Genomic DNA, 272,971 nt, shown 5'->3' with positions numbered 1-272,971 from the left:
ATTCGGCATGGTATGGTATACAGATACCCTGCTTTGTGAGGAAGAAAAAAAAAAGACCATTAGGTGAACCACATGCTGAAACCTTTAAACATAACATCTCAAACACGATTAAGAGATTTTACACTTTTTACCATCTTTTTTTTTTTGTGGCATTATTTGCATTTCTGATTGGTTGCATTCCTATTTTACCCATTTTTTAAATAAGAGCTGAGATGTTAAAGGAAAAAAACACATCTGTGCACTGGTCTGCTTAGAGACTATCTTTGACTGACTTGCAAATAAAAAGTGTGTTATCAGATCGTTCAGCGCTGCCAAGTTCTGCTCCAATGCCAGCGCCACTTTGAGATGCCCCTGTTGCTGTTAGTGAGGATCCACTGTAACACACTGATTTTACTTCTCTGAATGATGCTTGTCTTTTCAGTTTCTCATACATAAGATCAGTAAATGAGTAAATGTGGGGCTAAAATTCATGCCAGTAGCAATCAATATGAGTTTCAGAATGTTGATTATTTAATGTTAAATAATCATGTTAAATTAATGTTTAATAGCAATGTTAAATAATGTAAATCGAATTATAATTATTTAATTAAAAGACCTTTGTGTGGATTCTGACTCTGTGTGCTTATTGGCGGGCTGCACCAGGCACGAACCTACAGGTAACAGTTTGAGTAATTCACATCACTTTCCCATTGAGAGCTGATTTATTTTACGATGTATGTGTTTCCAGGACATTTATTCAGTGGGCTTAACTTTGATGCATACTACTAAAACTGCGTATTGTGCTCACTAAACTTCTGGAGGCCAGTGTTGTTTCTTTTTCGACCACACATCAGACTAAGATATTTCATTGCTTTAGGTCTTTGTCTATCATTTGAGCATCCCAGGTCCTCTAAAAAAAAGTAAAACAGAAACAAATAGAGAGGCATTTGTTTTCTGTTTCAACTATACTAAAACTATTAATATAGCATACTTTTTTTTAAAAGTCTGCTGAAGAGGTCAAGTATTGGGACTAATTCAACAAGAACTGAAGGGCTATATTTCTGGGCAACTTCTCTGAACACTGGCTGCCACTCTGACTTCCTTAATTAGCATTTTTTCTCCAGCAAACATATTCAACAAATGAGTTTCACTAAAAAGAGAAAAAAAAAAGGCACTCTATAGAAACTTTTCTATATTGCTCGTATTCCAGGAAGCAAATTTAATTCTCTAACTTGACAGAATAACCCTTTACATTTTGAATGTTGACTTTGAGGCTCTCATTTTTTGTTTTGCATCCTTGCACTGAAGCCTAGAACTGAAAAGCCTGCAGGGACCATCTGAGCTTACTTAGTTTTTTTTACGCATAGATAGCATCAGAAGCAAAATAATTGAATGCTGCCACTTGAACAATCAACCTTTTATTACAAAACTACCAAGAGAGAAGAAGGTGGTTCATTTTCTGTATTTTAAATTAACCTTTCAAGGGAAGGATTAGTGAGCCTTTCAAACATCAGTCAAGATTCTTACCTTTGTTTGTCAACTAATATATCTCATCACAAAGTAAACTGTGATTAGAAAATAAAAGTAATGTATTGAAGCCTTTCAGTGTAAACGTTTTAGTAAAAGCAAAATATATGATAAAAGTATTACCATGTTTCTAACTAAAGGGCTTATTCCTGAAGTGTCCTGATATCTAATTAACAGATTCTTCCATTTAAGCTGGTTTGGGTCTCAAATCCTGAGGTATCAACATATTTGAGATTTCTGACTGAGCTCTCTATAACTAACTTATTAGCAACAATCTAGCCAGCTGGAAGTGCTAATTAAAGTAGACTCACAGGACCAAGGAGCAGAGCTGACTGGAATTTCCTTAACTGTGTTTCTGGTTTTGAAATACACCTTCCCTTCACCCTTTCCAAATCCTAGAATTTTCAAATGTCAAACTTATTTGGTGTTTTTTGTTAGCTAAGTCAAACAAGTAAATATATAAAAGAAAAGGTGATTGAAATTTTTCACTGGTCATCAGCAGATTTCAGTCAACAACAAAAAGTTACTGTTTTTTAACAACTACGGAGTGATCTAAGAAATATAAGTGTGCTTATTCTAAAGAGGGCAAGAAAGGAACTGTGCTTTCCATGGAACCTGGATCAAATGTAAGGAATACGGATTGGTGTCAGATGTCCAGGACAAATATTCTCACCCTTGACATCCCACTGTGCTAATCCAAGGATGAGATACTTTTAGTAAGCATTAAATCAAGTGTTAAATAAATATTTGGAATATTTCCTAATGGCTTTTTGGAATCAGCAACGTATAGGCTTTGAGCTATGTATTTAGAGTAAATAATTAATAATATACATTACTCTTTGACAGCTTACCTGACTGTACAGAAAAACTGATTTACACTATCCCAAACCAGAAATCCTTGACTTGTACTTTATTAGTGACATACACTATAAACATGCCAAATGATCAATCAAGTCAAATGACTGTGTATGTGAATCAGTATTTTGCAAAGTAAAGATGGTTTTCGTGATCAAGATTCTTGGCTCTTCTAATGTTGCTGCAAGAGAGAGAAAATAGATGAGAAGCCTGTATTTTCAAAATATCTGTTGTTCTGCAAATCCATAGAAGGATCTGTGTTTGTACATAGGGCTACTGGACATGGGAATTGTTTGGCTTTGCAGCTTGGGCACCCCAAAATTAATGAATCTCAAGTCAATACCAATTGAAATTATAGTCACCACATGACAGTGCATGGGATTTGGTCATCAGCTAGAAATGTTACTGCCCTAATGCTGGAAAATACAAAATTAGCTGTTTGTGTTCCATACACCTTTTCTTCCAACTGTTTATTTCTTTACACAAAGTTTATTTGGATGATATGAACAAAGGCCAGACTGCAGACACACTGACATTTTACCTGCCAGTAAACTTAGGACTTGTGAACTGCCATATGAAGAATTAACTTCATGCTGTGAAAGTAACGTGCTGACTTCATGATTTTTTTTTCATTTTTGAAGCCCATTATCATGACATTAAGTAAACTATTCAGTGATAGAGGCTGCACTAAGAAAAGAAATGACAAAGTACATAAGCCATGTATTTCCTGTGTGTTAGGCTTTCACCAGCTGTTACGTCTGCTCTGGGAATCTAAAAATTTCTCCCAACCCTGAAATACAGCCATGCCTTAGATACTGCGTTGAGGAAAAATCACTTCTTCCAGAGCAGATTTGTACTTTAGACGTAGTCCCTGCATGCTACACACATATGCTTAACTTCAGGGCAGAGAGCACGCCTACTCATTTAGTTCACAGTGAGAAGCGTGGAGTCTACGTACGGATTGCTCGGAATGGAAATTGCAGTTTTCATGTTCTGGGGTCATGGACCTCATATTTGTAATGTGCATGCAAGAGTATGCCTATCTTTTATTTCAAGGGCTGCTTCTCAGCCATTCTATAGATACAGTGAGCGTGCAAGCACAGCTCCAGGCGCAGCTGATGGCCCTGCCTTCTCACACCTGCAAATCCCAAGTCACCTGAATGCTCGTGTCCATTGCCGTGTTATGTGAGGAAGGAGCTTTTGGCCCCTGAGCATGTCCAGACAGGCTGTCCCTGAGGCACACTCATAAAATATATTTTCACTGGGGTCACCACCCCTCTGTAGAACTTTAAATATTTCAAACAGGTACTAGTGAGTACAGTACTTGAGAGTATAACCATTTCCCCTGAAGACATGTATGGTCTCCACTGGGCAAGGATGGTGCTTGCATAAGTGTTTAAATCCCAGCAGTTAATGTTTATACAGCACCTAAGCCTAGTGCAAAACAGCTGGAGGAAAAGATCACCCTCAACAATCATCAATGCCATGTTTGTTTGCAGACAATTAATGAAAGACCGAACAATTCCACCGTGGTTTCATCACAGCATCGTCCATGTTTGGGGACAGAGATTACAGTTACCTCAGAGCTTCTGGCATCAGCTTGCTTGTGGGCTTTACTAATGGACAGCCCTCGTGCTCTGCTGCAGTCAGTACAAAACCCTGAAATAGCTGAGACCTAAAGTGCACGATCCATTATGCTAAATTATTAAGAGGTGAACTGAGCTTGCTGTGTATGTACATACACAGAGAGAAGACATCCAGTAGCTGGCAGGCAATGACTCGACCAAGCACCGTGGCTGGAAGTTGAAGTTGGACAAATTCAGACTGAAAATAAAGCATGCTTGGTTTTATTCTTTTTAAACATTTTTAATACAGCATAATTAGCTATTCAAATAGTTTATTAAGTAAAGCACTAGACTCTGGCATTTGAAGTCTGTAATTCAAAGCTGTGGATTTACTTAAAATATACTCTTTACCAAGCTACCCTACTTGAGAAACCATACAAATGAATTCTGATTAATTCCACAAAGTTAAAATCTTGTTAATGCCCTACTCACCCAGCTGCACAGTATACATGCAGGACCAACCCCCTACTCATTTTCTGATGTTCAGATGTCCTGAACCTGCTTGTCCTGAAGATGTAACAGAATTAAGGATGTCACAAATCTGTCTGGCCAATACCTGGCTAATGAAAGTACTGTGCTGGGCGAATCAGTTGTTGTTTTTGTTTGTTTGTTTGTTTTAACACAGGTGGGCTGTGAGGTTTAAGAGTGGAAAATCCTCATCTAGGAGAAGAAAAAAAAGCCAGTGGGAGAGCGTAGGTCTCCAAAGTTTGAGGGCCTTGTGAAATCTGAAGGAATTAGACAGGCAAGAGGAACAACAGGCGTGTTTTTGTGGCAGACAGACCTGTTTTGTGATGGAAGAAAAAGGTGAGAAAGGTGGCAGCTGGCTGGGGAGAGGTAACAGAGTATAAGTGCCCAGTTGTAGGGGGCAGAAGTGCAGAAGAGGAGAACAGTGACCCTAGCAAGAGACTTACCGAAGTCTTGGAGAACACATCAGTAGGAGAAGACAGAGTAATGCAGGCAGATGTTTTACTGTCCTGTTCAGCTCTCCATGCTGGCTTGCATAGCCATTCTGTACGGGATAAAGACATTTAACATCTAGCCATTATAAGAAGAGAAAAATTTTAACATAGGAACACATCAGACCACATAATGGACTGAAATCTCAAGTGACAGAGATATGGTATCAGTATTTTCAAATCAGCATTCTATCTTTGCAAATAGACCAATGCCAAAATACTTACATAAACACCAAGAACCAAACGACCTCGTTACTTGTATTCACAGCACAATCTTTGCCCTGAAACAATTGAAAAAAAAATCCCCACAGCACAGAACAGAGGCAAGTTTAATGCAAAGCAGAGCACAGAGATGCATACACCAATATTTGTGAATATACAGAACACTTCTCATGGCTATAAATAATTATTGGATGCTTTCGAAGCATTAGCGTTGCAGACATGCACAAAAGCAGCATGCAAAGCTGCTGACACTTGGTAAGTCTTGTGCCAGTTCATGAAAAAATAAGTGCAGTGATGCAAGACACTTTCTACATTCTTCTGTTCTAGGTTCCTGAAAACAGCCATTGCAAGAGAAATAGGAGATTTAGAGGACAGAACGATTTTTCTGTTATGGCTGCACATATTTGGGGGGAACAAAGTGTGTTGCCGGGTTTTTTAAAGGAATCAGAAAATTAACTTTGTTAAATTTCTTAATTCACTTAGTCTGCTTTGAAAACCACAGGCTTTGGACCGTGTAAGATTGCTGCATCATACCGGCCTATAGAGCAGTCAGGGATGGGTGACAGGCTGCGTTTTGGAGGGGCTGGAATTTCCCCAGAACAAAGGCTTATCCCATTTATGACACGTCTTGAAAAAGCTTATCCTGTCAAGTCATTTATCACCCTACTAACTAGCTACTGAGCACGGATAATGCTTCTTTGCTAGATCAGCGAGAGAAAAGAGATTTCAGAAGAAAGGGTTTTCAGTCGGGGATTTTAGGAGAGCGGGAGAAGAGCCGATAGGAGTTAGGCTATGTAAGCTCTTTGAACCATGAAGAAACATACCAAGAAGGATTTTACTAAATGCTCACAGTATAGCTCAAATACAGCCTGTCTATTGAGGGCAGCCTCATTACCTAGGTATTTAGATGTGAATTTAATGTGAATTGGCACAGCACTCTGGATTGTATTATTAGATCTGGAGTATGTAGAGGATGCGCTGATATGGATGGGGCTCTAATTACTAATACTGAGGTTAATTAAATCCATCATATTTTCATGAACGTCTGACTTAGCATTAACTACGAGACTGTTCTGACACAACATTTGTTGTAATATAACCATCCCTATACACCTCACAATTAAGAAGTTTGGTTTACTACAGACTTTGAGGTTGGCTGGCATTAATGTCAACAACGTTCAGACTCCACTGGAAGTACTTGCTGCGGTGGGGGTATTTAGATATCTATATAGTCAAAGGAATGTCTCCTAGACCTGGACTTTTTTTTTTTAAAGTCACTGAACATACCAAACAGATCATCTCACAGAAGCAGTGTGGCTGATATGCCAATCAAATGTTATTTTATTCACCTTCCTCATAAGGATTCAATCAGAGGCTCGGGAACCAAACTGTCTCAGTGTGTGCAAATGAAGGTCATGCATCAAAGTCCTGTGCTATCTTTTTAAGTGATGTTATGATTATTATTTCAGTGAAGTACTAATCAGGAAGATCATATTTTTGATTCATTGTTCAAGCAGGCAGTACAAGGAAAAATATCAAAGTTAGCAAGGATTTATTCAAACCAGTTATTGGTTTGATGAAATCTGTGATTATTTCTTGCATACAATCATCCTTCTTGTGCTAGAAGACTATTTTTATGGACTGTCTGAATTCATTAGTGCAAGATTTCTTGATATAATTCACCAATAAGAGAAATACAAGTAATGGGATTACACAGATTTATCAGTGCTAAAATGCAGACTTTAATAAGTTACCTTCATCAATAACGACGTACAACACTGGGATATTTTATGGGAGTACTTTAAGGTATCTATCTAATAAAAACAGGAGGAATTTAAAAAAATTACTTACAGCTGAAATTCTACAGCCTGCAAAGTAATCCCCTCTGTAAACCGACCGAACGTAAGGCAACCAGCAGAAAGAGAAAAACACACATAGGAAAGGAAAAAGAAAAGATGCTGGTAAAGGCATCTGTACTACAAAGCCAAGGATCTCATCGTGCCTTCTCAGAAGAGCTCGAAATGGGAGCCGTGAGCGTGCACAACCACTGCCTCTCTAGGGAAGGGGAACGTGGGGGCAGCAGGCCCACAGTCTGCCTCCCATGCTGTGCGAGTGATAGAGTTCAAGCTCATCTGCAAATTTTGGGAAGTCGAAGACAGGGAGGACTTGAAGGACTACATCTCCCAGGTACTTGCTCTGTATGTATCCCTGCCTTGCAAAAGACACCATTAGTCCTCAGGCTTTCATAAACAGAATTAATGCGATTGAAAATAACTTTTAGCAAGCACCAACCATAAGAGAAGCAGCAGAGAGAGGTGTACTTTCTCCATTAGTGTTACTCAGAGAAGCAGCCCTTCCCCTGTGTGTGTGTGCCCTGTAAGTCCCCTGACATAAGCTGTGCTAGAAAAAGGCATTAACGCATTATAATCAGTCAGCGATTCTGAACAGAAGCAGATGCATTAGGCTGTGTTTGCTTGAAGACTGCACCAAATATAAAAAATTTCCAACCCCAAACACCACCAACCCCAAACATTCCAAATCCATATTGTGAAGATCTGCATATGAAAGTCAGCTGTTTCTTGAGATCTGCCTACTAGATTTCAATATATTTTACTAATCATCTCAAGACAAATAACACTTTCAAAAACAAAATAATCTTTCCAAAACTCTGTCTAGCTTAACAAAGACTTGTGACTGATTAAGCTCAAGAATACCGCACTGAGTAGAGATAAATCTAATGTTAGCACTGTAATACTTAGAACTGAAAGCAGACTTGAAAATCAATCATTTTCCCTGTTCAAGTGATGTCTGTGCACAAGCACACACCTCCTTCTTTTAAAAGGTGTATTTAACACACAGAAGCAGGTAGACAGCAAGCAGTCCTGGGGAAGGAAGTCACCTGGTCTTTGGGACATGTTCAACACAGTCAGCAGCCCCAGGAACTTCCCTTTAACAGTCCAGATGAAGAGCAGAGATGTTTAAACCTCTCAGTATCTGCTCACCAGCCCTTGGATGGTCCCTTTATTCAGCTCCCATGCTGACATGACAGGTTCTATCTAAATGCAACCAGTTCACGTAAGTGTTTTTCATGTCCCTGTCACCATAAAGTGCGATAATTCACAAAGCATGTAACCAAGTCCCCTACTCTTCACTTTCAGATTGATTAAAATAGCAACAAGAAAACCAGTTATGCTGGTGTTGCACTAGAGGAGAGCTTGACATAGCACAAATTCTCATGTGGAAGGAACCAGCAAGACTGCCAACCCACAAGACTGACATGTGGGTCAGGACCTATTTTATACAGATAAAAATGCACCAGGAGTGTCCCCAGACCATTCTTCTCAATTTCTATCATTTAACCTCAGCCTCTGGTGACACCAGGCCGCAGCTCCTTGATACGATTATAATCATTTGATTGTTAAGATCACATATAAATCTTAACAGCTGGGGCTATGGTACCTTGCTTTTACTGGGGCTTCCACTTCTAGCTCTCAATCTGCAATTTCAAGAGAGAGGGAGGAAAATTATCTCTGAATTTCAGGAAGAAAATTTTGAGGAGCTTTGCTTTAAGAGTCCATCCCTGGCTACTTAATTAGACTGAATCCTGCTTAACTTAGCTCCAAGAAAACCATGAACTGATGGAAAGGTAGGTAACACTTCTAATTATTTCTCACTTGTTAAATGCAGTGTGTGCAAGAAAGAATGGGGGCCTTTACCCCAAGGAGGTAGCAAATCTCTGACCACTTCTTGCCAGCCTTTCTCATGAGTATCTACATTCTTCCGAACTCTCCTGAGCCCACCGTGAAGTGAATAAAGTGCATATTTCCTCTGTATAACCTGTCTAGAGTGCATGAACAGCATATTTTTCTAATCTCAAGAGTTTTCTACATACTGCTTGGATAGTGATACATGGAAGGGATGGGGAACTCAACAGCAATTGTTGTATCTCTGGGCATTTTGATGTATTGAGTGTGCTTGTGAAACCTCTCTTGCACTTCAGCAGCTGCTAAGTTCCTGAGGAGACATTTCCCAGGTTTTAGTTTTGAAGAGAACATTATTGCACAGTTACTGTAAAGCTGTGCCTGATACAGAATGACAGGCCAAAAGGGGCTTGAATCAACTCTCCAAGAGCTTTGTCTTGACTCCTGCATTTCAGCGCACGTTGTGGTACCAGCCCTTGCACTGGTCTCATCTGGTCTCTTCCCCTATTGTCTACCAGACAAAATCTCAGAAAAAAAAAAAGTTATTTGAATGAGTATGGCAATAGTAAACATAACAGATACAACAGGATGCAAGATGCAAGTGTAAGAAGGATTAAAACCAACAGTATAGAACCATAGAATCATTAAGGTTGGAAAAGATCTTCAAGATCATCTGGTCCAACCATCACCCTACTATCAAAGTCACCCACTAAACCATGTCCGTAAGTGTATAATAGTTTGGAAGATTTTTTACTTAGTCCCTCTACTGGGCAACAAACATAAGACAAAAGGTATTCCTTCTTTGTAGTAGCCTAGAGCTTGAAAAAATACAGATGAAGAAAATCAGAGGATAAGACAAAACACAAACAAGGGAAGACTGACATGACTAGTGCTCCTGCAATTACCACCTAATCTGAAGTCTGAAGAAAACGATGCAGATGAGGTCTACATAAAAAACACCACCACCACAAGCATCTGTCACATTCAAATGCAACTATGCAGGGTATGCGGAAATTAGAGAAACTTCTAATCTGGGTTTAAATGCCCCAGTAAAAACACCTACCAAAACTGGGCTTTAACCCAAAGCACAAGAACAGCCAAGGCTGGCTCTGTTCAGCTATCACAACATATAGCAGCTCACTTTCCAGTGAGTATGGAGCCTGCAAAATCATACGTTCCAATATATGTTGATTTATTTCTTCATGCAACAATATACGAAGTAGGTACCACAAAGAACAGCATGTTAAAAAAAAAAAACCTGGCTCGCAGTCACTGAGAAGCTGATGAACTTACTTTTGTATTTTAGATACTTTTGCATTTTAGATACTATCTAATGCTTCATAAACGTTTCCATATTACAATCTACATATACCAGGAACCTTGCCAGTGCTTGCTACCAGATTTGGCTTGCTTTCCAATCCTCTCCACCCTTCAAAAAGAAAAGAGCAATCTAAAAACCCCCAATATTGTGCTTTCTGAGCCTACTACTTGCCTGTGTTTAGTAACCAAACTGCAAGATATTCCCTAAGTCCTCTAAACACAAAGTATCCATGAAGAATCCATCCCACTAAAAAACAGAGCATATTTCTATAAAAAGAACGTGAAGAAAGAGTTTGCAATTTTTTAAGTGGGGTTTACAGTGAAGCTGGATTTGGAGAAAGAATAGGCAAACTAGCTCAGTTAATGTCTTTTTCACCAGAACATGGGATATACCTTATTTGTACAAACGTGGCATTCCAGAGTGTCAGAGACTTGTAGCATATTTATACTATTCTCTTAAAATAGTAGCCTTGTTTTCAGTTAACCCAAACTGTTTTACTGCCATCCTAGCAGAGACTGCCGGATGGTCTGGAAGAGATCTACACGCTAGCTCCACAGCCAAGAAGCTATAAACGAACAGATGAACACAGCTACTGCAAGGGCAGCTGAAGACTGGTCATCCTGGTGGCCTTTCTGAAAGCTTGTGCAAAAATCACAGTCCTCTATAAGGATTTCTTATACATACAAACTTTCAAGAAATGGCAGGTATGGGTCTACCTGTAGAGTTGAGCACGCATGCATTTGTGTGTACACCCACCCACCTTTTGATACGAAGAACCCTTCTTAAGGTTTCCTACAAATTAGCATGTAGAGGTGCAGCTCCATAAGGAAGAGAAGGAAGCTGGAACAGATTTCAAGAAAAGGCCTAGGGAGCAAGCTGCTAAATGACTTGCATCCAGTTGAGAAAACCAAATACCCATTGTAGTCACAACAAGCAGCTAAGGTCACAGAGGGCAATATGCATTACACCGAGCAGCCTTTGGCAGTTACCCATCTGAACAATAAAGACTGCTCACATGCCAGAACTGTGCTTAACTGGCGTGAGTTACAAGAAGGACATACATTTAAAAGCTGTAATGCATGCTGCTTCTAGTAACTTATTGAAATAATCAACATATAGTTCTTGATGTTCCCTACAATTACCCACTACAATATCTCTCTAAAACAGATACCGTAGGCAATAGGTAAACATAATAAACAGGTGAATCCAATTTAGAGATGGGGAACTGACAGTGCCACCATTCTGCTGGGTCTCACCCTACTGTCCTCCTCTTAAAGTCGAGTTCTGCAACTGCTTTCAGTAGGAGCAGGACCAGTCTGTTGCACGGAGAGTATTTGAAAGTCTGTACCCAAAGGACATTGGCAGGAATCTGTAATCAAGTTAGAACAGACTGAGAAGAGAACTAGGTTTCATTTAATACAAGTGCCAGATACAGCTCCTTTGCACATGCTGGGATTGAAGGCAGACACTCTTCTCATCCATTATTCAAAATCAAAGTGTTAGCTTCTCATGCTCAGATTTCCACCAGCTCATGGCAAATCACCAGTGAAGAACTCAGTATGACCAGGAGCCAGATGGAAGAGAAATAATTTTACACTATTAATATGAAATGCCACACGTAACAGGACAATGTTTTATCTCAGCATTAATCAGCCCCTGTGATATCTATGTACTTCATTCGTACGACTCCAGCTTTACAATTAAATCCAGGGTGGGAGCATTATGAACAAGCACCAGCACAGCCCACCTGAAAGTGATTTCTTGTCTGTCACATTTCCTGTATATGACAGACATAAAAGAGCCAGCTTGTGTGTTATTTACCATCAGACAATTAAAAAAAAATAAAAATAAAGTCCTGTAAGCAATGATTTAGCGAGAAAACATTATTCCTTCAGAAGATAATGCCCCTATGACAGAAATGTATCCATCCTAATTCTCTTGTGATTTTTTTTACCTTCCTGTTTACTCAGATTTAGAATTTAGACAGTGCTTTTTGGACACCTACATATTTATTCTACATTGATTTCATGCACCCTTAAAATAAATACCAATTGTGAGCTACAAGTACAATGAGAAGTGACCTAATGGATGAAACTGACTTAAAATTAGGAATAAAATGCATCCTGTCACAGGATTGCTGGGCAACCATCTTTACCCGTCTCAGTATCCCTGTCTGTAAATGAGGAAATAGTACATTGCTCTTATTTTATGGTAGGCTTTCAGGTAGACAGTACATTATTTTGTTCACCAATAAAACCCCAACCATGCCTCTTTTACAGTATGGTGCCCCACAGCCAAGCAGTGTCCGTGGAACTGAGTTCTCTTAATTCACAAAGAAACTCATAAAAGAGCAAACACTAAGCAAACAAAACAAAGCAAGAACTGACAGCTGTAGTCCCTGTCTCACATGAACAGCTAGTGAGGAGTTTTCAGCTAATGCAGGAGATGGTGTCTGTTTATCATCTGACCATCCAAAGACAGCTCACATCCACATTCACATCCACAAGGATGATATACTTAAAAGCTATGTAACCTTTCCGCCAGCGGCTGCAGCTCACCTATCTCTTGGCGATTGCTCTCTCTACACGACTTGGAGCTATAGCTTGTGTGAAAATGCTGACAAGAATTTAATTATTTCATGGCGTTTTCCCCATGCCTCTACAGGAGATCTCAGAGAGGCATTAGTGGAACTGCTGCCCCTAGTCCAACACTTGTGACACCCCCACTCCTCTAGCTGATGTAAACGGTAAGAAAACATAGTGCTTTTCTCCTCCTCTGGCAACTTGAAGATGCAACAGAAACAAGCATTGCCGGGTGCACATTACAGGACCTCATGTGACGTTGAAAGATCTCACAGACTGTATTGTCCATGACTGAGGCTGTAGCCTTGTACTGGGCAGGTCTTGGAAGCCAGGAAAGACAGGGCCTTGGGCAGAGGTAGTAAAGTTTTGGTGTTTTATAGCAAGCTTGTTCTCTCATTTCCAGTGGATCTGCAATGCATGCATCTGGTGCTGAACCATAACTATCTTCGAATACTACGAACACAGCGTAAGACAGTTGCTATCATAGAGGAACCTAAGGAGACTCAGAAATAGATGGGAAGGAAAATAACTGCGGAACAGGTGAAATTGGTCACTTACCCACCAGTGCCCTCCAGCGGCTCACACAGTAACTCAAGGAACTGAAGACAAAATCTTCAGAGGTCAAAGGCATCATTTCATTGAAATTCTATCACTAATGGACAGAAACGAAAATGCTGACACCTGGATATCATACAGCTTTTTTAACTTAAGTTCTCACACGGCGATCTCATATCTGCTCTGATTATATATCATTAGGTACAAAAATACTACATTCCATCAAGTGAGTAAAACAGTAATTGCAAGCCATGTTAAATGAAACAACAAACCAAACTGATTCCCAAGACAAAATGTTTATTTGTACTAATTCTTCAAATGGGTATATATTCACGATCTTTAAACAAAATCAGTACACACGTCTAGGGCAAGTTGAGTATGTAACATTAGATAATAATGAATGTTCACAAATCAAAAATTAGTTACAAACTTACAGCCTTGTATGCAAAAATCTTACATAAGGGTTAATGTTTACAATAAGACTACCCCAGTACTAAGCAAAAGAGGGTTTGTAGAACAAGATTCTAATTGTTCAGTTCCAGTCTTTATCACAGTCTTTAGCTAGAAGTATGAGTGAGGAAAAATACCTAGTGCCAAGCTGAATGCTCTCAAGCACTGAAAAGCAAATACAAATGGTGAAGTATGTATAGAAATTAAAATAAATTATCTTAGTTACTGAAACCTCATTCTTTGTCTGAAAAGAACAAGAATACCATTACAGACTGGAGAAGAAGAAAAGGAGTTATGTAAAAAGCCTTTCTCTGGATTTGTCTTTGAATAGGCTTCTGTACAAAACAAGAACAATTGAGATTTTGGGGTTTCAGTGGAAGAAGTAGTACTGGAATAAAGAAATCATCTTAAAATATATATTAATTTACCACATTTAGCCCTTTATGTATCTTACAAAATACTATTCTAGGTACTGCATGTAAAAAACAAGTTTATATATATATATATATATGTATATATACATATAAAGGCAAAGCCAACCAGCTCGGCATTAAAAAAAAACACACACAAAGCATAAGCAGACACAGTGAAAGTTATGCAGTAACGAGGAGTGTATGCTCCATGTGTGCGTTAGTGGAACAGTGCTTCCAATCTTAAAACACCCTTCTAATTGTCGAAGTAGAGCGCTTTCTCCAAGTCTGCTATACCAGTGATTATCCCAATCACCACAAACATCTGATGTTACTTAGCTTCTTGCCATCTTTGTTATGTTTAGCACAAAATCAGAAGTAAGGCAAAATAATCTTTCACAGCCCTGAATATCTAAGGACATTCACAATATCTTCTAAAAATTAATGTAAAACATTACTGGAACACAAGAAACGGTACCCCTGCACTGAAGCAGCCTCCTGGCCATACAAAGTTGTCCAAATTATTTCAGAGCAATCCAGGCTACTTAAGTAAGGAGGACAATTATTCACAGGCATCCCCTTTGTCTTATCAAGTTCCGAAGGACAACTTAAAGCTGCAGGATGGGTTTGTGCTCACAATTTCTGGTCTAAAAACACCGCCAAGGACAGTGAACAAGGTAATCAGCTGTGATACTGCTCACAGGTTTGGAGTGTATATTCAGAGCTGATGGGCATTCTTGTGATAGGCTTTGTCCTGAACTCTGTAAAACTTGATTCTAACCTTTGACTTCCAGCTGCAAGAGTAAGGTCCACGCTTTATGTACCTAGCATATATTTTACCAAAAAAAAATGTAGTTTTGTATACAAGGAAAGCAAGACAGAAGATTACATTTATCTACTTTCTCTTGTATCAACCCTCCTAAAAAAGCAATCAACCAACAGAGAAAACCTCCAAAAACTACTCCACAAAAAATCACAAGTTTTCCAATAATAAATAAAATTAACCTCACTATTAAAGCAAAAGTGCCTGAAAAAAAATAGTTGAAAAACCTGGGGAATAGAAGAGACAGATGCCTTTATGAGGCTTTCAAGACATAAAGGACTTGATCCAGCACCCACTAAAATTTTCTCTGGTGAAAGAACAACTTCAGAATTCATCATTTCTCTGGGGAGGCTGGTTCAGGACTACAGTCCAGCTGATGCATCAGTCACTGGCAGGCACTGAAACAAATGCAGTCAGCATAATGGCATACAACCCCTTTGACAACGCAAGCACGAGCTACCAGGGAATTCCCTGAACATTCCTTAGAGTGTTGTGTGGAGCCCAACACTTTGCAGCTGGCGGTTAAGCTAGAAAAACAGCATGACAATTTTGAGCAGTAGATACTCCAAGAGTATTCTTCCCCACCCACCAAACTATACTAGTGAAGAACGACCACATGTACAAGACTAAAATGAACCCTAGGCTGCAGGGTTCAGAACTCCCAGGTCAAAATCACCCATTTGTTTTGGGGAATGGGATTCTAGAAGAACCCAAAACCTGGGAACAGCAAGGGAAAAACACAGAAATACAAAAATGCAAGGATTAAAAAACAGAAGGGGAGGTAATGATCCCCCTCTGGGATATTCCCTTTAAAACAGTGTACTTAAAAACTTTGAATTCAGTTATAAATTGGTTTCAAAATAGTCTGGCAGTTTTAAAGACTTTCAGAAATCATAATACTCTTCACCAGAGTTCATTAAAAGGTCCCTGTAGCCCCTGAATAACTGTTACCACTTCTTTTGCATTAATATTGCTTAAAATAATACAATCATGCAAAACATTAAAATCTCAATGTGTATGCAGAAAAAAAATCAAGTTCTAATAGAAAGACTCTAATATTTCAAGGTTAAAGGCTTGATTCATGAAAATCATGAAAACCAGTGGGACTCTTCCCATAGTGTCCAGTGGATTTTGGGCTAGGCCTTAATAAGAGACAACAGAACGTGTTTTATACTGTAGGAACACACACAAAGTATACTTCTGTACGTAGACTATATACGTAGTGCAACTTTTGCATTGTGCATCTTGAAATCAGCTGTATTTTAGCTAGTAAAATGACAGTCACCAAGCCAACAACACTGCATGCTATGTCAAACTGGGCTGTAAAACAAAAACCAATATCCATTCAGAGACATTCATGTTGTTACTGTTGCCTAGTGAGCAGCTTTGCAGGAAGCTTAATGATGCATCCACTTGAACCCGAATACAAATTTGAAAGGCAAAAAGCTGCACGAGTAGAATGGCCTGATTGCTTTTATATGTGCTCTGGATGACTCTGAAGGCAGGATATCATCTCTTTGACGGGCTTCCCTTCGTAGCAGATTTGATAAACAGCAGTGAATAGTGGAAACCTACAGAAACAGGGTGGGGAAAGCAAATGCAGTGTAAGATTATTCTATAACATTTTTTTAAAGGAAAAAAAAATAGGATGGGGTGAGGGAAGGGGAAAGATGGAGACTGAAAAATCAATTTCTTTCTGCATTTGTCAAGCACTCACGCTGGGCTGAAAAGCACTGGATAAATACAGAACCTGCATGCATTTCTAAAATGAGTCACTCTCTCAGAAATCTAACTAGCTATAATGGAGCCTGCAACATTCATTATGTATGGCATAACTATTAAGTTATATAAAAAATAGAAAATTAAAAACACATCTTTCCTTGACATTCTTACGGCAGTTTCCATCTATTGTCAAAAAAAAAGATGCCTGGCATGTCATTTATGCATTATATCTGAACAATAATTTGATAATACAATTGCAGAATATGACACAGAGACCCAACAAAAAATTAAAGGTCAAATTTTTAATGCTACGTCCAAAATTGAATTTTGTGTTTCAAAACCCGTATTTAATCTCCTCTCCCCCCTCTCCTTTTTATTTTTTAAATTGGCCTTGTTTCCAGCAAAGCTCAAATTATTCAGGCTTCTTTGCTACCTGAATGGTTATTACAGCCAATACACTGTACAGAACTTTAAATTTGTTTTCTTCCCATCCTGGACAGACAGAACCACACAAGACCCATTTTCAGACAGAGTTTGCTGAATTTTATAGGTTAAGTATATGTTCACCAGAAATAAATTTGCCATTTCAGTGTGGCCTTTAGTACTAATTAATTTTTGCCACACGCTAAGTTATTTTGATTGAAATAAAAAAAATAAGGAGCATTGGAAATAGTGAACAGTTAATTTCTGAGTGATTCAGAATAAAACTGAAATAGGATTTTCTCCTCATGAAAGCGGTCCCATCAGACACTCTAAGATTTTATCTGTAATGCACAAATGCAGCACAGAGCAGAACCCCCAACCGCTACTGAGCACTGTACATGCATGCCAATGTACTCTGCTAAGATGTGTTATACTGAGGTAATTCTGGCATCACCACATAGCTCTGAACTAGACTCCTCAAAGTGAACCAATAACCCCAGGAGAAGCCAGGAGTAATCCACTCAAGAGTACCACTACAACACGGTGACTACGGCGTTCTCAGGGACAGGTACAGAATTTGTACCTGAATAAATGCAATATTTTGCTTCACTGGAAAAAAAAAGAGGGGGAATGGACATGCTTGTGAATTTAGTCCGCTATTGTTATAGCTCTTACTGCAAGTTGTCAAAAATGAAATGCTACTTTTTGAATTATCTGAAACTTTTTGATGTCTTCCTATGAAATGCACGTCAGATTCTTTTGGTTTATTTTTGTGGAAGACATAAAAAATGCAGGAAGAGCAAGAACTATTTCATGCCAATACAACTGACTTGATTTTTGGTTTTATTTCATCAGTGGAACCGAAATTAGCAGATAGCCACATGGCTACTCCATATTGTATTTTAATTGTTGGTCTATCATTGTAAAGTTGTTACCAGAGAGTATGCAGAAAAAAAAATATGGAGAGTTTTGCATTTTTAAACAAGCCTCACTTGTTATTCACTTTCTATTGGGTTGGGGGGAGTGATATTTGCTTTTAGCATAACTTAAATGTCAGCACTAAAATCGATTTTGTTATGCCCATGTGAGATAGCCACAAAACATCATGCGCATTCTGAAACAAAAGCTAGTTTCACAGTTCAGAAACAGCACTGCTGTTTACCAGAAAGCTTAGTGAAGAAGGACCACTAGCACAAACCACATCTTGACACCCAATTCTTGCTGTTTATCACAGCGAACATTACTGTGTTGTGAACGTCTGCCACACTTCACCCAGGAAAGGAAGAATCAAGGCTGACTGCAGGCTCATGGCCAGCAAACTCCAGTGCATCTTATGTGTGAGCACATTAAGAGGGTTAGTTCTACAACTATCGAAATGAAAACAACAAATTGCACGGTAAATACCAGCAGGCACAACCCTATTACCAAGGCTCTTCGGTTGAACATCACTGACTTTTGAGTATTTCTATGTACACTAGGGAGTCCATTTACAGGATGAGCATATGAAATTTTACTCTTATTGTAGTCCTAACTCTTCACCTTGAAACCATGACTATTTTACTGTAGTTTTAAGCAGCAACATGTGAGCTTTTGAAAAAACACTTTGAAAGCTGCTTTCAAAAGTCTTGCTGAATGGCACCTTTCATGAAGGACCAACACACCAGACAGAAATAAGCAACTGAAATGAGCTTTCATATTTTTCCACTAAAAACATAACCGAAAAAATTATATCATGTCCTCTATTTGTTGCAGGATACAACAGGGAAAAAAGAAGAAGAAAAAAAAATCAAGCACAGTATCCTATCTTATTTAGACTATCAAAAACAGCAGGGACTGAAGCCAACATTTTAATTTTTTTTCCCTGCAGTTAGCTTAATAACTGCATACTGCAGAGGCCGACTTAGGTGCCTTACTCCCAAAGACAATGTTAAAAAATAAGCAATTTAATACAGTTGATCCATTAAAATAGATTTTAAAAGCAGCTTTGGAAAAAATAAGGACAAGGCTTGGTCTTCTGACTGGCAGTCATTTGTTTTTCGATTTTACCTCATCGGGAATAGATGGCGATAAGGCATCCCTTAATCTCATAAAGAAACAACTGTGTGTGTGGTTTTAGGAAACATACATGTACTGACTCAAGTGAATACCGACGAACAAGCCAGGACAACCTGCTTAATTTCACGCCTCAGTAAAATTGAGCTAGACAAGCTGATGTCAGGTTTCATTCTAGATCTAAGTGGAAGTCACATTAGGAAAGAGAACTGCAGTATCTAAGCTAGAATCCATGTGGATAGAAGCAGCCACTCTATTCGGCTGATCAGTTATATGGGTCTTAATAACAAAGCTCCTCTCTTTGGAGACAAACAATAAATTTACTACTATGAAATGAGCTGTAGAGTCTCTTCAAAAGCCTCTTTAGGAAGCTCAGCTTTTATTTTCAGGTATTTTATTCTTTTTACACATTAATGCTGTGCCTTTCTGTGATAGCAATAGATAGCAATACATCCTGAAAACAGAAGGGCATTCACAAATTTAGTATCATACTATTAGCTGTAGTGACAGAAGTATTATTTTGAGGTTTTATTCACTGTTTTTGGTGATTTTAACTGAGGATTAAGCTACTCTTATTGCAGTGATTTGCTTTTAGCAAAACCTTCATGAAAATATCAAAACCAAAACCGAAACGAGTTGCAGATATAAAAAAGGTGCATGCAGAGCTGGCTTTATATGTTCTTACTTACTTTTCCAGCATTCCCTTCTGCTTGAGGATGCGATACACTTCTGCAGAAGTCTGTGGTCCTTGCAGTTTCTGACCGTTCAACATTTCTTGCTCCAATTCTTCAATAGACTAAAGAACAAGATTGGGGGGGTGGGGAGGAAGAAAAGAAGAGCTATGATAAAGTTTTCTAAAGCCTGACAATATCATCTGGATTAAAAAAAAATTACTGAGGGTTTTCCTTTCTCAAAAGCGAACTTGAGGGAGCATATATATTCTCACATATTCTTGTTTGTAAATATTTTTCTTCCTACATCTCCCAGCATCTTATCCTTTCAGCTTTTTCCTTTAAAAAAACAACTCTCCTTTTTTTTCTTTTTTAAAACACTTTTCACTCATTCTATTCTTGTAACACACTCAGAAGTGAGAGGGAAGTGAAGGTTGCTCCCTCAGTACAGCTAACATATCTCAGATAACTGTACTATTACCCTAACAACCCAGGAGTGCTAGTACTTCCAGCAATGGAATTCACCCAGTAAATAAGGTACCTTCCCAGTTTTAACAAATGCTTCTGCTACACGTCGATTCCGGCCACCATAACATGTTGTGATGAGATCAGCAACTCCACAGCTCTCCAGGAAAGTGGCAGTAGACACCTGTCCTTTGCAAAAAATTCTGGCAAAGGCAATCATCTCCATCAGGCCAAGGCGAATAACAGCAGCTTTGGTATTATCACCACAACGAAGGCCATCACAAAACCCAGCTCCTACTGCCACTATATTCTAATAACAAGAGGAAAAACGAATGGAAAATTAGTCAATTATTGCGAAGACATGAAGAGACAGACTGCAGATGTTCTTAAGAACCACAAATACTTTACTAATGTAAGACTGTTTTCCTTTTTTTTTTTAAAAAAAAAAAAAAGGTTTCTGGGATAACCTAAAAAAAAAGGAAGAAAAAAGAAAGATGACAAGTCTTACATTAGTAACTTATTTCCACGTATAAAAGCATAGTTAAAGCTTTGGAACAAGTTGCCCAGGAGGCTGTGCACCTGTTATTATTGACTATCTTTAAGAACACGTTACACTACATCCAAAAGAAGATTTTATCTCGATTGAACCTTCCCTGCCCTGAGGTAGGGATGAAGCTAGACTGACATCTTACAGCTCCCTACCCATATTTTCTTTATGTTTAAAGTAATCTGAGAACTTCTATTGAATTTCATGCTGATATGCTACGGGGCCAAATTCAGCCAAGGTAATGGTATTCAGCCCTTTTAAATATACAGAGTTCCAGTAACAGTAATAATTAATAGGCTTCCCAGAAGGTTCATGACACGGGAGGCTTTTCCTAAACAAAATCTGAGCTTTTTCCCCCCTTAGATCTGGCAACAGCCTCCTACAAAGCATGTACTATTTCTTCATGAACAATCAGCTATACCATCCCTTCTTTGGTTTATAAACGTACAACAGATAAAACAGATTAGTTGAGAGATGTTTGAGCAAAATGACCATAAAAGCTATTTTCTGGCATTACAAGATCAGTCAACCGGAGTCAGAGGCCACCCATACTTAGTTTGCCGCTCCTACAAATAAAAAAAATAAAAAACCCTACAAAAGAAATGGGATTCTGAAGCCCTGATAAAGCAAACAAGGAAGCAATAGATGTGGTAATATCTTTCTGCAAGCAACAACAGCGGCAGTGACCTCAGAGACCACAGGATAACTAACCAACATGACAGCACCTTCTGTAGCTCCCCATGCCAGAAAGGAAACCTTTAACTGTTGCTGAAGAAATGGTAACAGTCTGAAGTTGGCTGTTAAGCAGTGTGTTGCTTTCACTAGCATTTTTGTTTCATTTTTAGGACTCTAAGCCTAAAAACTGCAGGTAACTGCAGTGCTGTGAGGCCAGCCATGGCTCCTCCCCTGACCCTGACCAAATGGGGTCCGACGATGGGTCTTTGCTTTTTGAGCACTAGTGGAGGTCTGTAGGTGGCCCCTTAAAAATTGCAGACAGAAATTTTGACATCAGACATGACAGCAGCAGCAGATGATTAGACTTTTAAAGCTGGCACTTGAGATCATATGGGCTTAAATCTTGGCTGTGATCAGACACTTCTCCTAGAGCAACTTCTAATATTTATTCACGTGGTGGCAAAGCAAGAAGTCAAACAGATATTTAAAAAGTTTTCAGACGAGATAACCCATTTTAACTGGAATTTACACGTGTGTGAAGTCTGTAAATGTTTAGCACTCAGCTAAAAACAAAAACATTTTTGAACAACCTCTGGGCGTTTTCCAGCACTTCTCGAACACTGCCATAACTAAACCACCCCCCTCCCTCCAACTTTGCCTGCTTCGACTTTCCCCTCTGAGGCAGCTTACCCAATCAAAATTTACAGTAGGATTTGGCCTATGGCATTTTGTTGTCTACTTCTACCTTTTACAATGTTTGTCTTCAGAGCAATATAAATATTGTTTTAAGCAAGTCTAACCAATGCTAGCTACTTCTGAGGAAATGGGGTAGGGAAGGAGGGAAGCTGTGATTCTAGCTCTGAAACACTCAGCTCCTCTTCTGTACAATGCCCCCATTGTGTGCTCTTGCACGCAGCTTGCAAATAATGAGGAAACAAGACAACTTGTTATGCTCCTGAATACACACCCACGCCTAGGAGACTATTATATCCTGGTCAACATAACCCTCAGGCCACTATCATGAACTTGCAAGCTCCGCCACCTGGTTTCACTTAAACCCTCAAAGAATCTATGACAACTCCCTCCTGTAGAGAAAACTCAGTTATATAACACTGAAAGCTACACCTCTCCTTTTAAAAACTAAACAAACAAACAAAACTAAAATACCAACACTTGATACTTAGTCATCTTTCTGTCTAAAATAAGACCAAAACAGGCAGCTTGGTACTTGAAATCTTGGGGTGCAGGCACTATGCTGAGTTTATTTCAGAAAGATGCATAAGCAAAGCACAAATAAACACACAAGGAGGCTGTTGGCACTAGCACTATAGCAATCCCCTGAAAAGCAGATCGGGTGTGTGTGGGGAGAATCATGCATCTATCTGTCCAAAACAGTGTTAACTCTATCTGGTTTGTGGTGTATCAGGCCGGCAGTGTATCCCAACCTCTTCCTTGACACCCCACTCCACCATTCCACCTACTTAGGACTAGTAAGGTCAAAAAAGGTTTTAGAGACCCCTGCTGTTGCAGTAAGCATTATCCTTTTCTTACTGTTGACGTTCATATTTCTGCTTACTCTGTTGATGAGATGAAGTCAATTATTTAAGAAATGCCAGCTTCAAGCACCATTTGCTGTCTATAACATTTAATCGGTATTGCCACTAATGCAAAGCAGAAGGATGGCAAACACTGCTGTTGCCAGAGCCTACATTTGAAGTTAAAAGAGTTCTTGCAAATGCAATGGGTACACATTTGTGCAAGAGGGATCCTGAATTTCTGGGAGCAGAAATGCTGACTCTATTTGCACACAGAACATGGGGGGCTGAGGGCCCAATAAACAAGGATGACTTTACCCTGCAGGCAAACCTGCTGTTCTAAAGGTTCAAAAATACTCACAGAACAAACTCAAAATGACTGCAATAGTGTTCCTCTTGGCCTAGGGGATTCAGAGCTCTCAGAACTACTTCACGCTTGAGTGAATGTATTTCCCCAATCTCAGCACTAACAGCTTTTTACATTGAAGCATACATCCTGTAAGCAAGATGCACAGGGTGTTTTGAAATTGCATATGGTTTTAAGCTATTAAAATACTTCGCAGTATCAGGCGACTCTCTAGTTGGTCTGGTACTCTGAAGCTGGTGTTAGTCCTAGCCCTATTTTTTCTGGAACGTGAGCAAGGTCTGGCCTCAGTTATTTTTATTACCAGGTTATTGAAGATAAACTCCAGAAAAGAAATGTTGATGCCAGGCAGTGCCTACATTGCATTTCAGAGTAAGTGAGAAAAAGTGCCTTTTATTTGCACATGACCTGCTGCAAGCATGCCAGAAGTCACAAATGCAATAGATGACCCCAAAACCACGGCTAACAAGGTTGCAGACTCTGCTGACAGACTGTTCCCTCACAGTGTCACTGCTCAGAAATATCCAACTCACAGTTCTACTCTGTTTGCAGCAAGTTTGTGGAGTACTCATGAAGACAGCTTCAGAAGCCACTTCTGAGGCAGTCTTTACATCTCCATAATCAAATGGACCATTAGAGGACTAAGTAGAGATCTTAATTCAGCTGGGACATCAAGCCTTCCTTGATGCATTGTCACAGCTCAGCACAGCCTGCCTTCCCTCCTGCTTACACATAAATTTGTAGAAGCTCCTTTCTTTGCGTCACAGATGAGAGGTCAGCTGGAGACTCAACAAATCAAGGACAGTATCAGCAGGACTGTTAGAGAGGCTCAGCATAAACAGTTTGCTTGCTCCTGGCAAACTTGAACATAAATAATGGATTTCATTTCCAGCTAATCTCAGGAAAGAGTAATTACCACAGTCAACTTCTACAGTAGCAAGACTGACCATCCGACAATGACTGCCATAAACACACTTTGCAGGAACACCTTTGGAAGTAATACTGCTGGGTTCCGTACCCTGCTAAGCAATAAATCTTAGAATGATAGAATCATAGAATATCCCGAGTTGGAAGGGACCCATAAGGATCATCAAGTCCAACTCCTGGCACCGCACAGGTCTACCCAAAATTTTAGACCATGTGACTAAGTGCACAGTCCAATCGCTTTTTAAATTCAGACAGGCTTGGTGCAGTGACTACTTCACTGGGGAGCCTGTTCCAGGGTGCGACCACCCTCTCGGTGAAGAACCTCTTCCTGATGTCCAGCCTAAACCTCCCCCGCCTCAGCTTAACACCGTTCCCGTGGGTCCTATCGCTGGTGTTTACAGTGAATAGGTCACCTGCCTCTCCACTCCCCCTCGTGAGGAAGTTGTAGACTGCGATGAGGTCTCCCCTCAGCCTCCTCTTCTCCAGGCTGAACAGGCCCAGTGACCTCAGCCACTCCTCATATGTCTTACCCTCTAGGCCCTTCACCATCTTCGTTGCCCTCCTCTGGACACCCACCAACAGTTTGATGTCCTTTTTGTACTGTGGTGCCCAGAACTGCACACAGTACTCGAGGTGAGGCCGCACCAGCGCAGAGTAGAGCGGGACAATCCCTTCCCTCAACCGACTAGCAATGCCGTGCTTGATGCACCCCAGGGTATTGTTGGCCCTCCTGGCTGCCAGGGCACACTGCTGGCTCATATTCAACTTGCTGTCAACCACAACCCCCAGATCCCTCTCTGTGGGGCTGCTCTCCAGCGTCTCGTCGCCCAGTCTGTACGTATAGCCAGGGTTGCCCCGTCCCAGGTGCAGGACCCGGCACTTGCCTTTGTTAAACTTCATGCGGTTGGTGATCGCCCAGCTCTCCAATCTGTCCAGATCTCTCTGCAAGGCCTTTCCACCCTCATCGGAGTCCAAATCAGTTATATTTCTTTCTTCTTTGCTTAGTTAAGTTGGAGCCATAAGATTTAGAGACAGATCTGAAGCTTTGCTGGGAAAGGCAACCACAGCTGGTGCTGCTCCTTCTCCTTCCTGCAGTCACTGTCATCTCTGTCTTGGTCCCTGGCTGCTGCCACTGAGCGAGTTTGCCTCTCCACAGCCATGAGCCAAGACATCAGGCAGCTGGAGCACTGCCATATGCAGAGATTAGATTCTCTTTCCCTCACACTCTGCCCTGACACTCCTGCTGTGGGTAAGAGATCCCAGTACAGTTCACACTGAGAAGTGCGCCTATGTTATATTGCTTCTCAAGGATGCCACTAGGTCATACACCAGCTCAGTCTGCGCTGTTTGACTGCGAGACAAGAGGCTGACACAGGCACCAAGAGACTCCTTAGACACCCCAAAGGTGATAAACGTGGGTCTGTGCTACCCTACAGTACCCATGAGCAGCCAGGATCACATCCATAAGCTTGCAAAGGTGTGTGCATAGCTGCACGTACAGTTCTCACGGCGGTGTCATCACCTCTAAGCACTTCCTAGGAAGGCCCCAACGTTGTCTGGAAAATGACAGCTGGAACTTGTAGGCAGCCTGGGGTCGGACTGCTTGTAAAGCCATCTGGACACTTTGAACAATCCAAATCTGAAGTTCATTCCTGACCTCAGCCCTTAGAAAAGGTCGCTGAACAAATGTGAAATGTGCTTCAGCCCTCAAAAGAAAAAAATCCTTGTAGAGAAAACATGCCAAGCACATTTTTTTTCCTACAGCCAACAAGTTATTGTAGACAGCTGTTATTCCTGAATATCATCAGATTTAGTAAAATGACTGCCATTGCCTATTCAGCCAGTCTCTAGGCTGATGGAAGACTGCAGTTTCACTGCACCGTTTTCCATACTTCAGCACAGCTCCATCAGCCCATTGTTACAAAAAATAAATACAGCAAATGAAATGGATATTCAGTATGTATGTGCATATATATAAAAATAGCAGTAAAGCACGTGTTCTTTCATGATCACCCAGCTGCAATACCTATTATTACTGTCTGAATTTAAATATGCTTCAAAAGACAAATTTCAAAGCTAAAATTATCATTATTGTAAGGGAAAGCTGTGCTTAGAGCACTCTCTGTTATCCTTCTGTATTTTTTCCCCAACCTTTAGGCAACCAACCACACTGAAAATCATCCCCGCTTGCAGAAATAGAGCAAAGGAAGCATAAACATTTCATATGATCTAGTCTATTATACCAGACGTACCAAGAAAAGTCTCCTCTTCCCAAGCTGGTGTTTATGGAAAAATGCAGAAGCTGGGAGAATACACTATTTCTCACAGTGTGGTGAGAAATATCCATTAGATACACATAAAGGGGTTGCTTTTACTATTTCCAGATCCAAAAAGAACATTTGGACAGGCACGTGGAGCTGCTTATTTCCATCCTCCAAAATGCAGTTTGAAGTGACACTGCCATCAGTTTGAACCTGCACTGCTACAGAAAGAGAGCAGAACCTCTTTTTTATGCCTGTCTCTTTACACCACAAAATATTGACATCTTCCCCAGTAGGAGTGTCTTCCTTCCAGCAAGTTAAATAATGCTTATTTTTTACAATGTAATATTTTTCATGAAATAACTTTGCAAGTTTTACAAAGTAACCGTCAGTTGACAGAAGACGTACTTGTGACTTTTCCCTTATAAACAGTCACATGAAAATATGGTTATTTTTCACATTTTTTGCTACAAAGATGATCAGATTAACAATATAAAAAGCAAAGTGCTTGCTGTTACCATTAGCAAACTACTGTTCTACTAATAAGAACGTACAACTTACAAGAAAAAATGCTCAAATTTACATAGCACTATTCACATTTGAGTTTTCCATTTTGCTTTGCACAGGCAATAGAAACATACCCATCAGTTTAATTTGAGCTTCATTTTCTTTCAGTGGCGCACACATTAGCAAAGCATTAATATAATTTCACAATGTTTGAGTTAAAAACAGCTCAGGAAATTGCTTACACACTGTTAGCACAATATTTAGGATTAAAGGAGAAAGGGTTTTAAATGAAAAAATACTTATTTATAAATAATGTTTTAATAAAGATGCCTTTGAGATTAAGAAAGATGTGCGTGTTTGAAAAACATCACCTGTATTAGGATGCCTATCTATGCCACATTATATCAGTTAATGTCTTTTAATCAGGCAAGAAAAACTTAATATTTTTAAACTAATTTATCTTTAATTTACATTTTTGTTTAGAGCTCATACCATGCACTTCTTTGGAAGTCTCAGCTCAGTTAACAAAATATACTGCTACCAACACCAAATGACCAGAGCACACAGAGTACATACAGTTTTTTAGAAATGCAACTGCAGAGCTCAGTCTGCAGGTTGCAAGACTAACAACACAGCAGGAGGGAGGAACAAAACAAGGCTACAAAGAAATTACACAAGTTTCACTTCAGCACCTTTCCAGGTCAAGAAGAACAATTGATTTAAATTACACTTCCAAAGAGGTATTGGTTTGCTGCTCTCTGGGACTTTTATAATGGCATTTGAATGTCTGCTGACTAGCTGCTGAGTTTGTTGGGCACACTCATCCTTAGATTCCCTACGAGAGATTTTTCTGGAAGAAACATTTGTCTGCAACAGAACTTATCTATTAAGCAAAAAAATCAAGCTAGTTAGAAAACATCAGGCTGAAAAGAAAAATAAAAAATCTGTATAACTTTTTTGACCCATTTGATGGGTCTATATACAAGGATTTCTTTCCTGCTAACGTTACACATGACCATAGCAGCAGTTTCAAGCAATGGCTATGAAGCCAAATTACAAGCTCCACAATCTTGAGAAATTACTATAAATACAGGGAAAGGAGGAGAAGGGAAGGGAAAGGAGGAGAAGGGAATCTTCGAAGTGTGGCCCATTAGACCAGAGTACAGACTCATGACTTCCTTCTTAGGACTTTTAAGATAACAGCTCTCAATACAAAATTATTTAGACAATTAGTAAGCCAGAAATTACATCGTTACAGACATCAGTCTAACTTCTACTGATTAACAGGAGCAGGAATCAGAACTCTTTAGCTTAAAGATACTGTTCATTGGCCTGGCAGTTTTGCAGATGAATTGTTTAGATTCCATGTAATTTCGAGAAAGAAAACAAAGCAATATGAAATAATTAGTCAAAACAAACAAACATACTGCTACATCCATCAAAACTACTTCTACGATAGATATCAGATAATGTGAACTATTGGCTACTTCCAAGCTACTAATGCTTTCCCTTCATAAATGGCCTGTAAATTAACATGAAAAAAAATATCAGGTATGTGTAAACCAGCCTTTACTTCCTGCCAACATTGATTTTATTACAAAAACAAGTCCAGATAAGTAACTCTCTGAAATAACTTTTTTCCTATTCAAGTCACTTTTTTATAGGGTTATCCACATGAACTTTATGCATTTTGTGTCCACAAAGTATAACACGCAATAGTGCTTACAGTACGTAAGTCAGTGAAGAGGGGAATATTTTGGCCACCAGACACAAAGGATTAATACCAACTTCTCATTTTCTTTTTGTGAATGCCCTGCTATACAAAGAAAAAATCAACTAAGATGTATTTAGAAACATTTTGACCAGTTAGATGAAATTAACTCTTGTTTTGTGACTGTGTGTAAGCTAAGTGAAAGATAGAGAACTTAGAAGACAGCGAGACAAGCGTCTAAAAGCTGATTCTCTGAGCATACTCCTGCTACATCTGGATCTTCAGGAAATGTAGCAGTTTTATATATTATATAAAGTATAATAAACTTAATTCTTTAAATAGAAATATCCAGTTTTTTTTTTTCTACAAGACTCACTGTTCCCTCTGTGTGCAAGCTGCAGCCTGTTAATCTTACCTTCAGAGCACCACAAAGCTCAACAGTATCTGCATCATCTACTACCGTTATTCGGAAGTTTGGAGTCTGCAGGAGTTCTTTGAAGAGAAGGCCATTTTCCAAGATTTTGCTGCCTGTTGAAAAAGAGAAAGGAAGGATAAAAAACGCCAATGAATAATTTATTTGGGTATTGTTTAGTCTTTCCTGGGCAAGTCAGAATACTTAAAAGCAGAGATAAGGTTGTTCTATCTTCATCCTAAACAGACTCCTTCACATGTAAAAGCTCTACGCTGAGCTGGACTTCTTCATAATTCATTGCCTGCTCTTTGAGAGATTCTAAATAATAATCCCATTAATTCTCTATACTTTTTTTTATTTGACCATTCTCTTTAAAATAATAGTTAATAATAGAGCAATGTTGAATTAGAAATACAGCAGGTGCAATTCTATCAATTATTTTAAGGTCTGTATTCTAGAAAAATACTTATTGATAAAGGCACATTGTGGTTATTTTATTAACTGAGCATGCTGACATTCACAGCTGTTTCTAAGGACTGAACGGTAATTCAACCATTCAAAAATAAGTTAAATACAGACATTAATAATAGTAAGTTAAAGAGATGACAACACTAAAAATGGACAAAACCATAAATATAAACACTGAAAAAATAACATTAACTCTCTTTTATATATGAGTACCTGCATGTGTGTACATGCACATTTATACTTCTCCAGAGACTGTGAAATGCAAGACTAGGCACGTCTTTGTGCTGCAAATGTTACAGATGACAACACAGAACTAAAGCTATGCCTAGCACATAGGGGAACTAATTATTCTGAGAACTTAAAAGAAGATACTGACACCTAAAAAAAAAAAAAGAGCTGAGCTGCTGAGCAGGAATATGGAATATATAATCATTTATCCATATTAAGCCATGCAAATCCAAGAAAAATCTTAAGCACAGCAATACAATAAAGCAGTTTGTTATGTGGAAAGCGATAAAAAGCATGCTTAGTATTTCACTTGCTAAAGGTTACAACCCTTTTAAGATTAGTTAAAATTGCTCTCCTTTCTCTCCCTCTAGTCCTAATATTCTCCTAGTGCTTCTGGACATGTAAACATTCTAGGAAATTCAACATTAAAATAAGGAGGACCCAAGAGCTTCTGATAACAGCCAGTTCATGTTGAAAACTATGAAATCTGAGCTATTTGGTGTGCATCTGTGAGGACAGGAGCACAGTTTAAACATTGTTATTACTTGGAACATTACCTATTGTGGTTTCACAGAATTTCTCTGCCGCCACCTCATTGGCAATGTTAGCTCCCATCAGCACACTGATGTCTATTCCCATCTTCTCTCGAATAATGTCAGAGATCAGTTTGAGTCCCTCCGGGCCTTCATCTATTCCCTGCAGCCAACATTAAGTGGAATTACTAAAGCGGCATTCATTAGACACAATACAGAAGAAAGCACATCACAATTAGTCTTGCCCACGGGTGCTACACCAAGGTCTGCTTGGCTAGAGACCAAAGATGATGAACTTGCTATCAGTGAAGCTTCTGTGTTTGTTGTGACCTACCTAAGGTAACTTCTTTTCATGAGGTAGCACCTTAAGAATTAGGACTAAACCACCACATCTGGATGATGGCAACACTTTTATTCCATGCTCAGTAACAGTCCTGATTCTCAGAAGTGCTGAATATTCAGCTCTGTTCAGAATCTCAGCTGGTTGTTACCACTGTATCCCTACTAAAACTACTGAAACATCACTGATACATCACTTGTGCACTTGGATCTGAAACTCCACTAAAACTCACAAAACGTCATCCCAATGACTTGTTTGGTGAAGAGGGATCTGAACTGAAGTATAAGAGACCAGTTCCCTCCTGCATAATGCCAACAACTGTTTAGGAGGAGAAACACACTTTAATCTTCTTGAAGAATACTACAAGTAGAACAGCAGGCCACTGATATGTAGAAAGCTGAACATCTGAAAATACTGACTTCTAAGGATATATTCATTTTGCATCTATAAAGTATTCTTTAAAAAGGGTGAAAGTAGGGGAGAAATAGGGCTTTAGAAAAGATCACCCTAGAGATTAATGCTGCAATGGAGAACAGAATCTGGTACCCTGAATTGCCTAACAAAAACCTCCAAATAAGACCATTTTACCCTCACAAAATCCTTTTCTCCTAACTTGCCAAATGGGGTAGGAGACTCCTTCTGAGCTTTTAGAACAGGAGCCTGGCAGACAAGCTACTGAGATGGTCTTTCTTTGGCACAGCATACAACTTTGCATACAGTACCATATTTTAATCTTGGGGGGTCATGGTAACCCTCATGCATTTTTCCCTAAGAGTGCCAACGATGTCCCCATGAAGTAACTGTCAGGCTCCTCCTCCACCCTCCTAAGCAGGAATTAATAAACTGAAAAACATACATTGGGAACAACTCCAAAAAAGTAAATACGTACATTACAATTATTCATCCAAGTGAAAGGAGATAGAGAGGCTTGGGTGCCAAAAATTAGCTTTGCTATGAAACAAATGCAACTTCTGACAAAGTCAAGGAGAGCTGCACCTGTTTCTCAAAAAGTCAAATCCAATACAGGATGATAGATGACAGGAGAGAAAACGAACACTCCCCACCCCAAACCAAGGCTCCAGCACAGGAATTTCCACTGGGCAGCAGTGATCCCCTGGCAATTCAAGTCCAATTCTGTGGTCTTACCACTTAAGTCCTAATGTGCTTGCCAGAGCAATCCCTGGGGCTGGACACCGGTAGATGAAAATGAGATCAATGTTGAGGCTGCCTGAGGAGTATTTAAGTGCTCCCTGATTCCTGTGCTGAACTGCACCGTAAGTCATATATGATTCAGACTGCATTTCTCCCCCCGTAGCTGCACAAAGAAATGTTAGGGGTTCGTAGATACCAGTCATCAGAACTTATGTAAAGCAACACAGCTGCAAATGTTTGAATAGGAACACAGATTAACTAGTAGACAAATGTCTTTATTTCCCATAGACTTAGTTTTATTATCAGACATAAGGCTCTGCTTGAAGATTTGACTGTCAAAAAAAATACAAAAAAAAGAAAAATGAAGAAAGAGTAAAAGATGACACATTAACTTCCCAAGCAATTTAGAACGCAAAGAAACAAGAGGACCCACTAATGCTATTTTTCAGAGAACTGCACTTTAACTGTCAAAGTTAACACAAAGCACTTTAATAGCATTAGTGGTGAGCATAACGAGACCATTAAAAATATGACTTGGACGAAAACAGCATGCATAAAGAAGCTGCAAAAGTAGAGGAAAGAATGCATTCCGGCCTCTATTACTTAGTTCCACTGTTGTATCAATCTCTGCCCTTCCTTCTTAAATGATTCTTTCAAAGATGCACAGTTATGCCTTTTGATAAAAGCTAACACGTACTTCGCATTCTCCTGAAAAAAATAAAATAAAATTGAAAGGCCTTGCACCATGCCACAGCGAGACAGTGGGAACCTGCCTAGTAATCAACGCTGCTTTGCATGGCAGGTGTCACTACTGTGCTTATATTAGAGTAAGTATGGGCTTTATGGGCTTTTTTATTATTATTTTTATTTTAAGTAACCTCCTCCCTTCCCCTCCCCCCCCCCCTTTTTTTTAAGGCATAGCCTTAATCAATACTCCATTAAAGCACTTGCCATCAATACCCTGAGCACTACTCCCAAGGGAGTACAGGCCCAACTTCTGATTGCAGACATGCTGATATAAATCCTCACTTAGTCCACCCGTTTCATAGAAGTTGTTTCTAGCATTGAAGATACGAGAACATAAATCATGTTTAGCAAAGTAAGGAAGAATAAAGGTTATTGTGAGCTTACAGAAGAAAGAGACATAAACTGCTTGACAGCTTCAAAGCAATAAAAGTTTTAAAACTTTAGGGCATCTAGGACAGCTGCGTGGTTTTGATGCTATGCATTCAGTTCTTTCAACACTGCTTTATTTTATCCTTCTACCATATGAAAAGCTTTTCCACAAAATGCAGCAAGTAGACTCAGGAAGCAATACTTTTTCACACATCTCAGTAATATGTCAGCACTAACAAAACAACACAGACTTGATGAGCTTATTTAGTCAAACTAAAGAGTCAAGCTTCTGGTCAATAGTGATAGTTTTGTGGTTTTTATTCTCCTTTAAAACAGATCCATAAATGGATCATTTGCCAGAAATCATAGTAGATAAAGGAGTGCGTGCTGAGAAAATGGTCTACTCTCAACTAAGTACAAAGCATTCTTCCAAACCTAGTGGAACTAGCTTATTCTCTGCAGCTAAAACACGAGAAAATAAGAAGCACACTCACATTTAATAATTCTTCTGTCACCAAAACTACAAACACTCTAGTGAAACACTTATTTCCTACATCTTTGCCCCACTCCTAGTTCCCATTCTTGGACTGTCCTTGTGGACCATGCTGAACAATCTCTCTTGTTGCAACATAATCTTTGACACGAACAAGAGCTCAGTCACATGAAATTCCCTCAGTAGTTCTTAAAATGATCAGCTCGGTGTGTGGGATGTGCATTAACAATCAAAGCATTATGCTTGTGCTCTGTTCTCCACCTAATGATGCGTTTGGAAACAACAAATAAAAGATTGGAAAGCTTGGTGGTGCAAAAAAGAAAGGGGGAAGGGACATGTTCAAGGCATGTGAACAACCTCACTTTCCTCTTCCTGCAAGCACTAAGCTAAAATAAAACACCACATAACAATCCACTAATGACTGAGACAAACTCCAGTCTTGCATCTCAAAAGGTTTAATGGCACAACCAAGCCAATAACACAAACAGACTTTTCATATCAAATTCCAAGCTATCTTGTTTTAGAAAATTCCACACAATGTTCTAATTTTTTTATGCACATAAATTATTATACCTTTATCAGAGTTATACCGAGAGCTTTCTTGGGTACTCGTCCTGTGATTTCATCGCAGACCTTATGAATGAACTGATGAGGAATGACAAAAACCAGCAAATCTGCATCCTGTACAGCTTCATTAAGGTTTGGGATGGCAACCTATGTATTTATGGGAGAGAAAGGCCATGTCTTAAAATCAACACTATGCACAAGTGTTAACATCTAAATAAAAGCACATTTTGTTCTTATACCAAATGCTACAATTTACTGTGCTTTGAAAATAAGTAGTAACAAACTTCCCAGAAAAGCAAAAGAATTGAAGTTTTCAAACAAGCTATTTTGTGCCTTGAAAGGGGCATCTTCACAGCCACCAGCATGGTTAGTGCAAAGAAAATTCAAAATGTTCCGTAACATTCAAACAAGTATTTTGAGTAAGAAAATACAGAATAAGAAGCTGTCTTCTCTTCAACAAAATAATCTGAATTTTTGATGCATTACTGCATGGTAAAAAGTAGTTTCTTTAATTAATTCCTTGTGCTCTCGAATTTCTTCTCCAGTCCTTTTATACCTTCTAGTTTATATTCTGTTTCTCTGCACTAACAGATTTTGTTTACCTTTTAGGAAGGTGACCTAATTTGAAATCACTTGCCAGACTCCACTTTTCCTAACACTTGACGACCATCTTAAAATAACACACACAGATTTAAAATCTACTAAGGAACCTAAGTGAGCAGGTAGAGGACAGGAGAAATGCCATGCTTGGTGGCGAAGGCTAGGCAAATGGGATTTCAGCTTCGTTGTTAGCCAAAATAAAACCCAAAAAACACACTGCAATCCATGACAATTCATGTTTTCCCAACCAAAAATCTCTACCGAACCGCCAGATGCTGCAGTCTCTTTCTAGAACATTTTCAGGGCAAGATTCACCACCAACCACCCACCATCATGTCATACCAACACAGTGGGGATGTGGAGTCCTGTTGTTCTGCCCTGGCAATGCTACACCTAACGTGCTAATCTGACTGTACAGAGCAAAAGGCAACTGAGAAGCAGATAAACCGCAAAGGGCTTGCAGCTTTCTTGAGAATTTATCTAGCTCTCATCCTGTAATTCTTTTTAAGAGTTTCAGAGTACGTTAAATCCCTTCAATTCTTATTGAACAGCCAGCTCCCTTCCAAAGCCGAGGCCAATTTTTTTATACTGGGTATAGTCACAGACATTAATCGTGCCTTCTTTTTCACATTTACTTCCATACAGAGAAACTGTAGTAACAAATACAATAGTGACACACACACAAAAAAAGAGCATAGCATGTTGAATTTACCTACCTGCATAATTTTACGTGTTCAAATCCCTGACCTCATCGGTTAACAAGTATGCAGTTTGAAATATTATAAAACTTAACAGCGTTAACAAAATAAATTTCTACCCCCATTCACAGCATGAGCAATATCGCCTCTGTAACTAGATCAAATTTAGCTTCTGTGCCTTACCACGTTATCTGGCAACTTGTACCCGGGAAGATATTTTACATTTTCATGTTCGTTATTTATTATATCTGTCAGTTTTCTTCCATTAATATTCTCCTCGAAGACCCACATCTTCACTGTGGAAGCAAACTTTTGCAATTTTTTTACATTATTGCCTATTATTTTGGCAACCGCAGAACCCCTGCAGGAAGGAAAACAAAACAAAACATTAAAAAATAAAAAGATGATTTTGCCCTAGAAGAAAGAGATTATCTTTAAAATGAACAGAAGTTCACTGATTATTCAACCAATTAGTACTCAGCATTTTTGGTCCAGTAAAACAAGCGGAGAACACACCAGCTTCTTTCTCTAAAACAAATCTATCTAGAGTACATTGGATAGAAGCATTTACTGAACTTCTCCTATTTTGTCTGCTAACCTGCTATCCAGTGAGAGCTTGGCTTATTGTATTTCCAGAAATCAAATGTATTATATCTTCAGTGCAGATGTAAAAATGACATATTCAATTTTACGGATAATCTTCACCTTTAAGAAACAGGAACTTTTCTTTGCTAAGATGACTAACCCAACAATTTCTGTAGAATATTGACACACATTTAAAGCGAAGAAGCACTTACACTTTGTGTAAGTTGTAAGATTTACAGGTATGCTGCCCATCTCACAGAATGTAGTTGTCACAATGGCATCCTCTGAATTTGCAGGCAGACAATCCTACCAGTTAGCTCCCCAAGAAGAGCACACAATGAAACCTGTAGGATAGCGATTACTGCTCAAACCTCTAAACCACAATGAAATTAAGCAGAATAACTGAAGCTACACACATGACAAGGAACAAACACAACCTTCCCTTCTATTCCTAGCCTGAATGCTATATGGAAGAAAAAGATGTGATTTTACAATGCCTGTTCAGCTAACTTCCTTTTCTGTGGCAAGGAGGCTTGGTAATTACTGACAGTCTACCACGGAGACAAAAAAAATTCACAAAGATGTAACAAAAATATACAGTCACAGATCTGAGGCTTCCCATTTTTGCATATTTCCTCTTTTCTCCCTGCCAATTAAACTTCTGATACTGTGACTTTCTAGTACTTGGTACTGGGGTGGGAAGGAATAGCACACTTTATTTGGAGGTATGAATGCTTTAATTTTACAAATCTAGTTATATACATACACTCCCCTAAATTTATTATGGACATCATTTGTAATAAACTCATAGCTAGTAAGTAAACCAAATAGATTCAATATCCTCTGAGAGCTTTTAATACGGTACAACTCATTTTGCTGTATTAAGAACGTGTGCTATCGCAGGCCTAGGGTCACTTTCCAAGTAGCAGCAGAAAAAAATATGATATCTGAAGTAGACCTTCTTCAGGCAAACCATAAAACTGTGCGTGTTGAAAGGTTGGTATGTACTTCTCTAATAGCCCTTCACACACCACAGAGTCCCCCGGGTTCAGGAGGTGATCCAGAAGCCCCAGCTGTCAGGCATCTCTTATCAGGCTCATACACGAGGTCGGGAGGCAGCCAGAGCAGTTTCCCTGCCGTGGCAGACAACTCACCAGCTCAACCCTCCAGCTCTGAGGTCTGCACAAACAGTGAAAATGACATTCAACACAACACTGGTGTGTGTTTTTGCAGAAAGAGTATCGCCGCCCATGAGCAAAAGCAAATATACTAGTGCAGATTTATATATAAGGTCTGGATCCCGGTAAGTCGCTGGCTTCAGTTTTGAGCTTCCCGACACGCTGCGTGCTCAGCGTTGATAAAGACAGAAATGAGCGATTCAGCAACTGCCCAACTGGGATTTTCATTTGCCAACATAAAGTTCAACAGCCTGTATTTCTTGAACAAGATATTCATTCCATTATTAAATAACATATAAAATATCTCAGCTGTCTTTGTTAATACTACTCTCTAAAGCTGCAAAAAAGTGACGAGTTTTAGTTCCTGAATTCAAGAATATTCTGACTCCTCTGGTTCCCCACTTCCTGTTACACTGCAACAGCTACTGTGGGACTGAATTTAGCAAGGTCAAACAACAGCCTCTAGGGCTGCTCAAGGTGAAATACCAGCTCCCCACACCTGTTAACCCAACAGACAAGCCTATGCTCTCTTCTGTGTCCCAACACTCCTCAGTATGTACCCTGGAATCATTACTGGGATTTCTGGCTCGTCTTTTGGTGTACTCCTGACACATCACAAGGCGAAGGAACTGGAATTCTTGCCTGTTTATTCCCAGCAGTAGCAGTTCAAGTGTGAGCTGGATTGTAGTAGTTGGTGCTTGTGGCAGCTCAGTTACACAAGAAAATGGGCAGTGAGGGATGTCCTCGCAAAGCTTACCCCTGGCATGCCCCAGCTGATGGGTAATGCTTCACGTAACACAACGGGGCAGTTGCACGCCAAAAAGCGGTTCTCCTCCTTGCAACCTGTACCAATGGCACTCCCAAGTGCAAGCTCATACACTTCTTATTTAACGCTTTTACAGAACTGTCTGAGCTCACTGAGCAAGAACGCACACTCTGTCTCCTGCCCTTCACCATTAGGGTGTATCATTGTCAGCCTCACCCCATTTTAAAAGCGAAATATAAAACCCAGAAACTCCTAAATGTCAGTGGAGGTCACAATATGCAAACACACATGATATCATTAGCCCTACCACTTTTTCCTAAAAAAAAACACCTACCTCAGTTAAACCCAAAGTTTTATCTCCCACTTTTCTATAGCAAGTTCCCAGCCATATGAACCCCTCTGACCCAGTAACTTTACCTCTCTTCCCAAACTCTATAGTTTACTTTCAAGCTAGGCCATCTGATTAACCAGGGGCTGGTTCTAGCAAACCACCCGGGGATAAATTCTGGTTGTACACCCCTTGTTAACATGCCCTGGAAGTGTTATCAGAAGAGCAGGCTATCACACATGCTAGAGGCAGTGTCTGCAGTATTTTAACTGAATCTGACCACTGCCCTTGAACCCTGAGGCTCCAAGGTATATTCCCAAGGTATATTCTCTTCACACGCAAGGCAATTTTATTTTTTACCTTAAGGATCATAATGCTTATCTACCAGCTGAGCAACTGTACCTGGGCAAAGAGAATGAAAAAAAACAGTTCCTGCTCTTCCGTGACTTTTGAGCCATCTGTCCCGTTCCACAACCTTCCATCAGGTGTCAGAGACCCCTGCCAAGTCAGCTTTGTTAGTAAGGTGACCTTCCCCCTAGCAAGCCAACCAAACAAGTTGGGCTGGAAGCAGTTTATCATCCAAGGTGATTACCTCAACCGCTCTGAACTGTCACTGTTGTGCCAAGCTCCTTTAGTTTCTTTTCTTCCATCCCAGATATAAGGTAAAGGGCTGTGAGAAGGCAAAGGCATTCATAAGGTTACTGGCACTTGGGGGCCAGGGTCACCTCACACAGAACCACATAAACCCCAGTCTCCAAACTGCTAAGAGCTCATTACCATTGGGTTTGATGTCTGTCATCCCCTGGACTTAGTGGAAGAAATCACCTGCCTCTCCAAAACTATTATTTTTGGAAGCATTCATGGGGGAGAATGGGGAAGCTGTTGCACATCAAAACATTTGCAATTTCATAAATCACACTCCTATCAAATAAGCAAACTATCAATTATTTGAAGACATTTATCCCAAAAAGAAAGGAAAAAGCTGATTCCCAGTAACAGTGCTCTCTCTTTCTCTCAACAACACAGATACAGGCATTTTGCCACCCAAACATCCATCCTGTCAGGAGCTCTTCTTGTTATTAAACTGATCCAGTGAGGTAAAAACAAATGACATATGTACATGGTTATAGCTAGTAGATAATATCTACAGATCCTTCTGTGAGCTTGTTTCATAGCGGATCAACTGCAAACGCAGTCAAATTATCTACAGAACTTTTTGCTAGATTTCAAGTATGGAAGAACGGTAACAACAAAAGACAGATCTAGCTACATATCTTTTTTGGATATACATTGCAATGCACAGTATCCCTCAGTTCACCTTACAGTCTAGTGCAAGGAAAGGAAGAGATGCCATGCTGAAATGTCAGCTGTCCCCTCAGTAAACCATGACAATGAAAAACACAACTTTGCCGTTGCTGATTTTTTTGAAGTATGCAAAACTACATCAAAAGCCAATGGCACACAGTTGGGGTAAGCAACAAGTCTAAGATCACCTCTATGGATGTTAAGATGTAGGATCTTGCTCTTTGCAAAACTAAACTCCCCTGAAGTTAGATTTAACCTTCTAAAAAACAGAGTGTGACCAGAAATAACATATGCCTAGCCTTACTAATTAAACTGACAGGCTGTGGAGAGATTTATATAATAAATCGTACATAACTTACTCATTGTAAATAGTGATCCGTGGTAAAAACAGTGATTAGGAATGATAAAGAAATTAAGGAAGTGAGACAGAGAAGGATTATAAACGTGATACTCCTCTTAGGGAAATAATTACTAAACCTGTTGCCTTCAGCAAACACAACAGTGAGACCATAAGTTTATTTAAGTCTAATTATAAGCTAGCGATGGATGCTGCAATAAAACCTTGTCTTGAGCCTTCGGTGTGCTTTGACATAATCAACTGGAAAAAGAGAAGGTACTTGAAATAAGCTTGTGTTTCACAGCTCTTCTCTGAGCTTTCAAGGGAAACAGCTAATGCACAGAGAGGTACACAACACACATTTCACTCCTGGGGAGAAGTGAACTTGTTACAGCAGCCCCACAGGCAGCCCTTTAGTCATGACCTGCTGAAGAAATACGTTCGGTATCTTCAAGGTCTACATCACCCTCCATCAGACAACTCACACAACAAACACCAGGTTAAAAATATCCCCAAATAACACCCTCCCAGGAGAAGGGCGCCCAAACAGCGGGCGGTTCTGCTGCTCCTTCCCCCCCCGTTGGCTCGGGGCCGCACCTCAGCCTCGGCAGCAGAGCGGGGGAAGCCCACCCGAGCCCAGGACCCCCCCCTCAGGGCACCGCGGCCCCGGCCCGAAGCCCCCCGGTTCCCCCTTGGGTCCCCCCCACGTCTCCCCCGGGTCCCCTCCGGGCTCCCCCCGGGCTCCGGGCCGGGGCAGGGCAGCCCCGGGCGGGAAGCTCCGGGCAGGCCGGGGCGGGCAGGGCTGCGGGGAGGATCGGGCCGGGCCGGGGCCACGGCTGCGGTCCCCCCGGGGGCTGCACTCACCAGTTGCCCGAGCCCACGATGCACACCTTGAGGGGCGTCCCCGGCAGCGCCATGCCAGCGCCGCCCGCGCCCCGCCGATGGCCGCGGCGAAGAGCTCGCTGAGGCAACCGCCTCCCGCCGCCCGCCTCCGCCGTCAGGGGCTCGCTTTCACCTCCCTCCTCTCCTCCCTGCGGCTTGCCGGGAAGTGTAGTTCCTCCTGTCGCCTGCCCCTTGTCCCTCGGCCCCTCCTCAGGGCCGGCTCCGTGCCCGCTGGGGACAGCCCCGGGGAGGGCGAGGCATGGTTGGGGGCCGCGGACCGAAAGTGGAGGTCGCGCTGGTGGTTTGGTGTATTCTTACGGTCAGGGTTTTCTACTCGGCTAATAACATATATTTCAGTCGTATGTGTCCCCATTAAAACTCTTTTGCTTTCTCCTAGTGTCGGGGAAGCGTTGAAAAGCTTTGGAGTAAGTCAGTGAAGCGCGGAGATGTGGAGGAACCGAGCTGTCAAGTAATGAAGCAGGTCAGGCCGGGGGCTCTTTGTGAGAGGAATGTTTTGTCAAATACTCCTTTCCCATCCTCCTTCAGCCAGAATCATGGTGTTCTCCCTCCACCACCGTTCTCCAGAAAAAATACAGATGATCCATACTACTGGTTTGATGAGGACTGGTGTTTTTGAGACATCTGTGGTAAACTTTTTTTGTCAAAGCTGTCTTTCTAATACACATTTAGCAGTTTTTAATAATAACATGAAAGCTTTAAAAGAAAACGTTGCAGACAATGGAGAAGAAAGAGCAACAGAGAACTTTTCTACTGTTAAAACAAGTGCTGTCAGATCATTAATGTTAGCAAAACCAAACCCCACAAATATTATTTTAGGCCTCATCTGCAGACTCAGGCAGATGTGTTCAGGCAACTTAACCGTACAGATGGAAGATACCAGCCTGTCATTCTAGCAGGCCCTACCAATCTCAGCTGGAGATTTTCATCTTTTTTCAAGTTGGTTGGAGAAATTATGTTTTTGCATATTTGCTTGAAGTCACAATCTGGCATCATACCTTACATTGCTAATGAGGTAGGTTAGGAGCAAAGGCAATCTGAAAGGTAGTTTCAGGGAAATAAGAAGAGTAGCCTCTTTGTAAAAGAGCACATCCCCATGTTGCAGCAGTGACAGTCCATGTGCAATCAATGAACTGAAGTTACAGAGACTCAGACACATTCTGCTCAACCTTTTACAACAACCAACCAGCTAAAGTGAAGTGACAGAGAGCTACGGGCTATTATATATCAAGCCAAACAACTGTTTGCCTGAATTACAGGTGTTAAGGCCCTCAGATTCTGGGCTTTGTATGGAAGTAGCTGAAGCAAGAGCACATATTCCCATATGCCAGGTTTGCTATGGCAGAAGTATGTGCTCCTCTGATAGGTGAAACAGGCATCTGGGCTTACTAAACCACCACGAAGATTTGACAGATTTGATTAGCCAACTCCCCAGAAGACTCAGTCAATATTGACTTACCTAGTGCATGTCAGAAATTAGATGGTTTGGTATTTTGACCTATCATTCCATCACAGGAGAAAAGGGGAAGACTGATATAGAAAGCAAAGATGCATTTTGGATAGAGGAGAAAGCAATAAACAATGAGATCACTGCTAGGTTCTGAATTTCCAGTTTTCCTCTATTTAAGTGGTGTGTTGGTCCAATGTCTATAGAGATAGATCCATTCTTTTCTTCATTGTTTTATTTGACTTTACACATGATGATAAAAAACATAGCATGGGTTAAGCATCCATTGAGAAGAACAAAAATAACTCCTATAAGGGCAGTATAAAGCTCTGAGATTCCCTGTTTGCATGTTCTAGACTACATACATGCAGAGTCACTGCATATGTAGTTTAATCTATTAATCTGTTTTAGCTGTTCTAGATATTGCTATGTTTGTTCCTCTTTTCTGGGAAGTTCTCTATTTGTCTGACATCCATGCGTTTATCAAAACCTGACAAGCTCCTTTCAAAACTCAGTACCCAGAGATAATAAGATATGTCAGTGCTAATCTACAACTGCAAATAGTCCTGTACAAAGCAGAAACATCTGGCAACAGGAAAATACAGGGAAGCTACAATAGTTTAAAATATTTAGCTTTATTTTCAAATTTCTGAAAATGTTCCTGATTACCTAGTCAGAAAAATTTCCATTTAATATACTGTATCATCTAATAGATTATTGTACAAAAGTTTTCTTATTATACATGTAAAAGCATTAAATAACAGTTTCATTTAATTTTATTTTCAGTGTTCTGTATAAAAGATACAAATCTGATTTATATTTAATTAGGTAATTATTGGACTGGAATATATTAAGGTCTTGAAACACACCTTGAGTTAATCTAAATTCTCTTGCTGATTTTGTAGGGATTTCTTTTATATACAGGCTATTTTGTAAGCGTGGGACTGGCAAAACTCTGTGACTTCTTCAGCGGTATATACTCATTTACTTAACTCTGGATATGGACTAGGTAGCACAGGTCAGCCTGTCCTAGGAGATGACCTCAAAGGGAAGAAGATGGAGACATGATAATTCATATTTTCATAAGACACCTCAGTTTCTAACACTTCTTTAAGACAGATATGAGTATGAGGTTCCTGCCTGGTTTCAACATTGATGTGACTGCATAATAGAATTAAGAAAGTGCTTTGCATGTCCCACAGTCTCTGACTTCTTTGAAGGTTGACCAGAAGTGGAAATAGATTTAGCCTTTTTTTTATTGTTATTCCCAGTGACTGCCCGGTAGCTTAAAAGTCCTCCCAAAAAGAAATGCACATTAAAGATGGGAAAAGAGGCACAAACATTTACTTTCCTCCCAGTTTAGGTTTCCTCTCCTTCATCAACTCCACCATCAAATCCCCCTCATCCTTTACTTCACATAGCCTGTTTTCCCACCTCTTATCTGTGCTTATTTTGTCAGCTCTCCACTACTTTTTCCTAATTCAAGTATTTCTCATTTATGCCTCTTCTCATCTCAGACTTCCCAGCACTACTCTACTTTGGCTGACTATTCTGCATTTTTATGGATAAAAGTTAATGAGGAAAGGAAGAATTTCTGATGGTTAAAAGCCATTTTAATTTTACTTGTGAAAAATACATGCACAAGGTTTCAAACCGGAGAATTTGCCATGTTTCTGTGCCTTTTCCAGCTTAAGTATTTGTGAAACAAATGTCTTAGCCCATAGCGTAGGAAGTAAATGTCTCACTAAGCAATTTACTGCTATTATATTTGTATTCTGGAATATGGCATCTATATACGAGACAGAATTATGTGGGCTCAGGGCAATACACCACACTGATTTTGGGAAATGCAGGTGTTTGCTGGGTTAGTGTTCCTTGCCTGCAGTCCCTAGGCAGTGAACTATATTTAGAAGAATTGGTTGTCATCACTCTGTCCTATAAATAAACGGTATTAAAAGATATTCCTAAAAAAAGAAACAAAAAAAGGCTTTTTTTTTTTCTACATATGGGGAGATTTTTTTCTCTTTCTTTTTGAAGTGCAGATGGCATCAAGTTACTTCCTCTTCCATCTTCCATTCTTACAGTTGAACCAGCCTTCATCTCACCTTACTCACTGAACCATTCTGAAGGCATGCGGGGAATGCTTTCTTTCTAACCTTTCCTCTACAAAGCAAACAATAACAAAGACCTTTATCTTTGGAAGCTGGGAGAATGGTGATAGTGGAAGAACCTAGGGCTACTTCTCTGCTGTTTAAGTCAGCTTTCCTAAAGAGATCAATTGGCAAAGCGTAGATCAGCATCTCTGATATGACCCTCATGCTACAGACTAACTAGTATCTCCGTTCTAGTGCTTCTTGTAGCTATGTCCCACTCTCATCACTGAGTCGTGCTTTGCAGCTAACTCTTGCTTGCATAGTTGCCCTGCCTCCACACAACGTCGTGACTGGATCTCTTGCAAAACTGTAAAACGAACCTCCCATGACTGTGCGGCCCCAGTCCACAGAACTGTACTCCTATAGCTACAGTCTTCTTATCAAGCACATGTGGAGTGTAACTGACGATTAGGAGTGAATTGAATTTACATACTGTTTATCCCTATTTCCATGGAATTCTACATAACATTTTTGCAAAGTTATTAGTCCAGAAAGGTTTGGACCATGTGTCAACTTTCTCCTGCATTCTGTTGACTGCAAAGGGATTACAGCAAAAAAGCAAAACCAAACACACAATGAAATTAAAATCTGGATCTTTAGATAAACTGTCCTGGCTAGTGTCCATGTTACATAACTGTTCTCAGCCAGGAACAAAAAGAATACCAGTTTTTTTTCTGTGTATGCACCATTATCCCAGGGAGTGCTGCAATTAGGAAAATTCTGCTTTATGCTGGGTGGACTGGTTTGTCCATAATTCAGCTGATGCTTTGTCTAATCATCTGGAATCAGAATATATCACTTATAGTCTCTCTGCTGTTTTCCAGTGACTTTTACAACACCTAGAATGAATTTTAATTGGTTCATAGCTGTACTTCCAGTTTGAAAAGGTTATGGAAAAATGGCCCAAGTGCTTTTCCTAGAAAATTTTAGTAAAACTAGATGTGAAGTATAGAATTTCCGAAATAAAGATGGGAACAGTAAAGGCGGCTCCATTAACATAGCGAATGCTGACATAGATATGTATTCCTTCATTTCTACCTGTATATCAGAAATTCGAAGTCTTACACAGTTTCAAGGAAACATCCACATCAAGTTACTGTAGAAAGATGTGGTGACTGATTTTTAGAAATAATTATGCCTCACGATTCCTGTTGGATCAAGGATATGCTTAGCTGATACATCAGGTGTGTCTGAAAGTCAGTTTGTTACTGTTTAATAGCTTTTAATTGACCTAGACCGTGAAGAACTGTATGCAGTTCTATAATTGATTTTTTGTTTCATTCAAATTTGATGAAATCATTTGTCATTTTCACAATGTAAACATTGAGAAACAATAAACAATGTAAATTCACTGTGAAACATTCAATGCAAAGTGGTAAAATCAGAAAGTAACTATTGGTTCATTTCAAGTAAAGTGAAAGCCTCAGCGTGGTATGGGTTTGTGAGCATTTGATGTAGTGAGCAGAGGATGAAATGCAAGAGGAGGGTACTCCATTTTCAAATGTCCAAGTAGAAATGCATAGCTAAAAAGGTTTATATAATATTATGCCTAAACTGCTGTCAGGGCCCTCAGTGAGCTCCTAGGTCATTGCCTTGACCAACCTGTAACCATCTTTCTCTGTAATTCTCCTCTGGAACCTCTTCCTTATCTCCCCAGGCTTTGGTGTCTCTGTTCACAGACAGCATTGGTGTGGTGCCGCTGTGTAAGGTTGGATTGGCTTGCTCTGTATCAGCTAGGTTACAAGAAAGAGCTGTGAGAAACTTCATGAGATGAGGATGTGCATTTCCATCCATGGATACTCCACCCATTAGCTGAGCAGCTGCATTTCAGCTCAGGCATTGCTGTTGGTCCCTGCCTGAACTACTTTGTGTGTAATCCTGGACTTGCCGACCCTGATCCTTGGCTTCCTGAGCTGATCTTGGTGTCTGCAGACTTGTCATCAATGGACTTTTAGCTGAACTTGGCCACTGTCACAGGACCTGCTCTTGTGTGGGATGTGTGGGACCAAACCCTTGCTAGGGAGGGCGCTGCTTCCATCTGCTTGCCATCCTGGCTCACCTTTCTTGGCAGAGCTGCTCGTTCTTGCTCTTATCTGACAGCTGAAGGTAGAAATGTTTTTCTACGCTAGCTTCAAAAGCTGTAGTCATAAAGATTTATTTAAAATTAACTTTTAGCACAGCAAAGACATTATCTTTTTTTTTTTTTTTTTAGCTACAAGGATGCATCTGTGCTGATCCTGCATAGCTGAGAGTAGAAATAAACCTAACAACAACCCAAAATCATCTGCACAGGCAATTTACTTGTGTTTTGGTCTGACTTCACTTATTTTGGCACCTGCAGAGCCAATTTATTTGACTAAAGTTACGCAGGATCAGGGACTAAGGCCATAAGAAGTAACGATTAATACATGAGTCACTCATATAAGGAAGGTATGTACAAAGGGCATATTCCAGATTATGAAACCAGTAAAGATTCAAAGCAAAAGCATGTTCTTATTCCCTTGTCCTAGAATTGAGGCAAATCGTGTTATTATGTGAGATGTATTAAAAATAATTCAGGTAGGATAACAAAATCTATATCTATAATGTTATATATTAAAAATACACTATGCATGCCCAGCAAAACTAATACCTGTATTTAATAAAAAGCAGCTTACTGACTCTTCATGCAAAATGTAAAAACTCCGGCAACTGTGCCAGCCAATGTTTTATTATCCACAAAGTGCATAATAGATGTAGAAACCTCGCTAAGAGATTCTTGAGAAACTTCAGAGAATCACCTTATCCCGTGGCTCCACCTGGGCAGTCTGGCTGCTTACTTCGTTAAATCTCAGGTGACATTCTCAGAATGGGTGGTTCTTCATAGCAGGAACAAAGTCTGGGAGTTTTTGGGCTGAGTACCAAGCCAAGCTGACAGCTGATGAAGGCCAGGGTGTGCGATGTCAGTTGTGTAAAGCCATATGATCTGCAGGAGGTCTGCTGTGTGGGACTCACAGGGTGACAGTGGACCCAGGAAAGAAAAAGTGTAGGCTACCAGAGCAAGGAAGCCAGCATGGTGGTTGTACCGCGATAGATGTGATTTCTGGCCTCTCTGTCTTCATCCTTCTATCTGTATTGAAGAGACCCTAATTCACTGTGTGCTGACTTTGTCCTGTTTTAGCTCGCACCCTGTAGAGAGCCCTACCATGTGGCAGCAGACAGAGATGCACCTTGCCACTAGGAGCCTGCACAGAGCACGGATCTTGTCCTGTGCTTGCCTGCTTTGTAAGTGGCCACCACATATGCTACAGGAGGGGCTGCTTGCACCTCAGCTTGTGACCATAAGACTGCAGAGCGGATGGTTATGCGGGGCCATTTCGGGTGATACAGTGAGGGTGGGTTGACAATACAGCTTAGAACACTTCAGGAGGAAGATTCCCATGTGAGTGGATTTGGGCAGAAGAGAAGCACTGATGGAGCTATTGTACTGTTGTATCATTTCTTCTGGCAAGGGTTGAGAAAAATGTTCTCCAAGTCCAAACTAAGCCCCAGCTGCCAAACAGTAGTGCCAGTTCCAGCACCATTAAGTCTTAGTCCTGCTGTCCTTAATAAAGATGCTACCAATAAGACAGGGAAGTGTGCCTGTGGTATCTATGGACTATAGCAGAAGTCAGTCAAAAGTGGCTCCCTTAAGGTCAATACGAACCACAGTAATAGCAGCAGAACTAATTAAGATACGTCAGGGACAGCCTGTCAAGCTCAGCTTGCCAAGGGTCTCACATCATATTCATGTAAGAGGTATTTTCCTGCGTTAAGGAGAGCAAAAGCTCAGAGAGGAGAACAGGGCTGACCTCTACTAGCAGCCTGAAAAAGTTGAAAACCAACAGACTAAGCCGTAGTGGCTTTCAAAAAAGTCAGTGGAAAGCTGAATGATCAAAGTCATGTAGCTGCTGGGAAATTTGTTGAGCAGGAAGCATGGAGCCATGCTGATCTCCAACAGTGACTTAAGGAGCGATTTGATAAAGCAGCAGTAATTATGACATCTTTCCTGTGTTCAGCCTTTTTCTAGACAGGTGGTAATGAGTGATTCTATAAAGCTTTAATAATGCATGCTTTTGGACATCAGATCATTATCTAAGCTTTAGAGTATTGCAACTGGAGTTTCTAGTGCAATGTTTTCTATAAACCCTACTTGCTAGGCTTTTCCATGCATAGTGCCTCAGGATGGAGGGGAGATCTAGCACAGCAAGCTAGTCGCATCCCTGTGATGGAGGTGGGGCAACTTTCGTGCTGCCTCTGGTCACCTTTAGTGAGATGCAATCTTACTTCTCACCAGCAGTGGGCTGCTTTTGCCTTGCTGCTTACATTTGTGCTGTTCCACTGCCGTGCATCAGAAAACAATGCAAGTTGTGCAATCCAAACGTGTGCAAAGCCATTGAGTGTGACAATCTCAGTGACCTTTGTTTACAGTATGTGCAGTCTAGCAGTACCAGCAGCATCCAAACCCTGTTATCAGCATACCAAACCGGCAAGGAATGTCCCATGTGGAACTGATCTGCCTCAGCTAGTTTTTCACTCAAGGGCGTAGGGCTTTATTTATCTAGCTGCAGAGGATAAAAACTCCCACGAGGGTGTTGCAACTTTCAGTTTTGTCATTCCATGGTAGAGTCTATGCATATTAACTGCCTGAATATCAACACCTAGGACAAACTTAGCATCTGTAGTAACTGTGACTAATTTCAATGTTTTTGTTTAGATGGAAATCATACACTTGCCAGAAATTGTGAAGGACCAGGAGGTTCTGAAACAGCTTTCAAAAATGGCAGCTAGCCAGCTCTAGTGCATGTCTGATAGGGCCTGAGTATGTAAACCAAAGCTTTTCAGTGTGCTTAACATCATTTGTTTCAAAGAAAAAATCATTGATGCCCAACAGTATCCTGATTTGCAAGCACAGAAATATTTTTCTATTAAACTTCAGTGCCTGCTAGCAAAGCTTAGTTAGTGTGCACTGGTACAATCGAGCTCAGTAAAGCAGAATAGACTCCCAAATGCAACTTTGTAACAGGAAAACAATATTAATCGGTAAAGAATGACTTTCACTGGAGATTAATTTATTATGCTGTGAAGGAGGAAGCTTTTTTGACACTAGAGGGTGTTTTTGTTTCCTGACCACAAAACCTGCCCCATGCAGCTGAAGTTCAAACGTATGGGGACTTTGCTGCTTTACAGAGTTTATATGCAAACTGACTGAGCAAAAGGCCAAGATGGAGACAAAGGAGGCATTAGACTGAATGCTTCTAAACAAAAAGTGGCACAAAATGAAGTTCTGATGGCCAGCTAACACCAATTTTCATTGTAATTTTTAAAAATTACTAAATGATTTGAATTAATCTCCCACCCTGAAACTACTTTAAGTCTCTTCCCTTTGTGTCTAAGAAAGACTGGCATTTTCTTCATAGCAAAAACAAAATTCTGTAGTTTATTGATAACTTAATTGGTTTTAGCAGCTATCTTCGGTTCCTTTTCAACAGAAGCATTTCCAAAAGAGTTCTGAGTTCTGAATTCCTGAGTGATGCCTCAGTTGGTTACTTGGGTGTGGGAGAAGCAACAGGAAAAAAATATCTCTGCAATTTTTTAGAAAAATAAGGATGAATCATGGTGATGTCAACAATTTCTTCACTGGTTTTGGTTTTCTTTAATTTTGTGTAAAAAAAACAAAACAAAAACACTTCATAGTTCATAATGCATATGTGTATTAACGTGGTTTTGAGACTTAAAAAAATGTTCTAGAGTCTGAAGTATTCATCCCTACTGCTCGTGCAAATTGTTTGCCTTGGATAGGGTTGTGCAGCCATAAGTGATGAGAATATAAGATGCAATCACAGAATCACAGAATCACCTAGGTTGGAAGAGACCTCCAAGATCACCTAGTCCAACCTCTGACCTAACACTAACGAGTCCTCCCCTAAACCATATCACTAAGGGCTATATCTAAACGTCTCTTAAAGACCTCCAGGGATGGTGACTCAACCACTTTCCTGGGCAGCCCATTCCAATGCCTAACAACCCTTTCAGTAAGGAAGTTTTTCCTAATATCCAACCTAAACCTCCCCTGGTGCAACTTTAGCCCATTCCCCCCCAAAAGGAAGCACTCACACAACCCCTGAGAATCGGCAAGAGCTGTTTATTGCCGGGACATCTTGCAAGCAAGCCTGCGGGATGTCCGTGGTGTTTGGTGGCTCCAAGCTAATGCTTGCGATGGAGCCTGAGCAACGAGTGGGGGGCTTGCCAGGCACTCCTGCGACGCTGTTGGTGCTCTCGGATGGCACAAAGACATGCCGCAGTAGTCCCGGGTCTCTTCTGGCAGAGGTGGATCCACTTGCATCTGTTCCTCCACATCTGGTGGATCCAGCTCCATGGGCTCCACGGTGTTAGGCAGAAGGGTAAGCCAGTCCTTGCCCGGGACTGCCCAAACGGGACGCCTTCCGTCCGGAATGTTCTCAGGCCAGGGTGCCGAACCAGGGGGTCGTCCAGTCCCACGCCTCGGTCCCATGCCACTGTCAGCTTGATTTTCGTGCATGGGTCCGACGGTGCTGTCTGGCTTACGGCCATTACTGGGTCCTGCACTGTGCTCCGGACTATGGGCACGCCTCTGCTCCCCGTGGCTGTCTGCCTGGTGTTCCCACCTTCGCCCCACGTCACCGTTGCTCCTATGGCAAGGCCCAGGCCCCCTGTCACTGGGTGTGTGAGGGGCTGGCCTGTTCCCTGCATCGTTGCGGTGCCAATGATACCGCCTGTATGTGTCTGTGGGCTGGGCGCCAGAGGTCCCTTGGGCACTGGTGTCTCTTGTGCCACCGGCGCCATCCCTCCGCCCACGACACCTCTCCTTCTGCTCAGGTGCGTTCCTTCTTGGTGCTTCACCGGACGGCATTGCTGTCCTCGCACACCAAGGAGGCCTGCCGCTCGCCTTGCTCTTCTAGTCTCCTTCCTGCCACACAAGCTGGCAGTCAGAGGGCCGAGATGCTCAGCGAGTGGTGGGCCAGCTGCGGGGGTCCTGTTTTATAGGGTCCATGGGCAGTGGTGGCCACTGTGACCTCAGCAAGCCTCTGTGATGGAGTGGCCCACGTGTACCCAAAGTGTGTTGGGAGCGGCCTGGAAGATGCCCTCACGTGGACAAGGAGGAGGGTTGGGGGGCTGAGGGCCCCTTTTCTGGGGCTGGCTCCCCCGGGCCATTTGGCTTGCCAGAAAAAAAGGCTGCCCCTCGGCCACAGGGACTGCCCTGCACCTCCCATCCTGTGCCCTGCGTTTATTTTTAACACTGGTTTTTAGGTAATTTCATTCTGTTCTTTACGGAAAAGAACAGAAGCAAGGTGCATCTTCAGCCCTAATTCCCATGTGCGCTTTGTGCTCCGAGTGAAGAATTTCTTTCTCATGTCACATCTGATCTAAATCTCCCCTCCATTTGTTCAAAGCCATTATTCCTGGTTCCATGGCTACACTCCCTGATCGAGTCCCTCTCCAGCTTTCTTCTAGGCCGCTTTTATGGGTAAGGTTAGGTGGCAAAAAAGCAGGACCTAGCAAATTGCAGCCTTATCTACCTTGTTCCACAGGACGTACAGTCTGAGTTATGTGGGATATACCAGTCAGGACTTTTAAACTGTTTGCAGAGGCCTGCTTTAGCTTGACTGTTTCCAAATAAAGCCTGCCATTACTTATCCAGACACAGAAAGCTTTAAACCAATTGCCATTATCAATAGGAAATATTGATCCCAATCTTCATACAATTAGAAAATAGTAAAGGAATATATAAAAAAGAATAGCATTTGCTTTTTTGTTCCATCGGTTACTTTTTGCAACTGTTTTTACATGCTAAATATTTGGTACAAGTTGCTTTCTCTAGTGAGGGCTTGTATAAGATTAGTGTGAAGTACTGAAACAGCTAAACACAAGGAAACTTCTCCAAACCTCCTGAAGTTGAGAAAATAGCCTATGTGTGCTCAGGCAAACAAACAAGAAACAAAAACATATCAACACTACTGTGTTCAACAGTGAATGCATGCCTAGGGATAGTTCCAGGCAAGTCAGCCATCTCCAAAGAAATGTATTTAATAAAACCTAATTGCTATAAAAACCAAAACGTAGTTCAACAGGAGATCATGGAAAATCGAAGCAACACTATAAAGGACCAATTGTATTCCATAACTATCACAGATTCAGAAGATAAAACAACATTTGTAGCTTAAAAGAACTGCACTGTGTAGGTAAAATAATGTATTGCTATTACTTTTACTCTCAAGCTCTCTCCTTCACAGTTTAGTAGTAAGTAGCTTTGAAACGTTAGGAATAAAACCCAGTAAATATCAATAGATAGCCATCAGTAGATATCAGTAAATATTAGCAGATACTGCTTAGTAGGAGAGTTTTAATTTTGAATATGCACAAGGGATAAATCCACTCTTATTTAAATAAATCCACTCGGAGGGTCAACAACGTGTCACAAACTAGTCTCTAAAAGCCTATCTGGCTTTTATGTAAAGGAGAGGCTCTCAACTGTTTGATAGCCTAATTTGTATTAATTTGGTTAAAGAGGAAAATTTGTACAATTATTAACATGAAGAGACGATCCTCCCTCTAATTATCCCCTTCTGTAAACTTGTCTCCTCTGCTCTGATATTCTAGTTTCTACCTAATTCATAATAATGGATACCAGGATGGTATAAAAACCATTTAAATTGAAGAATGAATTAATGCAGTAGAAGACAATGCCTCTTATAATTTTTATTTATTTCCCAACTGCTGTTAAACTTGGTGCATCTTTTAGAATAAATATTATCAATTCTCCTGGAGATACAGACACTCATATTTCCTGCTGCTAGAGCATAGTCTTTCTTTTTCTGTGCACCCATAAACTATTGCATGACTAATTAATCTGCTGCAATAACAGTGAACTTAATAATGTAGTTTATGGCTTTGCTTTCAAGTTTGCAAGAGTATTTATTTGAAAGTTTTTAATTGTTTGGAGTCTTGGCCTTGAAGGCAGCAAAATGTGCATAACTTGTGTTGCTTTGACCATTCAAAATTCATCATCAGTAATCCAATTACAAGTCTTCTGAAGTGTGTAAGCTGTCCAAATTGTAATGAAATGGAAAGTTGACTTTGTAGTCATTAATTACGACATTAACTGGGCATACCTTTAAACCTTAGAGATTTTATTAGAATATTGGAATAAATAAAAATGTAATTTAGCCTTTTCGCAAAAAGGGAAGTGAAATACATGACCTTTTGAGGATAAGCTATTGCAGATGTATCTGGAAGGTTTTGAGAACGTGTTCAGTGAAGAAAAACCCTTAGCATCAAACATGTTCCCTGAGCACTACTTCTCTTTGAGGAAACGGAACAGGTTCCCCTTTAAACTATTCGCTGAGCTCTTTGGAGCGCATGCCTAACTGTGATTTTTCCTATAATGTTTAAATGTATTTGCTTTTTTTGTTCTTCCGTTTCCTCTGTGACTCCCAAAATAATGCTATCAGGTTCTCTTTCCATGCTATATTAGGCCAAGGAGAACTTTCCTAGAGGCATGAAACGTGAAGTGCTTGAACTTCTCCACCTCTGTTCTATACTCTGCCAGGACTTCTACATTCTCTGAGATGTCTTCGTACTTTCCTGAATTATTTTACTTTCCCTCTGCCTCTGAGTGCAGCTGCCTTAGTAAAACCAAGGACGTTAGTTACTTTTAATCCAGAAGCTGGGGCTTTTTTTCCTTTGATACTGCTAGAATTTATGGAAATATAACCTAATTGATATATTATGTAAGTGAGAAAAGCTTACCACTGTGAGATCTAGGTTATACTGTTTATCTTCTATTATTAGTGGTGTTTTATTAGAAACTGCAGTTCTGGCAATACATTAGGTTTTAGCTGGATGCTGATGCACAAAGCAAACCATTTCCCATTTGCTTTCTAGCTGATAGTCCATTCATCTCTTGGTACAAGTCCTGTGAGGAATTAATCAGACTTAATGAGGCTCTCATCACCTCTTTTTGATGTTGTGCACTCTGCTAATGCAGGAAACCTTTGCAAAATAACACGATGTATTGGATTTTTTTTTGCTTCTCTTTATACATACGTTTTGTGACATGTTTTTCTAGATCGTGTTGGCTATCACAGAATGTAAGGGTTCTTGTGTTCTGCTGGACTTCAGTTTTGAGTTTTGTATTCCTTATTACCCTGTGGATGTGAACTGATACCCGAGTTGTCCTTTCTACTGGCATTTTGAATTTTCAGTCATGTCTGCAGTATTAGACTGCCATCCATCTGCCAGAAGCCTTCTTCTGGACTGAGTAGATCTTGAACTAACTCTAAATATTGTGCTGAGATTTCAATCTAAATCCACCAGTCTTTTCTGAAGCCTTTTAGTTTTGTCCTAGATTTCAGTATTCCTTTTTCTTCATGAGAAAACAAAATTGATTCTTCAGTTTTCACTGGGCCACAGACACTTCTAATGTAGCCTAGTTAAAACCACATTTCTGTGTTTCATTTTATGGTGCAGCATTTGTACTTCTTATGTTTCTACACTGCAGTTTCTCTGCCTCCTTTGACTTATATTAACAGGAGATGCCTAAATATACTATCTATTACAGCACCAGTCACCATAAAAAGGCGACCTTCTCAATGTCATTTTTTCTTTTGATGATACCTATTGCTTTTGTATTCACAGTATAACACTGTTTGAACTTTCTATCATTGTCTGCTGTATTTCTAGAGAGTTAGAGCTGTAATTGAGCCTTTAGGATATGTATTTTAATTTTATTTTGAATGTTATGCAACATTAAGTAAACTCTGGGACACAAGATGCATAGTACAGAGACTACACTAAGTGCTTTGATTCCAGCTGGGCCTGAATTTCTTGATCTTCTCTATTATACAGCAGAAATTTCTCAGAGGTATGGCTGTTCATAAAGGGTGCCACTAACAGTACACAGAATGCAGGGGAAGTTCAGAAGCCAGTGGAACAGGAAGGTACATCCTTCCTGGTCAGTCCTTCCATGTGCGTATTCCTGGGTAGCTAAGAGCAGCATTAGTGAGAGGAAAATAACTTTATTCTCTCAGGAAGAAATACCATTTGTAGTGTGCTACAGATTGTAGATGAAAAATGTGCTACCTTGGTCCTACGTTACAAATGGATTTTCATCCTTTTTATTTTTATTTTGAAACTGATACTTTATACTTCTTGCTATTTATTTCTGCCTCCCCAGTTCAGGTTGAAGCAAACTGCTCTTGGCCAAGGAAAAAGAAGTCGATAACATGACTTGAACTGAAATGGAGAATTTTCCTGAGAAAGAGGCTGATGCAAAATTATTTTTCCACCTATCCTTCACTTTTATTTTGTTCTTTTGGCAAGACCAAAGCCTGAGGACCTGTACTGCACTTAAACAACTTCATAGAATTTCTGCTTTTGAGAACTGTGCTAATTATACACTAAGGAAACATTAGGAAAAAAAAAAGTGGAAAGAAATTGCTTTGTGTATTTCTTCCCTTATTTATTAATAAATAAGGCCATTAGTACCTCTGAATAAATGAACACAGTTCCTATCCTCTGTGAAGAAAATTACTTGAGCAGAAGGAATGCATCAGAAGCGTTATGCATAAAATTTGTATACATGGGAGTGGCATTTTTCCTCACAACTACTAAACAGAAGACAAATAGCCTCAAAACCTATGGCATCAGTTTACTTCTACATAGAGAAATCTTTTTGTGTTGTTGTTTCTTAAATCCTTCTCTTTTCTTGTATGATGGCTTGGGTTGGCTTGTTAGATTCATTTCCCTTTGTAGTATTTTCCTAAGATTGAAATTACCTCAAAACATGTGGTTATCACTGCCTGTGGTTGACAACCTCTGGCTTGTTTCTGGTGTGCTGCATCACCAAGCAACATCAATTTCCTTCTGCAGCTATACGAGAGTGAGAAAGTCCTGTGGTTAAGTCAGGAGACTTGCCTTCTATTTCTTCCTTGGTTCTAAACTTCTTGCCAGTTAAGTGCTGGGATTTTGACACGTGTGGTTTATGTGCAGCTTCTGAAGCCTGCATCTAACCTAGCCTTTTTTGGCAAACTCCCCATTACACTCTTAGGCTGACACTGGAGCAGCTCCACCTCCGCTGGGAATTCTAAAGTAGACATTTTCTTCTGTTGCTATTAAAGTGTTGTCTAAACTTGGTTAGAACAGATCTAGCTGGCAAAAGAAGGCAACAGCAACTGCCAAAGACCTTGCTGGTGCTCCAAACGTGGTGTGACAGTACTCACTGTTGTTAGCAGAGAAAAAAGCAGAAACTCCTTCAAACCATCTGACTGATTCTTGTCTTTGCTTCTGCCCATGAACCCCATTTTCCCCTGTCATAACAAAATTCTATGCCCTTCTCTACTAAAAGCAATATGAATTTGATTTCTGATGTGAATGAATCTTGGATCAGATTAAATCCATATTATGAGGGCTATGTTTTCCCATAATAAGACCCTATTCCACTTTATAAAGTGCACACTGTGTATGAATTTATTTATAGTTTTTAGATAATTATTTTGTTCAGGCAGTCTTCTAAAAAGAAAAAGAGGTGCATGATCTTTTGAAGACTCTTCCTGTTCCATTAGATATTTTTACTAAAAACTCAGATCTTTTCCGTTTGCTTTTCATGAGGTATTTTGAAAATTATGTGGAGAACTGAGAGAATTATTAAATCTGACATCAGATTAAGTGAAGCCTAACTTGGATGCAGAGTCTCAGTTCTTTGGAGTTCTTGGACTCTTAAGAGTTTTGTTCCATTGTTTGTTCAAACTTTTAACTCCCGTGGCAGTTTGAAAAAGCTGTAAGAAGGTTGTTTTTTTTGGAGATCCAGTGCCTTTCTTGTCATTTAGGGGCTGACCTCTCCTGATCAGGATTTTAAGATGCGACAGAATCAGCCCCTGTTCTTTCCCCAGTAGGACAGTAAGATTAGACATTCCTTCTTCAATTTCACATGGACAAGATGTCAGAAAAATTAAAACAAATTTGTCCAGTCTTTTGTGTTACCTTACAAAGAAGGAAGAAAATCCTCTGTGTGCGTATCTCTAGTTTTTTCCTCTTTTTGTCATTTCAGGTTGTTAGTGCCTGGAATCTGTTTTATATCAACTTTCATAACTTTAATGCTGTCACATTTTTTTTGCAAGCATAGCCCTATTTTTAGGCTGTAACAGAGTCACTATAGTACGGGGAAGTTTATGATTGACTGAAGCTGGCAGAGCTGGGTTTACAATGTCTGGATTTGTGAAACTGCAGCTAAGGAGTGCCCATCCTCAGCATCCTCTAGGAAAAATACCAAGGTCAGGAAAAGCTAAACTGAAAAATGACAGCTTCCTGAACTTTTAGTTTGTGTGTTCTAAAAAAATAATATTTGTTTCTACCTTTGAAATCAAGTCAAATGCTCTCATATCAAGCCATGTATGAATGTGCATTCAGTTTTGCAGCGTAAGCTCTCAAAAGTCAAAGATCAAAGCTGACAGCTGGGTTTTAGAAACCAGAGGGACAGAATCATAATTCAGCTCTTTGCATATTTGAGGTTGTCTCCACTGGATACTCCTGTCAAGGCTGTATGATATGAGAGCAAGCATTACAAGCAAATTCACGGGAGGAGGGGGAGAAAAAAAAAGTCTCTTTCTTTCCAGCAACCAAAAGAGGACTAGATAAATGACATTGTCAGGCTTTTATAAACTTCAGTTTCTAGTAAACAGTGAAGGTAACAGTCAATTCTGTGCTGTGGGGTCCTGCTAATGTTGCCTATCTGTTAAATCAGCATTGAACCTGCAGACTGCAAAAGATCTAGCCCAGCACTTGCACTAATTAGGGAATATGCAGCATTTTTTTTTAAACTAATCTTATTTTTTGTAATATGTAAGAAATGTTTGGTTTTCACAAGCTATTATCATTTGGCTGTTTTCAGATAAACTAAAATCACTCAGTGGTGAACACTGGCAAACAAAGTGTCGTCCCTAGCTGGGGATAATTGCAGCCATCATACATTCTGGAGTTAATCAAAATATAACCCCAAAGACTATAAATTCCCAAACTGTAAAAAAAAAAAAGCATTTTTTTCTGCTTTTTACTGCCTTTTACATTCTTACTCAACTGGTTTTATTAGTGAGAGGTAAAATTTAGAACTAAATGGCTAAATATATTTCAGTAGCTTATTGAATTTATAAGAGATTTATTTTGATAGCAAAAACCAGTTAAAATGTAGGTATGGGAATTCGCTCTAACGTTCTTGCATTTTGTTTTAACATTACTCATAAAAAGTAGGCCTTACTCTTGACAATCTGCCCAACTTCTAAAACATTGTTATGAAAAAGGGACTGAAACTTATGCTTGTTTTAATACAAGGTTCAGCAGTTTCAGAAAGTGTTTCAAATACACTCTGTCTTTTGGCATTCCTGTGTATTTCTATCACGCATATTGAACTACCTACCAGTATTTCTTATGCACATTTGTAGGTTAAAAAGGAGACAATCATGTTGCACACAAAACTTGTATTTTTTTTTCAATTAGGTTTCTGTAGATGAAACTGCTTGCAGAATGGAGTCTGAAACTAGTAATATAAAGTACTTTCTGTATAAGTAGTTTTAGAAAGTTTTAACTTAAATTTTCTCCCTTTTTCACTGCCAAAAAATCTGAATGTTCATGTTCTTCATCTCTAGTGCATAGTTTGTTCCTATTTTTTTAATCTGTCATCCCATTGTGAGATGGATTCTTACACGACCAAAACAATACTTTCAAGGATGTTGTGAGTAAAATACAGCTCTGCTGTGGGTGAATAAGAGGTATAGAGAGTGGTTCAATTCGAATGAGATTGTTCTTAAGCTATAAGATGCTGCATGCTATTATCAAATAATTATAAATATATTGTTGTTGTTGGAATATGAGATCAAAGCGCAAGCTGCATAAGCTAGCATTGTATTATCAGTCAATACACACTCTGTAACATAACTGCTCTATAGAAATACTTTCAGAATCCAAAAAATAGTTTTCCAAATTAGTTGTAAGACTACAGGTGCACAGCCAATTTCATTTAGAAGGTCGATGGACAATAAGCTGGGTGATTTTACAATGACATACAGCATCATGCCTTATGAATAATAAATGTTGAAGCCTGACAGATTCCACTGGAACCAGAAAAGTGTATAAAGAGCTTGAGTACTAGTCTGAGATATGACAGGGGGAAGCAGCACTGAATAGACTCAGTCTGACCTTAAATCTGAATTTGACCCTTAGCAGACCAGTGTATTTTTCAAATCTCTAAATGTTTAACTACACAGCTGAAAAAACAGCAGATAAAAATGCCTGCACCATGTTAACATTTAATAAATCAGCATTTATCTGTAATTCCACAACAAACTGAAAAGGAGTTCATTTATCTAGAAGGTCATGCTAAATAATCTCTGTGTTTTCTTCAAAACGTAGTGTATGAAAGAATCTATTTAAAGAACTGTATTTGTCACTACTTAGAACAACTGTTCAAACATTAGTTGGCACAGAATAGGGCTGTTCCCACTAGCTAAAATACACAATATAGATAGTGTCAGTGATATTTACGCTCGCCTAGTTTCTCTGTGCCCTAGCTTCCTACTTGTTTCCAGTTGCAGTTCAAAGTGTTGACTCTAACTATACAGACAATCCCTTGCATCATGGTTATAGTACAGGTCACTTCCTTATGCACATTTTATGACATCTGATACAAATATACATAATATAAATGAATATTCTCTCCATCTAACCACCCCAAACTTTGTATTCCAGAGGCTCACAGACAGTTCAATCAGGTTTTGTTTCAACTGGTCTAACCTGCAAATTACAGAGCAGTGCACTGTAGGTGAGTAAACAAGCTATCACAAGCCTAGCTGTGGCAGCACAAACCTCAGTCCAAATGAATTTGTGATGCCTTGTGGCAGAGTGAATTACACTGCACTCAAGTCTGTGTTTCCCAGACTAGATTGTTTCTGGCAGCCAAGGTAGTTAGGGTATTTTTGCCATATGCCATGTCTCTTTTGACTGTTTCCCTGTCACCAGCTTGAACTTCACTGAGAACTGGGGGATGGTTCTGTCAGTGGATGAGAAACTTGGATGAGAAGCTGCTGACTACAGGATGAAGTGTGGCACAGAAGCATGTTTAGCACACGCTGCAGGCTTACGGGCACCAGGGAGGGAGGATAAAGTGCATACTGATGCAGTAAAGCTAATGGTAAAGCTGGCAGACTGCAAAGTTAATGGTAGCTTCTCTATGTTCTTGAAATCCTCAGGTCAGAAGTGTTTTACTCGTGGATGGCATGCTGGTTAAAACTCAGTGAAACCATTATGTAAGAGAGAACACAGTATTTGTATTACGACTCTGTAGCGTGCAATGCAAAAGGTCAGACTAGAGGGGTCGCTGCTTCTTGTAGACCTTCAAGTCCAGTACTGTGTGGAAATAGATCTGAGGAAGGCCGAGAGAATAGGCTGTCTCTGTACGCTGTTCCACCTGCTGCATGCGTGCCAGCTGCACTCACTCTGGGGCAGTTGCTGTAGACAGCTGGGGAAGGGTAAGTGAGAGCAGTCTTGGCACAGATGTGACTGTTATGAACTAAACTTCAGGGATTGTGTCTGAATTATTCCAGCGCTGACATACATAGACAGTGGCGATAGAGGTGCACGGTGGTATGTTTTCGCCATAAGTATTGCCTGCAATTTAGTGACATGTGGCTTGAGTCTCTAAAGCTCATGGGAAATGATACAATGTCTCAGGAGAACTCTGTATGGCAAGGAGGAGGTGGAGCAAACCTTGTGTCATTTCCATGGAATAGGTTAAATGCTTGCATATAGACCAGGCAAAACTAGTTTCTGTAGACCCTCTTGTTACAGTAGAACATGTAGATCCCCTGCCCAATATGATTATGATTGTGGAGAAGTTGTGTGGAAATCTGGTGGGGAGGAAGAGGAAGAGGTAGAAAAGGAACTTGGAAAGTAATTATAGAAAACTATATGCTAGGGGAGTATTAAAAAGGTATAGAAACCCAAAACATGATGACCAGGAAACAGAAAGCAGCAAATGGGCTATGAGATGGCCTTGTTCTACAAGCTAAAATTCTGTGGCTTAGCAAAGGATCACAGAATGGGGAAACTTCTCTGTTTCCTGACAAGGGAAAACAGAGATGAATGTGTTATCTTACCAGATGTTTTACTTTATGAAAGGTGGGATAAATAATGAGCAATTTTACTTCTTTGGGTACTTAATGAAAGAGGCAAAATTTTGGTTTGGCCACAGAGTGGAAGTAACATCCTAAAAGAGGACTATAAAGTAGTGGATGTGTTACCTTGGAAACAATGAGAGCCTTCATTAGGCAGGTCGCTGTTAATAAAAAGTTAATTAAGAATACTGGTAGTGAAGCATACGTCATGCAGTATTACATCAGACAAAGTCAGTGCATGTTACTCGGAAGTCTAGCTCTACTGGTACAGACAATTAGCTAGTACAGAAAAACCAACGAAACAGAACAGGTTCGGTCATTTTGGAGAACATTAATGACCTCTTAAAAAATGAGGATAGGAGTTCACTAGTATCAAGATTGCCATGAAAGGTTGGCCAGCTCCATTAGATCACAACAGTATGCACATACTGGGAAGGAAAAAGAGATGAGGAGGTTGGTTATAATACAGTCCTGTGCTTAAATGCAATGCAAAAGCAGTGTAAAGTGCCCGTGTTTGAATCAAAAGGACCTTTGATTAACCAAGGGGAAGGAATCCTTAGTATATGAATTTGGTCATATACTTTGGTCAAACCAAAGCTCTGTCTAGTCCTGTGCCTTATTCTTTCCCCTAGTAGGTGCTTAGAGAAGGATCAAGAGCAGGGCAAGTGTTATTTCATCAATAAAGTAAACACTCTTCAAAACATCAGAAGTTTAGGGCCTTTCTGATCTTGAAATACCTCCAAAACACTTTGGTCCACATTGTTTAAACATACTTCAAAAACAATTGTCAAATTGCTCTTTTAATTTTTCTAGACTTTTGGCATCCAAAACCATCTTGTAATGAGTTTCACGATTACAAATCATGTGAAAAAGTATTTTCTTGTACCTATTTTAAACCAGCTGCCCTGCAGTTTGTGTTTTGTGGGAAACGGTGAAAAATCATTCCTGTTAACCTGAATACCATTTTGTACACTGGTTGTCTCTTTTCCAGCTGAAAACCCTGTTGAGTTAGCTCTCTTGTCGTAAAAAAGCTGAGGTTTATACCTTTTCTCTCTTATTCTGTCTTTTCGAAGGAATATTATTAATGCAGAGTATACAGGCACGGGGCGTACTTTTTATACATTTATATAGCAGCATGCTGATATTTCTGTTTTCCTAATGAGCTCATCACAGCTGTTTGCTTGATTACCCTTGAACATGGAGATGGGTTTTTCAGAGGATTATTTAAAATGACTCCAAGATGTCTTTCCTGAGAGGCTTTAGCTAATTTATAGATCATCATTATGCATGTGTAGTAAAAGCTTTTTTTCACTGTGTCTGTACTTTATTTTTTAGAAACATTAAGTTTCAGTTGCCATTTTATCAGCAAATTAGTCACTACTTTGAGATCCTTCTGCTGTTTTTTTTTTTTTTTGAGTTGATTCTTGTTTTAAATATAAATGAATGCAGGAGTTATGATTTAGGATGATGTTGAGTAATGTAGATCCCAATTCAGGTTAGTGTTTTCCCTCCTTTTGAAAAATGGCCATTTAGTCCTCTGTTTTGTTTTCCATCTGTTAACTAGTTTGTAACCTGTAAGAGGACCGTCTATGCTATCCCATCACAGTAATGTGATAGCAGCAGTGAAGAGCAGTTTGAGATTTTGCAGAAATCTCCTGAAGACATAATGTACTTACAGCCTGGTGTCCCTTCCATTGCAAAAACTCCCTAATGGACACACCATTGTTATTTGAGTTTTATTGTACAGAAAGATAAAGAGAGGTTTCTCTATAACTTTATGAAGAAGCTTATTTTCCTGACATAATTCTCTTAGGATAAATTCTACGGAAGGCAGAAAATGATCTTCATTCTTTGTAATATAGAACACACACAGTTGATGTATTGGGGGGCTGGTGGGAGACTGTGGTGGTGGCCCTGTTATTTCATTAAAGCTTTTGTTCCACTGTTCTGGGCTCTAGTTGTAATTGATTATGAGGGAAAATTAAAGCATCTCATGCTTATCTCCAGAGCAGGGTGTGAGCTTTTTGAAGGAGCACACCTTGTTCATTCCAATGTCTTCTGACAACTGTGGTCATCAAAGTAATGGAGCTGAGCCTCCTGAGAATGAGGATTTTCAGATTGTGGTCAGGGAGTTTCTTTCCCTAGTAAACAATGACTGGGGAATTTTACATGTACAGCTTAAGTAATAGCTCTGACTTGAAAAATTGCTCTCAAGTAATTTCTGTTTTAAAGAATTACTAAGTTCATAATCTTTGTCTGTGCTGCAAGAGATGTACATTAAACGTTCCACCAATGAATACTAAATTAAAATTCAGATTTCCAGACGGTAGTGCCTCAGTATTTAGCTACAGCATGAGAAGTTTAACTACCCAAAATTCAGGATCCAGTTGCCCAACATTGCAGCTACCCAACCACAACACATATGGTAGGATTTTCCAGAGAGAAAACTGGGAGAATCTAAGTTAAGGAGCCCTCGTCTCTGTGCTGGTTTATACAGGGATCTAAGGCCCCTGTGAGGACACTGTGCGTGAATTTGGATGGTTTGAGCATCTTCAGAGGTGCAGAACATAGGAAGGCACCTGATATCTGGTACACTCCAAAAATCCCTAGTACATGGAAGTGCAAAACTTTCCAGGGGGTTGGAGTGCAGGAGCATGTGGTAAGAGACTCGCCAAGTGCCTCCGTATTTCAGGTCTCCAGTTGTAAAATGTCAGCAAGAATAGCTACGCGTCTGGCACGTTGCGAAGACAGATGTTTTAACAAAACCGAGGCACTCGGCTAATGCAGCAGGGACAGCTGCAGACTTTATTTGAAGGCACGTAACCGCACAGCTTGCACCTGGCTGGCTGCACAAGGATCCGCTCAGCTTTTTAGAGTGACCTTCAGTGACAGAGGCTCCATCCTCCGTTTACAGGAGACGTGACTTAACCCCTACCCACACTTTTTTTGTGAAGAGTGGGTCAGGACAGGACTGCATTGAGTCACGACACCTTCAGCGGCACACCCCTTGGCGCCTTGTCAGCCTGTGCCAACCCCCCCGGCCGCCTCAGGCCCTGCCAGCGCGGCCATCTCCTGCCCGCCCGACCGCCCCCTGCCTCCGGCGGCCGCCCGCCGCCCCTCAGCGCGAAGATGGCGGCCGGCCCGCCGCCGGGGCTGCCCTCCGGGCCTCGGGGCACGGCGGGGGAGGCCGGGGCTGCGGCCTCCCGGCTCTTTGGGCCGGGGCCAACCGCCGCCGCCCAACCGCCGCGGGCACCTCGCGGGGAGGCGGCGCGGCCGTTCCCCCGGCCGGCCCGGCCCGGCCCCTTCTCCCTCGGGCGCCGCCCCTCTCCGCGCCGCCCGTGAGTCAGGGCTTTGCCGGGCGCGGGCGGCAGCCGCGGCCGCTCCGGGCTCGTAGGCTCCGCCGCGGGGCTCCATGGAGAAGGCGGCGGCGGCGGCGGCGAGCGAGGGAGGAGGAGGCGGCGGCAGCAACAGCAGCAGCCGCAGCAGCAGCCGCCCCACGTCGGCGGGCTCCTCGCCCTCCTCCTCCTCCGCCAGCCGCGGGCTGCCCGGCCGGGCGGCGGCCGCGGGGAGGCTGGATGGAGCCGGGGGGGCCGGCGGCAGCGGTAGCGGCAGCCCCGGCTCGGCGGCGGCCAGCCCGGGGGGCGCGCAGGCGCCCGGCGGCGGAGGCAGGCGGCGGGAGCCGGTGCTGGAAGGGACGCTGAGCAAATACACCAACCTCCTGCAGGGCTGGCAGAGCAGGTAAACCGGCGGGACGGGCCCGCCGCCCCTAAGATGGTGCCCGGCAGCCGGCAACGCCGCCCCGGGCCGCCCCCTCCCCGGCCGCCGCGGGCAGGTAGGCCGGGCTCACGGCCCCTCCGTGCCCTCCCGGCTCCTCCAGGACGGGCTCCCGGCCCCTCCGTGCCCCCTTTCCCTCCTTTGGCTTCACCGCCTTGTCCCTCCAGATCGCCCGGGCGTGAGGAGGGGGCGGCGGGGGCCGGGCAGGGGTCTCTGCGTTTCGCCCCTGTCACGGCTCTCGCTGAAATTCTGCCACGTTAAGTTTCCTTCTGGGAAGTTAGCCTGCTTAACTAACGACTGAAAAACCGGGCGAGAGCCTCCCGATGCCACGCTTGTGACTATCATTACCAGTATTTTTTCTTGCTACAGGGTGGGACGTTGAGGAAACAGTTACCTGTGTGTTTAACATGCTCTCGTCTGTCATGATGTCCTTCCCGTTGGACAGGTCCTAATTTACGTTGATACGGTGACAGGCTCTAGTCCTGCAATTTAATGGGTGTGGACAGGCTGCTGTGCACCCATGGAAGTCCCGGGGAAGGTCTGGTTTCAAATGTGGTGCCTCAGCACAAAACTGTACACGGAGATGCATCCAGACTGTGGAGTTAGTGCTGTGTTGGGATCCGCTGAAACTGAGAGAGAAGATTTTGTATTAGTGCTTTACTTCTTGTTAAACTTTGTCATACGGGATGGTTGAGGATGAGAATGTAAATCTTGACTTGTTAACGTAAGGCATCCCAGTAATGGTTCTGAGGAGAAACAACTGCTCTAGAGAGAACATTTGCAGGACTAGCCCCAAACCTTTAAGAAACAAGAAACTAAAAACCTGCTGTTGCTTATGTTAAGTGATCGCCAGCAGTAAGAACATAGGAATGGCAGTGTCTGGGATGTTCTGACAGTGATTTTAAAGCCTTTGTAAGTGACAGAATTAAATTGCACAGATGCCGAGGATGCTATGATGCTGACTCGCGTGGCACTAAATCAGTGTAGGAGTTCTGCATCGAGACTTTGAAAAGTTTCAGGAGCTGATCTAATTCCACACACCCGAGGGCCTCCACAGGTATGCGTACTACAAGTGATAATGAACGTGTCAGGTACGATACAAACAGGCACTTGTCTCCATAAAACTAGACTTCTTCAGTGTAGGCATAGAGAAGGCCCTCGACTATTCCTTGGTTACTGCTGTGCTGTGGTGGATTCCTGCTGGATTTCCCGCTCTGCGGGTAGACTCCGGTGTGTTGATTTATGCAGTCCTCCCATTGTTTTGTTTAAAAAAACAAACACATTTTGATACCAAAATGCATAACTGAAAATTAAAAGCCCCCTTCATTTTTTTTTCTTCTTAGTACCTTTATCTCTTTTTGTAGAAACAGTAACTCTTTATCTAATCACATGAGTGATTTTAAGGGTCAATTTCAGGTAATCTGATGAAATTGCAAAATTGCCTTTGCTTATAAATTTTTGTGTCTAGAACTGCCTGTCTGCTGTTTTTAGGCATTGTTTACCAATGATTAGGTCTCTGATAAAGCTGAATTTAAAATAACGTGTATAATCTACGTAAGTCTGAGAAACTTTTATCTGAAAACATTGTGGAAAAGAGAGAAATGGCATGTAAACAATTCCACCATAACACTTGGAAATTAATACTATTTTGCTTTTAGTGGTCTTTTTGTAATGCTGCTGTATAATGCTCTGTCAATTGCCAATTTTATTTTGTGTTACTCTGGCCATTTGAGCAAGTGGTGGTTTATGATGATACACAGCTCTTGTGCTAAGTAACTTTTCTGGTTTGTTTGTTTGTTCTGTCTATCTGTGTATCTGTTGCTTGGGATGGGGAGTTTGATACAAATTCTAAACAAAACAGTTGCAACTTGAAGGTTACAAAAGCTGGTTTTATTACAAGGTCCAATAAATAAGTAGCCATGCGTGGGTTAGTGGGTGATTTTCTGTTTGCCCTTCTGCATATTTGTCATGGAGTGCACTTTCTGTGGATCAGGGCTCAGCCTATAAGATTTGGTAACTGATTTCATGGCTGGCCCGTGTAAAGTGATCAAGAGTGTGTGTGTTGCTGAGTGATTGTACAAATTAGTTCAGAGTTTACTTCATTTGGAAAAACACAAGATTGTTTAACCTCGTGATCAATACAGCCAGATGGCGTGAATAGAAATAAAATGGAAAAAAAATAAAGTGGAAACCGTTCATGGATTTGGAATGTTCTTTGAAGGGACTTATCCATTAGCCTAAATAATTTAAATGTATTTAATGTTAGTTTCTGCCATGAGGTATTGAAGTAGAAAGGCTTTCCGAACTTATCCAGCACTTACTGTGCAGAGTAACCTCTAAAATTGTAAAAAAAATCTTATCTTGTCATTTGAATTGTAATAAATTAGTGTCACTTTTTTTTATCAATTGCCTTTCAACAGGAGTATGCAAGATATTCTTATTTTGGATGAGGCAACCAAGTATGAATATTGAAGTATTACACTACATTGATAAGCAGTAACTGAAATAATTAAAGGCCTCAGATTCAGGCAATCTTGAGAGTTTCATTACTTTTTATTTTAAGAATTTCTGGGGGTTTGATGTCTACTACTAAATACATCTATTTGTTCTGTTGTAGCAGGTTCAGGAGCAGCCTGATTTGGCAATGAGTGAGGTGGTTTTTCACCCTAAAGCAAGCAGAAGGAAAAGATGTTTGTTTGTTTGTTTTGAGGCAGTTTGTTGCAAAGATATCAAAGGCATTTAAAGTGTCTCCACTAAAGTCTCTTTCTGTGGATTTTCACAGGTGTGAATGTAGGGAGCAAAACTTAACCTAAAACACAGACACTGATGTGAGAACATTTGTGTCTGTTCCGAGACACTGGGGCATTTCGCTGTCAGGACAGGTCAGTTTGCTGCAGAACTGGTGTTGGCAACAGGGTTTTGGGTTCTGTGACCATGAGACCCTGTTTGAGGATCAGTGTCTGCTTGGGAGAGAGAGGATGCACCTCCCTAAGCAGGGCAAAGGCATTTTTGGATGGCTGACCTCCTAAGGAGGGCTTTAAACTAGGAAGGAGGTGTGGAAGGGAGGGTAACCAGCAGCCCTGTGGAGGAGTGACACACAAGACTGCTGAACAAAGGGCATGGGGTGACATGATGGGGAGGGATCACAAAATGGGGTTAAGCAGAGCCACCTCCAGCACTTGCAGGTCGGTTACCAAGGAAATGTCTTCAAGGCAGCATTATGGAGAAATCCCCAAACGCTCTGTAGGAACACGACATACTGGGTTGCCTCTCTTAAGTGCTTGTACGTTAACACGTGCAGCATGGGGAATAAGCAAGATGAGTTAGAGACGTGTGCGTTGCAAGGCTATGATCTTTTTGGGATCGCTGTGATATGGTGGGATGGCTCCCATGATTGGAGTGTTGAAATGGAAGGAGACAGGCTCTTTAGGGAGGGCATTTGGGGGAGACGAGGAGCTGGTCGAGAGTTTATGGGTTATGATCCAAGGGAAGACAGGGCTACATGCCATAGTGGGGGTCTGCTGCAGGCCACTGGTCCAGGAAGACCGAGCAGATGAGGCCCTCTACAGGCAGACAGGAGTAGCCACAATGTTTGCAAATCCTGGTCCTCATGGGGGGACTTCAGCCATCCCAGTATCCGTTGGAGGGGCAACACAGCAGGATTCCTAGAATGCTTTGATGATAACTTCCTTCTCCAAGCGATAGAGGAGCCAACAAGGAGAGGTGCAATGCTGGACTTTGTTCTCACCAACGAGGAGGGCTTACTGGGAATGTGAAGGTCAAAGGCAGCCTTGTCAGCAGTGACCATGAAATGGTGGGGTTCAAGATCCTTAGGGCAGCAAGGATGGCATGCAGCAAGCTCACAACCCTGGACTTCAGGAAAGCAGCCTCTGGCCCTTTCAAGGATCTGCTTGGTAGAGCACTATGGGACAGAGCCCTGGAGGGAAGAGGGGCCCAAGAAAGCTGGTTTAATATTCAAGCATCACCTCCTCCAAGCTCAAGAGCAATGCATCCCAACAAAGAGAAAGTCAGGCAAAAACACCAGGAGGCCTGCATGGAAGAACGAGGAGCTCCTGGTCAAACTCAAACACAAAAGGGAAGCCTATGGAGGGTGGAAGCAAGGACAGGTAGCCTGGGAGGAATACTGAGGCATTTTGTGAGCATCCAGGGATCGAGTTAGGAAAGCCAAAGCCTGGATAAAATGGAATCTGGACAGGGGTGTCAAGGACAACAGGAAGGGCTTCTGCAAGTATGGCAGGGACAAAAAGAAGAGTAGGGGCAATACAGGCCCTCGACTGAATGAAATGGGAGACCTGGTTACCTGGAACGGTGGAAAGGCCTGACGTACTGAATGCCTTCTTTGTCTCAGTCTCTACCAGCAAGATTGGCCTTCAGGAATCCCGGGTCCCAGAGACCAGAGGGGAAGGTATAAGCAAGAAGGTGTAAGCAGAGAGGTGCAAGCAAGATGTACCCTTGGTGGAAGAGGGTCGGGTCAGGTCAGGGAATTTTTGAGCAAACTGGAAGTTCACAAGTCTGTGGGTACTGATGGGATGCACCCATGAGTGCTGAGGGAGCTGGCTGATGTGATTGCAAGGCCACTCTTTAAAATCTTTGCTTGATTGTGGTAATTAGGAGAAGTGCCCAAAGACTGGAGGAAAGAAAATGTCACTGCTATCTTCAGGAAGGGCAAGAAGGGGGACCCAGGGAGCTACAGTCTGCTCAGCCTCACCTCGATCACCAGGAAGGTGATGGAACAGCAAATCCTAGAAACCATTGCCAGGCACATGAAGGACAAGGCCTTTGACGCTGTCTCTTTTAAGATCCTCACAGAGAAGCTGTTGAAGTATGGGCTGTATGAGCAGATGGTAGGGTGGATCAAAAACTGGCTGAACACCTGCGTCCAGAGGGCAGTGGTCAGTGGTGCAAAGTCTAGTTGGAGGCCAGTAACGAGCAGAGTACCCCAGGGGTCAATACTGGGTCCAGTCCTGTTTAACATCTTCATTAACGATATGAACAATCTGGATGAGGGGGCAGAGGGCACCCTCAGTAAATTTGTGGATGACATGAAGCGCTGGGGAGTGGCTGGCTTACCAGAGGCCATGCTGCCTTCCAGAGGGACCATGACAGGCTGAAGAAATGGGCTGACAGGAATCCCATGAAGTTCAACAAGGAGAAGTGCAAAGTCCTGCACCTGGGAAGGAACAACCCGGGGTACCTGTACATGCTGGGGGCACCCAGCTGGAAAGCAGCTCTGCAGAGAAGGACCAGGGAGTCCTGATGGACACCAAGTTGACAATGAGCCAGCAATGTGCCCTGGCTGCTGAGAAGGCTGATGGTACTCTTGGCTGCATTGGGCAAAGCATCGCCAGCAGGTCAAGGGAGGTGACCCTTCCACTGTAGTTAGCATTGGTGAGGCTGCACCTGGAGGACTCTGTTTGGTTCTGGGCCCCCCAGTGCAAGAGGGACGTGGGTGTGCTGGAGAGAGTCCAACAGTGAGCTACGAGGTTGATCAAAGGACCAGAGCACCTCTCCTGTGAGGATAGGCAGAGAGCGCTGGGACTGTTCATGCTGGTGAAGAGGAGGCTCAGGGAGGATCTCACCGGTGTCTATAAACACCTGAAGGGAAGGTGCCAAGAGGAGCCAGGCTTTTATCAGTGGTGCCCAGTGCCAGGACAAGAGAAGAGGGTCACGAACTGAACACAAGAGTTTCCCTCTGAACACAAGGCAGCAGTTTTGTACTGTGTGGGTGACAGGGTACCGTGGGATCTCCCTCCTTGGAGATCTTCAAAAGCCCCATCTGGACGTGGTGCTGGGCAACCTGCTCTGGGGGTCCCTGCTTGAGCAGAGGGCTGGACCAGATGGATCCAGAGGTCCTTCCTACCTCAGCTGTTCTGTGATTTGCTCTTTTTTCTATGAAATTATAAACAACGATATTCTCAGAATTGAAGTACTGTTACAAAACATTTCTATTGAGATTTACGTGTTCTATATATATGGGTGAATAGTAGTCAGTATTATAAATGGGAGTGTTGTGGTTTTAATGGGCAAGTATGTCTCTGTAGGATTGTTTCATGTTGTTTGAAACCTGTTTTGCATGAGTTAATTTGATACTAGTGAAATACTGGTTGCCTGTGGCATTATTATCCAGTAATTTAGTAGATCAGTAGAATGTTGTTGTGTGAAATTCACATGTGGTCTGCCTCCCGCTCCCTGCTTTCTCCTTGAAAGTGTTTTCAGTACTCGTTTGTAGGGTTTTGTCCTGCAAGCATGTATAAGCCCCTGGATCATGTGCCTTTGGGCAGGGGCTTAAATTTGGATTTGCAACAACAACAAATGGAGCCCCAGCTGATGGATATTGCTTTTGCTTTTCTGAGTTGAACTGCTCTGTGTAGATTATTCTGTAGGCCAAGTGTTTAAAGCATTACTTTCGCCTATCCCCATTTCCTCTCTCAGCTGAGAAATACATTGTATTACTGATCTACATGAAACACACCCGATATGCATCATTGTACATGGCTACCACCAGACTTCTGGGGATCGGCTTCTTTGTACCTCAACAAAAACTGTTCTTTGGTCATTTTGCAGTTTTGTTGTACTCACATTCTCTTTAGTGGACTTAACAATGTTGTAGTATGGTCTCTTTGCTTGTTTGGTGGCAGAGAATGGTTTCAATCTGACTGCCACCACAGAAAGACCCTTCCTTATTTCCATTGTCCCAAATAGCAGGATTCTGCCAGAAGAACCAGCAACTCTGCTCCCTGTGGTATTTTAGGGGCTGACTTCTTGGCTCTCAGAGGTTACACTTCTCTCTTTGCAGCTCTTATGGGAGGGATGTCATCTAAATATGTCAACACTCTTTTATACAATACCACCTACAAAAATCTGCCTTTCTTTTGTCTTTTAAAGTTTTTATTATTTTAATATATATTATAGAGAAAGAGAATTAAATGTCTTCATTAATTCCCCCCCAAAGATGATATAAACTCATTAAAATCTTCCTCTCTTCCATTCTGAATTAGCTAGCCCATCTTTTGCAGAGTTTTGGGATTGACACATCTGTTTGTGGTGTTTTGGGACAGTTAGCACCTTTTGCAGTTACTAATTCCCTGGACAGAAGTGCAGAGCTGACCAGAAAAACAGAAATGAAAATAAGGAGGAAGGGTTTGTCTGACTCTTGCAACGTTTTTGTGACTGCTTTGATAAGGTACCAACTATATAGCCAGTGCTACAGCCCAGCTTTTATACTTGTTTCTTCTGTGTCATGAGGGAGGTGTATTTTAGCAAAGCATGTTGAAAGTCAAAGATTAAAGAGTCTAGGACAGTGAAAGCTGGCCCAGATTCTTTCATTGATACCGTTCAAGTTCTTCCAGGAATGTACTGTGGCCTTTTTCCACTGTAAAAAGTGAGAAGGTGGTTACTGGAGAAACGTTACCGATGTAGTTCCTGTGATGGAAGTCTGTCTTGAAGAAATAAACCTTTCTTTATATAAACTAAATGATGTGAGCACTGTAACAATAGACAATATCTAGGAAGAAGAACATAATTTGGCGCTTATTTAACGTTGGAGAAGTTTTTTGTATTGGAAATTTTTCTGTGTTCTCATGAGAATCAGATTAACATCAACCTCTCTGCTGTGTATCTTTTTGAGTTAGTGTGTTCCTGGCATATCTGTGCATGGCTTTGTGTAGTGTTGTTATACCTTTCAGGATTGACCTACAGAGTTTGGGAAGGGGGAGACGTTATAAGGAGCAGGAGGTACAACTTCTCTTTCTTCTGTTTGTAGGAAATCTGTTCCTTACATTTTGAAACCTTACTATAGTTAGTTAAGCGTTGAGGAAACACTCAACATTTTCAAGGCATTTTGATAGTGCTGTGCTAAAAATCTATTCTAGATATTACTCGCAAAATAGATTTTACTATAAAATACCTTTTCCCTTCACATGTAGGTTCTGTTTGTAGTAGGAGGCAATGTGGAAAGGAAGAATAATTAAAAGCAATGTATTTTATTTCTGTCGAACAAATGAGCAGGATATTTTTTTATGTGCTGAACACTCAGGAGCTGCATATCTTCTGTTATTGAAAGTTAGATGTATGTCACTAATTTCAACTTGGAAATTTGTGGAAATTTTCAAACTTGGAATTTAAAATGTCAAAAAACAGTTGTCAGGAAGTTCTGTTTTAGATGAAGATGCTAATTACATTGAAATGTAAGCATTCCTTTTTTCTTCCTCTTCACTTTTTCTGTTGAAACTTTGCTGTTAAGTATTTATCATTGAAGGTCACTATTTAAAAAAAAAAAAAAAAAAGGTACTCTCCTCAATTGTATATCCCTTATTTATTTGTTGGAAAATGAAAATGTCAGTTAAGATGCACTTTGTCTTTGTTTAGTCAGTGGTTAATTAAACCTAACTGGCTTAATCACTAACTGCTTAATTTATTTTGAATAGCTTTTGCTGTTGCCTGTAAACCAGGTATGTTAGCAGAGTGGAAGAAGGCTGGTCGAACAGAGGAGGTGAAGTTACAGAGAGGCTTTTAACACGGTAGAAGGCAGGCCAAGAAATCTGTCATTCTGCCTCTCTGCCCTTCAGTGTTGCTTACAAGAAACATTTCGAAGAAGACAACTTTGAACCTCAGGCTGAAATTTAAAAGGGTGGTCTTGTGATGTAGGTTCTGTTTAGAGACTGCCGTGGACATTTCTCTTGTCCCCAGTCAGGTAACCCAAATATTTTGCTCCTCAGCTGCTTGTGACACATGGGGTCAGTGCTCCTTATGCCTATGTGGAGGATAAATTCATATAATGCATGATAATCTGCTGCATAAGATGCTTGATGACAGTGTAGGACAAATTTGTTTAAAACAGACGAGGCTCAAGCATTTTCACTCAGCCAGTGGGATTTGCAAGTGCACTTCAGAGCTGAGCAGCAGTCATGGTACCAGAGGGAATGAAGTGACAGGCGAAATAGAGCTTGGTCTTCCTTTCACCCAGATGTCACACTTAGCTTTCAGACAGTGAAAAGAAGTGGCAGTTGGCACTAACACTGAAACACTTACCCTTATCTGGGTTTTGTTATTACCAGCTCATCTCACTGCCATCTTTCTGAATGGAGATTTCAGTGCTTAGCAACACAATGATAAATGTGGTTAGAGGGAGCACACATGCACTTGCTGGCTCTTCTTAAAAATGCACCAGTTTGGGAATACAGATTGTATTCAAGTAGAAGTGGCAGTGAGTTGTTAAACTGAGTAATGTGCCTGGGGTCTTTTTGCAAGTACATAAGAAAAGTATTCAAGAGATTTTTCCCATTGTTTTATATTAAAAAACAATTGTTTAATAAGAAGAATATATTTAGGCTTTAACTTCTCTTTGGCTAAGTAATAGTAAAATTCTTACCTTGTTCTTTATGATGTATTTAAAAGGCTGAACCTTTCAAGTGAAAAGGATGCTGAAAATCACCATGACTCTTGTCTCTTAATGTAAAATGCTATTTTTAAAATCAATTTTGTAACAAATGATAAAAAGTATTGAATCTGGTTCAACTAGAAAAGTTGAATTTCTTTTTTTCAGCCTAATAAACTTCAACAACTTTTTTTTTACAAAAGTCCTGTCTCTGTGCTTTAGCTCTTGCAGGCTTTTGGGGGTATATTACTGAGATATTTGAGCACAGTTTAGAACCCAGTCCAAGGAGGCAAAGATTGCTTAGTATTGAACTGGTGCATCAAAAATGTTGCAGTAGACATTGTCTAAATGCTACTGTACTTTTCTTTCCCAAATGGCATTTAATTAGTAGGTAAATTGTAGTTGAGAAATACAGGTCCTTAACTACCCAGCTACATAGCACAAGCCATGAAATTTGTCTTGGTTCCTATTCCGCCTTGACTTGTGTTTCGCATTGGGTATCTATCTGAGAATTCTTCTTCCAGTGGTAGACGCTTCTTCACCATTGGAACCATCTTTAACTACTCACTGCTTGAAAGATTGCCTGTTTTTCTTAATATATGTCAGCCTTGATTTTTCACTGAATCCTTATTGCACATACTGTGTATGAGACTGAAGATACCTCTTATCAAATTTAATTTCCTTGTGCAGTCTTTGTGGACTGTCTAGGTTATCTTTTGTCTGTCTGTTGGTATCTAAACCAATGGAGTTTCCTTGCTGCAAGTCAGGCTTCCATGTAATTTCAATCATTTATGATCGTTATGATTATTATTGGATATGTCTGTGTTTTTCTTCAAGGATGGATGCAACTTTGTACAGTTAGCTGTGGTTTACCTTTTTCTCCTGATGTCCAGTAACACTCACTTTGGTAGTACTGTGCCAGAAGCATCAAAATGAAAACTTAGCACTTAACTATCCTTTTTTATAGGAAGGTGATGAAGGGATTGCCATGGGAGCTGTATCCCTGCAGTATGCTCTCTCCAGGGTTACCACTTTTTTTTTCATATTCCTAGTGATAAGTCTTAGCCTTTCCCGTGGCTTGAGCATGCCTTATTTTTATGGGAGAAAAATAGTAGTTAATGACTTGTTTACAGAAGGCAACCATTTAAAAATATAGTTGGTGAAATTGATTATTAGTTGGAAAAATTGCTTGAAAAAAAAACAACAGTAAATTATCCTTACCCTGTTTTTTTGAGTCAGTGCAGATAAATCTGCTATCTTGTAATCATGGCTTTTTTATCACGAGATGGAAGAATTTATTTTGACAGTATTGGAATGCACGTTATTTGCTGAGGGTAGCTATTTTTACATCAACAGCAGTCTTTATGGAATTTTTTCTTCATCTAGGTCATTGCTAAACACTTGAAAGCCAAGAACTGATTGCCAAGGAACCCCATTAGAAATACATTCACTCAAACATCCTCATTCAGTTATATTCTCAGGCTGGCTACATCCTTTAACTGTTTTCCAATGCATTTAATATCTCGTGTTCATTTTTGTATTGTACTTAAGTTCAGGTGCTGCCTGCATTGCTTCAACACTGCTAATATTATGGAGCAAACTTGTGAGATCAAAACCATAGCAGACTTTCTGAAGGAAATTTGGTTTTAGTAAATGCATAGTGGTTGTTAATTACCTTGCTTCAGATGTCTTTGTTAAAAAAGGGACTGTATCTGCTGTTGTGTTATTGAATGGCTCAAAGGCCTAAAATTAACTAGGCTGTCTGTCCCATTTATTGTTTTATAAATGTTTTCACAGTGTTGTTCCCTTCGGTTTGGGAACTTTCCCACTGTTTTTCTTGGATGGGAGCTGGATGCACCAAGTATCTGTATTGATGAGCCTTAGTATTTGTGAATCATTCATGATATGCTTTGGGAAATCTAACAATTTTGCTGACTATCTTTCTTATAAAATTGCAGCTCACAATTTGGAGTACAATTCTTCAGAATAAAAGCTGGAACTCCCCTGATACGTGTTACTAACTGCTGTATGCTTGGTGCTTGGTTTCAGGGCCCTCCTACAGGCTAAATGCAGTTGCTATTGCACACCTCTTAGTCCAGTGCACACACTTGGAGCGTTTCATAGCATTTTAAGGTGCCTTAAGGTATTTGACTGAACAGACCTCACAGGCTGTCGGTTGGATAGTTGCAGGTTGAATCCCTAAGTTATTACTTGTTTTGAATGGTTTTGAATAAGTTACTACTCCCAGTTCTTATAGCAAGTATGATGTTCTCCCTGACCTGGGAGGTGGCTTTGCTTCAGCCGTACGGCTTTTCAGAGATTACCTGTTGTGGTATTAAGAGCTGAGCCTTATAGTGTGCCTTTCATCAGGTTCCCAAGGATTTTTTTAAAAGCAAGTCAATGTTGTTAATTTGACTTGCTTGAGAAAGGAGTTGTAGCACAGTTAAGAATTGTAATGAGAGGAATTGTCTAGAGTATTTTTAAATAGTATTGTTACAAGTCAAAGGAATTATGTATATAGAAGCTGGGGCTCTGTGTTGATAAAGCTTCAGTGTTTATTTTATCTATAGAATTATGAACCACACTGCCACTTACAAACTCTATCAGTTGCTACATCTTTGAGATAGGAGGCTGCTTTTATGTAAAGGGACGCGTACACTGGGAAAATACCCCGTGGCACCAGGTGGCAGACTACTATGTTTGGTCTTGGCAGGAGAGGGGTGCATGTGTGTGTTTCTAGCTTTATAGCATGGAGAAAACCTACCTCCTCAAAAGAAACTAGTTTAAGCTAGTGAAGGAAGGACCGGATATTCTGCTACTTGTAATCCTGAAGTTTGTAACAACATGGCAGGGGAGAGGGGAAATGGCCAATGGTCTGTTGCTATTATTTGAAGCCATCAGGGAATTGAAGAGGAGGTGTGTCAGGTTTTATTCTGGTTTTTATACTGTTTTATTCTGGTCGTAGGAGGAAGAAAATGAACTGGATCATGAATAAGTTACCTAAATGTAGGCAAGGTAGAGAAGCAAAAAATGTATTATTCATCCCTGCCAGCATTTGGGTATTTTGCACTGGCACAAAAACCTCTCCTGAAGGTGTTGTTTTTTTTGGTGCCTTATCACAGTAGGCTTTTTATAGAAGCTCCTGCTCTTGAAAAGAGGAAAAAGATCTCTCAGGTGGAAGGTTTCCCTTCCACACCATAAGATGTACTTTTTTTTTTTTTCCTTCCATTGTGTATGTTTTATCTTACCTGGTTAGCAGGCTTTGATTTTTGACCGTTGGGTTACATGTCAAACTTTTTATCACATTTTTACTATGTAAGTGCAAGGAAAGAGTAATTTGGCAATAGAATAGGGGAAGAAAGATGAGACGTGAAATGGTGGGAGAAATTTAGAAAAGGAGTAAAAACTTCTGGAGGAAGATTGATAGAGGGTAGGAGAGCCATGGAAGGGAAAGAAATAGTGGAAAAAGGAAGAAGTAGGTATAGAACTGAAGGCAGTACAATGATAGACCTTTACCACTTTTTTAAAAAATTAAAAAGAAGGTCTAGAAGCCACATAACATGAATTCAGAATGAAGTCTAAGAAATCTGAGATAATTTGCTCTAATTTCTTAATTTTAATATTGCCTTTAAGAATGGCACATGAGAAAGAGAAATAATTTTTTTCTAAGTTGCAGAATGTGTAGGACAGTGGGGATTTTTCTGGTTTTGCTTCCTTACCTCCACCACCTTCTGTAGCAGAGCTCATTTCAGGCTAGTAGTATGTGAATAGCAGCCAGAGGAAGCTACTGACAGTGCCCAACTGGATATATATTAATGTGCCAGACTTACCTTTGCCCTTTTAAACACAATGTTGGGTATGTGGGAGTTGAAGCGTATGTGATGATGGTAACTGCTTTCCCGTTAAAGGTCGTAAGTATTGTTTCTTCATTTTTGATCTAAAGATGAGGATCTGGATTTTTGTGCGTATAACAGAACGATGTTTTTAGAAATAGATGTAAAGTAGCAATGTAACACACAAAAGTCTTCAGAAGTAATTGTTACTTGCAAATCAAGATACACTATCTCCAGGGGGACCATGGCTAATACGCTGAATATCTCACAACATATTGATGAAACCACCCTCTGGTGGACTGTGTGGATTCTATGCATATGTTTCTAAGCAACAGTGTTGACAAGATACTGGGTTGTGAAGGTGGCTGCATATCAACTGTCAGGATAAAGACCCAAACAGAAACTTTAACTTCTCATTTTAGTTCTTGAATTGATGGTCCTACGAGTAAAGACAGGGCCAGTGCAAGGTATCGGCATAGAAAGCTGAAAAGTTCCATCTCTCCTAAGATGACACAGTTTGGGAGAAACGTCTGGTTTCTGCAAAGCTTTGTTTGAACTAGTTGGGATGGAGAAGAGATGGAAATGAGCCAGCATGCTGATAACTTGAAAGCAAATTCTTTACTTTATATGCCTTACTTTATTCCATATGATGTGTAAAGAAACTGCTGCATGATCTTGGGTATGTTAATTATTTCAAACTGGGGATTTGTTGAGTACAGATTGGGCAGAAAAAAAAAAGCTCAAAAGCTAAGAAGAACAAGCGGAAGGGAAGAGGAAAGACTGAGAAACTTAAAAATTCCAAAAGCAAGACCTTCTTAAATTGCCTTTTACATTTTTTTTTTATGTAAATATATATATATTAAAAATATATATGCAACTTACAGAAATGGATTTAGTGTATCCTAGTTGGGTTTTCAGCCTCTAGTGTATGAGCATGAAATAAATATTACTCGTTCAACAGGTTCTGTCAGTGAAATAATATTTTAAATGAATGCTGCTGTTGGGAGAAATGCCAACATTCATGAGGTTCAATACGGGGAACCTAGATGGTAAATTATTGTCTTGAAAATGAAAAATAACACCTGCTATAAGCAGTACAGTAATCACACAGAACAAATTTGGTGGAATAAAATACCTGTTTTTAACTTTGACAAAAATTACTGACCAAACAGATGTGTTCAGGAAGTGTTTGCTCAAAAGTATCTGATAGTCCATGTAATCATTTGGAACACATTGCAATAAATTGCGTCTAGAACAACTCTGGAGAATGTACCCTGAGTGAATTGTGTAAGTGCTGTGTGGAACAAGACAGGGATGAAGAACTGGTAGGAGGACTGCTGTCTCCTGGCATCATGTGCATGCCTTTCTGCACCTGGAAGTTACCTTTGAAATTTTTGTGTTTATTGCTTCTGTAGGAGGTGATTAGCTCTTATTATGTGTTCCGGGGTTTGTTTTTAACTGTCTTTCAAACTGTTTCTCCCGGGTAAATTACATGAGTAACGTGGCAAGCCAAAAATAGCTGGATGAACATAAGAGAGTTATCACAAAAAATGAGGGAGCCACATTCTTGTATACACCAGTTTTATATTGGCATTGTAACTCTGATCTAGATGAAGACAAGCACATTTCAGATAAAAATGTGTTTTAAAACTGTTTTAATTGCCTGTTTTGTTGGCAATATTAAAGTTATTAATAATTTTAACACACAGTAATAGATTAAATTAGTGAGCTTGCATCCTTGTCAGTATTGCAATATGTTGCTCAGTAAAAATAAGCCAAGTTGTTTAAAAGCCACTGTTGTTTAAAAAAAACCACAAAACTTTTACCACCCTATTTTATAGGGATTGCACTTCTTAAAAATAAAAAATCAAATATTGTATACTTTATCTGAGAATAGCCTAGGTTCCTTATAGAATCGTACAAGCCTCAAATGTGGCACTTAATCTACTGAGGTTTGACGAAGAGGTGCTTGATCCCTAATTAACACATTTTTCCTCATTAAAACATCGTCAGATGTAATATATATGTTTTCCTTTTTTCTTCTATTTTTCTTTTCTGTAACACTGAAATCCACAAATGGCTCTCATTGATTATAAGATGCGCTGGTTTTCAGATGGAAACATTAGTCTTGCAGCTTACAGGAAGTTTATTACATCTTGAGGTCTCTTATTCCTTGATGTTTTTAGCTACGTACTAGGGAATAACGCTGAAGAGTTGCTGTCTCCTGACAATGATTCCTGCTGAGGACAAGGCATTGCAAAACAAGGATGAACTATGAAAGTCTGGCAGAGAAGTCAGTGAACTGTGATACAACCTCCATAAAACTTTGCTGACTCACGGCAGCTGACTGAAAATGTATGCTGTGATATCCATTGATGGGATGTGGTTAGGCTTTGAACCTTGCCGGGTGTGGTGGTTTTACTCGGGTGGGCGGCCAAGCTCCCCCACAACTGCTCTCTTACTCCCCCTCCTCGAAGAGGAACGGGGAGAAAATACGATGAAAAGGGCTCAAGGGTTGAGATAAGGACAAGGAGATCACACAGTAATTATTGTGACGCGCAAAACAAACTCAGCGTAGGGAGACAGTAAGATTTGTTGCTTATTACTAACGAGCTAGAGAAGTGAGAAACAAAGGAAAGAAACCAAAAGCACCTTCCCCCCCATCCACCCTCTTCCACCTCCTCCCCCCAAGCGGCGCAGGGGAACGGGGGAATGGGGGTTATGGTCAGTCTACAGCGCTTCTTCTCCGCCTCTCCTTGTCGGTCACTCTCGTCCCCTGTGCTGTGGGGTCCCTCCCACGGGATGCAGTCCTTGCTGAACTGATCCGGCGTGGGCTGCCCACGGGCAGCAGCTCTTCAAGAACTGCTCCAGATATGGGTCCATACCATGGGGTCCATCCCTGTGAAGCAAACTGCTCCAGCCTGGATTCCCCATGGGCAGCAGCTCCTGTGTGGGCTCCTCTCCATGGGCTGCAGGTCCGGCCCGGAATCTGCTCCGGCAGGGGTCCTCCGCAGGCCGCAGCCTCCGTCAGTGCAGGTCCACCTGCTCCACCGTGGTCTCCTCCACGGGCTGCAGCGTGGAACCCTGCTCCACCGTGGTACTCCATGGGCTGCAGGGGGACAGCCTGCTTCACCATGGTCCTCACCACAGGCCGCAGGGGACTTCTGCTCCGGCGCCTGGAGCACCTCTCCCCCTCCTTCTTCACTGACCTTGGCACCTGCAAGGCTGTTCCTCACTCCTCTCACTCTCCCAGCTGCTGTGTGGTGCAGCGTTTTTTTTCCCTGTCTTAAACTGCTCTCACAGAGGCGCAAAACAACATCACTTATTGGCTCGGGTCTGGTCAGCAGTGGGGCCCTTACAAAACATGGGGCAGCTTCTAGATCCTTCTCACAGAAGCCACCCCTATGGCCCCCTGCTACCAAAACCTTGCCATGTAAACCCACTACACCGGGCTGTGTTATTGTAACACGGTACAGTCAGTATCTTTCTCTTGATAGGTTCTTTTTCTTAAGAAGATGGCTTCAACAAAATATTGAAGATATGTCATCTTGAAATCTAGTCCATCTAAAAATAAACTAGGAATAGGCTTGGAAATACTTGAAATTTCTTCTGCTGTTTAAAAAATAAAATAAAATATTGTCCAGATAAATTGATTACACTTGGCAGTCCTTAAGACAAAGTGTGCTGAGAAGAAAAGCACAAGAAAAGCACAAGCAAAGACTGGAATACCAGAAACTTTTAATGCCTCAGTTCTTTTCTTGGTTAAATAACTTGCCCTCAGGGCTGCTAGTTCCAAACCCCTCTGGCCTCCCCAGTCTTACGTTTTGATAGTAAAAATGTAATGATGCAGGGAAAATAGCACGTTACTGCTATTCTTACCTTTCTTTTTTAGTTAAGGTACTAAGTGAGACTTGGAGCCATAAGGAGCTAAGGGACCAGCCACTCTCTGGAAGCAAAGCTCTAAGATGTGAACCCGTTGTGGCAGGCAGCTGGTGGCTTTGGCAGCCTCCTTCAGCTGCCCCATCCTTCCTGTGGGCCAAGGGCTCAAATCGCAAGTTTCGTTCTGTGGCTTTCTGGTAATCGGCTGCTTTTCCAGCCTTTATGGCCTCATGTGTTGTGGCATTGGCAGGTACTGCCTGCCTTCTGGCTTGCTCCAGGACGTTTAGTGGTGGCAGCCTCTGGCTGCTGGAGGCAACTGGTACCTGCACCCTGGCTCTGGTGTGCTCGCTGTTAGGTGGCCTGGGCTCACCTGTGCCTGGGAGCTCAGACAGGTGTCAGCTGTTGAGCTAAACTGAAGTAATTTACAGCTCACAGGCCCAGCGGTGAAGGAGTAGGGTGCAGGTTTGGCATAGCTTACTTAATTCAGTGTGATGGTTTGAATCTTATCAGCCAAAGACATCCTGAAATGCAGAGTGTATCTTTGCAATGCTTTGGGCTGACAGCTGGCAGATTGTTCAAACCTAGAGCCGAGCGTTCCCCTTAGCACACCGTGCTCCTGTCAGTGTAGGAGGTCTGTTGGCACTGTCCCTGCCGTGCATCCCCTTCTGTAGAGGGTTCAGATGGCTGCCACAGTTGGTGGGGGCTCAGGTGGGCGCTTCTTGGGCACAGAGTTTCTGCTGGGAGTTCCTGTGGTGAGGGATGAGCCACAGGAAATATTAAGACCTTCTAAGCAAACTCTAGCAGCTTACAGCTGTTTGCCTGATGGTTTAGGTTCTGATCTTTTCTCTATGCTAGCTTTTAAATGGAAGAATTAAAGCCTCGAGAAAAAGGGCTGAACAGATGCCAAGTACAGCCTTGCTCTTTCTTGCGTTGAACAAACAGGTTGGCAGCTGAATATGAAGATTTTCTGTAGGACCGGATAAATGGTATGAATCCACCTACCCTCCTTCCTGTGGTCAAAGGATCTCTCCCAGGTCTTTCCTCTTTATCTGATCTCGCATTTGATATGATGATGAGTGTAGGGGAGTAGGAGCTCTAGCAGATGAACTGAAGAGAAGAAGACATCTGCAAGTGAAGAGATCAGCTATGAAAATGTTGCATTTTCTAAAAATTAGAAATGGTTCGGAGATGAGGCTAATGACATGAAGCCTTTTTGGATTTTGTTCCCCTTCAGCTTAAAAACTGATTTTTCACGAGTGACATTTGAACAGATTGAAGGCAAGGGATGTGGAATAGGTATCTCAACCAAGGGAGTTGGAAAGCTTAATGGAACTGTCAGTAGTAATAGAGAAAGCAGCTGGTACAGGAAAAATACAGTGCAGTTTCTCACAGATTGCTTATTTGAGACGGTGTCAGGACATCGAGAACAGATGTCTGTGAGACTGAGAATACCTACTCTACTCATATGTTGAGTTTTGATTTCCATTACATTCCCTCAACTGGATTTAATTAGTGGAATACTGAATTGCACACTTTTAAAAAGGAAACTACGAGAATTATGAAACAGTTCTGGAATCTGAAAACTATTGGAGCTCTGCTTTTGCAATTTATTTATGATGATATCTACTTATTCTGTTTTATTTACATTTAGGAGATGGTATTTTTCTCCCCTTTCTGCACACGTTTGCTACCAACGGATTCAGAGGTTCAGTTAGGTTGTGGCATGTTTCTATTGCTGGCGGAAAAAATGAACACCTTATGTCTTTCTTTCTCTTCCGGGAAAAGAAGTTCTGTTTCTTGAAGTTCCTGCTCCTGACTTTCTTCCCGATATTTGTTTTCTGCATTGTTCCTTGCTATGTCACAGTTTCATGGACTGCATAGTAAGCAAGCTTGCTATTGCCGTTCTAACAGCAAGCACGGGTTACTAGAGGAGTCTAGGAATCCCTTAAGATTATTTGCTAGGCCGTTATTAAGGACTTTTTCTCCAAGTGTATTTAGTTTGTTTTTTTTTTCATGGCCTTTTATCATGCTGTCTGCTTGTCTCTGGTCGGAATGAAATGAAAAGCAGAGAGGGAGCCATGTCCAATGCTGCAGCGCAGGGACTGGTGTGAGCACGGAGAAGTGTGGTGTGGGGAGATTGTGAGGTACCAAAGAGCACTGCAGAACAAGAATGACCTTCAAATATCAAATTGCTGTTAGGAAAACAGGACTTGCAGTTTGTGTCCTCTAAATTAAGGAGTAATACTTCTTTACAGTGGTTTCTTGTGAGAAATAGTAAGTGTGCAACATAATGATTTTTAGAAGTGGCTGTCAAATGCATCTCTTTTTATAGTTTCAGTTTTCAACTGGGACATGTGTTCCATTAGGGAATTTTCCCTTTCTTTTCTTTGCTTAAGCATTTCTGATTATAATATGGCTGTTTCAGATACGATGAGTTATTTTGTTGAGTAGAGGGGGAATAATAGTATATGTTCTGAAGCTCCCAAACGATATCTTTTCTGTTTGAGGTGCAGACAAGGGAAACTAACAGCTAAGGAGCAACATCTGCCAAGGGTGTTTGCAAATAGTTGATAACATTTGGGAAGAAGCTAGAAGAAAACTACAAAGAAGCAGTTCAATTGAGAAGTACTTACCACAGCATTAATTTTTGTCATAATTAGGGATGAAATAAAAAGCTGAAAGGAAGAGTTTTTTGAACAGTGCTTGAAGGAAAGAAAATAAATCCTAAGTCATTACGTAGAGCTTAGCGTAGTAGAGTAGTTTTGCTTGCTCTGGATTTTTAAAGTTGAAGATTTCTGGTAATTGAAGGAAAACCAACTGCTTATAACCACTAGTTGGGGAAGTGGTTAAGCTATAGTGACTTGATTTTCCTTCTTCCAAATCTCCCTGTACTGCTTCTGTATTATAACTATGGAGGTTTTGAAGATGTTCAGAATGTAGCCTAAGTGTTCAAGCATTAAAAACAAGACTTGGGCTTCTAGCTGGTGCAGCTAGCATACTTCAAGTGGACTGGAAATCTCCAGAGTTAAAGTTGCTTCCCATCACATGGAGGAAAAAAAGAACAACCCTGCTCTTTTGGTATAATATCTAATACTGGTTTTACCAAGAAGTGCATAAACCTGACCTGAGGAAATGTATTAAAAACTTAAGTTGTAGTAGAAGCAGACTCTAGGTGATCATTTGTCTCTCATTAGGTTAATTTATTGTTCCACGTTGTGATCTTCTACAGGCAGGTAATTCAGCTCGATACCATTGATAAGCCATGAAGTTGTCAGCATGTTTAAAAGAAATTGGATTTGCTGTTATATTTTCATTATTGACAATACAGCTTTGAAATGTCTTCCCATTTTTTTTTCTTCAACGACTTTTAAGAAAAGCACTTTTATGTTGCCAGGAGAAGAGTTACAAAATAATAAGTGATGAATGTGAAAAGATTAAAAAAAAAAATTGTCTATAGGCTCCAAAGGAATTCAACAATAGATATGCAGAATACAAAGATGACAAAGGTGCTGTTAAAATTTGGTGTTTCTCATGTTTTCATTCCTCCTCCACCCCTTGCTGCACTCCACTGTTGCAGCTGCTGTAAAGTTTCTATTGTCTCCAACAGTCAAAATTTGTAGAGTTAGGAGTTTCACTCCGAAACCCAAAGCGTTTGCCAGAATCCATGCATTGACTAAGGCATATACAAGGAGGTAGAACTTGAAGTGCTTGTTTAAGCATTTAATTCTCTCAAGCACCCCAATCCTTTCAAAAGCTGAAAAAAAAAGCAACTTTTTTTTTAAAGAAAAACAAATGAAAACAAAACAGAACAAAAATATAAAAATACAAAAAGGCAGGGCAGGAATGGGAGAGTTGGAGCTTGACAAATCAAATGGAACCACTCTGACCCAGCAATTCTCTTAGTAGGTTTTGGCTATTTGCTTCTGCAGCGTATATTGCCAACACTTAAGGTAATGAGGGTATCTGATATAAGGAGCAGGTTCTTGTCTCCCGTTTCCACAAGTTACAAGATGAGGTTCTTAAATACTGTAATTCCCGTGACTGCTTGTAGTCAGCAACCAAGTGCCAAGTGTTGGGAATCTTGCCTTCTACATGATTTCTTTTGAAAGTGAGAGTGCATGCTGCTGGGTGCTCAGGGGAAAAAGGAAGTGTGTGGCTTTTTTTTAATCAAATTACGGTTAATGGAAAACAGATCTTTGATCTTTACCATAGTTTTGGTGAAACAAATGCAGGTTTACCTGGCAAGTTATAAGCCATGTTATTCTCTAGCTAAACTCTTATTATTGTTTAGGGTCTCATGGAATGTGCTGCTGCTGTTGGCCAGTGATGGGAGTAAAGAAATTTAGATGACAGACTGGTAGCTCTGACATAACCCTGAATAGAGGAAGGCTTCTTCAGAGGAACTAGGTTTTTAAGGTGCTAAGCAGTAATTCTTCCTTGAGGAGGAAGTGTGAGAAACTACCAGGATTTTTCACTTACACTTTCTAGGTTCAGCTCAATTCACTTTGCCCAATTATGTTAATGTAACAATCATCTGAGATTTTGGGGGTGGATCGTTGTTTATTTTTGCTCTATTGTTGTGGTGTGTGGTGTAAATGTGCAAGATGTATTTCTGTTTAAAAATAAGTAATCCAGAGCTTAAAGGACTAACATAGGATGTTTAACACTTTTCATTTAATTTACTGGTCCTAAAAGAATTGTATGTGTTAAGAAACACTGGAGCTACCTTTTGTCTTCCCTTCAGTGAAGCAGTTTTGGCATGGAGTTGTTCACACAGAATAAGAACAACGATAAAAGGATGTCAGTGCTGATTTCTTAAGTCTTCATGCATGGAAATGCATCAAATGGAAATTAGATGAAGTATAATTTGTAGAAGGGTTTTTGCTTCCAGTAGAATGTCACGTTCTTTGCGGTCTCATGCAAGTTAACTTGCACAGGCTGAGATATTTCTGACTTTCCTCCAAATAACAGCATTGGAAAAGCAGATCGGTAAGAGATGCACTGTCATCCACCGTCAGTCCATTGATTTTAGTTTCACTGAGCTCAGGGCTGGGGAATGGTTGGTTCGCTGCTGCGCGGAGGTGATGATCTCCGGCAATGAAGTGGAAGGGAGCAAACAATGGGAAGCTATAACATCATCTCCTGCCGCAGCACGCATTAGTGGCACTTGCGATTTGGAGTCTGCAGCTATTCAGTGACAGAGGTGACTTTAGTATTGTTAAGTGGTGCCTGTTGGAAATCTATCGAAATTTGGAATGCAAGATGGAATGCCTTTATGGAGTCCTTTAGCTTCCTGTCTACCTTTTGAGTATTTCCCTGCTTGCTGTACATGACTAAATTTTTGTATTTATTTGTTGTCTTGTGGTGATGTGTCTGGCACACTACTCTTTCAGAAAAAATGGAGAAAGATGGAACTAAGTCTTCAGGCTGATGTGTCAGGAAGATAAATAGCATCTTAGGTGTCTCTCATATATCATAAATAAACTAAGAGGATGCTTTTTCTACTTGCTGGTCACCTTTAAGCTTAGCAGGAGTGACATAAGCAGGTCTTTACACAGCATGCCTGAGGGTGTTGAACATACAGAATACACAAGATTTGCATTTTCACTTGTAGGTTTACTTTTTCTGTATATTTAGGTTTTTAGATTAGCAGATGGTAAGACAGATTTCGAGAAGATAGTATAAGATATAAATGAATGAGGGAAAAACAGTACTGTGTTTATTCCTGTAATTGAAGAATAAACCCCCAAACTTCAGACCATACACCACTACTTATGATTCTTAGTAGTGTTGGAAATGGGATAGACCAAATGAGAAAAACAAAAGCACCAGAATTGTTTTGTGTAGTTCTACCCATGTTGATAATTACAGCAAAACAGTATGTCATTAAAACAGCCCCCAGATTATATGGTTTCATGAGGTTTTTTGAACTGAATTAAGAGCATGTTGCCAACAAAAAGGAGCAACTTTCTTAGATACTCCTCACTGCACTCTTCCTCTTACCTTGCCATGATTCTGAAGTCCTGTTGGTCTCATGGTAATGGGATTCAGCTCACTAAATTGGCAGAAAATGAACTTGGCTGAAAAAAAGATGAAAATATCTTAAACTAAATATATATTACATGTTGATATCTTTCATGTAAGGTACTCTAGCTTCAAAGATAACAGTTAAAATATTTGCTGTCACCAATAACTGGTTGCTTAGTCTGTGGAAGCTACAGAGATATCAGGAGAAAGTGTAGTGATCTGTGTAGCTTAAAAGAATGATACCAACATACTGTCAAATTGTGGTCTGATGCTTTTTTTCCTCTGTCAGACACCTAATGAGCATTGGAAGGAGTAACCAACCAGTACTCATCTTTAAGGATATGTTCAAGATATTGATGAACTAGTTTTGGTAAGAACCAGGAAAAAAAACAAAACAACTATCTTCACTAACCTAATAATTAGCGTATAGTACATATAGTCCAGTGAAGGAGAATGTTTTGCTGTGGTTGGAAGTCAAAGTAATAGTGTTTTTCTTCTTGACTGCAGAGTTGATATGATTCTTCAGATTTCTGTTTACTTAGTTTTAGGTAAAATCTACTGAGCACCTTTTGGCACATCCTGTGGCCAAACTGTTCTACTTGTCCATTCCTTCATTTCTTGCCTTCCTCTCCTCCATAAATTACCCCTTACTTGTTGGCAGCACAGTGGTCATGATAAAACTGAGGTTCTAGCTCCATGAACCGTGGCATGAGAGACTGCTTTTATTTACAGTAATTTCTTTCTATTGAAAACTTCTAGGTTAGTGTCAACTTTTAATTTGTTAAGAGTTTTTATGAATCCCATCTAACATTTTGTATTTTGTGTTTAAAAAATGAGGGAAGAACTAAGTAAGAGTTAAGACAATTCTGTTATTTAGATATTTTTTCCATAATTCCTATATACAAAATAGTGCAGATTTTACAGCATACAATTTATAATTCAGTTGCATGATTTAAGGTACCTTTTCTGTGACTTCAGAGTTTTTACGCTCTCTTAAAGCAACCTTGATTTCCAGCAAGCTGCAAAAATGGGTTGGAAAGACCTCCACTGACCAATTTTCTTGCATTGGTATTTACTCCACATTCTTTATATACAGGTCAACTTACCACTGTGCTGGCCCTGCCACGGAACATATTCACATGGGAGGAGCCGACCCATTACAGTTCACCTGCATAGAGAATTTCCCTGGCTTTTAACTCCGAGACCTTGGAACCCAAATGACTTCTGGGCTGAGACAACAGATGCCTTTTCTTTGTGTAATTGGCTCAAGCTATGATTGAATGGTATTCCTAATTTCCGTTCTTTCGCTGTTAAATGGAGCAAAAAGCACCACTTAAAGTAGCAGAACTACTCTACAGCTGCTCTAATTGAAGCCTGAATCTTCTTGTTATTTGAACTACTTCTATTTGCAGTCCATTTTGTGGTCTTGATTACCTGAATAATTTCCCCAAATTTCCACCTGGAGGTGTTTGGGCTATCAATTGTCTCAGCCAGCAACTGTCTTTTCCTCAGCTTCAGTGTTCGTGCTGTTGTTTGGGGTCGCTCTCTGTGCCTTAGTTATTTGATTTGTTAATATTTCAGTCCCTAAGAGTATCTTATCTCTAGGTGAAATCCTAACTAATATCAGATCTGGCATAAAAACTCAGGGCCACAGTGGTTGTCTTTTAGCTGGGTGCTTTTCTGTGTAAAACCTGTAATTCTTGGCCACAAGTTGCTTGGGAGGTACAGGTTAGAGAAACACAAACCAACATTACCTCTGAAAATATGGGTTCAATTCATCACTGGTATGCCATAAGTCTGACATGATATGATAAGAAGATAGATATGGAACTTTTAGGATGGGGTGAGTGGAAAGTATTGTACAGTAGGCGCCTGTGATGAAGACTTTCTGCTTCATTCCTTCATACCAGTTCTGTCCTAGGAGTAGTATCTGTCTCTCTTAATGTAGTTCAGGTGACAGGCTTTAGTTGCCAAGGTTGAAGAAGGAGAGGGGTGTGTGGGTATTTCAAGTTGATGGATGGTATTTTTTGTTCAGTAGCCTTTTTCTGCTGTGCATATGTTTGGCATTGCTAAAATTTAGTAGCTACAAATAGCAGAGAATTTGGATTATGGATGATAGTGAGTATTTTGAGATAAAATTGTGATTTAGACCTGATTGTCAGACACATATTTAGTGAGATGTGGTTTTCTCTAAACTTTGCTGCATAGTAGACTAGATGGTCTTAGAGTTGTTTTCCAACCTGCATGTTTCTGTGGTTGTGCTGACACAAACCCAACAATTCCGGACCCCCTTGGTGTGTGTGTTGTGGGGACAAGACAGATGAATTTCCTACTCTGCCACTATGTACAGGAGAACCAGGCTGTCAGATGGATATCTTTGATTTATGGATGTTATAACAGCAAGAACTGAAAAGATCGTGCATTGTATTTCTTTGCATCCTCTTGGGATGACTAGGTAAAACCTAAACAATGTAAAACCCGCTTTAGCTGGATTTTGGGAAAACAGAGAAAACGGGAAGCTTGAGTTCTGATGGCTACCAATACCGTGTAAAGACTTGGAGCAGGGAAGCAGTTGTCTGTTCGGGCACCTAAAGCAGGCTGTAATTGTATGTAATTTTACTTGCTCAAAGAAGCACAGTATTGCTCTTGGATGAGGTGGAAATGTGGGACTGGGAGAGGCTAAGCCAGGCAGTTTCCTTCATTTTGTTGCCCAAACCACTATCCTGTGGACATGGCCTCTGTGAGAACCAAATTATCAGCAGAGTCTTGGGTCGTATGGACAGACCCCTGCCTTCTCCTCAGATAGGAAGTGGAGTTTGTAACTGGTTCTCTCTTGTACAGGGTTCCTGCGTGTTTTAGAGTTGCATAGAAGTGCATCTTTTTAAAGCTTAACTTCCTTTCCTTCCAGTCAGGTTAATCAGAGTGATGTGGAGGAACTCTCTTCTTGTTTTACTTTATCCTAGCTGTTTTCCTTATAAATGAAAATATACTTTCCTAACTGCAAACTCTATTTTTAATCTGCGATCAGAATCGAACTGGATAATAATATTGTAATTAAGATCGTCCTGGCCCATTTATTCCCCCAATTATGTCACTGTTAGTCTTTTCTCTCTGATCTGTGATAGAGAATTGGAGCCTGCTTAATTATTAAATAGTAGTAAATTTAGAACAAATAAAAAAGGAAGGTAGGAAGGGTTGCTAAATGTCACAAAATAGCATGGGGCAGCCAGCCAGTTCAGTGGGGTGTGAGCTCTAAGTGCTGTTTATGGTACCAGCCTCAGCTGTATACCTTTTGTTTGTGTGCTTGCCACTAAATCGCTGTCCCTCAATGTGACAGAGTTGTGCAGAAGCATAGATTCATACAATTAATGCACTTTTCCACAAATCCGTATGAATTCTGAATCTGATTAGTGAAAACAGATGCATGATTTTTAAGCCTATTATTTTCCCTAAAATGCAACCCCTAAGCAACTCCATTTGAAATTCAAAAACTAGTATTAATATATTTATACCTACTGTTATCTCTTTTTACTTAAATAAAATTTGGGCATCGTACTTGCCCACACGTTTGCTGACAGTGTAGAATTTCAGACTGCTGAACTGGGGGAGGTAATTGGCAGGGGAACCCAAAGCTGACGAACTGATGAGCTCCCTAGTAGCAACTGTAGTTTCTGCAGATGGCAAGTGACATTTTGGTTCATAAAGTGGGCTTACTTGGACGTTTAGAAATTGACTAGGACTTGACAAAGCAATAAAGATTTATTTATGACAAAACAACCTGTCCATCTATCAGCTGTGGATAATACTTCCTCTATTTCTCATCTTCATTTTAGATGTAAAACACTTCTGAAGGTATATAGCAAATTGCAGTTCAGCTTGATTAGTATGCAATTATAATAATGCAGAGAAAGGACTTTTAAAAATCCAGTTTTATTCAAATGTTCAAAATATTCAGATGTTCAAAGTCAGTAAACTTTTTAATGAATACTGCAATTTTTACATTTTATGTTAGAAAACTATAAATTGAATAACCTCAATGAATAAAGGATGCTAAACAGTTACTGAAATATGAGATCTCCCAACCACCATTCTTTGAATGATAACTTCAGAGGTAATTTTTAATGGTAAATTACTTGATTATGGAAAGTGTATGCCAGACGTTAAATTCATTGGCATGAATAATTCCATTAATCTTAGGTCTTAAAAGAGGGGAAAAAAAGAGTAAAGTAGTTGCATAAATGTCTCCAAGATGGCCTAACAAGGTACAGCTTCCTAAAAATGAAATATTTCTATGACATCTCTTTCAGTCACTGGAACCATAAACTTTGCTTTTCTTTGACGCAGTTGTTTACTTTCTATCGTATAATTCTTATTAACCGTTTTTTTTTTTTTTTTTTTTTTTTTTTAGGCAAGTAACAGTGCTAGAGAAGGTGATGTTGCATGTCAGGGTTTTAAATCAGAGTAAAGACTTTGTGCTGTATCAAGTCAAGGTATTTTATCTGAACAATTTGCAAAATAAAAAGTAGATTGTAAAGTCTGTATTGTGAGACTTCAGGAGAAGGTGTGTCTGGGGAAGAGCTAAAGTAGAGCTTAGAGAGAAAAGTTCGTTCCTCTGTCCATCAGTGAGAAAGTAAATGGAAAAAAAATCTCCAAAAAGCTGAAACCAGCTGTCCTGCTGTAGAAACCAAGCATGCCTCTCCATCCAGAAGTAGCTGCTGGGCTGGGTCATTTTACTATGAAGAAGCATGTCATTGTTTGGAGATTATGGAAGATTTTGTCTTTAGTTAAAGGGTTTGTCTATGGTACCATGCAGTAGCTGTATGAGTTTTAAACAGATTACCCTCGGGATTAGACACAGTCTAGCTATGAAGCATAGATTCCAGTGTAGACGAGATTATGAACCGAGGGAAGTAATTAATCCAAGTTGCCTTTCCAAAGGCGGGATGAGGCTTTGTCAGATTGAGAAACATCCATAATTGAACCTCTGACTGGGATTGCTGTTGTCCAATTGCAAAAGTCTGTTATATATTTAAAAACAAACAAACAAACCCCAGATCTCCATCATGTTATAAATTCAAACTAAAAATTGTACAAAATCTGGACCAGAAAAATGGTTTAGCCAGGGAGGAAGGGTGTGGGGAGAATTCAAATCAATAAAAATATATTGCACAATGGAAAGAACTAGTAGTATTACCTTGAAGACAAATTGGGATTACAGAGTATTGAAAATATATTTTCAGATAGTTGGTTAGTTTCTGGGATGTGTTCAGAATAAGAGGAGAAAAGAATGCTGCTATTTTAAGAGATGTTTTTCTGCTAGGAGCATACCTCTGTGCACTGCAGACGTGCGTCTGAAAGCTTCAGTGGGCAGCGCACCATGTTATGGATGTACAGCTGAATGCTGAAATGCCTAAAATGTTGTGATTTTTAATTTTTTTTAAGTGTGCATTTCCATATGAGAATACTGAAATGCTTCATTTAACTGGAAATGTGAAAATGATATTTCCTAAAACCAGTGAGGTGAGTAAATTGTATGGGAAATGTTCATATCATGAGCTTCTGATAGTTTGGGGTGGTTTTGGATTGCCCCAAACCGGGACAGTGTTGGAAACCTAAAAACTTTCTCACAGAAAACTGTACAGCTGTTGTCTTTTGACAGGCTCTTGAGGGTAGACCATTGTTGTCTCCTGACACACCACCAGCATTCTATCATTACTTAAACCACAGTTACTGCTTTTTAAGTTCTTTCTGAATGGGGAACTAAAAGGTAAACTTCCCTTTGTTCGCTATAAAAAAAAAAAAAAAGCTCATAATAGCAGACAAAAAATCCAGTTGAAATAGTTAATTTGTACAGTGTTTGAGTCTCTTTTTTCCCCACCGGGAATTTAGAAAGCAAGATGGCTGTGTTTCTTAATGCATCATAGTTGTTCTGCTTGACCTTGTTTTTATTTGTTGTTTCTATTTTTCAAAAGAAATGGCTGTCAACGTGAATGGATAAAGGGGGTAGGAATGAAATTTAGGAGAATTAAAATTAAGACAGGTAGTTAGAGAATTCGGAAGACCTGGGTTTTAATCTGAAAGCAATGGTTTTGAAATATGGCAAATAAAATAGAAATAAAGCATCATCATCAGGCTATTTGAACTAGCTCAGGAATAACTTAAAAATTCTAGCAGTGTCAGACTTTTACTTGCTAGAACAGCAATAAAATTCCCATTTGCTGAGTGTGGCTGAATATTTGGTCTTGTAATTGATATCTGTTGGTAAAGCATCTGGATCTGGTTGATGTACTCAGCTGTGAGGCATTTGTGGATAATGAGGTTAAATGTTTGAAAATACCCCATCATATCTAGCAGACAGTAATGCAAGCTACCTCTTCCATTCACTTGTTACGTAGCGTACCTCTAGATGGTGGGCATGCTTTCATCAATCAATTGAATTTAAGGTAATTCAGGAGCAAAATGTAGAAATGTAATCAGTTCGTTTTGTGATGTTGCCTGCTGTGGATGAGGGGGACATCTCAGGGTTAATCCCGTGGTAGCAGATTAACTGCAGATTGGGTTTCTCTGCTGCTAAAATGGCCGGGAGGAGAACAGAAGGGCTGCAGTGAGGTCTGCGGCAGGCACCCTGCCGGAACGGGATCGGGGGAATAGCTGCGGTGCATCCCAGGAGCTTGAGGGAAACTGGCGAGCTGGAGGCTGGGCCGGAGGAGCAGGAAGCTGCTGTTCTCCGAATAGATTTAAGGTTTAAAGCAAGAAATCCATTCTTCAAGACTTCTCTTTTGTGAAATGGTCTGCTTTTGCCTGCTTGCAAGTTTATGTATCTGCTTTGAACAATGCTTAAGTAGCGTTGATTTGTTAGAGCAATAAATCGATAGTGCTCCAGCTCATCTTTAGGTGGCCTCTTTTAATGAATCTTATTAATAAAAATCAGTGATTTTTGTCTGATTTTGGCATAAGAAAAAAAACCTAAGCTTTATTTTGGCAGTGTGTGCCAGTAGCAGTTATTTCTTGGTCTCTCTGTGGCTCTCGTTGTTCCTGTCTGCTGTCAGATAACTCAGCTCTGCTACCCCCTGCCTGGCTGTTCTCTTAACGGTATAGTAAAGTTTTTGTCAATGTTAATCTGTTAGTTAATTACAGAAATACGGTGTCCTGGGTAAATGTGTGCTCTGTGAGCAAGCTCAGTGAAGTAATAGAGGATAAGGTGGCAAGATTAATCAGTTCTAGGGAAGTTAATGCTGTTATTTCCCTGGTGTGCAGGACAAACGGCTTCTGGAACTCAAGTTAAAAGATAGCCCCGTTCTTTTGATACAGTTCAATCAGGCTCCTAAAATGGGACATGTACCACTCTTTCTCTTCCATCCTGCTTTATATATAGCTTTTCCATCTTCAGCTAATGAAAGAATCTGGTCTCCATTTCTCCTGTGTTTTTGTGATGGTCTTAACTGGATCATCATTTGTTCTCTGGCAGGAGAAAATGTTTTTGGAAGCTCTTTCTGTTTCTTTTATCTTTTTCAGATTTTTTTTTCTTCCCGTGGAAGTCTCACACCGCTTGATTCAAACATTTAATTCCTGATTCCTTCTCCTGGCTCCTTTCTATCCTGTTAAAGTTTTTCAAAGTGCATTATCCCCCTGCTTCTGTTTGAGTCTATAGTTGCCTGTGCAGTTTCCTCCTATCTTTTTTTTTTTTTTTTTTTTGAGATACTGCTGCCTGAAAGGTGAAGAGGAGCGTTGTGCATCCACCCATAACTCTTGCAAAGGAAATACTTGTTTCCTTGTAACATGAACAAGGTCATGGTCAGGATAGATGACTTTGAAGAAAGAGTTCCTGAGCTGTTGGCCTCTCCAAAATCACAGGAAAGCTATTTTGTTGACACAGCCAGTTTTTGTTGAGCAGTCAGGACTTCTGTTTCTACAGTTGATTCTGTTTTTCTCCTATGGCTTTCAAAGTTGGCAGGCGTAGAACCTGATTCATCTGAGACAACAAGGAAGGCAGGGTAGGTACTTGGAGAGGGCAATGTGGAGGCTTGTGAAAACTGGTTACTTTTTTTCCCCTTTAGGATTACTGCTGGAGTTGTACTGAAAATGTGCTGCATACTTTTACAGGCAGCTAAGACATCATTGCAGGCACTGAAAAACTGAAGGCCAATGGTAATGTTCTGTTTTTCTGGGACTATACATAAAATAGGTTATGGTTGGCTAGGAGGTCAAATTAACGCTTCTGCTGTAGGTGTGATGACAAGGGTGTGGAAGGATGCCATCTCTGTGTATGCGGAATTGCAAAAGTCGTCACTAGTGTAGGATGTCATTATACGGGTAAAGGTGTATTCTGTACTTGCATGGCTGCTTTCCTTCTCTGGGGAAGCTTTATGGCAATGCAAAGCACATTTTTGTGGAGCTTATGTTCATTCTGGGAGTGCTTTGCTGGTCTAGTGCGCAAAGATTTCTGAGTTGAAGTGCTCGTAGTGTGGATGTAGCTTAATAGACTCTATTCTAATAGACTCAAAGGATCTTTTTTGCTTGGACTTGATAGGAAAGATTTTTAATTTTTCAATTTTTATTTTTTTTTTCTTTCTTGTTGTTGCTTTTCCTAATTGTGGAGCTGTACTGCAGTAAGCAGAATGATGACTCACAGCATAGTAATTGATAAAACGTGGCCTGATAACAAGGCTGAAATAAGTGGAACAGTAAAGGACAACACAATTATCACGAGGATTTCCACAAGCTCAGAATGGACATGACTGTGTATGAAGCCTGGACTTTGCTACACCCAAAGGAACTGAAAACTGAAAATTTGTCAGTTGGATGGAGAGAAACACTTGCTCTAGGGTCAAGCAAAGGTATTTTCAGAGGCACAGCATCACTTCTGTCTATTCCTAAAACAGATAAGGTAAAACTGAGGATAAGTGAAATGAAAATGTACTATGAAATGTACAGTCAGACTTTTTGATCATGTTTTCCAATTCTGCTGTTTTCACCCACAGTTAAGTGCATCATCTCTCCCTACAGAGTGATCAGAAGAGGAAAAATGCTTTGTAAGTGGGAAAGCAGTATTGTAAAATCATTTAAAAGCCAACCAAAACATGAAGGTTATGGACTGGTATAATAAAAGGCAGTAAGATAATCTTCTGAAATTTTGGCAATTCCTGTTTAGGGCCTCCTTATGTTTAACACTACCGTTGAAAACATTGTGGTGGTTGGCATTCAGCTTGCTATTAGCTGTAGTCCTTTTTTATGTTGTGAAGGTAAACTCTGTAAAGAGAAGGTGAAAAGATGTTTCATGGTTACAGAAGAGAGGGTTTCCATTTGTTAAGTGAGAGAAAGGATGCAGAGGGCGCTTACGGGAGATTTGTGAGATGGAGTCAGGGCAGAAGTGAGGGTTAATGATACAGTAGCTTAAAGTTGTTTGGGACGGGTTGTTAATGTGTGAATAATTTATAGTGAAAATGATCTTTGTTCTGTTGTGGAGGCAGTAGAGAGTTCTGAATAAAGGTTGGTAAAAGAAGTTTGCCCAACCAAAATGTCTGAAGCTCTGTAAGTCTTAGGCAATGATTGCTTGCATCAAGCCCAGGCTCATTTGATGTGAAAAAAGAGAAGCAGGAAAGAACACCAAGAACCTCAGTAGGCTGTGAAGACAGTCCTGGAAATATTCCGTGAGGGAAACCTTAGTGGTGTTCTTCATATGGGGATATTGAAAAAGGGCTGAGATGGAACGACGCTTTCAAGACAAAATAGTAACCTGAGCAGCTCTGGGGTATGCGAAGTTACAGAAGTCTGATTAGTCACAGTTTCTGAAATACTGTACACAAATTCATATGAACTGTCCCATCTACAGGATCAACAGCAAGTAATGTGTTCTGAATGTCCATGTTAGTGGTATTAGTCAATTTGTTAGGGCTGTTCTTTTTAGTAGGAACTAAGTGGGTAGGTCATATTTGTGTCATATTCACTCTAGTCTGTGGAGAACCACAAATGATCCTACGATCCTACCAGCTGGCTTACTGTGGAATGGCTTGTGTTTGTCAAAATGGAGTGAGTGAAGCCTGGAGCAGGGTGAGGCTGGTTGTTTGCTCTTCAGCAAGAGGAGACCATTGCCCCTTCCCAAGAGAGCTGTGTTGGAGCAAAACTTTAGCGCCTTACAAACAAGCCATGTTGTTTGGCTTAGTTAGTTTAAAGACGAATAAGGACTCTGATTTTTGTGTACATTTGTTTCTAAATGTATTCTCTTTATATTATGTGAAGCATTTGCTTTCACTGTTTCAACCTCCCAAGGTTTTGCTTGGAATCCTACAAAAAATGTTCCAAGAATAACCAATTTAAAAATTAGATGATCTTCCAACTCGGTATCTTCCACTTACGATTTATTTGCTTAGTCCATCACTTGTCTCTGTCAGTACAGAACAATGTACTGGAAAAGTTTTTAGCCGCTTTCTACTCTTGAACTTCCTGTGCTCTCCATCCATCAGTGCTTCCGTTTCTCTTTCTCCTCAATGTACTGTGATTCTGAATAACTACTTTTATTTTTTATTTTTTAGATCTTTTATTTATTTCTATTATTATTTTAAAAAATAAATGATTATTAAAGTATAAATTTTATTGTTTATTTTATTCTTTATTTTATTCCTCTTTATGATTACTGTTTTTTTAACTGGCCGAATGTTTCCTTCTCCTAAATATGTGATCAGCAGTAATTTTTTTTTCCTTGTTAGAACTTGTTAGCAGAGTGACCACGTGGAATTTAGACTTCTGTTTCTCTCTCCTCCTAGTTGTTTTCCTGTAGGTGGTCATTTTGTGCTTCGTACCTGGTGTTTAATGGGATCTGAATGTTCATTTCCCTTTGTCAGTTTTCAAAATTACAATCATAACATCTGCATGTGAAGTATGATCACAGAAGTGAAAATACTATGCCTTTACTTGTGCTCATCCTTCTGCAAAGATAGCGTTGCCTTTTCAAAAGTCTAGTTGTGGAGAATTAGCATATATATCAAGGTTATAAATGCAATAAAGAAAACATCAAAAAAGAAACTGTCTCATACATCTGTGCAATCTCTTTAGTGAACACCTCCCTTCCTTATTTTTATGTATTGTGTGAACCTCACCATTAATCTGAAAGAAACACGCATTTCTTTCAGAAACATGCCCTTAAAAAAACAACTGATCAAAATAACAGTACCTTATTAAATTTAGTTATTACCAAAGGTGACTTTAACCTAATTTGTTTGTGATCTTGATTTAAGATTGATTTGTGCTCATCTAAGTAAATGCATGAAAAACCCTGTAACAGAAAAATTATATGATTGCAATTTCTTTGAACAGGTACTTTGTGCTGGACTTTGAGACGGGGATTCTGCAGTATTTTGTGAATGAACAAAGTAAAAACCAGAAGCCTCGAGGAACCTTGTCTTTAGCTGGAGCTATAATATCACCCAGTGACGAAGTGCCGCACATGCTGGTGGTCTACTCTGCTAACGGAGAGATATTTAAGTTGAGAGGTACAGTGCTGCTTAAAGTACCACCTGAGTTGTTCTCCCTTTCTTGCTTGTGTCTCTTCTCTCGTTTCTCTTAATTCCCTGTACTGTCAGAAAGTAGGGGCTTTATGGCTGTATTGTTCCATACTACACTATAGAACACAATGAAACAGTAATCTGAAATTAAGTATGTGTGAATTTCCAACATATAGGCTTTCAGGGCTGGCAGATACCTCAAGATACGTTCTATAAAAGCTGTTAGAGTGCCATGTTGATTGTACAGTGTATCTACTTAGCTTCTGAAGGAAGGAGGAGCTGTTTTCATTGCTGTCCACATCATAGCATTTCAATTCTAACACTGTTCTCCTGTGCCACCATGCTGTTGATAAAGTGCAGTGATGAATCTGCTGATGGGTTGAAGAAGGGAAGATGTCAGTGGAAAGCTGTTAAGATACTCTGTTCTTGGAATAATTTAACATACTTTTATATTAAAAGTTTACCTTCCTTTGTTCCCAAATACTATAAAGACTATAGGTTATGTAAAAGTTACTTCTGAAGAAAAAAAATATAAAAAAATGATTCTAAAGTATTTTCAGTATGGTTGATTGATGTAGATACATTCATATTAAACTAGCTCATAGACAAATTAAAAATAAAAAAGTGGCGTGTAATACAGTGTTACAAAAGTTCAAAATGACATTAGTTTTATTCTGACCAGTTTCAATTGGCTAAGCAGGACTCCCTTTGGTAGAGCTATAGAAGTGTGAATGAAGAGGTGTTATCATTTTATATGCAGAACCAAAACACAGAAGCAAACAAAGACTGTCTGTAAATATGTTCTGGAATTTGTACAGTTAGAAATCATGAACACTTGTGGTTTGTTGTCATGCTTTGCCACCCACTTGAGATTGTCAAACACTTACAATTTGCTGTTTTTAATTTAGTCAGATATATGAAGTTGATTAAATTCAATAAATAATTTTTATGATGAGTCAATAACCATCAAGATATTTAATAGCAGAGGAAGTAGAAGAAAATACTGAAATTATCCACTTCTGTACTGATATTGTTAATTAGGACTACTATATTAGTGTTTTTGTTTTGTTCTTTTAAAAAAAGACTCGCCTGAGTAATATTTATTAAAATTATAAAGGAGCCACCTGATACAGAGTGCAGAAAACTTATCAATGCTTTTTAAACTTGTTTTTCAAATATTGTTTGGGGGACGTGTATTTCTTTCTTGTACCTTTCAGTGGCATGTGAATGACATACAGGTTTAAAGAGAGATTTAGTTGAACTCTGTTAGAAAAGAAGGACTGAAGTATCTGGGGAACTGGTAGCTTGTCTGGTAGCTGATTGACAGCCTGAGTGTAGGGGTTTCACAGATCTAAATGCATTAAAAAAAAAAGTATCAGTTCACTTGTGATCCCCTGCATTCTCTTGGTTTTGTTCTAGCTGCTGATGCAAAGGAGAAACAATACTGGATCACTCAGCTTCGATCCTGTGCCAAACATCACAAGGAAGGTAATTCTAAGGTAAATAATTAAGAGGGAGAAGTAAGTACTATGTTTGAGGTGGTGTAGGTGTAGAACAGCATAATCTGGGTGATAGAGTGGTTGCCATACTTCGTGAGTTCATGGTTCGAGATTTATGAATAAAAGCAGCAAGTTGTAATTCCTTGTTAGCTAGAACAGGCTTCTTTAAGTCAATTGAGCTTTCTTAATAAATAAACGTTGTCCAATTCATGGGAAATTTATGAAGTTCATTAGGTGACTATGTAGTCAATAGCTGGTTATTGAAAGGTTGGGTCAGCCATTCAGTAATAAATACCTGTGTAGTGCCCTGATTAGTATTTAAAGTGCTAACTAATATTAGTTTTATTTAATTTTAATATTTTTAATTTAAAAATATTTTTTAAAAAATATTTTTAATTTTAACTCTTACTATAGAAACTTCAGGTAGGTATTAGCAATGGTCAGTTTTACAATATCTTTACCAAATCTGAAAGAGGCCATCATATGAAGATTAATATTATTCTCTTTACAAGTGATGTCTGAATTTTTGTCGTCAAAACAGACAAGTATTTTGGACAAGTACTTTAAAAATAGCAGAATGATGAGTGGAGGGTGTTCCCTGCCTCCAAATAGAAATGACATCAATCTGTTTAAATTAGAATGCCCTTTGAAGGTGGAAGGGATTACAAAACACATTGGGGAACAGGTCATTATTGTATTTATTTTGTGTGTTCTTTTAGCATTAATACTAAATATCACTTAAAAAAAAAAAAAAAAAAAAACAACAACCATCCTGTTCTCACCTTCAGTCTTTTTAAACACTTCTAATGACATCTTTGCAATAATGAAGAAAGACAAATTGTTTGCTATATAAATAAAGAAATAAATGCATATAACTGCAGGTGGAAAGGACTTCTGCCTGCTCAGCCCCCAAGATGTTGAGAATATTGATTATATGTTAACTGAACAACTGGATGGTATTTTTAAGAGACCAACATTCACTGAAGTGTCTGAAGTAAAATAAAAGCTTTTTCTTCTTCTTTTTGAGTGATGATGACTTGTCAGGAAGCAATTCTGGTTACATAAAAGCCTTTTCTGAGGAGAATAAATAACGTCAATGTTTCAGTAGTCTCTTTCCATTCTTATGCTGGACAGTTAAATATTGTTTTTATATAACTGTGGCCCAGTACTATTCACAATGTATTTTGTTCATATATACCCTATGTAATGCCATCATGTTCCCTAATAACAATATCCTACAATAATTTTCATAATCTATTTGCAAAACGTATGTGTTCCTTTACTGAAGTTCTTCTGAACTCCTGCAGGTGTAAGCAGCCATGTAGTGAAATCTGAAACTGACTTTTATCCCCTTCTTGTATAGTTATATGTTGTGTTTTTATTTCATAGATCAGTTTTTATAGTACGCTAATAACATTGGCGTTCTGTAAATAGAAATGCTGTAATGTTTATACTTCAAATAAGCTTGTTTGGGATTTCTTTGTATGCTTCTATTTGAGTCAAATAAAGCAAAATACTATTCAGGAAGAGTTTTCAAGAAAAAAGTTTTTGCCATTGATGTTTTTTCATTTCTTGCATGGCAATGTTACTGTATGACTTGCAGTCTTTAAAACTTCTCTTGGGGACTGGAATGGTAGAGGACATTAAGCAGAGTAGTGGAAAAAAACCAAAGCTGTATGAAAATGTTGCTTGCATACTAATGTCTAAATATGGTCCAAAGGTGAGCTATACAACTGACAAGCATATATAAGACAAGCTAAGCCTGTCACTTTATTTTAATTAAATTTTACATCTTAATGATAAAAAAAAAAAAGTAGTAAAAGGATAATGTTCTCTGGCAAATAATGCCCATACTGTAGGATAGTTTTAATGTTCTCAGTATTCCCATACAAATTTCATTTTGCTTAATTACAGAATGCTCAGCCTCCACAGAGTGCCAAATCACACTGTACTGGAAGAAGTCATCTGTGTCTGGATAGGATTGCTGTTTTGTGTTTGTGTGTGTGTGTGTTTTTAAGACTATGTTAAGTCAATTTGATTGTCTAAGTCTTAATTAAAAGTGTTAGTCAAATTGGAATTCAGAGAGAAAATGAATTCAAGAAGTAGTAGCCCTATACGTGATTTTTCTGGTAACTTTCAAGAATAATTTTATATCCATGAATTTTTCAAAAGCTCATTTATTTTTGTTTCATATCCCTTCTTCTTCACTGTTTTATGATGGTGGCTGTAAAACCACTTCTAAATACACAGAGAGAGCTTTTTATACCAGCTCTTAATTTCAGCATATGTATCAGTTGCTGGATTGGCATGTAACCCTTGTATTTCTCAGCATGTATCAGGAACATAGTAGGGAACAGAAACCTTTATCTTGTGACGTAGCTTGTGTCTTGAATTGTGGTGAGATGGAAACTTTCAGCTTAGGTTTGTGCTAGAATAAAGAGGTAGGTGATTCCTTGTTCCAGCTTCTGGCTCTGAGCTGGCCAGTGAGCTGCTAAAAGTGGATGGTGTGATTTCACGTTTCACTTCAACCCATCTGCTGATTCCCTGCAGCTATACAAGGCAGTCCAATTCCCTTCCTTCTGCTGCCACCTTTGGTGCAGGCTATGTTGTGTTTCTGGCTTGTAGTAGCTTGGGCATCAAACAGCAAAAGCCCCATCCTGCTAAAAAGTACTTGATTCCCCAACTGGCTCATTGAGGAATCAGATGAATGTTGATATAAGGGAAGCTGGAGACGTGATTCTACTTCCAGCAGCACCACAGAGTAAAGCCCTCCTGGATGGAGAATGGCTAAAATGGATCCGGCCAAAAACTATCTTTAATCTGGTTTAGTTTCAGGCTTTATGTTTAAAACTGAGCCAACGTGGTGACTCCTTGTCTCTGTGAGGAACTGTCCTGCTCTCTTTCCCCTCAAGCAGTGTTTCTGGTGCCTGTTATAACCATCATCAGACCCTTTGGAGAGGCAGTTTGGTGAGCTAGCTAAAGGAGCAGAAAATTGTGTATATCACAGAATCATTTAGGTTGAAAAACACCTTTAAGATCATCTAGTCCAACCTTTAAGTTAACACTGCCAAGTCCACCATTAAACCACGTCACTAAGCTCTATATCTAGATGTTTTTTGAAGGCCTCAAGGGATGATGACTCAACTGCTTCCCTGGGCAGCCTGTTCCAATACTTCACAACCATTGCAGTGAAGAAGATTTTCCTAATATCCAACCTAAACCTCCCCTGGCACAACTTAAGGCCATTTCCTCTTGTCTTATCACTTGCTGCTTGGGAGAAGAGACTGATCCCCACCTCGCTATAGCCTCCTTTAGGGTAATTGTAGAGAGTGATAAGGTCTCATCTGAACCTCCTTTTCTTCAGGCTAATCAACCCCAGCTCCCTCAGCCACTCCTCATAAGACTTGTTCTCTAGACCCTTCACCAGCTTTGTTGCCCTTCTTTGTGCCTGTGTTTCTGTCTCTCTTTTGATTTAACAATCTGAACTCATTGCTATTAGGCTCAAATGGGCCTCAGAGCCAGTGTGGAGAGATGGTGGAGAATGAAGACCGCAACTGCAGTAGCATTTTCTCAGTAATTGTAATTGCCTGGAAGTTACTTTTCTTAAATCATTGAGGCAGATGAGTACTTTTTCTCCACAGCTGAAAAAATGGTCCTCATGGATTCCTCATGGATCTTTGGGGACCCCTCTTCAGTTTCTTGAGTTTCTTCTTGCCTTTAGTAATGAATGGCCATGGAGTTGTCTTTCACTTTCTAAATAGATGATTCGCTGAATTTTTTTAATGTGCACAAGATAACTTTCCAGAAAGCCAGACTAGTGAAAGTTTCAAGCTTTGATTCTTAACATTGAACCTTTTCCCTTTTTTGAGGAAGTTTACTCTTCCTTCCTTTGGTATGCTTTTCCACTTCCTCTATTTCTTGACCTGTAGAAGCCAAATAAAGTATGGTGCTTCTAATTAAAATGTGCTTTGGAAATCCTCACAGTGGTGAGGCTGAGAAGGACGTATTGCTAGGCTGTGGATGTGTGTTTGACACTTTTTTTTTTTCCTCTCCTTGGGAGCTGCATGAAGATAGTTGCTCACATCTCTGGTTTCAAAATCTTTCTACAAAAAAGGGAAAAAAAGTGAAGTCAGTTTAGAGTTGAACATGAATATGCTTAAATGATTCTTGACAAATACAAGACTTTTATGAGCATTTGTAGTCCTATGCTTAAAAGGAGACAAATGTATCACCTTACCTAAAGATGATAAAGCACACTAATAATCTGTCAGAAAAGTTAGTGCTGTAGATGGAGCTTTACACAAATGGGCAAAGCATATCATAAGCTGGTCCCTTTGCAATGCTCCAGTTTGGATGTTATGTAGATTCAGTTGTTTGAGCTTTAATATTTCTGAATGATCTGAATGTAAATTAAACAGATCTGTGTATATTTATCTTCAGTATTTGCTTGCTTGGGATGCATTGGAAAAGATGTAGATAGGAATTAAAATACTGAATGGTGGTGTCTCGGTTGTAATTACTTTCTGACAGAGTGTGACTTCTCGTTGCTCTAAAGTTGTACGCAGGGATTGGTGCTGTGCTATATAGATATGCAGAGGAGTAAAGGAATGTCATTTCAGTATTTATTATTCCTGTATAAAACATCTGTGGCACAGTGCCTGTGAAGGAGATGACGATTATCATCCATAAACAGATATGACAAATCACTTCAGAAATTAGTTTATTGATCTCTGGAACATTGCATTTACTTTTGAAAATAAACAAAACTGTTTGCTTCTGGTAAATGGTGAAAAACACTTCAGCTTCTCTGTGAACAGAAAGAACAGTCTCCAGGGAAAATGTCACGAAACATTAGTATAGTTTGGGCTTACTGTACTACAGTTACATTATTTTAATTGTTGGGATTTGGGGTATCCGAATGGGCGCATTCCATATGTCACTTGTTTTTAAATCTTGGAGATGGATAATGAATTAAAATAAAGATCTTAACCCAAGTCTGTGTTAGCTAGGCATATTTTAGGTAGTTTTAGTTCATAAAGCGAGGACGAATTCAAGTTACAAATTACTTTTTTATTGTCTCCTTTATTTTTCTTTTATTGGATTCATTTTATTAGCAGGCAAGCTGTTGGAGCTATGGTAAAGTGTAGCCTCAGGAAAGAGCATTTCTAATCCCTCTTGGATGCTTCAGCTTGTGGGCTTCTTGACTCATTATTGGCACCATGAATTACTAATTGTTGAAGAGCTGATGTCTTCCTTTCATTAGTCTTTTCATTATTTTCTTTTTCAATGCGCAAACCAGAAAGCAGAAGGACCAGAGGAAACCAGATATGATAATAGAGGTCCAGATCAGTTATACAAGCAGTGCCAGGGGGAAGAGCAGGAAATTAGGAGTAAAGCTCTGTCTGTTACTGTCATTGCTTTGATTTCCTGGGAGAGTGACTTTGGGAAAATGGCTGTTGTAGTATGGTGCGTAATTAGATTGCTTTTAGCTATGGAAAACATCATGTTGGCTTTAACATTTTTAACAAAAAATGAAGAAATTTGATTTTTACACAGCTGTGTGTCTAAATGCAGAAGAGATGCCTTCCATTCCCAGTTTTTAATTTGGAGAAGTTCTGCACAAGAAGAGTCAAGTATTTGGCTGGAGTAGAGGTGTTGACGTGTTGTAAAATTTGAAAGTACATAAAGGACTGAGTATGTCAGTCCAGGAGAGGTCTCTTCTGGAATCGACAGGAAGAATCTGGCAGAAAGAATTAGCTGCCACCCCTACATCCTTGGGATGAACAGGCACAGCTCTGCTGCTGGTCCAGTTGTCTGGGCTGGGTCTGGTGCTTCCAGCACCGAGGAGTGGAGCCCCACTTCAAAAGGCTTTTTGAGTGGTTGTAGAAACTGTCTACTGCAAACATTTGTCCACATTTTGTATGTTACTAGTTTTTGCATCTCCAAGTGGTTCCCCCTTACTAGCATTAATTCCTTGCAGTTTTGTGTCATTTCAGTCAGTGTTCAGGTTTTGCCCCAGTCTCATTGGTGGGTGAGGGTATGGCAAAGAAGAATGGTTTCATCTACGTTGGAATTTTATATTTATCTTGGGGACTTGCCTAGGGCTAGCTTTATGGGTAGCCGGAGGTCCTAGTGTAGAGTTCATCTCGGTTTTGTATTTTTGGTACATCCTCTAAAGAATAATGCCAAATCAGATGTGAGAGGACTTGTATAGTGGGCTGGTAGAGTTTTATGGCACACTGCTTGGAAAAACAGGGTTACTAAATGGAAGTAAGGTGTAAAGGGACAGAAAATGAAGAGGTGAGGAAAACTTACAGACCTGTAGGAGCCATTCAAACCAATGTATTTGGCTCTGATATTTGACACAGACTGTGGCTGTATGTGCTGATTCTAGATGGCTAATCTTTCTGACTCGGTGTGCTGTATAGGATTGATAACTATCTTGTGGTGAGGAGAGGTCTCTAGGACAGGCTTACTGGCAGAGGTGAGCTCTCTCTAGAGATCCCATAGCACTGTTGTAGGGCAAGGCTTTCAGCTAAACACCAGGCACACCTGGCAGTGTGACATGTTCAGCCCTTGCTGGGTCGTGAAATTGTATACGTAGAGATTTGGGGTTACCTATGGTTGCTGTAGCCGGACAGCCTCCCTCAGTACCACTTGCTACTGAAACTACAGATGGGCTGGTCTTCCTGATTCTCTCTTCTGTTCCACTGCTTCCCAAACTCCATGCCCTAAATGAATGTCCACCACCAACAGCTGTTTCAAGCTGCCACATGCCTTTACAAAACATAACGAAAAGCTACCGTAATGGCACTCTGGTCCCACAGACTGTTCAGTCTGCTTCAGGTCACAGTTTAAGAGTGTAGCTGATGTAGCCCAGTGACTTCGTATGCACTACAACAAATCTTGCAGTAAAAAAAACTAACCTGGATTGAGAGAGTTCTAAAATGATGGGCGTACCTGTTTTTTGGAAATGTCTTCGTTACTTATTTGTGATACAAAGATAATTAAAAAAATGCAGCTAGCTGGCAGCTTTTGTCCTAATGGTGCAGTATCAAATGTATGACTCCCAAAGGTTTAAGTATGGTTTGGTGAAAGGCATATTGTGTTAGGTAACACTGTCAAAGAAAATGGGAGGTGTGAGCTGCAGTCGGGGGGGTCTGGGAGCACTTTGAGTCTGTTGTGATCTGTAGGTGAGCTGCAAGCAGTTCTCTGCAGTTTGAAACAACGTCTTGAAGCAAAGTAGCATTGAATTGCAAAATAACATAATTGTTACAGATATTAACTTGAAATACATGTATAGGTCAATTCATGAATGTTTTTCAAAATGTGCAAGTTACATGAGATAACTGACAGCTATTTTTTTCTGAAAGCCATTTTTCTCCTACCACTCCTTCCTGATTCTGTGTTTAAAGAGAAACAGTGCATGGCTTTTTCCATATTTGTTTTATATTACTTTTATTATTCACAGATCTGTAACTTATTTTTCGCCCAAAGAAAATCAAAATGTAATAAAACTCAACTTCTCAGAGCATGTTGTTTTCCTTAACATGAAACTAATGGATAGGCTCACTGTTTTAAATTGCTGCTGTTCTATGTTTTATGATCAGTTTAGCTATATGAAGGTAGCAGTCATGGTTTTTTAATATTGTGATTGCGTGATACTAGAACCTCAGCGATCTTCGGAAGATTCCATTCTAAAAATAACTTTTATTAAACCAGAGGATAAGTTTATCTTATGCTGAAAAATGAAATTATTATATTCTTTCTCTGCACCCAAAATTTCATTTAGGAGTATTCTCATGCTAGTCAATTTAGAAAAGAAAAAACAGTAAATATATTCTGCTATCATACTAGGGATAACCTTTTTCTGTGAAACTTATTTAAAAAGGAAATTGAGTCACATCCAGTTTCCCTCAACCCCTTCTCCCAAATATCTCTTCCTCTGTTATTTTAAACTGTAGTTAAGTCTAAACAATGCTATTTCAAATGGCAGATGAATTTAAAAAAAGGCAAACTTCCGTGCCCTTAGAACAAATTCTACCCCCATGCCATATAGATATCTTTTGCCTTAGAGTCAAATCCAGTTTCAATGCAGTTGTAAATTATCAGACAGAATGGATAGTTTTATAAATGCCTGATTCTGTGGATGGCTGTTATTATAATCTTAATAGTTATGGTAGCAAAGAATGCAAAAACAGTCAGATCATCACTCTTGGAAGTGTTTGTAAATGTAAATCCAGGCCGCTGGAATAATGCTTTTTTCTTTGAGTACTCAGTATGTCTGCAGTAGCAGCTCTTCACATACTGAGACTCTGATATCCCATTTTTAAAAAAACTTACAATGCCTCAAAAAGTCTAAAGTCTAATTTGGGGGTGGGTGGCAGGGGGAACACAGAACATATTTCAGTTTTCCATCTTGTTAGTGCTAGATACTCTGCCTAATCATCTACAGGCAGTGTACTGGTAACATAATGCGTGACTTTAATTCCAGTGCTAGCTGGAGCTTGGCCACCTTGCATTTAATTTTTTTTTAAATGAAATAACTACAGAATTGCAAAGCTTGAGAGTGACTTGAAAGGGATAGGCAGAGAGTTTGTACTCAAATAATACTTCTGTGCTCTTGCCATTAGACTTAACAGTAGTCCCCCACGCTCACAGTAACTCTCAGAAATATTGAAAGCTGCCATCATTACTTGTGCAGAGTTTGTAGGAGAGATGAAATGGTTTTTCACCCATAGCGCTGTGTATTTACCTCACTTTCTTAAAGTGCTACTAAATGTCACTCTCTGAATTGGTTTGTGTTTTATGAGGTAGGAATTATTCTGTTTCAATTTTAAACTTGCAGGTGCAATTGGCAGTTTAAATAGAAGAGAAAAGCCTTTTTATATTGCACTTATATGTGATATGTCACAGTGTTCTAATGCATATCGGAGCTTGACTGTGGAAAACAAACCGAGGTAGCAACATCGATAAATGATTGAAGAGCTTTCTTCATTCCTATCTACTGTTCAGACTAAATTTATAGGTTGTATGTAAAGAGTATTTATGTTGCAGATGCTGTTGGAGATTTATTTTTAGCCTTTTTTGTATTTACTGTTCATCCCAAGATTACTCCAAAACCTGTTTACAGTTCAAGCCATGTTTTGGTTCAGACTGTAATGTTAAATTGGTGTGTGGATTGGCCTTGCCAAAATTCCAGCTCTGTTCACGGTCTAAAGACAGCACTGTACTGTTTCAGATGTTCATCAGGTAAAAGCATTAAATTTTTTTTTCTTCCTTGCTTTTCACACTAAACCATTTGACAAATTACAGGTCAGTGAGTTCATTAAAGATATTCGTGGTGGCATTGTTTTAATCTGTCTTCAAAATCCTTTGTATCTTTCTTAAAAAGTATGGCTGTAGGAATTTTAACAGCATGTTAATATATAGGAGTTTGTGGAGATTTTTGAGGAGGCCAGTTTCAGACAGTCCAAGAAACAAAGGCAGTTGCCTCATGCTTCTGAGAAGATCCTGGCTGAGCAATGTGGATGGGAATAAATCAGTCCTGTGAAGGAATAAATCGGTCCTGAGCACTTAGATTTCCAGGTTCAGGTTTGTGAGGAAAGTAGAACAGCGCAAACCTGTAGCCTGAACTGCAGATTATTTTTGTGTAAAGGTTGCTAAAACCAGCATTTTGTTGCTTCTTCTAGAGCGTTTCATCCTCACGAAGTAGAAGCTCATCTCTGCTTCCACCTGGGACAGCTAATTCTGCATCTCCTAGTGGCCAGAAGTATATGAATCAAAGTGGGCCAACTGTTGTTACCATTACCCATCACAAATCACCTGCAGCTGCCAGAAGAGCTAAGAGCCAGCGTTCTGGTCAACTCCATGAAGTCAGAGAGGTAAGAGATACAAATCTGCTGTAACTTTTTATTTTGCTTTAGAATCAGCAATGCAGTGTGACAAGTCAATAGTTCTCTTTGTTTCCTAATCTGTTTAACTGCTTTGTTTTGATCCCTTTTCTGAGCAAAAGGCTCTCTTTAGTTCTGGTTCAGCTTGAGGTCTGGTGTGCACAGGCTTTTTATGCTGATGTTAAGATGGCTGTGTGCAAATGCATTGAAAGATCAAGTAGGTTGGCCATAGCTCCCAGACTTTGCAATGGTGCTTCGATGCTGGAGAAACATCTCTTTGAAGCTGCATGCAGCAAAACCTTTCCAATTGGAAAGAGGACTGTAAAGGATTTAAATGTAGAAAGAAAAAACCCAACAACTTGAATGAGTCTGATGAGTGAGTGTGAAAGAAGGCACAGCTCCTCCACTCAGCAGTTTGTTTCTATATGGCTATGGTCTTGACTTTGTTGTCAATTTTCTATTGTTGGCCCTGTGATGGAAGAATGCTTTGTTCATGTTAAACAGATGAAAAGCAAAGAAGAAAGTATATTTCCTTCAATGTATGGTTTACCAGAGTTTAGAAAGTATAACTCCTATCCTGATTTAAGTCTGTGTTCTAGAAACAAAAATAGTATGAGAGTTTTAATCTTAAGTAGTAGGGCACACATTCACAGAGTTCACTTTCATCTTTTTGCATCTCTTGTAATTTTTGCTTTGTCTGAACTTCTTGCTATTTTCTAATAGTGCCTTTTTAAGTCCCCCTCCCACCCTTTTCACCAAAGAAACTGTTGGCAGCCTAACTGCTTTAAAGCATTCTTTTAACGCATTGGTTTAAAATGTCTGCCCCAATCCTTTAATATGCAGTCCTTTAATTTACAATCTGAAGAATGTCCTTTTAAGTCTTTGAATGTTATATAAATCGAGAACTTTTAGTAAGAATTTGAATAAATTATCTTAGTATGTTCTGACATTGAGGATTCAGATTACACATCCTGATGAAGAATGGTTGTTTTTTATTCTAGTAACATTAAAAGTGAGAACTTCCCTTGTATTCTGTATTGTATTAACAATGCTCATTCCCTGCTCTGGAGAGCGCACTGATTGTCACCCGCATTAACTATATTACAGAAAACACACGTCTGTTTGTTTTTCATGAGCATATCTTGCTTTTGCCTACCAGTCATCTCCCCCAAGTTGTTTCTACCTTACTAAATGTATTTGTTCTCTTAGGTTGAATCCAGAGAGTGCCTTACTTCTCTTAATAAAATAAACAGTGGGAGTTGTAGCAGCTTTGTGGAATGAAGCTGGTTGAGGCTGAAAGGAATTGAAAAATAGAGAATTAGTATGTGTGCAGTTCATTATAAGTTGGAAAGAGACAAAATCAACAAATGCACAGAACTACATTTAGGAAGGCAGAAACAAATACTAGTCTAAAGTAAAACACAGAATAAGCGGCTAGGTGTCATCTCTACAGAAAAGGCCTGGTGGTTGCTGACTCATTTGTTTGCAGACTGTTGCAATGTGATGTCATTGCTAAAAGGTAAATATGACAGGATTTTAATCTGTAATCATAGCAGATAATTTTCCTATATTTAATGTGAGTCACACCTCAGCTGGAGCACTGCCTCTGTGAGAACAGGTTAGAGGGCAACAATATACATTTTAGATACAAAACATACGGTAATGTTTGAAAACTTAAAAGAAATTAGTATTTTTCAGAGAAAGAAAATGAAACTAAGTTAAACAAAAGATTTTATTAGGAGGTATGTGAAGTTTACCTTCTGTGCACTGAATTTTTTATTCTTTATTTTTTTCCTGCTTTTTAAAGAAGAACATGTTGGAGTCAAAAATCAGTCTCTCTGCCTTCTTTCCCAGTCTCTAAGAAATGGCTGTGTGACTGATCCTCTTTCCATCTTGTGAAAAGATAAGAATCTCTTTGTCTGATTCCTTAGTCTGGAAAGATTTCATTTCAATGACGTATTCTGTGTATTTCCTTCTCACCTGTTTTCAAGAGCAGATGTGACAGACTTGGGTTTATTTTGCCTGCTTTTTCAGGGCATGTTCTTGTTCCTTATGACTTGATGGTGACTGTTTGACTTACCCTCCTTTGTTAAATTTATGAATAAAGAGATGGAGCCAGAGGCATTCACAAAACTGCACTTAAATCCCTTTTAGTCCTTTTTTATCAGAGGAGAAATAAGAACTAAAAGCACAAAAACAACCCCCCCCCCTCCTTTTCAACACCCAAATCTTTGCTTTTTGTTTGGAATTTGGTATGATTTGGATGAAGGGACAGGACTGCAAAAGGTTTATAGATCTTTGTTAGTGCTCTCCTTACAGAATGAAGTAACTGAAGCTTTGACATCCAAATAAGCCTTTTTTAATGTACTACAAATAGGACTATGTTAACAAATCTTATATATGCAGTAGTTGAATCAATGGAAAGAGTTGATATACTTCTGGTAAATGGGAAGAAGCATTTTTTGTTTCGTTTTGTTTTTTTGGGGGAGTAGTATTTTAAACAATGTTATGGTAATACTACAACTTTATATATGAGACCTGTGAAAAACAGGAATGCTGCAAAAGGGTAATTCTTCACTTGGGTCATATGGTCTTCATTACCGTGTGTAACATCCCTGGAAAGTGCTGAAATTGAAATCACTGCTCAATTCTGGACCAACTTGTCTTGATTTGACCATGTTATTTGCAGACAGCGAAGTGCATCTTCATGTTGCAAATTGGACAAATGTACTCGTATATTTGACATATTGCAGTGATATTTGCTAATACTTGATTGTTCTTTTCCCATTTATGTTCATAGTGAAAATTAACAATAGATTATTTTCTGCTGTTGTCGGTTATGGCTGACTTAACTTTTTCTAAGGCAGTGTAGAGAACTGTAGTGTAAAAAAGCATCATAGCAAAAGGTCTAATTAGAACTGAACTGATGTGCAAAATTTCATAGTTGTAAAAGTGACCTTATAGGTCCCCAAAATGACACGTGCAGCATTTCTGTTCTGAAATTACAATTTTTCAAAATGAAAAATTAGAGCCTTTTTTCAGAATTTTGGTGAGTTTAAATTAAGCATGGATATGGAGCTTTTGGCTGCTATAAAAGCTTTAATATTCGGAATGCTTTTTCATAGCATTGAGTTGAAAAGGAGCTAAGGAACATTGTTTTTTATTATGATTTTTTTTTAAGATTTAAAATAATATTCTCTTAAATGAGATTTTTGCTTCTATTAACTTGATGTTAATAGTTCACTCCATACTGATTTATGAAATGCTCTATCAAAAATATAACTTACCATATGTTAATTTGGAAGAACTGATGTACTATGTATTGCGCTTTATGCAGAATTATTCCAGATCCTACCTCTTTATTTGGGCCATAATTTATCAGTAAAAGAGTGCTTCCAACTGATTTTTAGTAAGTGATTTTATGGTAAACTAATTGTGTGTGGTCTTGAAATTGCATTCTGTTTTTTAAACTATGCATATTATTTTCCTCATGGCAATTTGTGGTAGAAGAGTTATACTTGCAGAATTCTTTACTGTAGGTAGTCAAAATTAGCTGGATCAGAAAGCCATGTGGCTGCATCACCTCGTATTACATTCTAGCTGCCATTGAAGTAGATAATAGCAGCACACTTCATCTTGGAATGGTGTTTATTTTGGCTGAGAGTGATTAGAGTATACCCTCTGCCAGTGTTACCACTGTTGTTAAAGAATCTAGAATTGCAGCTTGTGAATGTTTTGTAGCAACATATGTTATTTACAGAAATACAGAGAAATTAAATAGGATTAACCAAAAAAAAGTCTAAAGAAATATTTTTTCCATCATTTTAAAAGGTTGAAAGAGACATTTCTGACCCCTCTGAAATGCGATATATGCTACAACTTGTGGTATTCTCCAGTAGACTAGTCATTGGCATATGTTCTGAACATCTGGTGCAGTGAGATCTAGATTCCACAGGGCCTCCACCAGTGTGACATCCATTTTACGTGCCAACGGGCAGTTCCAGAATTTGGAAAGGGCAGCTTTTTGGCAAGATGACAGTCCTGCTGCTTCTTGCAAGTCCTTTGCTGCATATTTAAAATCATTACCTTTTGATTCCTATGGGACTTATGCAACTAAGTTCTTTGTTTCCTCTAGAAACGTGTGTTCCTTCTACTGTATGAAAATACCATTGCGAGCATGCTGGAATTTCCTTCTAGCTGTTCAGCAGCGTTGGTGTGATTAGTTGCTGTCCTTGTAGACAAAAGGTTAATTTAAACCATACAGTAACAGGTGAAATTAATTGATATCTACTGTGGCAGTTTCTTTGGGGGCTATTTCCTTTGTCTATAGAAGTGTCATCTCCTAAAGTTGTTTGTTCTACCTCAAGTTAGTATTGCAAAGATCAATGAAAAAAACATGTCTCCTTAAGGGATAAATGGGTTTCTTAAATCTGCGATCAGGCTAGTACCTTCCTAAGGAGTAAATGTGGATGTGCTTATAAAAAATTACAGTACTATAAACCAGTAATTATTAAATTGCATAGAGTAAAGGTGAATACTTTTGTGTTATTCACATAACACAAAAGTACATTTGAGGTCATTAAGAATAGATACAGGTTGCACCTTTCTAAACTGCACCTTGTTCTGTGCATTTGATTTTGTATTCAGGCAAAGGTTGAGTCATCCTGGATACCAGATACACAGTCAGGGAGAATTAAGGTTGCTATGGGAATCACAGAACAAATGTTCTTCTAAATTACACCATTTGTCCATGTGAGTTATTTCAAGAGTGAACCTGCTTTGTTGTTTCTGGGTGTTGTTTTTTGTTGTTGTTCCAAATCTGAAAAATATTAATGATGTAAACAGGGCCTCTTATTAAAATTTTCTCAGACTGTAGTTTAGTAGTAATTGAAAATGTGCAAAGATGATCATTTTCAATCACTTAATAAATAGCATTTTCTAAGTTCAGGATGATACATGTATGATAGCTACATTTAGAGGCTGCTGCAGCATTCATTTTCTTAAGCAATTGCAGAGAAACTAGGATTACTATTTGTGGTTATTAGAGCATTTCATTAAATGTTAACTAAATGGTAAGCTTCCAAAGGAGCTTGAGAAATAAAATTTGAAAGAAATTCAATCTCCAACTTCTGCATGCCGTCTAAACTCTCAATTAATTTTGTAAATAAAAACAGAATTCACCTGTTCTGTGTGAAATAGAGCAGAGCATATATTTGCCTACATTTTGTAAAGCTACCAGGCAGTTCTCTCACTCAGATAATGCATTAGTTTCAACTTCGAGTTGACAGTTTGAAAATGAAGCTTTGAAGAAAACATGCTTCTGCAAACCTTATTTTTCAGATTAGAGGATCACATTTCATGGCTGCTTGTTTAGTGGCCTTACAGTGCAGGTTTCTGGCTGGCTGGTGCAGCGATGATCTTCACAGCAAACCCTTAACACGACAAGGTGCACTTAACTTCTGCAGCTGTGTTTATAATGGGTAGGACTGCTTCCAAAATACATGGGCTATTTTGTTAACCCACACTGAAGCACTGAAATGTCGAAGACATTTTTGAGTGTTGTTAGTGGTAACACATGATAGTGTAATATTAAAGTGGCTACCCAAGTTTCAGATATTACGTATAGAAAGCACTTAAGTAATTGGTGTCCAAGAGAAAGTAACCATAGAAATGTCTCATATTTTATGTGTGCTATTCTGTTTACATTATTATATACATTTATGTAGGGACTTATTATAATCTTCAAATCCTTGTATAACAACCAGAGTGCTATATGCTACACTTAAAAATACTGAAAACATTTTGATTTTACAACAAATAGAAAATAGTAAACACTATAGCTCTCATCTGTTACTTAACAAAGACCTGATAAGCAGCTTTTGCAACACGTCCTTATAATTTCCCTCACTAATGCTTGGCTTTCAGGTTTTGAATGCTTTTAAAGCCTTGTGTATGTTACATTGAGGCTTTTAAGGAGCTGCTTGCCTGCTTCTTGGTTGCAATCCTGATTCCTGACAATTTTTTAAAAATATAGTTCATATCCCTTATGACTAATAACAGTTAATCCAGCAGGGTAAATTGAACTCTGTCTGCCTGAATTTGATACACGCTCCTTTGTAGCTTTGTGTTTCAGCTACTAGATGTATACCTGTAACTGACTGAGGACATATAATATAAAAATGGTTCACATATTTGTCTCTGGCTCAGGAAACATTGTCTTACATCCTTGTACATATTGCTCAGTGTGTTCTGATGATGATGTCTACTCTGTTCTGGGCTGACTGCTTGCAGTTTTTCCTCACAGAGACCCCCAGTTATCCAATTGCAATTTTATTGGTAGGTCTATGCTGGCAGACACAAAGCACATGAATTTGTGTAAAAGTTGCTGTATAAATGTGATTTGCCCATATTACAGTACGTCACAAACTGGCTCAAAACCATGGCAATGTATGTTGAATCACCTCAGTGATGTGAAGTTACCGATGTCAACTTCAAACCAGCTGACAGCCTGCTTTGGAATGGTGGGAAAAGTCAAAGGGTGGATTTGCAGTGCTTTGTCTCTGCATCACAAGCCAAAGGAGTACACTTTATCCAAGGCTTCCCCTATGGCCCAGGAAAAGCACAATTAGATAGCGTTGATAGTAACAGTTCACTTGCTTTTCAGAAAACATGAGCTGAACTGATTGTAAGATGGGAAAGTAATACCTACTTTGATTAAAACTGAAGGTCATTCCACTGTATACTGTGCATGTGAGAGTTGTTTAAAGCATACTTCATGGTAGTTATAAGCAAATCTAGTTATCTTCTGGCACAGTGGCTCCCCAGATTATGAAAGTGAGGTGGGATGTGACAGAAATAAAATAAAATTTTATTTTGCACCTACTACAGGCTAGGTAGCTAACTGGGAGGGGAGTGAAAGGAAGTTAAATTAAGGATAGATGAGAAAGGGAAGCGCTCTTAATCTCAGGGTCATGGGCTTGGGCCCCACGTTGGGCACCAGTGGGATGCAGTCCTTCTTGAACTGATCGAACATGGGCTTCCCATACGCTGCTGAAGGACAGTAGTTCTTCAACAACTGCTCCAACATGGGTCCATACCATGGGGTCCATCTGTCAGGAGCAAATGTCTCCAGCATGGGTCCCCCATGGGCGGCAGCTCCGGCCCGGGGCCTGCTCCTGCAGGGGCTCTCCATGGGCCGCAGCCTCCTCCAGGCCACATCCACCTGCTCCACCGGGGGCTCCTCCATGGGCTGCAGCGTGGAGATCTGCTCCATGTGGGACCCATGGGCTGCAGGGGGAGAGCCTGCTCCATCAGGAGCCTCTCCACAGGCCGCAGGCGAACTGCTGCTGTGTGCCTGGAGCACCTACTGCTGCACTGACCTTGGTATCTGTGGGATTATTTCTCTCTACATTTTCTCACTCTTCTCTCCCAGCTGCTGTTGCCCAGCAGTTCTTTTCCTTTCTTAAATCTGCTCTCTCAGAGGCACAACCAATGTCACTCACTGGCTAAGCTGTGGCTGGAGCTGGCTCTGGTCTGACATGGGGCAGCTCCAAGACTCCTCTCGCAGAAGCCACCCCCGGCAGTCCCCATGCTACCAAACCCTTGCCAAATAAGCCCAATACAGACACACTGGAAATCTCCATCAGAAGTTTGGAGAATTGCTTATATGCCACACTGGGCTACTCTGTATGGCCATAGGTGAGTTTATATATTCTGTGGTGGAATGAGATACATTTTTTATTTTATTTTTTAAATCCAGTGTTACATTCGCTAGTGATGTGTTCTGAGAGAGAGCTCCCCACTCAAAAATCCACGTGTTGAAATGCATAATTTATAATCCAGTGAAATGTGGCCTTTTATTTTCTGAAGACTAATCTTACTCAAAGTACAAAAAATTGCTTATCTCAATAACACGCTATACAGTGGTGAACTAATAGCATTTTTCTGTGGTTGCTGATGGTGACTTAATGACTAGCAGCAACCTTTTAGGTGTTCTTTTTGAATGCTTAATACTCACAAATGTACCTTAATTGTCAATAATCAAAATATGCTTTCCAGTTCTGTGCTATAGCTATTAACTGCACTGAAGTAATCCTTCTGAAATGTAAGAAAAACTGCTGTTCGGAAGAGCTCATAGAGTAATGTACTTGTGAGTAACATTTTAATCACTAAAACTAATGACTTTACTTGCAGATATTGAAGTAATCCTTATATTAAAATTAAACAATCTAATTTTCTACAAGAAGCTTTTCAGAAACCGTGTTCTCAGTGCTGCATTCTGTGGTTTAAAATACAACAATGTGCTTCCTGCTTGGCTGGATGGCAGCCAGTTGCTGTCCAAGATTTACTTGAAATTGCAAACTCTTTCCTTTTGCTTCTCAATTTTTGGTTCGTGATCCCTGGGAGCAACTCAGAGGGAAAAAATCCCACCAACCTTGGCAGGCATTATGTGCTTTTTCTCTTCTCTGTGCCTTACCACAAGATCCCTATACCCTGCTCCCCTTGAGTCATCTTTAATAGCAAACATAAGTCTAAATAAGTGACTATTAAGAAGCAAATGCTCAAGGAAAGAGCTTGTGAGACATGGTGGGGAAACACAGCAGTTACTAGTCGTGCTTTGGTACAAGCCTTTTGCAGGCAGCAAATGGCATGCATTACCTGCACATGCATGGAGTATCCCCAGGGAGCTCTAGTACAACAGGCAAATAAGAAAACCAGTTATCTCCTGCAAAAAATAGATGCTGATCCCCAGACTGCTCCCTCCAGTGGCAAAATGACCAGTGCTAGATTGATACTCAGCACTTGGAGGGGGAGAGAAGAACAGCCTACTCACCCTGATTTGTGGAGACAGACTCTATCAATGGGCAGTACTTGTCTGCATAATGCTTTTTCACTTGGGTTTTTATTACAGGAGCCAGATCTTAGATCTTAGTTAAAACAAAACAAAACAAAAAAAACCTTCTCATCTGAAGACTTGCTGCTTGGCTCCATGAAAGAGTCTGAAGACAGCTGACAATCAGAGGAATTTTTTCTTCCAGTGTTTCAGTGCTGTTACAGATTTCATACACTCTTTAGTGTTAGATCTGTTAAGAAAATCCTGGCTTTTGTTCTGAACAGAGACATGCTTTTGTGAGACAGGTGGCTAGGTCAGCTTCTTCTCTTGCTGGTCTGTTTTAAAGCATTGAAGGAAAGGAAGTGGTTCCTCATGCATACCTGAATTGCACCAGTCTGAGAATTTCTCAGGAAAGTGGATTACTTTTTCTCCTTCAGTCTTGGAGGGAATGTTTAAAGCTTCCAGATAGATCTCCAAAAAAGACCCTTTGTCCCATCTTTCCTCTCTCCCTCCATATCCACAGAGCCCTTACGGGCTTAAAAAACAAAAACAAAAACAAAAAACTACAAAGACCTCCAAAATACAGTCTGATTATTGTAGCTGTGTAACTAACAGCAAGGGAGCTTGAAAGTGTGGCTAGTAATTTACTGGACAGTAGGCCAATGAGTAAGAATTCTGTAGATCATCAATGAGTAATGAACACTGCTTTCAAAAAGTACAGTGATACTATCTTGTAAGGGTATGCAGCAAGTGTCCAAGTTGCAGAATTTAAAGTTATGAAACAGGAATTGAATGCGTAGTGCTGACAGAGAGTGGAGCATAGGAGTATATGAGTAAATTAACCAGACAAAAGGTACATGTCAGGAGATGCTAACTAACAGGTAGCTGCTCCCTAGAGTGTAAATCGTTTGCTGAGGTCCCTGGAGAGCTCATGGCCCATGGTGAAGTGCTGATGGTGACCAGTGGAACAGCATCAGCATCAATGGGAAGAGCAGATTGGAAGCAGTAGCTAAGTAAAAGAAACAACCAATTCAGGCTCCCTGCTTCATACTGTGTTTTCTGCTGGTTGTCTTAGGCTCTGCTTTTAGAATCAGTCCTAATGACATTTGTTCCTCTGCTTCCTCACAAGGAACCACCCTGTGGAGTGCACTATGAGAAGACTGAGCAAAAAAAAAACCAAAATAAAACCCTAAAGGAAATTATGTTTTGTCAGCTGAGACAATGAAGATATGTAGCAACTGGCTTTTCAGTTGTTCCCTTAACAGAGATTATGTGGATTTCTGGTTAGGGAAAAAAGAACAGAATAGCAGATGGTGGTAGGGAGGCTTTTTTTCTTTTTTTTCTTTTTTCTTTTTTTTTTTCTTTCTCCTTCTCCAAGGGAAGAAATAGAATTGTGAAAGAAGAGGCAAGAATTGAAAAGAAAATGTGCCCTGGTGCTTAGCTGCCACCCTGATTGTCAGAGGTATAGTTCTGTTTGTTCTGTCACTTTTTGTGGCTCTGTCTGCAAATTACATGCCAAGTGAAAATTAACTTGCTCCTTTGAAGCTTCATTGATAGGATGTGTGTGTCTAAGCCTTAATAACTATTACATAACAGAGTCATTCCAATTTTACTGTTCATTGTTTGCATCTTTAAAATAATTGAGGTCAAGCCGGTTGCTACCCTGAGGTGACAATAATAGAGAATTACATGCTTTTTCTTTGTAATGGGAGGGAAGGAGTAATCAAGAAAGGACAATTGATATGGACGTCATTATCTGGTTCCATCTTTCCAAGATGCTTTCAGAGTATCTCACTTAGTGTTCTAGGATGTTTTCATAAAATACTTTTTCTCATTAGCATAGTGATGTTCACAGAGGCTACTGTGTGTCTTCATCCAGACTGAAGCTTTTTGGATAGACTTCCCTTCTGTCCGCAGCTCAAGGAGGCCCTTTTTGGTCAAAACTTTGGGCTTTACTGTAAGCAAAGTGTACAAATCTGTTATTTCTAGAGTAAGCATGTTTGTGGTCATCTGGTCTTGTACGTGTTTCCACACTAGACATTTTCAAAGCTAAAATGCAAAATACTCCTTATAAGAGATCAGTGTTGTAGATTGCAATGCCTTTAGCAACAACTGCTGTGTATATCTCTTTCACTCCAGTTATATATTAAGCTCTAATTTGCCTTCCTAGTTTGCATGCTATTGATGGAATCCTATTAAAATATTTATGGGTGTGACTTTACTGAAGAAGAGGGGGAAGCCTATAAATCCCTATCAGGAAATCTCTTTTGTCAAGTAGTAAGATGCATGTATTGAGTGACCTTGAGGAAGTCAGAACGCTTTTCAGAAATTAAGCCCAAGCAAAAATTATCTTGCTTTGCTGTGGTTAGGTATTAATGCTTAACTCAAAATAAAAATGTATTAAATTAGAGGGAAAAAAACACCTTTTACTGCAACCATAGAAGTTATCTTAATTTGAGAGACTTTTCAATAGGAGAGGTGTACCTTCTGAGCTGGTGATTGACAGCACTGAATTCTGTAGATGTGGTTGGAAGCAAGCTAAAAAAAAACAAGTGTTTTTTATTAGTCTTTCTTTTGCATGTATGTTTATGCTCTTTCTCTTTTCAGAATAGTTGAAAGTAGGAAAGCTTCAAGGAAATTCTGTGTGGGAATTGTGAGCTCGTGCTGTATTGGTGGATGATATGTGAGATTAATGGCTAGTATGGTTACTTTGGTGACATTGGAGTTCCACATGTTTGTCTTATATGTGCCAAGTACATATCAAAATGAATCTGTTACGCTTTGATATATATTAGTTGTCTGTTTCAGCCTTTAATGTTCATATGATGACAGTTCATATTGGTGATATCTGGGTCAAGATTGTTGATATCTAGGTCAAGCAAGAAATCCTTGCTCAAGGTCAGAATCAATGACTGTGTTAGGCTTATGTGGCAACCTAATGAATTGGGTTTGCAACGATTTAGAAGGTTTTTATTTTTTCTGTGTGGACTTGGTTCTCTTCCTTTACACATCTGCTTTCTCTTTTAAGAAAAGCAGTGTTTTATATTAAACAAAAGAGAAACAAACAAACAAACAACAACTCTGTGATATTTGCTTTTTTAAAAGCAAGAACCAAGGTCTTGACTCCTATCACTTATGACCTATTCAAGGTTGGTTTCAAAAGCTGGCCTGTACTTGTGTCTTTTCCTGATGGCTTTCAAAATATTTTTCTTGTGTCACAATTCTCTAAAAGCAAGAAACTAATATACCAGAAAGTATTTGTGTATGTGTGTGTGAGAGAGAGGGAGAGCAAGAAATCATGTTTTCATATAACAACAAAAAAAAATAATGAAGAAACATGTTGGCTCTTTCCTTGCCTTTGAAGACAGTAAACCTCTCAAAAATGCAACTTGACTTAGGGTTGGTAAGAAAGTGATTTGTGTTGCATTTCTGTTACTATTTAGATGTCCAAAGCTTTTCCCACAAAAGTTTTTTTTTTTTTCACAGATGCTTTCTTTTTCATATTAGCATTGTATTTATTTTCCGAGTTTTCTTTATGATTGTTTTCAACTTGCATACAGTCAACAATGGAAAGGTTTTAAAAATAAAAATTACTGCATTAAATCTTCCAGAGGAAATGCCCAGAGGTAACTAGGCAGACAACGTGCTGCTAGTGGTGGTATTACTGACAGCCCACGCAGAGAACAGTAAAATTGAGAAAGAGTGGTATTAACTGATAGAGCTAAATGTGTCCTTGATGAATGATTTCTAGCGTGTCACAACTTGACAACATAGAATTTCTATGGGTTCTTAGTGCTGTTAAAAGAATATTTTCCTTCTTCTGGAGTGTTTTGGATTTTTTTTTGTTGCACACATGGGTAGGAGTATTGTAATACCTACTATAAAATGATTCAATATGTGTGAAGATCAATTCCAAAAAGGAAAATTGCACATGCTAAAATTTAAATTGCTCATGTGTATATCAGATGATGTATTCAGTCCTGGGAAGGTCTGAATAATATTCCTCAAGTTATATATTCCAAAGAGAGGTAGGAAGGTCTCTAGTATTTAAATCTTTATAAATGAAAACAGGTTTGATGACACTGTTTTCTTGCTACACTCTGTATGGCCTGTATGAGGAGGAGAGAGAATGTTTGCTTACCCTTTGAGGTAATACAGCTGATGACATTCTTCCTTTGCTTCGGGGAGCTTGAAATCACTGTCTTAGGATGCCCCTGAGAACACTGTGAATCGGGCAGTTTTGTAAATGGCATAAAGTTGTTTTTTGCTTTAGGTTGTTGTGATGTGCTGCTAGTTTGGAGAAGCCCTGTAAGATCAGTAATTGTAGAAATAAAGATGTTCTGATTATCGTAATACCCATCTGGGCCAGACAAACAGACTTAGGTCTGTTAGTCCTGGAGATACTGAGCATTTCCAATGTAGATGAAACCATGTCAAAGGCAGTCATATGCTCTTCCATTTGTGTGTGACTGTTCAGTTTTCATCCTTTTGAAGTTCCAGTTTATCTTTGTTCTAGGATAGGAGGAAAAAAATCTTTAAAAGAGTTTATTATTAGATTTTATAATTGGGATTTTCTCTCTGTAGTTTCAGAAACAAATTGAAACCTTAAATCAAAATTGCTATTCAGGGTTCTAATATGATTTCTCTGTTTGGGAAAGATTAATATATCATCTAGTATGTTAGCAAAATATTGAATTACTGTAATTCTTCTTTTAGCACAGAAATAACACCTCAATTTTTCTTGATTATTTCTTAAATTAATTTTTAGTTGCTAATTTTAGCTAATTTACAGTTTGAAAGACTCTTCTGCTTAATGTGTCTGAAATGTTCTGGATTTGCAAAGAAATGCATCTCAAAACCGTTTTATGCCCATAATATGCTGTATGGGTGACCCTGAGAACAGAGTCATTTCTGCTTACCGATTTGTTCGGGATCTCGTTACGTAATGGTATGGCACCATATAACATTGGTAGCGTGTTCACAAGAGGAAGATCCAGGAGGTGGAATTCCAGCTGCAAAGGAGTAGTTGGCAGTTGCTATAACTGGGGTAAGTAGGGAAAGCAATCACGCAAATCACACAGAGTTTTAGGATGGTTCGGGGAGAGGAGGAAGCAGGCAGCAACAGCTGCTGGGAAGTGGCTGTTTTGGAGCAAGCAGTAGAGGGTGGGTGACCTGCTGAGGCAAATGTCAGAGATAATTGCTGTTGTGTTCAGTTTTGTGTGAAGGTGTTGTCAAGTGGCAGCTTTCTTTGTGGGTGGTGTTACCCAGAGGAATGCTGACAGTATCTGAGAATTTCTGGCTGGCTAAAAGGTCTGCATCTCCTTCAAACTTCAGAAATAACTGTCAATAGGAAACACATAATGTGGTCTACTTGCGCTCTCCTACTGCAAGCTGAAGATGGCTAAAAGGAGTAAGCCATGCATATGAGCTGGTCTATTCTTAGCCTGAGGCTTCCTCTTACCAAATATTCTTCACTTAGGTAAATGCAGCCCTACTAAGGTTAGATATATGCACACACGCAATTCATTTATTGCATGCAGTCCTGATAGTTCTTTCAGTTTTTCTATTTTGTACCTAGCATCAGGCTATATCTGTGAAGTTTGAGTGCATTCATGGAAATATATGGTTTCTCTCTCATACTATGAGAAACTCTTTACAGGTGAAGAGGGGTTGCCAAAGCTGAAACAAGAGTGGAAAGGGAAGTGAACTAAGATTTGGTGAGGAGGCAGGGGCAAATAGTCATAGCTACTATCAAAAGTAGAGAGGTACTGCTTTGAGCTGTCTATTTGCAAGTGAGAAGGGAAAACTGAACAGTACTGAAATAAACGTGGATCTCTACCAAGAGCAGAATCATACAAAATTAAGCAAGTTACGTAACTTTGGAAAAGGAATGTTAACATTTAAGTTTTCTTAAAATCAAAGCTCTTCATTCTGCTTTTGAAACCAGCTGAGAGATGTCACCTCCCCTCTTCCCAGTAAAGCAAAAAGCAGACCTGCAAAGTAAGGTAGAGGATAATGCTGTAACTGTGTGGCCCAGAGTCTGCCTTATTAAGGGGTAATATGTTTAAAGAGTTTTTTTCAACATGGTTTGGTATTCTTGTGTTAAATCCTCTTTAGTTTATTCTTTTTAGAGCAACCACATTTCAGGTCTTTAAAAATCTTTTGTCAATGACTCATTTACAAAAAATAAAGTGGCAAGCATCTAAAAAACATGCCGTTATTTTAATAGTATACCTTATTCCCTTTCCCTTGTGCCACAGAGAATTGTTCTGTGGGTCTCCAGAGAAGGGGACGTTCTTCCTTTTTGTTCTGTTCATGCAGTACCTTAAACAAATGGTTCTGATCAACATTTGAGCAGTAAATGCTCGTCAACTTCTAATGCTTTGAATCCTACAGAGGAGCTGCTGTTCTTGGTGTCTTCTGCTGCTTCGGGCACCTTGAACAGTTGCTTTTATCACAGCTATAATGTTGCATAGAAACATTGCCAGTGGGTAGCATGGAAAGGATGAATTAAAAAGGCCTCCTTAAAGCTAACTTTAGGTCAGGTAGAGAATTTTAAGACCCACAACAATACTTCATTTTTGGTAAAGGGAGAGTAAGCAATTGTTTTTATTTACTTTTATCCTAAACTGGGAAGAATTTAACTTAGGCTGTAGAGCTTGGGGCTAGGTGCTAACTGCAAACATTCAGTCACTTTTTCCAAATGTTTCCTAAGCTCTGTGATCAGTTTATCTTATGTTCTTCTCTTAGATGTATAAGAATATATTTGCCCTTTAAGCAAGGGAGGGGAAAACGGAAATATTATTTTGGATTTTTATTTTCCTGTGGAAGCAAATCCTTGGAAATGTAAGCTGTTTCTAACAAAGTAAAACAAAAAAAAAAAGGAAAGTATGAAAAGTGATCGCACAGAGATGAAAACAAAATATTTCAGTCGCTTTGAAATGTCAGAAAGGATTTCAACTTCACATTCTTGTTCAGGATGGGAAAGGGAGGGAAGCAGTTTTTCATTCAATTGTATTGCATAGTCTTCCAGGGAGAATGTGATCCATCATCTCCCAGCCACACCTTCAGTTTGTTTTCCTGAGCCCTTTTTATAGGGGAGAAGGGAGGAACACTTACATGAGTGTGTGTGTCTGTGATGGTCTGGTTTTTGTTTTGGCTGTGAAGGGACCCTCTGTCTGTGCTCTGGAGCCCAGGTACATGGTGTGTGACTTCTCAAAACTGGAGCACGGCCTGAGGTTCTGGCAGTTCCTAAAGGTGCTTATCCTGTGGCTGCCTTTGTCGTACTCCGTCTGATTTTCTTTTCTGACAAATGGAATTAAAATTGACTGTGCACATCTTACTGTAAAAATCTGCATAAGATTGATTTTTTTTTTGGCAATAACCTGAGAGCACAGCTCCTCCCAGTTTTCCTGGATTTTGCGTTTCCTTCACATATATATACTCACCAAACCTTTAACACTTGGTTTCTTCTAAAGCTTTGGCCTCTGTTTTTAAATGCTAACTGTTAAGATCTCACCATTTTAATCTTCAGCAGCATATTTAACTATGTTTGTTGTGTAGCTTCCTTCAACAGCTTTTCACTTAATTCTATTATAACTTGTTTGCAAGGATGGGTATTTGCATCTTTGAGTTGAGTTTCCATTCTTTCTTTTCAAGTGCACTCAATATGAACTTTTTCATTGGTATACTTACCGCAGTGTAGGGAAGCTATGGGAAGCATACCAGGCTTCAAAAAGACAATAATAATAATAATAAAAAATCATAAAGTTCATCATACTCTTTTCACATTACAGCAGGTTGTTTACAAATTTGTTGTTTACAAAGTGTTTAGACTTTTTTTGAAAGCTTTTGAGAAACTCAAGTGTAAACCTGTAAGTTTTTTTTTAGTGAAATTATTCTGTTTAGGAAGACATTATGCTTAAAATAGTTTACTTAAGAAGGAGCATCTCAGGATCTTGAATTTTCTGGACTGCATCTAGCTCGCTGTTATAATTGAGCATTTTAGCAAAACAAACCACCTTTTATCACTCTGTGACTTTACAATGTGATATCTTTCATATCTGTAACCAGGTTATAAATTTCTTGTGATCATACAGTGTTGCACTAGCCTCCTCGTGTGCTCTGAGCTGGCTGGGTTATTGTTTGCCTGTATTAGAGAAGAGAAGATGACCACTGTGTTACGTGCTGCATAGATGCCCAGTCCAAAGTGCCTTCTTTGAAAAGCTTTCTTCAGGAATTTAATCTAGAAATTGTTGCATTAAAGAAAAATCCACATTGTTTCATGAACCTTGTAGTAATTAAGCCAATATATTTTGGGGGTCAGTGAGCTGGTACAGGAACACTGCAGTTAATGTGATGGATCGTGTGGTAACTGTGATCAGCGTTGACATTCTGTAATTGTGGCCGCATATGAGGTTCATTTGAATCGCTGAAGGAGTTGGACTTTGATTTATCTCTCACCATGATTAGAGCTTGAACTTTAGCTGTGAGATTGAATTTGCGTGCTTCATAAACCTATTAAACAGTGATCTTTTTGTTTTCAAAGCATGTGATCTTCAAATAGCAGTTTCTTAGATTATGTAAAAAACATCAGATTTAGCAAAATAGACTATCAGAGAAGGGGAGGAAGAGAGATGTAATAAGAAGACAATCATGGAATAACCTTCATGTTTAGCTTAAAAATCCCACTCTAGAAACACATATAAAAAGAGAGTGTATTTCTGCCCCCCTGCCCTGCCTGGCCCTCCAGCCCCTTCTTCACATTGGTTGGAGTTTGGGTGGAATAGCTGGCACATGATATCATCTTTCTTTATTTTCTAGGAAGCTGGTTTTTAGGGTGCTGCAAGCTTTTGAGAATATAAAAAGACCTTTCTCTTGCATCAGTCTGGCAAGAGGATTGGTAGGTTATTTCTGCTTCATCCGCCTTTTAGGATCATAAGCCTGTGGTTGTACTGAAAATAGAAAGAATCGAAAATGAGATTTTTAAGAGAGGTAAGACAGTTCAACACATGGCAACCGTTATTCAGCATGGACTCCCACGGGTAATTGAACTGTGGGTTTATATTGATAGATCTTGCACCTGCAGGAGAAAGGGATACTAAGCAACTCTGTTCTTGTTAACTGAGTTTTCTGTCTGGTAGAATATATCCTTTCTGCTATATCTTGCCAAAGGGTATAGAAGGGAAGAAGTGTGATGCTGCGTTATTGAAGAAAAATTGCAATGTCTTAACCAAAGTAATTAGATGGTGTGGATCTTCTCTGTAATTGAGTGAAAGCTTGATATTTGGGAGTTGGATGTGAGTACTTTACATTATTTGGCAATAAGAGATTTGCAATCTTGTGTTTAAAATCAGCTTTGTGTGACCATAACTTGTTTTTTTTTAGGGTATCTGATCAGTAGACAAACTTGTAGAAATAAAACAATACCACTTCCAGATGTCCAGAGGGTTGACACAATTCTCAAATTATTCTTGAGATAAGATATATAAACTCTGGCTCTTTAGACATAAGCTGTATATATACATAAGTCAGTACGTTAAAGAGAAGGTCCAGAATTAATTTGAGTTTTGTCTCAAATGTGTATGATTATAGTTACAGGTATGATTATTTCAAAGACACTCCCAAATGTGGTGTGGTACATGAAGGTGTTTTCTTACCTTAAGGAATGGTAAGTATGAGAGAGGCCCATCATGTGCATGTATAATTTACTAAAGGCTGTAAAAACAGAATTTTTAAACACCTTTTTCTTTAAGTTATAGGAAGGATTTTGGGAAGCTTGCCAGTTTATTTAAAGAACAGCCTGCTCATACAATGTTTTTATCTGCTCTACAAGCGTGCATTTTATCTTTGTCTGGTTGGTTCAAATCTAGAAACAGATTAACTTTCTCCCTGACAGCTGGTATTCATATCTGATAGTAAATAAGTATTCTAAGTTGCATCCTATGGTAACGCCTGTAAACTTCCAAGTCACCTTATTTTTTAAAAATAATTCCTTACCAATGCTTGAGAAACGAAGAATGTTTGTTCTTAAACTGCGATTAGATGTTTCATGTAGGAAAGGAAGATGGATGCTGTATCTTCTGTGGGTGTCTCAGGTCATGTACCTAGGAAAGAAAATCCAAGTCTAAATTAGTAGCAGAGAAGGAAGTAGAATTTTCATGTTTCCTTATGAATACTTCCAGAAAGTACGAGTCACTATTACACCTACTATGAACCTACTACTTCAAGAGACTATTTTCTCTAACATAGTCTTGACGTTTTCACAGGTCGCATCATAACATTAACATTCATTTCTTGTTCTTTACATTTAGTCACTATATCAACCTGTAGGAATTTAACAGCTATGTAGTGATATTTCCTATGACATCAGATGTTTTTGCACCTTTACAGATGATGAGTCAAGTTGAGGGACAACAGAAGAATCTTGTACAAGCCATTGAAGCTCTCCCAAGTTCTGGACCACTTTCTGCCTTGGATCAGGACTTGCTGCTTTTAAAAGCTACCTCTGCTGCCACCCTGAGCTGCCTTGGAGAATGCCTGACTCTATTACAGCAAAGCATGCATCAAGTGGGCCAGCACCATAACAGGACACTGTCGTCAGGTGAGCACAAGTGCTCTTGGGTATTTTTTTATGTGTCTTAGGGTTTTTTTGTTATGATACTGAAGAAGGCAAAATGAACCCTTCCTCAAAGAGGAAGTGAGCAGTTGGATTGAGCAGCTTGTAAGCTTTTGCAGCATCAAGTATCAGCATTTTTCTCTTAGCCTAAAAAAAGCTGCAAAATGTTGAAATTGGAAAAGAGGAGAAAAAGGTGTTGTCCTAAGTCTTCACAGGGAAATCAGGTTTTGAAGACAGCAAGACAGGGAGGGGGGGAAAAAAGTGGCATGGAGAACAGATAGATAAGCCTGTGCTCTTAATGACAGCGCAGAACCTGCTTCGTATTTTTATGTAGAGATTGAAATCACAATACAGATGTGTTTGATAAAACGCAATGTTATAGTGAAAAATCATATTTCTAGATTTTTACATAGAAAGATCGATCCTGCTGAGGTAGATTTATTCCAGTCAGCGGTTTTCTTTAAGTCTGGGAAGAGATCTCCATGTTTCTATTAAAAAAAAAAAAATTGGCGGCAAATTTTTATGAGCCTAAAAAGTCAAAACTGTGTGATTCTGCATTGCAGGCATGAACCTCCCAGTCCTCATGCAGCTCAATTTTTTTAATTCACATAGTTCCAGGACTCTATCAGTAATATAGGAAGTTAGACCTTTCTGAAAGGATGGTCATTGTTTTCCCAGGGACAAACTGCACCGCCTAGTTTAAGCACAGGAGCAGGACGTGATATAAGAGGAGGAGGAGGAGCAGCAGTGAAAATGGGGTGGCTTTTCTGGAAATGGGGTGGCTTTTTATGTTTTTTGTAGGTAAATCAACAACAAAATCCAGCTTCAAGTAGGCCCTTAAAAAAGAACAAAACACAAAGAAAAAAAAACACACACAAAACTACCCAAAACCAAGAAGACAAAACATTCTTACTTGCAGAAAGTTTATTACAGGGCAGGATATGCCCTCTGGGCTGCTGAGACAACTGAGTAAGAAAAATCCTTCTGATGAATTTCCACTGTGGGGAAGATAGAAATGTGAAAGGGTCAGTTGAAAAGTAGGGAAATGACATTAAAAGGGCCCTTAGGAAGAAAAAAAAAAAAAGAAACAAAAAACTACCAACCAACCAACAAACAAACCCACTACCACCACCACCACTAACAAAAAAAACAAACCAAAAAACAGTTAAAAACTTTGATGTCTATACTATGGCATATTGTGACTTCCCTAATCCAGATTCTGATATATTTCAGAGAGTAAATGAACAACAACAACAAAATTCTGTATTCTGGTTTTAATTTAGAAAATGCAGAAAACTTGCACATATCTAAATAGTAATGATAAAGTGCCTTTAATTGAATTCTTTGATATAATGTCATTTCAAAAGAGAATGGGTTGGATCAAAGATGAAAAGCATCCTTCAAAGAAAAGTCACTTTCCAGTTTCAAAGTCCCTGGAGGTTGTTTTTCATGTCCATGTGATCTAAGTGAGCTGTCAGAGATAGATGACTTGAGTCGTACATGCCCTTGAATCTCTGTCCAAGTAATCTTCTGTTAAATCAGTGCTGTGTTTTGACTCGATAATGATTTTTGCAGATCTGTGCACAATAGCAGGGAAAAACAAATATAACACTAGTGCTTGCTTAAAGGGGTTCCTTTTTTTTTTTAATCCCTTCTCCCTCTCCTAAAAAATGTTGAAAGCCACTATCATAAAGTACTTAATAAAATTTAATAAGTGTTCTTGTTTGTTTGTTTTCCCTTTAGACTTTAAAGTTGTACGAGAATTCTTTCAGGAACTGAAATTCTGTAGCACTTGTTCATATCAGCATCTTCAGTGTAACTGTGAGAACCCGAATACAAACAGTTAATCCTTCAGTGTGTAGGTGTGCTTATTTGGTATGTAATTTAGAGAGAGGGAGACAGGGAGAGAGGGGGGGAACTAAAAGCTGCTGAAATATTTAGACTATTCTCCCTCAAAAATCTGTGAAATTATTACTTTTTTTCCTTTTCTTTTCCCCAGGACTTGTTATGCAACACAGTTGCCTGAAAGAACCTGGCCTGAAAGTCTTGATTACTGATTTTCCTACACAGTTAATCTTGTTCAGGCGTACTTTGATGGACTTAACGTTTCTGCTGAGTCGGTAGAGTTTCAGAGTCATCAAAGCTGCATAAAGTCATACCTAATCAGACTAATGCCTTTAAGTAATCTAGCAAACTAACTCTGAGAGATGATATATTTCATTTTGATTCTGTGTCCTCCAGGTGAATTTTTTTAATTGCATTTCCAGAAGGAGCAACCAAACGGTGACCTTTATTGTCACCTCTTGATACTGTCAGGTGAAAATGACTCGTTAGGTTAAAAGCCATATGTTCATCTGATAGAAAGTCTAAATCATCTTTCCAGGGTGATGTGGTGGCCTGGTTCAATATATTGCCAAATGTTTCCATCCAAGTGCCATCATTACCTGCTACATAGTGTCCAAGATTCTAGTTGAATAAATCCTGTGGGAAGGCAATGGGGGCAGGATCCTCAGGCTGTTGCACAGACAGACAAGGTAGGAATTTGATAACATACATACCTCTAGCCTACAGTTCATGAAGGTGGTCCAACAAAGCAGAGCAGCACTCCCTTGTAGAGTGAGAGAAATAAGCAATGACTTAACTTTCTTAAATTTAACTTACCTTTGACTTCACCTTCCTTCAGAATCAAATGCTCATGCTATTATGTCCCAAATACCAAGAACTGCCAGAAGAGTAGATAGTATCTACTTTCTCAGTACCTTTACACTGCTTCTGTTCTTGAAGTCGTTATGGCCAGTTGTGCATGGATTGTTAACTTTTTCTCTGTGCACCGTAGGCCTTGTCATCTGAATGCTTCTACAGCAACGACTTAAAGTAGCTGAGAGTTTCTGACAATACTTAGAGAATGCACTTGCAAAGATAGTTATTAAATAGCTACTATTTTAAACAGATTTGTAGACTGTAACTGTTTTTAAAAAATAAAAAAATTCTCCTTTCTTTTGAGGTAACTTTTTATTGTTTTGTTTTCCAGTAGTGTGAATAGATAGATCTGATCAAGTATCTAGGATTGTGTAGGTCTTGACTTTAAATATTTTATGACATGGTTTGGCGTGAAATAGTTTAAGACGTGCTTTTGAGCTCTTCATGTTTCTCACAAGTTGTCAGTCTCATACCTCGAGTCTACAAGCGGTTATGAAGATTAAACTGAAATCTTCAATCTTTTTTTGAAGGGTAGTCAACACATGTTTTATTCCCACAGTAAAGATTCAAGGAAAGTTTTTTTGTGATTCGCTTTTTGTTAGTGCTCGATTTTGGAAGTGCATCAACAAGAACAGCCAGTGAAGCAAAAATTCTGTCTGTGTTTCTACTTTGGAGTAAAACAATGTCAAATTCATATCTAGCTGTCTCCATTAGAAGTATATGCATTGATCTCTGGCTAAATTCTTTGTAATTTTTTTCCTTATTTGAAAATGTGCTGGAGAAGGATATTAGCTGAAAGTATTGGTTACATACAGCGCGAGGTGAAAATGAGGGATTGCATCTATACTTATGAGTTTCATTGGGGTTTGGGATTTTTTTTTTGTAGGAGGAAGAAGCATTTCAAAGATTTTTCAGTTGGCCAAGGATGTCACCTAGTAGTGTAGTGTGTAGTATTTGCTAATCAGCATTAGCAAATGCTCATGTGCCTTGCAAGAGGATCAGATTTATTTGGCATGCAGACAGGAAGCAGGTGGCTTTTTAAATAAAAATGCAGTGGAGAAACCTTGTCTCTATGTAAAGCTTTAAAACTTTTGGTGTTACTTTTTCCCTTGTGTAGCCTTTGGCAGAAGAGTGTCTCTAAAGCCTGTTGACTGCTATGGTTAATGTCCTTCCTCCTGTCCCAAACTGAGAATGCAGCAAACTCAAGTAATTTGTTTTAAAGCAGATTTATCACCTTATGCTGTGTTTTAGGTCTGCTTTTTATTTTAATGTCTTGGCAAATAGAATCCTGTCTTGCATTCAGCAGCCTGTGCAGATAAATCCTTTATTTAAACTGTTTCACATCAGACATTCATTTACTGAATAAATGATGTCCCAGACAGAAATTCCCTCGTATATTTTTAATTTACACATACCACTTTTCTGAAGTGTGTAATAGAAGTTTCTTTTTTCTTTTTTTTTTTCTTTGAGGAGTTATTTCTAGTTTACCTTTAAAAGACAACAACAACAAAAACACACGATCATCCTCACTACGTATTTTCTGAGGTTCATTTGGGTGTGCAAATGCTGCTTTTTAAATTTTTTTCTTCCATGGCGAGAAGTAGACTGAAAATGATTCTGGAGTCCTGGGTGGGGGGAGGGGGGGATGTATTTGAACTTTATTTTACCAGATTCTCTGGTGCCTCCTTTTGAGAAAATAAATGTACAGGAAAGAAAATCTAGATGCTTTTAACGTGGAGATAAATGACAAATAGAAATTCTTCCGTAGTACAGACGGCAAGAGGAGAGAAAATTGTGCAGGGGAGTCCTCTTTCTTGCTCAGTGCCTGCCACCCCCAACTCCCCCCAGAATGTCTGGGGGCAGGAAAGGATGAGGAAAGAAGATGGGAGAAAAAAATCGTTATTACCTTTGTAACATACTGAATTCCACAGTCAGGTTCCCCTTAAATGCATCAGCACTAGATTTGCTTCTGTTGAGACCAACCAAAACAGTTTGCTGCTTTATGTATATGCTAATACATGATTCCTTATATGCTCTTCTTTTTTTTGAAAGACAGCATTATTTTCTAGTCCTTGCCCAGCATTTGCAAATACAATATTGTTCTTCTAATCTGAAAAACAGATGTGCAGCTTGCTGTTGCTCGTTGAGCCTGCTGTAAGATTCAGTAGAGTGACAAAGCTGTTGCATGTGTCCCTGGCCATGGAAGGAATACACATCTAATTTTGGCCTCTCCTTGAGGGCTAATGTTGAATTGTTAAGGGAATGTTTGTTACAGTGTATTGTAAGAGTTTTAGCAATAGATGTTAGGTTACAATTGTGCTGGGAAAAAATGTGGAGTTTTTTTTTTTTTTTAGTCTATAAGCCAACACCAGAGGACTTAAAAATAGAAAGGTTTTGTTGTAGAATTAAGGTAGGTGTTAAGCATGTTTCATGCATCAGTTATAGGAAAACATAGTTTGAAGGTACACTAGATACCTAGGAAACTGGAATCAAAGAAAGAAAATGGTCTACACTGCTTAACTGAAAAAATCTACTCCAAACCTCCCCTTTGGGGATAATTTCCCTTCCTTCTGCTTTGTGCAACTGTGAAGGGGAAACCCATTTTTCCTGAGGGCACTTGAGTAGGATGCTCTCTGTTGTGCCATCTGAAATAGATGTTTTTTTTTTGAACTGTAGCATTGCTATAGGGAAAGGAGAGCAGGTTGTGGCTGGGTGCTGTACTTAGCTTGTGTAGAAGTGTTCTCTGTCTTGTTGGGGTTTATCTGCTGCCTGTTCATTGCAGTAGAAATTGGTGTCAAGGGGCTGGAAGACAGCTCATTTTTGGGTACTTTCTATGAGAGCTACAGTTTTGTGTATACATATACACTGAACTTCCAGGGAAATTAGGCCTAGTTTTTCTCCCTTGGAACCGTATAACCAACATCATGCAGGTGGCAGAGATCTGGTTGTTTTTACTAATAGTGTATTTGGTACATCCTTTCCAATTTCTGCATAGTTTACTACAGAAACAGATGTTTTATTTTAATTGGTGTGGTGCTTTTTATAGTCATAAAGCAAATAATAAAGTAGCATTTGTGAATGTCTTTCTGGAGAACTTCTTTAGAATGATGGAATGCATCAAAGAAGAATTGAATTTACCTTTCTGTCTGCTGTCTTAGGCTAGGACTGAGAACAAAACAAAAATCTTACTTAAAAGCAGACAGTGACAGCAGTTTCTTCCCATTCTTAATGAACATTGAAGATTAAACTTTCTTTCTCATACTATATTTTTTCTTTTATTTTTTTCATGAAGTCTTTAGAAGAATGGTAATGAACTAGTGATAGAAAATCTAGTACACCATAAAGCGGTGAAGATGGCAATTCTGTTAGGGTGGATCATGTTATTTACAGATACCTGCTTAGGCTGGGGAAAGGAGGATAAATTCCAATAAAATACTTTGATTCAATAAGTAGATAACAACTACTTATACTATTTTGTGGCAAGTGTAATTTCTACTAGCGCACATAAGACCATTTCTGTCATACAACTGATATGTGAGTGGAGTAGGAGTTGTGTTTTTGTGTCTTCTCAATTTCTCTGCGTAGAGGATTTATTCTGATCTTAACTTGATTTGAAGATTATTTCTAATGAATTCTCTCTTCACACTTTGCTTTTGTTTGGGAAGTAGGGGACTATATTGGGTATATGGCAACTCCCTTTGGATGAAACGAGAATGCAGATTTGCAGATTAAAGATTGTCAGATATTCCCTGATGGTACTTTGGAACTAGGCTTGGAATTTTTTCAACTTGTTTGGAGAGCTGACTTTTAATTTAGGTTTCTGTGGTATATGACTGTTTTTTACTGCATATGTCTGTTCTGCGGAGTAGTCTGGTTTCAGGCAGGCAGACTGTAATACAATGATTTTTCTCACATGAAGAGATGTTTGGGAAACAGATGTGGTTTATCCTTTGGACCTTAACTCTTAGCCATCCTCGTGGTGTTGGCTAGATCCTAAGGTATAGTTAAGATCTGCTTAAAAAACTGATTAAGCTGACAAGGTATACTCTTCTGCAAGAGATAGCACTGCCCCTGGGACAGAAGGAAAAACACGCTTGCATAGTTCTAACAGATTCTATTTCTGTGAGAGGGTTTAAAACGTGGGGAGAAAAATGAAGTAAATAGCCTTTTTACTAGGTGTGTTTGTACTGAAGAGCAAAACTGATGTAGTGTTTTTTAAAAATATATGTAAATGATGGCTAAGTAAATGTTCACACTTGCAAATTTCCTCTGAAGCAAGGTGTTTATTCAAATGGCTTTTTCTTGTGGCTATTTACAGAAATGAATTTATTAAAAAAATAATTAAAAAGTAAAGGCCAAATAGATTGTGTGTGAAGAGAGAAAACAGATAGCCCAAGGAAATGAGTGGATGATGTATTTTCAAAGAGTTGCATAAAGAGCAGTAAGTTCAATTTTTTTTAGTTTCTCTGTAATAGGAAAATAATGATAATAATTCACTTTTCAGCTATTTGACAGGGAGAAACAGAAAAATAGACCAAGATAACTTACTGCAAAGTAATGAAGAATGAGAAGCATAGGTATGCTCCATAAAACTCTTTATTGAAGTGAAACAAGTTTATTTTCTGTTTTTTTTTTTGTTCCCTCTCTGAAATCTGTATTAATTAACACCAGAAAGACAGAAATAAAAGAAAAAAGTTTTAGCAATGTACAGCCTTGTGAATTCCACTCCAAGGAACAAACTTCTTTATTTGAAGTTTTCTAACTTAGTTTTATCCTTAAATGCTGAAGGTATGCTTCCTTCCTCCCATGCAGAGTGACAGTTCATTTTGGATCTGCCAGAAAAATCTTCAGATTATCCTCTGAATCAGACCTTGTTTTGAGGGATCTGTGGTTATCCTTTTTTCCTAATTGTTCAAGACCTAAAGAGCAAGCAAAGAGCAGCTATGAGCACAGTCACAGAACTCTTCATTTCTTGCCACATATACTGATATCATGTGTAGATTTAATTTCACTTTTGGAATGGGATAAGATGTTGGCTTCATGATATGTAAGACCAATGTGTATGGCCAGTCAAAGAGACTATTTTCTCTCTTGTGGTTTGCACAACTCAGTCTGGACTTTAAAACATCTACTGGCATAGTCCTCAGAGTTACTGTAACCCAAAAGCCTTTGCAGTATGTAAAAGTAAAGGCCTGATATGAGGGCCACAGAGATGATGTTCTTTCCTCAGTGGGAAATTTGAGTCATTGTGTGAAATAGATATTAAAAAAAAAAAAAGGAAAAGATGTGTTTTCTCCATTTTCTTCGATCTTTGAAAATCATTTTACATTATTTGCTTATTTAAAGGTTGGTGCCACACAATCACACTAAGCAAGGAGACCTGAAGCCTTATCATGCCATCATAATTTAGTGCCATTTTAGCTGAGAGGAATGTTCTGTAATTATTTTATCTTTGGAATTTAGTAAGATTTCAGCTATAGGATTTGTGACCTATATTTAATAATACAAATATTAAGATATTATAACAGTACACAGCATTATCTCACTGGATCAAACCATTTATCTTAATTAGGAGGCAACCTCTGTTAACCACTGGTGATAAAGAAGGAGAAATTGCACGTTCTTTAATGTAAATAGTGTTCATTGGGATCATCACAAAATGTTGGCAGTGATGAGAGAAAGAGATTCTCCTGGTGGCACTAATTGTGTTTTCATATACATATCATGGTAATGACTGAAAAGCTGCAATTTTCTTATCCAGATCTCTGCATTTTATAACAGCATGTAATTAATAGCTGAAATTTAAGCCCTATGCTGAGGGCTACTGATTTGAATGGTGATACTATGTTTAGAGCAGTGAGGAAGGAACTGTGCCTTCCTAGCTGATCGTTTTTTCTGTTATCTTCCCTAAATACTGGCCTGTCCTGGGAATCAGGTGTCCCCAGAAATAGAGGTAGTTCTGATGTCTAGTTCTGTTTGATTCTTATTTAATGTGTATCTTCCTAATGAGAACTGTTCTGAACTGTGGTCTTGGTACAGGTAAAACATTTTAGCACTTAATCTAGGAAGGGCTTTAGTTCTAGTACACTCAGAAATAAAGTACAGCTGCTAAGTGAAACTCTGATTTCAGGCAGAGTAAATGGGAGGAGTGGACAGGATATTACCTGAATTAGTCCTTGGACTGGGGTTTGATGCAAAAACTAAATGGTTAGGCACTCTTCTTCTGGTACCAATCTATGTTTATAAGAAATGGTAAATATCTTCACTGTATTAGATGCAGGAATGTTGACTTGGATAACTTCTTAACTATTAAAACACTGGGTGGAGTATACTTGCTTGTTTTAATCAACAAGGTGTGTCAGTCTGTATAATCTTTACGTGTAATTCTGTCTGGTAGGAATAATATAAAATCTTCCTTCGTTGACTCAAAAAAAAAAAAAATATTGGCATAGAAGATGCTGGAGTATTTTTGTTACCGAAGTAAAGCTGAGCATGGGAACAGAAAACAGGTTCATTAATATGAATAGAATGATGAGAGGAGTGGGAAAAAAAAAATCTTTAATCTGCTTCTTGTAAGTTGAGATCTGTTTTCTGCTTCAGAAGGTATCCTGGGATGGCCTGGGCCCAAGTCACATTCCACAGAGCAACTGAAAAATGGTGCCCTCAGCTCCTTATCATCTGCTAGTGCCAACATTACGTGGGCAATAGTACCATCTGCAACCCAAGATGGACAGACACTACAGCCAAATACTGAGGTAAGCAGGCCATTTCTATTGTATCTGAGACTTGACATTGATTAGATGCAAACCACGTGCGACAGTGGATGCTTGTATTAATACAGCTTACTGTACTTTCTCTTTATGGTACCCTATTTGTTTGGAATAGTTGTTTAAATGCTGTCTTGTGCAAAAGCGCACACTGAAAACCAGAAAAAAATGTTTACATATTACTCTGTGCTTTTGCTTCTCTGAGGTACTTTGGAGACAGACAGTGGACTGTGGCAAGCATATAATCTCCTTCTCAATTTTAGAACCCATTAACAGTCTGTCAGTATACATACCTATCTTCTTGGTGATAGGAAGAGCTGCTTGTTTTTTATGCTGGTTTGAGACAGATAGGAGACATTATGACCACAAGATTTGCTTGCTACTACTTCTTCCATGTTGCTGAGTGCTCTTGTATGCCTCTGGGCACAGCTGATTATTCTCTGAGTTGAAGAGTACTGCATTGCTTTCTGACCCCTTTTTCTGTTAAGTGATTATGGGCAAAACTTGTCCACGTCATCCTGCACCAGCCTGTTGATTTGTGCTTTTGTGGCATTTACTTGGTAAAGGGCAGTTCTGAAGCATCGACTCTTTGAGGAGGCTCATAGCTACATATCAGGCATCTGATGCACAGACAGTCTCTCACCATGCCAAACGTCTCCAGCTTCTACTGTCTGCTTCTGGATACCAGTGCTGCCCACCAGGAAAACACTTCACACTGAGACTTCACAGATTGTTGGGCACCTGGAGCACATGAGACCTGGAGAACTGGAAAGACGTTTTTGAGAGAGCTGAAGAAACCCTTTACTACAAGTGAATGCTCTTTGGCAATTGGAATGGCTTAAATTAAAATATATTGCCTTTAACAAAATGTGTAATGGCTGGGGAGATCAATAAAGCTGTTTGGTTTTCCAGTTCTTTTGTAGTATCTTGAGTTGACTGTAGTTCAAAAGATCCTGGGCTAAACTAGATTTCTTTTAATATCACTTGTTACTTTGGTACTCTTCCAGGTTTGTCCTTAGACAGTAATTTCAAATTCTGTTACAATGTCCAATACTCTCAATGTTTAAATTAATTATATTTGTTTCTTACTAGGAGGTTGTATCATTTCTTTTTCATATAAGTCAAATGCAATTCTTTGTCTTCTTAAGACAAGCAGATATTTAAGAATACTGTTTTGAAAGTTACTTCTTTACTCACTGATAAGTGGCAATTTGTTTCATTAGATTTAATTTTTTTTAGAGGACCATTTTGCAGTTGAGCTGAGCCATTTATGACTTGTTTTCAATTACTGTCTATCTATCTATATTTTCAGTCTCAGCTCCTCCCCTTCTTTTGTCGATGGGAGATAATCAGTTACGCTTGCTTTGCTCATGGAACTCATAATTTATTGAGAAGGGAGTACCCTTGGAGAGATGAATATAATAAGCAAGGGAGCATAACACTGTTTTTAGTACAGAATACTCAGTGCTTTGTGGGACATCTTCCTGAAATCAGCAGCTTGCATTTGGATCCTCTGGGGCATTAGCCCTTAAAAATAGGAAAGATTTTTAGGTTATATAAAGCTCACCTGAGGATTGTGTTTTTGGCGCAAGCAATAGGTAGCATCTGGATTTGCACACGTAAATTTTGTTATGGAAGTACAATTTGTTAAGCAGAAATTTGGTTTTGCACCAGAAAATAGCTTGAATCAGGATTCATTACTGGAAGCTTTTCCCAAAGCTATATCCATTCCACAGAGTCTTTGTGTGCTTCATGCCATCCAAGATTGATACTGTTGACTCAGAAATTGAAGTGTTCTTTCAAAAGTATCAGATGGATTTTCAATTTTGATCAGGATACCAGTGTGCTATTGGAAGACTGAAGCACAAAACTGGACTTGTGGAAGAGGTGAACAGTTGCATCTAATGTAAGTTAGGGCTTTTGTTGTTTTCATGTTCAGCTTCAGGTCTAGCAAGCTGTCATGCCCTGTTATGGTTATACCTTTTTGGATTGCTGGGGTCAGATCTTTGCCTGGGAGAAGAGATCAAGTTTTTCTAGAATGCTGCAGGTTTTCTGCTCAGCTGTATAACCTGAGCAAAGTGTCAAAGAGGGGGCTGGAGCTTCCTGGTGCTGTGACTAGAGAATGGAGGGTTGGAGAAGAACAGGCTTTGTAGAAGAGAAAAATCTTTTGAGCAATTGTTATCTTGCTAAGGATGCTATCTGACCCAGACAGTCACCCAGGAGATGGTGTCTGACTTTTTAAAATATAATTTTCTAAGCTATCAAAAGTGTTCTGCTTAACACTTTTTAAAAAATTCCACGTCCATTTCAGCATATTTTCAAATATATTCTGTCCTGTCGTGTCTGAGTAAGAGTGGCACTAAGTACCCAGTTTACATTCAAAGGTATAAAAAGCAGTGACTGTGCTAGTTACTTAGTATGTGAAATTATACATAAAAGCAACTGCAAATCACCATATTCCACTTATTTCCTGGTCCAGATACATCCTTGTTAGTAATGGCAGTGACATAAGTAGAGAATGAGATAATGCGTCTAGATGTCATTGTCAAGAAACTCGTGATGTTGAAGACCCTGAATTTTTTTTTGTTTATCTGGTAGTTGCTTTTAGGTGTGGAAGGAAAAAAAAAAAAAAGAGGAATCCACAAGTGTCATTCAAACGATGCTCAGTTCTCTCAATGATTTTCTTCAAAAAGAAAGGAAAACAACAACAACAACAAAAAACCAACACCCCACACCAAAACAAAACAAATTGTTGTTCTTTTGTGTTTTCTTTGTTTTAATCCCTGGCTGGTCCTCATCTCTGTATAAGTTGATAGTGTGTAAATGGGGCTAGCTTGCAAAATATCCCTTCTAGGAGAAGTGATCCTTAATTTTAAAGAAGTCATGGCAAGAGAATGCTGGTTCCTCTTTCAGTGCTATCAAAACTAATTCTGGTTTCTTCTTTGACTGTGCCTAGACTTTTTTTTTTTTATAGAATTCTGTACTTTTTATGGTATCTGACCATGACTCTGTCCCTTAGAAGCTATACCCCAAAAAAATGGGAGAGAGCTTTTTGGCTGACATTCAGCATAATATATTAGATGTACCAACTAAACAAATTGTGAATTGACCTGCAGTCTGAAATAGGAAACACCATTAAGCTGCGGCCCTTGACGAACAACCAACTTGGCTACTTCTCTTCTAGAACGTTACTTATAAGGAAATGATCATTTTAGGTTTGTGGATCAGGAGTGATCTTAAGAGGAAAACAGAGATGTTTGTTGTGTTGGAGGGGGTACTATTGGGAATCTTCCCTGATATAGGAGGCTGCTGCTGGCAGCAGTTTCCTGGCAACGTGGCCAAGTTGCTGAATGTGTTTAGTGATGGTTATGTTAATTCTCAGCACAGCATGTAGAGGCTTTGTAGCACTGCATTAAGAAACATCATTAACAAACCAATGACTTGTTTTTTTCTGTGTTTTTTTATATCTTTATGAAGAAAGCATGGATCTTTAGAATACCCCTCTAGAATAACAAGGCACACCTGATGCAATTTTGCTTTAATACATAAGCATTCTTGAGGGGTATAAGTTCAAGAGTTGAGTTTTGATACCATATATAACTGAAGTAAAACATTTATTTTTAGTTGGTCACACAATTAGGGTTTCAGGTTGGAATTTCTCCCCTGGTGAAATAATGTAGCAGCTAAAGAGTCTTATTTTTAAACAATGTGTTGGTGTTTACTTGCTTTTGTTATTAAGGGTGTTTCTTGCATCTAAGTATAGGGATATCATTTGAGATATTGCTTAAACTAACTGAAAAAATAAAAGATCTTGTAGCAGAAATGATTTTCATGTGTATTTCCTTGCCTATTTTATCATCTCCTTTGTTACTGTTGGTGTTACTGGTTTTTCTTCCCAAATGAGAATTGCATTTTTGGGTTGTGATATGGGACAGCATTAGCTTAAAGCCTGACATCTTAACTGGAGAAAGTAACCGCTGACAGTGAAGTGCAGATATCTTTCATTTTTCATGCTTTCATACTTCCAATCTTTAAGTTTTTATTTAGTTTACACTTTTGGATGTTTTTGGTCAGTCCACCTGAAGCATCAGGCACAAGTAGGAATAAAGGCTGATCTGAACAGAGCTATTCTACATCGGGTGTGAGATGACTCAAAATATATTTAGTGCATACCTTGATGAACCTGGTTGGACTTTTTGATTTAAGCTATAATTTCAAGGTATTATATAGGATTTTTCCTGTAAAGCAGAACATGACAAGTAGGCCTGTGTACGCTCTTCAGAATGGTGATGTGAACTTGATCCTTGTTCAGTCTGCAACGAACAATGACCTGCTTCCTTCATGTAATGGTTTACAATTCTGTAATTTCTTTCTCAAAGGCTTGAAATTGATTAGTTTTGAAATACTGGGTCTCATAATAAATTCAATTGTAATAACTTTGTGCTTTAGTAGAATAAAGTTGTGAATCACTTCCATGTGAGCACTACTCTTCCAGTTCCACTAATTGTCATCGTGGGTGTCAGAATTCCCCTCTTGAGCAAACAAAATGTGACTGCAGGTCAAATACTTCCCCTGACAGCCAAATACAAATGGGAAAGAGGCTGTTCGTATGGGAGACCTGAGAGGGAAGGAGTAATTTTCTTTTGATCTAACAGTTTGGTTAAGAATTATTACAAAAATCATGCTGTAGCTACATCTGCAATTTAGCTCTCTTGATGTGATTTTTATGCCTTAACTTGCCATGCCAGCTGATTCCTACCATCCTGTGGATATGGCATCTCTGCAGTCTCTCTGCTTTCCTGTCCCTAACTTTCTCTTGCTTGTGTGCGTGAGAACTGTATGCATGTTCCATACTGAAGTGTCTTTTTAATAGGATTGAAGTTTTAGCTCTCTAGGATCGAGGCTTAGCTCTGATTATCTAACCAGGTTTTAACTGTGATAGTGATTGTCAGTCCAGCACAAGTGCAGTCAACTCTAGATCATTAAGGGTATTTCTGTCCCCTATATGATCTGAACTTTAATATTTTCAGCTGTAAGAAGGAACCGTGCTATTTGCACAGGAGGCACTGAACTGTTTTGTTCTTAGTTCTTAAAAGATTGTGTTTTTGTCCAATCTCTTCATGTAATAGTCTCTTTCAGGCTGAAGTTGTTTTCTATCTTTAAATTAGTATGGATCCTAATACAATGATATGTCATCCTCTACAGAGCCCTTTAGCCTTTAGAGCCATTACAGAATGTGCTAGAGGTGCTAAGAAATAATTTCAAGTGTTTCTGTAATTTTAGAAACTAAGCTAGATGCAAGAAGTGATCTCTAATTCAATATTATCTTTTCTATAGATATTTGTCTCTTGGTCTTGGCAGACTTGTCCAAGACGCTGTTTCCTAGTGTAATTTCTTCCTAGTGTTTCCTAGTTCCTTTTTGTCCTTGACATAAATGTGTGTAATTAATGTTGGGAGATCAGCTTAGCAATGAGCATACAGTGTTAGCCACAAATAATGGAAAGTAATGCAGTAATGGAAAGAAAACAGATCAGGGTAGGAAAGTAATATTTGTAGTATTACAGAGTCCCTTTTCATTGTTTGATACTGACATTACAGGATTTCTGAGCGTGTTCTGCTTTTTGCCTTCTGCGTGATTAAGTACTTTTTGGGCTGAAGAGCACGGTAAATGGCCTGTAATGATTTGAATAGATAAATTTAACCTCTGGGCAAAGATGTTACCAGTTAATCCATTCACTATCAGACCATCTGAAAAATGAACTCTGAGATAATCAATTGAAAATTTCCAGGGAAGATATATTTAGGGATTAAATGTACAATTATACTAAAAGTAGAATTAAATGACCGTAAGCCTGCTACAGCAGCACTGATAGACAATGACTAAGATAATCTAACTAATCTTGATTTTTTTGGGGGGTAGCTTTCTGGAATAGTTACTGTGTCAGCAAACAATCTCTAGTAAAATCTTTTATGTAAATAGTAGGTGCAAATTAATCTCCTGTGGAAGCCCTTCCATTTTTGTTGTATCAGTCCAACACCCAAAATGCATGTATTCTATCTAAAATCTGTAAGATATATTTAAGAGTAATATTCTACTTAAAATAAAAAGAAACTAATACAAAATTTACATCTAATTTGATTAAACATGAGGCTCTGATTCATTTGGCATTCCATAATTACCAGTGAATTTCAATGAAAATTAATCATTGGAATATAAAGAAATCAGGTTCCCTTGCAGTAAAGTTTAAAAATTGAGTTAAAAAGGATTGATTGTTTATTCTGCTTATTATAAAACTTGTGCCCTCTGCAAAACTAGCTCCAAAGCCAGTATTAATTTTATTTCAAGATTGTGCACTAATTGATTTGTTGTGTGCTAATTGATTTGCTTTGTGCTGTCAGTTTTTTCTTAGCACGTTTATATAGGTGTACTTGGTCACACTGTCTATTAGTAAGCTTACCCAGCTCATTAAGGCTATCAGTAACTTAATTAGACTTCAGTAAGTTGGGTTAAGCTCTTTTACAAAGAGTATTTGTCTCAGGTTGGAATTGCTTTATGTTGCTAAGTGCAGCATCATCCAAACTGGCCTCAGCTGTTTCATCTGGTCTTGTTAGAAAAACATAGGGGTTTTCTGCCTGCGATGATGGGCTGTGGCGATTCTACCCACCTGTGGTTTCAGGTGGGAAGGCTTCTCTAGCAGTCATGCAGTTCAAACAGCTGTTCGAAGCAAACGTATTCAGACCAGGTTGCTCAGGGTCATGTCCAGCCAAGTCTTGAAACCCTCCAAAGGGGTGGAGGTCCTGTAACCTGTCTGCATAGCCTTTTGCAGTATTTGGCCATCCTCGTGGTAATTTTTTATTTCCAGTGTCTAACTGGAATTTCCTGTGCTTCAGCTTGTCTGTTGCTTGTCATCCTATTGCTGTGCACCTCTGAGAAGAGTCATGCTCTGTCTTGGGACCTCCCTGCATTTTCTAAGTTTATAAATGGATGTAGTGTGAAAGCATACTAGAAAGAATATAAATCCTTCTTTGGCTTTTGACTTTTTTTTATGGTATTGTTTATAAGTCATAAGCTGTAAAGGCAGTGATTTCCAACTATCAAATAGGAGACCTGCATTCTGATGACCAGTGACTGCTTGCTCTGGAGTCTGAACAAGTACCTGAGCATTTCTCTGGTCAAAGCAGAACATTAAAGCATTAGGGATTCTATCGATGTGAGTGAAGGTTCATTTGAGTGTGCTGCCTTTCCTTACTAACATGCTGTATGGGATGGTGGGTGACTAACACTACCTGCTGAGTCCCTTACCAAAAAGTGTTTGTCTTTCCCTTCTTTGTTGGGAGTGAGAGGCACGCTGCTCCTAGTTCTTCAGGTTTCTCCCCAAGGATCTCAGTCTAGAGAGGGATACCTCCTAATACAGAAGGAAGTCTAGAGAGTAAAATCTACCATGCTTTCCTCCATGTTCCTCCTTTACCAGCCTGCAGCTCAGTGCAGTCTTCTGTCCTTAGTTCCCCAAAAGTCACAGGTGTACGTGACTTTCAGACCCCTCACAGTCTCTAAAGTTTTGCCTGGCTGGTGCTGGGAGTCTGTCCTGCCACACTGCAGTCTGCAAGCTTGTAAATGGTAACTTATTTTGAGTAGTGTCCGATGCTGTATTTATAGTCATCTTGCTTCTAAAAATTTGATTCTCTGTTTTGAGAGTATTTTCTGGGAAGCTTTTCTTCACTAATAACTCTCTAGCATTAGAAATAGGTTTTGTTGGAATTCTTTATTTTGTGATACTGTATTATTTTTCTTGTGTTTTTAGATTAGCATAAAATTCACTATGGTTTACACTAGCCTTCACATTTTTTTGCCTCTATTTAGGACAAGTCAGTGGGGCTTTTCTCTTTGAACATTTTCTTTTTTTGTTCTTCATGTTGCTGTTTTCCTCTTTTCTGATGATACCAGTGATGAAAAATATTTATTTGCAGTTCTTGCAGAATTTATGCAGTACTACAAAGTCCTCTGGTGTTCTAGGTTTCACATTAAACAGTGTTGTAATTCAGTGGCTCTCATTTAATGAGAGATGCTCACAAGATGCATGGACTGGTGCTGATACTTAATCTTTTTCTGTGAAGTCTGTGCTTAGGAATGAGCTGCTTTTCAGCTGCTTTTCAGTACTGACTGCTTTTGGTTTATGAAAGTGAAGATAAGCAAGAGGAATTTCCTTATGAAGATATGTTCATATAGGGAAAAAAGGTGTCCAACAAACATGATTTAGTGCATAACAACGTTACAGTGCTGTAGGTAACCCAACTGAGAATCCCTGTGTTTAAAAGAATGTTGACTCACTGATGATTATTTTATTCTGAAGAAAACATAATCGCTTCCATAGTTTGTTTCTAGTATATTTTTCTGAAGGCTTACACAGGCTATAATGCAGCATAGATGTAGATTGCCTGTATTTCACATTACACAAATTTTTTCATAACAACAAACCAAAGCTTTTTATTCTTAAATCTCTGTTATCTGGTCCTCTCTACTGTTATATTGTTACATTTACCACCCAAATATGGTCACAGGTCAGAGTTGAAACAATTCTTCAGAGTAGGAAAGGAAAGTTTTCTGAGTTTGTTCTTTGTGTATAAAAAGACCTCTGTTCCCAGAGATTCTGAAAAAATAAAGGGTGTGTGTGTTAGTGAAGCTGTCATAATAGTGAATATCCAGATAATGTTGTTGCTTTCAGATGCCTGGCAGATTGCTTTTGCTGGGAAGGAAAAAGATTACAGACCTATTTGTCACCTAAGATACAGGTTTTGTGATTATTCCCACTGCTTGCATCATCTGTATGTCAGCTTGTCTACATTTACTAGGTATTAGTATCAAGATGCATTTCTGCAAAATGGACTTCACATACTTCTTTCATAGTGAAGGATCTCCTAAAATGAGCAAGGTATTACTTGAGTCAGAAAATGACTGCTATTACTGGTTGCATCTAAAATCTCATGGGATAGAGAGGTTGTCCACATTGCCAAACTGCCATCCTTGCACTTATCCCTAGCCAGAGAGATTTTCAGAACATCCAATGTTTGTAGTCTATGCTAATGAGAGCAAACACAAAATACATAAAAATTATCCATATACAAAAAAATTAGATATTTTAATTGATAGTCCTGTTTTGAAGAATGTTATTTTCTCTGGATATTTGAATTACCATTCACAAATAACAGCTTTGGTAAGAAATTAATTTCTGGGCTCTTTGTAGACATTATTAACTGATGCAAACTTTTTCTACCAAATATTCTGTGGTTTTGCTTATCAGTGATGAACTGTATATCCAGGATAATATAAATGTTCAGCCATCTCTCTCACGCTCCAAAACCAGATGCAGCAGTTACATATCCAGATAGGTACGTGTGGATTATTTTTCTTGGTATCTGTAGTTTAGGTAAGTAGAAAATATACCTATTATATCCTTTTTCCTTCATGCAGTAGGAAGAAGGAGAAATCAACTGTCTTGCTGATGGGATCTGTATGTAGATGACTAGCAAAGCAAAAAGAAAGATATTTTTTCTTGCCATACTGTTAGATATAAATTATAGCATGCTTACTTTTTAGTAATAAAATCCTTCTCATTTGATTATCATCCTCTGGTACTTATATTCATATTTTAGACATTATCTTAACTCTGATTTCCATTCATCGATATTAAATCTAAGCTATAACAATTGAATGCTAGGAAAAGTGGTTTGTTCCCCCCCCTCCACTTGAGGTGGTAGACTTTTAGTATATTAATAGTATGGAAAAATTTTCCCAGCAATTAAAGCAAAAGCTGGTGACAAATGTAGTAGATGGGACAGCTGCTATGAAATATTCAGAATAGATGAAGAAAATCAGCTGAGCCTCACCTGTTTTTGCTGCTTTTCAGAGACCTTTTTGAGGATGAAATTGAGGTGTATGAGCTGCAATAAGTTCTGCTTTCTAAAGTCCCCATTTAAGATCTGCTTTGTATCTACGTTTGTTAAGCCACTTTTTAAATAAGTAAGTAAATAAATAAAAATGCTTGACTACTGGGAACCCTTAAGTTTTCTTGAAAGTCACTGGAACTTTGATATCCAGTGTCAGAATATGGGATGTTGGTGCATTTGAAGCTTTATCTTTGATCTACTCTTTCTTTGCAATGATCAGTCAAAAGGTTACCAGGAGCAAAATGTAAATAAGGTGTAAGTATGATGGAGGCCGAGGCTGAAGCAATGAATAACCTGAGTTCACCCTAGCACTGCTTTTCCAACCCTCTTCTTTCCCCTCTTGTGCATTTACGTTGTGTAATGGTGTGGTGGTAACTGTTGTGACAAGTATTTTCTATTTTGTTTTATTTGGAGTGTTCTTGAAGGGGAGAAAAGCCTATTTAAAGAGATGCGGGAGCTTGCTGGATATATTTAAAAAAAAAAAAAAGTGTTGGTACCTTATGGGTAAGCTTAAACGTGTTAATCTGTAAATTACGATGCATTTGGAAGTTAGAGAAGTGCTTAGATGATAGTGATTTCTGTCTTTATCATGGGTTTGAAGTAAATGCATTGTTTGTTTCAAGATTTAGGTTAATGTCAACTGAAATTTTCTATTTGATACCTGTTCATTTCAGTGTTTTATATGGGAATTACTCTTTTCACAGCATGTTAATATGCTAGTCTGTATATAAAATAGTTTAATAAATACAACTTACTGGACAAGCTAAATCAAATTGAAATCACTGCCAGTAATGGATGGTGGTGCAGTAAGCTCACATTTTTTCTATCAGGTGCATGCCACAGCTGGTAGTAAATGCAATTAAATATTTCAAAGGTGTACGTGCTGGAAAAAGACATGTGACACATGCAGTTTTGTACAGTTTGTCAATTCTGATACAGTGACAAGCTCTGCAAGAAGCCAACAGCTCATTATTTATTACCACTTTGGGGGGATTGTTAATGTATTTACTGTACAAAGAGGATTCTAATTCTGGGGTTGAGATGAGTGAACATTGTCTGGAGCCAATTTGTCACATTAGTGTAAATATTCTAAAACTCTCTGGCCTTACACAGAGCTATATTTAATCTTACACCCACAGAAAACCTGTTCGCAATCTCACAAGTTACACAAATGCAAATGTAAATGATACTTGTAAACCTATATCATTTTGAAGGGAGTCTGAAAATTAAAATGAAGCCTTTGACTTTTATGTGCACTAGTAGAGCTAATTGTAATCGGATGACTCTACAGAAAATTTAGCATTACTTGCCTAGTCTGAGAATGCTAATTCTGTTTAATGTTGATTCTGAACAAGCCCTGCAACTAACTTATTCCACCTTTCTCTCAATGCAGAAGTGTTTTGTACAGTGTTACTCTCTAGTATCATTTGGCAATTCTTTTGAATATAGAAAGACTTAAGGGCTACTTCTGTTGCAATATTGTGAAATCGTCTTTTTATCCAGATGTTTTAAGCTTATAAGAGTCATTCTCTTGCTCCTGACTACAGTTCTTGTACTATATGAAAGCTTTTCTATGTCTTAATAAAAATTCTTAAAATACTTTGATCCAGTTATACGCGGAATTGCCTTATGAGTCCTGTACACGTCCTCAGTGCATTCATGTCAGGATACATATGGTCTCTGTTTATTATGATGGCGGAGTGCTTACTGCTGTGATGGAGGAAAGGCTGAGTTATGCCATGTCTTCTTTGCCTCAGTCCTTACTCTTAAGATCAGCCATCAGGAATCCCAGGCCTCTGAGAAGGTACTAAGGAAAGAAGACGTACCTTTGGTGAGAAGGACCAGGAGCACTTAAACTGAACGTATATAAATATGCAGGGCCTCCCAGGGTACACCTATGAGCATGGAGGGAGCTGGCCAATGTAATTGCAGGGTCACTGTCTATAATCTTCGAAGGGTCATGGTGACTGGGAGAGGATCATGAAGACTGGAAGAAAGTAAATGTCACTCCTTCTTTGAGAAGGGCAAGAAGGAACATCTGGGGAACTGCAGGGTGGTCAGTCTCACCTCAGTCCCTGGGAAGATGGTGGAATAACTAACCCTGGAAACCATTTCCAAAGACAAAAAGATGACCAGGAGTAGTCAGCATGGATTTACAAATTTGCATGCTTTATCAATATGATAACCTTCTACAACAAGGTGACTGGCTTGCTGGATGTGGGGAGAGCAGTGGATATTGTTTACCTTCAACTTAGTAAGATTTTTGACCCTATCTTCCATAACATCCTTATAAACAAACTGACAGGGTATGGATTAAGTGAGGTGGAACAAAAACTGGCTGAAGGGCCAGGCTGAGAGGGCTGTGATCAGTGGCATGAAGTCCAGCTGGAGGCCAATCAGTAATGCCATGTGGCAATGTTCACCACTGAAGCCAATGCTGTTCCACATCTTCGTTAATGGCCTGGATGACGGGGCAGAGTGCACCCTCAGCAAGTTCGCAGATACAAAACTTGAAGGAGTGGCTGATACACCAGAGTCCTGCTGCATTGAAATGGACCTTCACAGGCTGAATGGAGAGGAATCTCATCAAGTTCAACACAGGGAAATGCAAGGTCACACATCTGGACTGACAGCCTCCTGCGCTGAGTTAGGAGGTGCGTTGCTAGCAGGTCGAGGGAAGTGACCCCTTTCCCCCTGCTCAGCACTGACAAGGCCATGTCTGCAGTGCTGTGTCCAGCTCTGGGCTCCCCACTACACGAAGGACGTGGCCTTTCTGGAGCAAGTCCAGTGCTGGGCCACAACAGTGGTTAAGGGACTGGAGCATCCTTCACATCATGAGGAGCAGAGAGAGCTGGGACTGCTCAGCCTGGAGAAGAGAAAGGTCAGGGGATCTCATCAACAACTATAAGTACCTGATGGGCTGGTGTGAAGAAGGAGGAGCTGGACTCTCCTCATTCGTGTCCAATGACAGGACAAGAGGCAGCGGGCATGAGAAAGACTGTGAACATCAGAAAGCACTTCTTTAACGTCAAGGGGTTCAGACAGTTGCACAGGTTGCCCAGAGGTGTGGGGTCTCCGCATCCTTGGAGATACTCAAAACCCAGCTGGACACAGACCTGGGCAACCAGCTCTAGCCGGCTCTGCTTGTGCGGGGCTTTCTGACCTAAATGATGCAGTGGCTCTGCACGTTTTGTTTTCTCCAATCTCTCCCCCGCTACGCTTCCCAAAAAAATGAGATAAGACTGTGCTTGACAGTCCTGTTGCATGATACAGTGTGTGAAGCATGTTGGAAACTGAGCCCCGAGCCTTAGAACTGAACTAATTATCTAAAATTGATTTGCAGCACAACAGTTAAAATTTGAAAAAATAGGAATGTGTGGAAGAGGCTTTGGAAGAAGAGAGGGAGTTTTGCCCTTTGACAGAAACATAGCTTTTAACTCTGTGATTCTATCCCAGGTTCGTACAAGTGTCTTTTTCCTGAGGAATTTTCAGAAATGCAGCGTTTCCTTCAGAAGCAGTTACTTTCCCGTACAGATTTCATCCGTTAACAAAGAATCATCATGTTGTCTGATAAAGACCACTGACGAGAACATCAGTTTCTTATCCCAGCAGATGACCTTTCTAAATTAATTGATCCCAGTTCTAACGAAGCAACTTGTTTATAATAGATCACTTCTAGAGTGTGTTTTCATGTCTTCTGCTTTTAAACTCTGAAGTAGGAAGCTTAAATCCTTAAGAGGTATTTCTGGAAATGGTCTGCTGTTTTCATTCAGGTTTTCCTGAAGAATCTTGGTACTTCAGCCCACTATTGGAAACGTGTTGATTAAAATGGTTTTAAATATAGGCTGCCCTTTGGTGCTTGCTGGTAAGAGGTTCAGTATTTGATTCTCAGGGTTAGCCCCCAAGCCCAGCTCTGTTGTTTGTTCCCAGGCTGAGCTGCACAGCTCAATAGCTTTTACTTTAGGCACTGACCACACGGGAATGGAGCCGATCACTGCTTTCCTAGTTCAGCTTTGCAATTCTATTTTACAAGGGGGAAAAAAATCAGTTGTATGTCTAATAATTCAGAAAAGCTGCCATTAAAGGATAATAGCTCAGTGTAATCTTTTGCATTCTACTGGGTGCTTACGCGTAGGTTTATACTACACTGCATACTATTTTCTGTTCAAAGAAAAAGAAATAAAAGCCTGGTTGCACTTTTGTGGCATTTTAAAGATACAGTAGCTTTGTATTTTGTGGCTGCATGTCCTAACACCCTATATCGTGCTTACATGGTGGTGTGTGTTTTTGTTGTTGTTTTGTTTGAAGAAAGTTTGCATTTCTTGAAAAACAAATTTCTGTTTTCTATACCCTTAGAAGGTAAATCAGTAATTACCTAGAACAGCAAATGGAAAGAGGAAAATATGTAAAGGATATTGCTTACTGAAGGTGACTGCCATTCAGCTACGGTGACGTAAATTTTAACCTGCTACTTAAATTCTTATTTCCTTGGAAAGTGAGAAAGGATGCAGACAACTGATGTCATTCTGCACGCACTGGAGCTCACTAGTGTGTTGAAAGCTCTCTCAGTAATGAGTAGAGCACTGGGATTTTCAGTGCCCTTGCACATCTTAAAATAGCTAAGATAATTAAAACTATAGTCTTTATTGCAGAATGGTCATTAAACACGCTTGATCCCAATATTGCATTGTACTTATTATCCTCCCTGATGAGCAGCAAGTCTGTCATTTAAAACAATGCAAAAACCTCTTTCCTGAGCAGCCAGACTGCTTCTAGAGCTGCTCCCTCCCGCTGTGTTCGTTTTGTCCAGGAGCAACCAGGGGCAGTTGTTTTGTTAGGAGCACTTTGAAAGGCACAGAAAGGTAATACCTGCTTTAGCAGGCAGGAAAGAAGGGTTTCTGTCCCTGGCTGAATGTGCAGTCTTCAGAAGCAAAAGAAAATTATCTGTATTTTTCGGTCTGTATCCTAGTTGATGTGTAGATTGTTTATTTTCTGATGCTGTTAATACTAGAGGTTACTTAGCTGTTATATGTTAACTTTAAAGCTTGTTACCTGCTAGCACTTTGTCTCTCTCTCTCTCTCTCTCTCTCTCTCTCTCTCTTTATCCCTCATTCCGCCCCCAGTCCAACCCTGGAGAACAGCCCACCGGGATATCCTTTGGGAAACAGCAGCAACGTTTTCCCCATTGGAGCTGTTTGCAGTTAAGCTCCCTGATCTCAATATCATGTGACTAGAAACGCAAGGAGCAGATTGACATCCAGCACACACTCTCAAACTCGTTGGATATCAAGGAAAAAAAAAAAGGGGGTGGGAGTGAGGAAGGGAGGTTCCCTTGCTTTTCCCTTGCACTATTAATTCCTGCTGGAGCTTGTTTGCCGCGAGCTCGGTTCATGGCAGTAGCAGAAGAAGCAGTGCTTATTCAGTAGCTCGGTGCTCTCAATGAGGTCAAGCTGGATCAAAGGGAAACCTCCTGTGGAAACGCCTGCTGTAAGTTCTGCTTTTTCCACAGTCCCTCCAAATGAAAAACAGCCCCTACAACAGGGCCGGGCTCTGCTATTTTATGTCTCCCCGACTGATAATTTTGTATGAGGTTGTCAGGCTTTCTGTTGATTGAACTTGTCAATAAGGCATCAGCTTCTATGTGTTTTGGGAGGAAAGTGTGCTTATCATTCTGTTCTTTTATTTGCTGAGGTAGTGGGAAGAGGAAAGTGTGGTTTTGTCCTTTTGAAAAGCACCAAGCTGTTGAGGTTACAGCTCTCCAGATTCTGTTTTATGTAAGCTACATATTCTACTTTCTCAAAAAAGTAATTGCAAAGTGTCTTTTAAATGTCCTTGCATTTCACCAAATAGATATGCTTTTGTGAATAGCCACCTGAACATGTATTTAATTAAAAAAAAAAAAGTTTTTTGTTTTTAAAAAGGAAATAAAAACTAATTAAAATCTTGGAAATGTGCAGTAAATAAATTTCCGAAGCACTCTCATTACACAAGCTGTTGTTCACCTGAGGGATCTCTAATGTGATCATTCAGAAATACTTTCTTTGAGACCTAATTCTGAATATCAGCTATTTTTAATGAAACTTTCAGTTGCAAAGACTTTGAGCTGAATGTTTTCCCCTTTAACGCAGCAAGCTAGCTGTTTCTGCAGGAATGTGCTGCTTAGCATGAAGGAGTTCCCACTTCTGCAGGTAGCATTGTGTCACTTACAGCACGGACTCCTTGGGGAATAATGAAATTCTGGGCTGTACATTATTCAGCTACATAACCCAACTTTTTTTTTAAAGACAGAAAAGTTACCTGAAGGTACATCTGGAAGGCTTGCAGAGTGGTTTCGGTGGATTGAACAAAATAACCACCACCTGTTTGGGCTATTATTGTTAATATATTGGAAACTCCGAGGGGAAATAAAGTGTCACAAATCATTCTTTCTGTTGTCAAGTTCCTCTTGAAGGGAGATAGCATGATGCCTCTTTCTTGATCTTCAGCTAGTGTGTCTGGAAAATGGGCAGCATCGCTATTGTGCTGTGAAGCAGCATAACGTTGCAAATGTCATAAAGACTTATGGCATTGCCTTACCCCCAGTAATCTAGTTTTCTTTCTCTTCTCTCTCTCTTCTCTCTCTCCTCTCTCTCTCCTCTCTCTCTCCTCTCTCTCTCCTCTCTCTCTCCTCTCTCTCTCCTCTCTCTCTCCTCTCTCTCTTCTCTCTCTCTCCTTTCTTTCCTTGTTGCATACTTCATTGTCTCTATCTTCTTCTGTTGATAGTCTTTGCTGTAGTGGTCAATGAGCACTGATTAACGTTTTATTTGAGGCTTACCTAAATATCTAACTTCAGAACTTGGATAGAGGAAAGGGGGGAAAAAAAGTGAAATCAGGTCATGCAATATCTGGGTGAGAGTTACGAATATTTGCTGGAGAGGTTTATGAAAAACTCTTGAAGACTCATTTTCAATTGTATTCTTCTATTTAATAAATAGAAAAGCTGTTACTTTAACATGCTATGATTTTTTTAATTTAATTTTATTTTTTGGCTGACATCACTGCAATATGTGTATGGGAAGATAGTGTGTAAATTAGCATCCGATGATACTTGCCACAGTTGTTCTGAGGATAGGATCAAAATACTCTGTGAACCCATCACTGGCCTTTTTTTTTTATTTTGTACTTTTTTTTTTTTAACAGAAGCTGTCTTTTGCTCCCTTGGCCAGCTTCATTTTATACATATATAGTGGGGAAAAAAACATATTGCATCTTTTAGTCCAGATGGTGATGTTTCTTTCATTTCAGCATTCAGCTTCTGAGTTGATCCTAGTTGAAGATGAAATGACAGATACTGAAGATAATGAAGAGGAGGATTTAGGAGTCATGGACGATCAACGTAGTGTAATTCTCCATCTCATCTCTCAGCTTAAACTTGGCATGGACCTTACCAGGGTATGGACACTGCCTCTTTTTATAATATTTGCATTTGTGTGTTTGCCCTTGTAGGTAAGGTAGTTTACCTCTCATTAAGGGTGTGGTTTCAGAGAGCTATGAATTCCTCTTGTCTGCTAGGCAGGATTTCACGTGAAGTGACCACAACAGACACTGTAACAAAAAAAAAAAACACAACAAAAACAAAACAAACAAAAACAACCGAACAAAAAGATTTAGAAACTTTTCCTTTCTTAATTTTTTGCAAGTCTTTCAAATCAACCATGTGTTATATATGTATCCCATGTGTACATTAAGTCAGGGGGCACCAAGTGTGTGAGGAACCATAATGTCAATTTTATGGATGAGGGAGATTTGTGCTTCAGTTACCACTTTGTGGAATGAATTCCATTTAATTACTTGGTAGTTTAAAAAAAAAAAAAAAAAAAGGTAAAGAAGCTAGTCTTCAATGTGTCACAGTCCTTGTTTGTGCTAAGCAGCTCACCAGTTCAACCTTCCGTGCATCCTTCTGGTCCTGGAACCAGTATTGTTATGAGCTTATCCATACAGATATGAACAGAGATTTTAGTGATTGAGAAGTTTCCCATAAGCCCTTGGCTTTTTGAAAATTATGCAGATGTTCTGGCAGCAGGAAATGCATCTTTTTGAATAGTTGTGTATTCCAGTGGCTTTAATACATAATCAAGGAGATTTTTTGAAAGATATGGAGTACCAGTTCCTTCCAGAAAGGTTCTCTACTTATAAAGCAAAGAAAAAAAAGCCTTTAAACTACTTCCCACAAATAAGAGCTTATTCTGACTTGCTCCTTCCACAAATTAGAAAACAAACAAGCAAACAACAGAGTTTAGGTTGACCAGAGAATTACACTTGCATGTGAAATAGCTAAATAGCAGGTTCTTCTCATGGGCATGTTAATATTTAGAGGAGTTACATCAGCTTTCCTCTTGATCTCATATATTAATAAAAATCTATTTTTACTATTACTTTTGTGAAAAGGCCTTCTAAACATAGTCTTCTCTGCTTCCTCTGGAACAATTGACAGTATTTAAAAATACTTATGTTTTTAAGACTGAGCAATCCCATGTTCCGTTGCTAAGTATAGCTTTTGAATAGCTACACAGAAATTAATGTTTTGTTCTGAATAGGACAAACATTCCGTCATTTAAATTGTGAATAATTTATACCTGTCACTTGTTAGTATGTCTGGCATTATGTACAGTTCATTTTTGGTGTTTTTCTTATGTTCCTCAATCATTAGTAGCTCTTCCTATTTTCTGTTTTGGTTCACTAAGGCTGTCTGAATTCATAATATTTAAAGCAGACTAAGATTCCTTATCTGCTGTTCTTGTGTCTTTAGAACTCTCTGTCTTCAGTAACGAACAATATTTTTCTTTCATGATTTCCAATGTCATGTTTTTTCACAGTGGAGGAGACAAAAACCCCAAAGACACACAATTAATGTAAATAAAATTAATTCCTATAAATAAGAGAAATGTAGACATTTATATGAAAAATAAGGAGGTAAATATGTATCATAACATTTCCTATACAGTTTTTGAGGATAGTGGTGAATATTATCAGATCTGTACTATGGTAAAACATTAGTATGCATGGATGTGTCTATATAGTACCCACAACCTGAAAAGAGGAACAGACATATGGCAGAGTTAGATCTCTCTCTAGTGTGTGCGATGCATGAATACACATATGATGAGTATTAATGAGACATGCCACATTTGCACATCACTTTTCTGACCATTTTAAGGATTAAAATAAAAAATTACAAGACAGCTGTCTGCTTTTTTTTGTTGTTTTGTTTTTATTAACTTTGCTTACTGACATGAGGCCCTTAGGGCCACAGATGTGTGACGATACAGCTTGGTTTGTTGGCTGCACTGCTTAGTTTTCATTATTCCTATGAATGTCAGATTTCAGATAGCCTTGGTGCTAGTCAGCTTCTGCTGGAAGTGCTTGTGACACAGTAGTTGCTAACATCAGAGGATGTTTTTATATGTTTGCGTTTTCCTCTGCCTTCTTCCCCAGGGTTGTTTCTTTAGTTCCTTCTAGGAGCTAAGGATCGTAATGTGATACACACATGAACAAACTCTCCTGAGCCTTTGCTGGCTTTTGGTTCTGGATGCATAATCATTATCTCTTGTATCATATCAGAGGAAACAGCATCTTTTCCTTTTCCTAAGGGGTACTTGTTATGTTAGTGTTGGCCTTGCCTGCAGTGACATGCATTTCCTACAGTGCTAACAGCCATATTTAGTGCTGTAGAGGTGTTTCACGCTTGAAATGTGTCATGCTGGCATGCCTTTTAATGAAGAATTAAACAGTAAAAAAAACCCACAGTGAAGTATCAAATCCGTATGGGGATTTGCTAGAACAGGTTAGTCTTGGTGGCTAAATGGACTTCAAGAGCTGCTGGAAAGAGCTGTGTTGGGGAGCAGGTCCTGGTGGCAGGACGTTGTACAAAACTGATACGTTGAACTTTACATGTCACTTAAAAGTGACATTGCTGGAAAGCAAAGCAAAACAACGACAAAAAACCCACAACCAAACAAAGAAAACACCATACTTCTAAATTGTTTATTGCATTTAAAAAAATTAGAAGTAGTACTGGAAATCACTGCCAGCCTAAAAAAATGCGTTGGCAAATGGCATCTAAAGGATTGAAATGAATGCTAACAGTTTGTACAGATGGATGGTCACCCCCCCGCATTCCCTTACCTTCCCTACGCAGTTACAACTCTACTAAAAATAAAGGGCTGCCAGTAGTTCTGTGGCATAGCAACCTGGTGTAAATTAACACTGCAGTTTGTTCACAATGTCTTCTGTTTTAAAATTCCAAGGTAAATATATATTGTAGTTCGTAACTTAAGTGGGACGAAAATACTTTTAGTCCCGCAATGACACAGATGACAGTAGAAGGTTTTTTTCCCTCTAAGGTAGTGAAAATCTCAGCATGGAGTATGGTGGTCAGGTTTCTGAGAAAAAGTGGTTAACATTGCTGACACCCATCTTTTGCCTCACAGTAAATAGTTGAAAAGGTAATAAATATCTTTGTTTTCAAGAAGAACCTCCAGAAAAAGGGAAGAATGCCTGTTAAACTACTTCTTTTTCACTGTGAAGCCTGAGAGACAGTAAGAATGGAGATTAGTCTAACATTTTAATGTGCAATCAGGAGATTCATTGCTTCAGACTTCGGCAATTTGGTATTTATTCTAGAGAGATCTCTGTCCATTTAGTTGTCATGCTAGCTTATCCTCAGAGAAGAATATTAGACGGTTTTGACCTTTATGTAATAACAACAACAACAAAAATGCAACCAAATGATACAGTCCAAAACCAATATAAAGAATTCAGATCCTAATTGACTTTTCTAGACTGCATTGTGTTTGGTGCAGAAACATTGAAAACCTCATTCTTTTGGAAACTAGAGTTGCTAGCACAAGTGCATGGCAGTCCAGTGCTCACAAGAAAAATGCTGTACACCTTCCAAACTTGTTTGTTTCTATTTTATTTATTTCTGCAGAAATCAAAATGGGACAAGTTACAAAAAAAAAAAAAGTAATTTTGTGATGATGCTTGTCTGTGGCGGTGTTGCATGCTGAAAATATCAGACTATGAGTTTATTCAGTGAGAGGCAATGTTTTCTAGAGAATTTTAATTATACTGGAGCTGTGTAAGCTTCGAAAGTCAAATATTTTTTTCATATGCGCTTCTGCCTCCTTTTGAGGAAACAATTCAATTACTCTGTTTTGTGAAGTTCCTTTCCTGCTACAGGTAAGGGTGTAGTTTCCATTTTAGTTTGGCTTTTAGAGCAAGATTATTTGAGCTGGAGTTCAAATTTCAAACTGATTGCCGAAACTGAATAATAAAAAATGTCCAGTGGTTCGTAACGTCTCTTTCGTGGCTGTGTTGGCAGAGCTGTGTTAACTAAGTAGCTGCAAAGTAGCTAGTGCTTGCAAGAGTGGTTATGAGGGCTACATTTCCACAATCAAGTCAACAAGATGAAACCACAGCAGTCTTAATGTTGTATCATATAAAATTTGCATCATCTCAAGCACGGTCCATAGCTTCCTTTCCTTCTCCTCCATTTGTGCTAAGAAGGGTCACTCTTAGAGTCAGCCACTTGGACATGAAGAGGGGTGCAGTGCTTTTTATTCAGATAAGTTTCCTTGCCCTCTCAAGTCTGTGCAGTGAGCTCATGGTAGTCACTGCCAGTATTTCTAGACACAGACAAGTCACAGGTTTTGGCTGTGTTGCTGTCAGCTTCCGCTTTGACAAGCTGGTCTTTGACTGTACAGTTCATATCAAAATGAGATTCTGTGTTGAAGGTCAGTGATGCTGAACTGTGTTTTTAAAGATTATATCGGACGACAAGTATTTGGTCAGAGTGAGAATTTTGCAAGTAAGATGGAATTGTTTCAAGAGCTAAAAATACCATAAGAAAATCTCCTGTCTTTCCACTTTTGCTTCCAAACTTTTGACTTACACCTTCAAAAACCAATCTCCTCAGCCCCTCTCCCCCACTGTCACACTACCACAGGGACTGCAGACTGTATTTAGCACTCAGGAGATTGCCACGTGTAGTGTAAGATTAAGGTGTTGGTATCTTTTGGGGCCTTATTACTTTAGTAATAGAGACTGGGTAGAGTCCTTGAGGTATATGGAGTCAGAGGAGTATTACAGAGGGGACTTGGCTTGATTTATGTCTGAACTTGTAAAACCATTACCCTATAAATGACAGTATTATTTATACATGCATAGAAGGAGAGTGAATGTTACCAAATGGAGCAGTGCACGAGGTATGGAGGGTTTGGGGAGTGGAGGTGGGCAAGGAATGGAGAGAAATAAATGATTCTAGGTCACATAGCCCTTGCCTGTCTTTTAGTGCACTCCAGGATGTTTTATTGAAAGCTTCTAACAAAGCATTATTCCTAAGTGGGGGACTTCAGCGACATCTGCACTGCTAGATGAGCTGCTCGAGGTTGTGCCCAAATCGCCTGGGGCCGGCTGCCTCCAGTGCGGGCTGCCTCGTGCTCAGTCCCGGGGTCCCTGTGGGCCTCGCAGAGCCTCACTAGTTCCAGGGCACTGATGTAACAGTTTGTGCAGTTTTGTTTGTTTCAGCTTGTCTGAAATAAGGTGAAGGCATGCAGTGGCTCACCGCAGTTGTATGATACACTACAAAACACAAGGGGTGCGCCGTGTGCCTGGGGGTGACCAGAGAACGGAGGGGTGGCAAGGCAGGGGGGACACAGAAGATGGCAGGGTATGGTTTGTTGATGGTAGAACTAAATCATTTTACATCAAAGTATGTTGTTATGCCTTGTAAACCAGGAAAAATAAGAACAATAGTTTGTGTGTTAACTGAGAGGAGAGGAAAAGGAAAATTTTCATGTGATCGGAACAGTACCTCCCTGTTGCTTGAGCTACTGTTGAGAATCATAATGAAATAGGAAGCAGTCTGCACTGCTATCGAGGCTGCTGCTTTTTCTTTTGCTCATTATTTACAGTAGAAAGAAAAGGAAATTGCTGTGGCAGAGGGGAGGAAAACATGCTATCCTGAAACTTGGCTATACCAGAATTGCAGCTGTCTTAACTGTTCTCTCCCCTACGCCTCGCTGTAGTATGATCATGGGGAAATCATATCTGCCTTTGTCTGCTTTGCATACAGGTAGTGCTTCCAACATTTATTTTGGAGAAAAGATCCCTGCTGGAGATGTATGCAAATTTCATGGCCCATCCAGACCTGTTTTTGTCAATTGCAGCTGGAGCCACTCCCGAGGAAAGAATTATCTGCTTTGTGGAGTATTATCTAACAGCTTTTCACGAAGGCCGAAAGGGAGCGGTTGCCAAGAAGCCCTATAACCCTATAATTGGTGAAACATTTCATTGCTCATGGGATGTGCCTAAAGATAAAGTGAAACCATTCAGAACTAACGGTGCCTCTGCGGTTTCTAAGGACCCAGCCAAGGAGTTTGGCCAGGACCAGTCCATGTGCTACAAGCTGAGGTTTGTGGCCGAACAAGTGTCCCATCATCCACCGGTATCTTGCTTTTACTGTGAGTGCAAGGAGAAGAAAATGTGTGTGAACGCTCACGTATGGACCAAAAGCAAGTTTATGGGCATGTCAATAGGTGTTTCTATGGTAGGTGAAGGTAAGAAATGTGCTTTTATTTTCTTTAGCTAATGTTGTGGGTGTCAAAACAACAAGCTTATTTGTGTGGGACTGTAAATTATATCTGAAGTAGTCATATGTTAAACCGCACTAGCAAATGTCTGCTGACGCTATGCTCTGTAAAAACATTTTTCATTGTCTTGCTCACTTTTAAAGTAATATCTAATTTGGTATTGGAGAGTTTACAACTGAAGCAAAGAAATAGGAAAAAATGTGTTTGTACTTAAGCCTAACATTTTTTTCATAGTTTCTGTAAAGAATCATGGTTTCAGTAGTGCTTGCTAAGTTGGCGTATTGTCTCAAGCTTTATAGCAGGTCATATAGGTGAGGTATAAATCATTACTCACTGTATCATACATGCGCAGTCTGCTTTGCGATAATTCAATGCTCAGCAATAATTCATAAAAACAAGGCATTGTAACAATTTAATTACTGGATGATCTGAACCGATAAACACACCTGTATCAGTGTTGTTACTGCCTGCTAATCTATTGATTTAATGTTTCAAACGACTTAGTCCTTTTTGCCATTTGAAGATAATTTCCTTTGTATGGCTTTTGTATTTTGTCTTAACTAGTTTTTAGACTGTGCTCTTAATAAGCAATCACAGAAACACCAGAACAACTTAGAGCAATTACTTCTTTTTGCCATTGTTATGTTAAATACTATCAACATTGAAGACAGTAGAAAAGTAGAGTGGGAACAAAATAGTTATGGTGACTAAAAAATCCCACCTGATATCTGAAAACATACAGCTATTCTCTGCTGTTTCTAATGAAAGTAAAGAACAAATTCAAACAGTGGAAATGGCTACAGAAGCTTCTTTCCTCATGTCAGTAGGTTCCCTTCTTCATCCCTGAAAGTGGAAGAGCCTTGAAACTTCTTCGCTGCTGTGCTGCTGCTTCCTTTTTTTCTGTGATTTAGGTATTCTGATTTTTAGGCAGGGTTAAGGAAGATGGGAAGGGAGTGTGAGAAGGGAGATGGTCCTTCTGTCCATCTCCTTACTGTACTGCTTCCAGCCTGAGTCACTGGTTTCACTTGCCACGTTTTTCCAGTACATATCTATTTCTGATACTGGTTTCCTCAGTGAAGGCAGCTGTTTAGTGGAATCAAAATAAAACACAAAGCCACTTATGATTATGTAGGAGCTGGGAAATTCTTCTTGCTGCTGCTAGCACACGCAGTTCCCTGGCATTGGGGATGTCTACTGTGGGGATTATTTAAGACTTCAAAGTCCTGATGTGTCCCAGTTTTGAGAGAGAAGGGTCTAGGAATTAACTGCTTCCCTACTCCAAGGATTGTTTAATTTGTGTTGGTAAGAACAAGTTCCCTTCCTACCCTCCCTTACCCACCTCCCCCCTTTCTTTTTTTCATAATCCTAGAGAGATCCCAGCAGTAGAGGTAGGCTTTGGGGAACATCTGTAATGGTGAACCTTTTATTGTAAGGTTTCCTGCTGTCTTTATGGTCAGCATTTGGGAAGGAAGTTTGGTGTTACCAGTTTATAGCTGTCACTCATCTTTTTTTTTTTGTCCATGTAAGCAATCCAGAAGTGTGCAAATTCACTGTGACAGCATTTCTGTGAAGTGATGGAGAAACTCTAGAACAGCCCAAGTATTTCTGTTGTGTGTTGAAGACTGGTAACAAGCAGGAGAAAGTTGTACCTCTGAATATTTTCTATAATCTGAAAACAGCCTAAACCTGACAGCCTTGGTTGAAAATGCTTGTTTCTCAGTCTGGTTTCTTCACTCGAGACTATACTTTGTTCAAATATATATTTTTTTCTCTTCTTTTAGTTCAAGGGAAGTCTTCCTAACAAAGTTGGTGTGTAGATTTGTCAAGCTGCAAAAATGAGAAGCTGCTACAACCATTTTTTTTGTCATGTCTTACATAAGTATAAAGTCTGTATTAGACTGAGGTCAGCATGAATCCTGGGGAATATATTGCAGAACCAATAAAAACTAGCACTGGGCTTACAGTGTGGAAAAACTATGTCTGTATTTGCATCTCTGGTAATGCAGAGCCTGGTAATTTGTTGACGTGAAACATGATTCGGAGGATTTTCTTGTTATTTAAGGACAATTTACACACAGCAGCATCTCAAATGGAGTTCGTCTAGCAAAGTGTAGATGGAGACACATGATTAGTCAGAAGGTATAGAAAGAGGTAGTTAAGATAGGTAGAAACTAGAGTTAGCTACCAGAAGGTTTCTCACGATGAGGTTGGCTGGGAAGGTTGTATAACCTTACTGTTACAAGCTGTTAAAACCAGATTAAGCAAGTTTCTCAGGAATGATTTAAGTATGACTGATCCTGCTTTTGATAAGAGACAAACTGACATCTCATGAATCATGGAAATCCCTGGGTTTTGTTTGTGCATTTCTGGTTTTGCCACTGTGTATTGGATGACCTAATTAATCATGTTCTATTGTTGATATTTTTTTCTGTCCTCCTCTTTTTCGTTATGAGCATTCAGCTTCTTTTCCTGGCTCTTGCAGGATGTGTTCAGTGACATTGTCAAGTGACTAAAATAACCTGTCGAGTTTACTTCCATACATGTGGTTGCCTCTGACTATTTGCTAGGTCAGTAAGGATTTTAGATTCTGAAAAGGCAGCTTCCTTGATATCTCTAGTATGCCTGTGACCTTCCTGAGACTGCATTTAAATCACGCTGGTGTTGACATGGTAGTTTCATTACCCTGTGTATTCGTTCAGTACTATTTGATATCTGTGGAAAAAAATCCTTCTCAACAGAGAGGCAAACTATGCTGCATTCATGTATCAGATAATTTAGTGCTAGGAGTGACCACCTTGTTCTAGTTCAGATATTTAACAGAATGATTTTGGTTGACCTCTAACTTTGTTGTGACCTTAGCATGAACACAAACAGCCATGCTCTATTTTGAAACTTTGCTCCCTCCTGATTTTTTTCGTGTGGCCTGCAAACAATTGAACAAACCTTTTTATATTGCATTTGGCTATTTACATAAATAGGGTAGTACTGAATTTGGGGACCTATATTGTGTAAGGAGTGTGTTGACAACATTTCTGTGACGCTTTTCAAAAGCATTGTTTTTAACTAGTCTTAATGTCCTTAGGTGTGTAGAGCGTGTTGCTTTTTATCCCTTGGTGTGAGAAGCAGCAGTGGATACGCTGAAACAGGACGTAATGGAATTGCAAAGGCTTCCGTAAGAATTTAAATAACAGGTAGATTTGAGGGCAGTATGGTTCCGTCATACAGATGGTGCAGCTCAGTAGCCTAATTGCACAATTCTTAGTGTATGCCCCTCGAAGTGACTAAGATTTTTTTTTCCTATGATTTTTTTTTATTAATTCAAAGTAAATATCAGTTGCAGAGATGCAGAACACGTAGGCAGGCACTGCTGGAAATCTGTGTGAGAAGCAGTCTTCTCTGGTAGCCCTTCATCTTCGCTTCCCAGAGCTCTAAATCTGTTTTGCTAGAGAAATGTCTCGACTTTGTCTTCACTCTATGACAAAAAACATTCTTCAGAGCAGCCAGAGCTGAGTTTCCTCAGGAGAAAGCAGGGTAGAAGAGAGAGTATTTTGCATATAAGAATTCATGTTGCATGCACAGTCCCTAATTCTGGTTAATGTTAATTATGTACTAATGAGAGGGTGAGGGAGGGGAAGAGGGTGTAATGAATAGAATTGTATTAGGATTTAAATTAGCAAGAGATGGTAGAGTCAAAGTAAATATTTAATGTGTTTTACATGGTCCAAAGGATCTTTAAACACATACTGATTGTAAGATAAGGGTTTTCTAGCAGAAGAGGATGTGCTGAGCACACCTCAGCGTGGGCTCCTGTTCTGCTGATGGTTTTTGTTCCAAAATTTGATTCACTGGTTAATTTTACAGAGAACATAAAATAGTTTTAAGTGGTTTGCTCTGTATAATCAAGTGGCTAGTTATGGCTTGTGATTTTACTCCTGCTATTTTAAATGCTTTAAAAACTCCTTAGATGCAGGCCTTAAAAATTATTTTAAAAATTGAAATCAACCTTGAAAAGGTTTGATTGGTAGGGAAAAGGTTCATAGCTCTTTCCACGGTAAATTTAAATAAAAGCAACAAGTGTTTTTTTCTTTTTTTTTTTCTGTTCAAGTATATGCATGCATATGCATATGTTTCTATACTTGTACAGGTCTATAATTTCTATTCCTGAGGCACAAGTGACTTTTTAATTTACCAGCCCTGAAGACCGACTGCTCCATGCAACTGGAACTACCAAAATATTGCTCTACTACTAATTTATTTCTTTATCTTTTTTAGCTTGGTGGTTTCAGAATATTTTCTGTATGGCATGGTACTCATTACTTAATTAGCAAATGTCTGCAGTTTTTGGAAAATGAGCGGTGCAGAGCAGCTGGCTACAACATTTATGAGATGATGAGGGCCCAGTACTGGTGTCTTGTGCTTCTCTGCTTGAACTGGTGTGGCTGGTGATGCGCTGCATCTGTGTGCGCTTCATCCCCCTGCGTAACTTATACTTGTTCGTGCTCTGTTATGAATAATGCAGCATGAAGAGCCTGTTAAATCAGGAAACTGCCCTAGGCCATTTATGACCCACATACCATTTGTTGTTCAGATTGATCTCCAAACGGTCAATGGGAAGCATTAAATTTCACATGCCTCTTCTGCAGTTATTGATCCAGAGTCTCCTCTGGGTATTCCATCAATATGTGTTACTGGAAAATCAATTCACAAAGCTCCAGCATCAGTGAGGGACATGTAATTGTCAAACGGGCAAAATCAGATGCTGCGAACATCGCTTCCTTTCATGTAGGCTGGGGAGGCGTGGAAAGGAGCATGGCCATGAATACGTTGTCCTAAAAGCAGGAGCAAATGGTGTCAAGTACATTTCGAGGGGGGATTTCAAAATTCAGCACTTGTTTACCAAATATTCACCCTTCTCTACACGATTTTTTCTAATAATAGGTTAGATTACTAAATCCACTTTTCTTCCCAGAGTACTTATCTGGTGCATTCTCCTTGTATAATTGTTCCCTATAAATGTTTAAAATTATAAATGCTATAATTTTTGAAGGAATCTGCAGTTTCCAGAAGAGTTCCTTAATATGAGGAAGAAATGTTAGTGGAAATGGGAGAATCTTCTGCAACTTTTCATATATATTTACTTGTAGTGATTTTTTTAAACAAAAAATGAATAATCCCCTACAGCTGGGGAGCAAGAGAAGAAAAATGTCTACATATTGTCTACTATACAATATCTATCAGTCACAATGAAATTATACTTAAAAGTGGATGCTAAAAGTACACTCCACTTTTAAAAATAACTGTTAGGTTTTCATTTCCGTGACTTTTAATGTCTCAAGGTTTAAATTTGGCAGGGTAAGGCATGATCTCAAATTGTGGTATAGATGTTGTCCCTGTGTCATTTTGGCTTCCTCTTCTAAAGGAGAACACGGGTCTTGGTTCAGACCTGGTGCAGCTCCAATCTTCATGGTGCTTCAGGTACAGGAGGTTTTGCACGTGGGCTCTGCAAACACTGGAATGGAAACTAAGGGTCAGGGTAGTGCTGAAAGGGGTGTCAAGCTGTGGATATTTCACATCTTTCCTTTATCCTTTTTAGCTTGTAATTACTGAGCTGGAGTCATATTTCAAGTGAGGCAGCGCTTCGTTAAAGATGTGTTTATTCAGGTGTTTAAGGAATTCAAAAGTATGCTACCAAATGCTAAACAAAAATACTGCTAAGAGAGCTGGTTCAATTTTTAATACCTAACCTGCTGTGGTTGTTAAATATTTACAGTGAAGGTCACCGCTGTTATTTGCTATTCACTTTTCATTAGAGCTCTACATCCCTCCCACTCCTGTATGCAGAAATAACGCTATCAATCCCATCAGAGAGACAAAAACCAACTCGAACCGAGTTTTGTCATGGCAGTGCCTTCTCATGTCAGAGGAGGGTGGCTGGGCCTGAGAAGCAGGAGGCTCTGCAGAAGCTCACGTGAAGTTGTGGCTCCTAAAATACAGTGAGGAGCACCCTGCGTGACCATGGTACTGGTATTAGACCTTCATGCTGGAAGCCAGTGCTTTCAGGTGTTTTTTCTGACTGTGTGAGGGTTGTGTCTGCGCTTAGACCATTAAGGCTGCTTTGATGTGATGTGACCTGATGGCAGCACCACAGGCCGTGCCATTTCCCACAGCTGGTTCCTGCTACGGCTGCTGCCTGTGGCTGTAATGAAGAAGGCAGAGAATAAATGGAGGAGAAAGGAAAAAAGGGCATCTGCAAACTCGATTTCTACAGAACCTGGCTCCTAGCCTCTCACCTCTTGCTCTCATGGCAGTGCTAAATGAAGGATGTAGAGCTCCAGCTGCCCTTCCAGCCCTTGCTTAGAAGGCTTCTCTCATTTTCCAGTTAGGAGAAAAACCTGGCCCCTGTTCTTAGTCTTTGATCACGTTTTCCTTGTTCTTTGTATCGCCCTTATTCCCTTTGCCCTGCTGGCTGGGCTCAGGAGCGCCCCACACCTGGGCGTGCCCTTGGTGTCTGAGCACCTCACTGCTGTCCCCTGCTTGTGGGAAATGGGGAGCTCCAGCCTCCTCGTGCTAGCTGAGGGACTTGGGTCTAAAACCTGTTGCAATCCTCCAGGTGGAAGTTGCTCAGCTGCAGACTGTCAGGTTTCCTTTCTGCGTGTTTGTAGCCATTAGCTTGCTTTGATCCTTTTTTAATGTCATCATCTTCGTGAAAAGCTTCTTTATTGTTCTTTATTAATTTAATGTTGTTGTAGCGTCCATTTAGTGAGCTCTGCAATATGCACAGCCTTCTTTTTGAGTAAAAGCTCTTCCTGGTGAGTGTCCTGGACGAATTGTGTAGCTCAACCTTCCTGCCATGAGCTTGGTTTACCTGCAGGTATGGAACTGAAGAAACTTTAGGCAAAACACGTGTTTGTTCCGTCTGGGTCCCGGCTGTTCACTGGTGTTGGAGGTTCAGCACATGACAAAAGCAACTTGTGACTTGCCAAAGGCAAAATGATTACAGGTTCTTTTATGGCATTGCTTTTCTGCGTTTGTGCTTTTGCATTCCCTGGCTTGTTTGTGTCAAACTTGCTGGAGTCGAAGCACTGCCTGAGCTGTGGCTGGCAGGCTGAGGTTGCACAGTTCCTGGGAGCAGCTGCAGAAAGCTAGCACGGTCTGCAAAGGATGTTTTCCAGTGGAACGGTGTCAGTAAGACACAAACGACAAGCAGAGGAGCTTCCTGTGCCTGGATTTTGTTCTAGTAGTCGGAGCCAATATTTAAAATGATGATTCTCTCAGAGTGCCGCACTTCTAAATTCTGAGTGTTATTTAGACTTGTGTTGCTGTACAGCGTTAAGGGCATATTTTTATGTTGACATTACTAGTAGCTTGTTCCTATTCAGTGCTTTTTCATCATTACATTCCAGATCAATTTGCAAGATGTGTTGTTATTGCCTTCAACACACAGACAAACTAATAAATACAGCTAGTAATGCATTGCAGTTCTCCCCTCTCTGCCCCAGGGTGAGGGTAAATTGGCTTAAGCTCATCTCGTTGCTAAACAGATGCTATTACTGTTTGTGTGTCAAGATGATTTTCCTGATTTTACGAAGATTTTTGGGGTCTAAGTACTTCCTGGGATGGGTTATTTTCAATCCCTGTTGAGAAAAATTTTTTTCAAAGTATAATTTTTGCTTTTAGACAGTTATTAAATTGGATATAAAGGAGTGTAAAACTCTAATAAAAATATAATACCCAGTTGGCATTGCCTAATTCTGTGTGCAGGGTTTACATTGCTGTTTACCTGATGTTATGTCTTATATCCCGTTCTTTGCCATCCTGAAGACCAAACTACAGCTATGGTGGGGATAGAGCTGTATCAAGAACCTTAGGGGAAGCTAAGATCTTCTGATCAGACACGGAACTTTCTTTGTAGGTCCAAATAATATGGGAATTTTCTGCTGCTGCTGCTGCTTGTTTTGTTGTAAGGAACCTTTACAGAATGAAATAGAGTTGCCAGCAATTTTCTCTGCATCGTAGAGAGTTTGGTCTCAGCGGTAGCAGAGAAGTGGCCCCTGATTGATAATGCAAGACTTTTGCAAAGGCTATGTGGGAAACCAGGCATTTTGGAAAAAAGGAGCAAGCTTCTAGGAAATTTCTAGGTGACTTCCTTAAGCCCAGCCTGACCTCCCCTTTTGCTCCTACCAGCAAATAGTGGGTCAGAAGCTAGCAGAGAGCAGCTGGTGGTATCTGGCTGAATGGAGAGCCAAAGGGCCCTTCGGCCATGCCTAAATGAGCACCCAGAGCATTTGGTGTGGTGGGGGGCTTTTTTGTTTTGTTTTCTTCAAGGGAATGTGATTTGTTTTCAGGTTCAGCAGTTTATTGCTTGGCAATGAGACAGAATAAGTAATCCAGACGTTTTCTGATAGGCCATTTGGCACCATGAAGAACCAGAGGCACACATTAGAATTAGGTGATTTGAAAATGCTTGTTTGAAGAAACTTCTTTCAGAGAGCAGGCTTTTCTTTTCTTAGCAGACAGTACCCTCCTTCAAGGCAAGTTGCATGTTGTGGAAGTATGTAGTGATGGCAGTATTTGGTCAGTGTCTGTCAGGCCTTATCAACGAGCTTTAATCGTTTCACCTTCAACCTCCTCCTTACCTAGGTGTTCTTCACTTGCTGGAGCATGAAGAAGAGTATGTTTTCACACTCCCCAGTGCCTATGCTCGCTCGATACTCACCATCCCATGGGTGGAGCTTGGAGGGAAAGTCAACATCAACTGTGCCAGGACTGGCTATTCCGCTACGGTCACGTTCCACACCAAACCCTTCTATGGAGGGAAAGTCCACAGGTAAGGGAATTACTCTTATTCTTGTTGACCTGATACTGGATTTCAATGGAAAAACTTACTTTGACATCTGTTCGGTTCCTCTATTGGACCGTTGTGTAGAAAGATATCTATTTCTTTTCCTGATAACGCCTGAGGTGACTTACAGCTTTAGAGCGCAGTTTATTGTAGTTAAGCATTTCATGTCATTTAGCCAAATTAGATAAATATCTCTTGTTGAGCTAAAGTCAATGTGTTCTTCCAGGCTTTTCCACCTGTAAAAATTGCTGTCAGGTATTTAAATGGCTTGCCCTGTGTTATAACCTAAATACCTATGCACAGAGTGGGATCAGAAAAAATGTACGTAGAAAAAGTAGTATTTGTGCTACACCAGCTGTTGCTTCTGTGTGAGTGGTGTTAGATGAGCTGATGTTGCAGGTAGAGCCAGCTTTTATTCCTGTAAGGAGCACGTCACTGCCCATAGTGGTGGCTCTCTGCTGGCGCCTTCCAATTCTGCAATGAAATTCTAGGTGAAAATACTGCTGATCTGTCTTTGGCTCCCCTTTATAAGGGCGTGAGGAGGAGCTGTGCAAGATAGCTTGTCTTACTTGCATGCTCAAGTTGCTGACCCCGTCACTGAAACACAAAGCTCTCTTCTAGTCCTGCTGTACACTGTGGCTGTTTCCATGGCTGTGCTGCCTGTTGGGATGGTGCGTTCAGTTATCTAATATCTTCTTCCATATGTGTGTCAACCATTTGAATATCGTATTCAGGCAAATATCAACATGGGCTGTTTTGACGGGAATTTTTCTGAAAGGTGCAGATTAATAATTGGTGCCCATCAAAATAAGTGAAAATTGGGGAAGGTTGTGCTGTATTAGTTTAATCATTTAAAAACTTATCTGAGTTTACTTGATATGGATTACTAAAAGCGTGTGTGCATTTTCATACAGACACACACACACAAGAAACTCCTCCCCGTTTTGGTTTTCTAGTCCTACCTATCTATTTTGCTCACTCTTAAACTAGTTCCTGAGCCATTGAGGTGACTTTAATACTGCCTCACAGCAGCTGTGAAGTAAACGTGCAGACTTAAAGAAGAAAATAAGGATACCTGAAGTCTTTGACAGGTATCTGACACCATTAGGTTCAGGTGTGGAAAATGAATTTCAAAATCTTGTACTGATAATTTCACATGAATGTCAGTTGGTTTTGGTTGTTTTTCAGGCTGATGAGATAAGCAGTTCTGGGTTTTAAGCTGGGTTACTGCTGTGCTTTGGGAGAATGTGGTCCCAAAGTTAGTGCTGTGTTAGTAGAGCTTTTGTAGCTTGAATCTTTTGGGGGACAGTGCCTTTATGTTTGAAAAACTATTTTGTAGATGTAAAACAATTGCATGTAGCCTGCAGTGCTAGAGCTTTCATATGCTGGTAATAAATTGTACCAGTTATATCTTTTGTGGCTTTTTTCTTTTTGTGGCTTTTTTCTTTTCCTTCTTGTATTAGGGTTACAGCCGAAGTGAAACATAATCCCACTAATACCATTGTATGCAAGGCACAGGGAGAATGGAACGGTACGCTGGAATTTACGTACAGCAATGGAGAAACCAAAGTGATTGACACCAACAAATTACCCGTTATCAGGAAAAAGATTAGGCCAATAGCAAAACAAGGCCCACTGGAATCAAGGTAAGGGCAGAGGCATTACAGTATTGTGTCAGATGAAAACAGAGTGGTGAAACAAACTCCAGTTATAAATGGCGTGGTTCAAAAAACCCCTGCTTTCATATAGCATGTTAATCTAGGCAGAAAGAGCTGAAGCTGCATGTTGGTTCTTTGGTATATAAATTACATTGCTGTGATGTATACATAAATTTTCTAGAGGAAAAAATGCTCGTATGCATTTTAACAAGTATTTGGGAACTGATGATGTGGTCTTCTACATGCTTCTTTGATTGTAACATGGTAGTCAAATTAGTCAAATTGTTACAGATAATTTTGCATCTTATAGTTCATGCTGGAACTTCAGATTTTATGGATTTCATATATATACGTAATATATAAACACAATATGTATAAAAATGTAAAATGTGATGTGACATAAATACACGTACATACGTGTTTTTAGGCTGTGAGAACTCATCATGTGCCTAATTCTGACTAGGTACCTTAGAAAAAAACTTTATTCGCTGTCAATAATTGTTTACATTTATCTTCAGAAGAATCAATATTTTTATTGAATTTAGGAACATTTTATTGGAGAATTTAAAAAACATGAGTAAAATTTAATTTTATAATCTGTAAATATATTTTTATTGTACAAAGGTGCATCTTGAGCCTTTGTGCAGGGTCAGATATTATTTTCTACTTTCTGGACATGCTTGTTTATCACAAACTCATTTTTCAGTGTAGGTTAATAACAGAGTTGGAGTAAATAAGGAAACCAGCAACACTGCAATATATTTGTTGTGTTTTTGACACTAGATAGCAAATTATAATTACCCAGTGTTTCTGCAGGATATGTAGCTCATCAGATTGTAAACAAACTCATCTAAATACCCCTGGAAATATGTGAAAGTTGCAGTCATTTTCTTAGTATTTTTCATGGCAAAGTTGTTGTTAAGCTCATATAGTGTGAAGAGGCATTGCATCTGAATACTGTCAGGTGAAAAACAAACTGGGTTATATACCGATAATTATCGTCAACTGGAAATACAGTGTAGACCTTGTGCATGCTGAGTCATGTATGTCAACTCTTTGTTAATAACCTGGTGGGAGCAGTCAGTGAGTGTCCCAATGTAATGTGCTCTTAGCTTTTGTCTAATGTTCCCTTAAAATTTAAGTTATCTCCAAATAAATGCAGAATAGATGTTTGTCATTTGGGGGTAGGTCATCAGTAAATAATGTGAACAGGAAATGAAAAAAAATCCATCAGCTTTGAGAAAAATGGTCAGGTCATAAAGAGTCACGAACATGAACAAAAGCTATGCAGAAAGTTAACTTGCATGGTAGGTTCCTGGGAACTGAGCGCATCTGAAAATCTGGTCCACAAATGAATATCCCTGTGAAAGTGGTGGTTCACAAGCTATGTGACTTGCAGAAATGCCTTGGAGAATGCGCCATCAGTCTGACCCTTGCTGTGCTACTGGTCTAGCCAGGCACCAGGCTATGGCAAAAGTATTCTTACTCTGTTGCTTTTGCTCCTTCCCAATCACACAGGCACCTTTGGCAATATGTCACCAATTCTCTGAAAGAAGGTAATATTGATGCAGCAACAGAACACAAGCACCACCTTGAAGAGAGACAGCGAGCAGAGGAGAGGCAACGTATGGCTCTTACAATGCCCTGGAAACCAAAATATTTTGCCAAAGAGGTACTTGTATCATCTTTTCCTTAAGGGCCCAATAGCGTCTTTGTGCACGTGGTGGGGTGCTAGTACAAATGAACACGTTTGTGTTTCTTACCATGGGCTAGTGTTGTTATATATCATTGATTTTTTTATTTTTATTTTTATTTTTAGTAGAGTTTGGCTTTTAGAGAAGAGCAGTGGATTATTCCATGTTTGTTTTGTACACTTGTTCACCTTTCTTCAGTTAGATACCAAAAATTAATTGTTAAATTAAATCTAATGTTAGGCTTTTTACCTTGAAACCCACGTGTTGCTTTGCACATGCTCTGTAGTCACGTCTCCTACTAATCTTCTTCTTAGCATATTTAAGTGAACATGCTCTAGGTATAATTGTCCAATGTAAGTAAGCATGGATGTCTTAAAAAGTCTTGGGTTTTATCTGCTTGAAATGAGATAGATCTTACTAAGTTCATCTTTGTTCTTTCTTAGAGGAAAGGAGAAGCAAGTAAGACTTTGAGAGAATTATTACATGACTTTTTAAGTCAGCCAGCACGTGCATCTATGTAAACCCGGAGTTCATATGTTGCATCTTCCCATTGCTTCTATTCCCCTTTGGAACTTTTTTCCCTTCTGCGCAAATTACCTGTAAAGTCATTAAACGCAGAATTTTCAGATGACAGGGATGGCTTTTTTTTTTGTGTTGATTGGTGGTATTTTAGCTTTTATGTGGAGATACACAGTTTCAGTATGTATAAATCTTGTTTGTAAACTCTCCCTAATTTTCTTACAGGGCGATGGTTGGCTATACTTGAATCCTCTCTGGAAGACCCTTTGACAAGATACAGGAGATGTCTTATTTTACCTTAAAGGCATTAAAAGGAAACAGTATATAACTTGTCAGATGTCATTCAAAAGGTTCTGTTCTCAGAAGATACAAATGAGAAGCTATATACTGTGAACAATGCATCTCAAAATAACCACAAGCTCAAGTTTGTTCAGGAGCCATTTTGCGTGTATGGATACACAAACAGATGTGCGCATGTACATATATACACATATACACACACAGTATGCATGTGTGTTTGTGTGTGTATTACTTACACTACACGTAAACAAAGTAGAAACACTAACAGTGATTTAAAGACCTTATCCTCTAAATGTTCGGGCATAGGACTCGAGCTGGAATCAGCTAGGGTTCCCCAAGTTGTGTGCTTGCAGGATCAGGCCCTACGCTAGTATTTGAAAAAAACACACACTTTTTTATTAGTACTGGTTAAGGTTTTCTATTTTTCACTTTTGCCAAAAAAGTTTTGCACTTAAAATGTGACGTCACTTAATGGCAGTCATTCAGTCTAAACAGTCATCGAATAATTCACCTCGACATGAGAATGACACATTGACAGCGCGCTCTTTGGGATGCTGATTTAAGAGCATGTTTCCTGTCACGAGTATGAATTTTCTGCCGCCAAGTAGCAATACCTTCTCAAGAACATTGTTCTCACTAACCCGCTGTGTCCTCACTTTTGTTTGTTCCTACTTCCAAACGTTTAATTGGTCTCCAGTCACTTGTGAGCCAGCTGCTTTTGGTCTTGCTGTGTGATGTTCTTTGGCTATTGCCATGCCAATGCTTTTGGGTTACACGTTTTGCTAAGTTCCTTCTGGCAGACGTAGCTGTGGTATTCACACTTAGTTTGCCTCAGCTTTCCACCCTGACGTTGTCTGTGTCTGAGGCACCCCAGTTCACAGCCTTGCCTTTAGAATTAAACCACTGCTGATGCATTTTTGCTCATGTGCCAGGCTGTGAGTTGAGGCAGGTGAGGCGGGGTAGGAGTCCTGCTCTGATGTGCTGCTGTGATGGGTCTGTGCCTCCCCCAGCAGCTGAGACGCTGCTGCTGTGCGTTGCTGCTGTGAAATGAGAGAGCCCTTAATTCCTCCTCTTTCAGGCTTTGAGCAGACCTGTGTTTTCATTTTTTTTGCTTTTGGCCCAGGTGATTGCTTTTGGATGGTTCCTCGTGAGTAGAGACAACTAGCCTTTTCAGATAAATGATTTTCTGATGTTAAAGTAACGATTTAGTAAATCACTACTGAAATAAGAACTTTATTAATGAAACAAATGAAATGGGTTGTAACTTGTTTCATAAAATAAAGGAGTAAACAATCCTGTAGCTTGATCTTGCTTTGTGTAAGATAACCACTGTGACACTAAGAAAGTGGATTCTAAAAATGTGCTAAAGCTTCGCTGCTTTTTAGTTTGTATTTGTTAAAAGTGAAGATGTTTTTGAGAGAAGTAACAGCAAAAGACAAGTGTAAAATGTGCTGACTTCTGCTCAGTGCTTCTTTTACAGCTCCCCGTAAAGAAACCACTATACTTCTAACATACAGTAGCATGGATGCTTACTTTTCTGTAGTACTGATTAATTTTGTGCCTTTTGTCTGCTTTCTTAATACAACAGCTGTTGCTTTATAGATACTACACTAATATATTTAGGTTAAAGTACTGCTTTTATCTGTTCTTGTCTTGCATTTTATAATACCTTATTTTTTTGCTAGATACTAAAATCTCTTAAGCAACCCAAAAGGCTAAACAGAGGTGTGTACACAAGGCTACATGGCATTAGTTGTTCATTTGGACGTACTTAACAGATCTTTGCATTTAGAACTTCCGATCCCTGTTTAATGAGGTCTGTGCCCCCCCCCCTTTCCTCCTAAATGCTATTTTGTCTGCTTGTATATACTTTTTTTGCACATTAGAAAGATTCATGTTATAAATTATTTAAATCCTATTTTTTAAAAAAATGCGGACTGTATGAGCTTGGTTTTGTAACTGACACTTTTTTTAAAACGGAAAAATCTTATTTTTAGGTATAGTTGATGTTTTTCTGTAACAACACCAAAACGATGCTGTTGTAGTTATCACTGAACTACTACCAAGTATCATCAGGAAAAGGCGTACCTTATTACCTGCAAGAATTACTTTACAATGGATCCGCTGGTTTAGAGGTTAGTCTGATAAGTAACTAGAAGTATTGATACGTTTTGTAATGTCATCACCAAGAACACTCAAGTGCAGAATGAAACACATGCAACATTTCCTGCCAGAACTCTGACTTCATACACCAAAGAACAAGCCACACACTCACTAACAACAGCCATTGAAAACCTCTTGTGAGGCATGCAGGACTGCGCTCCTGAAAGAGTAGACCTCTTTCAGCTTTGGCGGTGTGACTGTCGAAGCTACAAAGATGTTGTAGCGTTATTTTAAGACAAATTTTGAATAATTTTCTGTTTGTAATTTATTGAAGATTTTTCCTGGCTGCATGGTTGGTTGTTTCTGCATGCCGACAACATTCCACTTGTGCTCTGATAAATGTCTTGTTTTGATGCTGCGAAGAATCCTCTGATGCCATTACCACTGTTTCTTTTCCCAAGTAACTTGGGAGAGGTGAGCATAAAAATAGTCCTTTCGTTAAAGATCCTATCAGCAAGAGATTCCAGAACAAGATCCAGAAGAAGTGTCATTTTATTTTTCTGATAGTTACGTGTTCAGTATATTTTACAAGTCTGAAAAGTAAATATTCCTAAGACTTATTCTGTAGGTTGTTCCAATAGCTGTCTTGGACTTGCAAGTGATTATTTTCCTTTTCAAGTAGCCAATGTATACACTCGGAATTGTAACGTAAGACCTTACATGTACTTCATTTTTTTTGTGCACACCTGTAGAAAGCCTATGCAACCTTTTTTTTTTTTTTTTTCCTTAAATTAGAAATGTTCAGAGAGAAAATTTATACCTTTTATCATTTAAAAGATGCTCTGGCAGTCTCTTCTGATTTGCCTTCCTTTCATAATTTGTGAATTTAAGATTACAATGCTCATGAATAAAATATTTGTTTCATTTAATAGTGGGATGCCCTTTCTCTTTCCATTGAAAAAGTAGTTAACTGCTATCATGTATTCTCATGTCCGGGAGCATAGTACAATGATCAGGGCATGCGTGATCTGTTTTCATGGCTCATGTTTTTATTTATTTATTAATTATTGTTGTTGTTATTTTTATTTTTAGCTCTCTGTTAATACTGTCTGACACCATATAGGTTTTAAGTCGGACAACACTACAGCGGGATAACAGGGCTGGGTAGCATCACAGCTTTTGGAAAATCTGGGGAAGGTGTTCCTTACTTTGTCACATAAAAGAAAGAGGTTAGGAGGATGTTTCCTCGATTCTGAAAATAATTTCATTTAAACTAATTCTCGATTAGGTACCTTTTAAAATACAACTCTAAATGACTGCGTTATTGGACACTTGCATGGGGAAAGTGCTTCATGCTTCACTCTTCCTGGTCTACATTTTTCAAGCACTGGAAAACACAGGTCTGGTTTATTTTAAACATTCACCCACATCGTTGGAAAGTATCATGCCAGAACACTTTGCTTTAATGCAAAACAGCAAACATTGGTTGTAAATGAAACAGGAAAAGTTGCGTTCCTTGCCTGTCACGGCATTGCTGCGGGGCCACGGCTTAGAGCAGCGTACACATTTGGTTTAAGCACATTGTTGCTGACAGTTTTAGTCACAACCAAATAGGATTTAATTTCAGTTTTTACTCATGGTGGGATTGATACGTACAGAGGACCGCGTCAAAGTAGTGAACTGTTTTTTCAAGTGTCTTGACATTTAACTGTTGGCTCCCTGTTTTGGAATTACTTCCACAAGTCAAAATAATTTCTTGTGGGCTAGCCAACAGTACCGGTGCCCTCATTGCTTTCAGTAGTAATGACTAAGAGCTACAGAACTTCAGCAGTACTTGCTATTAGAGACTGCAGGCTTGGTTTATTAACAACTGAAGGTCTGAGCCTGGCTTAAATATATTTTTTTCTTCCGCTTTTTACTATATTGTTGCAATTATGCTCCAAAATCTGCAACTTTTGACTCAGTAGAGCACCAGAAGGATGACCTATAACTAAGGAAACAGCCAAGTATGGAAGGTAGGTTGGGCAATCATGCCAGATGCTCATGTATTTTCCTTTGCTGGTACAAGTATGGTTCAGCTCTTGTAGCGTGATGAGCTACAGGTTAGTGCAACTGAGTACTTCTAGGATGCAAGTGGCAAAGCAGGCACTGACACTGCGTGCAGCTGAGGCACCAAGGAAGGTCATACCATGCCTGCTGTTTTTTTTTTTTGGTAACTTATTTATTTTTAAGTGGCTGCATTAATGATGTCAAAGCAACTTGCAACTTTTCATTTAAATGCAGACCAGTAGCAAAAGCCTTGAAAGCAAATTAGATTTAAGACCGTTCAGGTAAGTAACAGTCAGATTTGGGCCCAGGCTGGCTAAGACTCCTGTAGTTACCTTCTTATTGCTTTAAAAAAAAATGCTATAAAATTAGTATTATTTCTGCTCTATTAAAGAAAATACTGACAGCTAAACTGGGAAATGTATTTTGACAGAACTGTAAAAACCTTTAAGGAGAGAAGGGTACTGGTATTTTTTTTTTTTTTTTAATCAAGGCTGTGTTATTGCCAAATGAGACTGACCAGCAGCATCTATTCAGCTGACTTTTGGATGTTCTTTCAAATGTTTGCTTATTTCTACTGCTGTTGAGGAGAGAGGATGTACATTTCCTTGGAAGAAGCAAGAAACTACAACAGCTTGAACTTCTCTAGATGCTAGCAGCATTTGCTGAAGCTTGTGTTCCCTGAAACTATTTACAGCCACCTTGGATTTCATCATAGCAGGGGTCCTATATTTAATATAACATCCTTCCAGCTTAGATTTATTAAGTAGCTGCTGTGGCTTCATTGCAGCAATTTCGTGAGGTCAGCAACTTTATAGAGTTTGAATGTCTTAATTCATTACTAGGACTATAAGTACCATGTTACCGAGTTAATCACAACAAAACTGACACAACACCCTTAACACAAAAACTTGAATTAACTTTATTTTCCCCTACAGTCAACAACTGGTCTGCATTGAGCTTTAAAGCAACAAAATAAAATGAAATTTCCAAGTGACAAGGGGCCAGAAATCCAGATTTAATTACCTTTGTGAAAATGTTGCAGCTGTAGTATTGGTCTGTATAAACCACTTAAGTCAAAAATGAGTTCATAAATCAAAAAAAATATTCTACACCTTGGGAAAGAAGTCAGCAGTAACATTCTCATAAGAACACTGTAAATTTACATTTTCTTCATGAAAGGTACATACTATTCTGCATTTTACATCAAATTACTGATGTAAGCTTTGTTTCTATAAAAAGTTACAACCTGTGGCAGGAAAACAAACTGCAAAACCCTTTCTTTCATTTTATTAAAAGAAAAATTTCAAGTCTGTATAAAGTTTTCCTATAGCTGGAAAGTGAACATGTTCAGTCTCCATTTATATTATCTTAGTGCATTTAATCTGACAGTTTTCACCACTTTTTTTCTTAAAAAAAAAAAAGTATAAAAGACAGACAAAGCAAATAGCGCTATAGCAGGAATTTCTTCAACTGATTTAAGCACTCTAAATAAAAATGCAGAGAAACAGATTTCCAGAAAAATTTTTTTACCCTCACAAGAGAAGGCAGTGAGGGCGGGGGAAGAGGTTTGCAAACCCTCTACTACTGATAGCCACAGAAAGGGGTTTTGTATACCTGTCAACCTTTTTTTTTTTTCCTTAAATAGGCTATACTTGTTTTATCAATGTAAACATTTACCTAAAATAGTTTAATTTCTGTTCTGAAGCACCAGCCACTGTATGGTGCTCAGTTATACATTACTATAGCATTCATTACTGTCATTTCGGATCTTTCAGGAGGATACAAATTTAGCCCTTGTATCTACGATGTGCAAGATTTGCCTTGTCTACCTTATGAAATGATAGTGTAAGGCAGCAATACTGCAATCACATATTAAACAAAAGCAGCTTGTCCCATCTCAGCTATCACCCAATTGATATGTCCTGTCAGCTCCTGTGGAAACTGCAGCTTTGCTTCTTACACTCCAGATCAAAACCAGCCTGCAGCAAGAGTAAAAGGACATTTAAAGAAACCATTGCAAAGTAATAATGGGAGTAACTTATTTTGAACGTTTAATTTCAAAGACAGCTCTATTTCCTCTTAATTGCTGAAAACAAGTCATTTTAGATTTGACCATTCCAGTTAACATACTGCTGCTATTCAGCTGAACAGTGTTTTCCAAAAAAGATTGACAAGTATGCATGTGCCAAGGACCAAATTACACGGTTCTTTGGTGCAGTCAGTCCAAATTCTCAACAGATTTGAAGGATAATATGTACCAATAAAAAAAAATGCTGCTAGACTTGTATAGCAGCTCTGTCTTGCTTCACATTACAAATCTAAAACAGCTGTTCTCAATAAGCCAATACTTTTAATCAGACATTGCCTGAAAAATTTTGTACAATAATCTGGACCAATGATGGTTCTGTACCCTCATGTTGCTGTGAAACATGACTCGAGCTAAAGGCAAAGACTGGTTATCTCAAGGACAACTGCTTCGTATTAGCGATCAGAACAGTGTATTTAAACTGTCTTCCTGTTGGGTCTCTTGCCTTTCTTTAAAATTAGTTTATTCTTAATGTAGCCACGCTTCCTTTTGGAGGTCTAAAAAGAAAAACAGAATACAATGTATTAGTTAATGATTTAGTCTTGACCGCGTTTTTAATACTGTGCATTGCAATGCCTGATCTTTCTTTAGATTTATTTTTAAAGAGCTTAACGGGTAAATCCTCAACTAGGTATTATCCATTTATTATTTTTAAAGTTGGGATTGTTAATTCATGCCCAACATTTGCTTTTGTACAGGCTGTACTTTTGCAAGCCCCACGTACCAGATATGTAGATTTATTTTCAAAGCTTGTGCTGAGGCAGAATTAATAATTAACCAACAAGATAAAGCTCAAGTAGGCCAAAGAGCAGAAGTGATAGAGAGCATTACTTTTGTTTGGCAATCCGTTCTTTTATCTTTTTGCACTATTTGATTCTCTTTAGAAGTTAGTGAGCTAGACAGTAATACTTGCTTGAAACAGTATTTTTCAAGAAGTAAGAGAAATTGAATGATCACATTTCAGTCTTTAGTCCTCTGCTGGCTGTAGGTTGGTTAGCTCTTTCTGCTCTTGTTTTGTTATCAGTGGATTTTGGATTCCTCTTTTTTTTTTTTTTTTTAAAGGTGTTAATGGGGGAAAGCATTAATGTTAGTCTTCACTAATATTAAATTCAAAGTTGCATAAGCACAGTTAGCTCCTGACAGGTAGTGCTTGCCACAAGTCTGAAAGTAGGCAACTCCCACACTTACTGCAGTTTGTTGTGTGTCTACCAGCTGGCTCTATTATGTCAATTAAATATGACTTTTTTCCCTTTTTACTAAAAATCATAATATAATATTTTTAAGTGAGACACAAACTAATACACAATACTCAGACAATGTTATTTCTCTGAGTTTGAGCAATGTCACCCTTCACATGGAAGAGTGATTTGAGATGGACTGGATTTCCAGTAAGGAAGCAACTGTTGAAAACCTGTGGCTACTACGGAGCCTTCAGCACATTTTTAAGAAATCTGAGTTTAGCCATTAGCCCCATGCTCTTTGCTGGTCCTCTGATTTCTTAATGGGAAGCAGAGCTGGTTGGTACTGCAAGAGTTGGCGATGGATCAGAATTATCGTCAGTGTTTATCCTGTCTTTAGACAGAACTGAAACATCCACAGCTTAAATGTGGTCAGTGCATCTATCACTGATAAATATCTCTCTTAAGATCAGAAGTTACACTGTAAGTGGCTGATAGGTGTGGTAAAACTTCTGATTTCTTTTTAAGGCAAGTCTAGCTCCGTTGGCAACTCCAAATACCTTAAATTTTATGAGCTTGCAACAAATCATTTAAGTAAGCAACTTTTACCATTAGGAGTCCCCTCTAACATTCCCTATTTGTACTTCTATGACACGCAGCGTAACGTTACTGTCTGTACTAATTTAGTTTGTTACATGTTTGTTTCTGACAGGATTCTGGAATTCCTGTTGTGACATATGTTAGTATATATAGAAATCAGGTTTTGTGAAGGACAGGGCTGCTAAGATTCTCCCAAACATCCCTGATAACAAATCTTTCTTACTAGGCTGAAGAAGCACACCACAACTAACGCTGTTAAAAACATTAAGATAACTTCAAACAGGAAGCAGCCAGACACTAAATTCCATCAACAAAAAAATCATATTTAATTTATTTCATACAAAAGTACCATTTTTAAACTTCTAGGCATCACTACTTTCAAACAAAGTCAGAAAGCAACTTCCACATTTTTTACTTAGTGAGCCATAGTTACTGAAACATGAATTGATGTACTTTAGAGATTATACTTCCAGTTACATGAAGACTTAGGAGTTGTAACAGCCAGTGACACACTCTACTTCCAGTTAGCATTCTGCCTAAAAAAATATCTAGCCTTGTGTCTTTACATGCTTGTAAGTTAAGCAGACAGTAAATTAACAATTATTACCAGCAGGCAGGTCTGATATTGGACACTAACATGAACAGTATCCATAACATTCTGGCTAGTGGAAATACATAATTCACCAGCTATGTGATGCAGTGTTAAAAATAAACTGCCATTTCCTGACCCCTTTGAAAGACTTCACTGGGAACCCACCTTCTTTGACAAATACTTCTGTTTCGGTACAATGTTGGTTACTCTAAGTTTATGATCCAATGTCTCCCTGTTGTCTAGTTGTTTCACCTTGTATATTCTAACAAGCCAGTGCTCTGAGGTAAAGGCTTCCTCCAGATGTTTAAATTTAATGTCCTTGTTTCCAATCTCAGCATTTCGTGTACGATCAAATCCTGGAGGTGTCCGAAAATCCAGCTATAAAGATTAAAGATCGCATATTAGTCGAAGATACAACCCAAAACATGCATCACTGCAAACTATAGTACTTCATACCACATGACAACAATTTCCTCTGGTCTAGTCAAAGGATGACACTTCCCTTACACTGGTTATTACTACACAGAGAACTCTCTCAGTTATTTTTTTTACAATTGAGAAAGACAAAAAAAAAGTCTCATTCCTACAGACGATGCAGAAGAGAGCACTTAGTGTCTGAACAGAAATACCACTTCTACATTCAGAGATGGAACTATTCAAGCAAAAACCTGAGGTACAACAGCCTACAGTAGCTTTTTAGCACAGCTGCTCATGTACTTGCCAATCTTTTATACCGCCGTAGTTTGCACTTTCATGCTTTTTGTACAATCTGAAATAGTTCATATGAGGCTAATCAGTTAAATTTGATCCCTGTGTTAAGAATAAGATCCATTAAACTCAAAGTTTTAGCTGAATAAAGTATTCTTTTGCTAACATATCAAAATGATGAGCCCTTGGGGCAGGGGGTGGTTGTGGAGGGAAGAATAGGAAAGAAAAAAATGCAAACAAGGCAGATTTAGCTATGTATGTGTTTGATGATCCCAAAGGGGACTGACAACTCTCTCAGAGAATTATACCCTGCCCTTATTATATAGTGTAGTGTTGCTTAATACACTGATGTGACTTGGATAGGAATCAGGTAGTTTCTGACAGATGCTAAATCAAGTAGTTTCTGACAATTAACTGTTTCACTTATGTTGTAGGGAACTTTACATTTGGTTTTTGTAACAACAAAACAGAAGAGTTAAAGCTTTAGCGAGTGCACTGCATAATGGAATTAAGACACTCATCAGAAGCAAGGCAAAGGACAGCAAAAAGCTAAATACAAGTCTTGGTTAGCAGCACAAGTGCTTTTGTCTAGAGGGTGTATGCAGTAGAACACGTGCAGATATTATAATTGGTAAAGCAGACTCTTACCTCTGATTCTGCTACTACAAGCAATGCTCAATCTAAAAGATGGAAAATGCATCAAAATAACATTTGTTTTCTGATATTTTAATTACGATTCAGTTGAAGATTTTGCACTAACCTGCATCTCTCCAAATCTGTAATAGGACATTTTATACATGAGGCAGTTCAGTAAAGTTGGAGAACCTGCCTTGTCTACCCGAAATTCTCCCTGAGGAGTGAAGTAATCACTTTCCTTTAAAAATAAAAGAAGATAAAAGGAGTCAATAGAAACTAAACCCATATTTAAGGTCATTTCTCATTCCCTTCTCACAAAACAAAAGAAAACAACACAACAAAATATTTTTATAAAAAAATCTAAATTGACATCTACAATTTAAAAGCTGATTCAAGCCAGTCTTAAAACAGAAAGCGATGGTGCTCATTAAAGGTAAAATTAGTTACAAACTGCCTGACTGCAACCAAAAACCGCATGGAACCACCTTCCTAAATCCCCTTTACAATCCTGCTACAAATTTTGTCACTTCACAGTAAGCAGTTACTGGAAAACTAATCTGAAAATGTGAAAGTAAGACATCTACCAAAATTATTTTTCAGAAATGTGAAAAGCACTGCACTATAAGTACACACTGTCACTGGATACTTTGTACGTGCAGTGTCAAAACAAAAATTTTCTGCTGTTTTTGTATCTAGTACAAGATGAAACTATTCATGCAGGCTACTCCCTTAAGCCAGCACTAATTATCTAGGAGTTTTTGTTAGGCTTATGCAAATACTACTACAGATTTTTGCAATCTCTGAGATATTCTAATAACTTACTTAAACTCTGTGTAAGTAAATATTAACAGTTCAAACTCTGTAATAGTAGGAAAGAAGCTAAAGAAATCTGTAATACCAGCTGTTTAAACGTTCTGAATGCTCCTACTTTTTTTAATAATATGACAGTGCCTAGTGAGACACACACAGGAATTACAAAAGATATCTTGTACTTTTAGTATCATGCAAAAAGGTGAAAAACTTTTGAGGTTATTGATTTTTCAAAGCCATAAAAACTGGGTTACAGGCCTCCACAGTGTTATTCTTCTAGAAAAACAACCCCTAACACGTTTTTCAAAAGAAACTGCGACAAGTAGAGACTTCCCTCCACTGTTAAGAGTACTACCAGAAAGGCAACAATGTAAATAAAGGTTAAAAAATAAAAAACGTAGAGATGAAAACACAGAAATAACATGTAGCCAATAACACTTCGGTTTTCCTGTGAAGTTTTCCACTTACTCGAATATCTTTGGGATGCTCCCCCTCTGCTATTCTCACCATCCACAAGAACTTATTAATATCATCACCAGAGTAGCCAATCACACCACCAAAAATAATCAAAACGTAATCCACATCCAGGCTTCTCATGATCTCGTATGCTGCTGATTCATTTGAGGACATTGCCTTTCCCACCTGTATCATAGCAAAAAGAGCTTAAGTATCTGTATAGGAGCCCATTGTACAGATTCTCAGATCAATGGCTTGCAAGACCAAAGTCCAAGAATACATATTTACCGAGCAGACCCCACATTTTCATTCTAGATAAAGAAAATCCATTGCCTTGATTTGGAAACCCCACAGCCCAACCTAAGTAGAAATATTTTCTCCTCTGTAAGAGAAGTGCAGCCTGTTGAAATGAGCTGTGCAAAACATAACAACAATCATTTTTCTTTTGTGGCAGCTACAGATTTTTCAAGTCACAGCTATATTGCCAAAAAGTTAGTATGGCAGAAAACACCTAATTACAAATTACTTTCAAAGCTTTAGACATAGTCTAAAGTGAATAAATTATTTGAAATATTACTGATTCCCCCCCCCCTTTTTTTTCCCCTTTCCTTGATCTCTGTCCTTCAGTAACGAAGCAGCCACGCTGCACTGTACTCAGCAGTGTTGAATTTAGGGCAAGTTTATACAGAGAAAACATCAGAATAGAGCTAATCTTGAGTTAAAAGCATACATTGGCAAGCCAATGTTTTGGCCTTGAAAATCTTTTTAAAGCTGCATCTAAAACCTCTTCCAAAATGGTCATTTTCCACACTTAAAGAATTCACTTAGGTCAGTAACTGGCATCAGTTTAGTAGTTCTGTTTGCCATTGAATTTCTTAAAGTATAGCAATGTCTCACTGCAGTAGGAGGCCATAACTACAATATAAATAATATTGCATCCAAACTGGTAATATTCAGTTAACTCAAGAACTCAATTAGAAAATACTAAGCTTATGCTGCAATCTGTCAAAAAGATAGAGAACCTCAGTTTCTTGGCCATTGTCCTAATCGATGTGAAGTTATTTGTCAGATTCCTATTCCTGTGCAGGACGAAGTCAGCTGGCAAATATTTCAGGGCAATGCCTCGTTCAGAACAGAAGTTCAGATATTTGCCACAAAACACACTCACTTGTTTCCCTTTCTTCAGAAATGGAAGGAAACAGTGCCAGTCATCGTACTGGAGAGAATTCTTTATTAAAAAACATTATTACTAGCTGCTGTAATGTGCATGGTTACTGTGCTTACGAAATGCAGACGACTGTTCCACGGTCTCTCTATTCACCTGATAGGCCTTGCCCTACCGGGACCGGCTGCTTTATACATAACATCTGCACTACAGATATTGACAACAGCAGAATAGAGCTATCTATAGAGTAGACAACAACATAGAGCTATCTGAGTTGAATGAAAGAAATTAAATGTAAAAGTTAAATGTTTTATGTAACTGCATATTTGAGGGGACAATCACAACCAGTCTATAACATTTCCATTTTTACTCAAACTTTCTCAAGTTCCCAAGACACCTAAAAATTCATTTTATCTGGTCACTTTTCATAGTGCCTTTCAAAATCCAGTCAGCATGAACTGGAACAATCCGTATTTGGATAGTGCTGGTCTAGTACTAAGCACAAGGGGACTGGTTATACGACTTGATGCTATTCTCCCACAAAGAAAAAGAAGAGAAACAGAAGTGGAGGTGAAGTTCTGGAAACTCCCAGAAAACAAAATGGAGAACCCAAAAGGAGAATCAATCCCCTCCAGCCCCAAACCAATCTTTATAACAGAGTTCTAGGAGATGCCAAAACAACCCTGTTCCTTCCACCTGTTTCCCTCCCCATGGGATTTTTTAAAATACCATACTGTGTATCAACTGACATTTACAATTTCATGCTTGACTGAAATGTAAATGTTTCTGTGTTTCCACAGAAAGCTGCCACCCTTACCAGAGCTATGTGGCTGTTGTTCCAAGTGTTGTTATCAACCAGTGTTGTCCGGTTGGCCATCCCTGCTATCTGATAACCATAGTCCCACCACGACATTACTCTGGCATGCTCATCTGTGTTTTGTCTCAGCCAGTAGTAGGCTTCCCTGAAGTCATCCAGGATATTCCGAGTGCTGGAAAACAGAGTTCATTTTATTCACATCAGCATAAATGGTGGCAACAAATTGACTGCAACATGATAAATCTGGGGTCACAAATTAAGATTTTCTTATGTGCTCAACTTCCTTTGAGGGGTTCTGTCACCGGTTTGCACTCAGAAGTTTGACAGCTGAATGGCCCGAAGCTGAAACTGCTTTTAAAGATATGACTAAATGCATTTCCAGTTGAATATATATCCATAAACAGGTTTTAGGACTCAAATACTTTTTTTTTTTTTTTTTTAAATTATCATGTTCATTAGATTTGGATAGGATTACTTTCATGTATTCACATTAAATATTTTCTTAAATTGTATATATTTTTGAAAAGTAGAGTATTAAGAGTTTTTATTCAGATGACAATTCTGCCTTAATATAATTAGAAGGCAGCAAAGCAGATTACAAATGCAAAGGAACTAGAAATACTTTTGCCCTTAAATTATTTTTCAAACCTGTGACCTTACTCACCCATCATGGTTATAGGAAGCGAGAACAACGCTAGGGCTGGAGTATGCATTGCTTGTTACCCAGGTACAGTGGACCGCAAACATCATCAACAACATCAGCATAAGCATAGTAACAATGTTTTTGATATTGGGACCCAGTCCTTCTTCTGTTTTTTCCTGTTCAGATACATGTTTTCTCACTTTGCCTGCCTAAACAAACACAAACATAGCTGTTAGGGCAACTTTAGTCATCCATGGCAATGGAACCAAAATGCCTTTTTCTTCACTACATGCACCTCGTAAGTGCTGTGGAATACTATAAAAATAGACCAAGTTGTAGTGTAAATTAACTACGTATGCACAAGAATATTCTGACAATCCAGCAAGTTGTATGAACAGATTATTCCCCAAAAACCTTTCAGGAGAAAAAAAAATCTATTACATGAGGGCTACTGCATGATTTAGATTGGCTTAGTCTGATGATACCCACTTGTAAAGCAGAGTGGAAGAGAACAGGACACAGATGTTTATTGTGAGGAAAAGGGGGAAACCCAGGGCTCGTGCACTTTCCAGAGCTCGTATAACAAAGCCTAAACTAAAAACAAGAATAGTTAACACCATCTTCTTCAGGACCAGGAGAGTACACAGGTTTATGTATAGAAATACCTTTCCAAAAAATATATTATTCTTTAATTTCACCTCATCTTAGAGGAAATAGAAGAGGAAAACACAGACATTCAGTGATGCAGAACTGCTATAACTAGTTACGGAGAGCAAGCAGCTGTCTGTCATCACTCCCCTGGAAAGCTGGGTCAGCACTGTAGACCTCCTTTTTGTTAAAGGCTCATCACTGATCAACTACAAGCAACCACTTCTACGCTGACACTGATTTTCTTTCAGGACATCACTTAGAGCTTACTGGAGAACATCAACACTTATTCTGTATTTCAGTGCTAGTAATTCAGACCTTTAGTGGAATTTTAAATATCCCCTCACCTTATCATACAGGTTGCCAGGGTTCCTTTTGTCATCCTCATCGCTGCTGTCCTCTATTGGCGGATTTTCCCTCTTCATATCATCACCCAAATAACGCTCAAAGACATTTGAGAAGGCAATTGCAGACAGCATACAGACCACTGGAGTCAAAGTGAGCATCAGACGAACCATCACGCCAGCAAAGTAAACGGCACTGATTGCATACAGAGCAACTGCAGAGGGAAAAAATAGCTATTGATGACATTTAGAAAGGAACAATCACTGTGACTGCACACATACATGCTCACAATACAACTGTTTATAGAAGTGGGCTGAGCATCTGTGTCTATAAAGACTTGAACACATATCTTGCATTGCATTGCTTTTTAATTTATGGAGATACAGTTCAATTAATGCTTGTCCCTTTTGAGCCTCAAACCCTTCCTGAAATTCATCTTGACAACTATTAACAATAACACAACCACACTTTCATATTCATTAATAATGTGTCAGAAGATACATTATTAGTGAAATTTAGTATCACACCAAAAATAGTACTGGAATAATAGGTAGTTTCATTTGGTTAGAAAGACCAAACAAGTTATTAAATCTGAAAAAACAAAGAGCAAGTGTTAGAATGTCATATAAATACCAAATTTTAATTTAAATTAGAGATATCTGAAAAAATTGGGGGCTTGTCTACATTATAATTCCATACAGACACATAAGGTGATACTGTGAACCCTATTCTGAAGCAAGTTATCCTGGATAGTATTAAAAAAAAAAAAAACACACCACAAAACCCCAAGATTTTCAGGATAGCAGGAATATTCACAACACTTTTCATAACAACAACCTGCATGCTTTCGTTAGGAATATCTATTGTTCAAGTAATAGTGGTTATTGCTAGTTTGCTACAGCTTAACAACACGCTTCTGTGAAAGATTTGCCATGGAAATCAAAGGAGACTGGTTCATCAGATTACATTGCATAAATATTTTGCCCTTTGTAGTGAAGTAGTATGGCTCTCCGTTCTCACTCATAGGTCTCTTTAAGCTGACTTAAAGAGATGGTGCAGCAATAGGAGGCTGAAGGGAGTTCCCCAGCACTGGTCCTTACTGCAAGCAAAAGAGCGTAAAAAACTCTAAAGTCACAGGATTTAACACCGCAAATGTTCCCATTGCCAATGGGGTAATCTAAAGAGGCAGCTGTATATGACTGGAGCCTCCTGTTGCCACAGAAGTGCAAGACCGTGTAATCTTCACTCCTCCTTTTGGGCTACAACTCCAAGTCACATCCTTAGAAACCTCACTCATAGTCTTAGAAGTCTGCTGTCAAAGTAAAGCTTCATACAAATAAATTTGTTGTCACTGACACAGGGAGACCCCGTACCTGTGCTTAGGCTTGCACCTTATCTAGCACTTGCTCCACAGTAAATGATTCAGCTCCCTAAAATAGCTGAAAATCTGGAAAGAAAAGGCATTTTGAATCATCCTCTGTGGTGGGATGAGAGCCAGAAGAATACCTAGGGAAGAACTGGGTGCCTTGCAGCCTGTGTGGGGAAGGATTTCCCCTTTGCTGCTGCACCAAGCTATTCACCTGGCTGTGCTGTGAAACTGTACCGCCACTCAGGGCTTGTGAGATCAGCATGTGGAAGAACATGCACCTCCAAGAGCCACAGTGACAAATCCCACCTCTCTTCATAAGAGGCTCCATCACCAATCCACCAATCTCTATGAACTGCATTTTTTTTGGATGGTTTTAAATACTGCTAGGTGCAGGCAACTTTTAACATTCACCTTTAAACACATCATGTTTAAACCTTTTCTAGAACATGTCATACACCAGCTTTGAGCAAACAAACAAAATCAAGTTGAAGACAAGATTTTTCAAAACAATTTTTAAATATTTTCTCTTACCAAAGACTCTTTCATCATTGATGTTTTTGATACAGAACCACAGCCCTGCTGGGAAAGTACACACGAGAATATGCAGATCAAAAAAGAAGGAAACCCATGTTGTAGGCTGATGCTCAGACACAGAGGCAATGATCGGGATGTGAATTTTCGCATACCTTTTTTAAAAAAAATTCAGTTCAAATTATTTTGAAGAGATAAAGTTATTAACACCTGTAAACATTAGGAGTTCTGAAATTCATTTAAAAGGAAGCATTTCAATTTAAAAGGTTAAATGCTCTATTTAGCAGAAACCTGATGAAACTTTTATATCCAAAAACGTTCCCATGTCTTATTGTATTTAGGAAGTATTTGGTGTACAGAGTTATTTAAAAAAGCAATATAAAGAATTATTTCCATACTAATTAAAAGATTGAGCATTACAGACACTCTGTTCTATTATGGCTAGACATGAAGCCGAATTCACCAGAATGAAAACATACAGCTACGGAAAGCATCATTATATTTTGTAGGGACAGTTATCCACACCAGAAATTTCCTAGGATTTCAATATTGTATCTCAAATGCTCTCCTCTGCACAAAACACCCTCATTTGCCTAGTACATCAAGTTGAAGGATTAAATCCCAGGCCAGTTAGTGATGCCCCCACGTTCTCTCAGATGCTGAAAGTCAGGTGTTGTCTACACTTGGAAATGCAGGTTAACTAAACAGCATGTCGGACACTCAGTGCGGACAAGGACAAAACTATATTAAAAGACAGCTATGCACACAGGCCTAATCTGGGGTGCCCTATGACCAAACGGTGAGGTATCAAACAAATGTCCTTCTTCACTGAGATCTAGGCCTCATTCAGAACTGCACTGATGTGTTTTAAACACAATATTGACTTTCTAATGTAGACAAGCCCTCAAAAGTTTAATCTTGTGTGTGTATACATATATATATATATATTTATATACACATACACACACCATATATAAGTGCAGACCATTTCATCTACAGGCAGGGAACAGCTATGTGTACTTCAAATAAATCTGAGGCTTCCTTACTGACACCTATTCTACTACATTTATTACAGGGTTGGTACAGAATCCTGTAGGAACTGGACTATGGAGCCTGAGGAATAAAAAAAAGAACTATAAAAGTCTGAAGTTCTCCTATCCCTGCTTTTAAAAATCTACCAATTAAAATCCATCTTAAACACTTGAATAAAACTAAAGGTATTTTGCAGATAAATATTCTACATTAAGTGTCTGGCTAATGAACTGAACACTGGACTTTTAAATGTTAACTAAACCAAAAGAGTTACTCACAAAACCATACACGAATAAACCAAAATTGTTCGGAGTAGACATCTGTTTACACAAAACAGATTTATGAAAATAATAAGCAGGCAACATGCAAGATCTTGTGTAACATCTTCGTGACTTCGTGCAATGTTGTACAATGAAAACAGCAGAAGTTTAAGGCTCTTAGTAATTTTTAAGCGTGTCCTCAAGTGTTGATACAACTTTTGGTTATTTTACGCTGAAAAGCACTGCTGTTTTGTATAGACAAACGCACGATTAAGATACTCAAAGACTTCCAAAGAAGCAAGAAATTTAGCAAACAAATTAGTGATGAAGGTAAAATGGTTGCAAAGATCACGGAACAGTTACTACACATGCTCTCTTTAGAGAGCTGATCAAAATCCCACATATTCTCCTTGACTTAAATACTAAATCGATTTGAAGATGAGGAGAGCAAAAAATATTAGTTTTCAGTAGAATTCTATTGATAGCTCATACTTATATCCTTTATCTCTACTTACCCAGTGTCCCACAAAGAATAAAATCTGCCACTCCAAGGAGCAATATAACCTGAAAAAGAGAAGGGGAAAAATTTTGCTGCCTAGATATTTAAATGCAATATATATATATATATAACAAGAAGAAGTTGAATCCTTGTACTTAATATCTGAGCATTTGTAAATGATGCAGTAAGTCTTCACTTCGATGTTTACAAATGGTATCATTTGACACTTTTTTTTTTTTTAATATCTAGTTTAGACATTTAAATATTGTGTTTAATGCTCTATGTTATACTTTTCCCTTCAGGCTTCAGATGCAAAGCTTACTCCCAACCAGTTGCATGCACAAGTAAGGAGGATATGCCAGCAGATGTGAAATAGCTGGTTATGGTCATCTCTGGATGTATCCAAAACACAAGATCAGATGGGATTCTCCTGAGAGTGCTGAAAGAACTGGCTGATGTGGTAACTACCCATGACCATGATCAGGGTGCTAAGGCCCTTGTTGCCTGTAAGTGGCTAATGCTATGCCTCTAGGAAAGGCAAGAAGGAATACCCAGGGAATTCCAGGCCAGTAACCTGAGTACCTAGAAAGACTGTGAAGCACAGCATCCTGAATTACATCATTAAATGCTTTTAAGACATTTTCCTTATTTCTCATCTGTAAGCTGAAGCAGAATGGGCTGGGCAAACAACAATTTGATGTGTTGAAAATTGACTGTACTGACAAGCTCAAAATAGCACCCAGTGGCTTGGTGTCCCATTGATGGCTGGCTAGTAAAACATAAAAATATCGCAGAGGCCAAAACAGTGAATTGTGCTAAATTGAAAAGAATAACTGACAAGCCTTATGGCAGGCAGAACTTCCATCCAGAACTTTAACCTCCTTCCAGGTGCTGCACCCTGCTGCTGGAGGATTATTAATTAAAGAGAGAGGGAGCTGAGTGCTGTGAGATGGCCAGGGGTCTAGATCACACAGTACACCAGGAAAAGCTGAGGGAACCAGGTTTATTCTGTCTGGTGAAGCAGTGATACTATCAGTGAATTTCAAAAATTGACATCAACACTTCCTAAGAAACGCAACAGTAGACATATTTTGCTACATATCGAAATTAGAAGCCAAATTTTGTCTTAATATGCCAGTCTGAAAAATTTCATGAAACATTAGTAGGACCTGCTCATACATACTGAAAAACAAATTACAAACCATCAAATTTTAGAAGACTTTCAGACAAATATAGATGTTAAATATTCTTTTGGAATAACGGTACCATAAATAACAAAAATAAAACTGCAACTAAATAGTCCAAAATGTTAAACTACTGATACCAGAAAAATCTACACTAAATCTATACATTCATTACTAAAATGAATTACAAGAAATAATTCAGTTAAAATAAAAACAAGTTAAATCTCAGATTTTTTTTTTTAAATAATATTCTGACAAAACAGAATAGCATATGAGGTGTAATATTAAGATCACACAATTTACACCCAGCAGAATTCAATTTTGGCATGACTGACATATTTATCTATGAAAATAGATCAGGAAGGAATTATAGTGTTAGATGACCAAGGATATATGTCATGGAATCAGAATATGGCTGTTAGGCATCTGAGGACTGCAACCAAGCAAAGGCAAACTTGTTTTTCTGAGGCTGGGTAGAACTACCTTGAAGACCAGAAACTGAACCACAGAAGGACAACTCACAGACATACAGACATCCAGTCATACAGAAATGTGGTTACTTTCTGAAATACTTGAACCTATCTCATCTTGACCTATCAATGCTATTTAGAATAGATTAACAGTGCTTATCTTCATAATATGCTTTTGCTACCGTTATGTTCCTTGTACCAATCTGACTTTTTGCATGATAATAAAAACAGAAACAAAGCAACATGGTCATTGGTTTGCTGTGGGGTTGCCAACATCTACTTAGACTAAACCAAATGTCGGTCACCTGAGTTACCTGCTCCTAAGAGAAACTGTTTTCATGTTTATTTACCTGTGTATGTCAAGTAGATGACGCTCAGGAATACAATACCAGCAGCCAGGGAGACACCCAAGAAGAACAATGTCTGAAATTCTTGCTTTGTTAATCTGTCTCTCAAATACTGCAAAAATGCATAGGCCTGCAGCAATGCAAAAACACCTAAAGACAGGCAAAAGTTTTTGTTTAAATCCTCAAAAGAAGCAACAATCATCAAAGCAACTGGCATACTTCAGCTATGTTTGAATTACAAAAAAAAATACATTTAATTACATCTGAAAACCAGTATAAAATCACTTTCTGACAAACAGACTTTAATACGTAATAGGGATGATAGTCTGAGTCACTGCAAGAACGTAACTACTCTCCAAAACATTCTTTGCTTATTATACATCAAGAGCTCCAACATCCACTGTCTCTTTGCTCCCAAACTGGGTAAAGGGAGAGAATCAGCTGAAAACTAGATTGCATGTATTTTGTCAAAAGCACAGTTTAACATACCCAGACATCTTGAAAAAATAAGATACAGCTCTTGGCTAGCTTAAGTAATGAGTTGCAAGGAAAGAGCCCAGACAACACAAAGCCAAGACTAATATAGAAGTATATGGAAATTAAGCTACTGAACAAAACAGAGGGATTTAATAAAGAAAAAAAAATAAACCAAACATCTAAGTGAATACAGACAACAGAATTATATGAAGCTAGTGTCAAAACACCAGAATTCACTAGGTAAGCATTCCATACCCTCAAAAAATGCATCTCCTAGTTTAACATTAAACTAGAACTTAAGACATGGTTTTCTGTTGTTATTCATTTCAATGCATATAATCAGATCAACCCAATGGTTCATTCACTCAAAACTGAAAAATCACTAGTAGCTAGCAGGAAGAAAAAAAACCCAAAAACTCAAGCGTATTGTATTTCTTCAATTTACGAATAAAATCGTGATGCATGATGTTGAAATTCACTAGTTCCAAACTTCTAGAGAACAGCACAAACTGTCCACTAAGTAACTGTAAAATTCTTAGGATGCAAACTACGGCCTGATAACCTTTACTCCATTCATTATATTCAGAATGATATAAGAATCTCCCAGTCATATTCAAAATATTTTTAAAATACTTTTCTGGTGAATTTTAGTTATGTAACAATTGCTGTCCCAAATCCATTTTCTTAAGTGACAATGCGTAATTAAAAAAGAGGAATCTAACAAATTAAGCTACATCACAAAAAACGGTGTATGCTCCTAATAAACATAGGCCTAGCAGCCTTAGTAAAGACTGCTGTTGTAAAGAAATCAAGATGTCTGAACGTTTAACAACTACTGAGAATAATCTTACTTTAAAAAGAATCAAAAAAGAATAAAATCTGTTATTTAAAATCAGCCTCCTATATATAGCATGTCATTCGCATCTAATCCACTTTGAAAAAATTATCAACTCCAAAAAGAAATTGCTCAATAAAAACTGTGTTTACCAATAACCATGTTTCAATTTTACAATGCTCGAAGGCAACATTATATTGCAAAACAGTAGAGATTATCAATGTGTAAAGTAACTGCTTGTCAGAATGTGTAAGTGATCCACAGTTATGGAAGCATTTTACCTCCATTAGTTCACACAAAGAAGGATAATGTGTTGATTGGAAAGTAAACTTCCCTACAAATACTAAACGGTACCTTTTTTTCTTTAACAATTCAGTTTGTTAGTACAAGGTTCTTTCTAACACAAGGAAACAGATCTGCCAGGGTTTGTCTGTTTAGAAGCAGACACTGAGTTTTCTTACCTGCAGCTGCCATGTGTTCACTTGTTCTAATTGGCTGAAACCCCACAAAAGGTATCTGCATCGATAATATTAACCCCACAATGTAGAAAGTGCTATATGCTGGAAAAAGAGTGGGGGAGAGGGCAGAAGAGAAAGGTGAGAAGCAAACAAATGAGTACACACATTTCAAAAACCAGACTCCATAGCAGAGTCCATTCCCCACCTTCAGACATCAATGACACCGAAACAAAACTGTATTGTTTTAAATATTTTGGCCATCCCTATGACTTGTTTCACCTTCTTTGATTAGAATAAAGTTAAAATAAAATTGCATTCAGTTTTAAGGGAAATAGCAAAGTGTTAGTTGTTCCTAATTACACTTTTCTTTTCCTCGTAGGAAAATGAACCATCTATCTAAGATACTCTAGCTTAGAAATAGTTCTCTCTTCTCATTTGCTTTTCTTGTTATTGCAGAATATGGGTGGAAGAAGAGATCCCAGATAAGTAAAAAGAGCAGCTTCTGTATGAGCAGAAATTAAAGGGACCAGACCTCAAAGAGGTAAAACATTTAAAAGCGCACTACTTACTTAAAAAAAATGCAAAATGTATGCTTGTTCTTTTTTAAATGCAAGAACAGAGGCATGCCAAGAAATTGAAAAGCAACACAATTAAAAATGAATACTGAGCATCTGTATTAATAGATCTGTATAAACCATGGGGACTCATAACCCCCCAGAAAGTGGAGGCCAAGAACACAACTGTATTAATAACATGAATCATTATTATGTATGAAGTGATATTCATGTACTTTCTCTTGACAGGATTTTGCTCCTAAATATTCCAGGGAGAGAGAGATGGGAATAGAAGAAACACCAATTGTGAACAGCCACGAATCTGCTTACATTTTGAAGCAAGCAGCCGACTTAAAAACCAAATGAGGTTTTCTTCCCTCAGTAACAATCAGAAATAATGTACCTCCCAGATTTTTATTTTTATTTTTTAAAATTCCTTCAATTCATAAACCACAGGCTTTGCTCTGGCCTCAATCCTTTGAGATCCTCGAACCCATACAATCCTTTACTAAGCTCCATGAGAACAGGTTTGAGAACCAGATCATATACCTGTGGTATTGTTTTTGTTGCACCTGTGTATTATGCTCCCAGCGTACCATAAAGCGTACCAAAGCATTGCAAATATCACAAAAAAATCCCTGTCGCGATGCTTCCAACCACTTCCAGCCATCTTTGCTGGTGTGTGCTTTCAAGCATCTGTATTTTGCTGCTTGGCCTACCTACTCATCTATTCCCTCTTTATGTCACTGAAATACATTTTTGATGCAGGAAACTCAATTTTTGATGAATTCACTTCAACATAAATCATTTATTGTATCATAAAACTGTTGCAACACTGCCATCCTGTGGAATTCTAATGATTGGCATAAATCACTAGACTTCACATTTGTTAGACCATTGTAAAGAATCATTTTTAAGCCCAGTCCTACAACAGGCATACTTCATATGCCCACTTTTTTTTTTAATCTTTCTTCCCACTTCTTTTAAGCAGCTATCACATCTGCTTGCCTGGCATCAAATGAACAGGTCGTCTGATACAATTTTTCAAGGAACTACTTTAGTACATGAAGGTGAAAGATATATCATCACAAACTTTCCATGTTCCTTCGCAAAGACTATGCAAACAGCAGAATGTAAAAACCAGAACTTTATTCTCATTCCTGCAATCCACTCTCATGATCATAACTTTGATGAGATCGACAACAAAAAAAACCTGACGTTCTATGGATAAACTCATTTCACAATTTTAGTTCCTGTATACTGCAAAAACACAAGAAAAACCTATTGAAAACTTCTCCTGAGTATGACCAAGGATTTGATCACACATTTTTAATTAATGGATTATAACCACCAGAAATAAATACTAATCATCTGAAATTTTAGAATACTGAAGTAGTCAATAAAAAATATATGCCTGCTCACTATTTAAATGGTAAAATACAACACATAGGACAAAGAATTAATGGAATTAAGTTTTAAATTCTGGAAGATCTTTTTTTTTTGGTTATATTTTGAAAAGTACACAGAACTCAGGAATTGTACGGGAAAAAAATATATCAGTAGATTGAAGCGAAAATTGCGAAGTTTAAAGTGCACAAACAAGACTATACATACAATAATGGAAGATAATATCAACGGATCCTGCATCTGAATAAAGAGGTTATTTTCCTAAAATGGATGTAGATTTTAGTAGCTACTGTCAGCTGTCAATAGGTTGCAAAAAGTAACCTATTAGCTGCACACTGGTAGTTTTTTGCATGCGCACTAGCAATTCCATATTGTCTTTGCAAAATACCTTTGCTTTCCCTACTGCAATGAGCTTTTGGAAACCCATCCCCTTATCTGAATAGTTTGGGAGTGAAGCACAATTCCAATTCTTCCCAGAAGTGCTTGAACTTTCCTACCTGGTTTATAAAAACATCCTGTTAAACAAACCTAGAACACACATGCTGATGCAACTTCTACAGACATCTGTGTGTAAGGCTTCCCAGGGAAGTTTAGATTAATCCAGGAATTGCAATGAAACAGTGAAGCAGCAATCACATTTTCATTCCAACAACTCTCCTGAATTGCATCTCCCTCAGCTGAAGGACAATAACACCTCAAAACACTGTAGTTATTTGCAAAACAAATATGTGACAAAATCTTTAGTTCATATGAACTGGCAGTACTATTTTTGCCCCCCCCCACCCCCACCCCAATGAGATCAAAGACTAGTTCACTGAAAGCTGGAAAAGCAAGAGCACTTACGCTTTATTGTTTCTGATTACCACATCATTTCTGGATTTTGTAATTACTAGATTTCATTTTCTCCTGCCTAACTCACCGAAATTGGAAAATGAACATATTCAATAAAATAATTTTAAAAGCAAAACAAGATAAATTACTCTTCCCTGAAGTTATGAAGAAGTAGTTAATGAAGTTAACTAACAGTAATGTTAAAAATTAAAGGTGGATAAAAGTTTTTTTTTTCTTTTAAAAAATAATTTCAGATTCTGAATCATATAAATAAATAACTGAGAAGCAAGAAACAAATACTTATATTGTGGTATAAAAAAAAAACACATAAAACTGAACTCAAGTAAATATTATAGTGTATAATGGTTCCAATACATAATGTAAATACAGTAATTTCCCTAGCAGGCACTGAAAAAAAAGCATGAAAATAAATATAAAAATAGTATTAAAATGGGTTAACAAAAATATATTTACAAATACGAAATATCTTTTGATATTACACTTCAATTTGTATGTTCTCAAACGTCTCAATGTTTGAGACATGTTCTCAAACTATCTTTTGTAAATGTTTCACATTAGGGAGTCAAAAGTGTTCTATCTAACTTATAAATAAATCTAATACCTGAATTGATTATTAATTATTTCATTCACACACCCACACTGTGACCAGCTGATCTAACCAGTAATGTCTCTGTAAACTGTCGACAGAGTATTTAAATATCAGGTAAATCAATTAAAAAGTTATTCTCCTGGGATCACTATCCAAACATTCCTGAAATTGGAAGCAAGGTTGACCCATTAACCCAATAAAATCTTAAGGACTCACGTGGAGTAGACAGACTCTTAGGCTGCTTTTTAGTCCAGGTTATGTAAAACATACGTGGCTGCTTAAAATTCCCTATGTCTTTTCCCATATATGTCACAACACACTATAACATTTGCATAATGACTGCTGCAAAACTTTTTAAAACTACTAATTGTTTTATGCACTAGGAAAAGACAAAGATGAAACATTATTCTTTTTAACAGACACATGCAATATATATATGTTAAATATACTAAAAGGATGCTAAAAATACCAAACTATCCAATTATTTCCTTTTTTCAGTGCACTAGAAAGCAGAAAATGAATTAGCAGCAACATATCTGAAATTTTGGAAATGTGAATGATATGTTTTAGCTTCCTATTTCCACTGGTGTAGACAGTGATTGACTATAATCAGTAATCCAATTAATAAAATGCAATCTGATATGCAATTACCTCATTCCCACCAAATACAAAAGACATCATTATAATTTCATATCTCATGATTCAGCATTTGACAATGATTGTTCAAAGAACAAAACTTACCGATGTAGACCCTCCTGCTGTATCTCTGCATCAGCAAGAGGACAAACACATGCAGTGGAATAAGGTTGATGATGAAAACATAGCCACCCCATGCAGAGACCTGGGAGAAATGGAATAGGAAATCAGATCTAAAAATATCTGCAAATTCTTCAGATAGCCAGTGCTGGATATTTACAAGGGTCTGACAAGAAAACACAAACCCCAGTAAAAGTAATACCACCAGAATTTTTCTCAATGTTTACTATCCAAAAAGAAAACAAAATCCCCCAAAGTGGTAAAGTTAAAGTAGTAAAGACTTATGAAATGGACTGGTGGATTTTCAAGGCTGTCTTTCTTACAGCTCCACTCCTCTTCCCAAGCAAATCTAGTCAGGCTGGCAGACAACAATGTGATGCTGGGGGCTTTTCCCCATGGTGAAGGACGCTGCAAAAGGCAGCAGTAGGACTCCCATCTAGGATTCGAAGTTTTCCTTTGACATACAACTTTAGCATGATGCATTGTGCTTTTTGGCAGGCACAGGCAGAGTATCTCCAGCCAGAGAGAAGAAATGGAGCAAGGTATACACTGTCGATGGTAGAATTCCTGGAGCAGAGTAGCAAATGGCAGTTGCAGTGTGAGGAAAGAAACAAAAGGAAGGAGGGAGATACACAGGGAACAGTGCTGAGCACCGTGGCATGGTGCACAACATCATCATGGAGACTGTGAACGTGTACTATTAGCATTACTTCAGAAGTGCTGGTAAGAGGTATTTAGAACTGAAACACTACAGTGTTACCATTGTGTCCTTCACTGTTGGTTTAGATAAAGATGTAATGAGCTACCATTACAATGTGTTACCACATTTCTAATACATTTAGAAGGGCTAACGTTGACTAGGAATTCTACATTTTAAACACGTTCTCTTGTCAAAATACAGTCTAGACTTCTCCCATCCATACCACGCCTATCCTAGATCTTCATTTTTAGAATGCAGCAGCTAATGTGGTTTCCACTTTAATTGTACTTTAAGGCTTAGATTCACATAGATATTTTTAAAGCCCTAGAATCCAGAAAGAAACCCAAATGACTATGTACTACAGAACAAAATCTAAAATAAGGTCACAGCAGAGATGCTGTTTTCTGATACTAGTAGTACAAAACCCAGCATTTCAAAATTGGGGGCAACTGATTCATATATTAAAATAATTGGAAACAAGTACAAAACTTGTTAATTTTATAGAAAGTCATTTCAGACTATCATTATTCTTTTCCCAAATTACTGGCATGAACTATCATGGTCTACATAGGCTATTTAATTTACTGAGAGAAAACATTACACAAAGACAGGCAAAACAACAGAATGAGAACAAATGTGTAATTAGGATGTTGTCATATTTAGGTAAAGGTTCGAATGATACAGGTAGCAGACAGTTTGTATAGACTAGAAACTTGCACCTCTAATTAACACCTATTCTCTAATTATTGAGATATTAAACCAGATCTACACCCTGAAGATTGCATTGGACTGAAGATACACTTTGAAATTTTCAAATATATCTGAGGTTTCCTCATAGACAAATGGAGTGGAAAACTGCCATTACTCCTACAAGGTCAGCCTCAATGTAAAGGTTTGTTTTATGACCCCCTCATCATAAAGAGGCATCTGAAACAAACAAAGCTGATGTCAAATAAATGTTAAAAATATAAATGCAAGAAAAAAAACCTTCTCCTTTTTTAACGCAATGCTGTAGAATGAGTCATATTACCACTGTGAGTTAGGTATACAGTTTAAGCAGATTTAGAATATTAAGAAAGACATCTGTCGGTGCATGCAATATACATTTGCCTTTCAAGGAGCTGTTCCCCAAACTCCCCATGCAAAGAAAGGCTCTTACTTCCTCAAAATTGTGATTTAATTTTCAACTTACACTGAAAAGATTACAATTTCCATCGAAGAAAGACAAATGAATTCTATATAATGGATATTAAAATTATGCTCTGCCCTGAAAATTTATCTAAGTGCAATGCCTAAGAGGGCATCTCAACAAAACACTTCTGCAAAAGAAAACACAGTATATGGAAAGCCACCACCAGGGATGAAGCAGGTGCACTCCATAAACAATAAATTTCTATCATCTAATCACTGATGCTAGTCTATGGACAAAACTTAACCTTTCTAGTTGACAGGAAAGGAAGATAAAAAGAAAAAAGTAACATCAATTTACGTTAAGACTTGGAATGTCATAATGACGACACTGATTGTCTAAGTTGTCACCACACACTCTAGATTGCATTCCTTCCTTCTCAAAGGGTTCCACAGACCAAGACCAGACTAAGATGAGGAGAACCTGCTATTCTGTGATTTTTTTTTTAGCAGTAAAATTGTAAAAACAAAGAAGTGCATATTATCTGCATATTTCTGAACAACATTTTTAGAGGATCTTGCCAATAAATAGGCATGATATAAAAGACTGTGGTCTGTCAACATAACAATTCAAAACCTTATTTGCCTGACCTTGTATTACACACAGTTCTGTACCAAACCTACAGGATCCCTTCGCTGCAATGCAACATAAACAGCTATGTTATGTATGAAGAAGTGGCTGCTTATTTACTGACTCAGCAGAAAGAAAGAGAGGGAGGAAAGAAATGGGAGGAAATAAATGTACTCTTAACAGGAGATAGCTACGCTCTTTGGTGACACATATAGGGCTATTTCTTTCTGTTTTAACAGCAAAAAATCTCGCAGAAAACCCAACGAATGTTAAAACTAGAGGAAATTTAGGCAGCATCCAGACAACCTCTGAATTAGTCCTGTATTTTAAATTAAGGCATGCAAAATAATTTGTAAGTTCCTTTGTCATGCAAGCCTAGTTACCTGGCTGTGGAAAAGCAGCATTTGAGACCTCCATCTTAACAAGACCATACAATTACCTCATTGTCTCACCATTGCAAGGTAATTTATTTTAATTTTGATTTAATATTTTGAAGCTAATTTATCATATAGCCACACATACACACACAAAAAGTATCAGTTAGAGGAGAAGTGACCTTTGACTTATTTGTACAGGAAAAATCTTTGAGTCTAACATTTCAGAAGGAGAGAGAAAAAAAAAAGAAAAAACAATTCCCTGCATTTTGCTATTAGCTTTATCTCCCCAGTTTTAGTAATGTTTTTTTTTTTCCCCTTTTGTTAGCCCTTAGGAACGTCTCTACAATAATTTCCATTTTCATAGATCAAGAATGAAAAAGAGACTTTATGATCATTTAATTTGACACTGAATTAATTCAGTATTTTGGTGATAATCTTTACTTTACAGCTTAATTATACCCAGAGAAATAGCTTTCAAATTTATATAAACACAACTTTGTCCATAAATTTATAATATTATCGTGCTTTAGTAATAATGACACAGAGATATATTAATATTAAAACTCCACCTTAAATTATCTGGACCAAAACAGAAATACCACTGAAGAAGAGTATCTATTCATGGCACAGGATGACTTTATAAGTAAAGTTACTGTATTTACTGTTTTGCAAAATTGCTTTCACTGTATTGAAAAACTTTAAATTTCAAATTATTTATTATGTCTTCTCGCTCATATACTTAAGGTCTTAATAATAAAATGAAAGAACAATTTTACGTTATGGACCCAGCAAAGACTAAAATCTCCTCCTTCTGTCCTTCATTAACATACGAATTAAGTAAGTCTCACTTAAAGAGTTTAGGTATTTCATATATATATATATATATACATATATATATATACATATAATATATATATATGTAAAAGGCTTACCATGTAAAAGTAAGATAGACAGCAGCAGATTGTCCAAAAGACCGAACCAGTTTTCACCGACTTCACCTTTAAAAATAACGAAATATTTATGAATAACAAATACTAGATACTATTACAAAATTTCATTCCAAAACAGCTGTCATGAGGGCTTCTATAGTACATAACAGATTATATTTGTATCTTTCCAAACTGATATCCGTAAAACCAAACCACAAGTGCAATTCATTGACAGACAGGACAGCTTACACCTCTTTCTCTAGATAATGCAGAGACAGGACGCAATGCCACTGTGTACTTTGTGATCCAAAATAGAAGAGTAGCTGCAATGCTTCTGTGCTACTTTCTCTGAGACATCAGACTACATTATAATTGTGAGTGTAGAGCATCCATGGCTTCCTTTGTCTGGAATCAGACCCAACACTGCAATTTTAAAGAGCTATCCTGTAATTCTGAAAAACTCACTTAAAGTTAGTGAAAACATCCAGATACTACTAAAGGTTTAGAGAGATCCATGAACTGGACCAGGAGTATGATTTCATCCAAAACTGATAGTGGTGACTGTGGTGAGGGAAAAGAGGAATGAAAAATGCTAAGAAGTTAACAATAAAACATGTTTGATTCACACAATTCTACAAGAGTTTATGCAAACATTATTGCAGTATGCAGTCTAGTTAAATACACGAGTTCCGTAATAACAGGTAACTGTTATTATGTCTTAGCTATTAAAATGACCATGGGTTGATTCTACTGTTATTGGTAACAGTATACCTTTACAGCTGCAGTTTAAGCCCAAATTAAAAAAAAAAAAAAAATCATTAGAGGACCTTTCTTCAGAACCTGCACTTAATTATCACCTGTAGCTAAATAACGAAAAATTTCGATTTCTTTCTATTATATTGCTTCTAACAATATCCCAACTCTGAAATACTCCGAAGCTAAGAAGACTTGCAAGTATGTATTTACTTCTGAGAACTCAAACTTTCGACAAACCATGGGAAAAGCTGTAACTACTGCATACATACTACCCATGGAGACACTCAGTACGAAAAGTACATACACTAAAGGAAGGCAGAAGGAACAGTACCATACAGTGTCCATGCTGCTATTTCCAAAATAGATACAACAGTCCAGAAATACTCCATTTTGTTTAAACCCCTTCTTTCACACAGGACTACATGGCAGATGCAGTTCTACATGGAGGTTAAGGAATGACAGGCAATATGCACAAACAAGTAGGCTAATTAAAAAACATTAGACTGTTACACATTTTTTAAGCATGCAAGCAGTATGAATACCTCACTCGGTGGACAGCTTTAGGCATGTAAGTTGGATGCCTAAGTCAAAGTCCAGACACATAGTCAACAGCTTCTCCAGATGACAATTCAAAGGACTTTATATTGAAAGTCTACTGCTTTTTACCAGCTAAATAAGGAGGCTAAAGTTTCATGCTCACATAATACCAATATAACCAAACTGAAAAACGAAAGCAACCCTACTGTTTGCTTTAAACTTATAGATTCATTGCTATTGCCGTTACTACAGGACACACATACTTCAGTTGAACGGTACTTTTACATAATAAATAAACTGAAGAGTGTTATCATGGAGTGGTTCAGGCCATGTGACTTCTCAGTACTCGCCTGATCCACGGCCAAGGGGAAGAGAGATGAGAGGGAACAAAATGAGAATTCAATGGATGCTAAGAAAAATCAGTCATTTGGTTGGAGAAGGAACCAAAAACCTTTCCAAAGCAAAAGACTCATCAATTACTTACCCATAAATAGTATGTGAACTGCAGTGCAAAAATAGCTATGCCTTCATTGTCAAACGATCCTGCTACTGATCGAGATATGTAACCTGGAACTATGGCAATAAAACAGGCAGCTAAAAGCCCTGCTCCCTGGTTCCACAGTTCTCTGGTGAGCAGGAAAGTAGAAATAGCTGTAAGGCCGCTAAAAACTGGTGCTAGGAACACACATACGTCTCTTATATGGACTGTCACATTAAGCATATTTAAAATCCAATGTATAAGGCCTGCTGTCACCATCAGTCCTGGGTATACCTAAAGGGAGAAAAAAACATACTATATTATTGCAGAAAATGATCATGGTAAGTTTACTTGCATATAATTTGCAATGAAATACAATCACTTCTTAAGCTGATACAAGCAATGAGTAGGTGAAGCTAATGGAATTATTTTAACATTACTTTAATTATATTTTGACAACACTGCTGAATACCAGAGGTCCTTTAAATTTTACCCAAATGCTAACAATTACATATAATCCATTTTCTAAATGAATAAGCAGCACATAGATAATATCCTATCTTGCCTGACATTTATCACATAATGAGAATTTGTATCACATAATGAGAATTCCAGGTATGGAATCAGAAGCTAAAGTTTGCAAGAGAATTTCAAGCCAGCTAACAGCTTTAAGGAAAAAAAAAAGAACCAAAACAAGAAACCATACAACGTTCCCTAGCCATATTCAATTTTCACCTTAATATACCATGCTGTTCATTTATTTCTTGTTATGCATGGAGAAAGAAAATATACATTGAGGTTTTTAAGTAGAAAAGCTGACTGACTGACAGTTGAGTATTATGTACTTGCAAGCTATCTGTAGACACCTTGGAGGATTAAAATAAAGCCCTACAATACTGAGTTAAGATGTCCTCCAGGAAAGAGTAGTATAGATACAAATCTATTGAGCCTATCATAGAATATTGGAGACCACTGAAATATTCTTAATAGGAATTCTACCCTTCCACATTTATCAACATAAGAAAAATCGATATGTAGTAGGAAACTTAATATGGACTTCAACTGCCTTAGTTTCTTTTGAAAGCTAAGAAGAGCTTTGTGCTAAATTAAATTAACAGATGATAAGATGTTCTTCTGCATATATCCTGGAGACCTGGTTTTCAAGACAAACTATTAAAACATAATATACTATGTGACTTGCAAAATAAAGCATACAATCAAAATTTTAATTTAAATTTCTAAGGCTTTTTATGTTATATACGACAAGTATGTAAAAAAAAAAAAAAAAAAAAAGAAGCGTGCCATAAGCATCCCTAAAATACTAAAACGAATGGTGATCTAATTGTTACAAAAAGCTCTGTGAATGAATTTAAACGGTATGTCCTATAATTAAAAAGTTTTAATGCACTGTCAAGGTTAGATGTGGCTGTGTTACTAAAGCCACTCTACTACTGAACTCTATTTGTACTGTGATTTGGTATTTTTTCTTATACCTTTCCTGTTTTATAACTTGCATTGACACCAATCTTAGCCGCTCCTTAGACACTTCACTTCATACATGTCTCCCGCTTAGTTTCAAAAGGTCTTTTTTTCAGTGAAATCCTAACATTTTCCATATTCAGACGGCTACCGCTCAACACATACCACTGGCTTAAAGTTTGTGTCTTAAGAGAGAAAGAGAGAACTGTTTTTCAATTTAAATTTTCTTTTTTAAGTACCACTATGCAATGTTTTCCCCAAACATGAAAATCAGAATTACAGGAGTCATAAAATCCCTATTTATTATTATCAGAAATTCAGGTATAAAAAGGTAAAACCCAGTTTCTTGTTCACGGTATGTTGTTGGATAGGACTAATGCATGTTGACTTACTGTCTTAGTTACTACAGCTAAAAATTAAAAACATAGTTATTCCCTCAACAGCAATTTGACAATTAAAAGTATATTCCATTAAGATCCTCCTTTTATCGATGTCAAAGTTGTATTTAAAGTTCAACAAAATTATTACAAAGTCATCTTTAAGTTATTACAATACTTACAGTTCCACCTACTATTCTTCCCAGTGGGTACCATGCTCTTTCATCAAACCAATTTAAAAATTCATAAAACCCATGGGATGCAAGATGATGTGTTGATCTATAGTTAAACCTAGAAAGAAAGAGAAGAAAATTGGGGGAGGGAATAAAAATCAAGAACCTTAAGTCCTCTTTTTTCTACTATCTAGAAAGTAATTAAACTTTAACATCTCATTTACTGTACAACATTCCTCTCTAAATCTATAGAGTTTTAAAACAAATTACCAAGCTCTCTCAGTTATTAACCACCATATTTTCTTCACTTCTACAGCCAGTGCATATACACAGGCGAAATGCCACAGCCTTTGTTTTGGTAAACATTAAGAAGTTTTCTATGACTCTGACACACACCTCCGTCACTTTCTGCATACTCTTCTAAAACTAGTATTGTGTTAACCAATGATTTACCACATCCAGAATACCACTTAAGCAGAATTAAGACCATGGAAGAATTAAGGCAAGACTTCTGAGACAGGATAGCTACCCAGTACATCTGCTGCTGCTCTGTTTCATGTGATGTTGAAAGCCAAAGTAATATAATAATATGGAACGAAGGCAGCCTATTTGTTTAAACAATTATGAACATAATGGCCCCTGTACAATCCCTTCTTTCAATCAAAAGAATCTATATAACACAGAATCTCTGTAGATGAAGTTTCACCTCCAGCTGGTACACGTTCTCTGCTGCAGGAAGTTTCTTGCATAATGAAAGCCTTTCCATGTGTACCTTCGCTTCAGTCCCACCACCCATAAAACATTAAAAAGCATACACAGATTGCTATCAATGCACTAAACTTCCGATTTTCTGGCAAATAATTAATTCTTCCAAGTTTCTCAAACTTCAGACAGCAGAACTTTTTAACTATTACAAAATACATTCATTCTGCAAATGAAATCAAGACTACTGTGAGTGCATGTTATCCAGAACTGCAACCTGTACATGAGTATTCAAAAGCCAAACCAACAAGGTTATTGATAGCAATGCTGTACAGTTTTGAGGAAAACAAACAAAACCAACAAAAACAAACAAACAAAACCCCAACCAGCAAGCCAACATTAGGCTTCAAAAAGCCTGGGCAAATGCCACTTCTAAGGCAAGCAACCTCCATCAATGCAACCCTCCTAATAGACATTCCAATGGGTATTTAAGTTAAAAATATGAAATTTGGTAGTTAAAGAAGCATTAAAGATTAATTCTTTTGTTAAGTACAAGTCAGGTGACAAGATGGAATACTGTATCAGACACCAGGATAGATGGGCAAGCCACCATGGAAGACTTCTAATTACACTCAGCATTCAAGGCTAGAGAAGCTTACATGTATTTGTCCTTTTGTCTATTTCCTGAAAGTATCTATTTATACCAGTAACACGCATCACTTTAACACCAAATTAAAAATTACATTCAGCTCTTTCGTATAACTAGGCTCCCCAAAATATCACTGGTTTACTTTAAATTAATTCATTTCACCAGAATAAAGCCAATGTCACTCAAGACATCAAGTCCCATCAAGCTCCTACTTGTTTAATCAGCAGAACAAGTCTAACAGCTGAACTACAACCACAAGGAGGTTATGAGCAGACTTCATCTACACAGCAAAAGAACAAAAGGAATTGAAATTCAAGTCCAGATGTCAGCAAACCTGGGTGTTTAACTCATTGAACTGTCACAGCATCAGTCAAGTGGCATAAAAAAGTGCGGTATTTTCAGGAAAACTCTCCTGCATGGTAAATATGCAGTTATACACGATATATTAACCGATAAAACTGTGGACTTTCAGCAGTAATTAGCTGTGTAAGAATATTCACATAAACAACAGTCATTCTGACCTAGAAATCTGTTTATCAAACAGCAATATGACATTTGCTTCTTCTAAGCCTGCAACTATTCCCATTTGACTAGATTTCTAAATATTAATTAATTCTTCAGTTCTGGACTGTCAAGTGTAATATGATTTATGAAATGCTGTACCTGTAAAATTAGCCCTTATCTTAGTGTAGCAAGGTTTGTTGTTAATTTGTTTAGTGCCAAGTGCCTGCAGCACCATGCGAGACAAAGCAGGAGCTGTACAGACCGCAAGATGCACGCACTCCAGCCAGTGATGGACCTGACCTAAAACACAGCGAAAACCCACTCACCACTGCTATCCTAGGACACTAAAAAGGGAACAAGAAAGGTAATGGTTACTAACATGGATTACTGTCGATTTTTTAAGTCATGACTCAAACTCACACAGGCTAAACATTTCCTTTTATAACATTGAAAGATCAGTTAAATGAAATAGGCAAGAAGAATAATATTGACATTCCCCTCATGTTTCGAACTAGTAAAGCTTCGTAACTGACTTCAGAGGGATGCGAACAACTGTCTTGTGCTTTGGCAGCATCCCATTAAGTCTTTAATAAGAATGAATTACTACTCAAAACTGAATGCAACATAACAGCATTTCTACTTTTATCACTTAAAATGGAAGAATTTAATCTTCCCTCCAAACCCTTTTTTGGTCAGATACAAATCTATTAAACCCCTCCTTTAGAAAAGTGATTGTTTCTTTTGCCATGAATTTAAAGCATACAGAGACAGCTGGGACTGTCTTTATAGCAGAAATGGTTAGAAATTATACGGGTTGGTTAATTTTTCACTGTGGGAAGACCTCTAGGTAGACCAAGAAATGCCCTTCTGACCACAGAAACCTACATTAAAAAAGTATTTAGAAGCTTAACTACAGTACCTCACTTTGACTTCAGAGCAAAAAAGTGTTCACTTCCCCTCCCAGCAGGTAACCTGCTACCAAAAAGAAATATGCACGCAAACATATGCATAGGTAAGGAGAAACCCACTGAGTAACGCTGCACGAGGGCCAGCTTCAGGTACTGACAAAGCAGCAGCAATGGGCAGCGTACAGACAACTGCACATGATGCGAGTACTATGCTCCATAGTACTTACCCACTTCCTAGCAGGCTACTCCTTCAGGGACATGTCTGAACCCTGTAAAACCCTTTCCCTGTTGGCTAGAATAGAGAGAGACAACAGCAGCACATACTGCAAACACTCATCATACAACGCTCTCACTGTCTTGGTACTTCATAAATTGTGTATCGTATTTCCACAGCAGTGCTGTTACGGTATCTGTAACTACTGATGGGTTTCACAGGGGCACAGAAGAGCCCTGAGAAGTAGCAGCAGGTGAGCTTTTTGGTTGTGCCCACATCCTGGAGATCAAGGGGCTGCAGCTGAGGGAGGAATCAGAATGAAGACAAGGACAGCCTGTGCTGCGCTGGGGTGGCACTGCTCAGCTTTGGGTGCCACTCACAGTCTTCCCCAGCTCCTCCACCCCCAGCAGCAAGAAATGGGGATAGAGACACTGAGGGATTTTATCCAACCTGCTCCCTGGCCGGTCAGAGATTAGCCAAGGTGACAACCAGAACCAGAGGAAGCTGCTGGTTACGGTGACTGAACAGGATGTGGTACTATGAGACAGGACCGGGCTGAAGGAAAGGAGGATTCCTGTCCTCCCACCCTCAGCCATCTATCTTGAGGTATGGAAACTGTTCACCCACCTCCCAGGGCTCTCCCTCCTCCCTTTAAGCCAAGTCAATGTGAGACAGACCTGAGAAGAATGAAAAACAAAATTATTTGAAGCACGTGCCTAATTAAGAACTTAGCTCCAGAGCCTGAGATGAATATTCACATTCTCAGCTCACAACGTGAAAAAGATGCATGCTCGCTAACAGTCAGCGAAGAAGAGCTCTTGTGGACCTGACTGGCTGAACACCAGCATGTGCTGACTTTTCTTATTGTAGCTGCCATTCCAGGAGGAAAATGATGCTCTGCTGTTCTCCTTGCCTCTTTCTGTCAGGTCTGTAGTTTGAATTGCTTCCTCCTCCTCCTCCAAGCTAAATTTTGAAGGAATCAAACAATCCTCTTTGTAGGTTTCAGAATAAGAAGTCCCAGTTACCAAATTAGCCTGGTATTCTAGTTTGAACCTTTTGGGGGATGCAAAGAATGACAAAGAAGTGATCACAAAGAAGATGCTCTATGCATGCTACTATTAATTTTGCAGCACTACTGGAGATATCTATATTACAGCAGGTTCAGTAGATAACTGAAGATGAGTCAATAAAGATACAGTTCTCATTTTCAAAGCATATTTTAGTTTCAGCTTACAACAGAGCACAAGCAGCAACAGCAAAATAACTGAGCAAAGGCAGTTTCTCTTTTAGTAGCAACATTAATTTGGAAACTTAACCAGGCAACTTGCAAAATAAAGCCTCTGGGGTTTTCAGTTATATGTTATGTACTGCTAATACCAAATCTTAACTATCTGTTCATGCTCGGGTTTAATTTTTATTCCACCCTGTGAACTGCTTTTTTGATGATACAAAGTAATGCTGTAAGATGATTAGTTAGTGCTATTCACAGCGATTACTTGCTATATCCAGGAGCTATGGAACTCTGCAGCACTCCGCAGCAACAATTACTGCTATATTTGTAAGGAGAAATCTTTGGCTTTGACATTCCTAAGTTTAGTACTTCCTTGACAGAAGTACTATTTAAGGTGAATATTCAAATAAAGTTCAGCTTATTCAGAAAGTACGAACACGTAGGAAGAGAGAGCACATGTAGCGCAGCAATGCAGTTACTTCATCCAGATCTTAGCAACATTTAAGGCAAATTACACTGATGGTGGTGAAATGAAGTTGACCCTTCCATTACACCAGAGGCCAAGACCAGTGTTGCTTCTTGTGGGAATGCTGCTGATTGCCTAAATACTGCCAGTTTCATGCTACTACTGCCTCATCATCTAGACTTTTTATCTGGCGTTTACAGCCATCTGAGAATATGTAATCTCCTTACCAGCAGAATTTGTTGAATATTTTCTAAGCCTGCGTTTATAAAGGCTTCTGTGCACTGAAGTCCTCATCTGCAGATGCACAAAATTTTCACATCTGCAAATTCAGAAAGATGACATGATACAAACCAACTGTGAACATTACAAGCTATCTGAACAATCCTAGGAGTCAGATTTTAATGCAAATGTAGAATCAATTCTGCAATACAGCATCTAATTAGAGACAGCTAGTCTAGATTCTTGGAAAAGATTGTCGCAGATTGACTCCAAATCTGACATATTCTTTACATCCGAAGGAAGAATTTATTCAGTGCAATATTTTTATGGAAAATCTAATGAGAAAGTTCAGTAACTTCCACTGAAATGAAGAAACATACACACAGCGTTTTATATCAAGTTTTAAAACACCTGCTTGCCTCCATATTATACTAGGAGCACATTGTGATGGAAGTCTTATTGGGAAGTCTTTAGCTACAAACTGGAAATTATCACGAGTTCTGCATATTTTTTTTAAATGGAAATACAGTATCCTATGGATCACATAATGAATTCAATTCACTACAGCAGTGTTATTTCTCATCATAAAAACTCTTGTGTTCAGTTCATAACCCTAAAAGAGCATATACGCCCTTTAAAGCCAGTTTCAAGGTCAGAATTTTGTGTCAGCAATACCTATAGGCCAACACTCTTATGATAGATGAGGAGCCTTTCCTACTGCCAAAACCAAGGTGTTACAGACATCACGTTGAGAATGGAGGAACCGAGATGTACACGTGCAAGGATCATTGTGATGACTGAGATGCCACCATTGAGATGGTGGCTGGTCTTCAGTTCACCTGTGCCGAGGCTGACAAAATTCTGCAAAATGGAAGAGCAACCAGGCAGTTTTATTTCAGAAGAAACTCATGTTCCTTTCTTTGCAACTGAGAGCTGATGTCAGCTGAATGGTTTTATTAGGTCTTAAATCTAACACAAACATAAGATACACTACATGAATTGCCCCCAGTTAGAACATTTATATATAATCAAGTATTTATGTGATTACAAATCTTTTTTTTCTGGTATTTCTTTTTGCACTCCTACCAGAGCTTTGTTATCACTTTGCACACTCAGCTGGAGTTTCTGCACCTCACTGGAAAACAAACATCCAGAAGTCATGAACACATTAACTCTAGCCAGTCTGTCACTGGAGACATGGTACATGCTCACACAGTTCTTACTGAAGTTGATTGAAAATGCTAATTATTAAGTCAAGTCTGCCAGAAAGTAAAAATAACAGCTTTGACTGGAGTTTAAAGTTGTCCTAATTCTATCTATGTTAGGGGGGTTAAAGATGACTTTTTGGGATGTTTTAGTCGTTTTATCTGTAAAGATAGGGATATGTAATTTCTCTTTGTATTCTGAGATAAGCCCCAACTAATATGAAGTATTTGGTGAAACCTCTCAAGAGTGTCCTACGTTTAGAGACCCAACTGATCCTTATAGCTTTTGTTGCAAGCAGGGCCATCTGAAAATAGAAATACACATCCTGCAAACTGTCTCCCACAAGTCTCACGTTTGATATACTGATGTAATAAAATGGCAAGATGAAGACAAGTTCTGCAGTGGCGTGACCACCTAACTTCAGAAAAAATGGAAATTCTGAGTTGGAGGAAGATGTACTTTTTTTCCTGTTCCTGGAATTGAGCTGAGCAACTGAACTCTCCCTGTTTGTAACACCATTAGAATAATTTCTGATGGGGAGGAACAGTGAACAGCCTAGGAAGAAACAAAGCTGGATGGCACAACCAAAAGGGTAGCTAATATTTTTCAGGTGCAACATTCAACCATGCTCAACGTAAACCCTGAAGAATACCAGAATGTGTCCAGAATAACCATTAAAAATAGCCATTAGGAACATCAGAACATCCCTAATGTGTTTAAGAAAGATTACAGCATTCCTGCTGCCACTTCTTGGCATGGTATTTTGACTGCCTGCAATAACATGTCATGCTTAGCAGACGCTAACATCAGGAATTGCATGCTGCCAGTAGCTTAATGATATGAAATGCTACAGCGAGCATACACTCTAACTTCTTTAGAGAGCCCAGGGCATCTTCAATATTTTTGCTAAATAGCTGCAAGCTTTCTAAAGCATTCCATGACCACTCCTTATACTTTTCACACAATCTAGTACATCTGAAGCCACGGTATGCTTCCCATCATCACTGTAGTGGGCGTATATCTGCCTACAGTTTCAGACACTTCCTCTGATGCCTAAAAAGCTTTTTCATGACCTTTTTTCTGTCTTGTTTTTGAACTATTCCATGTCTCAAGGCAAATTATGAAGCAAAGAGTTAGTTTTATCAATACTAAAAGTCATACTTTGCTAGTGAAGTCTGCCTTTCATAACATTTTAGACCTAACAAGAAAGTGATGATTCCATTTTTATTTCAACAGTCAAAATTCCCAAAAGGTTTCAGTGATGATTTAAGCAGAATCATTCAGAATTATTGCAGGACAAATTTGAATGCTCATTTTCTTCTCTACTGGAGAAGTACTTCACTGCAGATACTACACTACGTCTGGCATCAATACTGATGGCGATGCTGGTTCCGTATCTTTTGATAGCATCAGCTTCTTAGGAGGCATTACTTCTCTGCTCAGTACAATACTAGTTACCACAAGCTGGAAAGGCACCGGTGTTATGTCTGTTTTTTTCTGAGTGGTATCAGGCTGCTCTGTGTTTCATTAGCCTTGCATCAAGCAACTTTGAAGGCCTTGCATCAAATTCAAGAACATGTTTCTTCTAGATGAAGCAGACTCATGCTGTTAACGTGATGAATGCTGCTTGACTTCAGGAGCTTCCATATTAAAGGCTGGTACATGAGGAGCTGGGTGGCAAAAAGGAATTCAAAAAGGAATTAGCTGAATAATAACATTTTGAGAAGTATTTTTTCCTTGAGGAATATGACACTAGAAATCACTGGGCTGAACAGGAGTGCTTCCAAGGAAGTGACTGGGAGCAGAGGATGGCTCCCAGACCACACTCCATGGTTTTCAACTCCAGAACAAACAGGTGCTTTCACACCTCAACAGCTAGAGTGGACTCTTTTTGAGCTGAGCTAAAACTGCTATCCTGTAGCAAGATCTGATACAGAAATTAGTATTCTTTTCTGAGCAGGTAAGACTTTGAAATGTAGAGTAAAATAAAGGATATGTCTTATTCACTGTGGGTACTTTAAGTATATTTTAACTGTTTCGAAGCATCCATTACAGTCCTCATCTTTATTAAAGATGTAGTAAAGTCATCTAGACACAACAATGCAGCAGCAACTACGGAGGTACTAGCTGCACCGAAATGCGGTGGACCGATTTCATAATCACTTCCCATTAAGTGAAGTTAGTGAAAATAGAAAGTGAAAAGTAGCGACAGCCAGTCTGGACCTAAGGTGGCCTGGCAGGCCCTTCCTACGCGGCAGAATACATGAAGTAAATGGGACTCTTAGAAAGGCTGTGCCTCCAAGGTTACTTGAACTGCCTTGCAGCAGTACAAAGAGCAGGTCCAGCTGGAATCAGGCTTTAGATATCAAACCACTTGGTACAGCTTATGCCAGTACACTTTTTTTTGTCAGCTCACAAAACGAAATAATCTAAAGTGTTGTGATTGCACGTCAGCAGTTTAGCTCAGTTTTGCAAGTTAACATAAGGTAGTGTTTCATCCAATATTCTATTCCTTAAATATTTGCTCTTTAGTACATCTCTAATACACTTGCTATTCTTCCTTCTACAGCCAGCTCTCAGTTATCTGAACTCCCTGACTTTGCTTCTTTCAGTTGTCTTTTCTGGTTGTAGATTCTGCTTAGTTCAAGAAGCTGGACCTTTCAGAGTGCACCTGCTCAGTTCCATCTGTTGCGATATCGACTCACTGACTTTTTACGACAATGGATGCTGCAATAATAAAAATTAATGTTTCAGAGTGGATAATACAAAACATCAGAGCAGAACCAGACGGTCCACCTGACTCAAACAATTTCTGTCCAGCGACTGAGGTCTGTGTAAGAGACCTAATTTTATTTAACTCTATGTATGTCTGCTCAAATGCTGCTTAACACTTCAGTGACCTGATGCTAGTACATATAAATATTGCATTTTCTGTAACAGAGATAGAGCTGTCTGCAGGACAAACCCAGGAATTGAAGAAATCTAGAGATAAATTTAATTGTGCCCTAAAAGAACAAAGCAGAAAAGGAAAAGGCACGAATAACCCAAACTGCAAATGAGCAAGGAAGGAAAAAAATGACGACACACAACTCTAGGATGCCTTGTACTGGATTACACACACACAAACACACGTTTAACTGTGGCAGTTATCCTTCAACTGAGCTTTGCTAGTTACAAGGAGCGCAGAAGTGCTCCTAATCTGCTTTAGTGCCCAAATCAGGTAACTAGCTTGAATCACAGCTAAAAATCATACCACTCTGAAGATTATTTAAATTTTCACCTGATTTTTCTCTGAAGCAGATTAGGAGCACTCAGTCTATTAATACAGGCCAACAGAAGGGACAGCAGCCTCTAGCTGAGGGCTGATGCAGTTCCAGCTGTTTGTGAAGTGACTGACTACATATTCTCACACTGAAGGAAATCAGTGTGGGGATAGGAGGTCACCAATACGATAAGCAAAGGCCAGGAAAACAATGGAAAGTAGTCTTCATCCTTCCCTGCAACACACAGACAGGAATTTACCTTTCAAACTGTATTTTGCATTCTTGATCCACTTTCAGTATCTGATTTATTGTCAGAAATAAGTATGGCAGGCAGAATTTAAAGATGTTCTCCCTCACATTTACTTTTTATCTTTCATACAAGGCTAAATCAAAGCAAAAATGCAAGGTTTCACTGAATTTAATTCAACACATTAGGAATTGCACCTAATGGTTACCACTGTTTCTCTACAACTATGCACAAGAATCACAAAAGTATAACAACAAAATGTGATTTGCTTTTTATTAGGTATCCTCACAGAAACACTACAGATAAGTGCACTGCAGTGACTACAGTGCTCAGCAGTTAGGAGTATTTATAAGTAATATTACATTCCTGCCACGTACAATGTGAAATTAAAGTTACATGTTTGCTTTCTCATTACATGATGGATTTCTAGTATTGCTTAGCCTTACTATATTATAGCTATCAACTTATTTCACTGTGCTCCTCTGTCATTTTAGGTATCTAGTAAAATCCAATTCATATTTAAAAGTAACCTAAATGCTGCTTTTTAAAACCAAAATCGGAGGTGGAGCAATAGTTTTAAATGAGATAAGCTCACTATTACACAGATATTCTTTGAAGCTGTGATGCCTCTCTGTCACAAATGCTGTTACAGAAATAGTCACAGACTACACCCACCATTCTGTGTCCATGAGCACATCCTTTCCAAAACACATCACCTCCTTGACCAGCTGGCTACATCGGTATGCTATTTGGTAGTTAGATCCCTTCTGGCTTACATTAATGAACAGTAAAAGTTATGAGTTTAATTTCGAATGCAATTTTATTAAACGACAAGTCCCAACTTCAGGTGCAATGCTTCTCCCTTCTCCCCCAGTGCCACATAAAATGGGGTAAGGTAAAACAAACACCTGGCTGCACATGAAGAGGAACTGAGTAAGGGGGATATTAAAGCAAGAGGATCAGTTGCAGTTCAGGCAGGGAAGAAAAGAGGTGTATGGCAGAGGATACGTGAGAGTTGTTGGAAAGGACCTAGCAGAAGTTCTCAAGGGATAGTTCTGAGGTCACATAATCCTAAATCTTCTCTCTTCATTCTCCAGAGATGAATTAAACTGGCTTGTTCAGGACCTTCCATGCTTCAGTCCCCACCAGGCACGATGCCCTCTCAACTCTCTCTCCACAAATGTGCCTTTAAATTAGAAGACTAGAGTTAGCCTTTCTGATTCAGAAAAGGGATTTAGACCCAGATGTCCAACATGTCATGTAACCATTTAAGTAATGATAATCTTATTTCTGAAAGAACATTTAAACATCTACAGCACAGTCGAAGAGCTTTAGCTGAAACCATTGAAATGTTCACCCCCTGAACAACTAAAACAGCATGTTGGTGGATACCCATGGATACTTGAGACCAAATCAAGGTACAAAATAAGCCAGCATAGCAGCTCACTGCCACTGGAAAAGGGGAGCTCCCCTTTTTTGCATCCAGCCACATACGCTGACAACTGCACTTATCGGACTCCTGGGAGCGCTTCAATTTAATAACGTTAGATAACTTTTCCAGGAAATGTCCAACAGATGATGGAAACCTTGGGAACCCCACTTAATTAGATGCAAACAGGGCCAATTTATTCCAGTAAAGACACGCCTAGCAGCACCTTGCCATACTGTAGGTATCCAGAGTCAGGCTTTACCCAGAAGATGCTGCACTGCCTTCCTGGAAGTTCTTCCTGGAAGTTCTTGAAGGAATCTTTGGAATCACCGTGCACAGGCTTCCCAGGACACAAATGATATATCCACAGGCATTCCAGCACAGATACCGAGATAGAGGACAACACTGCTTGACACCCTGGGTAAAAGCTTCACCCAACTAACATTTAAGGCTGTTCTGTGCCTTTCTGTTCCTGCAGATAACCCTGAAAGAAGACAGCAGAGAGCACTGTAAGGAGCACACTGCCACAACATAAAAACATGATGCGCATAGGTGAGTCTGTGCTGAAGTTACTACAGCATGACAGAAACATAAGGAAAATGAACCCTGAAATTGACTTACTAGAGCAAGGCAAAAGCTAGAAAATAAAATTCAGTGATGCAAGAGTTACAAGCATGAGGTAACTTGAAACAAAACATATCACCAAAGCTTTTCCAAGCAAAAATCAGGCTTTACTTTGGGAGGATGGGAGGGCATTGGTAAAGAAGTAGTGCATTACAAAACTAAAGCAATGCCAGTTCCGTGGCTCCTGAACACAGCAGAGAAAAATTTACATTTGTCATTACCAACAGTAAAATAACACTGACCTGAGATATCACAAATTAAATATTTGCAACAGTCTTAATTTAGTCTCTTCAGTGTCAAAATCCATTTTCTAAATGGCAAATGAAATATTAACATTGTTACAGAGTAAAATAAATTGTGAGAGATCTAAAACAGCTTTTCAAATATTACTTCAGACATTTGACGTCAGAGAAATCATTGTAGTCACCAGGATCAGATAAACCAGTCACAGCACAGTAGCATTACACAACTTTTTGGGAAACTTGAACGCTGCATTGGCTTTAATGATTCTTGTTCTTCGGTAAAGCAAGCCAGAGATGACCATTTGCTTCCACTGTTAACATCAATATAATGCCAAAGCTCTAATTTTGTTTCGCTGACTTTCTAAATTGCAACCTTAAGGCATTTTATCTAGTGCCAAAGAAAGAATTACAGGCATTTTAAAGGCCTTTAATAGCCAAATGATAAACTTTAAGTATTTCAACCGTGAAGAAGAAACTGTCTTTTCCAAGATACACATCTGAAACAACTTTTACAAATTCTAAGTTATTCAACTGAACTTCCTAATGTTGCTTGGGATAAATTTAGAGTAGGAAGGAAGCACATTCAAGATACAGACTAAAATAAGAGCTGGAGCAGAAGACATAAAGAAAGGTATTTAGGACAAGCAGGCTTGTTTTGTTCTGTTTTGCTGCTGTGTCAAGAAAATGCATTCTGCTTTTTCGCAGGCAAGTATTCTTGCCAAAAATGTGGTCTTCTTGATCACCTGTATCATCAAACAGGTGCTTTGCACACCCTAGATTTCCTTCCAACACCCCTCTCTACTGGGAAGACAGGACTAAAAAACAACCAACCAACACAAAAAACCCAACACACTCTTCGAAGCTAAACCAGAAGTAGGCTACAATGTACAGAAAAACAGAAATAAGCAGACTGAAAAAAACAAAGCAAAGAACTCACAAAATGTAGGCTGCCCAGATGTGTGTGCTAGAACAGTTAAAAATGACGTAAGGACATGCTGTTTTTCCTTTCTCCAAAATCGATTTCCCATTCAAACAGGATAGGTGATGCCCATGAATAAGAGAGGCATACAGTGTGCCATCCTTTCTAAAAATGTGTAAATAATACTATATGAAACAGCAATTCCGTTAAGAACACCACAAAAAAAATCTACAAACTCGCATCCTCAACTGCAATGTTGTTTCTCAAGGTTTCTGTTTGTTTTAAGTGAGGAATCTTTTGCAAAGGTGTATTGCAATTCTATCTCCACGGATTATCGGCTCAACACAACTCTGACGTGCCCTTTAACTAACAAACTAATTTAAGCCATGCAAATAAACTGCTGTAGGAAACAGTACGATGAGTGTTGTAACACCCAGAAATAATTCTCATTACAGTCCACATATCCCAGTAATTTATATCAGACGGGCTCTTTAACACATGACACTGGACTTGAGTCTCCCATAGCGTACAGATATTTTAAATGCCATTTCCTGTTCTTAGAAGCTCACATGCACAAGCACCCAGTTATTCCTTGTTTAAAATAGCCCATTTCTCTTTCTAAAGCACGGCAATATTGCCTCACTTAATAGCAAGAACTTGGAAGTGTAGGAAGCGCTTAATTCTCCATATGCCAAAGGAGCTTTCACCCAGGGAAAGCAGCAGCAAGTTAAGAAATACAAACAAAATAGACCAGCTTCTATGTCCACGACCTTAAATTCATTCCTCGGGCTGCTTCAGCTTCTATAAAGTGTGCTATAACACTAGGATCCATTTCATAGTACCTCTCAAGCCCAGACCTACCAGCTGCTGACATTAAGAATACCCCAGCTGGATTGCCACGAACAGCCCAGGTGAAGATCAGAAGCTCTGCTCAGCTATAGGGCCAGAAACAAAGTCTATCTGTTGGACATACTACAAAATTTACTGCAGACGTAAAGAACAGGAAGACTACAGCAACAGTCCCGCTGCTTACTTGTCCTAAGTTCACTTTGTTCCCCGAGCAAGCGATAAGTCCAATGGCTAGAACAAGTTTTGCTAAAGGAGTTTACAGTAATAAAAAATCTGCACATGCCCTGCTCCAGAGTGCTCCACAGGCTCCACAAGCAGCAGCTTTATCAACTCCGCTAAGTAGAAAGAAGCCCTCGGGACTGGCTCCAAATGTCACTACAAATGTACCTCAAAGGGCTTGCATGAACAGAATTTTCAAAAATTAAGGAGGAAACTTTCCACAGCACAAGCACAGACAGACAGTAAATGGGAAAGAATCAGACTTAATCAGGAGAGAGCCCTATGGAATAGCAAGGACATCCCCCTAAATCCAGACTACCCCCAGCCCATATTTAAGCTATTAGCATCTATTGGATTTTTAATTTTCCTGCAAGCTTTACTGTCTAAAACTCCCCCCCTTCCCACCCCAAATCCAACACGAGACAGATTTAAAACATGAGAACTGGGATTACAGGTTGCCATAATCAGAGACTATTAGGGAGAATTATGATAGGAAACAAAAGGTAACCTTTATAAACCACCCTGACCCTATGTAATAGAATCCCATTTCTGTTTAAAAAACAGCACATGTTAAGCTGCTCACATAATGGGGTATCTGCCAAGAAAAGCCCATTCAAGGATTTTCGTCGTAGTATTCCCTCAGTAACACCTGACTAGCTACAGCATTTGTTGAAGACTGTTTAAAAAAATCACGGCATTAAAAGCTAAACTTGTCGGTTCAGTTCACCCCAGCCCACAGAAACCATTCCGATACGTTTTCCTTTTCCAGTTTTGTTCCTCTCTCCACAAATCGATAAAAGGGTCAGCATTTTGCAAGCACCATTTCCCCTCCTGTGTTTTCCAGGAGGTGGCTGTAAGGACAGTCCCCGTGCACACCCACTTCCCACACAGGTTTTATGACCACTGCCCCTCTTTCCCATCACTGCACCCACATGAGGCTTTCACCCCAACTGAAGGTTGGGCTACTGAGGAAAGAAACAGCACCTATTAACAGTAAAGGGGGTAGAAAACAACAGTAGAGATGGAACAGTTTTGATTCTCACACGATTGATAGAGACTTGTTGAGGCTACAAGGGGAACTGCTTTTTGACTGCTTTGGTCTACCCTGATCAAATTCGAGGTCTCCATTCTCAGTGTCTCTGCTACTCCTGCAACTTTGCCCAATGTTCTTTTGCCAGACTGCCCTCCATCCATTAAATTTCTAATATTTACCACTTTCTGCAATTTCCAAGCAGCAAAAGAGTCTAGTGCAATCAATTTCACTTCTTCTTGACTTCACACCATATCAACTTTCCAGAAAAGCTCACTCAGCTTCAAAACCTCACTCTCCAAGTACCTAAGCACGGAAAGGATGCTCACGTCCCTGGACATACAGGACTTGGAAGCTTACAACCTAGAAAGCACCAAAAGTCAAAGACGTGCCCACGCCGAGGGAATTTTCAAATATATTCCTATGAAGTGGAAATAAATAGAGTATTTCTCATTTCACAGAATCAAAAAGCTTGTGAACGAAGAAGCTATAGTACATTTTCAACGTGAATCTCTTGACATTTGCCAGCATCTCAAAATCAATCCAAAGTGATTACATTCAAACCGGATTGGAAATGAATGTTTTCCCAAGGTCTGGGAGTTGTCAAAGATCATCAACAAAAGGAGGTGGTTGGGAAGTGGGAGGGAAATGTCTCCTAAACAGAACCACGTTCACGCGCTCACCTTCAACAAGAGTATGCGAGGGGCTGAGAGCCTCCAGGAAGACGGCAGCTGGAGGTGGCGGTGACCGCCACCACTCAGGAACAAGACATTTACCGTGCAATCTGCTCTCTGCCCAGCAAGAAGAGTCACTAGCAGGTAAGCAGTGGCCAGATGAACTATCTGGGTGGGCCACACGCACCTATAGCCTACAGATTGAGCGCTGTTAACTGAGATTATCAGCCACTTACAAACACTGTATCATCCTCCTGACTTGATTTCTTTCCCTTTACGAACACATCAGCTTAAGGTACTTTAATTCGCTGCTACTTACCCTTCATCACTCCAGTTGCTCCACTCTTAACGTGCTGTTTTTACATGTATGCACATCTCTAGCCTATCACTCAATCTGATTTTGTCCTATAAAATCAGTTGCTATTTACTTTCTCTCCTAACATTCATATTCTTCTTCAGAAATAAGAAAGTGAAGTGCAATATCAAAATTGATCGTGGGCAGGTTCAGAGAACTGAAATGTTACAGCATTTTGACAATGTACCTCATTGAATCAACTCACCGAGTGCTTTAGAGCAAGCACAAAGGAAAAAGCAGGACTGCACAGTGGGTGACAGGAAAACTCCTACTCCAAAAGACAACCATCAGATCCACTAACTACAACACAAACCTACAGCCTTACTCTCTCCCAATGAAATCAATATATTTGCACAACCTCCACTGTTCGATCAATTCCAAACACTTCTCACGTTCGCTTGAGTCACACTCTGGATTTTAATGAAGCTTTCATATCTTCTTTAAAGGTGTTAATTTAAGTTTCCATTAATAAAAGAAGAAGTTCCTAACAGCCCAAGAATCCATCTATCAAACAGGACTTGAGCCAAGCAAAACCTTTCTGGCTGTGCTCAAGGTAAAATCCTCATCTCCCTCAACCTGCCCACCTCTGAAATGCGAGCGATCACACCGGCCTTACCTTTACGTCTGCCAGTTCATCGCCAGCCACCAGAGTCCGCTAATGGCAGATGACGGTATCAGTGACAAGAAAGTAGACTGCTATCTTATCTCCACACCACACTTCCCACTAGCACAACAACGTTACCTCAGTGAGGTATGACGAACAACAGCCATCCTGATGACAGCTAAAAAGCAGGCAGTCTGAATGGATCAATGGTGCCAGGCTAGAAGACGCAAAGACACGCACGAGATCGCTGTGATGCTGTCTGGCACCAGAAATGGCAGGACCGTGGGCCACGACACTGCTGCTAGCAGCAGGCAAGCAAACCTAGCTGCCACCATCAGGCTGGCGCTGCGTATCGCACGGGCAAACAGGTACTGACGGGGTCTCACGTGCAGGCACAAGAGTTTCTGCATTCCAGCAGAAGCCAGCTCTTTCACTCCTAAGGTACCTGCAGTTTTCAAGATGTGCTGTTTAGTAAGCTGTTAAAATTCTCAGGGAAAGACAAAAGTTTGACTTGATGTCATGGGATATGATAAATGATTCAGATGCACTTCTTACACATGACAACGGTAAGCACAGTGCATGCAGAGAATGAACGCCACTGTTCTAATAGTGCTCACTGAAGACTGGTGCTGCACCAAAGGTTGGTGCCACTTTAGTCAGCGGCGATGGCAGCGTGTGACAGGAGGTGACTGCCTTGGCGGATCTACCTACCTCACCTGTATACTGACACACGTGGCAAATATGTGTAGGTATGATACGAGCAGCCCCATGAGACAGCATAGCAGCACGCTGGAGCTGTGCTTTAGACACAAACCAGCACGCAAGAAGCTCAGTAGTGCCTTCTCAGCTATTCCGTAATTTTGGGTGCGTTGGCTGGGCGGCCATGCTGCCATTTCAGGAGCATCCGATAAAAGGAAAGGCGCAGCGGGACAGCTGGGTTAAGTGCACTGCTGTACTTCCACTTGAACTTCTTTCACTCTGCACTTGCAGGTACGTAGCACAGAAATCCAGCTCTTGGTTCACCCAGCTGCTGCATCAGCCACCAGGTGAACCAAACTTCAGGGATGAAACCTGGCCATCCCGGCGTACCATGGAACAACTTTCCAAGTTTCAAGTTCTCGGCCTGATAACGAAACCCTGAAGTTAAATGCTGAATGCTTTGTCAACAGCCAAGCGCAGCTTGAAGTCAGTGCTGCCTGACTCCACACATCAGCTCCCCTGACCTAGGAGCTGCCAAAACTTACGCACGTTTTTCGAAGTCTCTGGACTACCCCAACCGCGGGAAGTAAACAAAACATGGGAAATAAAGCGGCCGTACTATATGAAAAAGGTATTCAGCGTGAAAGAAAGCAGTAATCCTAGTAATGACAAACAGGTCACAAGTTTATAAGGCAGTATGCTGACAAGTTTATAAGGCAGTATGGTGACAACAAAATACCAGCTTGTTTTTTTTCCTCGCACAGGCACTGTATTGTAATGGAGATCAAAAGCAAAAGCTGCCCTCTCTCTACTGCACCGGACTGTTTGGACTGCATTTAGGTCATTTCTGGAAGAAATGCCAACTGGAGAAATTCTCAGTAACTAATTTTACAAAACAAAACCCCCCCCATTCCTCTCCAATAAAAACCTAACCCTACCATCAGAAACACAACTCAGACAGGATGCTAGAAAAAACACAGTAATTGATTTAATTAACCTGCTGATAACCCAAAGCAAATCTCCCTCTCTTTCCACCCCGGATGTCCTATGTTTCTTATGCCCACATCAGAAAACGGAATTCCTCAGTAAATGATAAAACATTCAACACCTTAGAGGCCACGGTATTTTTCCATTCAAAAGATTAACAGTTTTGTTTAATGCTCCTCATTTTATCAAATATACCTCAGCTTTCTCTCATCACAAAACAAATACTAGATAATAGATGGCCTATGCCCTATACAAGCTTCACAGAAAAAGCTAAAGTAACAGAGAAAAACGTGGAATTGTTTCACCAGCAAAGACTGTGGCCACTGTCCTAAAGAAAAAAGAAAGCAGTTTACCTGCACAGGCTGCTAAAGTAGTAGTTAAAAAATAAAATAGGGCACTGTTTCTAATCTCTTTCCATAAGCTCCTTTCCCACATCAGATTCAGATTTGCAAGACCCTTATAACTGTGAAAAAACGCTCATTTCTAGCCACTCAACAGTATTTAGGAACATCACCGTTTTTTGCTCTTTCCGCCAATACTGCTGCTGCAATAGAGAACACTTTTTTTTTTTCCTTAGTTTCTACCATTTTAGGTTCTCTTTCCTACTAATTAACTTAAGTGCATTTGCCTCCACCATTTCTGGCATGCAGCAACATGACACTGGCATGGTTCTTGACATTTCAACTGCTTCCCACAGACCTGCATTAAAAACAATGACTTTTGTCAACTTCATCTATTCTCTAATTAGCAGAGCTCCGCGCAGCAGCACAGGCAGCAACGCCTTCTGCGTGCGCTCTGAGGAAGATGACTCTGCATCAACTTAGACGTTATTAAAACCAGAAGGCTATCTTTACAACCGCGATCAGGACTATGAACTTAACCCTCACAGCACGTTTTCAGTGTCCTTCAACACTTAATATCAAGAGCTACCGAACACTGTAAGAGTTCCATTCGTCTGCCGATGAGCTTTGATTACAAAACTCAGATAAAGTTGTACAAAGACGTAATCTGCACGTTTAAAAAAAAGTTTCCTCCATGGCAGGAGGGGAAGATTTTTTGCTTCAATTTAGATCAGAAAAGCCTTAAAAACTACTCCATAGGATGCAACCCCAGGCTCACAGCCTCGCTGCAGATGCATTTAGCTCTGCTCCCCGTTGTTAACTTTATTAATTGAAGTTTGCATTCCTTTCATTCATGTCTGCAGAAAAACACGTAAATTATGGGCAATTACGTGACGGTTTGCAGATATTTTGCTTTCACATCACCAAGCGTGTATTGCTTCATGCAACGTTTAAAAACAAAGTGATTCCTTGTTCTCCATCCCCTATTTCGTGCCACGGTTCGTGAATGGATAACACGGGAGAGGGGAAGGAAAGCGGCGAGAGGAGGAAGTGGTGCTTGTGAAACTATCGCAGCGGAGCGCGTGCTTTGCGCAAAGCGTGGAATTTCGGCCAGAGTTGTGGATTTCGATAAATTCCACGCGGGATTATTCGCGAGGCGCTTGCGGACAAAGCACCTCCTTCCTTCCCGGTGCGATCAACGCGGGGGCTCCAGGCTGGAGGCACGGGGCTCGCTTTTAGGCTCCGGCCCCCCCTCCGCCGGGGGACGAGCAGCCGCGCTCCTCCCGGGGGGGGGGGGGCGAGGGAGCGAGCTTTGGGGGTAAAACCGAGAAATTATAACAATAATAATAATAATAATAATAAAAAGGAGCGGCGTGGGGAAGGCAGTTGGCGGCGACCCAACGCCCCCCGCCCGGCCGCGACCCCCGGGGGGCTCCCTCAGAGCCTCCCCTCACGGCCCCGGCCCCTCGCGGCGCCCCCGGGCCGCGGCGGGTCCCTCACAGCCCCCATCCCCGGGGGGGCGGCCCCGGGGCTCCGGGGGAGGGACGAGAAGGGGACGAGGGGGGGATGAGGAGGATAGGGGGGACCGAGGGGGGCAGGGGGGCGCCCGCCCGCCCGCCCCGTCCCGCCCGGCGCTCACCAGGGGTCGAACTCGTGGATGATGCTCTCGAAGCGGATGACGGCGAAGAGCCGGGAGCTGAAGCCGGCCAGCCAGGCCAGGAAGAGGACGGTGAAGGAGAGCAGCGACTGCCAGCCCGCCGGCTGCGACAGGCCCCCCGACAGCCGCCGCCGCCGCCGCCTCCTCCTCCGCCACCGGCCGCCGGGGGGGGGGGCGCCGCCGGCCGCGGCGCCGCGGCTGTTGAGCGGCGGCGGCACGGAGTTGGCGGCGGGCTTGTGCCTGCCGCTGTCGGCGGCCGAGTGCTCCGCCATGTTGCGCCCGCCGCTCCCTCGCAGCCTCCCCGCCCGGCGCGTGTGCGGGGGGGAGGAGGGAGGGGAAGGGGCGGGCACGGGCAGGGGGAGGGCCGCTCGCAGCCCCGGGCAGGGGACGGGGAAAATGGAGGCGGGGAGCGGGGGAAAGGGCGGAGCCCCCGGACCCGCACCGCCCCCTCCCGCCGCCGCCGCCGCCGCCGTTCGACATTGCCGCCCTCCGCCCGGGGCGGGGCGATGCGAGGGGGAGGGACTACGGGGAAGGGGCGGGGCTCCAAGGGACCAATCGCCGCCCGCCGCCCTCGCAGCGTGACGGCCTGTGGCAGAGCGACAGGTATTTAAAAGGGGCGGGGCGAAGCCGGGCGGCCAATCGGGGCGGGGAGGGGGGGAGGAGGGGCTCGCCGCTGGGCTATTGGCGAGGGTGGCAGAGGGTCGGCGATGACTGACGGCTCTTTGGTCCAATGGGAGGGGAGGAGGCGGGAGGGTCACATGGCGCTGCTCTGGAGCTGCGCTCCCCCCCTAGCGGCCGCGGGTGCTGGCGCCGCGGTGGCTGCCGGGGAGTGGTAGTCCGCGGGGCGGGGGCGCGGCCGCGCGAGGGGCGGCCCCAACGGCCGTAACGGCCCCAACGGCCCCGCCAGCGGGGGGAGCCCTGAGGCGGCCCTGCCCTGAGGTGCCTCGTGTGCCGTGCGCCATTTTGTGTACTGCGCCCGAGCACGGCTCAGGGAAAGTGCCTAGCACTTATAAGGCTCAGTTTTGCTGAATCTGTCTCTTAAAAACATATATGTAGGTTTTATTTATTAGTATTATGTATTTAATACACTATTCTTTCCCATTCTTGTTAAAACACATCAATAATACATCCAAGAGAAATTAAGTCAGACATCTGCCCCCTTTCCAGTGTCATCTCTGAGGGCTTTCTAATGAGCTGCCCAACTCAGGCGTTTCACCTGAAGGATTTCATTTTTTTAATTGGCTCACGAACAAAGAGCAAAAGTGTCTAGAAATGTGTAACTATCAGGTGTTTTCTAAAATGATTTAACGACAGGCTCAGCGCTGGCCTGCTGCTTGGAAATGAGCACGGTGTTTCCATTCGCGCAGTTGGATCCTGTCTTGTGGTAACGGCAATTCAAGCTCAATCAGGCAGTAAAGGAGCTGCTTTAAGCGGCGGTGTACGTAGAATACATTTGTCTTTTCTTCCCCCACACCCAAGACCATCTCCTTAGATGTTAAGGAGCCAAAATGGACTGATGATGCACTGAAAAAAATGATATAAATCTTCTTTTTATGTAAAATTTATTATCAATGTTATCATTCCTTAATTAGAAATGTGTTTTATTTAAAAATCATTGCAGATCATGGTATGGACCAAGTTTCATGGCGTGTACTTTAAATTTCAGTGCCATAACTTTTACTTCCGACAGGGATGTTATATCATTCTGACCATACTGACAATTTTTTGAGCATAGACAAGCCCAGACAGAGCTTGATTTATTTCAATGCTGACTAATGGCAAAGTGCTTCTTTGTCCTTGGTAACAAAAAATATTGTTGCCTATTCATTTTCAAACTGTTCAAAGTCTGTACTGTTGGATACGTGAGAGCTTGGGTAACAAAATTTAGTGGTTATAAAAGCACCGTTCTAGTAAAAGCTTTTATGAATTTTCTGTAAATATGCTCTTTGAACTTTTATATAAAATAAGGTTTAGTAGTCTTACAATAAAATTGATTGAACAGATGCACACAGATAAAAATTCACAGAGTCGTGTAGTTGGATGGAAGGATTCAGTGATTTTGACGATATACTGCCATGTCATAAATGCGAAGTGTGTTTCTGTTGAGGAGATGCAAAGCATGTCTGCTGAGCAACAGCATTCAACCCATACTTACTACAGCTTGGTGGGGAAAGAGGATTTTTCTCATTTTTTTCCCTTTATCCTCTTGTGCTCTTCCTTTTGCTTTAAGGTAATTTGGTTTGACTTGTTTCGCTGTGTTTGGTGGTGTTTCATTTCAACACAAAGTAACTTCAAAAGTCTTCACATTAGTCTTCACATTAGTGATTGAGTAGTTGGCTTTGTATAACAATTATGAACCATTCTGCATACAGAAAATGAGTTTCCTATTCTGAGCATGTATCCAAATGCCTTAAGGGGGAAAAAAATCTTATTTAATCTTCAAGCTTCCTTAATAATGGAATTGTTATGGGGATAATGCCAAACACAGGGGTCATATAATGGGTTTACAAAGTGAAGCATCTTGAAAGTTGTAGATCTGTGTACAGGAAAATGTCAGATGGGAGCTCCTCCTGCCTCAACACAGCTACCATGTATTGCTGACATTCAGCCTACTGTTGAAGGAATGTCAAACAGAACTCATGCAGAAGAATCTAGACGCATCCATGTAATAAATTATTAATCAGAAGTACAAACTCATGGTGGGGGGAGATGTTTCGTGCTTCTCACCAAACTATCGGCCAGAATTCGGCAGTGTTTATTCACAGGAGTAGGTATCTTGGTGTAGAAAGCCACAGTTAGCAGCTCAAGTTTAAGGTGAATAAGCAAGTCACTTAAATGGTCCTTCCATCTCTTTGGTCCTGCAGATGAACCAGTTAGTAAGTTTGGTGTTAAGGTTTCTGAAGATGGCTTTGTAAGGTAATGGAACAACACTTCCTCAAGTGAAGGATGTTACAATGTACGTGGTACAATTGAGCATAACTTAATGTGCTAGAGGACGCTCGATTTCAGTGATGTGCTCAGTTAAATCCCTGGATGCTCATTGTTTAAAAATGTATGGCAGGGTTTAATTGAAAGAAAACACAATGCTATTGCACATAATTATCCTTGAGAATCTGAACATTAACGCATTTAAAAATAGCTATATATTAGTCTCCATATTAGATAAAATGGCATGAACTTAAAATATTTTTAAACTCGGTTTAATTAAGCAGGTGCAACCTTTCTGTGGATACATTCAAATCACTTATGTCAGTTGTAAACCGATGCAAGATTGTCTGCAAAGGGCTCTGCACCTGTGTAACTTTAATGAGTTTTTTAATTGATTTGAATTAAACTGGTGCAACTGTTGTGTTTAGGCAAGGCCTTAATCTAGCAGTGATTTCAAAAATAACAGTAGAAACTTGACTTGTTCCTGATAGTGTTCTACTGTGATTTCCTTCCTTTCCAAGAATTTAAACATGCTACTGTTCCTTCACCTCTTCTCCTATCTTAATTTTCCTGCTTAGTTTCTCTTTCTGGAGACCTGCACCGTGATGAAGGTTGCTGAATTTTGCGCATGCAGACCTGCCAGGAAGCACAAAGGAAAAGGCAGGACTCAACACCTCTTTTCTCTCCTTATCCAGCCCCTGGCATATTCTTCTGCTGCCAGCAGCTTTCGTATCAACCTTGTCTTCACCTCTTGGGGAGAACCAGGGCTTTTCCTTCGGGGAGCCTGGTACCACCTCTGCAAAATCCCCATCCCTCGTTAGAATAACTGAGGCACGTGCTGGCCCTCTCTTTCAATAAATCACAAGTACCATACTCAACATTTTATGTGTGTGTATTCTTAGCTACACACAAGTGCTGTGAAGCATTTAAAACCTGTGGACCTCTGAAACACCATTCTCGAAGAGTTATTTTATCATCTCTAGTGTTTGCAAGCACCTTAATCAGAACTTGGTTGTTCTTGGCAAATGCTGAAGCCAAGTGTTTTTGTAAAATGTTTATTTTATTCCTTCTGCTAAGAAGGAATGTGCTGCTGTGGGGTGATCAGCGAAACAAACAAAAAAACAACAACAAACCCATAATTTTCTTCAGGGGCATCCTACATGGCCATTTCAAACAGCTGAATAGTGATGCTTAGCATGTAAATGCTAAGTCCCCAGAAGTCGTAGATACTGTATCTTATTAATATATCATGTTAGAACAGCAGAGCTGCTAAAGGACACAGCTGGAGAGTAAAGCTAGCCTTTGGGGAATGCAGTGAGAGAGATCCATTTTAAATGTAGGGGATCTGGCACTGCTTAGTTGTAATTAAAGTGAGTTTTGTCACTGTGTTGAAGTGAGGGGGGAGGGCAGAATACAGGAAAGAGGCATTCTGCTTTTAGCTGTAACACCAGCCGCATGTTACAGCATCAGAATAAGAAAGATGTGTGGAAACTTAGCAAAGAACAGAGGGAGAGAGAAGAAAGAAGATTATTTTTATGTTGTTGTTCAAAGCCTGTTGAAATTGGTGGGAGTTTTTTGCTGCTAGGATTTTGATCACCCTTCAGTCACATTTTTCTTCTTTGCCTCCCTCACCAGAACACTGCACACAATAGCTGATTGGAATTGAATGTAGGGGAAGAGGGTATTATTTGCACATTGTCTGTAAACTATTACTCTCTCATCAAAGTTTAACTCTTCTGATTTTACTTTGGCCAATAAATCTGAGGAGGTTTTTTAAGTTGGAAAGTTCAGTGGTGTTAAAGATACTGTTTTCAGTGCACTAGCTAACTCAGTAGGAAAAAAATTGAAGATCATGTAGTATAATATCAGCAAAGAATTCCCCATGCCTGAAAAATTTCTCTGTAAGTATTGTGCAGTATTTTTCTGTAATTGGGTTTGCAGTCTAAATGTGCCTAGCCTTGAGGAAAGAAGTTATTTTGCAATGGATTGTTTCTAGTGCTTTTCTGTTGTTAGCAATTCAGACTAATCATTGTCTTCTTTGCTATTTTCTACACCGCTTGTAGATATTCTTCTAGTCAACTGCTGCATTAATAACTGCATCAGAATTGCAAAAGAATTTAAATGATTTTGTTGTGGAATGAACTCTGCCAAGATTCACAATGCAATACAAAACAGGAGCTTATGGGTGCTTTGGGACAGTGTAATTTCAACCCAACCTCACGTACAGATCCGAAGGACTCCATCATTGTCAAGAAGAAAATTCAGCAATGACTACTTTATGACTTTATAGGATTTAAATTTTTTGGCTGCTGCAATGGCATCAAAATATTTGACTGCTTCAGATGTGCAAAAACTGCTGTATTGAAGAAAAGTTACTAAGAGGATTTCTGTACACATGTGGACTGAGAGACTACGTTTTGTGATGCCTAATCTGTTGGTCTTCAGTTACTACCACAGGAATCTTTTTATGAAAGACTGTAGCACTTGCATCCCGGATTTATTGTTGTCCAGTGGAATTTATGGCATGTTTATTTATTTTTTAAACTATAGATCTATAACGCATCTTAATGTTTAAAATCCTATCCTGAGGAAATGCTGATCCCGCAGTAGTTAATCTATAGTTAATATATACAATTATATAATATATACAATTATATATAATATATACAATTATATAATAATATAGTTAATATATACAATTAATCTATACAGCTAAACTCTCCTTTGCATTCCTTATTTTGACTATTTGTTCCACTTTTCTGGACCTTTGGATACTGAAATCCCTGTTGATAGTTTATGCCAGTTGCTCCCAGACCTAAAACCCAGTTAGTGTTTCAGATTAGAAATTCTCTTTTAGGAATGTAATTTTTAAAGGAAAGCAGCCACATACATCTGAGGCAAAAACAAAGATGCTTTCTCTTTTGACCATATAAGAAGCAATGCTGCAAAAAACAGAACCAGAGGATAAATTCTTCTGCCAAAGCACCTGAGTCATTGTTCAAGTTCCGGACAACACAGTCCATTCCGATGATTCCTGCTATGTATGTTCATATAACATGCAACTCAAATCATGGATTATGGTTGTTTAGAGGTGTATACATTGCAATCTCCACCTTTAACGTTGCAATGAACTCCATTCTTTGCCAATGCTCCAGCATGTACTTGTCCATGGCTCACAGTCCCTATGGGAGGTGCCTGCTCTGGTGCAGCCGTATGCATGGCCAAGGTCTCTTCAGAGGTGTACCTGTACCTGCTGTGTTGTGACCTTACCGATGGGCCACCGTCCCTTCAGAGGTGTACCTGCTCCAGCGTGAACTTATCCGTGTGCCAAAATCCCTTCAGGGATGTGCCAGCTGCAGCATGGACATATCCATGGCCACAGATGCTTTGAGATGTACCTGCTATGGTGTGGACTTCCCCACAGTCACAGACGCTTCAAGGCGTACCTGTTCCCTCATGGATTGAACCCCAGCTCGCAGTCTCTTTGGCTCAAGCTCACTGTGGAGTTCCAGTGTGTCCAGTCCAGCAGCAGCGGACCAGCAGCAATGCCCTGGCCATTGCCAGCCGAGGTGCGTGGCCGTAGCTGTTAGCAGTGTTCCCAGGCACAGACGAATAAGGTAAGAAGTACAGCGAAAGCAAAAAAGAGCTACTAACAAGCACTAGATAATAATGTACAGTAAGCGTAAGACAAGCAAGCCCCATGGCAGGCACAGGAGCCTGCCAATTAGTAGCTGAACAGCTCTAACTTCAGCCTAGCACGATCCAATGGAGTCTGTTGCTATCTTGAACCCCTGGAGCCCCACGTTAGGTGCCAACAAAGGGCTGTTATGGTTTAACCCTGATAGGCAGCTAAGCCCCACACAGCCACTTGCTCGCTCCTTCCAGTGGGGTGAGGGAGAGAATTGGCAGAGTGAGCAAGCAAAAATTTGTAGATTGAGATCAAGGCAGTTTCATGGGTAAAGGAAAAGCTGCATGCGCAAGCAAAGCAAAATAAAGAATTCATTCACTACTCCCCATCGGCAGGCAGATGTTTAGCTGTTTCCAGGAAAGCAAGCTTCACCATGCACAGCAGTTCCTTGGGAAGACAAATGCCATAACTTCAAACATCCCCCTCCCGGCTCCCTCCTCCTCTCATCCAGCTGTTATTGCTGAGCATGATGCCATGTGGAATGAAATATCCCTTCAGTCAGTTGGGATCAGCTCTCCTGGCTGTGTCCTTTCCCAGTGTTTTGTGCACCTCCAGCCCATGCACGAGCAGGGCAGTGTGACGAACAGAAAAGACCTTGATGCTGTATGAGCACTGTGCAGGAGTAACTAAAAAATGGGTGTCCTATCAACACTGTTTTTCATCACAAATCCAAAATATAGCACCGTACCAGCCTCTACAAAGAAAATTAACTTTATCCCAGCCAAACCCAGTACACACGTGTATGTAGTTGTCTCATCCCCTGCCTGATTTGAACGTGGCCTGCACTACTTGTAACAATGGAGTTCTAAGGATGACTGTTAGGAGTTGTTGCTGTGGCAGCAGAGAGGACGGTTCAGACGTTTTCGTTGTTGTCTTTATTATGATTTAAAGAAACAAATTGGAGTCGATATGAAAAACAAAGCTATAAATGTCCCAGGATTTTCCCCAGACAGTCATCACTGAAAGGAGGTGAAATTTGGGAGCTACATTACTACCTAATGCCCCTATTATATAAAATATAAAGTTCTTTGAGATTCAGCCCTAGGAGTGGAAGCGCTTTTTTACTAGAACATTTGTACTCTCTGCGTCAGAAGAGGATTTAAACTGCGGAGAAGCTGCCTGTCCTTGACGGGCTCTCAAACTGTGTTGAGAACTACGCTCAGTAGCTCATCAAAAGATGATGAGAATTCTGGATGAATAAAATTGTCATGGGGGTTAATGTTGTCTCATCAGAATGTTTTTTGATATAAAAATCTGGCTATATCTTTAGATCTCATTGCGGAGCTGGCTGGAACCATCTGAGCCCAGCACGGGGCAGCCCCTGACCTCTTCCCCCAGAGGCTGCCCCTGGAGTCCCCACTACCCAAACCTGGCTGCATACACCCAGTGCAGGTTTCCAAGTCCACGCAGGCAGGCTGGATAGGGAATGTAACCAGCCTATCCTTATTGTAATATCTTTTTGCTGGTTACCAGGAATTTTCTACTTTACTCAAAGGTCTTTTCAATGTGTACTATTCTTGTTTAAAGAGCATCACACATTTAGTACGTTCCGAGGCTGCACATATTTATGGAGTCACACAACTTTTTAAAGGATATCATTTATTAATATCAAGAAATGAATTCAGGAATTTCTAAGTTAATGAACCTCTTTTTAAAAGAGAAAATACTCCATTATCTTGACATACAAGGCTTAATTTGCTGCTTACATCTCCTTCATGTGACTTCCACTTGAAGCAGAGATACACCCCATGGTTTTTATTGCAAGCAGATGGTAAGATTTGTGTGGAAATCATAGGCAATTTTTATTGGTCTGTTAATTACTGGCATTTGCATTATTAGGCATGATAATCTTTTCTTATTTCTGCAACAATTACTCTTCTGGAGAGAAAAGTGACTTGTATTCATCTGTGACTTTGTTTTTTTTTTCCTTATATTCAAATAGTGTTAGACAACAAGGAGGACACAGTTCAAATACTCTTTCAACAGCAGTAGACTACTCAATGCAGTCACTACTGGTTCTCACAGGCAGAAACTAGGAAAGTTGTGGATATTAAGTACAAAGACCGTCTTTTACTTAATTCTCTGTTTAGTTGGGATAAAGCTACACTTCTGAAGCTCAGCCAGATCCTCTGGAGTATTAAAAGTACTGTCTGTCAGCATAATACGATTATGTTTTGGAGTCCTGTAGAGACTCCTAAAATTCAGAAACACAAGGTCAGACCCTGAGTGCTTTTAGGTGTGCAGTCCTGAATTGTATTCATTTATGATAGCAAGGAGTTGTCTCTGTATCTGTCACATACTAGAAAAATCTGAAGAACCACAGATCCCCAGCAGGATTAAAAAATTAAATATCAATATTTCAGTTCCTCTGTCTCCATGTGCTATTATCCTTTCGTTCATACAAGCCAACATCATGGCACCTAGTTTCTCGCTAAGGAAACAGCCCTATTCAGCTTCTTAAGCACCAATACAAAATAGTTCTGTAAGAAACGTGTGCAGTAAGCTTTCCTTTCCTCCAGAATGAGAGATACATTATAATCTTAACTTGTTTTATCCATCCTTGCCTGAGAAATGAATACCTCTCAATGCAGGTTTTTAATGTGGTAATTAGACATTCCTGTGCTTTATCTTAAGTTCATTCTGGAAGCAGCACTCTCATCATTCCTAACCATCGCTTTTTATTAACTGTTGGGAAGCCACCCTTTTTGTATATTGGGAGATTAACTGTAATTAGATTCCATCTCACTAAAGCACTGCTATGTAAACCACTTCACCTCTTGTTTAATTGAGAAACTGAACGTGGAGAGGCTTTATGTTAACAAGGAAAAAAGGAATATTTAAATTGGCCAGAACGGTATTATGGCTCTTCTGGGCCTCTTAGCACATAGTTACAGGCACTGCCTCCTTTCCTATGCTTATGTAGTCCTTATTTTCAGGTGTCTCCACAGCTTGAGAAATGCTCTGGAGTTATAAATAATACACCGGTAGCAGAGTTAAGATGTCAAGTGTTCAAAACAAGCTCATCAGCATATATACATCATGAGCAAATAAACACTGTGTATTTCTACCCCTGTGTCTAGCCAACTCTGAATCTGTGGAAAATTACTCTTTCTTAGGCTTAACATACATGTGGCAGAGTTTTTTCCAGCTTCAAGGATAGAATCACAGGGGCCAGTTCCTGGTAACAACATTGTTTACATATTTCAGAGCGTGATCTGTGGATCTCCATCATACGTTCCTCTAAGGAGTGTGCAAAAGGAAGCCTAATACTAATGACCTTAGACTGACTATGGAAAAGTGCCTCTTCACTAGAAAACTCTTTGGGGTATACAATTTAAAAAGGATGGTAAACTATTTTGTTGCGTGTTTACAAGGTTGCTGTACTGCCGGATCACTTACTGTGAGCAAGAAGCTACCTACCCCAGTCCTGTCTGCTGGCAGATAGACTTTACACATAGTCTAAAAGAACTATAAGGATCCTTTTGTGTATTCTACCTCTTAGACATGGTCTGGTTTGAATATCTGCTCCTAAAGCTAATAAAATCTAGACTTCTTAGGGCTCTGAATAACAGTACTGCAGGCAGACAGACATCTTGGTTTGATGGGTGATGAACTTCTGTCCTTACACCATCAATAGACCATTAGTCCTAAATTTCCTACACTTCAGCTGTGTTGCAAGGTTACTGACTACGATACCTGAAGCAGAATGGAAGAAAACAATGATGATCATAGAATGATTAAGGTTGGAAAAGATAGTTGTGGAAGACTTTACTTCAGTTATAGAGAAACGTAGAAAGTGTTTTAAGTCCTTAACTCTTAGCCTGTGACTGCGGTGTAGAGAAAAGAAAAATGCTTGTGCCTTAAGCAGCACATAGGAAATCCAAATCAGCAGGAGCATTCTTGATGCTTAGCTACCTGGTTAATCTAGGCAACTTGCCTACAGTAACAGAGTAAAGTATTTCTTGCTGTGAGTTCTTAAATTCTTTTGTAGATGGAGTTGCTTGGATTCTGACTAGGCTGAATCCATGACAGAATAATGGGAGCCACGAGAGGAGAAAACCTCTAGATTTCCCTGTTAAGGCTTCCATCTAGGTGAGGTGAAGTGCTGACAGAGCACACCTATAATGACATATGTGTTAGACTTGTGCCTTTTATGTCATGTTCTCCCTGGAAGACAGGAGATGATGATGCAGCTGACTACTAATCAGCATCAGAATAATAACTTTTTGCAGAAGCACTTTGCTTTAGATAGTGGATCAAGAAAGCATCTCCCTCTCTAGACAGTCTTCCAGGTATATTGTTTCAAATCTCATTTTTCTAGGAAAATTAACAGAAGAGCTGTGATTTAAAAATAAATAATAATAAAAAAATTGCTGTTCTCCCTCTAGAGATCAGATTGCCTTGGTCATCTGCAGTTTGGTTATATGTCTGGATATACCAAAAGAGACAGATTTGAGGATTCTTTCTAACAATGGTCAAGGTGAGGATGTCCCTGCTGATTCAGGGTGATGAGGGGAAGGTTGCTTGCAGGTTGGGAGTATTTTTATAAGATCCATTTTCATAAGATCTATTTTGGCATGTTTTCCTTTAAAAATTGTCATTTTAAAACTACTGAAATATATAAGGCTTAATGTGAGCACTTAAGCTAGTATTTCACGGTAAGCACATGAATGGTGTCCATTAAAGTGCACAGAGCTAATCTTATGCTGAAGTGTTTTGCTGGATTGAGTCCCTAGAGAACTCAATGTGCGCAAATAAAATGTATGTCTAAATATGAGCATTGTTCCCAGGTTTGATGAAAATATTTTTGGTTTCTATATGTATATCTTAGTATACATTTCCCTTGAATGCAGTTTTAATATAATTCTGCTGTTCAGCAACCCAGATACAGGAATTGTACCATAAATATCCTTCCCTCTCTCGCTCCCTTCCCCCAAGTTGCATTTGATGAGTGTATCATTGCTATATATTGATGTTACTATTTTATTAAGAATTTGTAAAATACTGAACAATAATAAGATACCTTTCTTTTCAACAGCCTCAGGGCTGGGTTTGTGCTCTGTTCCATGCTGCTATATAAGTACAGAGACAGTGCAAGACATCACCTGCCTTCCTACTCCAAACCAACATAATACCAGTCATTGTGCTCAAGAAACTCTATTATCACTCCGCAAATAGGATTAAGCTGCTGTCAGTAAGAGTTACTCATAGTTTGCTTTGGAAGAATCAGCCCACAGAAGTGGATCTCAGGTTTTTATTTTTGGTGAGGGGTGTGCATCCTGAGGGAGGTGAGAGTGCAAGAAACCCAAAGTTACTCAAGACTTACCCAGCTGTAATAAAGAGTAGCTAATAGGTGTAGCCAGTGCACAGCCCAGTTACTACTCTTTCTGTCCTACAGGAATCTCTGCATGGTTCCACTACCATAGAATCACAGGATGGTTTGGGTTGGAAGCGACCTTAAAGATCACCACATTCCAATCCCTCTGCCAGGGGCAGGGACACCTCCCACTAGACCAGGTTGCCCAAAGCCCCGTTAGTAAATATCCCAAGTTAGGCTGGGAAGAATGCAGGCCACTGTGTCTCGCTTCAGGAATTGTTACTAATGTGATGGATCATTTATTGTTCCAACTTGAGCAGTAGATTCACAACTCAAATTGGGCTTAAATGTCTGTTGTGTACCTTTTGTTTACATGTATGACTTTGTTATTTCACTTTGCTCTGGGCATAGAGTAAGTTGTGTTGGACCACAACCAAACGTAAACATGTCAGAAAGTGTAATATTTAGAAGTGTAAGTATGATACAGTAGTTGTGAAATGGTACTTAAATCTAAGCCATTGATTTTATTTTGTTGCAATTTTGGAACCATTAGAGGACCTGTCAGATTTCTCAACCTTGAAATCTCCCAGAAAGTGAAGGAGAGAACTTTCATAAGATGCTGTGGTTGTCAAGAAATATTTGGTTTATTGCAACAAAAAAGTCAGTGGTCATCTTCATATGGTATATGAATCATAGAATTTAGAGGTAGGAAAGACCTAATAGGTTACATAGTACATCATCTTGCCACTGCAAAATGGCTCTCTACCATATTTTTTCCAGAACTTTATGCAATTTAGTATTAAATATCTCTGCAAATAACAGGATTTTGACCACTTCCCTGGGGAAGCTATTGAAGGGTTTATTCAAAACTAAGATGGGATATTTTAGCTCATATTTATCATGTGTAGATAGACAGATGGATGAATGTAGATATATTTTAAAGAACAAAATTTTGTTAACTGATCTCTTCTGGGGTAGGTGGATAGAAAATTTTAGAAGTGTTTTCCATTCCAGTGTTGTATGTACCCAAGTGCCCTAGCAACTGTTGAAGTTTTGCAATTACATTTTCATGTATGTTTTGTTACAGTAAGGGGTCCTCCTAATGAGTGAGAGAGGATGTACTATTGAACAAATTTTGAATATACCCTGATTAAAAAAAAAAGGCTTCCGCTCTTACCATGATCTCTTATCACAGCTATTTCATGTACTGCTAACTGCAGTGATAGGTAAACAAAAGAGTAAACAAAATGAGATCTGTAAATTATATCCCTTTATTTTAAATTCATTTCTACACCTCTGTGCTACTGTCCTTAATAATTCTTGCTGCCAGCCACTGCAGATCTTTATAGCCATTCCTTCTGAACTAACAATGTTATTGTTGCAACAAATTGCACAGGTCTTGTTCTTTTAATCTCACTAAAAGATTAAAGATCAAGTAAAGAAGAATGTTATATAAACACGAAAACCTAACATTCACTTTCATTTTGTTTCACCCTTTAATGAAGCTGTTACCGTGTCTGTAGAAGATGCAACAGAAATCATTTCCTGTGTTCTAAAATACTTCGTAGCACATCTTTTTGTCCATAAATATAATGATTCACCATCTCTTTGGGACAGCTTAGGTGATAATAATGACTTGCTGTGTAAGAGTGCACAGTGAGAGGATGATTAATAGAAATCTCAGAAACGAACACAGGTCAGTTTAAATAAATAAGCCCAAAACAGCTTGAAAAACCTGTTTGTATTAAACTACAGATAGTATTTTTCTCTAATTTGAAAAATAATATATATATATAATATTTAAAGTGGTTAAATAAAACTTTTATTCATTTTGTGAATAGTTAGAATCCCAATTAATAAGAGACTTTCAGTATTTCTGCTCTTAGTAGTAGATTCATTCATGGTTACAATTTGGCATGCTGAAGTTCCTTAATAAATTGTATTTTAATGAAATAACATTATTGTCTACACAGATGTAGATCAGTTCTTGACCTAACAAAAGGATTTGAAACTCCTATGGCCTTCCCTTAATTACACATGGCATGTTCTTGGTATTTTCCCCCTATAATGTTAAACGCCTTAAGAAACAGGAATAGACTTGCTCTCCTGCCTTCCCAAAAGTATTGATGGGACTTTTGCCCATCCTAAAATGTCAGTAAGTACTTAATGACTTTTAAAATAAGTTGGACTGGACATTTATCTGCATTCTCTTCTAGTAAGGACGTTAGTTTTCTGTGTAAGATCCCCGTGGAGATTTTTTGCTTAATAAAAGTCAAAATGCAAGGTAGGGTAAAAATGAATCCACAGGAAAGTAGTGCTCTGATCTGAGGGAACTGTTACTACTTTAGCTTGTTGAAGTTACAAAATATACACAAAATAAGCAAATGAATAAGCTTGTTGCTCAGGGTGCTAAAAACAGAAATCTTCAAAATTTGTGTGCATTCCTGAGAAGAACTTCTTGGACTGGGATCAGTTTCTTATGAGAAACCTTTGCACCAAAGTTTCAAATGACTGAGGAAATGTCATCTATTTCCCTAGTTAGGAATTTACTGTATAACCAGAACAGGCAGGAGCCAAAACCGCCATGAGCGACTGTGATTAGATGCTAAAAAACATTACTAAGTTGTCATTAATCAGGATTTCTGTCCAAATGGCAATTTCCAGAAAGTAAAATCTTATTTCCTTTAAAAATTAGTCTTTGTCTCTTTCCTGCCCTCATCTTGAGCATTTTTAAATTTTTAAAGCTGATGAATATCTATGGTCATCTCTCATATCATACATCTACACTGCAGCTATAGCTCCCCACGAGACATCTGAGCTGGCTTTAAAGCAGCTGGTTTGGGTACCAAGCATAGTGCAGTCAGACAGAGAAGGGTCTGGACCTCCATTTAGGCTGTTTGACATATTTAGGCTTTAGCAGTTTTTATGGAGACCCATCCTGCTTTGGGACTTACTTTTCTCAGTCCCCAAACAAGCTAGTTAAAAGTCAGCTTGGATGTGTATACACAAGCTACACTGGCAGGTGGGAAACCAGCGTATTCCTTATACCACTCGAACTATAAAGAATGATGTGTGTGTCCAGACCCCTGGGGTAGGGAGAATCCCAATACGTCAGTGGTCTGAGGTGGCTTCCAACTGAAAAAAAAATTACAATACAGGAGTTGCATCACTGTCTTGAGAGTTTATATTTGATTTATCTTTACAAGAGATGCATAAATGACCGAGATCTGTCAGAGCAATTGGTTTGGACAAATCAACCTTAACAGAGAATTTTATGCAACCTGGAGTATTCAGCCCAATCCTCAAGACATTTAGCATAAAAGCAATCAAGCAAACCAATGTCAATTTCTGATATCACTCACAGCCTCTTTAGATTACTTATCTGAGATTCATTTTTACAAGTTTCCATTTTTATAGTATATTTGTATTGCCTTTGACAGAAAAAGATAATTTTTTCAAGCAGGATGTAACGATATTATAGTGTGCTGCCCTTTGTTCAAGACCATATTTGATTGTTTTTTCTTAGTAGTAGTAAAAATAATAATATTTAACACTTTTATAGTACCCCATGTATTGAAAAGAGCTTTTCATGCTAACAGCTCACTATCTTCTGTAGGCTAGCTAGCTACTGAATCTCCATTTTAGAGGTAAGCTGAGACAGAAAATCTTTAACAGCCACCCTTTGGAAAGCAGCCATCATTGTTGGTCTCTGAATTCTCTGTTGTCCAGCTCCAGTTTCCAAAGGTTCCTGGCACATCTTCCTCCTTTGTTACCTTCAATGGGGGAATCACTTATTACTCTGAAAACAGGAACGGAGAAGGATAATTGACAGGGTGTCAGCGTTTGAGTAAGATGGCATTTCCTCGTCTGAGCGTTCTGTCCTTCAGCCTCCAGCTGTTTCATACCATACCCAACGTATGCTCCATCCATCTACAGCCACAGCCCCACTGCTGCTGAGCTCAGCGAGCCAACCCCACTGCCTCCAGCTGCTCTGCTTTCCCTTCCTCCTCACTTCTTCTCCATCATCATATCTGTATTCCTCCCTGTTATCTTCTGATCTGTCTATGCATTCTCTCTAATTCTGGTCCCTTCCTACCATTTTCCTGTTATTACATTCCTGTCCTGGCTTGCAAATGACTGAATAATCTCACTGGTCTAAGTGCAATGAATTTACCAGTCACAAAGAATGTCAATGTACCATCAGATGCTACACCCCCTACTTGCTACCACCATCTCTTTGCGTGCAGGAGTTCACATTCAGTTCTGCTTTCCTTCCCTCCTACACTTACATTTCCTCCACACACACATCTGTTTTCCTTTCTCCGATCAACGGCAAGATTTAGCATATGGGTATACATTACTGCTTAAATAAAAACACAGTACAAATCCTACTGGTGGGTCTGTGGGTGTGTAGATATAACACTCTGAATGAAAATACCATCAATTTTATCTATTTATGATAATTTTTTTACAAGAGCCTGTCATGAGAGTATGTCTAGTGCAGAAAAGGAGCAGAAGACAGCATGAAAGACTGTCATGTTGGACCTTGTGGTACATGTATTATTTCACCCTGGAAGACTGATTTTGTGTGTGATATTTAATACGCATTAAGAGATACTTATATTTTTAGTATTTCTGCAGATGCTGCTTATATATAAATTTATTACACAGGACAGCATGAAGTTTTTTTTTTGTGTGTGTGTGTGACTGAGTTTTAATCAGAACTGGTTAGAAAATAAAATTGTATAAACCTCTTTTTCATTTTGTGGGGATTTTTGTTTTAAATGGTTGATCTCTTCCCATGCTGATTTAGGCAAAAAAAAACTGATCTGAGATGAACTTTTGAATAAAGGTCTAATTGAAATACAGATAGAAAAGGGCAACCTTTTTTCTTTACTGAGTTTTAGTATATTCAGGCAAAATCTGACAGTGCATGTTGATGATTATTTACAGAAAAATCTTGACAAATGTCTGTACTCCCCCAACCCAAATATTTTACAGTGCATCTTAAAATGTCATAATCTTCCAATAGCAGTTTCATGATTTAAGTTGTAAAACTATTTTTGTATTAAAAGCTTTTAATGTTGATTTTCACAGAGGAAAACTCCTTTCTCTTTTAAATTTTGAAGTGTGATGTGGAGTCAAAAGAAGGCCACTTGGGAAGGACTTAAGTCTAACTGCACAGGCTGTTTTTTTAAGAGGATGAAAACTGAAAAGAAATTTTCATTTCTACAGCAAAAGACCTTACTTTTTGAAAAGACATATAAAAATGTCTTCTCTGAAGACTTCATACTCTTGACTAGCATGAGAAGGTATCAGGATTATTACTAAGTAAGTAGATTTTTTCCTATAAGACTGTGTTCAATGCACTGGAGCTACTACAAATACTTGAACAGCAGTTAAAAAAAGTTTTTGCTAAATCTTGCAAGACTTAACAGCTCTTTTTACACATTTAGCAGAACTGTGCCCCTGGGAAGTGAGGGAAGAGAAAAGGCAGAGAGGCTTGCCTATTTTCAGACTTCATACTTGGGTCTGTAAACCTGCAGAGATGAGATCTCTGAGCCTGTTTAACGGTTTGCTGCTGCTGAAAGGAGTATTTCAGCTTCTGCTCTCCCCCACTTCCTCTTCTGCCCTCCCTTACTTCTGCCCCCATGGTCCAACCTGTTTTTTTATAGGCACTGGTACTTGTTCAAGCACTCATGAGCTGATTCAGCGCATTAAGTCAGCAGAAAGCAGGATTGTGTGTGTGTGTGTGTGTCTTGTTTGTTTTTATTTTAATTTGGCTGAACCAGGCAGGGTTTTTGCAATTTTATTTGTATTGTATTTGTCGTGGAAGAGTCTGTACAAACACATAACAGAAAGACAATCACTGTCTTGAAAAACATATGGTACTTTAGAAATCAGTAGAATTTAGATATGCACTTAAGCCATTACTGGTTCAGGGCTCAAAAAATAAAAATAAAAATAAAATCAGATTATCTTTTCCAGTAGAAAATAAAATCAGGATATTCTGATGGGCAATGACATCCCAGAATCTCAGAACCATGCCTTCTGAAGTTCTCTGGTCCCTGTCACCCAAGAATAATTGAGAAGCAGGTTTTTTTCATTTAAAGTCCTGCTTGGAAATTATGTTTTCGCAAACACTGGGGAAGTCAAGGTTAAATTGGCTTCCCCTTCAGTTTTAAAACTGGCATACTTTCCCCTCCTTAACTTCTCTGCTTTTAGCCCTTTCTGTTTTCCAGAACATTCAGAGACAAACCGCTTGCTCTGCCTTGTTCATAAATGCAATCTCTCCCCCTTTCTCTGTTTTTCTTTTTTAATTTTTTTTCTGTGCTCTTAAATAAGTGAGTTATGTTTCTTTTCAGTTGAAAATGATAATGTAATGGGTAAAACATCAGGAATTATTAATCAGAATGCTGACATTTTAATTCCGTAATGGAAAACGATAAAGGTAGTAAGTTAAGGTTTGCTGCAACTCCGCCAGAACTTTTTAGTTTTCCTGTTCCTTTAGCAGCTCTAGTAGCATGAATGTTGTTTCAGACCCTACTTAATGAGACTAATGAAAAGACATTGTTGTTTCTTGGTACCAAGTATCTTTTCCTTTTATTCTTTCAGGTAAGAAGAAATCACTCTATCAATCCGGAATTTTTGACACGTTGTTACTGAATTAACATGTTGTACTTTATTTCTGCAACTGTACTAAGAAATCAGTAAAATATGATCTGAAAATAGTAAGTCACCTTGAAGGCCTAAACTAGATATAACATCCTTGTAGGTGCATGTGTTCCAGAGTAGGATATTTTAAGACCTACATTTTAATCTATCAAATGTGTTCGCTATTAGCAGCAGAGATCAAGCCTTCACAGATTATTCTGTGCACAAGGAAGATCTTTGAGTTTACTTCTTTGAGGCATAATGTGGATGTCTTTACCCTTAGCTAGTGCCAGAGGTGAAGACAAAAGGATTTGAACCAATGGTTCATCATCTTTTAGTCTGTATCCAGCTTTTTCTTCACCTGTAAGTATAGAGGTACCCTCTGGACGACAGTAACTAAAACTCATCTACAGTGATATGGTGTTCCTTACTGCACATATTTTGAGAGGGACTGGAGGAACTAGCGCTTCATAAGGAAAATCTATTTAAAATGCCTGTTATTAATATTTAAGTACATATTCTTATATTAAACCTCTTACAGAGAAAGAAGAAAACTTATATGAGGGAATGAAGTCTTATGCACACCCCATGATCTGTAGCAGCCTTTGTTGTGTAGAAGTTAAAAGCACTGAGAAAGCTCTAAATGCAAAATATGAGGGTAAAAATGGTAAATTAGCTAAGTTTACAACAAACCAACTGGTGCATAATTTGACTTGAATATGAATAATTTTACACAGCCATGTAGTCTTTCCTCTACGGACAAAGGATATTGACCATTCATAGAGCAGAAAGGTCAGTAACGCCATTCGTCAATTGGGTTTCTGATAGCAAGAAATAGATTGGGTTGAAGTTGTCAACCATGGATTACATAGATTACAGAACTGGAGGAAAAAAAAAAAAGAGAGTTTTGAGTTGTTTTTTTTTTCTTTTTGCCTCCAGCAGTTGAATTTAGAATGAAAAAATGAGAAAACTTCTTTCTTGATGTGTCATAGTTCTCAATTATAAATCTTAACCTTATACAAGTCCTCAATTATAAATCTCAACCTTGGCCTAAATGCCTTCCAAAATGGTCCGAGTTTTCTAAAATCTGTGGTGTAAGACTAGCCAAACAACAATTACAAAGCAAGCAGTTTTCAATATGAGAAATACAGAAGGGTCCTCACTTGGGCATTGTCGCAAGAATACTTATTTAAGAGAACCTCATCCTAAATCTTAGATTTCAGTATGCAGATCCAGAGTTAGTGTGATTACTTGCTCTTGCCATTGCAGATGAACAAGCTGTTTTGAAGCTGTTTTTAGAAATGTTTTGCTGCCATTAATTTAGCAGTTCCTTTTCTTTTTTTGTGGGATTTCCTGATTTCTGAACTTAGGATTTATCTACACAGTTCAATTCATGAAAATTAATGTGAGTCAGTGAAAGATATGCCTTAGAAATAGATCAGTTAAACATCATTAAAACCCCCAAGGACCTTCCTATTCAGAATTCAAGTGGTCCTAATTTAATTTAATTTACTTCTACACTGAAGTTAGATCATTCAAATGTAATTCTAAAGGAGAACATGCACATTAGGGTTTAATGCAGTTTTACAGCTTCTCTTTAAAGTAACATTTTTAGTTAATTCACTTTGTGATTGTCCTCATATAAATAAATCCTTAATCCCACAAGTGTTTTTAGTTCTCACTAATCCTTGACACTTCTTAATAAGGGACTGCATAATCCAGATAGCGTCTCTACCAATTGCTGAGCTGGAAAATATCCAATTTCCAGTCTCTGCTGCATCTCTTAAGACTTTGTCCCTGACTATTCAGGTTTACCAGCAAACTGTAGTGCAATTGTAAGACAGGCTAAGAAATCTATAAGTTTTTGTTCCCCAAATCAATTAGCCGATACAAATACAATCAGACTCTCATCTATTAAGCTAAAAAGCCTTTAAGCTGATCTGCAGAGGATATCTTTAGCATCTTCATCCAAACTTTCCCTGAGGGATGAACCATTTTTGGCTAAACGTCATGCGGGAGAGGATGCTTGAACCCTGCTGTAGTAGTGAGGTTTAATTATTGGCTGGAGAACTTGAGAAGTCTTCGCAGGGGAGGAGATTTAAATTCCATACCGGATTTCTTAGGTGTCAGTGAGCAAAGGCTGCCTAGAGGATGTATAGGATCAGTATATGTCTCAACAGGCAGCTCAGTACCTCAGGCATTTAGGTAATTTTAGGTGCTTTGAGTTAATTGTGCTATTGTTTATTTTATTTCTCCAAGGGGGCTTAGTGGTGATAGGAAGTGTTGCCATTTGAGCTGTGGTAGTAAAACAAATCTGAGCTGTTACATTTTGGGTTTGTTTGCTTCTATTGGGAGCTGTGAAGTAAAGACCCTGAGATGCAGTATAGATACAGATAGTGATGACACTGGAAGTACAGTGGCTCTTACGGTATGTAGAGATGTGAATTTCAGTCTTGTGACAAAACTGTAGGATTGACCCTGCCATATGTGACCATTTGGTCATTCAGATTCAGGAGTCAGAAGTAGTAAAGTGGGCTGGAAGACACATCATTCATTTTGTTTAAAATTGGCCACAGAAATCGAGCTGTTAACAAGGCTAGTCTTTATGAGCTGTTAAGTTCAGAACAGACTTTTGAGTTCAGTTGCTTTCTGGAGTCCATCAACTATTAGATTTCCACTAGCTACACTGTTAGTTAGGACATGTATGAGGACATGAATGAGGACATTCTCATGTATAGAACCCAATGTACAGATGTCTTAATCTAGCGGTAAGTCCCATCCTCATAACTTTTCACTGAGCATCAAATGTTTTTTTCATCTTTGGATCTGTGTACAAACTATAACCTGATGGCATGGTAAATCCAACGTTATTCTTGTATGGAAACCACCGTGGCCACAGGAAAGAGCAACCCAAATCACACATCCAGGTTAGCCTTCTCTGAAAATTTCCGGTGGTCTAGCTTTGCTCCTACTGACTTTATGCAGGTAGGTATGCATGATCTTTATCACCCCATTCTTCAGGTGATGCAGGTGTTTCTGTAGTGACATACGGTTGTCACAAAAGCATGAAGCCAATGTAATCTCCAGGTTATGTCTTCTAATAAATTTGACAGAAATATGGTTATGTGCTCACAAGCCAGAAGACAGGTTTACTGCTACGTGTCCTGGCAGTATGTGGAACTACAACCTCATATTCCACTGGAACAGGAGTACACACATATCCTCTTGGGGAGGGGGAGAGGGGGAAGGAGGAAAGTCTTTTAAAAGGCTGCTGCTAATTACACTTCCTATTTTAGATCTCACACAAAAGAAAACAATACCAGTGGCTAGGTACCTACTACTGTTGTTCTGAGTTTATCTAAGTCTGGTAGTATCATTATCCCTTCTTCCTCCAACAACAAATTTTCCAAAAAGGTTTCCTATCTGTGAATTTAAAAAGACCCTCAAACCTTAGCTTCTGAGCTCTGATAAATCACAGCCTGAGGTGGTTTGGTTGGAAAGTGAGAAGCCACTGAATAAGGAAAATGCTGAAATTTCACTCTCCGTAGGGATTACCACTTTCATTAGCCTCAGTGAAAACCACGTTTCACTAAATTTAGAGCTGCAGCAGAGCTCAATACAGATAATGCATTTAATGTATGCTCTGGGCAGTGAAGTTGAAACTATTTTCAACTCATTTTCTTTAGTGTTGGATGCAACCATCCTGTAAGTTTCCTGATAACTTAGGCTTTTCTTTCTCAGAACAGCAAGTGATACTCTTCCAAAGCAGCCAGCATCCTCCATGACAAAGCTGTATCATGATTTCATTCTGTTATGTTTTATATCCACCTGGTAATATAATGTCATGGTATGATAGTGCATGCACTTCAAAGATACGCTTTTTCCCAGTCTGTGCTCATGTCAAACACAGCTGAAAAATGTAGAGACTTTTAATTTTTTTCCACATGGATCTTAACTCTGCCAGAATAAGGACAGTTCAAACTTGATGGCAAGGCAATAGAACCAGATGTATTGTCTTCAGAAGAATGAAGGTGTAGGTATAGTATGTTTATAGAAGGCAACAGAAGGGTGCAAACAAGACATCCAGTGAAGATACAGGGTACAAAGCAATTTTTAATGAGAAATACGGTTTGTTTTCTTCATAGTGCTGTTAACTGCAGAAGTGTGACACTGAATTACACTTTATTGTGTGTATACAGCAGGCATTTATCTTACTTTACACATCCATGTGTTTAGTTTTCTGGCCTGAATTGTTACCTTTGACAATGAAATTTTCATTTTTTAGTAGTTAAGGTGATATGACTTCATGGTTCATGGCCAGGACCCTTGGTGACATTAGTCATCAAACAATAGTAAAAGTAAATATAAGTTTACTTGAATGTTTATGTCTGCTCTGCAGACATGCAAAGATTTGCTGTTAGCAATGTGTTTTAGACTTTCAGATTAAGTCTTCAGTTTTCTAAGGCAAAAATATTAGTCTATAAGTAGGATTTTTGTTATACATTTTAATCACTTGTCAATGTGGTACCCATATTTAAGAATTTGGACAGAAATAGGCCTGATAGAAAACCTTGTGTTACTACAGAGGATGTTAAATATCCTGTCAGCACTGGATGTCCACCTTATCTACTCTTTATACTAATTTAGAACAACTGTCCCTTGCACAGGGACAAAGCATGGGAGAATTAGGCCAGATAGATCTTTTTTATCTGGTGATAGAATTAATAATTGATGATAGAGTTAGCATCTAGTGAAAAGATTACAGTTTTCAGTGTTGTTATATGCTACGTTTTACATGGTTAGATAGTAACTAAAAACTTCAAGGCTCTTGCAAACTATTTCTGTGAAAGTAATAATTGATACACGGAGTTTTTAGCAGAGATATGTTTCTTAGCAGGGACTTGTGTCCCCTGGGATTGATAGAAATGGAAATTGCAGTCTTTCCCAGATTACTAAACAAATGGGAACATTGCACTGAACAGAGTTCTACTTTAGAAAAGATGAACTGATCTTCTGTATTTTCCTTTCTTTCTAAGCTGCAATTGATTTTCCAAGGCTCAAAGGTGGCTAGAATTAAATATCTTAGGAAAAAAAAAATGTTTCTGGTTTTGTTGTTCATTAAACAGTGGGATTATCTGGAAATTGTAATGCTGAGGTCATCCCTACTACCTCTTTCAGCTTTTTGTTTGTTAGTTTGTTTTGTTTTGGTTTTGGTTGTTTGTTTGCTTGTTTTGTGTGTGAAGGAAATAGTAGTCAAGAAATTCAATTATACTAGAAAGGTTCCCATAAAACATTGTCACAGGAGATGTATCAAAGTCTACAGTCAAATTAGGAATCAGATGATACAGATGAGCATTAACAGCTCCTGTCTCATAAACAATGTCATTTATGGTTCACAGGAATTCTGCTCCAAATAAGCAACAGCTGGGACACTGATCCACATTTAAAATCCTGCCTAAATACAGAGGGGTGAATTTCAACAGTGTGGAGTCTGACTCTAGAGACGGCAAAGAGCTTTCTAAGAAAAAGTAGGTCTTCTGGGGTGACATGCAATCACTGTTTCCATGAGGCCTAACCACTTAGGAGGGCAGTTGGTCACTGCTGAGGATTATTTGGTTTTGTAAGTTTATTAAAACTGTAAGTTTGGTGTCTGAAACAGTATTTTTTAGATAATTGCTGGAACTGAGCCAATGCAGAGCTCCGTATGGTGGATTATGGATTCTATTATGGATGCAAAGTGAAGGTATCATTTAAAGGATTTTGGAAGAGGAACTCTGTATACTGCTCTAGTGAATTGCACAGCAGAGAGTTTTTCTTGCATTCCTTGATCTCTCCAAAAGAATAATGACATAGAGGGACAAAATACACTTCTTTATAGACACAGGTAAATCTTAACACTCTTCCATGTAGCTGGGAGCTAAATAGAGCCTTTTCTCATTCAGCAGTTGTGGCAAAAGCAAATCCCAATATATAGTGCAGAGAACTGCGTGTTGTCTACTAAATTTCCAAGTAGCTTCAGATAGTTTCTTCTTTATTTAGTCCCCTAGATTGGAGTGAAATGTTACTCATTCTGCAACAGATGCCACATTCCCCACTAGAACTAACTTTGTAGTGAAGTGCAGGGCTGCCATATCTCTGATCTACCTCCCAAAGTAGCTGACAGTCTACATAAATGTTGACGAACCACATTTACCTCTGCGTCTTGGCCCTCCCAACTGCGTGAACTTTCCATATTGTTCTATCAATCTCTACTTCCTCCAAGGTTTTCCTAGCCCCTGTTTTCCCCTCACCAGTTCCTTCCAGTTGGCCTGTTTACCTTCATCTTCCTTATATAACTTACATGATATGCAGCTTCTTCCAGGTGTGATCTTGCAAGAATGAAGATGCAAGAGATGAACGTCCTTGGCAGCAACAGAAACAGTATGGGCATGTTTTTCCTCCTTTGTTGTTTCATCAGAGACATCCCCACTTGGTAAAGCTTTGCTTTTGAATTCCCTGCTTGAAAGGAAAAATAAAACAACTTTTGCTACTGAAAGTGCTGTGAGATGCAGGTGCATGGAAAGCTGTGTAAGAAGAGCCAAGTGTTTATTAGTATTAGTAGAAATGGTTATTTAATAACCATTTTTCAAAAATAGCACCTGTCATTCTTCTGTGTAATGCACTCTGTTGTGTCTCTCAGGAAAGAGAGTCAGAAAACTAATATGCTACCTTCTGTCTTAGGAAGTCAGTTTAAGGAGTTTTTTTTAAGTCTCTCTCCACCACATGGAGTAGACTATAAATTAGTACATTTTATCCCTGTCATAGACGTATTTTCTATTATTATTCTGTCACAGCAGAGCCCATCTATTGTTTGCTGTGATACTCCTAATATTGTGGCACCTTCACTGCACTGCTCTCCTGAGACAAATACCTCTTGTTTACAGTATTAAGATGAATATAGCAAAAGCCCTTTAATATGTGTCATAAGGATAATAATGACCAGAATACTTTTGCTTCAAAACCTTTTCCTTTTGCTAGCTTTGCCAGCATTCTTTATTCAATCATTCTATTTATGAATAAAAACATTAGTTTACAAAAATAAGCACACCCAGAGATGATAATTGTTGCAAGGGTACAGTGGTAATATAAAGCTTTTGTTTCCAGAACGCAAACAAGAAATAGAAATGAGATTGAGGGTTTGCAAGGAAGATTATTCTCTCTTGAAATGGTACACTCTTTGTTTTTTTTTTTTCTTTTTTCTAATACTGCTAGTTGTGTTGGTTATTTTGAAGTGACAATGTGATTAAAGTGTGCAGGAGCCCACTTCTGGGTACCTTCCCAACTTCAAAGCAGAGAACAGAAAGAAGGAGAAGAATGGAGGTCAGAGGAATACTTCCTACAGACCTGTTAATTCCAAGTGATCTCATTTGAACATGTGGAAGAAATCTTTTGTATAGAATATAGCCTTCCCTTCCCTTCCCTTCCCTTCCCTTCCCTTCCCCCTTTTCCTTTTTAATTTTTTAAATCTTTTTATTTGTCTTTTTATTCTTTGTCTTGTTTTTACTAGCAGCAAACTCGAAGACCATGAAATAAGGGTCTATACAAACCTATATCATAAGACAGTCTCTGTTCCAATCAGGTTTGAATGTAGAGCCTTGAGCCTTTAGTAACATCCTTATGAGAAGGCCTTGTAACTTTGCAAAACTGGGGTCTAAATGAAGAACAATAACAAGCTAAGGAAGGACAAATGTGGGTAAAAGTCACTGGAACATGTAGAATGGTATTTGGCCACGTGACCTACTTGTTGTGTAAATAACTTAGTTTTTTTTTTTTTTATAAAAAAGATACTACCAATGTTAATAATCTCTTGCCATACCTACCTTGTTTGTGAGCCTGGTGGCCCCAAAATGCTTTGAAACCTTGAAATTGTTTGTCTCTGTTACAAGCAGTTTTCCTTGAGCTGGAGCTTGAGCTCAGATACTCTGTCTGACCTTGCAGTAGGGGCCTTTCTCAAAGAACCTTGAGCCATCTCATTTTGCTGATGTCCACGATGTGATGCTATTGAGGGCAAATCAGTCACAACATCCTGCAGCACACCCTCATAGCAAGCAAGCAGAACCTTGTGTGCATTCAAAAACATGTGGGGTTTCTCTGCTCGGTGAACTAGCTGGGTCGTTGTAGAGCCGGCCCTTGAATAGGCTATTGCAGGAAAGTACTGTGGAGAAATGGCAAATTCAGCTTGAGTCTGGACTTAAGGCTATCTCTGCAGGGTTTTATGTACAAAAGAATTGCAGAATATCCTGAGTTGGAAGGTACTGACAAGGATCATTGAGTCCAACTCCTATATATGTATATATATATACAGCTAGTAAACTCAGCTAGCCAGTTGTCTAAGTGATACCAGTTAGTTCGCAATTTATTATCATTATGAGCTAGAAGTGAAACAATCATCTTAATGTTTATAGTTTCTTAAGCCTTTTGACTGCTCACACCATATATTTTTTTTGGCATCCCATTTTATCTGTTCTGTTCAATAATGTTATGTTCTGTACTTTTCCTCTTAGTTTGCTCTAGTTGTTCTCAACAAATGCTTTGCAATGACAATTCGTAGTGATATTAGAAACTGACTTCCAAAACCCTGATCTTTTAAAAAACACTGTTTATTATAAATGACCGTGCCTCATTTATAATTTAGAAATCAATTTCCCAACAGTATTATGAACATTCCAGAAGACAAAAAGAAGGTCTACCCATACAGCTGATGGAAGCCAGTAAGAAAAGAATTACCTGTCCAATTGAATAAATATAGATGTTGATAATACAATAATATGACATGGCCTACTTAAAACTGGTTGTACTTCATCACTCATGACAAAACAAAACCACTCTGATCAGTGTCAGGGATGATGGAGTTCTATTGCAAAACATTTATTTATTTATATTTAAAGAACTAGTATCCATTTTTCATATATATTTCTGTGAATAGCACACATCTTAGGATTATGCTGAAGAAATAACCCCAAGTTCTACATGAATTTTACTTTTTTCTGCAGTCATTTACAGATTGACTGAATGTTTACTCATTTCTGGATGAATTGAAAGGTATATTTCCGTGCCTTTTGTTCCCTGCCCATGAAGGGCTAGATGTAGTCAGAAAGTGACATGCATATTCAGTATAGAAAATCCCTTCACATAGCATACCTGTGAAAAAATGCATACTTTCTGGATAGGGCTGAAATTTTTACCTAGGTCAAATGAGCCTGAGGTATACTGCAAGCTGTGGAGCTGCTGAATATGACACATCACAGATCATTCTTTAAGAAGATGCAATCTGAAGTATGTTCCAAAGCTTTGTTCTTTTTATTATGTTTCTAATTGGCTTTGCTACCTACCTAAAGCCTCCAAATTCCCCTTTTGCTATTTTGGACAATCTGGCTGCCTGCTATTAGGTGTCTATCACTGAAAGAGTTGACATTTATATGCTTGCTGGGGATGCACAAGTGAAAGGAATCCAGCATTTTAAAACCATTCAGCAGTGATAAAATCAGAAAGATCCACAATAATTTATGATGTGTATAGATTTCACTTTCCAGACTACATGCTGTTTGTTTTGTTTTGTTTTTTTTTGTTTTGTTGTTGTTTTACTGTTGTTTGTACCTATATGGCTCTCATTTTAGCGATCACCTCTTCAATTGTATAAGCTATCGGGCAGGAAAGCTATCTGGTAGAAAACATGGAAACATTTGCATCAATAACCATCTTTATAAAATCATTTATCATCAGAGCTGGGCAGCTTTCCTGTTCATGTGTGGTTGAAAGTTGTAAAAAGTTTCTCTCTCTTGAGAGAGAGAAATGGCATCAGGTCATTACTGCTCTTCACAGAAACACTGCAGGGAAATACCTGTCTCTTAATATTTCTTGACTCAATATATATTTTTTTTTAATTAGGTATTCTGATCATGTATCTCCAGTAAATTAAAATCCTAGAAAAATGCTAGAAACTAGAAACTTCAAGTATGCAGTGCACAGTGCGCACTTCAGTCTGTCCTTGGTTATAATTTCTTATAACTTGAGGTAATCTCAGTGAATTTCAGATCAGGGGTATATGAAATAAGATAAGTCTGTTCTTGGAAACTGTTATTCATCAATCAATTAGCGCAAGATTTTTTTTTAAATTCTAATCTTCCTGCTTCAGCTATATTGAATTAAACTGTGATACCCAGGCAGCTAAATTTTCTCCTTGAAATATATGCTTTGATACAGTATTTGAACATCCATCTGCTTTCTGAGGTGAGCAGATGTGGCTACTTCTACTGCAGTATGAAGTAAGAACGCATACTGTGTCTCTTTTCCTGGAAAAATGCAATCTGCCTGTACATATATATTCCTTTTAAAATAAGACTGAACATATTTGGATGAATGAAAATTAACTGCATTTTCTTAAAGGCAATGGTATCTTCATTTTGTGATTAGTGTTACATCTTGGATTTGTATCTGTTTGTTTAATTTTTGAATGTGAAATGAATCTTACATCGCTGGGTTACTAAAGAAAACAAGAGCTCGAGCACAAGATCTGAACTGCCATTTTTTCCTCAGACTTGCCTGAAGTATTAGAGGGTGCTTCTAGATTAACACAGGAGTTATTGAAAAAAGAGCCCTCCAAATTATCTACCACATTTTAGTGATCATGCTTGAATATGCTATCAAAATATTGACATTTATTTTGCCATATTTAGCTGTTTGAGTCAAAAGCTAAAGGAACAGCTACAGTTTATTTCAAGTAGCTCCTATGTTTTAGAACATGTCTATCTATATACATTTGAATTTAGAAATGGTAATTTAAAAATATTTAAGCTAAAGTAATTTCAAATGTGCCTTTAATCCTTATCTTGGCAATACCATCATAGTCTATGATCAAAGAGTAAATTTGAATATATTAAAGTTTTTTTTTTTTCTATCAGCATAATACTCTGCTTTTTTTAGGCACAGACTTTTTGGTCATCCTATGTGGGTGACATATTCTGGTTGAGATAAGGTGTGCAAGACCAGTGATAGATTTCAGAAAAGCTTGTCAATACTCAAACTGATCATTAGATCTGTGTATGCCTGTATTATATGTGCAACAAGAGTATGAAGTTCTGAAAATTTGCTTTCACAGTACATACTAAAAGTTGCCAGAGTTAATACTTAAAATTCCCTTTTTAGAAAGCAATTTTGTTTAACATGGATTCAGTCTTGCTTAAGTGAATACCTAAATATAAAGGCAAGCTGGAGAAGACAGATTTATTGGAATAACAGCTGCCACCACTACTGATAAGTGCTCAGCATCTGACTTCTCTAGCTGCTGTTAAATCACGTGCAATTCCTTAGGCTGGGAAAATAAATAAAGATAACTCAGTACAGCAATCTGTGTGAAACCAGGGGGAAGAACATAGGTTGCAGGGAGGAGATTTTCAAAGACTTTGAAAGACACATAAGCTAATCTGCATGCACATGGCTTTGGTGTTAATTGCAGTCTCAGCATCTGTGTAAATGGTTTTCTTATTAAAAAGACAGGTTAGTTTTATAAACACGGAGTCTTCCTGCATTATTGTCCAGTATACGATGCAGAAACATGTCAGCAGCAAAAATTCCAGAGAGGCACACCTCCCCCTTCAAATATGATTAACTAGAAAATAAAGCTGGGAGTAAAGTAAACAGATGGCCTGGAGGAACTTTTAAAACTCTGATGGTGGATTTCCAGACAAAATAACCTATACAAACAAGGAAGTGGTTAAAAAAGTAATTGAGTGTATGCACAAAGGAATAAAGATGAGAAAATGACAGTAAAGGTTTTTTATATCCTTTTGGGAGAAGTTAGAAGAGAAGCGAGTGAGATGCTGTTGTGCCTGAAATGCTGGAAAGACTGATAAAAGTACTTAATGAGTAATGTGACCCCACAGAAGGAGATCATGGAGTAGAGGCTGTGTGGTGCTGTTTTTGTTATTTTCTACTTAAAGCCAAGCAGCAGAGGAAATAATTATGCCAAGAGCTGAGAACTGTTGTATCCCTGTGAAATTCTGGAAGCATTAAAGATTCCTTGTTAATGACAGATCTGTATGTGAGAGACAAGTTTCTCACAGGAAAGACTATCAAGAGACATATATCCAGCGCCATAGTAAAACTCCCAATAACCAGGACTGTTGTACTATCCAGGGAAACCATCAAAGCAATAGTGGATAGTAAGGAAAAGCAAATGTGCCGGCTCAAATTAAAGAAATCCAAGAAGTAGGAGACATTGAGGCTGATACTGTGATCTAGAGTAGACATCAGAAAGCAACATGAAGAGCAGAAAGAAAAATTTCTTTGTCTGTGTGCAAGGATGAGGACTAAAAGTACTTATCCCAATACTGCAAATACCATAGGAGCAGTTAGCGGTAGTGTGAATAATGAAGGAAGCCTGTAGAAGAGATGTCTGCCATGTGTGAGTGATCCCCGAACCAATACATATATTCCTGTCAAATAATATTTGCAGCTAAGTTATTAGACTGGCAGCCAATTGAATTCCATCTGCATTATAATACTAGCTGGTAAATGAGACTGATAAGAGGGTAACTCTAAGAGTGATGAAAGACAGTAAAGCCTTTCTGAAATCAGTGGAATACATACAGACTCTCCCTAAGAATCCGCTTGCAAATGACACATTATTGGATAAGAATTTCCAGTAGTCCAAATGCAGGTGTACCTCCCCTGGCTAAACAGCAATGAAATCTGTGATGGAAGAGACAAATGAACTGTCTAGAGGTATATTCCCATGTGTCCTATATGAGACAACGAAATGCTTTCAAACTCCCCATGGAAAGGAGCTGGCAAACATACCAATAAGCTACCATAGTGTGTATGGTAATTTCTTACAGCAGACTACAGTGGCAATCTAGCTACACAAGAAATAAGGGGCTCTTCAGGCAATATCAGACTCTGCTCTGAAGTCATACTGAAAATAAGTCAATTAGACTTATCCAAAGCCTGAAGATGTAAGATCTGCTGTAGCATAAAAAAATCCATTTTAGGTGAAGTTAAGTACAAGTTTTGGCATAACAAGGCAATGCAACAACTTCTACTATCATCATTGGGCTAGATCTGCTGGCCATGATTAGTGTTAAGTATTTGCCCATCTTCAGAGGAGCTCTAATGTCAGTTTAACCACTCACTAGAGGAAGTCCTAGGAACGGTACTGATGACATTCTTGAAGGAAAAGGGGACATCAAGGGACAAGCAATGTGGTACCATAATATCAAGCTGCAACAAATTCGTAGCAAGTACTGGGAACAGAATATTAGCAAGCACAAGTCAGGTGAAGGTGAGGAGAACTGAACTTTGTAGACTTCTAGGAAGAAATAGCTGGACCGTGGGACACCACTAAGAATTTGTAAGACTGTGTATATGAAGCTAAGCAGTTATCTATAGGAATGCATAACTGCCTTCCTAGATACTGCATGTTCTCACCAATCTTACAAATTTTAATACATAGTGATGCAGCATAAGAAGCATCATGGGCACAGGAAGAGGCATTTAAAGAAAAACAACAACAACAACAACAACAAAGAAACTATTATAGCTTTTGCTATAGAAATATTGGCATTTGCCTGAAAGACTTGTCCTACTGGACACTGAGGAAGTGGTGGCTTACAGAAGTTGATAGAAAGCCACAAGAGACAAAAAAAAAAAAAGAAAAAAGAAAAAGAAAAAAAAAGCTATCAGAAAAGGAGTCACAGTCTGAGTTTTTGCAGGCAGATTTTTACCAGCTCAACTCTGAGTTTTCTGAGTAAACTCAGATGAGTGAATGTTACAAAGACTCCAGGGCTAGAATGTGGAAGAAGTCACTGCTAGTAGCAGATTATGAATTGGCTTTCCAGAAGCAACACACCAATCTCTGTGAGATGGATTCTGGCAGTGGACTACGATATCTTTGCTTCTTTTCTTGAGGCTGTCTTTTTGTCTCCCTTCCTCTCTCCCTCCCCCCCACCCCTTTCTCTCTCTCTCTTCTCTCTCTTCCTTCTCTTCCACCTCAAACACTGGACTGAAAGTGGGGATTAGTGGTAATAAAAGAGTTTATACCCTGGCATTGACCAGAATGTGAGTAGTAAGTACCACATGAAGCTGTCCCTCATATCAACTGTTGGTGAGCTGTGTGGTTGAGACATTTTGTTTATGGAGATTTGAGTCATAACCTTAGGAGCTGATATGAAATGAACAATGTTTGACATATGAAATTACAGATTTTAGTAAGACCAGCTGGAGAGCCTGTCTGCTTAGTAGGCACAAAAAAACTAATTGATTTTTTTTTTTAGTATACTTAGCTGATGATGAATTCAAAGACTGTATCCAATCCAGTGTTTACACATCTTAAATCTAGCAGAAGGTGAGAATACACTGTACTTCTGGTAACAGTCACCTGTAGGACACTGCACACCTTTCTGGGAAGTGCCTGTCTGAAGGACACAGGCAAAAGCGCTGACTAGGGAGCCCCACACGTGTTTTGCAAAGTGTGTGTCTGGCCTGAGATTACCAGACTCAGACAATTGTCCATCCTGCACCGTATCTAGATTTAATGGTCATCATCAACAGACCTTTGAGCACTAGGACACCTTCTCATGGGCAGCAAAAAATGACGGCTTGACACAGGTGAAAATCGAGACAGTCAAGAAAGTGTTGATATAAAGCAAAAGAGAAAGAAAGGCAAACTGGAAAAGATCCTGACAGATAAGCAAGAGAGATCATGGGAGCACGTAAGGGCTAAAGCTAAACAGACAGAACAGTCCAGTAGATGAGTGAAGGCCTTTTAATTGTGCCCAGATGTTCAGGCTTGGGTTCATGCAAAGCCATGGCGTAAGGTAGCAGTGCAAGATATGGTGGGATACTAATTATTTGAATAACGGAATTGAAACTGAAGAAAAAGATGGGATTTTGGAGAAAATCTCAGGGAAAATTTTGCTGACATAGGAGAGGCAGAAGAAATGAAATGTGAGAAAAACAGAGAACACAATGGTGCAGAATGCAGGGAGCTACACTTTGGAAGCCTGTACTCTAACAGCACCTCATTAAGTAAGTAAACATTGGTGGACCTTGGAAGAAATATATTAGAACTGCTTGCACACATTGAGAAGTCTTCAATGAACAGCAGCTATTCAGAGGGAAGACTATGCTGTTATTGTGGCCTTACTATTGAAAACATCTATACAGGTTAAAAAAAAAAAAAAGAGAGAAGGAGAGGGAGAAAATCCTGCAATTTCAAAATAAATTGACTGTATTATAAACATCTTACATAAAGCAATAGTGACCTTCCATTTTGAAGATGCATTCAGTTTCAGCACTTTATTTCACGTGGGTGATAAGTGAAACAGGAAATTCAGAGAATAGTAATGAGAATGATTAGAGGCATGGAAAGACTTCCATACATGCGGAGATTAAAAAGATTAGGGTATTTACGTAAGAGCAGAGATGAATAAGAGGTAAAATGAAAGAGGTATATAAATTATAAATGGTTTAGAGCGGGTCAAGAAGGTGCACTGATTTAACTCTCTCAGAATACAAGAACAAAGGGTTCGCAATGAAATCATAGCCTTTCAATGTAAAACTGATATCAGGAAATCCTTTTTACATAAATGTGGCTTCGTTGCTTCAAGATTTGAGGCAGTGAACTTTATAGAATTAATAAAAAGGTCTGACATTTCTTGGGTAATCACCCAATACTATATGATCTGAATCTTTAAGAATTTGTAATGTATTTATCCTTACAAGAGGTTTCTGAGGTAGGAAAGTATTATCATGCCCCTATCCTAGTGAACAGAATTGACACCTAGAGAATGCTGGATGATTAGCCCTGGACACAGAAAGTCTTGTAGAGAAAAACTGAATCATAGAATCATAAAATGGCTTGGGTTGAAGGGACCTTAAAGATTGTCCAGTTCCAACCCCCGAGCCATAGGCAGGGATGCCATCCACTAGATCAGGTTGCACAGGGCCATGTCCAACCTGGTCTTGAACACCTCCAGGGATGGGGCATCCACAGATTCTCTGGGCAACCTGTTCCAGTGCCTCACCACCTTCTGAGTGAAGAATTTCCTCCTAACCTCTATTCTAAATCTCCCCTTTTTTAGTTTTAAACCATTCCGCCTTGTCCTATCATTATCTGCCTGAGCAAAAAGTTGCTCTCCATCTATTTTATAAGCCCCCTTTAAGTACTGAAAAGCTACAATGAGGTCTCCCTGGAGTTTTCTCTTCTCCAGGCTGAACAGCCCCAGCTCTCTCAGCCTTTCTGCATAGGAGAGGTTCTTCAACCCTCTGATCATCTTTGTGGCCCTCCTCTGGACCTGCTTTAACTGATCTACATCCTTTTTGTGCTGGGGGCCCCAGACCTGGATGAAGCATTCCAACTGGGGCCTCACAAGGGCAGAGCAGAGGGGGACAATCCCCTCCTTTGCCCTGCTGGCCACTCCTCTGTTGATGCAGCCCAGGACGCAGCTGGCCTTCAGGGTTGCAAGTGCGTGCTGCTGGCTCATGTCAAGCTTTTCATCCACCAGAAACCTCAAATCCTTCTCCTCAGGGATGCTCTCAATGAGTTTTTCTTCCACTCTGTCCTCATGTCTGGGATTGCCCCAGCCCAGGTGCAGCACCTTGCACTTGGACTTGTTGAACCTCATTAGGTTCACGTGGGCCCACTTCTCAAGCTTATCGAGGTCTCTTTGGATGGCATCCTTTCCTTCTGTTGTATCAACTGCACCACTCAGCTTGGTGTCATCTGCAAACTTGCTGAGTGTGCACTCAATCCCACTGTCTGTGCCATTGATAAAGATATTAAACAGTACAGGTTCTAGGACAGACCCCTGAGGAACACCACTCGTCACTGGCCTCCACCTGGACATGGAGTCATTGACCACCACTCTCTGGGTGTGGCCTTCAACTCAATTCCTTATTCCTGAATCTTAATGACCTGAATACCAGGTTGGAACCTTCATATGTAGACAATCTTTTTTTTGGCCATTATTTATTTATGCTGGTGACGACCAGTTTTTCTGATACAGTTGGCCACAAAGCTTCTTACAGAAGCACTTGAGTCATGTGCCATGGCTTTTCCATGTTCATGTGGACAGCACGTAATGCAATGTCCAGAGGATTTGCACTTGCACGTTAAATTAGATAAATCCTCTTGGCACTGAATTTACTGAATGTGCCCAAATCAATGGCACTGAGGGTGCTTCTAGATCTGATACTTCCCTGAAGTAATGGAAATACACTGATGCAAGATGCAGCATATACCTATCCATTTCTATCAAGGAAAGCCTTGGTTGTTCTCTGCTGCCACCTCCAGAATCATTGATCTGTCCCAGTCCCTGCTGCTTTCCTTCACAAGGGAACTTCACTGCCATTTTCCCATTTTTTTAGCACATTGGGCTTCTGGAAAAGGAGAGTGGGTGTAGAACTGCCTAGGTGGCTGGCAGCTCCCTCCTTACTTGTGCCGCAAGAATAGTAAAAGAGAGCAGCCAGACCGAAACAATTGTTTTATCAAGGCATATATGTCCCACGCTCCTAGGTGGACCTTCCTACTTCATAGGGACTTTTAGTGCGCTAACCACAGTGCTACTAGCTTGTTTTAGGAATATTCAAGGAATGGTTCCATCCAGAGTGTAAGTTTTCAGGATGTAATCTAACTTCTGTCTGCCAGAGGTGAGGAAAGAACTTTATGCATCAATATGATATCAAACAGTTCCTTATCAAGGAGGAAAGTTTAAACTGTTGCATAAATTATATGCCCGTGGCTACTGTTGAAGACGGGATAACAGATTGAATTATTATTTTGATTTGATACAAAAGTTCCTAAGTAAGGTATAAGCTGGTAGGTATGCAACAGTGAACAGTTAATTATTTGGAGGAATGAATGAAAACCCAGATTTTGCTGTTTTGTCCTTCTGTTCGCTGATCCAAATAAACATTTTTTTTGCTTTAAGAGTCAGAACATTAAAAATATATATATTTACCTCACATTTTTCTTTTTGTTTAATCCTGCAAATTTTAGAATAAGGGGCTATAAAAATCTTGGAAGGCATCATGTTTCTGTGTGTTGGCTCAGGGTGAGAGAAACTTTCTTTGTGGGACTGTAGTTTGATGTGATAATGGATACCTGCCCTTCTTGCAGAACACAACAAATATACTGCTCTACAGTAGAGTCACTGATTCTTTGTTGTCTTGGTTTAACCCAATAGGCAGCTGAGCACCACATAGCTGCTTGCTCACCGCCCCTCTCCCGTGGGAGACTATGAAGAAAATTAACTCTATCCCAGCCCTAACCAGGACATTTGTGTATGTCTTCTACAATGGCATGAATGATAATCTGTGCAAGCATATTTATTATTATTTTTTTTAAATTTATCTTCTGAATACCTATGTAATCTTGGATCTTCATAAAGCTGTAAATATAACTCTAAAGCTTTGATAAAAAAGCCTGTTATAACACCTGTGCTATTCCAAAACTTATTTTTTAAACTTTTTTTCCTTCTAGGACAGGATCGGCATTATATGGTCTTGAACTTTGCCTCCAAAAGAGACAGGCTAACAAAGAGTGCAAACTTCAACCCACGAAAAAAGAACTGGCTGGCCAAGACCTGCAACTTCAGCTTCAGAGCTCTGCTATAACCATAATTCTCTGACTTTTCCTAGTAGCTTCTCTCCACCTGCTCCTGTTTATGTCTTGTTGTATTAAATGAGTGACTGGAATTACCACTGGTTACCAACAGCTTCTATAATGGCACACATGGTTCTGTGTGTCCACTGAAAATAGCTCAGATAATACATTCTGATTTTTTTCTTTATTCTTTTCACAGATGCATTGTTCACAGTTCTATGATCAGCCCGTAAGCATACCCTGATTTGACTGGGGTCTAGGGAGCTGAACAGCTGAAATTGCAACACATGCAGTGGAAATGTGTGTGCTGCACTTGCTCTCAAATAGATGCTGATGCAAGAGAGGAAGGAGGTTCTTGTTTTGTGATACAACTGTGCTTAATAGATAAGATAGGTCATCTTCTTCAGTCATTTTCCTCTATGACTCCCCACATTTACCTCAGAAAGATTTGCAACTAGGTCCTCTAGTAAATAGTGCTGTAGTCCATACTCTACTCCCCCTACCCCTCTGTTTCTCCTCTCCTCAGATCATTCCAATTTTTCTCTGCAGTGACTTGATTTTTTATTTATTTTTTATTGGCAATGCTTCTTTGCCTAGTGTCACCATATCCCTCATTTTTTTTGCCCAGTTCATAACAGAAAATTTTAAAAGAATTGGCTCCAAGACTGATCTTTGAGTAACTACCATTAAGCTGCCTCTGGTGTCAAATTACCTCTTTCAACACTGTCAACATTTCAACACTCTATTTCCATTTTTTCTTTAGTTGTACCCATCTACCAGTTCCTCTTTTACCTCTTTCTTCTCTAGAATTATTTCTTAATTTCCCACATAGCCCTGTATCAGCTATTTTACTGAAGTCCAGACAGATGATGTCTAAGGATTTTCTTTTAAAATAATCTCTCTTTAAAAAGTAATGCTGTCAAGTTTATTCTGGCCACATTTGTCTTTGAATCCGTTTTGTATTTTGCGTTTGTTTCTGTCTATCAGTGTCTTCTGCTCAAAAGCCCTGGGTTCAACTGAGGTCCAAATAGTGCAATAACTATCAGGCCTACTCTTTTTATCCCCGCTGCTTTATAAACACAAGCTCAATAATCGCGGCTACCTGTTCACGTGACAACTTGAGACATTTATTAAAGGTATTTTCTTGTGAGTGTGTGTGCCAAGTCTTTCAGAATACCAGGCTGGAAATTGGTAGATACCTTATAGTTCATGAAGACCCTCGAGTTCTATTTCTACCTTCTCTGTGGTCATTACCATTTCACTCTTGCATTCCCAATATCCAGCTTCTCTTTGCTCCCAGGTCAAAATCATTGCCCTTTTTTTCTTTCACCTTATGAAGTATTAATTACTGATTTATTTTTGAACCTATTCATCTTGTTTTTAACCCTTTCACACAAACCAGGGAAACTGCTAACCGTTAAGACTTCTGAGGCTGTTTCAAAGATCCATCCCACTGAGCAATCTCTCATATTCTGGTAGCTCTGAGAGCATTTCAGCTGGTCCCTCTGTAACTGAAGACCTCAAAGAAAATCCTTGCCCCAAGAATCATTTCCAATTATTCTAGCCAGCACAGCTTCTGCTTTTTTTTTTTTTTTTTTTTTGTCAAAGCCTCTTAGGTGCTCAGTGCATATATATGTCCATACATATATAAATAAAATAAAATAAGTTCCTTTATTCCTTTGAATCTCAGCCTGAGGCCTCCTGATCCCTTTTTTATCACTTATTACTAGAATTTAAGTGGTAGGTAAGCTTTTCTAAGACATGCCTAACCTAGCTTTTCTTCCAGTGGCTGCTGTCTTGAGCTAGGTTTTTAGCTGCTAGCACTCCTAAGCACTTATTTTCACCTTGCTATTGGCCTCTTCCTCTGAGCTGAGTCAAGTTTTCCTCCATGTCATTTTCAGTCGTATTTTAATGCTGAATATAATATTAAATGTGTTTTGTTGTAGGTGTTATCAGTAGTTTGTTGTGCTTTTTTAATGTTTAATTTCTGTCTTGAAAGTTCTCTGTGGTCTAAAACTGATGTGTTGATAACAGCAGCTTCCTGCGTTGCTAAAAGGACTGAGCTGTGGGCCTGGCTTGTCATGGCTGTATAGCTTATCGTAACAGCTCTGCCTTCACAAACCCTGATCTAGTTCTGTGGATTCAATGTTCTCATTAAAATAAGCAGCTCAAAGTAAAGCGAATCAGCACAATTGTCATTGTCTTGGTCTCCTTTCCCTCAGCATTCATTTGAATTAGCTCTCCAGCGCTGTTAGTACCTTGAATGATGCACACTTGTGTCATCAGTTTCGGTGCACAGACTTCTTCCTAGCTTCTGTGTTACACATTCACTTCCCTTGTTCATTTTTGCAAAACAAACTGGATTTCTTTATTGGCCTCAATAGCCTGGAGTTCATATCCCTCAAAGAAACATCATTCTCTACTGTGATTTCCACGTTTGAGTGATACAAGAACTCTGTTGATGCACTGGCACACCATTTGATGTGGCAATATGATCAGCTCTGTGTATGTGTCTAAAAGAACAACACTGCAGGAAAAAATATAGTGCTACAGAGCATGGATTGTTAAGTGCAAGGGGTACCATGTGAATCAGAAATCCCACAATATAAGCACGGCATAAAAATGCAAATAAGAACTCCACCAAACTGAATTTCTTCTGTACTGAGATGGACTGACTGGCAGCTATGAAAAAGACCAGACGTTACATGATCAAATAGGTATTCATAACCTTTGTAAAATTCTTGTATTTGTTGACTAAAAATCATAATATGTAATCATTATCCAGAAACAAATACTTCTCTTGGATCTGATGAATTATTACTGAATTTGAAGTGAGTTTGAGTTTATCATCAAAGATAAACACCTGAGCCACATTTCAAAGATCTTTAAAAAAAAAGTCACACCCCTGAATGACTACTCATTTGATAAATTTCCTATTTCATTCTGAGAACAAATCTGCTGCTAGCTAGTCCACAGGTTTCCATTTTGGTTTAGAAGAGTTCCTCTTCATTTACAGGTAGAAGGGGGAAGGAAAGTAATGTGGTTTTCAGCTTAAGTTTACACTGTAAATGTTATTTTCAATTTGAGGCCTGGCATCTTTTTTAATGTGACTCATTAACAGGACTCCTTTCACGAGTAAGGATTACTCACTCAAATAAATTAAGTAAAATGAATCCATTATCTTTTAAGGCTAAATGATAAAACCTGTGAATTAGACACTTTAAATAGAACCATTAACAATCTTTAATTACAGTACAGCTACCAACCACAGCAGTAATATATAGTAATACATACTCACTTTTTGCCTGCCGTTTCAGTGTGACATATCATTATGGAAGGAACGCTCAAGTCCTATTTTTAGATTTTAAATTTTGCAGACAGAGAAAAACCAAAGCTGGAGGAGCTGTATGAGCAACTCTTATATTATTTCAGGCAGTTTGAACTGAAAAGAACACACAGTAAAAAATAATTATGTCTTGTGGTTAGAGGGACATTTCATGGGGCCCACAGGGACTCAGGGTCAAATGCTATGTGGTGTGCATCTGCCACATAGCCTCAGAGCCAGCAAACAGTATCTGGGCTCTTTTATTAACATTATAGAATTAGCCATTTCAATTAGATGCCAAAAATGATTTGGAGGCATATTGTGGACCTCTGACAATGAGAAAGTTATGACAGACCCAGTGTGTACTGTCCAGGACTACCAGACCTTTTTCTCTGTGCAGCCTATTCAGAAAACTGACAACTGTATTTGGGGACCACAGATGACTCTCTGTGTACAGTCAGGTTTTAAATACTTTGGATAATATATACCGTGAATAACTGATTGCTCCTGAATTATATTCCTTAGTAGCCTTTTAAGTCCTCTTTCTGCACTGTGATAGGCAGTTTTAATGTTCCTTAAAGTGCCTTGTCTGTCTATCTGTCTTGGATGACTGTTTTATTAACAACCTATTAAAATCTGTTTGTGGCAGGAAACTAATGAAAAATTATATCAGAAAAATATATTCATTGCCATGAGGATGCTCAAGAATTCATATAATAAATTTTCTGATGAAACATTCATATATAAAAAAATGTTCATTTAGTAAAACTAAAACTTTCTGCAGAAATATGCTCATTTCCATGAATGTCTCTTGGGTGAAAGTTTTACAGGTGCAGAGACAGAGGCAAAGACTCAGCCCTCCAATTGCAATGTAGTTGGTGGCACTTATCAGAGAGATGGAAGATTGTTGATCAGGTGCATACATTGCTTTAGTTATCAATTCTATAGAGTTGTAAGCTGTAGTAAAATGTTTATTGCCTTCACTGGAAGTATGTTGATTGTTTGGGGAATGCTTGCCATTGCATGCATCTGTGTAAGAATTCCATCTTTTGAATTCTGTGTTAATTAATTAATGGTCTTGCAACATGTTCAATATGCTTTCTGTAGAGTAACAGAAAATAAATCCACTTCCATGAGATCTTAGGTAAAACACCTGGAT

General features: G+C 39.2%; 3 protein-coding genes and 1 long non-coding RNA gene across 4 annotated transcripts; 1 reads left to right on the top strand and 3 right to left on the bottom strand.

Moving 5' to 3' along the window:
• Positions 1 to 13,603: 13,603 nt before the first annotated feature.
• GPD1L (glycerol-3-phosphate dehydrogenase 1 like) lies at positions 13,604 to 40,995 on the bottom strand. Its single transcript, XM_035549857.2, has 8 exons — positions 40,837 to 40,995; positions 35,657 to 35,834; positions 34,182 to 34,322; positions 30,532 to 30,670; positions 29,282 to 29,394; positions 20,416 to 20,649; positions 19,893 to 19,999; positions 13,604 to 16,577 (listed from the first exon to the last, which is right to left on the bottom strand). The coding sequence occupies exons 1-8, from the start codon at positions 40,887 to 40,889 to the stop codon at positions 16,481 to 16,483; spliced, it is 1,062 nt and encodes a 353-aa protein (XP_035405750.1). The 5' UTR covers positions 40,890 to 40,995; the 3' UTR covers positions 13,604 to 16,480.
• A 24,033-nt stretch (positions 40,996 to 65,028) lies between these two features.
• OSBPL10 (oxysterol binding protein like 10) lies at positions 65,029 to 181,028 on the top strand. Its single transcript, XM_035549662.2, has 12 exons — positions 65,029 to 65,429; positions 99,915 to 100,090; positions 101,522 to 101,601; positions 111,294 to 111,485; positions 130,720 to 130,930; positions 140,246 to 140,400; positions 157,642 to 157,788; positions 163,472 to 163,955; positions 172,629 to 172,815; positions 174,294 to 174,476; positions 176,007 to 176,160; positions 176,927 to 181,028. Exons 1-12 carry the CDS (start codon positions 65,104 to 65,106, stop codon positions 176,969 to 176,971), a joined length of 2,340 nt encoding a protein of 779 aa, XP_035405555.1. The 5' UTR covers positions 65,029 to 65,103; the 3' UTR covers positions 176,972 to 181,028.
• Positions 181,029 to 182,048: 1,020 nt separating this feature from the next.
• STT3B (STT3 oligosaccharyltransferase complex catalytic subunit B) lies at positions 182,049 to 231,547 on the bottom strand. The gene is made up of 16 exons (XM_035549661.2): positions 231,243 to 231,547; positions 211,032 to 211,140; positions 209,000 to 209,287; positions 207,226 to 207,291; positions 203,443 to 203,542; positions 199,303 to 199,401; positions 197,533 to 197,679; positions 195,545 to 195,593; positions 193,738 to 193,892; positions 191,840 to 192,051; positions 190,866 to 191,053; positions 190,202 to 190,373; positions 188,232 to 188,405; positions 187,078 to 187,191; positions 185,775 to 185,987; positions 182,049 to 183,736 (listed from the first exon to the last, which is right to left on the bottom strand). Exons 1-16 carry the CDS (start codon positions 231,530 to 231,532, stop codon positions 183,656 to 183,658), a joined length of 2,457 nt encoding a protein of 818 aa, XP_035405554.1. The 5' UTR covers positions 231,533 to 231,547; the 3' UTR covers positions 182,049 to 183,655.
• A 15,325-nt stretch (positions 231,548 to 246,872) lies between these two features.
• LOC126913209 (uncharacterized) lies at positions 246,873 to 257,842 on the bottom strand. Its single transcript, XR_007707915.1, has 3 exons — positions 257,707 to 257,842; positions 256,188 to 256,345; positions 246,873 to 246,992 (listed from the first exon to the last, which is right to left on the bottom strand). It is a non-coding gene; the product is annotated as an uncharacterized LOC126913209 (long non-coding RNA).
• Positions 257,843 to 272,971: the final 15,129 nt, after the last annotated feature.

Source organism: Cygnus atratus, chromosome 2, assembly GCF_013377495.2.
Source record: "Cygnus atratus isolate AKBS03 ecotype Queensland, Australia chromosome 2, CAtr_DNAZoo_HiC_assembly, whole genome shotgun sequence".
In the NCBI taxonomy this organism is placed as follows: Eukaryota; Metazoa; Chordata; class Aves; order Anseriformes; family Anatidae; genus Cygnus; species Cygnus atratus.
This window is presented reverse-complemented; position numbering and strand designations above follow the sequence as displayed.

Coding starts and splice junctions, on each gene's coding strand:
- STT3B (XM_035549661.2), bottom strand. CDS start 231,532: ATGGCGGAGCACTCGGCCGCCGACAGCGGCAGGCACAAGCCCGCCGCC. Junction 197,680..199,302: donor TGAACACATGGCAGCTGCAG/GTAAGAAAACTC, acceptor GCCTGTCTTTAG/GTGTTTTTGCATTGCTGCAG. Junction 195,594..197,532: donor CATCTACTTGACATACACAG/GTAAATAAACAT, acceptor TCTCTTTTTCAG/GTTATATTGCTCCTTGGAGT.
- OSBPL10 (XM_035549662.2), top strand. CDS start 65,104: ATGGAGAAGGCGGCGGCGGCGGCGGCGAGCGAGGGAGGAGGAGGCGGC. Junction 100,091..101,521: donor AGAGATATTTAAGTTGAGAG/GTACAGTGCTGC, acceptor GTTTTGTTCTAG/CTGCTGATGCAAAGGAGAAA. Junction 176,161..176,926: donor CAAAATATTTTGCCAAAGAG/GTACTTGTATCA, acceptor ATTTTCTTACAG/GGCGATGGTTGGCTATACTT.
- GPD1L (XM_035549857.2), bottom strand. CDS start 40,889: ATGGCGCTGCCGGGGACGCCCCTCAAGGTGTGCATCGTGGGCTCGGGC. Junction 30,671..34,181: donor TCGGTATAACTCTGATAAAG/GTATAATAATTT, acceptor TGTTGGCTGCAG/GGAATAGATGAAGGCCCGGA. Junction 20,650..29,281: donor AGCTTTGTGGTGCTCTGAAG/GTAAGATTAACA, acceptor TCTTGTTATTAG/AATATAGTGGCAGTAGGAGC.